Consider the following 288358-nt stretch of genomic DNA (forward strand, 5'->3'; position numbering starts at 1 on the left):
ATTAGATTTATGTACATTTAATAATAATTATCATTTTAATCAATATGTTTTCAATATATTTATTAAAGCTAAAACACGAGTTTGATTACCATGTATGTAACTTTCGAGAATATATACTTATTGTAGCCATAAATAATGATGTGGATAAAAAAATACTTTTGAACTTGGAATCTGTTATTTTTATATCATTGTCCATTTTGTTTTTTTATTTTCGCGCCAATACATTTCAAAATATTTTGTGATGTTCAAATGGAGTGTTATGTTAAGAACCGAATCGCGTTTAAAACATTTTATAAACTATTTATACGCTTAGTTTTAGTCCATTATATCTGTTAGAGCTATTGTTAGGTACAATAAAACCACTTGTGTTTTTGACAGAAAAAAGATCTGACTGTCCACGAAGTGTACGTAAAAAAAAGGGTGATCAAACAAGGGAAAAAATTCGAAGAAATCTTGATAGAAAGCAAAATATTTTATTTCGGGTCATGAAAATAGCAGCTAGAACCATATCGAGTATTATAAGATTATTTAGGATTGGTCGTTTCTTAACTGATATTTTAAAAAAGAATATGGTGGTAAAATGAAAACAACTACTTAAGCGGTCTTTGCGTAGCGGAGATCACAGAAAAAGTCCTCTAGAACCAAAACAGCCACCCAGTCTTAGTAAGAAATGAACGTTCCGGACTTCGTCAGAGCTAAAGACCGATCGTCATCTGGTCCTGATCTCAATCCACAAGATTATAATTTATGGCCCATTTTGTGAATAAGGTTTACTCTTAACGTCAAAATAATTTAGAGTCCATAAAACAATCCATACGATTGACATTGAAGAATTTTCCCATAGAAAGAGTGCGTGCTCTTTTTATAATTGACTTATAAAGGACTGTATTGTAACCAATAGAGACCACTTCGAATAAGCTTTATATGTTCTTAATGGTTTTATATAAATGTACACTAACACATTATAATAGTAATAAATAAAATGTACTATTAAAATAGGTTATTTTTCTTTGTAAATATATTTATGGCGAAACTAAATATGTTAATCCGTTATTTAATATACTTCGATAGAAAGAAGAATTAATTTAATTTAAGATTTTTATGAGATAAAACATAATGAATAAATTTAATACAAAAAAAGATATATTTTGGTTATGGTGTTCGTTTTTAAGTCATCGTTACAATCTGACGCAAATTTTTAAACCTTGTGCCACGGTTAACTGACGCTTGTAGTTCTATACTCGATCGTCACGGCAGCGTGTCGCTTCTGTAGCGACAGTTCGGTTTCGCGCTCGAGTCGGATGGACGTACGCTTTCCTTCCGTCGCTACTGAATCTAAAATACGAAACAAGTTTGTCATTCTTTTCTTCTTCGAATCCTTTAATACAGTTAAGCATCACAATGATCTCGCGTGAACAACAAAGAAAAAAGTTTTTCTTGATGATTTTCAAATGTTAAAAACATTTGTTGTGTAATTTGTGGATTACTTACTTTTATCTACTTGATCTTTACTAAACAATACAGTTCGCGTAGGTGTAACAAATCATAAGTGTAATTTTTTGCTGTTTTAAAACAAAAGACGGGGACCGTTGAAGACACAGTTTAAATTTTCATTTTTTTTCTTGTTTATGAGAACGTGAACTAGAATCGTGTTAAAAAGAGACAATATGAGGCCCACGCGAGTAAGAGCGACAGGTGTGGCGTCGTTAGCGGTCTTATTGGCTGTTATAACAGGTAACTTATTGTTAAATTTGTTGATTAAGAATATTGATTATATAATAATATAATAAAATCACTTCGCTCCTGAAAAGTTAGATTATTAAGTATAATTTTAACTAGACAACTTGAGTACGAATTTAAAAGTTGGTAATCCCAACTTTTATGTATGTATGAATCATCTAAATATTTGAGGTTATAAATTGCAACACAATATTTAAAAAAATATTGTTTTTCATGTGTTTCCTAACATGTACATTACTTTTGTATTTTTTTACAATATGGATAAAAAAATATACCTTTTAATAGTCTAAAGATTAAGTATGTTTTCAATAATTCTAATTACAAAATTATCTGAAAATAATAATTAAAACTAGAGTATGCTTACATTTTTGTGATATTACACGAGTATAAAATATCCTAAAAGGGGACGTAAAGTTCCCTTAAATTAGAGATTCATTATTCTTTAGTATGTAATTTATTATTAAAAATATCGGATTTATTATGACTGTTTCACACATTGGAAACCGAAGACGAGAAATGTAAAATGAATCTGGTCTCCGTTGTTTAAAAACCGTTGTCCGTTAGACGCTCAACAAAGCTACTACAGCGACAGAGCTAGAAACAGGCTTTCCAGGAACAATTGAGAATTCTGCCACATTCGTTCTGGACGCGTCCATGCGAAACTTTCTCACCCAAACGCCAGCGAATCGATCAGTTGGAAATATCGCATCCGTTCTTTTGTTCCAGTGCAATTTGAATAATGGCCAATGATTGCTCTGTATATGATGACCGCTTTGTAATTTCAAATGTAAATTTTTCTTTAACAACTTTAAATTTGTATCAATTAACAAGCTACGTAATTGTCACTTCAAATAATAATATTGAATTACTAAATGCAATGGAGTAACTTTAGCAATTATTAATTAAAGAATTAGTTGTATAGAAAGAAAGAATTAATTATAAATTAATTGTTGATTAAAGAATATCGATATAGTTTGCATAGACCAAAAAAGGCTAAAAAAATAATGAAGTAGATTGCAATACGGTATTATTGTGTAACCACTTTTAATCCAATTAAACGGAAGAATAATGTACCGGATAATTTCACTGTATTCCAATATACCGATGTCGTATTCGCATATTCCACTCGGATGTGGCATACATGCAAATTTAACGCATCGTCGGTGTCATTACCCTTAGCTGTTTAAGGCAGTTAACGCAGCGAGATTGGTATAATGACTATCTGGCAGCTATTCACAAGGCCATGAACATTTCTCACGAGCGAGAAGTTCAAACGTGTAAAGTTGGCCAACACCTCAACCAACCCTTGTACGTGAAATTATTTAATTTTTATGATTTTAGATAGCTTCCAATTATGCGAAATACTTTTCTGGTACAGGTTATTAAAGGTATTAAATTTAGATGAATATTGCTCATCAAATGAAACAGTTTTTTTAAACATTGTAGGTTCATATTACGTGTCAAGTCTCGGCATACTTGCCATGCGTGTTACCGAGTTAAGTTTTATTTTTATTTCAAATTTGTAAAGGAGATGCTACTGCCCATCGTACAGGAATATTTAAGGTCGGAAGACGCTTTATGCAGGTCGCCTCTAACGAGCCCTATTGCAATTTATGGGGAGGCCATGCCATCTTCCGCATGTTCAAGATAGCGGATGTTGGAGTTTTAAGTTCGTGAAAAACTAATAAAGGTCATGTTCGTAGTGTAGAACACCAACAGACACTGAATATGAACGTATAAATCAGTAATGAGAATCTGCCTTGTGCAATACTTTTGGGTTAGTGCAGAATATTTGTTCCGAGTAATATTAAACATTTGCAAAGTGTAATTTGCCTTAAATAATACAAGATCGAATCAGGAATAAGGAGATCCGTAGACACAAAAAACTACCCGTCCACATACCGATTTGGCAAATTGAAGTAGCAGTGGCCAGGCCACATAGCGCACAGAACAGATGGCCGCTGGTGCCTTAAGATTCTGTAGTGGAGACCACAGATCTTTAAGCCCAGCGGAGGAAATTCATTCAACAAGGTGGACAGACGACCTATATAAGGTTGTAGGAGGACGCTGGATATGGGCCGTTTCCAATCGTTCCTATTTCAAATTTATGGGGGAGGGTTAAGTCCGGTAGTCGACTTCATCAAGAATATTGACGTTGAACCCGACGTATATAGATGTGATTTTTCAGATAGTACACCTTTTAATATATAAAAACAAAGATTTTTTTTTATAATTTAATAGGTTATAAAATGACATTATATTAAAAGCAAATATTACAACCATCATTACAGATAAAATGCAAGCAAGAAAAAAATATATAGAGAACATTTGTATAAAATACTGTACTGCAGTAACTTAGTTTTAATGATGCCTAGGACGGGTATACACAGTCGTTCTTTTTGCTATTTGGCTCCTTGTACAGGTTTTGCCGTTTATTCTCGAAACGTAACGAACGACTCTACGGTTTTGGCTGGGTGCTCTGAAGAATTCTAAACTATTCATTGCTGAAATAAAACAAGTACATTATAAATGATCGCTACTATATTATATTGTTTTATTTATTTATGAATTGTGTTTCAAGAAATATTAACCTTCGAGGAAATAATGATTTTATTCAGTCTTAAAAATTGTAAACTGTTGTATTTGATCTTACATTCAGGTAATGAATTGAACTAAATGAACTGTGAAAATATGACTTTCTTTTGGTCTTTAGAACACCCTAGATCCAACTAATGGATATATAAGGGAGCGGGCTATGTCTATTGTCGTCATAATTTCAACCGCAAGACTTTTTTGCAGGACTGGACTTACAAATCAGTCTAAAAATCTTGATGTAACAAAATTAATTTTGTATTATTAAAAATTTATATAGTACGGAAATTCAACGCCGTGTTAATTACAGACGTTTGCAATTTTTAACTGGGGGTTTGGTTATATTTCAGAATATTATTTTCATTTGTCAGCAAATTAGGTATACATTTACCCAATTAAAGCTTTTTTACCTATGTACAATCACCTTTATAAAGTGATCTCTTTAAAACTTCTGGAATATGACAGATTAATGATTTCTAGTAGTAAAAAGTCTGCAGGGAAAAATAGTGAACAATGATTAATTTTAATAAGTAGTTATCTGTATTTTGGAAACGCTTTTTATTACTATATTATCATTATGTTGTTTATTATTTGACGGCAGGCATAAATTCACCTCTCTGAAGATTTTATATGTATTATCAATCAACCTGTATTATAACGAGCCCAAGTCGTTGAATATAAAAATCTGATGTATTGTAAACATACATTGAATGAGTGCGTCTCCGGTCCGAGCACGCATCGTTATACAGGTAAAGTATATTCTCTCATCGTAACGGTACAGTACACTGATGTGGGTCAGTGTGATGAATCACACGTTAAACACATTGCACTTATCATGTCCCCGCAATATGTTACGTGACAACATAAAATAAGAACTATCGCAGCTGAATATGTCTTGGTAGGGGGAACGTAAAACTTTGTGCAAAGTTGTAAATCATTCATAATGTGTGATTAATTGCTTCAGTAGAATTTATAATGTAAAATGCCTCCTAATGTGTTTTCAGAAGCAGAGGAATTTATTTAATAAGTTTATTTATTATTTTATCTTGTAATACTTTGAATTACTAATAAATTTTTGGTTATTGACAAGCCTGTTCATTATTCAAGGAAAGCCTTATGGCAAAAAAAAATATCTACACTGGTTTAATGTTGTACGATATCAAAAGGTTATCTACCGGCGAGTATATTGAACGATACGATAATCGCAGTTGGAATTTGTTATCTGTGCAAAACTATGTTGCGTTCTTTATTCATTCACGCTCGAACTCGTTTTCAACTTTCGTTAGATGCTAACAATTTCTACGTTTAAAACACATTAGCGCATAGCAAATTTTATTTTTTGAAAAAATTAATGAATTGTAGAGTTTGTGGTGATTTGATTGAAATTTAATCTTTCAAGACATTATGATTACAGTATCATAAAATATTCAATACAAAAATCCATCTCTAGTGTCTTCATCCGAAATTAAGGTTAATTCTTTTTCTTCTTAGTCGTTTCATCGTTTCTGAAAGTCATGTCCGCTATAATAATCCTTCTCGGATTCGATGACCACCTCTATCTATACAAATCTAACCTCTGCTTTTCTCAGGGCAGTTGTGTAAATAGAGTCCAGGTATTAATTTGACTTGATCAGACCTGGGATGGTGATCGTCCACGTGGTCTATTACCATCTACTTTCTTGTATCCAGTAGTTTATCGAAATTACCTGGTAAGCAGCGGGCAATGTGACCAAAATAACTGAGGAGTTGTTGGTAGAGAATTGGGAAGCCTGATAACTTTAAATGCAACACTGCTGCTGTCCACCACTGCATATTAATAGGCTTTTGTCTAAATTGAATTTTGAGTAAGATAGGTCGTTTAGTTATTATATGACAGTCAATAAAAGCAGGCAACTGCGTGAATTTAAACAAATTACGTTTTGCGTATAAATATTCACTGAAACCACGATAAGTGTTGATAAACAATATTTATAATAATTATGAGTCTGCGGAGTTTCGTTCTGGTACCAGCACAAGAGCAGCTGTACGTTCGGGACGCCGAAAAATTGTCATGACACTAGAAATCGTGCATAAAAGTAAATTAAAATAAATAAAGTAGAATCTTTTGCAGAGTTCTTTGTTTCGCTATAGAGGATAAGGCTTGAAACCTCGTAGTTAATTTTTGAAAAATTTTAATAAAGAAACTTTTACGTACTTGCTCTTCGGTTACTTAAAACTATAAAAATCGATATTGACTACACTTATCAAGTTGTGATGAAGGTCACATCTGGCTTTCATGCTATTTCGACGAAAATCCTCCGAATGCGAAAAATTCATAACTATATCACTGTATCTACAAAGCATCTGTTTTTATTACCTTAATAATTAAGTGTGAGGTAAATATTTGTATCGTTATAGATTTTTCAAAATTTATAACATGTTTTGTGGTAACTTTCCTGACATCTTATGATATCAAAATAAGCAGGTCAAGCTTGGTAATAATAGCGTTTAGTATAATTTTGAGTTCAAACGAATTTGCATTGTATTATTTAACATTGGCGGTGGTGTAATTAAAAGCTTAATCTACCTAAGAGGATTATTGATTATACACAGAGTATGAACAGTAGAACATACCATCGTAAAATTGGTTATCTTAAATAAATGATATTTATTATAACGCTTAAGGGTTATAATATTGTAAAAATATTAATCCGACATTATTTCAGAATAGATTTAATATTAATTAAAATACAGATTAAGAAATTCTCTTCTGAAATTTAATAAGTTTAAACTGGCTGTAAATTTAAAAAATCGCAAATAATAATGTAATTTAAATTTGGAAGAGTTACTGAACCGTACCTAACAGTCTATTTGAAGTCGGCTAATTGAAAAATAACTCTTTCCTTATTGCGCACTAACAAGTTATGATTCATACTTTCCAAGGTAGGTAAAGATGCAATTACTCAGGTAATATATAAGTTTATGTAATGATTATGCAGATGTAGTCATTATGTCATTTTCGTTTGTTTTACGTTAGTGAGCTGCATAAAGGCTGATTAGTTATATATAGATGTAAAAATTTTAATGTGCATCGTATGGTACACCTTATCCAATCATTACATTCTATAAGCCATGGTCGAAGAAATTCTTGATAAAGTATCAAGAATTTCTGGCTAATAATGGCTATATAGTAAGAATAAACATTTTCAAAATTTAGATTATAACACATTGAAATTAATTATAGTTTATTATATATGTGCTGACTTTGTAATGCCAGAAGTGACCAGTCTCGTTCCAAAAAAAAAAAAATATTGTGATATATTTCGAAGCGATGACTTTATAAAGGCTGATCGGAAATATGTGGTAAAGCTTCAAAGCCTTTAGCTGACAAATGAGCTATAAATTTACCCTTTTAATGCTTCTACACCAATAACCAATCATTATGCATAATAGTTTTATTTTTAAATTAGAAAAACAGTTTTATATGATTATATACGCTAGCTCAAGTTAAATATGTGCATGTACCTAATTTAAACGTATCCATGCGACTTCATCGTACTACGATCAACTTATACGATAATAGCGATCTACAAGAAAATGGAATATTCTAACATATACTTTTAACGCTTGAAGATTAGGTCATATTCCGGTGCAAAGCGGTCGGTTATTTCCCACTGCATTACTGCGGCCAATGCAAATATACTCCTGAATAAATCCAAGCTTATCTTGAAGTTTTTCGATTTAAAAATTCTTATTATCTGTTTGTTTATGCAAAGTATATTTCGTATGTGTGGTTACAAGGAAAGTCGTTATAAACTGCAGCTAAGTGAGACCTTATATATTTTTTACTCTATTTTATGTAAGACGTAATCAAAATAACACAGTCAATACAGATTACATAACTTATTTTTAGCTTTTAGGTTTTACACTGTTTAAGTATGTTTATAAATGTGTCTCATCATCACCGTTATTTTAGCCGCAAGATGTCCACTGCGTCCCCTATAGGTTTTCCATAGGAACGGTTCATAACGGCAAAGACATTGTCTTATGACGACCTTTATAAAATCTTCTGTCCATCTTGTTGGATGGAAATCCTATGTTGCGCTTGCCAACTATGTATTTGCTCACTACTTCGGAATCATAAGTCACAGATATTTTGCGTGCTATTTGGTCTGACCACTGCCACTTCAAGTTGCCAATCCGCTTTTCTATGTCTGTTATTTTTGCTAGTTATAAATCTTCTCATTTGTGATCGATTTCGTATATAAATCCCGAGTACATAATCCTCTCTGTGTTATATTTATGGCAAATAAATGACCTTTCTTTTAATTTTTTTCAACACAAGCAATACAGTTAGTTTTATGTATAACATTACAATTGAGATTATTAGTTTTCACTTAATAAGATTGAACCGTTAATTTAGCACGTGCTTTCCCCATTTAAAGATTACAAGTTGATTTATTAAACGGAGGCCCGTAATCCACCGATGACCGGTTTTCTATAACGCAAATTTCCGTTTAGAGCGCATCGTTGCGAACCAATATCGCTTTCGTACTGCTACTGAATTCTTGATAACCGGCTTTATCGTGGAGGAACCGGTTTAGTGCAGACGGGAAGTTGGGAACATTGCATATTTTCCCGACAATTTCACTCAGGTGTCTTGTTTTTGTTCTTGGAATTAGTTTTTACGCTATGTTCATTGCCGTTGTTACTTATTTCCTTTTTTATTTATTAGGATTGATTTTATAATACGGTTGATTATGTAGTTATGATGAACGACGGAAGATTCTCGAATGGCATCTACGAGCCGGTTGACACGGTGATAGACCCCCCAACTAGGCGAACTGACGACATAGTCAAGGTTGCGGAAAGTAGCTGAATGTGGGCAGCTCAAGACCGATCACCATGGCGATATTTTGAAGGAACCTATGTCTTACAATAGCCGTCTATAGGCTGATGGGCTAACTTTTTAATTATTCAAATTAAACCTTGAAGTACCCATTTTATAAAACTGCTGTAATCACCAACGAAAATCGTAATTTTCTGGCTACTTTGAACTAGATGTTGTATATATGAATATCCGTGAGTAACTCTGGTGTCCGTTTCTTCCGCGTTGCAGTAGCGCGTAAATGTTCCGGTTTGGAGAGCGCGTTAGTTAGAAAAAATAACGAACTATTAAGACGTACTAACATGTTTTAAAACAGGGAGCAAGTCGGGTGCTGTGCTAGACTTTGTCATTTAAAAATCTGAGTTTTATTTTCCCTATATTTCTTGGTATTCATTTAATCTATATTTATATATTATGTATGAAAAATCTAAGAACTGATTCGTATTGGTAAGAATATTTTATTGCTGCAAAAATACATCCAATCACCCTGTATCACAGATTATTGGCTTTAAAGGAGTGTATGTATTTACTTTCACTCTTTATAAAAATGGTTCCGGAAAGAATAAATAATCTAATGATAATATATTAAGACAAACCGTAATTTTTTTTTCCAGAATGATCACTTTAAACAGGCTGATTAGAAATAGGTGTACAAGCTACATATTCTATATATATACATACATACATATTCTTCATATTCACCTTTTTGAAGCTTTTACATCTGTAACTTATGTATATGTATGTACAAATAAAAGATGTCACTGACTCATCACGAAAAAATTGATACCATGTTATTCTCGTCGCATAAAAAATGGGTATGTACGTTTGTACGTCAATTGCCATGAACTATACAGATGGAGTTTCGAGCGCACCCTGTGCAGTTCCAGTAACATGAGCGCAGCGATAAATTGAAGTCAGTTTTATTAGTATAGCATTAAACTTAATTCGTGCTGGTAATTTCAGACAATTAAAATGTCATAATGTTAAGATTATTTTATGTTCTCGACATGTCTCGACAGTTTCATTCATATGTGACCTCATTTAAGACAAACTTTGTAATGATAATTTACTATTTAAGCATGACTAGGTTCATATCAATAAAAATCATTGTTTTTTGTTTAACAACTAATGTACGTACACTTAAACCAGGTTATGCTCTGTTTTTTGTGATTTTGTGCGAAACGAAAGTTTCGTACGAACTGGAACATATTGACTAAGTTATCTTACCAGGGTACCAAGAGATTTCAACAAGTGTCTAGTGAAACTGCAGTCGTCGCAAAAACTGATCATCGACTATATGGCAAATGAAAAATGTCACTCTTAAACGAGTGCGAGGTAGTATCTTTAAGTGACGAAAGTGATTATGAATCAGTTTACTACAAGAAAGTTTGCGTATTGTATTCTTGCATTCCATAAGAATTTAGACTTTATTTTCGGTATGAGAATTTTACATTTCGTTTTTATTCACTGTTTTTAAAATAAAAATTTAAAACTTGTGGTATTCGTATTAATATTGTGATTACACGTTGCAAACTTTTTTTTTATGGCAGAAGATTTCTTTGCAGTCCCGCATAAAAAAACGTTATGTGTTTAAGTGGTTTAATATCTTCAGACATTATATGCACGGATATATTAAATATATAGGCATATGCATATATAAACGCATAAATAATTTTGAGAAAAAATAGTAAAGAAAGTTCATAATAAGTTCAACATTATTTTTTCCATTAACAGTCCGTCACACTCGCTAGTTAAGCGTCAAAAGAAACCGCTTAGCCGTGGTATTAAACGGCAACGCTTTGCTCTGAATAGAAAAAACATTAAACACAAGCTCGAATTGTGAACTACTTCTGTAATTAGGAGTTTGCATAACGGCTGTAGTTATTCCTGACGTCCTAACTTTCTCATTCCTGACCCAAAAAGTTAATTACTAAGTTTGAATGGAATTTGTACTCTTCAAACAAATATAAATATGAAAAAAAAAACATTTATTTGTAATTACTCAAATGACTTTATTGATCCAATCCGATCATGTAGTAGTATATAGCTGATTTAGGGAGTCAAGGCTCCTGAGGGAGTCCTCGAGCTTACCGATACAGAGGGTTCAGTTACGCGCCATCTCTTAGGTTATTACTGTGGATACCTCATGGTCAAACTGTGCGCAAGAGCCTCTTAAAAGAGGATCATAGCTTGAGCTATCACATTGCTAGATTTCATATATAGGGTACGCAAATAAGTTCTGGATTTCGACATGACCCAAGATTGAACGTATGTTAAACAAACTGATCTAACAAACGCGTTGATTCAATTATGACGTAATATACTTGTAGTTGTATAAAAATGTCTGATTTTGTGCAAAATAATGTTTTGGACCGACGACCTCTAAAGTTCATGGAAAGACTTGGATCAATCTTGGATCAAGACCAGGCCATGTGGTGATCTTAGGAGGAGGCCTAAGCCTTTCTATGGTGGTCTATCAGCTGACACGATAAATCATTTGCCAGAGGAATTACTTTGCAGCAGAGCCGCGAGATAATTAATAAATAATAAGTATTACATTTACATTAATTGCCCAATTAATAGATTGTGATTATGCATTTCAAAATGGGCATTGGTCTATATAGCAAGTTATGAGATGATTAAACTTTTGATTCGGTTGTTGTATAAGATTTAAATGCTAATTGCTATATATAGTCGGTACAATAGTAATTAAAATGTTACGTAAGTATTGGCATCCGTTGCAATGTTAATTGGGCCTGGTCTACCAGACTATACGAAAACTGGGCCACATTGCTAAAATTTTGTAAGAGTCGAAATTATCGAGTTATTCGTAAAATTTGTGTTGATTTCGTGGCAAAATGGACTCTGAAAATAAAATTAAATATACATTCCATTCCGTATACATTTTAAATTTTATTTTTCATGTAGTTACAATCAGATTTTCATACGTTATGTAAGATCTTTTCTGGTGTTCTGACAAAGCATTTCTCCATATATTATTAATTGCAAAACCTTTACCATTAATAGTTTATACATTTCGTTTATTCATTTAGTGAAAATTATTTAATGCTATATTTTCATCCTTAATCTTTGAAGTACAAACCACAAATATACCTGATAAATATCTATATTTCGTGATATGAAAGAACATCTTTTGTTTACAATCGTTGCGATATTTTTGCACCTGCTCCTACATCACCCATTGAAAATGAACGTTAACTCTGTCTCTATATCTATACACTAAGTAAGATAAATATGACATTGATCACCAAGTTCAAGTTTTATACTCCCTTTATGGATTCGTCCAAGAAACGGACATATTAAATAAAATTGGTTAATATCTATGATGTAAACTTATAACAGAAATTTATTTTTACTTTGTACGTTTATACCAGTTCTCTTTTTCCCTAGCTACATAATCGAACGGATTTCATCACTGCAATTATTTATTCTGCGACTGTCTAAAATTTATATTTAATATCAAAAGAGTGATTTAGCACAGAAAAAAACAACACTTAATTTTTTTAAGTCTATATGCTAAATTAATTATTATTATTGAATTTTCTGCTCTTGTTTTTCCATTTGTAACACGCATGAATGACTAAGGAAATATTAAACTGGTTTTAAATTCACGTTTATTTTATCTGTATACTATTTATTGCTTATCAGAATATTTCAAATATTCAACATTATAGCGGTGTTAAAAAAACAAGAAAAATTATAACAAAAATCTTTACAGTCTTAAGCTAGTTTTTTTACCAATAGATTTCTTAATTATAGTTCATGAAAAATGTTTTTTTATATTCTGCCCTACTTATTACAAAAAAGCTGTTTAATAATTTATTTGGTACGGAGTGTACGAGTAAATTCGAACTCATTACTGAGTAATAACGAGTTTACTCGAATTTAGCAAAAATTTAATCAATAGGAAATAATATGTTTCACGTTGCTAATCTATATACATCGTGTAGTAGACAAAAACATTTTTATTTTGTGCAATTGTGTGAGGTAATAAAACTCTAACATGTCGTTTTACTTTATATTGTATGAGAGAGCACTGAAAAGAAGTAGCTAAGTGTCATTTAAGTTTCATAAAACATGGCTCCGTAGTTAAAGACAACAGGTTTGCCGTCATTCCTACAGCGCTCAGAGGAAACAGACTGTGTCGAACAAACCGGACTGACGACCGACTGTCCGCGGACCTTGACGTCGACGCATTTTTGATGTTTTTAAAATGCTTTTACAGGGTTGTCACGCAGTAAAAATTAAAAATGAAGTGATTTATCTACATAGGGTGAATGCTTACACGTATAAAAGCTTTGATGGTGTGAATGTATAGCTTATTTGCTGTCAGGTAATGTATGATACACCGTATCCAAAAATAAATGATGTAATAATACTAAATAATGTAATCATAATACAGTAAGAAAAAATAATTTTCAAAATTCCGATGATTACATATTGAAATTAATTTTTATTTTTTCTCAGCCATTGCAGTCGTTGTGCTGTGAGAAGTCGTTGACCTTCCAATAGAAAAAATACATATTTTAGAGTGACCACACTAAAGGGGATGATTGGAAATGTTGATTAATGATTTCTAAATAAATAAAAATGAATCGCGTAAAACTCGTGTATGGATGGAACAACTTCGATAAGTTTCTTTCATATTTTCGCTAAGGCAAAGGGAAGGTTATTACAAAGAGAAAAAATGTTAAAATCGAGAGAAAAAGATTACTGTGTAAATATCATTTATATTGTCCCTTAAATGACAAAAAAATTTCGTCAGTCGCAATAGAAACAAAGGTTAATTATTACATTGAAAATATAGTTAAGTTAATGAGTAAATAGAGTAGTCATTGTGACCAGCGTATAACTTTTGACAGTACCCCACGAGTTTCACACAATCTACTTTTGAACAACTCGCTGTTTTACACATTTTCACAAACGATATCACATTAGCCTTGAAGATATTTTGCTTGCCTAGGATGTAAGAGATGTATTCTGCCAATTTTCGATATAATTGTAAAAGATAAAACCCCCAGAGGCACTTAAAACGAACTTCTTTATAAAAAGTTTAAAACTCAAGTTTTGGTACATATTTTTATACATCCTACTTTCGTATATTTAACATTCTCACACACTTTCCGGAATCAATTATGTTTTACAGTCGAGGTCCCACTGTACTTCGTACTGCTGTCGTCTGTCGGGGCAGTTATTAAAAACAGGTCGTGAAGTATTTTTGTAATAAAATCTGCAACGTGTCTATATTGAGTATACATGTTTATTAACATAGTAAATTAGCGACATGTAACAAAACAATACTTAAATGGAGAAATGTGATAATTTGCTTCCCACAGGGGAATATATTTAAGCGTTAGCTATTTCTCACCATTGTTTCGGACGTTGTAATTGCCTGTGCTTACGATTTCTTGCGATCTTTTGCTGCCTGCACCGTTGCATTTCGCTTCGCGGTCATTGTTCTCGACTTTAACAATACTACGTGTAGTGTTACAGCAGAGACGTTTAAACGATCATATGTCGGCTGGGTTTTTTAATTAAGATTTCCATTTTTGTTATTCGATTATAAACTGTTTAATGATTTTGTCAATTGGTTAAAAAAAAACTTGGTACACGATTACTTATTTCATATTTTTACATGGAATTAGTAACCTGTGCATAGGTTTAAACGGATGCCGGGATTTGCTTTTCTCACAGGAGCTCAATCCTTCCTACTAGAATCCTTCTTTTTAGATCTTTAGTATCATCGTTATCATTTTATCTGTAGAATGCACAACACAACACAAAAAAAAATAAGACTTGTATGAAAGTTCATCAAAAATATCCCCTTGTACAAGACAGTGAATAATTTAAAAACATTTAAACTTTTGATAGCTTGCTCCCTGGCGCTAATGAATCATAAAATGTTATTTTACAAGAATAACGTTTTATGATTCATTAGTCTCTTGAGTTGTGTCTTATTTTAGATCATAAGTGGTTCGATAAATGCAACGGACACCATAATTCAAACCGCGGCTTCACTTAAATCGAGCCGGAGCATTTGCCGGCCAGCATGGCGGTCACGTAACTATTTTATAAATAAATTTCATTTAGTGGTACGTGTTAGAGAATACACTTAATCAACGTTACGCGAAACTGAATTCTCGCGCCTTTGTGCTCGTGTATATTTTTTAGGCCTTTGATGATAGGTGTGATTGTATTTGCTCGCTACAATATAAAGTGCTGCGTGTATTGTCTGAACTTTATCCAAATTTGTTTTTAAAATATTTGGTTTTTTCGAAAATAATAAATCTGTAATTTTGATCTTTTCCTAATGAGAATTTAACTAGTTATAGAATTTTTCATAATTTTAATCCTATTCAACTTTTTTCATTATAAAACTGTTAATAATTATGCTAAAATATTTATGTACAACTTTTAAACGTTTTTATTTAAAATTAGCCCCTGATATAGAGAAAAAACTTTGTCTTTATAAAAAGTTTCTATTATAAAGAGAAACAAGTAATACTTTTCATAATGAATGTAGGACTTTTTCCTTTAATAAAGGTGGCTGCAGTATACGTATTCAAATATTTAATATTTTCAGTTTTCGAATCTTTTTTTTATTTTCATAGGAATTATTTAAAACACGTCCAGCACCTATTTATCATTTTATTCAGGTTTAAGATTTACTGTAATGTTTTTCTTATATGTTTGTACTAACGTTAATGTATATAAAATTTAAAAGACTTATGTAAAATCCTTAGTGTTTTTAGAGTCTCTTTACTGCTCAAAACATGGATGACAAACGAGAGAGAAAGAAAGCACAAATGTGGTGGAGAAGTAGTATGTTGAGAATATCTTCGACTCACCAGCATGCTAATGTCCTTATCCTCTTTTGATAATCTCATTATCAAAAGAGAGTTAAGACATTAGACATTTATTAAAAATAATTATACGAATGAAGGACCACGCTGTGGAAAGATGTCCTGTCCAGGTTAATTAGCTTTTCGAGGAAGAATTCAAGTGAATCTCTCACGGAATCGCCCTTTATTTTATATTTGCAAAGTCCCTTGGAGAGATATCAGTGATCGTGGTCCTATTGACAATAGCATATGGCGGAGAAGATACCATGGTTTAAAAAATAATTTACTTTTATATTCATGTTTTTCAAACATAGTTATTTCTTATTCCCCAAACTAATATAAGCAATTATACATTGTTATTTAAATTTCGCATAAGCTGTATGATTGTTCTATCATCATTGAATAAAGGCATTGGCTGCATGCCAACAGATAAGTACTCAACCCAGATTCACCCTCAAAACAAGGTTCACGAACTTTCAAGATTTCCGCATATTACAGATATCGCACAAACCATAAGTGTTTCATCCTGTTAATAAAATTGAAATGCATCTAAGCACTGCCACTATAATGACGCAATATCCTTACGGTATTAGGATCTTATTGATAAATACTTTACATGTTGCACAAAATTAATTCAATTTTTTTATCATCTGTGGGTAAACGTTGAAAATGTCTCCTACTAACAGTACATGGTAGTAAACAATATGTTTCAAGTTGATTAGGGAATAAAGTACATTTATATATTTTTTTTAATTTTCCTGGCACCAAACCACATAATATCTAGAATCTGAAACACCTACAATCAATTTAATGCAGGAATAACCGAGTTAGACATTTTTTGGACATTCTCGAAGTGTTTTCAAGGATACGATGGCTAATCATTTTTAGATACTATTAAATTAATATAAATATATAAATTAATTGTACTGTAACAAAATGCTCTAACATATCCATTATTATTTTTATAATTAATTTAATATCCATTATTTTCAGATTATTTTACGACAAAATTTGTAATAACGATATTAAAAGAGCGCCTTATTATATTTTTTTATTTATTTATTAACGTTTATTTAAAAGCAAGCATAATTATGTCCAGGTATGCCTACAATGGGTAAACATATTTTAAAAATTGTATTTTGTTATATGAAACTAAAGTAAACGTATAATATGTTCTGTTTTTAGCATCCTTAATTAAAATAAATAAAAATCCGATGTGTTGCCGTGATCAGTGATTTACCATGGGCTTATTGAAACGTTTAAGTCGTTTCTAAGCTCTTGAAATGTCTGCTTAATTCTTCTGTAATATGTTTTAGAACAGCTTAATACCTGGTCTTAACAGTATTATGCGCTAGTCGTAAAGTGAAGATTTTGTCGCAAATTTATTCTGTAAAGATATTAATTTCTTACTACTAAAAACAATATTCCATAGCTATAGTTATCTGTCAAGCAAAATAAATTATAATTATTAAAGCTCAAGTTAGTATTCCCGAGAGTGGCCACTAGCGTAGATACCGTAAAATACTCTAGTCTAAGCGCCTTATGCGTTCTATCATCTCAAACCCGAACAAATTTATAATGTTTATGTGTAAATAGCATTTGTTAGAAAGAGTCAGATAACATTAAATATATAATGTACGAAGTACAGTGTGAGTAAACAATCCTTAAATAAAACTTTATGAATTTTGTCATACGAAAAAACAATATGGCGGTTAATAATTAAAAAATGGATTGTAAAATATTAAGGAAGAATTGTAAGATATAAAGAAAGACAAATAATCAGATGCTAAATTACGGGGTTTATCAAAATTAGCAGAAATAACACAAATCTACCACTGGGTAATGTTTTTATTAGGTATCGTATGAAAACTTAGAAAAAGCGTCGCAAATTTGAAAAAGGCCCATGATTTATTCAGTATCATCCTATGAGAGGTCCATGATCAATAATTGATGAGGTTATATTGGAAGCCTTCGGAAGGACTTATTATTTTGACGCAAGGCTTAACGGCTTTAATTTACATGATGGGAATTTCTGGGGTTTGTCAGTTTAGGTTAGTGATATGTTGTTCTATTTTACTATCAAATTTATTAATCGGTGGCAGCAAAATAGAATCAGTTATCTAAAAAATAAAATTTTGTAGTATATTTTGTAAAAAATGGCGGTGGTGTTCCGGACAGATTACTAAGAAAGTATATTTTTAAAATGACCGCGTATAATCGTTGTATAACAATTTTTTGTTTAGGTTTTTATTACCATGTTTAATAATTTTAACACAAAATTACTTATGTACTTAGTAGTTAAGTAAGCTTATTTTTTATAAGAAATATATTTTCTTAATAATGCCATATTGCTGATTTCGTTAAAATTTCAGCTTAACCTATTTTATCTGTTCTGATTTATCTATTACCAACACACATTTTTGTATGGATTTTAATATGGGCTTGCCTTTAGTGATCGATTGAATCGAAACTATCATATTTTAAATTTTATATGACTCCTCATATACAGTCAGCGTGCTGCCTCTCCTTTTGAGAGAAAGACTGATAAAGTGTTATATTTGAAACTGCTTTGAAATGCTTACGAACCTCCATTTTATAGTTTACCCTTAACGTATGATAAACAAATGTTCAAGTAACAAAGAGTCCATCTCATAATTTCCTTTTTATTCCTCTTGTTAGCAGATCCGCTGACCATTAGCTATGACTCAGCTGTTAATAAGTGTCGTCTGCTTTGGGCAACATTATTGACATTAACGAGTACGACGTCCGGTGCCCGGTTGTTGGTGTGAATGACGTATCGTGTTACTTCTGAGTAAATAAAGGGGAAATATGGACCCCGGGTTAGGAAGTCGAAATTTTGATTAGCTTCGCTTAATGGAGGTGCGTTGATATTGAAGCTATTGAAATACAATACCATCAGTTACGATTGCGTTTTAATTTCTTCACTTAAAATTAAAATGGCTGAAATGAGAGCTTTTGTTTTGATTAATTATAACAAATTGATGAAGCGGTATTAAATAATTGTAGCCCGAATTTGAATTAAATTTAAATAATTCAATAACCTTTCGTCATGTATAACTTGACGAAAACGTGAAGCTTCAAAATCATGTGATCGCTTTTCGGATGTTTAGTTTTTGACTATTATGACTAAGTTAATAACCAGACTTTCATCTCCGGGGTAATTGGTTCTATCTATAAAAGCTTTAAAGGGGTGAGTGTTTTGCACATTTGCGGTCAACGCATAAGATTTTTGATGGGTAAGGTTACATTTTTGTATAGTAAATCCTGTCCAGAAAACACTGGTGTTAAAAATAGTACGTAATGTAATTATTATATAGTAAGAACAATCGTTTTCATAATTACTACATTTTAAAATTAATTATTGTTTACTATCTGCAAACTTCGGTACTGCCCGAAGTTATTGACGTCACAAAAAAAATCATTTTTTTTGACTCATCACTTTATATATTCGTTGGGCAATGACAATTTGAAAAGTTTCAATGCGTTATAAAGTGCGCCGGAGTAATGTCTCTTCCGCACTATGCAGCCTATTAATACTAAGTTTTGAGGGTTCATCGCCACTTGTAAATTAAAGGAGACATTTCTTAATTGTCACAATTACAAATGCGCCACGGCCGCATTCCTACTTGGCTTTGTGACTAAATGAGGCATAAATCGTTCCGTACTTTAAATTCACTAGTTACGTATTAGCTCAGCAGATGGCCTTTTGTTCGGGACGGTTTGGAAAAAAAGATGTCATTCGAGACACGTGTTCGGAACTCTCCATTGTTTATGGCTGTTATTTCAAAATGTTCTAAATTCATTCATGTTTTTCGTTGTTGTCGCATTCGTTATTTAGTTTACAAATGTGTGGAATAGCGGATTTGGTGCGGACGTTTACGATATACCGTTATAAATGAATAATAGCTGAATGTCGAAAATTCATGAATCATAACTGTATTAAACATTTTATCTACATAATATGGAAATAAGCGTTCTCTACGGAAACAAAGAGAAGCAAAACAAGAAATCGGTGTTGCATCTAAGCAATATAAAAGTTATCAGTACTAGTGTTTGTCTGTGTGATTTTATACAGTTAGCGGTATAATATTATTTAAATATTTATAATATATTATTTGAATATGTTAAATATTTATAAAAATAGTTTCAGTGCGGAACACAGCGTATATATATATATATATATATATATATATATATATATATATATATATATATATATATATATATATATATATATATACACACTCATGATGCAAATGGGTTAATGTAGTTGGACGTAACTACATAAGGTTGTTGTAAAGTTACCACCGAAAAACGCGTCTCAATCGCCGTCTTTTCTCAGGTCAGACCTCGCTTCGGATCCTCGTAGTTTTAATATGAAGAATGGAAATTTATGGGAATTCAATCTGATTCTAGTTTTTGTCAAATCGGGCTCTTATTGTATTCTTTGCATGGCGTACCCTTCTAGTTGCTGTGTATAATCTATGTCGATAATAATATAAATAAATTAATATACCTATTTGACCACAGCGATACTGAAAGATATAAAAATTACATTAAAACACTGTATAATAAAAAGTGTGAAAACTTCCAAGCGTTTATTGTTAAACCAACAGAAAAATGAAGCGACCTGAACACAGAGTTATGCAATATCTACCTGCGGCGGGCGTCGACGCGTGCCTTAGTTTTTATGAAGGACGGGACTCAAAGCCAGTAACACTCTTTCCAATCTATTTAATTCCTTTTGTTGTGACCTCAAATGTGAGTAAGATTTCGTCCTCGCTTGATGTGGTTAGAGACGGGGGCATTCTCCTAAGAAGTTCCTTTTTGTAAAGAGATTGAAATTTCCTCTGGGCTTAATAAAGTTCGAAACTTTTTTTTTTTGAAAAGAATTTCTATTCTAAAAATACTTTGTCACTTTGACAGTGTTTATAAAATTTCATATCCGTAAAAGAAATTGCTGTTTATATTTTTATACTGCCGTAGACTTAAAATGAATTAACGGAATCACTAAAAAGTGTTTAGGAAGGTGTTCGGTGGCGTTTAAAACAGTTATTTTTTTTTTCATGAATTAAATGTAGAGAAAAATTGTAACACGAAATATAATATAATATTTGATGTCACAGAGTTGACGAGCTTATGACTAAATACGGTAATTACAAATAAATATAGTGTTTTTGGTAACCACAACATTGAAACATGTTTGGAAAGATGTTTCTTATACATTTCCGAATCCAACACTTGATACGAAATATAAATTTAAAGTATATTTTATATGTGCATAGATTAATTAGTGTTATTAAAACAATTATATAAATGTTGGTATTACAGTTCTAGCTTTAATAGAGAATATTTATTGAGGTAAAAATATAAGAGAAATAAAAAGCGTTTTAATATCTGCTTGTATTTATAAAATGTGCATCGCATGGTTGAGACGTTATTATATGTACGTGTATGATTATAATTTACCGTCTAAAAAATTGTATTAATGTTACACTAATACACAAAGGAAAAAAAACAAAAGGGAGTAAACAAAGGCGTGCGTAATGTAGAGGGTGTTTCGTACGAGATCGTCGTTCAGAAAGCATTGTGCTGTCCCCATAAGACATAGTTACATGGGGCATTTTGACTGGACCTTCCCATAAATGCGTCGTTATTTTTGCTTTAGTGCTACCATTATGTTTAGAGTAACTGAATTATGGACATTGTTTTAGTGTGAAACTATGCCGGTTCTTAAATTGATAATTTTGTTTTTATTAATTCATATATTTATGTACTTGAGTTTAGTCGTTGTGAACTTTGAAGAACTTTACCCATGTTGGTCATACAACAGATATTTTACGACAATGTCTGAAAAAATATAGAAGAAAAAAGTTATTTTAACTTAGATGTTATGATATTAGGGATTTTTTATGGTAAACAAAACAATTAAATAATCTTATTAATTGCAAAGCATAGCCTCCTTCAAACATCGTCACGATGACCGGTCTCGGTTGTTTTGCTGTGGTATATTATAAATAATAAATGCTTATTACAAGGGAATCGTTTGTATCATAACCAACTTTGTGATAAATTAAATACTAAATACCCGTTTGATCATGTTTCAAGTGCAGACGGTAACTAGATACTTAATAACAAGACGTAATGTTTCTTCTCGCTGGAAATGTTAATGAAAGCCCCGATTGTATCACTGCTGCGTTGAAGCAGTTAGGGGCGCAATTAGCGAAATAACACGGTTCGAGAGCGAAATTCGACCTCAAAATTCTCCTGGCATTTATGCGAATGTGTGGAAAAAGCGGTCCGAGGTGCTCTCTCGCAGTCTAAACAATAAAACGACAATTTTAAAGTGGGCTATGAAATGTAGAGCTCTTTATTCCAGCGGCATTATTCTATTTTTAGCGCAGGTATCTCGCTGGACCAGAGCGGGCAATCTCGACAACCGCCGCCATCCGTGTAGGGTTTTTAATAAAATTAAAAACTTTATGAATGCTCCGCGTAAATCTTTCCGTTCGGAATTAATCTTACGCGGACGTTTATAATGCAGGTGGAATTTAACCGCTATTTTTGACAGTGAAAAACTAGTTTCCCTCATAAGTGGATTTCACATTAAACTAGAATGGAAAACGGTTTATATAGCGGACGTACTCAAGACGCAATATTGTTCATATATACATAGAGATGAGTTCTTTGCTAGATACTGGGATTAATACATCGTAATTTTTTTACATGAAAATCAAATTATGAATATAAAAATTATGCCTAAAGGAACACAATTTTACAATACACATTTTTAATATATCGTAGCTAAAACAACCCTATTGTTTATCTGTCATAAAATATTATATTTATTTTACGTCCTTTAATAAAAAGTCCGACAAATTTGAAAAATTTCCGACTCTCATTCTGAGACTTTAAGCGACTATTAAATGTTATTCACAATGCGAAACGCTTTAAACTATAAACGTATTCTTTATTACAATTCCATTTACTCAACTTCAATTATTCAAAAAAACCTTAAAACTCAAAAATGAGTCTATTATGTTCAAATTTATTGTATAATTAAATCAAAAGTTTTATGATAATTTCACATGAAAGGTTTTTTATTTTATTGGTATTTCTACTTAGGTTGATATTCGAACGCAATTTTGATTGAACATTCAATTTAATAATTTCGCTGTTCATCATGAGGTCTATTCAATATCGTAATATTTGTTATCGGCGCTGAATAACTTGGAAGTCAAATATAATTAAAATGTTATTTATCTTAGTGTCTTTCATCTTCGTCACGAAAAAGACCCTCGCTTATGTAAACGGTGTTTTTCATAAAGACGAATTTAGAAATTTTCGTATCTCGAAACGAATTCAAGTGGTGCCGTTTTAAGTTTAAATGCTTCTTTCAATGAGGTTGAATCAGAAGTGGAAGCTCGCTGGCTTCAGGCCAAAGTGCTTTGTTTTTTATGGCCTCAGGACGACCCTTTGCAACACTGGAGCCAAGCAAGCCGGTCAAGTGCCTTCAGGGAAATTTGTGTTTGTCTGCGACTACACAACTTGAATGTTCTGGTTAGCGTCATGTGAGATTTTGACTGTTTTTATTTGTTTTTTTTTTCTCTTTAGTTATCGTTAATATTGTTCCTATCATTCGTGCCAGTACGGACAAGGAAATCGATAACGGCGGAATCAAAAACACACGTTTCTGTTCGTGATCCATTTTGAACTAATACGTTTCAAACGTAAGAAATTGTAAAGAATGTAAGGAGAGAAAGAAAATAAAAATAGAAACGTGAAAAAATGATGTATCACAATTTAAAGACCCTGACTCCTGCTAGATAGGGGCGAACAAGTATTTTAAAATAAATAAAAAAAGCGAATATGTTTAGGAAGAATGTCATGGCAATAAGTTCTATAGCAGATTTGATACCGTGTTATATATACGAGTATATTTATGAAGCGCAGAAAGACAAAAATTTACGTCGCGAAGCGTTGTCTATGAACCTTATATATGTTCGTTCACTGTTATAACTTTTTCACTTCTTAAGCTATATAGGTCATAGTTAGCTCTATGTAATCTGTATAGAGCAAACAATCATTTTAATATGTAGTAATCTGAAATCTAAACCGCTTTTTTCGAATTTTTTAATTTATTTTTTCCGCAATCATTGATTTTTGAATCGGGCGGACCAAGCATTCGTTGACTGAAAATAATGTACATTCAATAGAAAATTGAAAAAAAAAAATATGATTAATTTTTTACAGCAACATATGATGTTTTTAGGCTTCCAATTTATTTTATGTGTAAAAATTATATATGATTTGTACATACATAAATGTTGTTAATTAATTAAGGTTGTTAATTTAAGAGAGTTAGGAAGTAATTGGCTAAGACACCCACTGTGAACGTAAATTAATGTTATTAGGCAACTTCTTTACTGCTTATAATAAAACGCTCATTCGTCCGAACATAAAGTGAAATACTAAAGACCCACTCTTCAGTCCGTACGATGTTAATTAAGCCTATCTCTATTGTCCTCTGGCAGTTATCATGTTAAACGATTAAAATCTTTACAAATATTATGTTACGAAGCAAGAGTTTTTGTTTGCATTATTTTTACTAATATAAAATATTCACACACTTTCATTTGACCCTAACCGATTTTAAAATGGCATAGACTTGAATGTATATTACGAAATATATGTTAAAGTGCTTGATAGAAATGAACGTGGCCTAAATATCCGAAACTAAATGTTGGCGTCCTTTGACTATACGTTATAGCAGGTGCCGTTGACATTTCAATTAAGCGTTCAGTGGTGTGTAAGAGAACTTAAAAGGTGTAACAATTTCATGTAATTTTGTTACAGGTACACTTGTCACCGGGTCGACGTGACAGCGAAAATATTGGAAAAAGCATCACGAGTTATATTCTTTGTTATTTTTTATGAATGTACCTATGGCAGTTTTTTAAAAGTGAACGCTCCCTATTTTATAATCTTTTTAAATAAGTGAGAAGAGTGAGAAGGTATGTAGCATGTGATGTATCCGCTATTACCATATCTATTAATTAAAACTGCGCCGTTGTGTTATAAGAAGAAATTAACCATCTACGTAGCAGCATTTACTCAGCCTATTCATTCAAATGTGAAAGGATTTTGCTGCTTTATAAAACTGTTCCAGAAATAAACTGATGCTCGCTCAAGTCTAAATACTTCAGCAGGTTATAGAGTTTTGCTCTGTTATATTTCTCGCTATTACTTCTACAAAATACAAGTTCACTTTTAATTTATTTCTAGTTATTTAGTTAATCAGGTTGCAGTAATTGTTCACATTAGTGCGTGGTCTTTGGGTATGTTTGTTTACGAGAGAACAGTAAATTCTATTAATTGTAAACGTTTCAACGGTTTTTAAAACAGTAGTAAGTCTGGTTTAGGAGAGGCTTCCGTCATATCCACAAAGAATTTATACCGTTTCTCATAAGTAACCAATGAAATTCCAACGATATAGAAGAATTGAAAAAAAAAATAGTGTTGTAATTTTTGAACCTTTCACAAATTTGATGAACCTCTTATTCGTTGTTATATCGTGGTAATGTGATTGACAACTTCTATACAGGAGAATCTTGCACCTTACCAGCAAATGTTTAGATGTACCTACTGTTGTCTCTTCGCAGATATATAAAGTTTTTCGGTATCTTTAACCCATCTGGTTTACATCGCTAGATAGTAAAATTAAAAGATTAATAATTAACCTACACGTCAACCAACATCAACACGGGCTTACTTAAAGGTAAATCCAAAAAAGTATAAACCTACTTACTTAATTTTAAAATGATAAGTTAATACTGTTGTATAATATATAATACTAGGTGACCCCTTTTCGCTTCGCGTTGCCGTACTGCCTTCGCGGGTATAATTTGATAAGAATGGATGCTTGGTAATTTTTTTTACTCGAAATAAATATTAAGGGCCAAGATAACAAATTTTTTACCTTTAACATTTCCATTTTTAATTTTTTTATGAATGAATTTCATATACCCCTAATGAAAGTGGAATTTCGTAAAACTGTTCTTAGCTAACCGCCTTATAGTTCCAGAGATATGGATATATATAAATAAAATAGCTAATATTAAAAAAATAATAATACACGTATTCTCTACTTAGTCGCTTGACTAATAGCCTCGGCTTGTGACGTAGGCTTTATTTATACATTTTAAACATGGACACAATATTATTTTAATGCACGCTCAATTGTTTTACATTAAGTTGATTATGACAAATGATATGTTTGTCTACAGCGGAGCACAAACACAACAGCGGTTGAATAATGCGGGTTTATTGTTCAACTTCAACACGTGCTTTCTAAAGGGTGAACGTTTTGTCGAATATTTTGATACATCGTCCCTGTCAAACCAATACTTGCGATGTGCGAAAAGTATCATTTCGGAGATATTAAATTAAAAAGCATTTGTAAGAATTTTTACAATTCTGAATTAACGTTTATACTTTTGTACCGACCACAGTCCACAGTATAATGTTTTTAATCCAATATTTGTACTTTTATTTAACAAATTTTTAGGTAAACAAGTTTTAGTCAAAATATCAAAACCTATGAGATTAACAATATAGAGCGCATATTTTGAAAATATTGATTTTAGGATAGGTTATCGTACTGTACATTAATTGACAGTAAATTTTGCAAGAACAACAAACATTTACACATTTAAACATACACATTGATATATATATATATATATATATATATGTATATAACAATAATGAATCACCTTGTATACATCAAATTGGTAAGTTTTATCGTGATGTATATTTTAAACCTTCCAGAGTTTTTTACAAGGATGTCACCAAGGAATAAAAATTAAATGAGCTGAAGAAGGGGCAGCACAAAGTTTCATGTTTCTGCTAAGTTGTCCGTTTGTTAGTTCTCTGAAAGTTTGTGCATAGTTAATGTTGTAAAATTAGTTTTGTAGTAAGTTTTTGTTTGCGGAAGTTTCTTTATCTAGACTGTCTTTATGAAAAAAGGGTGCCTATTTTTATTCATTTTCATTAAAATATTATTATTATTCAAAACTCGTTGTTAACTTTTTTATATTTTTCTTATAGTTTAATTTAGAACTCGGCAGAGTTATGCTCCCACGAATCGTAGTTTCTTTACTCCGCTCGTAATGCAGCTGTGTGAATTATGCACATAATAAATTTTAAGGGTTATCATCTCTTATCCACTCTAATATTTTTTTAAAATGAGAACTCATTCTCATTTCATTCGTAAGACGTTCATGGTCGGACATAGACATACTGACGAGATTTACAATATGACTGGTTGGAAGCGACCTGATCCGGCGTCTCCCGATGGTCTTAACCAATTCGTCTGTCTTCATTGTGAGCGGAGGAGGGAGGCGTAGTCTGTGTTTAGCGGTCCTTCCACTTTTCTGCGGCTATCTATTCTGCGCGCTATGTGGTCTGCCCACAGCGATTACCACTTGCTAATCTGGTAGTCGGTTATTTTCGTTCGTCTACGGATCTCTTATTTGAGCTGAAGCAAGCTATAAACCCCTAGATTTAATAAATTAAGTGCTCTATTTATTTTAGTAAAAAGTGTGATGTTAATCATTTAGAAACCTTATATTGTCGATATAAATACAGTTATTTTATTATTTCCGGAAATCATGGAAGACATTGTATTTAGGCGATGTTTACGACTTTGTAGAAAAGCCGGCTGCTGCTTGGTGTATCTTCGCAATAAAATTTTATTACTGTATATTAAACAGTGCACTCACATGTACACGTTTCCTATAAAATTATATGTATTGCGGTTTATATGTTCTGTATCATATAAGCTATATAATGTTAATAATTTCATGATACATATGGATAAATGTCGTCCTTGGTGTAGCTCGTAGTACTTCTCGTCTAAAGTGGCAGTGGGCAGAGCACATTGCTTTTGCAACCAACAGCTATTGAGGCCGAAAGATTCTCGTGTGATGACCTCGAGCTAGTAGTAGTGGGTGTCAATCGGCTGATATGATGATGATTGCAGTTATTCATTTAGCAATACCTTCAATTAACATTTGATTAACATTAATTAATTAATGTGAAGTGATAATCACTTTTATCGGTTAATTAAAATTTACAATACAAATGCAATAATGTGTTTAGATAATGGTATCCAAGATAATTAAGTCAAAAACTAAAATAACATTCTGCACAGAAACCATAAAATAAATTAAAGAAAAGTTACATACGATTACCTCACGAGACGTATTAAAAGGATTTGTACGAACTCGAAAGTAATTTATTCGACCCCCGTGTGCTTTCCCAATTACGTTAGTGTTCCGCAAAGCCGTAGAGCCCCGCCCAATTCTTTTAACATCTCGCGCCCATCTATTCAACACTTCCCTCATCTAACTGACCACGTCATTAGTTTTGCTCAACATCGCACCCCAGAATGCATCGTATTCGATATTTCAACGCGAACTATTTATATTTCCAACAAAGGCGCGGGCTATAAATAAAGGTCTTGCCCTGGGGAGTGCCTTACTGCCTTTGATACGGTCCCTTTCTTATTTTCATGCGGTCTTACGTTGCCGACTCCTTGTGTATCTTTGTGCGAAGTTCATAAATCATGGGCTGGTATAACGCGGGCGCTCTTACAGGCTGTCTCTGACAGTTTCTTGACGTTATCTGATAACAGGTGCTCGTAGCGGGGCGTAATTGAGCTTGTTCGTGGTTAATTTTGCGGTGCTAATGTACAAGGCGGATGATTGATTCGAGAAGTTTATGCTAATTAACTTTATACCTTTACACTTTGTGTTTGAACTAAAAGCAGAAGTCATTATTCATTTAATCACGGAAAAGATTGTGATAGAATTGTATAAAAAAATATTAATATATGTTTCTATAATAAATGTATAAAAAATTGTGAAAAAAATCTTGTGTTTAGCAAGCATCTTTTTCAGTTTTGTAGTCTCTTCCATAGTCCGTAGAAATCTTTAATCTTAAATTTTATTCTTCCTTTTCTAAATAGTTTCATTTCTACAAATGCCCTCATAAAATTGCATTAATTGCAATAATTTATAAAACAGTATTATGCTTTTCATTATTTTTTATTTGTGTTGTGTTCGTATATGTATATTTATAAATTAAAGCTCTGTTGGCAAGAATTCTAATTATTATATGTTTATTAGTGGCAACTGTAAGTACGTCCTCCCGTAGAGAGTTGGCAGCCTGCAAATGCACATGCTTCCTAAATTATGCAGAACACGTATTCGAGTTTCATTTATATATTTTCTTATATTGCAGACCTCTTGATGATCTGTATTCGAAAATTTGCTGGCACATTCAATGCAGGAAACGTTGTAGATGATGGGGATAGGCATAGGTTAGTCGTTAGACGCGGACAGCGAAAGACCGGTCATACTGGCGATTCTTGGACCTTAGAGGTCGTCTATTGACTGACGTTATGATGGCTTTTAAGTTCACGGACCCTACCGCTCCGTGAACTCGGCTCCGATGAAGTTATGAAAGCCTTTCGGGCTAACAGCAACAACATCAACAGAGAATAATTCAGTGATGATGTTTGTCCACGATATCAGATTGATATCTCATGAATATATTTTTGTTAAGTCAATTTTCGTAAAAAAAAACTCGGCTAATTCCTATAGTAAATGCTACTTTAATAATGTTAGAGTAGCAGAATACTCTACTGTACTGCACAAAGCTACGAAGGTTACTATAACCACAAATAAGTAAGTAAGTAATATGCATAACTAACTAGATTGGTATAATGTGCTGTAAGTAAAATATACTTTCATCTATTATTAAATACCATTTTGAGTCGTTCAAGTTAATTACAATTGTTAGTAGTTAATAAAATTATAATCCTTATTAATTCTCTTAACGTTAGTCTAGGTTTTAAGGTCGCTTATATTATGCGCTAATAGTCACATAGTTATGTAGCGAAGTCGCATATTCAATTCAGTTTTCTGGATAGTACCATAAAACTATTCTTTACTAAAAATAATATTGACATTTTAATTAAAATGGTAACGACTCTAAATTACTCTATGATATTTTGAAAGGCATACTATAAGAAGAATAGGAAATCAATTTGATATGATATCTTCTTATGTATAAGAGACATGCGAGAATGCAAACAATAGCTTAGTATAATTTCCGGCGAGCAATTTATGCTACTGTTAAGCCCAAAGTGCATGTTAGTCTCTTCGAGACAGTTCCGCCAGCCTCGCAGCTCGGAGCGACTAATTTAACTGCAATTTGCCGAGAAACTTGAGTTGCATCGGACGTATGACTCATGTTTGTGATTAAGCTTTGATTACACGTCGATTTGGAGCGGGCTCTGTCGTTCGTAATCTCGTCTGAATTGTACCGGTTGAAGAATTTTGTTCCCGAGAGAGAGTTTATATTAAGATTGTATAGGTATTCAAATTTTAGCTTCATTTTGGTTTAAACATTTAATATTTTTTCTTAAAAAATTAGAGATCCCTTTTAAAACTTTCCACGTATTTATTTTTGATTTACGCTTTGAATATATGTCGATTTAAAGCGGGCTCTTTAGTTCGCTGTGTTGCTTAAAGAATTTTGTTACTAAAATGTTACACAGAGAATATGTACATATTCAAATTTTATATTGACATATTTAGTTTTTTCATTTAACCTTTTTTATTTGAAAAAATATGATTTTGCATTAACTTTTTGGTTTATTTATTCAAATCTGGTTCTTCAGTCCGTAATCTCGTATAAATCATATCGCTTGAGGAATTTTATACTTTAAATCTTTAATTTTGGTGTACATGTATGTACTAAAGTTTTAGATTAACCCATTTAGTTAAATTATTTAATCTATTTTTATATTAAAAGCAGTGATTCAATATTAAACTTTCTAATTATTAATTTTTAGTTTACGCTTTGAATATGTCAATTTTAAGTGATTTCTTTTGTTCACAATCTCGTCTAACTTGAGCAGATTGAAACAGTTTGTTCACGAAATGTACATAGTAAGATTATAAAGATGTTTAAATTTTGGATTGGTACATTCATAAAATTTCTTTTTATAAAATAAGTTATTATAAAGTTATTCATTAAATGAATAACTAATCATGATATTAGCACGGTAAAACCAAGAGAATTCTTAGCAAGAAACAGTAGAAAATGAACTTGTACGTAAGTACACACAATGTGCGGTACTTAATCCCCTTTATCAGGTTACTTGTAAGAGAAATAAGATAAGCTTGTTTAAAAATATCTTTGACTTACGATGCCTCAAGAGGTTCACGGCCGTTATTAATGCTACTCGAGTCTTTACATATATATTTTTTGATCTGTATTATTTTTTTAAAAATGGAACATTAAAATTTGTATTAACATGAATTAATTTGTAATAGAATAAATTCGGGATGAGAAATAATATTTTATGTACTAACATATACCACTTACTTTATTGATTTATTTTTGCGTTAGTGATACTATTTTCATTATTTGTAACTATCACATAACTCTTTGATAAGATTTCATTTACATCATCCTGTTCGATAAACATACTGTCAAAAACGTGACCGTTACATTTTTCAGCAAAAAAATTGTCCTATACAGATTTGAAAAGGTTTTATAAAATTTTTATATTCAAGTTTCTCTAAAACAACGCTAATTTGTCATCTGAGAAAAAATAATTAGAAACGTAACTTTGAAGTCATAACAATAAAAGGGAACTATGCGTATAATTTTTTAATGGTGTTAATTTTGAAATATTCATGACATAGATTTTTCTAATTAATTTTCTAACGTCTATCTACACATCTTTATTTAATATCGTAATGTCTTTGTTTAACAATATATAAAAGTTTTTACTTGCTGTTCATGTTTCGAAACGTAAAATTTAAAGCAATGTATGGCAACGTAGTAAGAGACTCGACTTTTGGCTTTAAATTTTAAATGAAGCGCATAAATATAAAGAAGTGAATAGGCGCATCGCTTACGTCAATCATCTTTCCTCGGCAACAATGGGCAAGCGATATCCATCGCCTGTCAGATACTTTTAAAATGCCGATAGCTTTAAACGGCAGTAGGAAGTAGGTCGTTACTTCACTTTTAATAGAATTCTTAGTGCAGTGTTGAAATTCGGACAATACTTGTGCAACGAAATGTTAAGCCAGGCGGATGTAATTGTAGCTCGTATTAACGGAACACTTGCACCGTAACTGCTTATGAATTTCTTAAATACGTGAAATAATTAAACGGCCAACTTTATCCCGCTTAATGAACAATGTAGTATCACTTGAACTCCGTAAGAGGCAATATATTCTGTTGCGTTGTCAGCGTAAACGCCGGATAGCTTAACTTTTCCCCGTAATGTTCCAAGTACTTATTTATTGAAACCGTTTTGAAGAAGTTTCGCCATTATTTTACATTGTGGAGTGATAATATATGTTTTCTATATGTTAAAATTTCTTTCAAATTTTATTATGTAGTATACCTGCAAACTAAACTTATTAGGTTTAGGACTTTATGTGACTTACTTGTAACGTCAATAAAGTTTTATAAATTCTTTATGCTGATTTATGAATATAACTTACAAACTGATGTTTCATATATGAAATCCGAAGTTTATTTTTCACACTTGACAATATTCCCTTTTATTTCTTGTTTTTTACTAAGATCTATGTGCAAATGTGTCAATTATAGTATTACTAAGAACCATTTGGTAATAAAAATACAGATACAGATATAATGTATACTGTTTTCGATTTACGCGCATATATTACCAACATTCCGGTCTGTCAGCTAACCGACAAACAAAGAGAAACTACACATCAGCTGAATACTTGCTAATTTCGGCGGGATAATAACAACCCCTAATTGCGTAACAAAGGTTTTGCGTAATCAGATCAAACATTCTAATTCGGCGAATTTCGCTCCGTTGCGGTTGATGGAGGTATATCATTTTGACTAAAATTAACTGCTAATAACTCAAGTGTTCCGGCGGTTAATTAGAAATTTCAGTGCCGCTGCACGGGAGATATTTGATTTACTCCTTGAAATTTCTCCAGTAAACAAGTTTGTGTTAATGTAATTTCACTGTATCTTAGCGAGAAAATTAGTTCCTCGGGCGTTATATGTTACCTGATGCTTCAGTTGCATTTCTGCTATGTCAATTTATTTATGAGCATTTATATACGAGTCTTCTTCTGTAAACGATTTAACTTAGATCTGCGAAGTTTAGTTTTTTCTTTTTATGGCAGCCCACAGGCGCATAATGCAAGGTACAAGCTTGCCTCAAGGATTGCCACAATGACAGATCTGCCTGCAACCACTTTCCCGGGACTTGAACATGCCGTTGGCTCAACTATTGGGTGACCTACTCAAGCTGCGTCTATCGTCCCGTGGTTGCCATTCTAGAACCTTTCGACCTCATGAGAGCCATGGACTCTTACTTCTACTTCAGATGAGAAATTCTTCACGCTACGTCGATTAATTTGGTCTTCTGCGTATTTCCTCATTCACTTCTGATTCGATCTCGCAGCAAAACTCCGAGCATAGCCTTCTTCATCATCACACACAACATATTTTTTATACGTAAAAATGTAATACTTATATAGAAGAGCAACAGACACAAAAAAAAAACTTACGGACAGACTTTTTAATAATGTTAAAAATAATAACTCGTTACTAAAATATTTTTAAGTTAATAATTTAGAGTATTATATCAAGCAGTCAGTATCCATTCATTCCATTTGTATACAGTACTTTATTTTAATTAAACACGAACTTTTAGTTTTTGTGAGTCATAAAACAGTTATAGAGCAGTTAGTTTAAAATGTTCGCACCGAACCGGAACAGGCTGTTAACCCAGGGCGTAAACATGCCTCGTAATATAAATACTGACGCTTTATAGTTTTTCTACAAGCTTTTATACTTTAGCCACGAATTCAACCATGAATTGATAGGTCAATTTGTACGGGAAGAGCTTTTGGCAAAGCAAAGCGCGGTCGGAAATTCTAACAAGTAAACTTTTAAAGTAACGTCGGCTCGGGCGAGGGTGCTGATAGCGGTTTCTGAACGCAATTTATCGAGGCTCCTTGCTTAGACCTTACTTACGAGTATTTCGGTTCCAATTTATTTCGCCAATCGTACGTTCCCAGGTAAGTATTACATCGGGATTACGTTTCGCTGCTTTCTACAAATTTAATATAGAGAATTTGTTCACCTTTAAATCTACGTGGATTTGGCTTTATACGTGGTTTACTTAATGTTCCTTTCGATATAAGACTTGACTAAATCTGGCTAAGGCTTACTTACCGTCATTTTTTAACTGTTATCTTACTGTGTGTGTTTGTGTGTATTATATAAAGATTGATTAAGTAACCTTTATCTATGAACATTAATATTCCAGTATTAAATATTATATAATTTTAATTACTGATTTATATATTATCAAAAATAAATCAGTAATTAAAATAATAAATAATATACAACATGTATCACAAGAATTCATGTACTAAAAATATACAACAAAAGAGTAACAGACTTGTTCTTTACCAAAAAATTGAGGAGTCTCTGAAGTAACAGTAAGTAACAGTTTACACTTGAGATACAAACTCATTTATTAATTAATACAAATAGTTATTCATTATGGATCTTGATGACGATTATTTATATATGCCATGAGAAATATGCCAAAAATAAATCAGTTTGATCACACTCAATCGTGTTTAGTAGTTGGAGCAATTTATTTCGAATATTTGTTATCTCTTAAAAATCCTGTATTCCAGTGAAATAGGATATGTTTACGAATTTTTGTTCAATAAACAATACAAATTTACACATGATAATTCGGAGACCTTCACATTATATATTTACTAGTTCGTTTTATACCCATATACTTAGTACCTTTTAGTTATTCCTATCTACTTTTCGAAATATGTTATAATATTTCACAAACTAAGAAAACGTTATTATATACATACTACATACAAAAAGTATTTTTACGACCATATATTTTCTTGACGAGAGCATTTGGCCTCCGTGTTCAATAACACTTCAATTTTCATGGCCTATACCATCCAATTGTATTGCTTTACTTAAGTATCTTCAATTGTATTTTTGCAATATAAATATTAAAATATTATTGCTTTTAATGTAAAAATAGATTTACCTATAATTTTCTGAAGTATTCTGGAATAAGTTACATAAGTCACTTGTCAAGTTTGAAGAAGGAAACCTATATCAAAGGCTCTAAGTTGTTCGGAAGGCATACTTAAGTTCTTCTACTATTACCATATAATACCTGATATCTTTACGATAAATCGACGTACTAATAGCTCATAAATTGTCCCACTTCAAATGGATTGCTGAATAAAGAAACGGTGAAATTACACATGACAGCATTACTCGTTTTAATAAATAATCGAGTAGTTTTAGACATCGTTGGTGGTAGGAATATTGACACTTGTAGTAAGATGTAATTACGTGTACGCTCGATATTCTCGCCGCACTGCCCCGTGTGTCGGAACTGTCATCACAGTTTAAAGTTGAAGGGGCCAATTATGAGACGTAGAAACGTTTCGATTTGTACCTTTAGTAAAAAGAATATAAACCAAACATTTCCTTTTCCCGTGAATTTACTTTATATAGAGGCTGATTGTGAAGAGATTTAAAGGCTTTAAATAGGTTTAAGTATATCTTATTTGCTGTCAATTAATGTATGGTTACAAATATAAACAAGATAATGATAATTTAGTAAAAAAAGAGTTTTCTGAAATCGAGTTCATTGGTCATATAATTATTTATTGTTTTTTTTATCTATACCTTCAGACTTTGAACTATCAGAAGTTAGCTTGTCGCATTCCAAAAGAAAAAAAAATATTGATATTATACATTTCAAAATGATCAATTTGCACAGGATGTTTGGGAAATAGATGTAAAAAATTTAAAGCCTTTTGGTGATAAATGAGCTATGTATTCACTCCCTTAAACCTTTAACACCTGTAACTAATGAACCTGTATAGTTGATGTGGTCAATATCGAGAAGTAAACGGGTCGATTTGAATCTTTAATAAAAAGTTAATTTTTCTAATACCTAAAATTATTTTTTCTTTAAATCAATTTTTATAATTGGAATCAGATCTACAAGGAAATATGATAGAATCGAAATCGAACTGTGATTTAACAACGTCATTACGGTTTACCCTGAATTTTTTTTAATAAATTATGTAATTAATATTTAAATAATATCACAATATCTTCTTGTGAATTCTCCGCTTCCCTTCAAAAAATATTTTTCCCATTACACTCACAAATATTTGATATAGACATTTTGTCATACATTATATACTTATTACATGTAAATGTGTAATATAATTGTTTCTTCATTAAACTGCGAAATAAACGAACGTGAATAATGTAGTAGTTGAAAACATCGTTACAAAAATGTCTAAATTGTGATAAATTATTCAGGTAAAGTTTTTTGCCAATATTGGTAACATGTGGCAATGTTTTTTCAGGCAACTTGTGCTCCTTTGAATAAAACACGTGCGCCTTTGTCGCTGGCTGGTCTCACGATTTGCTAAAAACGTTTTTAAGCCATTATTTTTTTAGCATACGAACAATTTAACTAATCTAATTTTTGAAAGACTGACTTGTGTTCCACCATTGGATAATATAACATAATATAACGTATTTACATTTACTAAATTGTATATTTTTGCGTGTGGAGACCCACCACTAGCTTGGAAAATTAAATATATTTCATTATTGTGTTCAAGAGTTTTTAGTTTTTCGAAATGTATGCACTTGGTTCGTTCACTTATTTATATGGTTAATATTATAATATATACATCAAACATTGTTAAATATAATTTAAAAAGAGCAACAATTTCTGGTCGGCTCTTCAGCAGTTCAGCATTGAGCCGGTGGTAGCTTACTTGCTTATACTAATAAAATAATTGACGATTCAAAAATGCGCGTAAATGCCTACTTAAAAAAAGATATTTTCAATTTTTCACTACATCTTTAGGTAATATGTTCTGATTTTATCATTCTGTTTGTCAGAAGATGTCTGTATTTATATTTACAGTTTTAAATATATTTATAAAGTAAAAAATATTGCATAACGTGGCTATAGCATAAAAATTATAAATAATATTTGAAGAGTACATTGCTCCTTTTGCTTACTACTAGGAAACAACTTCCAATTCACATACAATGAGCAGTAAACATGTTGCCAACATATGGAACTACGGCTCATAAATCAGACTAGGTTTATGTTATTTAGAAATCTTTAACAATTGTTACTTTACTACAAAAGTATTGCTAGAAATGGCAATATTTTAAATGAAAGACTATCCTGACAGCCCTTTATAGAAATATTAACTATTGATTCATATTTTTTTTACTTGACCACAGTCAATCGCAAATAATTTAATGATAAAATCATAACTCGTCATATTTATTGTTTGTAAGCCTTTTGTCAATGCGATTTTTTGATTTCGGAGCTTAAGGTTCTGTTCTATTTTAAGTAAATATGATATAACTAAATTATGATAATAAATATTACACATGAGTGTTGTATTAAAAAATATTACGGCAGTTAAGTATCTCGATAGCCTCAGACACACTAACTCTCATATGTACCTGCTCCACAAGGACGTGAAGACTTAAATCACTGTCTTTGTGTTCGTAATCGAATTTTGATCGTGAAAGGAATCGGGTGCCGACCAGGTATATACACCCAAGAAAATTTCCCTTTGGAAAGTTCTACCAATTTTGACATTGTACGCGGCGCTCCTCTTGTTGAAAATAAGAACAGGTGGCGCAGCACTATTAACATGACAATAACTCTGTTTTCACGGGCTCATTCTCGGCAATGAGAATAAAAGAGCGAGAAGAAGAAAGTCATTTACAATTTTCATACACAATTTTTACTAATATATTATTAATATTTTAATGATAACACAAAATGGAAACACTAATAAAACGCCTTTTTTAGTTGTTCAAGAAACGTTTATGCGTTTCCGGCAGGTGCAACTTTTGAGCGCATCTTTCAGCATCACGACTTTCCTTGCGATGCATAATAGTTGGAGCAATATCGGTTACTTTGGTAAACAGAGTTTAGCTCAGTTTAACGGACCGTTTGTAAATAAATCATCGGAGCATTCAACCGGTTTTGTTTGAACAATTACCGTCCAACTTGCGAGGTTATTACGAAATATGTAGCGTCAGCGATATGTCCAGTTCAAATCAAACTGAACTAAACCGTGTAGACAGATGCCTCGTTTAAAGTCCGTATTAAAAGCTTTTAGTTTGAATCTGGAATTATATAATCATCAGCGCCATTTAATGTTTAATTATTAAGTACTAGCAAGCTAAACCGACAATTTTCTTATTGACAAAAGTAATTGTCCAGTCGAAGAAAAAAAATATTATATTTTAGAGTGACTTTTTTTGTATAGTCTTAATGCTATTAGCAAAGATTTCTAACAAAAATGTTATTTTCTTAACGGTACACCGTAAGACTAGTAATAAAGTTATTCGATTTTCAATATAATGTTTAGTGGTACGAAATATTAATCTCAACACGTCTTCGTGTAGTTTTAACTAACATTAAATAATTGATTGTTCGGGATAGGTATCTTAATTAAAAGATGTATTAAACAAAAGAAAGTTATTTCAACTATTCTCTTTCCACGTAATATTTCTGTATCAAATCTAAAGAAAAGCGTATTGCTTTATGACGAGTTTATGGCGGTTCATTTTTATTTAACAAATATTATGTCAGTAAATAATTTTTGCACTCTCTTGAAGTAATTATAGTGTTTTCTATACTCATATCTTAACATTTAGACTGACTTTCAAAAGACCAACTCTTTTAGATCAATGTAACCTGGCTATAGTTATTTCAAAGAAAAGACTTAGGTTGTATTTCCACACAAAAGACTTATTAATATTTTTACATGTCATGTTAGGGCAGAAATATAAAAGTTTTGTAGTTGTTAAAATAACGTAAATGATGTCTAATATAGTTTTTTGAAGGTAATAAAAATTTTATAGGACATTCATCGTCATGTCATAATTTTGAAAGAATGCTCCACCTAACTCAACTCCTAACTTGTGTAACTCTAAGTTACCGAAGTTAGAGTTAACATGGAAGTTTATTATTAGCACTGTCTGTGCAGGGAAAGGAGGAATATCATCAATATTCTGCAGCTATAATTTGTTGCTCGTAAATATGAGGAAGAAGCATCGAATATGCAACTTTACTTTCAGAGAATTTACGATTTTAGAGTGTATTCCAGTTCTAAAGTGACCAATTTCAATTTGCAAATTTCTGCTATAAGCTTTATTTTGGTTTGCTGCAAATACTCGAAATATTGAGCGTTTATTTCATCCATATTAAGTTAAAATTAAACGTGTTAGGTTTTGAATTAAATTACTAACATAGTTCTTGTGTATTGGTCGATCGCTCAACCAATACTTTAATAATATTTCTAAGGAATGCAATTAAAAGAGTTTTATTACTAAGCAGGTAAGGCGTTCGCTGTTAACAATGCCCGCTTAATCCTCAGCGCCTTAAACGTCGCACGCTTCGTAATGGAGAGAAAATATTTTCAATACGGCTCTTTGATTAAGCACGTTTTCGCCCGTACATTCCTACAAACATTTGTACAGACGTTTGTTATTGTAACAATTACCCGAATATGACTTTGTTTTGACTGTTGGAAACAAAGACATTTCTTTTTGAACACGAAGAACTTTAGCTTCGCTTGAAGTTTTACGGTGTAAGCACTCGCGGGCACGTTTTTTATTACCCGCCCGGGTAGTTTGCATTTTATATACTGGCTTTAATTCGTAGCCGAGTTCGGTACGAGTTTCTACAAATATGCAATAACATTTTTAAACACTGAAAATAAATTTTGGTGGAGATTATTTATCTATACAACCGAGAAACTAAATATCTGAAATAGTTTCTTGGTGTAGGTTTCCTAATATGTTAGAGTAATGCATATCTTTATTCTTCTTCATTATATTAGCAGTAGGAAGTCAGCATTTTTACCAAAAACCGGTTGGGAGCGGCTTGCATCCAGCGCCAGGACCTTGTTAGTCTACCTTGTGGACATCACGCAGTGCTTACCGCTCCATGGTCTCCTCTCCAGAACCTTAAGACTTCAGCAGTTAAGGCTTTCTGTTTTCTGCACAATATACGGTTTCCCCATTACCACTTCAACCGCTACGCTACGTCGGTTATTCTTTATTACTATTGACATATTATTAAGCTATATATACTGATGATTATTTTTTTTAAAGATAAAGATATACAAACAAAATGTTAATCTACAGAATAACTAATTGTTCTTTTTGGAGTCTTGTAAAACATTGTTTATTTTTCGAAACTTATTTTCATAAATTTCTAGGCAGCATAATTTAGTTTGCGAATTTTGTAAAACTAACGACCACCAAAAACTAATTTTAGTGATTATATGATATTTTAAAGTTGTTTAGTAAAATTTGTGCGTACACAATTTCACAAACTTGTCCTGAGGGGTAAACTGACTAAAACAAGATTAACAAGCCCGACGCCATTTGGGAAATTGAAAACGACATTTTTAAAGCATCGCCGATGAGCGCGAGAAGTTTTGATTTATGCGCATTTTGATGGTCTCGTAAAACTTTCGTGAGGGTAAACCTACCGCCATTGTACTAAACTTCCCAATTTGCTCCGGACAGAGGAGTTAATACTATTTGTCATATCTTCCGGGATTCCCCAAAACGTATTTTTTTTTAAATAAAGCAATGTGCGGATCGAATCCACAAGTACTTTTAACCACTTTCTTTTAACGATTTTTTTAAATTGTTAATATAATTTATTTAGAAACATACAGTTCACCAAACATAATACAGTTGAAATAAACTGTATTTTAAATTACAGTTGGGTAATTGGCCATAAGTTTCAAAAACTACGGCGTTAACTAAAGCGAATGGTTCACGTTGACTATGTTTTTATGAATTAAGATCAATTATTTCGAATTTCAGTCATATTTAGATATCAAACCTTTTGAATTTGTATATTGTAAATAAAGTAAGTTATGACACGAGTACCAATATACGTACATATTCATGAGTGCATAATTAATTAAAACTTGTCGATGCCTAGTATCATTTATGTACTATTTGATATAAATGTACTGCGAAACAGAACATGAACGCTCCCAATACAATTATAACCATGCCTCTGTAGTATTTTGTACAATATCGAGTGCATGAATAGGTTAGGTATGTTTAGTTTTCCGCATTGCACATTTCCCGTGCTCTATCCGTGGTAATAAATCATTTGTAGATAGTGACAATGAAGCCTTATCGGTTCCCAGTCCTTTGTGAAATCGAGCTTTCCTATGGATTCCCAGAGTCGGGATTGCTTTTTATTTTTCAGTGTATTGTATTGAATATACCTACTAAAACTCCTATTCATAAAAAATAATTAATCATGGGTATAATTTATAAATTTTATGACTTATAATCAATTAACATGTAGCCAACAATCGCTGTTCCTTAGAAATATAATTGAAAGTATATTTTTGGAAAAATAAATGTTTTTTTTTCTCATTAACTAAAATTAGTTTGATATACTTTTGAAAACTGAAGTTATACGTTTTGATTAAGAGTTGATAAGCGGCGGTAGAGAACTGTGACTTGTGACTGGAGATCGCAGATTTGATTCTCGACACAAATTTTATATAATTCACACATTGTGCATAGATTTAGGATTGCCATTGTTCATAAAAAAGTTTCCATAGGATGGGTATCAATGTCCTCTAGACACCATAATACCAAACTGCGATCGCCAACCCAAACGATGTCCCGTGGAGGGGTGAAACACGTGTTGAGTGATTTGGTGGTGGCGGTTGTGTGATTCGCATTGTTTGCCGCATACGCATTTATCAGCGGGCTGGCGGACGGTGCATTTCGTAGCACGACTACCACTGCATGTGCGGAAGTGGCTAAATATTGGTCCTTTTCTTACTTAGGATGGACTTCCGCGAAGTAACGCCTGATTCCATTAAATAACCCGAACGCCAAGCATGGCCATCAAGGTACATGCCTTGCAGTGGCTGTCTGTGAGCTAAAACGGCGCATGCCAATATTTTTAGGAAACAACTTATTTTTTTAAAATAAAACTATTTTTCCGAATCGTATTGCAACTTATACTCTGTAATCATGACAGAAAAAGTACCTTTTCTTCTTTTTACATTTATTTATTTATAATGTAGACTTAAATTTGAAACGAAATTAATAATTTTATCAAAACATTCTCATAAAGAAGGTGAAATAAAAATTTGACAAGGTGTAATATTACGTCACCCAGATATTAAAATTAGCGGAGTATGAAAAAATTTGTAAAAGCGGTTTGCAATTTTATTTCCAGTAGATGCGATATATCATTTTAAGTAAATGCGCAGTTTCAATGAAAGCAGAGCATTTTAATGTAATTCATTATATCTGTACAATCTCGTTGGGCGGAAGAACTAAACCTTTCACTTCAATTCATTTACTACACTCTCTAAAAAATCAATTTGTCGCGATCGGTTGGCGCGGCGGAAGCAATGAAAACGTGGCTTTAGTTGGTCGACTTTGTTCCGCAGCTTTCCAACGACAATCTTGATAAGTGAATTTTAAGTCCAAGTTAAAAATGTAGCTTTTGTTCGTTGCCCAGTGAAATATATTAATCCGTTCTATTTTCCGGCTGTATTACAGCTAGATTCAACTATCATTAATCTTGATAAAAATAAATTACTGACTGTAAAATTTATGAGATGCTGATAAAAAGTATTTAATTACAAATGCGCTATACTGAAATAAAAAGATTTGTACGAAACACTAGCGGTGGCCAATCATTTGGAGTGACGTGAGTGGAGTGAGTTGGATTATACTCGGCTGACTGGTATATCTTTCATTTGTCTGTTTTTGGTTTTATATGTTGTAACGGTTATATTTATAAAAATTATTATTTGTATTCATCAACTAGTAAAGAGCAGGTTCTTCCACAAACAGGAAAAAACTTTCGATTCTGTCGAATATTGTAGTACAGAAGCCCAAAGGCTTCGGACTGAGCCTTAGGGCAGAGTAACTGTTAAGAGATCTAGGGTAAACGTTGTCAGCGCTTTGTCTCTAAACCCAAAGATGCACAAAATGCCAATAATAAACGACACTTTATTTTTTTTAAGTATATACCTTTTACAGGTAACAACCAAGGTTCAAGCATAAAAAAATTTCATTTAGTACTATATTACTATGCAGATCATATTTCTCTTTGACGTCATGATGAGTTTCAAGTTTTATCCTTGTCCCTTTGCATCGAAAAGTAAAGCGGTAGCACAATTTAATATATTATTGAAGAAATTACGAAACTTAAATTGCCATAAAAATAAAAAATCTTTTTTTTTTAATAAAAAACTTTATTTTAAACATGATAGATTATATTATTTCTTGACATCTAGTTTAATCTATCACCTGTTCGGATTATGAATGCCTCAGATCTGAGAAGAATAGGCGAAAGAATCTGCACCACCGTGTTTCGTTAAAGTTAAATAATGTATAATATAACTTATACGTATAACGTACGTATAGTTTACATATTACAATGTTTGCACTGTTATATACGGGCTGTGAAATTTGTACAAAAATACATGATTTATATAAAAATAAATAAAAAATCAACGCTTCTTAATTTAATTTTGCTTGTGAAAGGAAAGGCGCAAAAATTAATATTGAAAATGACTTCATAATAAAGACGCCGGGCGGTCTCTTTATACTAAAGACTCCTTGTCTTATTTATATTGATTAATGAAATGTATTACATTATTGATATTTTAAAAATACACAATTTTTTATTTTCATTAATTAAGCTTTGAAAATTGCCTTATTGGTCAGTTTGCAAGATATTTATTGATTATTTGATTATCGCATGGCACCAATATTTATAATATTTAATATTTTTTCATTAAGTATTCGTTTGTGATAACATATTTTAAGGAGAGTAAAAATATAGGGTGTACCGTTCATTAATTGACAGCAAATGAGCTATATCCTCACCCATTTAAATCTTTTATATATTAACCAATCACCCTGTATAGTTCTTAGTAAAAAAAGTATTTGATCTTACCACATATGAATTAAATATTTGTGTTAATATGTAGGAGCAACAGTTTCAAAACCAGTAACAACAACAAAATATTCGACCGCTCCAATAAAGATTTAGTGAAGCGGTAAAGTAAACCTACCCAAATCTGCGCACCGCTCACTTGTTCCATCAAAATCGCGGGGAATCTGTGATTCATGTTGCTGTACATCACAAAGGCCGGCCTTTGTTAGGATCGAGGAAATTGCATCTCTCAAATCCTATTTCGACTGAGCAACGTCAAATTCACGTGCGATCGTCTCCTGCAGTTCATTCAGCTAGTTGGTCGAGGATAATTTGACTGTTACACTGGTACTCGGATTTCAGACAGATACAATGGAATTTGATGGAATTCTAAATCTAAGGTAGACGTTAGATATTTGTCAAAAATTGTGAACATAATTCTTTATTAATAGTCGTCGGAATGTTATGATTCTATAGTGATTTTATTACATGGGTTTCAATAAATTGTAACTTATTAATTGAAGAAAAAAAATGTGTAGTTTTATTAAAGATTTATTACTTTATGTATAATTACGGGAAATTTAAATCTAGAATGTGGTTGGCAGAAGAATTGCTCGTCTAGAGTGATATAGTGGGTGGGGCATATCGTTCGTACAAAAATTTTCGAGTAGCCACCACGAACCGGTAGACGCAGCGTGGATCGTCTTCCCACTAAGTGTACTGATGATATAGTGAAGGTCGCGGGGGGTGCCAGATAGGTCATCATGGCGATGTTTGAAGGAGGTCTACACCTCGTAGTGAGCGTCTATCGGCTGATATGATGATGACGATGTCCTTTGCAGCCGTATCAGTTATTTACTGAATTACATACGTTAGATTAATTACATATTTTGAATTCATAGTGTTATTTCTAATAAAGAAAATTTTGCAAGCCGTATATCAGGCGTATGACAACAGGCTACATTGAACCGAACTGCCAATAAATGCAATTGTACCTACAAAAGCAGTACGAGGGAGGGATCTGAATAATATTATAATATATTACTCCACTTTGCACTTCTTGGGTGGCGGAATGAATGCAGAGCGGTTTTCCATAACAAGACGCGTGTTTCCTGTCCCACATCGAACGTACCCTCACCCGGGTCGACTGACACCAGCTGAATTTTGATCACTGTACAAATAGAGTATGAGACGAACTCGACTATTACGTAGAGTCACGTAAGAAATCATAAGTCAGAGAGTTCTTTGTATAACTTTAAAATTATTATGAATTTTAATGGAAAGCATATTGTTTTCAAGATATAAAGATATCTAACCCATGTGCTTCGCAAGCGTATATATTCGCTCAATTTTCCTGGTTACTATCACGGGATCGTATATATACGCGGCTACGTTCGGCGTTGAAATCAAATATTTGTGTAATAATAACATACTCCTTAACGGTATAAAATCACACAACAAGGCACTGATACACTGTTACATTGCTCGCATGCACTGATTCGTAATTTTATTTTTCTTTGTTCGTAACTGAATTTTTTCGAAACCTAAAATAAAGGTAAGAAGAGAAACTAGTTACTAATGTGAAAATTGAGAAATGGTTATATGCATCCCATATTTCATATAGCGCCATATTTTTTAATTCCATTTTTATACAATTTTACACTTAATTAAAAATAAATCTGTGACATGGGCCTCTATTCATCTTTCCATATGATGGAAATGTGTTAATGACTTATTATCGTAAGCCGTCATTTCGAATCTCGAGACAAAATTTTTGTTCAAGTTACATTACATCGCCATTGGTCAAAATCGGACAAGGAAAATGGAGAAAAACTTACACCAAATATCCAAAGGTTGTGGGTCATCTACCTGGTCGCGCTCTGACTAACAGCATTTATCATATTTTCTAAGAGAATTTATATTTTTAAAATAAGAATTGTACAAGGCAGAGAATATAAAAAATAATAAAATAAAATATGCACATGTTTTTATGATAAGTGACAACGAAGAAACGAAGAAGAAAACTCGAGGATCAATTTTGAGAGAGCGACAATAAAGCCTTATTAGACTTTACTATATGTACCTTATAAAGTCATGTACGTATTATATTAAAACATTTTTTTACATTCTTTTGAGACCATACTTTCTAGGAGCGAGCCCCGAGACCGATGAAAGCTGTATCAGCCTTGCACGGCTACCAGTATTTAGTTTGTTCTGATAAAGAAAGATTGTTGTAGCAAATAAATTAGACAATTTTTTTTAAAAGGCGATTTAAAGCAGCAATCGCGCTTAGTGTTAAAATTCATTACTATGTACTAAAAGTGAACGCCAGAAGTGCCTGACAGTGGCATAAGATTTTAATTAGTATTTGAAGATGGTTCCGTCTCTGAAGCTATACAAGTACTTTATTAAGATTATTCATTGGTATCGTGACTCACTTTTGTTTGCTCATGTCTTTCATAAGGAGCTTAATTAAATATTCAATAAAATTTTCACTTTTCGCTGACGTTATAAAATTCCATTGAATGTTTTCGAAATAAAGACTTGCGTATTTCGTGTACTAATTGGTTTACTTTATGCATATGACTCGAAAAGATTCTCTTTTTATCAGTGTCTGTATTTTTCCTGTATAAATGTATTTTGACATTCGCTTTTGAAACAAACCACGCATTAAAATTGGTAGTAGTTTCATGTGTCGCTTGAAAAATGACACGATAAAAGTTGACAATTTTGCTTTGTGATCAATACAGAAAAATACCGCTTTTATGTCTACTAGCTCTCTATATCATAAAGTCTTTAAGAAACTGTAGTGTTTTGCCACATTTTTTTTCACAAATTACTAATTTTAGTAAGATGTTTACTAATAATGGTTAAGACCAATATCATGGCGGCCAAAATTTGAACTTAATAATTTGCGTATTAAGTATGAAAAAGTAATATTCTATTAAATAAATACGTCGTAATTACTTTGTACTTGTCAAAACAGTAAAAAATCTCTTTTGTTGCAATTTCCCTGGAGAACGTGGATGTGGAAACTCGATTTTCTTCATACGATACTAATGCTGTAAATACCTGTTATTACACAAACAAGGTTCCACGCAAAAATTATCACAAATAAAGTTGAAAATATAATTATCTCAAAGGTTATGTGAAATATTAATGATGAAGAATAGGAACATTAGACCAGATAGTTGTATGTACATTTATCTTAAGTTGAAATGTTGGTTTTTTATATCTAAATATTCCGAGATGAGAATGTGTTTGTGGGTCCAATGACTTTACTTACTTGTTAAGGTGAGACGGTAAATTACCGCTAATTGTGCGCAGATAATGATTATAAAAATAAGTATGTATTGTATTATTTAGTAAATCATTAAAGCCGTCTCTATAATTACTCGTCAAAACATTAGGCTATAGGAGTTATAGGTGTATAGGATTTGCAAGTTGAAGTGAGAATAGAGAGGATACAGCGCGGAACAAATTGCCGTTGGGGCAATAAGGTGGTACTCCACTTTAGACTTCAACTGGAGCGTATAGACCGATAAGCGAAGTACGGCCAATTACAAGGTGTTTGGTTATTTTGTTAAAATCGTCGAAAGACATTGAATGCAGGTTGCTTCATACCGTTTTTATTGATAATCTACGAGGGGGCCCATATCCAACGGTGGATGATGATTTTAATAATTATTACTGTATTAAGGATATTTATAAAATTACTCGCAAAAATCATATCGCTTGTGCGTGCAACCGATGGCCGGCAGTTATGACCACGCGACGTGGGTGGGTAGGTAGGCGCCTAGTGGGGGCGCACCAACGACATAGTCAAAGCCTAGGTAAGTTGCTGGATGTCGGCACTGCAAAACTGGTCATCATAGCGATCTTCGGGTGAGGCTTATGCCTTGCAGTGGGCTTCCATCGCCTGAAAAGAAGATGAAGATCACAAAAAATAAGTCGTCAAGTTTGTTGTGCGTTCTTAACAAATCAGAGCGCGATAGGAACTCTTATGGTATTTTAAGTTAAATAATGTCATTATAGGCAAATCCAATTTAATTTCAGTTTAATAAAGATGGGCTATTTTGTCATTATCTTGAAGTACTCAAGTAATTATTATAAATTACCCAAAGACCTTGTTAAGGTTGTCGGAAGACACCGTCAAGTAGCGTCCATCCTACGGCTGAAATATCCGATCTATGACCGAAAAATATGCACCCTATTATCCGATCTCTGGTAATAAATATTCTCATCACATTTCTTACGCAATCCTATATCATTTTATTATAACATGATTTACTAGTCTTCATAAGTATGGCATGTTGTTATGAACACGACAACGGCTGCGATCGCACGTGTCGCGACACAGTGATCTATATGGTAATTTTATAACCCAGTTATTATACTCCTACGGACGGAAAACGGAATGCTGCTAAAATATGGCGCCAGTGGTAAGATCTTCTAAATCAAGCGAAACGTAGAGAAGGAAAATGATTCTTACGTGGGGAACATAAAGTACAATATTGTACTCGACCTTCATTTACCGAATAGTTCAGTAAATTAATAAAGGTTTATGTGTGAAGTGCTTATAGGTGTAATTGTAAGGAGGTCATAAATCAAGTTACAGGTTCTAAACTGTTATATTTACCAAACATATTTCTCCTTAGGGATTTATATTCTGCGAGATTGGTTATGGGTGTACAAGCTTTATAGGAGCGAATGTATAGCCCATATGCTCTTTGTTGAAATAATGTATTGTACACCCTATTCAAAAAAAACAATAGATTAAACAAAAATTAAAAATATGATTATTATAAATTAATAAAAAGCGTACTTTTTTAAATTTACATTTCTACATGTTTAAATTAATTATTATTTACTGTCTTTGCAGACTTTGTATCGCCGAACCTGTCGTATTCCAATAGAATAAATAAATTAATATGACATATTTCAGACTGATCATTTTATAAAGATATATAGCGTTTTTCGGACAAATATATTCCTAATATAATAAATTCTCCCTTTTAAAGCTCTTATACCTTTAACCAATTATAAAGCAATCGTTTATAAAGCAATATAAAATTTATTACTGTACACTCAACATTTTGAAGCTTGCAAAAACATATGATGGTATTAATTTCCTCTTAAGTATTTATATCCAAATGATTCCTGTATTATCTATTCTTTGACGGATTTATGCACAGTAATACAGTGTTGTAAATAAAAAACAAACCTCTAACGCAAATAACGCTTAAAAAATATTTTAACTAAAGTTAATTTAAATGTTACCGGAACATTGGAAATTATTAACGAATGTAAAGTCGATAATCATTTATAGTTATCTTTGGCTTGTGACACGAAATTGTTTAGGATATCAAAAACAGATGAATGATTATCTGTATACCTTTAAACGTTATATTTTTAACCCTTAATTAGGCGCATTAAGAAAATCACTCAATTAGGCGCATGGGGTCTTAAATGACCCCAAAAAAACATTGGGAAAGGAGTATCAAAAAGGAATAAAATTTAATGGATTTCTATAGTAATTAATAAAGTTCTTTAATATACTTAAATTTAAGAAACAAATACTTACTATGACATTAAAAATATTAAAAAAAAACTAAAACAGTAAACCTCTCTTTAAACTAATTTTTTTGGCATAGCCGAGATCAACTTAAGAAATAAAGTTTATTCAGCCTCATCAGCGGAATCGTCTGTTCTGCATTCGACGCAGTAAATGCTTGAGTGTTGCTGACAAATAAATTTACAACACTTAAAACATTTTGTTGGCACTTTTTTATCGTCCTTTCTAGGACATGATGAACAGCGCCCGCGCTTAGCTGTCGATTGATAAACCGCCTTGTTCACATTATAAACTTCATGGAACCGTTTTTTTGTTGTCGCTGGTACAGTACGTAGTTGTATGCGACGTTTTTGGTGATCTTCCACAAGTGCCGCAGCTATTTTCTTCAAGAAAATCCGTCTTGAATATGTCAAAGTCTTCTCAATATTCGCTTTGTGTATGACAAATGCCAGATATGTTTATACTCCAGGTAAATGTAAAATAATATTTTGTGCTCGGGTCCTTACTGCGTTCGATGGTGGTACTTTACACCATTTCACTTTCGGGCCATTTCTCTGAGTATGTCGAGATAAAAAATAATTATCTTCCGTCTTCCGATGTCTTGGATATGTTCAGACTCCTCAATTTCGCTTTCTAAATTATGAACACTATCAATGACAGCATCGTTTAAAGTTTCGTCTTCCGAATCCGAACCAGCGACATCTTGCTCTTCATCAAGCACTTCATCCAGCCATTGCAATACTTGTTGGTCGTTAGGCATTTCAATTAAAAAAAAAAAGAAAAAGCATAGAAAAAACTCAAAAATACATAAAGAAATCATACCGTATCAAAATACACACATACAAAGATAAATAGTAAACAATATACTAATATAAACACAAAAAAACAACAAAAGTAAAAACTTGCCTTCGCCAAAAAATGTAACGTAACTGGGCGCATGGGGTCAGCTCTCTAAAGGACAGCGATGCATGCATATGCGTTAATGTTCTGGATGTGACTAATTTGCGTACCCCGGGGGGCATTGAGGAAGCTAGAAAGAGCGTTAGTACGCTCTGAAGACTGTAAGCCATAATTTTTTGAATTTCAAGTGGCCCTGACCCCATGCGCCTAATTAAGGGTTAAAAGGATTATGTATCTCGTTTGAGTCTTCATTATATATTTCGTGCTGTAGTCATTGAGTTCAAAAACATAAGAAAATATGTGTGTAAAATTAAGCTTAATTTTAAAGTCTAATTAAAAGAATATAGCTATTTAGATACTTTTTTCCGGTTAGTACCTCATCGTCATTGTTTCAGCCTATGTGCAACCACTAAAAGACAAAGACCTCTCCCAAAGATATCTATAGGAGGATATACGATAATCGCTATGCTTGGCAGGCGGGTTGACGATCACAGTGTGGTATTATGGTACGCAGAGGACGCTGCTGTCCATCCTCTGAAAACTAGTTTATGAGCAGTGGCAATCCTATGCAATTAATGCACAAAGTAAGAATACTATTATATTTATTTATTGAAAATACTTTTTACACATTTAATGTATAATGGTGAACTATACAATATTGTATCCACAATTCTAAGTCTTAGTCCTTTATCGCTGGGCTTCCACTTCTCAACTGGTCAGTACCTATATAACAAAAACTAAACAGTAAAAAAACGATTGCCAAAAATATACCACACGTTGGTTCTTTAAAAATACTTTCCGATTCTCCACATCGCGATAGTAAAGCCGAGGTAGTTTTATGGCAAGATTCGTACTCATGCGAGCCTATCGGCTTCTATAAAAATTGATAGACATCACGCGCGAACCCACAAAATCGCTTCCAACAGAGAACTGATCATGCCTGGAATATATTTAATGCTTCAACACGCGCTGGTAACAAAAATAATCGGTGGTTTATGCGGAAACCAAAATCTCATTAATAGCGAACTTTGTTTGCAAACTTCATGTTACGTGAGTTATTCGTTCCATTTAAATAATTTATTGTTCAGAAACTAATTGGTAATTAAAGATGTTTCATTCGAAATGCTTGCGAATAAAATGTATTTTTATCATTAATTATTTAAGAAATAGGTTTTAAAATTTGGTACTAACACGAAAAGAGTTAATATTTTTACTGTAATAGATTTTGAATCTAAATTTATAATATAGTTTCCACGTGTTATATAAATTATTAATAAACAATTTAAAATTTAAATCTTTGAATACTAAAAGGTAAAGGATGTTTTATGTTAGTATCTATCTCATGCGTTGGGTAAACCCACGAATAGCCGATTATCTTCTCTGGAACACATAGCGGATAAATTTATCTTTGCCGTAATTTAACTCGGTAAATGTGACTCATACCTTATACTACCTTAAATTGATGAGACGACACATTTACTTAATGATAAATGACTTGTTCTGCCCGTTACAATGTTATTTTACCCGTGGCTTTGGAATTCGTATTTATAAAATACCTTGTTTTACTCGCCACTTTGACATTATATATCAACCCTGCAATTTCACTATACTTAATTCGTCGAACATAGTTAATATTACGCTCTTTCAAAAATACTATTGTAAGTGAAAGGGACAGATGTAGTAGGCGTTAGTTGACGCCGCGTTAATAGTTGTTGTAAAGTTGGTTTTACATATTCTTTTTGAAATATTGTGCAAGTAACAAATTATTTATTTGTAATTGTTTTATTTATTATCGTTATCAAGGTCGAAAACATCCATATTAATTTCTATGTTAAGTTTTTTCTGAAAGTACTTGCCATTGTTGTCCAAGAAATATATTGATTATGCATTATGGTTTTAATTTTAAGTTCTACAATCTTTAGGTTAAATAGAAATTGGTCTAAAAACACGCAAGTGTTGTGGCAAATTAAAAAAAGAGCAATGTAACGTGTTTACATAGTGAGATAAGTCCATGTAAACACACCCTTAACTCTTTATCTCTAATCAATGTGATAGTTTATTCATTTATTAATAATAACTCGTCGATTATCTGTATAAAATATACGTTTATACTATATTATATTAGTTCAAACCAGATCATGTTGAAACTGCAGTAGTGGTGTTTGGTAACCGAAGTGGGCACATTGAGGTACCACCCACACCTATCTAGTTACGTATCCTTAGGCGTTTGAGTTTGACAGACGAGTTTTCCTAAATTCCAGAGAACTGATACATTTATGAAAATTGTAGAATTTAAACAAAAAATTTCTCCATTGGATAGTGCTAAAAATGAACACGATAATTTATAGCCAAAGCAATTATTTACATTTCTAGTCTGTCATTTCGTTGCTGTCGCAATGTGAAAAAGTATCTACGTTATTTTTTTATCTACTATTTTCTTGTTTTATAATTCTTAATGGACTTTAAAAATGAATTGCTTAGTAATTTCAAAATGAGAACGGCACTTTAATTAGCTGTTTATTAGAGAGTGGAATCGCAAAAAAGTCCATAAGTCAGATAAATTGAACGAAATTGGCAGCAATGAACAGTGTCTACAACAATAGGTGAAAGTAAATTACAACGATTGGGACAAGTGATTACTGGGCCGTCTATTTTTATTGCCCTCCGTGAAAGCGGTCGATCTTAACGAATTAATCCAGCCATGTCCGAAGCGGGCTGATTCACTTTGACTCGCTTCCGTTGTTACCACACCGCAGTTCACCCCAGCTCACCCTAGTTTTGAGGAATGCCCTTCCCGGAATTCCGTATTCATCTGTGGCATTGCATTAGGCGTATTGTACCAAAATGAGACGCTCAAAGATAATACAAATAGAAGTTTTATCACATCTGCAGGATATTGCAATTCTTTCGGCGTTATTGCGGTATTCCTTTGAAGACGAAGTTATCACATTTTTGTCATCGTGTACATAGACGAATACGACGGTGGCTAAAATTAAATAATAATAGCATTGACATTTTTACACGATGTATTTTTACTTTGTAGAATATGTACTTTGTAGTATTATAAAACTTTTTTATAGACTATTTATAGATGAAATGTATTAATAATAAACAACAATTACAAAAATACAGACAGTGATTAAATTTAATTTATAATGCTTTACGACACGATATTTTTTTAATTTAGACACCAACAAATTTTTTTGTTATTATACCGTAAATTATTGATAGTATGCCGATTTATATAGGACAAAAAAGTGGTGTTTTTATTATTTTTATTTTGTAGAGATTTATATTGATATTTTAAATGTAATAAAAATATAGTATTAGCTGACACAATTCACTACGCAATAAAAAGTTTAGGTTATATGCGAAGCCTTACAAAATTTCAATAGTCTCATGTTTCCAAAAGATAAGCTAACGTTTTAATTGGATTTTGGCGGGCCCTCGAAACCGGGACTTTTTATTTACCAATATAAATAATAGCTTCTTTTGTAGCGGAACTACAATGCAAGAGCGGCAGAAAATCAATTATATTCCGTGCATCTACTTCACAGTAAATAGATTTTCTAAAAAGAGTAGTGTTTGTATAATCGTGAAGACAGACAGCTATCCAATAAGTATGTAATACAAAATCATCCACTATAAAATCAGGTAATATTATTTTTGCCGTGATCAAATCTCGCCAACGATAAAAAAACAACATTTTTAAAACCTCTCGGATGTTTCGGAAGTCGTCCGCGCGGTGTTGAACCGCGGTGACTCCATAAGAAACTTTTTTAATCTTCTCACATTCTCTCGCGTTGTTATTTTGTAGACAACTCGTCCTATGGTTTGCTTTTTTCACTTTACCTCCTAAACCTTCGCGGTGCTGTCACGATAATTCAGAACAACAACAAATCTAATTATTTATCTAAATTAACTTATTGAATATTTATTTTATAGTTCCATTGTTCGGTAAACGATTTTGCGATCGAGTCCGGCTAACGGAAATGTACCTAAGATTCTTTATCTCATACCAATAATTTTAATTGCTACGGTGCTCTTAAAATCAAGTTTTTTGACGGTAGAAATAGTGCAACTATGTACACCACTCGAATTATGTATACCACTCGAATGATTTTCGCATATAAATATATCATGGTATATGACTACTAAGACTACTTAGTGAATGCTATAGGACAGAAAAATAATATTTTAGAATAACAATACTGGTTAACTATAAAATATTAAAATACGACTTATTAAAAACAGTAAAAAATTCATTAACCAAAAACAAAAACATTCCTATATTTTTAAATCATACTAAAGGTTTTGTTTATTTAAATCCCCTTGTGATGAATGACTTGCAAAATTAAAACTCGAGGATTGCCAGCGTTTCGATTACCAGCGCTTTTACCAAAATTAACTTTTGATTTACTTTACTTAAAATAATAAGGATTTGTTCATTTGGAGCAGATATTTTTGATGCTTTGAAAGTTCCTGTCTATCGTTTTAATTAAAATTCGTTTTATCCCTTCATTCCTTCACTCTTTGTCAATTAATTGGTTGTATTATACGTAATTTAAATAATACAAAGTTAAAATAAATTACGATGTAATAATTTGATTATTTTAAACTAGATATGATTAAAAATAAATACAAACAAATACATTTTCCGCGTATAGAAAACTACAGTATCAGTAATATAATTACTAAAGATGAAAGTAATTAATTATTATAGTAAAATTTTTAATTAAAAGCATATTAATGCAAAATGTATAAATATTTTCATAATATTAGTTTTATACAAAAGAAAAGAAATAGAATTAGCAATTACTAATTAAATTTTTGATATATTCATTGTACGATACTGTTTACGATATATATGATAAAGAACGCAATACAAGAGCAACACAGCTGTTGCAATTTAGCTTACAAAATTATATATTTATGTTGGTTTACGTAAACTTTACAGAGGACAATTGAACTATTATTTATTGAAAACATATATGATATCACATTTATAATTTAAAAATATGAAAAAAAGGATATATTATTTTAATTTAAAAACGAGGATTTGTTGTTTTATTAAATATTCTAACATAATCTTAAAGACCATGTAAAATTTTTCCGTTTAGTTGAATATTATATTTATGATGGTCATATTTATTTCGTTTATCTTGTTCGTTTAATGTGACGTAAAATCGAAATGGCAGTGCTACGACATTGCATGCATCATTGATGCTATCGCAAGTGCAAGCGATTTTATTTTGACTTCTTTAGATGAAATTTAGATAAGTCACAGTACTCGGCCCGCGTACACTAAGTAATTGGATGGGGAGTAAAAGGGCGGACTTATCGATGTCCGTGAAGCTCAATAAAACTTTGCAAATCACTTTAGATATATCTCTATTTTCTTGCTTTCGCTGCGAAATATTTTAGAAATTGATGTACTGATTCATATCTTTATTATTCTGTGTCTATATTCTATAAATAAAAATGTATCGCTTAACAGCTTGCAACGCACGAACTTCTACAATGGCCTGGTTAATTTTTATTTCATATTTTTTTACGGAACGGGAAGGTTTTCATTGAAGAAATAATGCAGAAAAAAACAAAAAGTTAGAAATACGTTTCCTTTCTATAATCACAGAGTAAACCTACCTGTCTCGAGATGTCAAATCTATAACGACAATTAAAACAAAAAATAAAATAAGATAAATATATAAAAAATAAATAATAAAATGAATTATAAAATGTTTTAGCAAAATGAATAAAAAATTGCCATACTATAAATTACATTGCATTACAGCATTACAATAAGGACTTAATAACGTTTTTTCTGGTCTTGTAGCGTACGAAATTGGTAAATAATTTTGGTTAACAATTGCAGTTTAATTATTAAGAAATTCATGATATGAAGTGATTGCTCTGAAAGACCAAGTTATTATTTCGAACTCTAGCCATATAACTTTTAATAGAACGAAATTTTTAAAGATAGATAGTTAGAAATAGTCATTGTTCAATATTACTACAATACATAAGTTATAGTAGCTAATAGAGTAAGAAAACAAATATTTGTTAATCTAACAATTACATATATTGTTTCAGGTATGAAAGGATTATTATATGTACGATTGCCGCGCAGTAAGTGCCGCTTTTCAATACCCGATACGAATGCTCAGCAAAGTAATGTTTATCGGTTTTTAACACTTTTACCGAACGGTTCTTTAAGAGCCTAATTAAAAGAAGTAGTAATAAATATGTCGTTACATGTTTACAAATGTTTACCGAGCCCAGGAAATTGTCGGCTGAACGTTACGTGTTTTAATGGCACAGATTGAGAGCTCACTCCTAATTAGTATTTCCTTGTGCATGTTGCACGTGTTTATGTCTTCAACAGGATAAGGAAGGGTTATTGCTGGTTCTATTTGAAACGGATATCTGTGATTGATTAACGAGCAGTGCTGTGATTAGATTTATACAATTCAAAAAGAATTTTCACAGTTGATGGTTTATATGTTAATTTAATATTTGTGTAGATTTTTTTACTTTTTTAAAAGTAAGTCTGTTATATACACACTGCTGGTGACAATTTCCTCTCGATATTTTTATTTCCAGTTCACGGTAAATGCAATTCGAGTGGCAGTCCATACTCGCTTGGTTGTCTTTGCGTTTAGTCCATGCAAAGAGTGTCCATAAAACCAAAACATAAACCTTGGCGAATCTTCTAATTCAATGTTAAAAATAAAATAAGGGCCTGGATTGAAGAGAATGATGGAAGAGAAGTAAATCCCTGAAGAAAAATATTGATATCTAAAATTGTTACAATCATCAAATTAAGAGTTAATATATTTCTCCATTAACAAAAGGCAATCCGGTGAAGTAGAGAAAGTAACTGCCCGATTCGAGGCTAATAAGGGAGCCCGCGAACTTGGTTACAGCAAAGTTCTTTAGGATTCTTAGAAACGATGTAAATGCCAACAGGCTAACAACATTGTCAATGACAAAAAAAATACATGAGCAAACATGGTTTAATATAATTCGCATACCGAAAAATTATTGCACGATATAAAATTTCATATTAAACGATAATTGTTAATTATTTTTATCTAAGATTTATGTAAACTTATCTTCAAAATAACTTTGATTTTGATTACGAAACAAATTTAATAATTTAAATTAAACTTTATTTAGTAATATAATAACTGCAAATTTATTATAAATTTAAATATAATGAAAACGTTAAACAGTTGTTCTGCTACAATTATAGGAAACAAAGGGCATTATTAAAAAACTCGTAAAAGTAGACCCGTAAACAAAGGTCGTTTTTGTGACTGGCAGTAAACGTAATTAAATCGTCCCCTAAAATTATTGCCCGTAAACCTAGTTATTTTGACGGCTGTCAATACTGGCATTGTTGACGAAAACAGGGCATAGAAAAAAAGAGGCAAGTCAATTGTTTTTTTTTCTGTGAACAAAGCTACTGATTCTATTTTTAAATTCATAGCAGATTGCGTCATGTGGACACAAAGAGTTCTGTTTAAGCAGGAAGACGAATGAGAGCAAAGAAATGCGTTTTCGTTACACACATGTAATGGATTATGTAAATGATTGAAAAGAGAACTCCGTACTCGAGTTACATGAATGAATTATGCAATGTTTACAAAATAATTTCGACGATATGGAACAACTGTCTCTTTTGTACAGAATATTTTTAACTTAATTAAGACTGCCAGATATATGTTTTAAATTCTTCAACGTCTCGTAAGTTTTTACTAGATATCATATTGTCTGTTTATATTTTTTTGGATAATGCACATAGGACAGTTACGTTACGTTTATAAAAAAAAACATGCACTTCGCATGGAGCGTCCGCCTAAGCGATCTAAGAGCTTGGCGGCCTCCCAACCCGGAGAAATTGTAGTATATACGAGCAGAGATTCCTCAGTGAGCCTCTGGTTTAGCTTCCTTAAAAAAGTTTTATGCTAACAGTTCTTATGAACCTGTCTATTTGCACCAGCCTGCTTTGGGCAGCAGCGTAAGTCAGATAAAACAAAATTAAATACCTAAATACTAAAATAAAGGAGTGCAAAAACACGGAAAATATTTTACTAAATTAAATAGCTTTGGTTGTACGTATCAATAGTTGAATAAAGGTAATTAAACAAAAACTTTCGGTGCGCAGCAGGAAGAAATGCGATAGCGGCACAAATCCATCAAACACAGATCCCGCTCCCATTGTATCAAAGTTTATTGTTTTGTACATGTGCGTGCGCTGGCGCAATACGACACAAATTTAAGATTACGTAACAGGGAATAAAGATCCTAAGGCTAATCCGTTACGGTGAGTTGAACACGTGACGAAAAAACACATGTATTGCTCATTATATCTTAAATACGAATAATTTAAAAAAATAAGGCAATGTGGACTACTCGGATTAAGTCGTCGTTTTCAAACCAAATACAAACGTTTCGTATATAAAAACTGTCATATCACTTGAGCGTTATACGGTGAACTGAGGCCAATAAAAAAATTTTGTGTGGTTTAAAAAAATTCCAAATTTACGGCTGAATTTTTTCAATTCAATAGAATATAAACAAGTTGTCACAACGATGCTGGCATTTTTTTCTTTGGTCTATAAAATGTTGTTCTTAGATAACGATGTAAGGCATAATGAGACGTTCCCATCTTTTAATTTTTATTATTTATTATGTCTATCTAGTTATGTTTCTTTGAAATTTGATGATCTCTACTTAAATATTTTTATACACAGTGCTGAATGATAATAATAACACCTTATTATAAATATATTTAAAACTGATAGTAATGAATTATTTTAGTTAATCTCAGAATTATTAAACACACGTAAAGTATAACATATAAAATATCTGTTATTTAATAACGTTATGAATATCTGAAAATTTTGGTCGAGTGCACAATTATTTAATACACCACGAGGAGATCAACTTTCTCTCTAGAATTACTCTATCAATGTTTTTGTCGAAGCTTGTTAATCTTTAGTTCAACCTGTCGTGGATGCGGGGGCGGGCGGATTATCCTAAACCAATTAGCATTGATTGGTACACAATGGGAGGCTAGTATTGGAGAACCTTTGTTCTACAAATCCTCACAAAGCAGCATTATTTACATTGTTATTAAGACACCAGTGTCTCAGGTAGTGTTTAGTTAAACCTTTAAACGAAAGTATACATTGCGTACATACAAACCAAATTATATTATCTATTACGCAAATGTATTATTATAATAAAAAGTTTTTAAAATGCAATCATTTATTTAATTTTTATATAAATTTTTGGAATAATATTAAGGAGTTAATAACAACTTTATTAACCATTAGTTCATGTTCTTATACTATATTAACCTGAGAGAAGTAAATAAATAAAAAAAACATTATAGATACTGTCAACATTTATACTGTTTAAGAAATTTAAGGGGACTGTATTATATAAAGTATCTGAATTTATAACCAACGTTTCCATGTTATTAATTTTTGGTTCTTAGAATATTTATTACATCTATTTAATGAGGTTAAAAATAATTGAGCCAACTCGTATGAAAAACAAGAACAATAAATTTAGGATCAAAGGAACGCGTCCGCACCGTCTAAAAGACAGATACAGACTGACAATTTGCCCCAAAAACGTAATCTAAGCTCGATATTACTGATAAATTATTTTGTCTGATATTAACTCGGCGTATACACCACACAGATATACGAGAGTATCTGGCGCCGCTTTTGAAATTACCGGAACAATTAAATGTTCTATTTCAAGTCGCAATGAGATGAGCGCAGATTGAGCGAATATATTTCTCAGAATACACAGACGCAGATTTATTCTTCCCTAAAACTAATTATTTGAATAAAACATATTGTTCTAGTCTATTCTTAATAAGGTCTTTGGTCTTATGCCACTCTTTAGCCTTATGTTAAGAGTAGTTTTTATAATAATTTCATACTTAAATGGCACTGATTTTCTTCACCAACGAAATTTTTTTAACATGCCTAAATCTTTTTTAAACTTCGATCTTCGCACAGCAAGCTTTTTAGCTTTTTATGCTTAGCTTTATATATATATATATAAATATTTATATATATATATATATATATATATATATATATATATATATATATATATATATATATATATGTTGAAATATTTTTTAGAATAAGCTGTAAGAAACAGCCGTGTAACTTGCTATAATGTGAACGCACTGCTCTTGTCACTGTTATTAGCACAAAGAGAATACAAACAAAATCTTTTTTGTTATGAAAGAAATGTCTTTTCCGCTACAAAAAAAAATATCACAAAATATTTGTAAAATCTATTACTTGCACATGTTCTTACATTCTTCTTTCATAGGGTAACATCTTTTGATGTCTTACATTGAGTTTAAAAACAAATGTATGACAATAGGTTCAAATGAGGGGTGCGGTAAAAGTTTTTTTGACACTGGAATATCCAATTTGTTTTTACATATTAGTTTTCTTCCCACCCGATCTTCTTGTGTGGCATAATTACAGTATTTTCTCGGATTGTTATTGACTTATGTTGATGAAATAGTTTTAGAACGAATCAGTGCTGTATGCTCGTTCACATTTATTGCTTCTCCTGGTTTGAGTAAGGCCTAATGTTAAATGCACTTAGATTAGATCTGGCTGCTTCGAGAGCTTCTTTCTACGTTGTTACATTTTTTACGTGGCTTTGAAATATTTATCAATTCAGCCACGGACGTCCGCACCTGGACATATTCCTTATCTATATATTTCCAATAAGACCCATTGAAAGGTTTCTGCATCCAGCGCCTTTCGATAACGTAAACAGGATCTATCCACTTTATGTCTTGAAACTTTAATTGTCTGTCATCAGTTCTGCACGTTATGTAGTCCGCCCACTTGAAATTATCCATTTAGAATGTTATTCATCAAAAATTTCTTGCTTAACATACCACAACTTTATCTAATAGAGACCATATATGTATCTGTGTTTACGTGTATGCGAAAATAGATATTCTGACGTTCATGTTTTTTTAAATTAAATCGATAAGGCAACCATTATGTTTTTTAGAATCTACGATGTTCTTTTTATTTTAAGTCATCTTTGCTTGCATCTTTTTGCCAATTTTTTACTTTGCGTGTAACTGTTTAATTCAATAGATACACAAAAGTAAACAACTGGGGGGAAGTTTCACACTGTATTGGAAATGGTTGAGAGGCGTGTCTATACAGAAATCAGATCCTTTTCAAAACGTACTTATTTCCATACGTTGGCGTGTTATTGAAGAGTGGTTCTTTGAATTGCAAATGCGCCGGTCCTTGAGCGGATACCATTGAAATGTCAATTTGTTTTCGGGGTTGCTTGTTTGGTTACCACGCAACATAATGCTTCACTATTGTTCGATTTCGGTTCCAATACCGATCAAACTTTTAACTTCCCGTTTTCATTTTTGTTTTCTTCTGTAACTATTTCGGCTTGCTCATGTACAAATTTTGTTATAAAAATTATAATTAAAAATTATTATTCTTATTACAGCTCTTTTTGACCTCAAGATGAATCTACCAAATGTACGGATGATAAAAGCGGAAGGAACTTGACAGAGCAATAATTTTGTCTAAAATAATTTTGAATTACATATTTAATGAACATTGAAAATACCTGGAGGCGCACATATCATTCCCCAAGTGTGTTATCTTTTATAAAAACGTGTTGTAAAATTTGACTCACAGACGTTTTTTGGCATTTTTTTGTATATAGGAACTTTCAGAAGATCATCTGGAATCCTGTTGTAAAAGCGTGTTTACATAAAAAAATTTAAATTAAAAAGATTTATTATCTTGAGTAAATCTTCTTTTTTTTAATCTTAGGCATAAAAATTAGGTTTTGCTTGTAGTATTTACATATATTTTACAGTTTTTTACACCTATTGAGAAGCAATAATCAACATTTTAATTTCCTTAATTATTTTTAGACTCACTATCTGTTACTATAGCATACATATCACTTATGTCCTGTCCTTTACACAATTTACAAGAAAAATCGTACAATATTCTAGTAACAAATACGGACACTGCGTTGAGTATCTCCGAATGTAAACAGTTTCTTTTGAGTCATGCATTTATATATTAAAAACCTATAACATTAACGCGTTTACGCCCCGAAACACCTTTTGTATTCAGAAAAAATGTCCGGATATTTAAAAACTATTAAGGGTAAAAATAATTTTTGACAGCATACGATAGTAAAAAAAGGGATTCTTTTTTGTACTAAGCCTTTGTTATAAGGGATGCTTGAAGTTTGCGGTGATTGTATCCGTCGTATCCGACCATATCCGGTTTTTATTAGAACCAGTATCGAGTGGCTTCCGAGAGCTTTTGTGCGTCAATTTTGGATTTAGTGCAAGCCGCCTATTGTTGTTGGGATGTCGCCCGCCGTAAACGTACTTGAAGTACTTTATAATACTCTTAAGCACAGCTTTTTTTAAAACGCTGCTTGGATTACATTATTTTTATTGTTCATAATGGCTTCAGATTTAGGTACTTTATATTTTTCTTTGTTTATAATCGGATCTAATTTATTATTATTCTTATGACGAAATTATAGTGAAAACCTATAATTTTATAATTTATGCTTGATTTTAATGTTTTTTTAACGTCGCTAGTGGATATTAATAAATAAATCATGTTGACTAACATTTTCTTTTCTTCGTTTCAGCCCATAGACGTCCACTGCAAGGAATAGGCCTCTCTCAAAGATATCTATAGAGTAATATAATAGCTACGCAAGGTAGGAAGTTGACGATCGCGGTGTGGTATTATGGTACGCAATGGACGCTGCTGCCCATTCTTTGGAAACTATTTTCTAAACAGGGGCAATACTAAACTTATTATATTATATACAGTATACAAAAATTCAATCTGAAATCTATTGATTTGGCAAAATTTTGCTTCCTCCAAAAGTGAGATTATAATTAGAGGTGTTTTTACGTAGAAATATATACAACGTATTTATTACACGCTTATATTTAGCCTCAACCGAGGCAGTGTTTAAGAATAGGGATAAATAAATTAGTAAGTTTTAATTCATTGCAGTGCTGTCTGAAAATGTTAAAAACTTCAGTACAAGTTAACAGAGAGTAAATAATGTAATGGGATTGTAATAATAACTAAAATCAACATCGATGCGTTCCGAATTAAAATAATTACCGGTTGTTGTCTTATCCATCGGCAACTAATTTAAAATTAAGATTCGCTGCATTGCAACGCTTGAATGTTTTTGCTGTTACATCTCTACTTTGTCGGCTGGGATGGAACGCATCACTTGCTTATGGATTCGAATCTCACGATTAGCAGGAAATATGCTCATTAAAATGCGCCAGTAAACTTTAAAATTACGTATTGGAATGTCCAATGTTAAAATAGTATTGATTTCCATCTTAAATCTTATGAATTAATATCGGTTACTTATACGTAACCGATGTAATATAGATATTAACTAACAAAATTGAAATAAATCTATTAAAATTCTTTAACAAACTAAATCACACATATATCGTAGGTCCCGGGATAAAATCTTGTATAATTTACACCTTATGCATTAATAACATAGCATTGCCACATTTTACAAACAAGTCTCCAAGAAAATGCCAACAGCGTCCTCTTTATAACATAATATTACACTGCGATCGCATACTCGCCTGCCAGCGTGGCGATTATGGTATATTGTCTCATATATATCTTTGGGAAAGGCCTATGCCTTGCAGTGGGCGTCTAACTATATGGCCTGAAACGACGACGTATAATATGCCTAATGAGGAAATCTGTAGACGAATGACCAATAATAAAATAACAAAACCAATGTATCTTAGTGGGTTAACAAGTTGCAATTGGCCACATAACTTGCAGAAATGTTTGAAGCTGGGTTCTTAAAGTTTTTGAGAGGAAGCCACTGACCGGTCCTTGTTGAAGTCGACGAAAATATTGGATGTTTCTATTACGTTGTAAATGAAAATCTGTATTAACCGGGTAGACCTATGTCCAGCTGTGGACGAAATAATAATATTTTATGTTGTATATTTAGCATACATTAAGTGATAGATAAATTATTTTTCGTATAAAAAAGTGCTTTCAATAAAAGACCTACTTTCAACTATAGGCTAGTAGTAACTTAAGGAATTATCTATATCATCTAGTTATCCGATCAACGTTCGTCTTGCTTAAGATTTATTTTTAAATCCATCACGATGATCAGATGAAACTTAATTATTTTTCGCGTAATTTACTTCGGATTTTTATCGCGAAGCCTCTCGCGGACCGTTAATGGGAAAGTGTATTACGGAAATCGATTCACAACAACGGGATCGTTGGAGATCGTATCGCGTGATTGTGTTATGGACAGGCGAATAGTTTCGCCGTAAGTGAAACTAACTAAAGGTAATAAATAGTTTCTAGACGCGCTGTAACAGGAGGTTCTAACGTGGCGTTATAAAAGTTTAAACATTCAGGTTTTTTATATGATATAAATGACGCTACAAGTTTGATTATAGAATTATGAATTTTAAAATACAAAGCAATGCTAAAAGTATGCTTAGATATCATTTATATATATCACTCCAATGAAAATACATTTGTTCCTCTGTATTGTACATTTTATCCAATTTCCTTCTTTGGAACAGTGACTTTTCACTACCGTCGTTTCAGCCCATAGATGCCCACTGCAAGGAATACGACTTCCCCTCAGATATCTAAGGGGCGATAAGCCATAATGGCATCGCAGATAACGCTGCTGCCCATACTCTTGAAATTTGTTTGTAGAAATCCTATACAACTAATGCTCATAAATGTAACAAGATTATTACAAGTAACGAACTAGCTACTTTATGATTGAAAGTTGATGATTTTTATTCTAGTATAAAATAATAAGATATCCAGTAGATTTGTAACACAAGTACTTTCCAGAAAAAAAAATTAAAATTGCCTAATTTTTGTAATTCAGTAAAAATTAAAAAAATTAGAACGATTAAAAATTTATTTGGTGTAGTATACCTTCACTAAAATATTTTGGGAACATATTCAATACATTATCTGATCCAATTTATATATTTTATGTGAAAGAGCTTATGTTCTTCATATCAAACAATAAATATATTCAAAGGCCTTGCAGATATTTTTCAATTCTATCCATTATCAAACACACAACTTACATAATTTATTACAGCTAATAAATAATCATCTCAATTGCAAACATTTAAAGAGTGTATAAAGGAGTAAAAACTGTAGATTTTTATTTATTTATGCATTAAAAACTTCAATCTAAAATGCAAGTGACATCTTAATAATACGCACTCTATACATTGTTTGCACAAAAGTACGATTAGATCAAAGAAGTGTAACATCCTGTATTTCTGCTTACGAAGATGGAAGCCTTTTAGCGTGTCCATATATCGACTAATACTATTGGGCAGCTGTATCGTTTGGGATGATTGGTTTATGGAATAGTTCTTTAGTGTTATTGGACCTAGAATAAAATTTATTACTACATCTTCTCCAAAAGAAAATTAAACGAAAAAATTGCTTAGTTGTTATAATTATGTTTTTGCTTAATTAACTTAACACTGTACACATGTTGAGAAACTAGTTTTTATATATATAAATAAACAAATAAAGGAAGGCTGTTAAAATAAATGGTTTTAAATGCGCCTGTCAGGTACAATGTTACAACATATGTCAGGGAATAAAAATTGCAGTTGCGCTCATGCTTTGTGTCGATTTAGTAAAAGGCCATCGAATTTTCATGTCCATTCGTGATATGTTGAAGAGTAGTTTACTTGATGAATGTGTTTACGAATGTATTCGTATCAGTTGCATTATAACTTTACTGAATTACGAATCGTACGCAATACATAACATTATACGTGTATAAAATTTATTGATAAAGTATTTGAAAATTTATATTTAATCTTGGAAATCGAACCCGCGACTTACGATTGCAAGTATCAGTCCTCTGATGCTGGGCTCTCGCAGGTCTGTATAAAATAGCAGAACATAATAAAATATAAGGAAGCAATACTCGATGAAAACATTTTTGAAGTGTATTGCGTAACAATGGAAACAATTTTACTTTGAAGTCATTAAAATAATTGTTCGGAGAAAGTAAATGCTGTAGAACCAAGCATTATTAAATTCATCTTTAATTAAACAAGATAGTAATACAAATTATGTGTTCACAAGATTATATGGTAAGTTTTTATCCATCATTAGAAATTACAATTTTGTAAAGGTTTTGAAATTTATTTAATTTATCTTATATATTCAAATTAATAGCAATGGGTGATATAGCGGAATCGCGTTTCGAGATATCGTGTGTATGAGGGGTAACTGTATATTTGATTGCCACTATTCACAAACACCGTCCACTACGTACCATAACATCACACTGCGATAGCCAACTCGCCTGTCAAGCATGGCTATTATGGTATATCATCCTATAAAAATTATCTTTGCGTAAAGCCTGTCTTGAAAGTAGATGTCTTTGGGCTAAAACGACGACGATTCAACGTAATTAATTTATCTTTTTAAGTACGTACGTTACGCAATAATGACAGTATCTTGAAATTGTGATCTCTCCTGAGAACATTACAAAGGATCGGCTATTTCGAAACGAATTTGTCATTGTTGGTAGTAAATTTTATATTACGAGTTTCTACATAAATTAGAATTTATTCGTAACAAATTATTAAAGAGTCTAAACAAATGTTATCTTTTTATTTAATGCACTTTTCTTGTACACATCATTTTCTTACGAAAGATCTTTTGTCTATTTATGTAAAATAAATGTTTGAGTTTTTTCTCTCTCATTTAGGCAATAAATATCTGATAGGTGATATAATGGGGATATACCATAATCGGCATACTTTGCAGATGGGAATGCGATTGTAGAGTTGCACTAAGGTGCGCAGACTACGCTGCTATATATTCGTTTTAATCTTATGATAAGAGGTAATCTCATATAATGAATGGCCAAAAAGTGAATACTATAAGATTGCATCCCAGGAATCAAACTTGCGACCTACGAGCGCAGGTATCAGTAGCACTAGTACCAGTATTAACAAAAGTACAAGCAGCACGGCTTTGAACGTTCCACATTGATTACAATTTAGCATGGTTGCATTAAAACCATACGGAAAAGTCGAATTTTTGTACTTATTTTTGACTTCTGTAGATTAGTTATAATTATTTTCAAATACTTATTTATTAGAATTAATGAATGTATACAGATCATCTTATTTTGTAATATTTTCAATATTTCTTATGGCGCCTCCATGAATTGGACAGTTTAGGTTTCAAATATATGCATATTTTTTAAATTTTTTTCATCTAATTTTCTTTTACTGAAAGTCGTTTACCTTATATATTTAACTTTTCTCAATGCAGTTACTAGTGAATATCGTTTTGGAAGGCCCTGATTTGTCATAACGGGTTGGTGTTTTGTATATGTTTTGGTTTGCACATAACATTGAAAATAACTTAATAATCATGTTGCGCGATCATAGTTATACAACTGCACATAAAAACTGTAACAAGTTATGAAATAATAAAAAAAGTAGTAAGAACTCTTCCATATAAATATTGCGAATGAAGCGGCGTTTGCGAGAAACCCCGCGTGTTTACGTTCGCACAGTCCGCGAGTTTAGTGCTGTTTGTTTTGCCAGTCTCGCGCTATTTGCTTTTTTACACTAATTTCTCGCGTGTTTTGCCAAGGTGAAGTATAGTGAATGTAAATACTAGATAACTGTTGCATCTTTAACATCTTGGCGTACCTTCTAAGTTATATGATATGTCATAAACGTAAAAATCTCTCAAAATACAAGTATGAAGAATATTGTTAAATTTATATATTAAAAATTAACGAAGATATGTTTATCTTCTAAAGAGATGTAGTAATTTGTGAAATTTGATAAAAATTTTAAATTAATAATTTTATATATAAATTTAAAAAGAACACAAGCAATTGACATTGTATCTTCGCGGACAATGCGGGTAAGACTCTCTAACCTATTCCTAATTTATGGATTATATTGTTCCCGAAGTTTCCAACCGTTAGGTTATACTAATGGGTAACAGTACACCTGCCCGAGGGTAGGGACCTATTTAGGTTACGACGAGGCGGACAGGCGACTTTGTGAAGATCGTCGAAAGACGCTGGGTGCGGGCCGCTTCATACTAATGCTATTGGATTTTTTTGGAGGAGGCCTCCAGCTGATAACGTCATATCGCTGAAATTATGATGATGATGGAATATTTAATATTGTCATTATATATATGCTTGATATTTAAAAAGAAAGATGGCGTTATTTTTATAGATCGTCATCAACATCATCAATATCATCATTTCTCTTCTGCTGTATGCCCTCTCTCATAGATTTCTAATACCGTATAAAAGTACGTTTATTATTAAATAAACCAAAATGACCTGTATCTAGTGTTAATATTTCGAGAGAACTATTTGTACCTTTACTATTTATACCTTTTTGGTTAAGACGCTAATAAGGAGATAAACCGTTTAACTTCCCTAATTTGTGAAAGTCGGTCGATACATGACTAACTTCCCGACGGGGCTTCTTCTGGATTCCGTTTACGGAAGTGGTTTTATTATCCGTAACTACACTTGTACATTATAGATATGTATGGAAGAAATGCTATGCGTATTTATCACCAGTATTCATTTTTCAAAATAAACCGATGTTTCATTACGGGATATGTATTTGTTTATATTACGTAAGTAAAAAGGATAATATGTTGCAGTTTAAATGAGGTAAGCTGATTAATTTTTGCCATAATTATTTATATGCGCTAAGGAAAGGTGTAGACAGCTAAAATTGTTGTTTTCTCTTTCCATTTACGTCTCAAGTCCATACGTCGTCGTAGGCACAACATTGTCGTATAGATGACAGTACAGCACCTATAACCATTCATTATGTATAACGGTGTTTACAAATATAAAAAAATATTATTTGATTTTTATAATATTAAGGGGACCGGAAAGTAATGTCGCTCTTTTAATTTAATTAAACACGACTACATTTTAACAAGTTTCTTTTTGCAAATCAATATCTATTTTGCAATCTAGTATATAGATTTTAATGCAGAAGCTGTGAAAATCATTCGGTTTTTCTGTAAAATTTGTCGACAGAAACAACATTACCTTCCGGTCTCCCTAATAAAAAGAAAAAATCTTATGATAGCGATTACTATAATTTGCGTTAACATGTCGATACAATCACTCAGTAAATTAGTTGACATTGACTCACTAATGCCGAACAACAGTCTAAGGTCGTGTCAAGCTACGATCCATTGTACGTCAGCTGTCAGTTGTCTTCCATCAGCAATTAATCTTACTAATCCTAGTGGCGACCGCTAATGGACTAAGGTCGCGACGGGCGTCGGATACGACAATCTGGGGGTTAATCCATCAATAACATACACTAAACTCGCAGTTTGTTTTAGTTAGTTCGTATACTGTTGCTTGTGTTTTAAGTATACTCATTCAGAAAGTTACTCTATCAATTACGCTTTATAGCGATTATGTAAAGTTATATTATATAATAATATGTTTCATTGCAATAATACTTTTATACTCAAGCAACTAAAAATCACTACCAGGCTCTGATCAGGCCAGGAGTTCGACAAGCACGAAGTTGGTGATCACCAGAGAAGCATGCAGCTGAATACGGTGGTCAAATTAGATCCGCCCCGTTCAACAGCTACAGCCATCGATAGCATAACGTCATATGGTGGAACCCTATATAATTACAGAATATCACCATCAGAATTAAAGAGAACGACAAAGTGATCTAGTAAAAACAATATTATCGAAATTCTAAAAATTCCTTTAATTTGTGCATTCTCGTAATGTAGGAGTTACAGTTTTTTTTTCACTGATTATTATATAAACTGAGATTTTATCTACTTTAAATGAGTCAGTGTTTTAAATTACAATTTTTAAGCGTTTATTCGTCGATTGTTTGATAAAATATGCCTCTGGTGTAAAGGCAGAGTCTGCCACTCTTTTAGTGTAAATGATTATTAAATTTTATCTGCGTCTAGCATAAAAAATGATTTTGTGTTTGTAGATGTTTATCAGTAATTTATAAAAGTGAAATTCCTTAGACTAAATAAAACGTTTTATAAAAACATACCTTAAAAGCCTTCTGTGATCCGGCTCTAAAATGTCTGTTTGCAACCGATTTATTTTGATTCAAAATAGAATGGTTCTCGCTCTTGGTTTCGGAATTCGTTAATTGAGCTAACTTTTAAACGATGGGAACATTTTGATCAAAATACGCTACAGAAAGCGGTATTTACCTACCTCTCAAATAAAGCAAAATTTTCTACGAGTGTCTGCCCAGACCATTCTCGATATATCCGCCGTACTAGTCGATGATATTGCCGCAATTTCTTTTCTATTGTGGATAATAATAAATGCACCCTGTATATATCCTGCAATAGGACAGGGTATATACATATTATACTATTTGACATGATCACAAGACATAATCTTCAAACAAAATTTAATAATAATTCACAAATCATCGTTTTAAAGTCTACAAGTCTACAAGCTCCTTTGACTTAGAAGATGGGGTTCTTGTTACATAGATTCAGAACTAATTTTTTTAAATGTTAAAAAAAATATTAGTACAGGCCGATAGAGATAAGCCCTCTGGGGCGCTTTTGAGTGTAAAAGTGAAACGAATATTATCGACGATTGACAGCACAAGCCGAGGACCACTCTAACAGACCTTTGAGCTTAGGCAGTCCATGGAGCTACTGCATAAGCGATTTAAGAGCTCAGGGGTCTACCAATGCGGTATAACTGCAGTATATAGCGGCCTAAATCAATGCCTTTCAAGTATCCCTCGACTTTCGCTATTTTAAAATAACCTTTGGTATTTATAAGGAACCTGAACTTACAACATAGGCAGCAGTGTAGGGCAAGACAAAATAAAAATAGATAAATCAACCGTTGAAATTATTAAAGTCATTATCCGTCTTATTTATATTTTTTCGTTAGGTTAATGTGCAAAAAATCTGAATTGTATTTATAATCTTTACAGTTTTGAGTTTGTATGACTACAAATTGTCTATTATCAACTTTATGTACACATATGCGTATTTAAAGCTCACTGTGTTGTAGCAGTATTCGCTGCATTAGTATCGCACAAAGAAAATTGAGTTTAACAAATTCCTCGCTCTCGTACAAAATTGTTACAAACGAGATTTTCTACTTTCTTGAAAATTGTTTCTTTTAAAATATTCTATGTATGTAAAAATACATTAACTTAAAAAAAAAAAACTAAAACTAACTTGATATTAAGAATTACGCTAAGATTCATGACTATCATCATCATACCAGCCAATAGACACCAACTGCAAAGAGAAGACCCCCCAAAGATCGCTAAGATAGAATAATAAGAATAATTTTTTAATCATCATATTGTTAGCCTTAGAAAGCTTACAGCTGGACATAGAAGCCTGACTATCTTATAAACTTTCTGACATATACACAGTTATATTTTAAAGTCTATGTATTAAGAATAATTTTTTACATGTTCACAAAATAATTTCAGCGATTAACAGAATAATGTCGAAGTGCCCAAAATTCAATTCTCTTTGTGAGATTATAGAAACACTGAACTGTTTGAAATGTTAATGGATATACGCAATTATGTCGAATAACATTTCTACCAGGTGTATTGTCATATTTTCTATCTAGATAGTAATGAACTGAGGAATGACTTAATTACATAAGATTTTTTAAGTTATATTCGTTGATTTTAAATATTAATTAATATAAGTAGGGTAAAGAACTTTTGCATTCAAATATTTTAATAGCATTGTCACACGGAACATCGGCAGAAACAGGAGATGATTTTACAGCGCAAATTACGTTTTTTCCGCTTGAAACGGAAGGTGTTTTATATTCATACGCATCCTTTTGCCGGCTCATATGTAATTACAGACGCGAAGCTTAACGGTATAGCGTTGGCTTTGGAGATATTATATTCCGTGTGAGTAAATAACTAAAACTGTATGAATCCTTTTATTTTATTCTAAGTATTTTTCATTTACTTAAACGACTTTTCTGTTAGAGTTTAAAATATCTAATCAAATCAAAATCAAAATATTATTTATCCCAATAGACTATTACTATCATTTTCGAATCGTTAATCTGTATAAAATGTCGGTATTGTGCGCCCTACAGGAAACTACCACCGGGTCGTAAGACAGTTCTGCTGAGAAGAGCCGGCGAGAAATTCACTAGTTCCTCTTTACAAGTATAATTTTACAAAGGGTTCAGGACGATAATTAGCTTCCTGAGTCAGCATGAAGAACACTTAATTCCACACATTTTGCATCAGAATAGTGTTCTTGGATTGTAATATTGGTATAAATTACAAAGTGATTTGTTAGATGTAAAAGCTTTGAAAAGTCAGTTCCTGTATACTTTGTTCGCCGTCAATTAATGCACAGGAACCATTTACTGCCAAAGATAGAATTTTGTCAGTTAATACATGGTATGCCCTATCCATAAAACGAATGGTTTCAGAAATAATAAATACTATAATGACAATATAGTAAGAAAAAGGTTACTACTTATTAATATAAATATTTTCTTATTATATGTTCCCTCAGACTTGGTTCTGCCAGACGTTATTGGTTATTTATCACATTCCAATAGAGAAAGTAAATTAATGTATCTAATTTCAGAGTGATCAATTTATACTGGGTGGTGTGAAATAAATGTTAAAGATAGAATTTTTATGTAGATAAATGAGCTATACATTCAATCCTTTAAATCCTACATAAAAAACATTTTTGAATAGATGTATCGTGAAGCCTCAATATTTTGAAAGATTGAAGAATCTAAAAGGAAATCCTTTTTGTAGCCAACGTTTAATTCTGTATAAGAATATCGAATTTGCAAATTCAATTTTCTTTGTACAATATTGATAAAGAAAATATAGTTACAATACAAAAAGGATTTTAAATATACATGAAAGAGAATAGAGAAGAGATTTTTTCCATGATAAAATAACCAACCACACTGTATACGTTAAATCTGAGATATATGTACAGGTTGTTTATAGGTGTAAAAGTTTTAAAGGGGTGAATGTGTAGCTGTATACCTGTGGTTTTATTGGAATTAAATTAAATGATTTTGAAAGTAACGTACTTTAAGGTGTTATTCAAGCGAAATTTAATATTGACCGTCATCAGTAAGGTTGCAATTCGATAGTATTCATGTGTACATTTCTGCCAAATCTTTCACCGCAATATTTCTTAGCAGTTTTTTTCCAGTCTCATTGGCTTAGTTTGCGATTTTTTCCGCGAATAATATAGTACTCGCTCTTACGATTCTAGTTACGAGAATAAAATTTCCTTCGTTTTACGTCAGAGACATCCTAAAAAAAAACACAAAATGTAATACTACCTGTAGATGCCGAATTTGTCAGGAACTGAATAAGCCTGCAATAGCATAATACGCGTTTAAACGTTGGGGGCGGGGCCACGATATGAGCAGTGGAAGTCCAACGGTAGAGGACTGAAACTTGTGATCGTAGGCCGTGAGTTCGGTTCAAGGTATTCAATCTTATATAATTCACACTTTGTGCACTGCTCACAAATAAGTTTCCAGAGGATGGGCAGCAACATTTACTGCGTACCATAATCTGTGTCAATGGGCTGGAACGACGATTATATACCTCATTTACTGTCAATTAATGTATGATATTCTCTATCCAAACCTCAAGGGCTCAGAAATAATAAATAACATAATGATAATAAAGTAAGAAAAAGCGGTTCCAAAATTCTTATTACTATGTATTAAAATGATTATTCTATACTATCTATCCCTACAGACTTTGTACTACCAAAAGTAATTGGCCTGCTGCATTCCATGAGGAAAAAAAAAATTCAGATTATTCACTTTGTACAAGGGATTTGAAATAACTCTAAAAGCTTTTATATCCATAACAAACAACTCTGTATATACGAGTAAAATTATAAAAGGACTGTATTTTGTATACCTCTAAGAAAAATGATTTTTGGTTATGACAACCATATATGTAATTGTTTAGAAACTTCTAAATTGACCGTGCTTGTTATTCCTGTTGCATAAGCTAGAGTATTTCCCAGTGCTCTCCGATATATTGAATTAGCATTTTGGGTAACTTAACTATTAAGTTACCAGGTAAACTTGGGACAGTTGTCGCTTGTCTTGTAATTTCCATGGCTATGTCCTGTTATACAAATGTTTGTTAAACAACACGATGTACATTGTGTTAATGACATATATATATATATATATATATATATATATATATATACAAATATATATATAATACGAATGAAGAAACTATTTTTATATATATATGAATATGAAATTATTTTTTATAATTAACGTTTAATCGGCGATTTATCGGCATTTTTTTCGGCATTGCTTGTTGGAAGCGAATTTAATTATAACGTAAAATAATAACTAAATTAGTTATTACTATACGGAAGTTAGTAGAATACGTTTAAATTATGAAACTGTTTTCACGGTAATATTCTTGTCGGCGTCACGTCATGTAACGAATTTTATCAGCCAGCGCGCTCGCAGGAGCGTGAGCGAGTTATATATCAGAATATGTCTGAAACATGCGGCTGTTAATAGCTGCCGCGGTTTTGAGCGTAGGCGTAAACTTATTTAAAATAGAGCCGCTTTCCCATATAAATCGTACGCAGATGGGAACTTTGTTGCAAAAATGGATCTCAAGCTGACGTCGTGATTTATATTGAGCGACGAAATATCGCAACACTGGTTTTTAATACCATATTTATAAAGATAAAAATAAATCGCCAAATGTTTTGTAATGCAAAATTTAAAAACAGGACGATCAATTTGATTATTTATTTTTATATACCCTTTTAGCTATATAAAAAAATTATGTAATTGGAAGTTTACTTGTACAAACTGCAGATTTAAATACAAAAAAAAATATGTGGATCAAATTAAGAAAAAAAAACTCTAGTCAATTTATAATCGAACAAAAAATCACAAAGCAACATCAAAACTATTTATATTATTTTTACACATACACTATCACTAAAATCACGAAGTGTACGAAATAGAAACATTATATTTATAATTGATCGATGCTTTTTCAGTCATTAAATGAATAAATAAAGTGATAGTTCTCTGTTACATTTTTTTATATATTTTCACAATTCGCGAAAGCCAATTACTTTTGACAATACGAAGTCTATCGTGACGGATATATATTTCAAAGTAATTACATTTTAACATTTTTAAGCAAAAATTCAAACGCGAAACGCTGAAATGGGTTGTTAAGTAATAAGTTGATAGCTAATAACATTTACAGGCTTACTTGATTTTAACCTGAAGCTCAAAAGGAAGAGGAGGGGCTGCGCAGGAGTATGCATTTGAAAACTCGGAGAAAAATCGCGCTGTTATAAAAAAGATATGGCATGTGCTTTATATTGCGGTTGCAAGCAATAAAAATATCACAATTATAAAAAAAAAAACTCTACTTAAAATTAGTGCAGTACGGTTATGCTATACAATTCGTAGCTGAGCAAAGGTTACCATTGCTAATGTTTATAATGTTATCCCTGTATTAATTTTAAGCTATGCCAATAATAAGGTTCAGGTTATAGTTATGTTATAATGAAAAGGAGCTTTTACACATGTAACTTAAATGTAACTTAAATCATATAAGAAAAGATAAATATATTCTTTTCAAAATGATAAAAAGACGTTTTCTACTGATTCGCTTCTATTGCTCATGTTTTTTTCTAACAAAAATAATACGTATGTTCCAATCCATGATTAATTAACGTCATTAGAATTTGTTAAGGCTTCCTTCCTAGCGATACGCGTGCGGGTAAATCTGACGAGGTAACTGACCGATTGATGTCTGAACTCACTTTATATAGCATTTCTTAATATTTCTAGCCTCTGTCTGCATTCGCGATTCGCCTTTACAAAATGGGTAAATGGTGTATTACATTTTTAAACAATAAAAAAAAAATAAGAGGTATATATAAATTTACCAGGATAGTTGATAACCGATCTCAAATTATTAAGTTCGCACAATTTACGTCGAACTAACATATTTTTCTTAAACCTGTACTTTTAGCGTTTCCAGATTGTTGTACTTAGAAATTGCAATATTTTAACTGTAACAATTACAATAAATCAGTCTTAGCTTTGTGGTCTGAGAACATCGTAATTAAATGTAAATCACCAGATATATTCACAATTATTTCTTATAAAATTCTAAACGTTAACGACTTGTTTTTGTTCCAATTCATTTTGTTTAGAAATTCTATCTTCACAGTGAAGTAATGACTTTAACTGTTAACACCGCTAATTACTTAGATAAATATAGCCTGACTTAAGTCTAATAATACATCGAACTAAGCTCTCTACACAGTGTTAGATTCCATTTTATTGATCAGATTATACTGCTATGGTTTAAAAGAATGTGATAATAAAAAAAGACTAGTCAAACTTGCGGTATACTTTATTCGCCGGTAAGAGTCAATGTAACGCTCTTATAGACTCAATTTCGTAGATGTAGTAAGTTACGTAATAATATAGATTGTGTGAATATTAAAAAAAGTTACTACTTAAATTTCTCACAATATTGTCGTCAACCCTTTGTTAATACTTTAAGCGTAAATTATCTAACTCAAAATATAGAGCTGATTTACGAAATTTGAAATTACAAAATAATTTATGAACATATTTTACAATACCCATAACGAGGTAATGAAAATTTTCATAAATCCTTTACCAAGTCTATCAACTACGCATCGTTGGAATATCGTTGTTATAAATACAGACCAAATTAGTTTTTATGTGTTTGTGTTAAGGTTCACGCAGATCTCCTGATGTTATAGTACAGGCGTCTATGCTTGTATCGCAAACATCAGATGATGTATGGGCACCGGAAGTTTCAATTGCTTTATTAAAGCTGCTCAAATTAATTTGAATTTCTTCTCTGTTCGTCATCGTCTTGCATATTATTACATGTTCGTTAATTTGCTAGTTTATTTGCGTGCCTTGCTGCTATTCAGTATTAATTTCTTTGACCTAAATGAGTATATAGGAATATCTTGCTTTGATAGTTAAATAATGTTAATTATTTTATATTAAATGTATATTGACTTAGAAAACTTGCTTGATAAATTTCGAAGTTCCAGAACTAAAGTATTACATGGACTTGGCAATAAGACAAACATAAAATTACGTTATTTTTAATATTCATTTAATATATAGGTAATAATGAATAGTTTTGATTTTAGTATTTTTTTTTGGAGTGTAAACTCGTAATTTGATGTTTTTTTTAATCATCGAATACACACAAAGCAGTGGTATGAAAGTGGTAGACTGAGACTTGCGATCGTAAGTCGCGGGTTCGATTTCCGGTCCACAATCTTTAATAATTCTCACTTTGCACATTAATTAATACATATATATAACATACATATATAACATTGTAAATTAATTGAATAGGATTGCCACTGCTCATATAATAAGATTGCAGAGGACGGGCAGCAGCCTCCTCTGCGTACCATAATAACAGCCTGCCGAATTTGGCGATGAGGGGAGGCCTATCCCTCGCAGTGGGCGTCTACGAGCTAAAGCAACGACTATATTTAATACAAATATTTAGCATAACGAAACACAATTCCTATTTTGATTTTTGTATTATTCGAACTTATAATTGTTTTTTTGTTCCAGGTTGGGGTGATTTTCTAACTACCCACAAACAATTTCTGGTATCGGTATGGTATTTATAGCGCGTGAAATAATTACATTTTATTCAAGACCTATACCTCAATGACAGGTTAGATTCGTAACTCAGATTGTCACAAAAAACATTATGTATTTCAAGTAATAACATTATTCTTTTCAAAAGCTCTTTTTATTTTTACGGCTCATTTGATTCGGCTTGTTGAGAGTAAAGTGACAACGAGTCTAATGTCATAGGCTGCGTCATCCATGTCCCCAGACACTTCGCAAATTACAGTTACTGAGCGAAGATCATGTAAAGAGGTTTTTGTCGAGTATCCGAGATCCCCAGTTTATATTGAACCAAAGTATGATTGTTTTCTTGCAAGGAAGATTTTACAACATACGCGAATTATTATTTTACAATAATTTGTAGCAATAATGTCAATTACACTTTGTATATTCTACTGGCTACACTTTACATTGTATAATATTTCCGATTCCGATGGAAGAAATAAATGTAACGTAGTTCTCGGTGGCCGTGTTTTTGTAAAAAAAAACAAACATTTTAAATAAAATATATAACATTTTTATACACTACTACAACTGTTTTGTACAACTTGTTTTTTATTAGATCATATATAAGGATAGCAAAAATTAGCATCTAATTACATGTTATCGGATTACACTGCATAGCAAAAATAATTGAAACACATACGTAATATCATTACAGTTCGAAATTGTGGAAAAATTCAAAGGCGCCGTTAAGGCCTCGGGAGAAATATCTCCAGCATTTATTATCTTATGATCTACCTACTGTAGAAATGGATTACATTTTTGAGTTTCCATTCCATTGCTTTCGTTGTCTGGGGGAGCGGTATAATTTGAATGATTATACCCATCGGATGTAATGTTCTATAGATTAGATTCACGATTATTATTCCGGTAAAGTTTAACTTAATACGTTTGTAAATTACTCTTTTTAAACAAGATGTTTTTTTGTTAAAAAGTGGTTTGATATACACTCAAACTTTGTTTAAGAAAGTTCAACAGTAGCTACAAAAAATATTCTCGGTAGATGATTATAAAAAAGAAGATATAGATATAAAAGAAAGTAAAAAAGGTACCCCTTAGGAAGCATCTTAAAACCTTACGAATCACTTGCGCAGACCAGAGATGAATAAAAAAGACAACTCTTTGCTCTAATCAAGTAATAAAAGTGAACTATTACAATCTACTCAATAAAACAAATACGAGACTATAGGCTGGCTACTGCCTCTTAAGCAAAAAACTCACCGACCTAAAAGGATACGCGTATACAATATGATGAAATATGTTCATATCAAAAATCGGAAAAAATTATTGGAATCATCAAACCTACTAATTTTTTTAAATACTCCGTTAATCATGTTCCTATTTATTGATATTTTCATATAAAACACAAAGAAAATTACATATATAAACACATAAAAAACTGGTTTAAGTGCACATAACATCCTGTTATATATAAATGCTAAAATTCAGTTTATATAATTTTAGTTGCCGAAAAGAACGTTTTTAAAGTAATTAAAAGATCCCACTGTTTACAATGAAGTGCGTAACTATAAATCACGTTCTTTATCTTATTTGCTTAACGGAGTGCGGAGACCGTTGTTTAAGAAATTTATTTTTTCTTAAGAAAATAGTTTTCTTTTTAAAAATTCCAAAATATTTAAAAAGATTAGTAAAAACATAAAATCTCTATACTAGAGCCGTTTGATCACTTCGTTACTCCGTAAAGCCTATTATTTTGAATAAATTAAAAAAAACGTCAAAACGCTAGACTAAAGAATCTTACGAGAGATTATGTTTATGAACATATATAAATACTTACGAAGTTTTTAAAGCAGCCCTCGTACATTAGCTTCAATATTTATGAATCGTACGTAATCCAGTTAATCAAAGACGAATAAAATGTTGAATAAATCACAACCATCTGAATTATCACAATCATCACAGAATATGTTTGCGACCTTTTTCTTTCAGATGTAATTACTTGTAGGCTTAACGATGTCGTAGCATGACGGAATGCAGGGGGAAGCTTATTGGAAAAGTTTTAACTGGATTACATTTGATTAGGCGGGCGATGCGTAATCGTAGATAGGTACGGTAGATTTTGTGTACTGTCAGGAACACTTTATGATCTGTTGATAACTTGTTTTAAATTAACTTGTCTTTGTTTGAGTTTTTTTTATACGTAATTAAAGTCTTTTTTTCTAATATAATAAAAGAAATTAAAATTAACTTAAAAATGGACGTTTAACATTTGTTTAAAAATGAACGTTTTGGACGTTTTAAAAACAATAGACGATAGCATGTCAAAATATGTGTAATTAAGTACAACTAAATTATTATTGAACGGATATAAAGTATTGCAGGTCTTATAAAAAAACCACATATATTTATTTTACCTTCCGTCATAAATACTAATGATGTTTGTACGAAGTAATTTAAACCCATCTAAAGATCCCAAAAATCTGACGGATATTATGTTAGATAGGTCAACATAAAGGCATTCAATAAGGAATTAATTAGCAATGAACAATTCGTAAAAAATTCTTCATGAAAAAATACGTAATGTTTTACTAAAAGAATTTAAATTTTTCCCTTAATAATCCAATTTTTTTACTAGGTTCATATTTTAAATTGATGTCTCTTCTAAGCGACTTGTCTTATAGTAGTACAGAACATCACATATCTGCTTCCAAAATTTAAATACTTCAAATAGCGAAATTGTATATTTAAAAATAAAGAATTACCCACCTTATCCGTTTTTGTTGAATATTAAGCATTAAATTGAAAGTATGTCAATTTTTTACAGTACGTTCATCAATCGACCGCAATCTGTTTCGGTTTCACTTTATACTGATATACAATGGCTCGATATCTCTGAATATAGACACTAAAAACTAAGTGCACCGTGGGAATAAGTGAAAACTTTGTTACTAAGCACTGCGAACTCAACATTACTTGTATGAAAAATTTGTACGATTACTTTTCGGCTTAGTTTTAACACGTGACAATCAATTATATTAACTAATATAGAAGAAACATTTTTTTAACCTATAAATATTGATATGAGAAACAGTGATATAAGATACCAAATAAACAGCAGGTAGAGAAAAAAAACAGAATTAAAATTACTAGGAATAAATAATAAAAACCCGAAACAATGTTAAATAAATAAAATAAAAACTGGAAATTATGATGAATTGTGATAATTCGCAATAAAATAGCATATTAAATAAGAATGTAAAATAGGACAAAATAAATATAAATTTTAATCTGTGATATTTGAGGAACGAGACAAGGAAGTGAGACAATAAATGAACGGAAATATATATGAAAAAGAATAAGGCCAAAATGGTAGAATGAAAGAAAGGGAATGATATATCAAACGAAGAATGATTGAAGAGTACAGAAATAAAAGGAAAAGTGGAAAAAAACTTTAAAGAATATCAAACCAGGTTCTCCACGATAGGGAGTACGAGAGGACTAGGACCCCAACAACGGGTAATATAAAAACAAAAAAAATACATTAATATAAATTAAACACAAAAATTACATAGAGCTATTCTAATGGTTTGGTATAGCTCTATGTAATTTTTGTTCTTTATGTATATATCTTGTACATGTTTTACGCATGGTACGCACTGAACAAATTCAATTACAAACGTTTCCTAAGCTAATATTGAAAAAGGAGTTGTTCAGAAATAAATCCAATATCAATAGAATACAATAACATAAAAGTATTTTGATTCGTGTTATAATAATATTGAAAGTTATCAGTTACTGATATAATCGTGATTCTTCCTCTTTTGAATAATGAATGGAATGTTTGCTTTCTTAGCAGTTATGTGGCATTTTTTTTAACTTTTTTAATGTTATTTTTATTTATTCTTGGTTATCTAAATTATCTAAAATTGATATTAAGTTCAGGTATACCCGTATTACAAGAACAGAACTACTTCTACAAAGTTTTGTCGATTTGTTTAGATGTCACTCGATATTTAATATTCATTTATTTATTTACTTAAAGAATTATGATATGATAAATAATCGACAGAAGTCTATCGTAATCATTAAAGATTTTTTTATTAGTAGATGGTATCGTTCTTTCTTCGCTGGATATGCGTTTTTATTAGGTTTTCATATTACCGATAATCGTGAAACAAAAAAAAAACCGACTACGTAACGCGATTAAATTCAATTCTTAAGCACTTACTTAAAATTTAAAGTAAACAGTTACCTTAATTCGAGAAGGCTCCACAAAAGAAAAAGCAAACATTCGGTACGTGTTCTCGTCGTTTTCGCGTTCGCAGTCTCAAGGCTTTTGTTGGCTTTGTCTGTCGCTCCACTTTGGAGCTTAAAAAATTTAATGTAAAAGGTGAAACTTTGATGTCGTGTTGTCTTAACTAAAGCCCGCCGCTGTACCTTAATTAAAGGGATTTCCCGTTTTACTTAGGCTTGAGTATAACATCGGGAGAGTTTTAATTCGCAACAACTTTCTAATTAGAACACGTTTGTTTCGTTCTAGTATTTTCTTGATAGTTTACCTACTTATGTGTCTGTGAAACTGGAAGATGTCAGACAAAATAAAACTTGCAATGTTCGAGAGGAAAATCTTGAACAAAACTTCAGACAAGCACGAGAAAGCTTTCTATCATGTTGACCATAGCATATTTAAAAAAAGAAACTTGAAGCATACGAGGAAGTAACCTAAATTTAATGAACCATGCCTAAGAGGTAGGGCACAAATTACAAATATTAATACATTGTGTCTTAACACTAAATGCAAAACTACACTTGTCCGGGGCTAAAACGATCCCCTATGGAAGGCAGTTTTTTGTGCCTTCTCATTTTTTCGCTACAGGAAAAAGAAAAAGTTTATCTATTTAAGAAGGCGTATGTGGACAACCCCACAAATGTCATAAATTTATGAGTAATAAGAATGACATAAGAACGTCATTGCGACAATGACATAATAAGCATCTGTCGAATTAATTGCGTTCTGCGAATATTATTATTATCAATTAGAGCACTCCACAATCTCCACACGTACTACTGGCTACCAACTTTGTAGCTGATTTTTTTATATTTAATGGCGAAATTTCGGCAACAACCTACAGATCTTCCTGTATGGTTTTTTCCTTTACTCTCTTCAATTATTATTTACCCTACCCTTTTTAACAATATTAAGAAATTCTTACACTTCTTTAAAATGGTTTATTGTTAAATTAAACAGAAAACGACAATATGTTAATGGATAATTATTAGTAATTACAGTAATCTGTGCGTTCGTCATTACGCGTCTTTATTTGAAAATTGACGGTATTTTTATGATATTTATTGGGCTGCAACATAATAACACGCAATTCGTTTTGTTGTCTCATATTAAAGGAATTTTTCAGCAATTAATTCCCCAATCCGCGACGTAGAAACAAGACCGGGTTGCTTCCGCCGTAACGTTAGAGGTGACATTGATCTATTTTTAAAACAAAGGGTAAAGTGAGACCGTTAATGCGGTTAGTACACCAGACACCCCGAGTCAGGTCCGTCGTTGTCATCGAATTACCTCTAACAATAACACTAAACACACTTTTAAAATCATGATTACATTTTACGTACGTAAAACACTATAGATTCCCCATTTGAAAAGTTGACCGTCCAATCTGTTTTTGTCTTATTAAACCAAGTTCATTAAATGGTCGTTTAAAGAAGTTTTCGTTAGCAATAAGACTATAAATAACTAATATACTTAAAATTTTACTTTTTGCATGTTATTTTTTATGTCCTGTTGATGTAAAAAAAGAAAAAGGTAAACAGTAAATAAAAAGATAATAGTTAGATTTGAAAATTCCTGCGGTACATGTACTTGGGTTAGGAGATTCATTTTCAAATAGGCCAAATTTATTCGCTGTTGTTATAATGTTTGTATAGGCGGACTTAGAGCCTTTAGGTATTCTCTACCCATCATCAACCTATGGTGTAGAGATTTTTGGTAAGCAGGTGTACAAATTTTATATAAAAATTAATAGGCAATTAGTACTTTTTGATACGAAATAAAGAACTTCTTTTTTAAAAATTCACTATTTTTTATACCAAGAGTAAATTCATTTTTTTTTTCAAAAAAGTATTTACTTTATCAATTCATTTATTCGTCCTGGTACATTAAAACAGGAGAAAATAAAATAGGTATATGAAACAGGAAAAAGCTGGCATTGTTATTTGTGGCATTAATTATATGATATCGATTTCTTTCAGACGACTATTGTATGGACTAAGTTACCAAGTAAAAATAGTAGTAGCGTATTGCACTTAAGACGTATTTACTATAACGTTGACTTTTTTATATAGCTTTAATATTTCCTTTTTAATAAGTAAGTGTGTTATATCAATTTTGCAATGCATGCTGTAGGACTTGTGGTGTTTTAAATATGGAATTTTTTGTTCGTAAATTTAATAAGATATCATTATCGCTAGGGGCATTAAGTAAGACCGTTCTATACCGGGCTACATTCACTCCGCGGGCTACTGCCTTAGATAATCATTTGTGTCACATAATGTGTTATACAGACGACAATAAAAAATAAAAGTCAAAATAAAAACCAAGAATTGTATTAAATTTTAAATTTTCAATACTCGCACCTATATGTCTAGGTTGTATATTCCATTCACATGAATTTTGTGTCAGATATTATACGCAGGTGTAGATGGATTAATTGACCCTTGCAGCTTCTCTCCCTCCCTTATTTACGTGCCTCTAACTGACACACATAGATGAATAGAGATGTCATCAACGAATAATAATAAAAAAATCGTAATAACTTCAACCAAAAAACTTACAAAAAATCTTAATATTATTAGCACTTTTTTTCTCATTGGACAAATATTCTATATTATACAAGGATATGCTTTCACGTACATAATTAACGAGTTGTTCCGGACTGAAATATTCTACGATCTTTTGACTATTGGGGCCAAAATTATAGAAAAATAATTTTAACCACAGTAGTAGATTTTTGAAACTAATTTTAACCTATCCTCCTACCTACCTATCCTTTTTCAACTAGGCAAAATCGCGATATAGGTCAGATGTAGTATACCACATACTATATGTAATAATGTGATAATGAAACATGTCTGCGTTATTTTTTATCCCGCGCTTTTAACAATAGGTGTTTTTTTTAATAATCTGCCCTGCGTTAACTGTCACGTAGGCGGCCTTATCTTTCCTTTTGTTGACAGAATGGAAGCGCAAATCGTGGGGGCGGAGTTTTTTTTTTTAATTTAAAAAGGTAGGCTTTAGTAGAGATAATACCATCCTACTGCTTAATTAACTTGATTACAATTTATTTGGCAGGACGTGCTTACTCTGTTAATAGAGCTATTTATCCTTTTATATTTAAATCTGGTTTAGCTATATTTATCTTAAATATCGTTCTGGAATTTTAATTATCCAACACGCCTGGATAAATTGAAAAGGGTCTATGTAAATATGTTACCTTAACGAGCGAAGTCTTATTTAAATAATGTATAATTAAAAAAAAAATACTATCTTTATTTTATTTTTAAAGCTTGGTGTATTACAGAAACAATTATTTTAAATAAATATGATTAATACGAAATTGAGTGGTTGCGTTAGTTATAATTGCCCTCTTTTTTGAACTGACTTTTCGGCGCTCTATTATTGCGGTGCTCTCTTGCGGTTATACAGGGTGACCGTTTAAACGAGCTAAGTTTTATAAAAGGTCAATGTTTAGGTCATACCTCAATAAAAATGTAAATATATCTAGTCACTATGTACGAAATGTTCACTTTTAAAGCTTTTAAACTTTTAAAGTATACCATAATTAATTTTAATAAGTAGTATTCCAAATTTCGCAGATCATTTTTCTTACTTTAATATTATTACGTTATTTATTACTTCTGAAACCATTGATTTTTGGACAGATGTCCACCTATTTAAAACCAATCAACCTGTATAGTTTATTATATAATCAAAGACATTAATAAATTTAATAGCAACGTCTCCGCTATAAGCTATGAAATATCGTTAAAACAAAGCTGATGATTTAATATGGACATGAGGAAGCAGGGGTTCGTGTAGCGAGGTTCGTACATTAGTCAGTGCTGCGCGCACCGACCCGATACTTTGTTACCCCTGACAACCGCATTATTTGACCATCATTTCGCATTTACAAGGATACCGTCTTGAATAGTGGCTGACTGCTTAGAAATTGGTATAAATTTTTGAATTTTCTGAGAAACATTACGGTTAAATATTGAAATAAATCGTAGGTACTTTTTTATTTACAGGACTATTTTTAGTACTTCCTTCCACAAAGTCGACAGACGACCTTGTTAAGGACCTTGAAAGACGATACCTTTGTCCAGCAGGTGAAATGATGACGATGATATAAAAACTTATTGTATGCATTGAAAACAAACTTCATTAAAATTTGACCCTTCATTAAATATTCTAACTTGTTGAGATTCTAAATAGTTAATAAATAATTAATAAATTAATTATGTTTGGTATTTTTTTAAATTATTTTATATACTTTTTCTAATTAGAAATAGAATTTCAGATTAAAAATTAAACATTACAATTAAAACTTTAAATTTAAAATTTGAGGAAAAAATCTATTTCTTTTAAAATGGTGAACTAGATTTAACATAAGTGTTTTATAATAGTATAAAGTTACTCTGAACATGGACATGAAGTTTCTCTTTTAGATTTAATACTCATTTTAATTATACGAAGTAAAGCCTGTTTAAATTTATTGTTCTTCAATCTAAGTGGCACAAGTTGACTTGGAGAGGAAGCAGCTGAGGATTAAGTAAACGATCAACCCTTTGTTATATTAAGCAGGATTGAGTTACCCTCAGTTGTGTGTGCTCCCATTTAACGTGACTATATTATAAAGTATCTTCCCTAGTTTAAAGTATACGTTGTTTATTGCATAAATTTCACTTTAAACTCAATAATATTCATATTTTCAACACCATATTTTACAAGAGAAATATTTTAAATTATTAAAATTATGTCAATATTTATAATGTGTTTTAAATTTATCTGAAAGATCTTTTATTGAAATTTCTTTTGAGATTCATGTATAAAATTACGTAAAGATTTTATGAAAAGAAAATTTGAGACACAAATAGCATTTTTAATTTTCATATTTTATTTATCATTATAACGTCTTTGATGCTCACTAAGTATTAACAAAATTACGAAATCTGTCGCCCCAATTTGCTTAATACGAGTTATTCTAACATGAATTTAATTTCACGCTTGACTAACAACTGCGCAAGTTAGTCAATATTTTTACAACTTCATTTAATAACGCAGACAACAAATTATCGTTTTTCGTTCTGTTCCTTTATACAATTAAGAACATAAATAAATCAATTCAATCACTAGTTTGGTAACATTCATATTCATGGTGTTCATAGAACACGGAAAGAAATTTTAAATTAAATCCTTCAACGTACAAACTTTCATCTTCTCTCTATTTGTCAACACTTAAAGTTTTGAACGACAGCCCGACTTATAAGTCTCAACTTGTGGGATCTTGGGAACGGAAGTGAATCCGACAAAAAATCGACATGGTGCAGATGAATTTTGTGAGTTCTGCCCGTTTGGGAGACTGGGAACTTCCTGTTACTAAATTAATTTCTTTTACGTGAACAATATATTAAAATATATATATATATATATTTTTTCATTGGAATTTATTTACGAGATTTAATCAGCTATGAGGAGATTCGTAGACGAAAATTATCGTCACAGACCAGTGGTTTGGCAATTAAGGTTCTAGAGTGGAGAACACAGACTGGCAAGCGCAGCGTGAGATGTCGACCAACAAAATGGATGGACGACCTTGTAAAGGTCATCGGAAGTCTCTGAATTCAAGCCTTTTTTAACTTAAGTCCTTTAGTAAATAGATGGGGGCGGCCTATGTTAAGTAGTGGACGACCTGCAACTGTATTGATGATTGTGATATCACAAGCAACAGCGTCTCCTTTGGGATGATAAAGAACGATTCGTATCTCGACAATTACTTTTTTTTAAGTTACTCTTAGAGCATTGTTGCGCGTTTATTTTTATTGACTACATTGCGAGTTTTTAGTTGATTGTAACGAGTACAATAAATATAACTGCAGATTAAAGAATGTATATGAAAATGAAATAAATGTGCAAAAACACACATCATTTAATAAAATATTATTGACTTCAAATTCGTAAATATAACTGCAACAATTCAAGCGCACATTTGGAAACAGTCATGCACAGGAAGTAATTACAGGAACTGGCCCCGACTGTCATCTCATTCCTCATTCATACGGCCAGGCATATTGTTTGCTTTTGTACGAAAATTCAATTTCATGTCTGGCGATAATAGCGATTGCGAAAATATCTCGAAACCAGTTTATTAATTGCGATAGATAAAATTTTCAATAGTGTTTTAAAATGGAAAAATATTGAAAATATTGTGGAGCAACTACTGTAAATTCTCATTTTTTAATCTTCCACGTGAAAATGAATCGCTAAATGTTGCCAAGGTTAAAAAAAAGTCGAGGACGGCAGTTCGACCAATCCAGCTGATTTTTTTTCATATTTTTGTTAAGGCGTGACAAAGGTTCTTATGGACAGAAAAATGGAACAACCGCGAGGAGGAAAGCAACATTTTCTTTCACATACCACAGACTAAATTAAAACACCATTCCCAAGCTGAAGATTATACTTCAATTGAAACCAAAAATAAAAAAAATACGGATGTAATGAAACCAAAAATATCGCATCATTTCGATGTAAATATGATCTCGTTAAAAAACAATATTTACTTTTGTTAGTTATAATTGTTCATCATTCTGAAATATGTTTATTTTTTATTTTCTCTAAGGGACTGCAACTGACTCTAACTTTGGACAATACGAAGCCTGTTACGGGTAATCTAGTTGCCCTAACTGGCGACATTTCAGTCAATTTAATGGTTTTTTACATATTTTGGTTTACTAAATAGGTGTACAATATATAGTAAATACATATGTGACATGCCTCTAATTATTTTGACAATTATTGTCTTCTACTCGATGTGAATGTAACTCATTTATCTGTTTCCTTTATTTTTAAGTTAGCAAAATTAAAGTTAATAATCCAATGATTCCTGGTAAGCATGCGTTGGGTGTCCTCGAGGGTTTCGGTGACGGCTGGGGGCGGTCTAGTGTGACAAATTAGGCATGTTGACGCGCCACCTGAGCCGAGACCTGCGACATATGCGACGCGGAGTCTGCCTGCCGCTCGTTAACTGTATATCGGTTTAAGGGAGGAGGGCTTGAGAGATTACCTCATTTTATGGCAGAGTGCGTTGAATTAACGAGTACGTTTATGTCGGTTTGATAACATGTTTATGCTGTAATTAATTAACAAAAACATACCTTAAAATTTATTTCGATTATTATAAAAATCGTTTATGCCATTCTTTAAGAGTTCGAATCAAAAATGAAGAGATGTTAAATAATGAAATTAACCGAACATAGCTCAGAGGATCGGCAAATTGCGTAGAAGAAGATACTAGGCAAGCCGCAGTGACACAAAAGAAACGGACCTACAAGCGCAGTGTAGTATGTCCACCCACAGGATGTACAGGCGACCATGATAGGTCGTCGAAAGGAGCTGAACATATGCCGTTTTCAACGGGTACCATTGAAAATCTTTAGGGGACGCCACTGTCCAGCTATTGATGAACTACGGTTGAAATAATGATTGTAAAAAGTCACATCATTTTTACTGACTAAAAGTTATTGATACTCGAATCAATAAAATCAAAAAATCATCACAATTTCGAATATTGTACAATATTCCCATAAATTTCTCATGACATTATCTAAGTAGATAACCTGAAGCATTAATGGAAAAGAGGCGCCGAACGTAATATTCAAAAGTGTAGATAAACCCCTTTGTTGGCGCACACGTCTTTTCTATGTAGGCTACCTGTGGCGCTTCCCATTTTCAATGAGAATAAAACTCTGTATTGTTGTGTCGGGTTCCTCGACGCCTCAGAGTTTTATCTCTATGTTATTTACATGATTGAAATATTGGAAAAAAAGTATACTGAATGTTTACCTTGAAGGAAATATTTGTTTATAGATAGACGTTGAAATAAATTTTTGAACGCTCCGCATGATAAATGTACGGTGTCAAATAGTGAATAAATAATTGTCTGGAGACTAAATTGAGAGGCTACTTGCGCCTATTACTCGTCTTGTTCAATTGTTTTGCTCTTATGATGACACAACCGAGGTCATTTTAATACAGCATTGGATTACCAGCTCGTTCACTTCTGCCGTTTTCTCGTGTTTGACGTCATCTAAACGCTCTTATTCTTCATTAAAAATGACTTTATTAATCTATTCAACGCTATGAAAAATCTAGAGTTACGAGAAAAGGTAACGTTTTCCTTAGACAGTTTATAAAAAAAAACAATACGCGAAAATATTTTCCAAAAAATTTTTAATTAATAATCTTGACTATTATTCTAATTTAAACAAAAGAATTTTTATTATGTTAGCAAAAAGGTAAATATATACATAAATGAAATTTTTTCAAGGTACCGATGAAAGACATGAAAAGTGTGCAGTTTGTGACAAAACGAAAGGCGGGACACAAAAAAGTGACTTTCTGTAAAAACTCAAGTTTCCTTCATCATATTCCTTTGTTGAAGTTTTACAATGCAGTAGTCAGCGGAGGCTACGTGAGGAAGTGCAGAGAACTGCCCTCTTTATATTCGCAGAGGTTTCCCGGGCGCGGGGCACAATTACTCAGAAGTTTCACGTCGTGAGAGCGCGTGCAGAGATGTGTCACTTCATTATGGAATCGATACGTGACACGATGCGCGGAAGAGAATCCAGTCAGTGTCCACGGGACTAATAAACTTTCTAGGATGGATATTGTAGCCTAACCTACAGATATTTGTTTCAAAAAAATATCAACAGTTTTTATTGTCACACGTTAAAAGTATTTGTGTAAAATTGCTTATATTGGAATATCATCGTAAAAAAATCAATACATCGAAAAATTAAATATAACGATTGCTATCATAATTTATAAAACATAAATAAATGTATGAAATTCGGAAAAAAATGAATTTTGAATTTATTTCATTCAACATTTATTTTGTTTGTTCATATTAATTAAAAGTAACATTTAACATGAATTAAAAAATATAAGGTATGCACAATTTGGTTTGTGGATATGGTCTGGCTGTGGAGCTATTCACGAAGAAATTAAAAAGAGGGCCATGCTTCCATTTGCGATTAACTTTATTAGAATTCATTCAAAAGAACGCCAGGGGATTACTAATGAGGCTTTTTATCCTTTTGTCCCAGAGGTTTCGTTAAGATTTGAGGATTCCTTTTCGAATATTTTTATGAGATCGGTCTATTAAAATTAAAAATCTGCTAAAATTTACTGTCAATTTCTATAAGTAAAGATTCATGGTGTTAGAGATTTTTTTGTACAATTTTAATGTAAAATATGATTACATCATATCGTAAGAAATAAATGAATTTAATTTGATATGCAAAACTATTCCATTGTAAACTTTAATTAAGGTTTTCGCTGCAGCTTTCTCCAGAGTCTGTGTTAAATTTCTTATGTACATTAATGTCTGACGGTATAATTTGGCATGTCGTAGTAAGATAAATCGGTGGAGAAATTATATTTCCTCAGTACATTTATAACTTAAGTTTCCTGCTTTGGCGTATCCATTTATTTGAAATGCATACCGTGAAGAGTTTTATGTATAAATTCATATTCGTGCAAATAATATAATTTCTAAATATCACAGCCGTACAAACAGTTCGCGATCATTAATTTTCATTGTTCGCCGAAACAGTGGTTTAGCTATAGACTGTAATTGTCAGTTATTATCTTCTATGATTGCTCTATTGTCCATTAGTCGGTATCGTATCGTATCGAGGTACAATTTTATTCGCGTCAATTAATTTTGATGATGTACTCCAGAAAATTATAGCTTTTCGCCACGAACAAAAGCAAATTGCTGACATAAATATTCCGTAAATTTACGTATCGAACGTTGCTTTCATCGTAACCGACAACTATTACGAGAAAATTTATCCAGAATTGTGGTGAGTTCATAATATAACTACAAAATGGTCGACTAAAATTAAAGATATTCATATGGGTTATGAAATAATGTGGTTTACACTTTGATTATATATTTGGTCAGAATATTAATGTATAAAATATCTCAATATTCACTATTCATTGCACTTTAGGTTTTTTTTTAAATAAAATTACGAATTACCTAAATTATTTTTGGAAACTTTTCGGCTTATTTATATAGGCCATTTCGCACCCCAAGGCCAAACTATAATTCCGTGAAAATGGTTTTAATACAAATTGAGAGCTACCGGGGGTCCCGAAGACCGCAGGGCGTTACGAGTGATATAAATTGGTAAAGGGGAGAGAACAGTCGTCGTGAAGATAAAGCCACAATGGAAAATTAGTTTTTACAATTACATAATAAATATTGTACTTTACTTTCTATTGGACTTCTCCATTTTACCCTTATGACATGTTATTGTCAGTACAAGTTTTATTCGTAAAATTTTAGACCTTTCTAGTTGCTATACTACAACGGAAATGTTCGATATTGAGTCAACCGGCTCGTAAATGCAATTTCGACCGGTTACTACAACGAACAGAATTTTTTTTTCTACATCGAACTGAATATATTATATTGACAGTATGATTGTGTATAGATGTAAAAATTTAAAGAAGTGAATCTATAAGCTCATTTGCCGTCAATTACATCGAATCACTACATATTAAAGTTATTATTTTTTTAACTTTATGCAGCCAGAAGTTTAAAGTTTTTTGATGAAATGATCTATGCATTCACCTCCTTTAAAACTTTTACATCGAAAATCAACCATCTGGCTTTTTTAATACCTCAATAGAGCCTTAGTCACTATTTTAGTGTCGATTTGTTTTTTTTTTCTTTAAAAATTTTACGTATAATATATCGCAGATATCTTCCTCCTAACCACCCTAACAGAAATTTTTGAATTAATTTGTTTTTATTATCAACCCTCGAATGAGTTGATATTACTTATGCAGTCATTATTTGAAACGCACCTCGGGCGTTATTGTGCGTCAGTATATGTTACTCTTGAGTATTCATGAAGGGTAACTGTGAAAAAGGATTAAGAAGGTGTTGGCTTTGTTAGGCGTATGATAATACTTTATATACGCACCGTTATAAGAGCGAATGAAATGTTTTCCATGTTTTGCTTAGGTAAGATATATTGGCGCTTAACATTGTAAAAGAGCATATAGTCATTGTTTTTTTTACCAATGTAAATAGTAGATCGATATGTATAACATGAGTATATCTATATTCACCTAACTATAAGCGATAAAATCCGTAATTAAATGTAGAAACACACAACGAAAAATATTAAGGCTTAATATTAGATGATAAATTCACGTGGAAACCATTACAAACATTGTATTTGTTAAATATTAATTAATACATATATCTGGATCACTTTGAAAGTAATGAAATGGATGTTTACATGTACACGAAAGGTTAATATAAAAACGCTTAAGTTAAATCGACTGTATTCACCAGCTTCAATTCATCGCTATAAACAAATCCTTTACATTTATCTAATCTATAACTATACATCGTTATTATATAAAAAAGAATACAGTGGGTTTTATTAAAAATACTACTTATATTAAGTTATAACACGGTGAATAGCATTGTTGGGTGTATAAATAGTATCATAAAGTGTCATTACATACACAACTAAATACCCAAAACAATACATACTATTTTAGAAACTAGCTATCTGAAACAGAACAAGCCAAGGACTAATTATGGAAGAAGCTTTAAAAGTAAAAAAGCTAATAACTTAAATTCCCCCTCTCTTCTTTTCAGCCTATAGACGGCTACTTCAAGGCATACTCGTAGGCCTCCCCTGAAAATCGCCACGATGACTGGCCGTATGCTGCCCGCATCCAGTGACATCCCGCGATCTTAACTATGTCCTCGGTCCACCTAGTGGGCGGGCACCCACGCCTCGTCTACCGGCTCGTGATCATAACTCGTGAATCTTTCGACCCCAACGGCAATGTTCCCCAAGTAACAACATTAAAGGAGCAATTCTTTGAGTTATGTCGGTGATCTTGATTCTTGCGAAAAGCCGAGCATAGTCCTCTTCTGTGCTCTCTGGGCTATAATGAGCTTACTGAATCCCGTCCTAAGCGACCACGTCTCGGTTCTGTATGTTATTACGGGCAACAGCACACATTGGTCAAAAACCATCGTCTTCATACATTTCAGTATTTTGGTAGAGACGTGAAATTTTAATATTAGTTTATCTTTCGGTATTCGCAATGATTACCGATGACTAAACTTAGCAACTTTAAAGTACAACGCGTTATGTTCGCTTTGCGTAAGAAGATGCGTTAATGTAATCAGTAACTAAACTTTCGAGTTACTGTTTTGTAGCAAAAATAACTCATTGTGGTGAAAATAAACAGGGAGACCGCGATTTATTAATAAAATTATGTATTGAGATAAATTTGTTATAAGATGGTCTAAAAATCATTTACGTTAAATTACTCTTTGACGTTTTACACACTTGTTTGTGGACAACTTTGAGTGATGACCGACGGCATATAAATAGATAAATATTTTGACAGTAATTTACTTCATAGTTTAAATTTATTTTTCGTTTATTCAATATATCTTATTGTTTGTTGTAACCCTGTGTACTTTCTGCAAATATACTAAATACTTGTATTTAAGGTATAAATAGATTTAGAATTTAACGTTTCAAATATATCATCAATATACTACTATATTATTATAACTATAACATACTAATATGATCAACAGACGCTGGACTTCTCCCGAAGATCGTCAATGACCTCCTTTGACATCGTTTGCTGTCAGTCCATCTAATAAAAAAAATATGAATTATAATAAATACAGAATATCACAATGATTTAAAATCTTTATTCGTTATTTAAAGCATTTAAGACTTATAATTTGAAAAACCTTCCAACAAGTTTACGAGTTTCCAATAAAAATTCAAATATTAGTTGTAAAAGTCATCACAAAAAAACAATAAGAATATTTCGTGAGATCATTATATACAAAAGCGCACTTTGAACAGTTGTAACCATATATTTTAAAGATACCATTATCGAGGAGGTCAGTATAGAAACACTCACTCAATGTAAATCTGTTTAGTATCTAGATCCCACCATGATTCTAGTTTAAATAAAATAAGATTATTCTAGCATTTTTCTGAAGTGACGAATAATCACTATGTGACACATGATCCAAAGTAGATTACAAAATGAATGAATAAATTAATAAAAGGCGTTAAGTAAAAGTTAACAGAATGTAAAATTCCTTCTGTTGTGCTTATTCAATACAATTTATAAGCGTAACGTTTGAAATGTAAATTTATACAAGGGCTCATAAAATTAAACAGCTCGATAAAGCTCAAGGGATTGGAAAAATTATTCAACCGGTGAATAAAGGTTAGTAGTGCGATGTTGTTCATGAAAACATGACTCCTTCGCTTATGTTATAGACATCGCAGGGCAGCTGACTTTTGCACCGGCACATAACGAATAGATGTTTCGTGGAGGGTTCCGCAGCTATTATAACGCAGGGCTGCATTTGACGAGCGCCGCGAGCGACACCTTGGAAAATTGGACGGGAAATATAATTGGAAAATTATTCGGGTTCGCCACTTTCCAGTTGCTCGCGCATTAGTCGGTGGGGGATCTGGAGCAAATATTTTCCACTTTAAATTTTCCGTATATATTTTGGAAAATTCTGATATAACTTATTTTATTTAACATGGCCGAAATGTTTCGTAACATATTTTAATGAACATTCATATATAATTATATGATAATTTCAGTCGTAGGGTGTTCACTGCTTGACTAAGGCGTCTCTTGTATATTTACAATAAGACTGTTGGAAGCTGCTTTTGCATATTGATATAACTGTATAGATAACTGAAAGTGAATCATATATCTCAATAAAATATTTTGTATGATCTATTTGGCAAAATTATAATCTACCTTTTTTGGAATGCCACGTGTCTGTTCAATTTTTATTTAATTTATCTCAATTTTCTAATTTGATATAACGTGTTTTAATTGTACCTACTGTTTGTTTTTTTAGCTTTGACGTTTACCACGTTAATATTGTAAAAGTCAATAACATACTGGTTTGTTACAAGAACAAGTTGATATTTATGTCTAAATTATTCAGAGCGCGCAAGCATCAATAAAAACAACCCCATTCGCACTTCCGCACGGTAAACGTTCGAAATTTACACAACAGAGCTCTTTTTACAGAATAATTTATTCATGCCATTTATCTCGAACAATTGCCATTCGCCTATTTGACGTTCCGCTGCGACGTTACATCTCAATTTTTTAACTTGTTATGCTTTCCAATTTCCTCTCGTGTGTTATTGTCGCACTTCGCCGCCCGCAATTTCGTTACAAACTTGCTCCGAGCTACCTCCGCATGACTTCTGACAGCGGTGCGCGGCGAAACGGTCACGTAGATCTGCCATACTGCTGTAGATTTTCGCTTTGTCGTATTAACGCCGGGAAATTCTTTGACGTATACAATCCACAAAAGCTTTCACAAAGAAGTTCCAATTGTATTAAATGACGCTTCAATATTTTTTAATAATTCATATTACCCTTTTTGAGTTTTCTCCCGAAATTTTTCCTTTTTTTCTAGAGAAAAATTTAGACTTATTTTTTATCATACAATTTATTTTATTATGTTGTTTCTTTTTCGCACATTACTAACTTGTAATGCTTCATGGTGTTTAAATAATTCTTAAATATTCTAATGCGCCTCTTTTCTTCTCTTTTATTCTTTCAGTAGTTTTTATTGACGATTGATTGATGACTGGTATCTATCAATCATATAGCTACAATCAATAATACATAAATTTTAATATCTTTATTGCAATTTTCAAATTTTTACTCTTTTCCAATTTTTTTGTGCTTTGTTGAAATAGTCGAATTCGTCGGTCGAATCTTTATCGATTTTTGCATAAGTAAAACATTTGACGAATTAATTTTGATTTGTTACTTGTATACTCATCGCTTTATAATATACATCATAAGGACTCCCTTAGATTTTCCATTGAACCGATTGATTTGAAGCGGCTTGCATGAGTCCTCCACCAATCTTAACAAGATTGTTTGTTTACTTTGAGCATATCATGTGTACGCTGTTCTTTCGTGGCCGTTCCGTGGTCTACATTCTGTAAGAAATTTTAGGTGCATTACAGTAATTGAATAAGATTATCTTCAAAGGATTTCACACGTCACCACGAAATGTTCCATTTGTTCCCCGACATAACGTTCCTTGCAGCGTTATCCCTTGAGAGTTCACACACGCCTTCACATGTCACCGTTAAATTACCGAGTCTACGTCCGCATCTCATAGGTGCTTTCGACTGAGTACTCTTCGTATGTGTCATCTCTATACAATTTGGCGAACAGTTATATTCACACTATTATTTGCAGCTTCTCATATTTGGATAACTCTGGCGGGATTTACCTTCTACAATACAAATCCTCGCGTTCAACGTAATCTTGCTTCGCGAGTAAACAAACAAATCTACAAATATTGCTCAAACGTTTGGCATTTGAGTGTAATAAGTTGCCAGCGTTGTGTGGCACGTACGTTGTCACCCCAGTTTGTCTGCGAAACGTTCGGCAAACAACGCGCGTGATCGAAGTCCCCTGTGTCGGCTTTCTAAACCCATCTTCCTTTATAAGAATATCACACGATGATACCTGGTTTGTTTAAATTGAAAGAACGTCTAAGACGGGTGGGTTGCACCTTTTGTTTAACTTGAAGTAGCAAAATTAATCATAATTATTTTCACTGAAATATTATAATGACTTGTATTTTGCCAAATCTGGAGCTAGTAAATTTGTAAGTTCGGCTAATAAGACGCAGTTAACCTAATATGGGCATAATCTTCCAAATTCCAGTCATGTACGGGATTATAGTACAGGCGAGTTTAATATCGGGGATTTATACTGAAAAGTGTCGGGATTTTCCTTATTGGCAAACATGGAGGGGACGCGACTGATAATTAATCTGGCCAGACGGATGACACGCCGAGAGGTACAGAATACAAATCACGCATTCGCGCCGTCGTGATGAGGCGCCGAACGTGGCTATAAATTTACAATTGCAATCTTGAATATTTATTCAACACGACCATGACTATATTTGAATATGGAGCCATGGAACTTCTACAAACGGCAACATTAAAAACCTTATTTTTTAAATTCGTTCCTTATGTTTTCATTGAGCAACAAGAGATTACTCGCCTTATGCAGGTTCGTTTTCAGGCTAATGCACATTGTCTGAATTATACAATATCGCTCTGCTCAGTGTAGATATTTAGAGGAATTTGATCTCTTTTAAAAGCAAAAATTTAAAAGACTTAGACCTTTACCAATGAGCAATTGGGCCTGCGTGATAATTTACAGCCCGAACATTACCAGGATATAATAATAAATAATACCAAAATTATTATTATTATTTAGTGTGGGAAAAGATAGAGAAAAAAATGAATATGTAAACATGTCATCATCTTCTCTAGTTTAATGAAACTGAGCTATATTTTTATACAAGGTATACCACCTGACAACGGCAGATTTATACCAAATTACAATAATAGAAAGGACTAATATAAGAACATTTATTGAATCTTAGCTAGAGGTAGCTAAAGATAGAAACAATTTAAAAAAAGGAATCTCTGCTTCATAAGCTTATGTATTCTTTGCAAGAGATCTTTATGAAACATTGCTGCTCACTACTCTTTGTAGTTAAAGCACGTTTCATATAAAGTACTCTTAAAATTGCATATGATATGAACGATATAAATTGAAGTGGCTTAACTCTCGAAACGTTTAATACTATTCTAGACTTGCTGTAGAATATTTAAATTTTAAATAAATCTCGTTAACGCTGCGGGGTTTAATAATTAACATTATACAACTGAACAAGAGCTCTTCGAATATTTTATTTACGAATAGTTAAATGACCTTAATTTTGTTATTCCACATTACAGCAATTTACATAAATCTTTGCAGTAGTTGAGCTTGTTTTTAAGAGATACCTGGACGAATGAAAGAAACCGACATAGGTCAACGGATTGGCAAGTTGAAGGGGCAGTTGGCAGGCCACATAGACCGCAGAACTGATGGCTGTTGAAGTCTTAAGGCAAGTGACGTAAGATGTCCCGGTGGACAGAGGACCTTATGGTCGTAGAAAGGCACTGGATAGATGTCATACGGCAATGATGGTAATGATTAGGTCATACATTTTATTAGTAAATGAATGTCGCTAGAATAATACCGATTACTCTTTGATCCGTAACTGAAGTAGAAAATGTGAAGAAAATTTCTTATTTTTAAGAAGCGTTTGTTTGTGATATGATTCTATTAATATAATTATTGGTATAAGTAGAGTACTATTATTTTATTATTTATATGGTTAAGGTGGTTGCAAAAATTAACATTACGAATTTTTAAAATTTTATAGAAGTACGTTTTATTCAATATCTTAAAGTTATAATATTTGCAAGAGGCTAATGACATTAAGTTAACTTTAATGGAATAAGCATGCTGTGACGGAATATATTTCTTAGATCATAGTTATTTTTATGCTATGTGTATTGTAAATACTTTGTACCATAAGTAATCTGTAAATAAGTACATCCATTTTCAATTCCTTCTATCAATTGACGACCCGCCATTCTATTTTTCCTTGTTAATCAAATCCATCGAAGGTTTATCAGGAAGAAATTCGCCCTTTACGATAATACCACCCTTTGTACTTTACCTTTTACCTATTCATCTGATTTCTTTTTATATCGTGTGTAATGTACAATAGAGTAATGAATTAATATGGACTAGCCGTCGTCGCAATCAGACTTTTCACGCCATGAATATCGATGAAGTTACAAAAACCATACAATCGAATGTGCATTTGTTTATTTACAAAGTGTAACGGAAATGATTAGTACTCATACACGTTGTTCTCAAGTCACGTCCGACATTGTAACGTTAACTGGAACTGTTGCTGTTAAAAATGAACAATAACACTTAAAGCGTTATGTGACTTTATTAAAAGCGCGACAAGGGATTGTTCTGTTTTACTTTGTATTAAAGTGCATGTACATTTTTTTAATCAATAACTATCCCTGACTACTAAATATCGTATGCCATAAATAATATATCCAATGAGAAGGCACATAGCTAAGTGTAATACGAGTTAGGTAGGTTTATATAAAAATATGAAGTATAGTAATTACCAAGAAGTAAATTCTATATGTCTTTTCTATCAAAAGATGATTAATTTATACACAAATATACTGTTAACCCTTAATTAGGCGCATGGGGTCAGGGCCGCTTGAAATTCAAAAAATAATGGCTTACAGTCTTCAGAGCGTGCTAACGCTCTTTCTAGCTTCCTAACTCCCCGCGGGGTACGCAAATTAGTCGCATCCAGAACATTAACTCTTGCGCACACATCGCTGTACTTTAGAGAGCTGACCCCATGCGCCCAGTTACGTTCCATTTTTTGGCAAAGGTAAGTTTTTAGTTTTGTGATTTTTTTTGTGTTTATATTAGTATATTGTTTACTATTTATCTTTGTATGTGTCTATTTTGACACGGTATGATTTCTTTATGTATTTTTGTGTTTTTTTCTATACTTTTTCTTTTCTTTGAATTGAAATGCCTAACGACAAACAAGTATTGCAATGGCTGGATGAAGTGCTTGATGAAGAGTAAGATGTTGCTGGTTCGGATTCGCAAGACGAAACTTTAAACGATGCTGTCACTGATAGTGCTCATATTTCAAAAAGCGGAATTGAGGAGTCTGAACATATCCAAGACATCCCTGTATCAACGGAAGATAATTATTTTTTATCTCGACATACTCAGAGAAACGGCCCGAAAGTGAAATGGTGTAAAGTACCACCATCGAACGCAGTAAGGACCCGAGCACAAAATATTATTTTACATTTATCTGGAATATAAACATATCTGGCATCAACGCATTTGTCATGCACAAAGCGAATACTGAGAAGACTTTGACATATACAAGACGGATTTTCTTGAAGAAAATAGCTGTGGCACTTGTGGAACATCACCAAAAACGTCGCATACAACTACGTGCTGTACCAGCGACAACAAAAAAACGGCTCCATGAAGTTTATAATGTGAACAAGGCGGTTTATCAATCGACAGCTAAGCGCGGGCGCTGTTCATCATGTCCTAGAAAGGACGACAAAAAAGTGCCAACAAAATGTTTCAAGTGTCGTAAATTTATTTGTCAGCAACACTCAAGGATTTACTGCGTCGGATGCAGAACAGAAGATTCCGCTGATGAGGCTGAATAAACTTTATTTCTTAAGTTGATCTCGGCTATGCCAAAAAAATTAGTTTAAAGAGAGGTTTAGTGTTTTGGTTTTTTTTTTATATTTTTAAAGTCATAGTAAGTATTTGTTTCTTAAAGTTAAGTATATAAAGAACTTTATTAATTACTATAGTAATCCATTAAGTTTTATTCCTTTTTGATACTCTTTTCTCAATGTTTTTTTGGGGTCATTTAAGACCCCATGCGCCTAATTGAGTGATTTTCTTAATGCGCCTAATTAAGGGTTAAGTATGTGTTATATGTGTCAGTAATTTTTTTGCTCGAATTAGCGTTTTACTACTGTGGCGCTAAAGCCTTTAGTGATAATGCGCATAAATACAATTGAAACCTATTTACTCTTTTAATTATCGATGTAACATTATTAATAAAAAAATTGTTTTAAATACATTAACATCGGTCAAAATGAAGGCAAGTTTTCATAATATCAAAAATTGCATGTTCAATAACTTTGATTAATATAATAATCAAAGTTAATGTACATAACCTATTTTATATCCACGCATCTTATTTTAACTTATGCTATAGTACTTGAGACTCGCTATGTTTCTAGAGATGATTCAGTTAAATTAGTTTATAATAGCATAAAATTATACATGTAAATAAAGCAAAATACCTTTTCTTGCCATTGTTATAAATAAAGAGTATTGGCACGTGCTCGAAATGTAAATATTTTTCAACAATCGCTTATAAAAATGTAACGATGACGTAATGGCCATAACTGATCGTAGAAATGCGTAGGTGACGAGATTAACGTCTTTCAATGGGTGCGAGTTGAATCAACTCTAGTACTCGCGTCCGGCACAACAAAGCGCACTGTAAATTGTTACATTCCACTTATAATAATAGGTTATTGCGTAAGTAAGAATGCGTTTATGTAAATATTTTATATATAATTATTTGGTACGTTTTTTATACTTTCAATCTATATGTATGTTAATCTAGATAAGAATGTCTTAGCAAATTAAAATCTCGATTTATTATAATCGTAGGTATTTCTATTATCATCATTATTTAGTTTAAGGATTTGCATCGTAGGATGTATAAGTACGGATATTGAAAATATATTTCTCTTACAAAAGAGGGCCATCCGAGCTATTTACGGCTTAGGGCCTCGCATCTCCTTGAGAAAATGGTTTAGAGTGGACAATACTCTTGCAATAGCCTCACAATATATTCATGATAATATTTTGTACATTTACTATATTAAGTTCAAAAAAATCGAGGATGTCCACAGTGTATTTATAAGGAAACGTAAAAACCAGGCTTTACCAAAGTTTCGACTGCAAAAAGTCTCTAATACATTTGTAATAAACGATTATAATTTCTTTTTAATAAAATTCCGCAAAACTAGATTGGATTACCATTAACAGAATAAAAAACGCATATTATAAATAAATTGATGGAAAGAGTCATGTAATCTGAACGAGTCCTTGGCAATGACGTCGGCTGCTTACTTTGATTTCATTTAAGCTATATCTAATAGTGTTTATGTAAATCTGGATTAAACTTTATTAATAAATGTGCTATTGTAGAGTTTCTTATTGCTTCTTTTCAACGACTATAATACCTTGCGAAGCAGAGTGGAATAGAAAATAAAATAGAAATAATACATATTCAACGAATTTTATCTTTATCATAACAAACTCGTTTGTCTACCTTGTTAGTCGTCGTACGCTGGCCTGTGCTTTACTGTCTGTTTTCTCTTCAGAGTCTTTCCAAGTTCCCGGCGGTCATCTGTCCTGCGTGCTATTAGGCGTGCCCATTGCCACTTCAAATTTTTTTACATTTTAAATTTATTATATCATAAATAACATGTTCGAATATTTAAAAAAATGTTTAATAATCAAATTAAGACTCCACTAATGATTTTAACGCTCCGTTCTCCTCCGTAACAAACTGTATTCACGTAAAACTTCCTTTAGGAAAACTTGGCGGAGGGCGTCAGATAAACAGAGAAGTTGGCTAGGGAGAGCAATAAACAAACGCAGGGCGAGCTGTCGGTGTGTTCGCGGGCTGTAAACTGCGGAGGCGGCTTACTGAGCCCTGGCCTGCAAATGCATCACGCGGTAATTAATGGTCTGTCGGGACAGTTAGGGATAAATTGGATCAGTTTTCCACCAAATTCCTGGCATTTGATCGAATGTTTTACGAAAACCGTAGCCTTTTTCACTTTCTATAGAAATGAACATTTTTGAAAAATTTTGGAATTTAAATTTTTTTTTCACTTTTCCAATAGCAATATGTGATTGGAAAAAAATGGACAAGCTCTTAATGTATAGCTCATTTGCTGTCAATTAATGTACAGTCTATCTGTAAATCGAAGGATTCAGAAATAATATATGGCGTAATTGTATTATAGTAAGAAAAATCGTTTTCAAAATTCGAATGACTACATATTAAAATTAATTATTATTTACTATCTGTTTCTGTAGACATTGTTAGACTCAGCCGTTAGCCAGACGTTATTAACCTACCAGATTCAAACAGAAAAAATAAATTAAATATTAAAAGTAATATTTTTTCATAGCATAACTATTATCAATAATTCAATATTTATTGAGCTAAAACTTGTGTATTTAAACACTTTCATTAGAGTTCCTATGACTACAATTCAGTTTGTGCTTGTGTACATTATGTAGTACGTGTGTAAAAAGTAAAAAAAAAATGTCTCCATATTAGATCCACACCACTTCCAACCGGTCAATTGAAAATCTCTGAGAGAGATCTACGTTTAGCAGTGAACGTCTTTCGACTGAAAAGATAATTGTATACTTAAAATTAGTTTGAATAAATTAACTAAACTCTTAAAGAGATAACATTTTTATAGAAAATAATTCAACTCTATATGTGCTCTTTAAAAAACTTACAGAAATGTCTTTAAAATTTAAACAAAAATTTACTGCTCCCTCGGGCGCTATAAACATCGTAAGCAATAAACCGTACCGCACTGTTTCCCATAAAAATTCTACAGATTCAGCGCGTATTAAGTGTTCTCCAGATCTAAGCATCGAAAGTGAAGACTTCGACCCTTGCATTCGACTATTGTTTTAAGTGGGTTACACTTGGCTACGCCCCTGTATTTAGTTGAATTTTGGATAGCGTTTTTTATGTTTCTTTCTTGCGCAAAGGGTCCCTCGCGCTAAACTGATAATGAAAGCGGGGAAATGGGGGAGTATCGAATAGACGGAACGAAGTCTTAGAATGAAAATTTATCGTTACTCGTGTAATGGTTTTCATTACCTGTAATAGGTACATTAATGGTTATCCTTAGAACATAAACACCTGGTTGCCAAAGAGCGGGTAATGTACGGTTACTACTTCTGTTCGGTTTTGTTTATTACAGCATCTACTTAGGAACTTCGGAAAGGCAATTTGCTTTGATTGCTTTTTAGAATTGTATAACGCTATTTGTAGTATATTAAAGTAGTTAAATGGAATATCATTGTAGCCCTAGGATATCCACTGCTAGACATAGAACACCCCGTTAGATTTCTAAAAAGATCGATTGGAAGCGGTGTGAGTTTGACATCTTCCGATTACCTTAACCGAGTCATCTGTTTATCTTGTGGGCAGACATTGCACGCTTTAACATGAATTGTATGGATAAGTATAATATTACTATATGAATGGTGCCTCCATATTTTCTATTCACGGTTGTACGGTCACGTTTAAGTTATAAATAATAAAACTATTTTTCATTGTTTTATATTGTTTCAAATAGTTTCATTAAAAATGTGAATAAATTAAATATCCCAATAAATGTAAAGTTAAATGGCGAAATTATTGCGTTTTTTGTGTGTCATATCTAATAAATATATTCCGGCAAATCGAGTCTTGTTCAGTCTTTCGCGCCCCTCTGATAAACAGTCCGCAAGTAATTTATCTCATTTCCCTCAATTACGAAATTTTCTTGATGTCTCGTGTCAAATAGGGTGAACTCTGGTATTACGGTGCGTGCGGACGTATCAAGACAGAAAATGTTTATTTTGAATAAATATACGACATCAGAAACATATTATTTTTATACATGGAAAACAGATGTATATAAAAGCCCTTTTTAAGCTAAGTAATATTCATTTAAACTCTCACAAAATGCATTGATTATTTAAATTTATATTATTATTGAAATATAAAAAATGTGTAAGGGGAAAATGATGAAATGATGTAAGGGGAAAAGATTATATCATTGGTCATTTGTAGTTAAAAACAAATCATGAGAAATTAATAAAAATGATCTAGTAATAAATCATAAACCTAATAGTAGATATCAAGCAGCTTTTCCGTATTTCCGTCTTTACTTGATCTTTAAACTCCTGTCTTATCCCAAGAGACAAAAACGCCCCCGGCCAGGTCTACTGCAGGGGACCTTAATTAGAAAATAATGTCTAAGCAATTAATCACAGCAGCACACACACAACAACCTTACGCTGAGAACCGTATGTACTATGCTACTTGTTGTATGTGTGTTTGGTCGCTCGGGAGACTGATTTCCAACGGGACGTGGGCAAGGGACGTCTCCACTAGACCTGAAACTGTTTCGGTTCGTTTCACTTTACCGTATTACGATTTACTCATTGTTGTAAAAGTCAAAGGTGAGATTGAAAGCCGTAAGGTTAAAAATGTACTCACTTTTACTACTTGATTTAGTTGCGAATTGTACATAAAAGGAATAACTTAACGTGAAGGAGTATTTATTTCGTATCTTACTTCATCTTCATTAATTTGTAAGTACACATGATAAAGTTTTAATTTTAAAAGTGGTAAAAGGTATATTGCACAAAGGGCTAGGGTGTTATCAGTTCCTCTCCACTACAGCGCTCTGTGGTCTGTTTTAATTATTTCAAATAAATTGCTTTTGGTGCAGTTAATATTGGTTTTTATAATAATATGTAACGATATCGAATCTTAACATGCTTTTGGCGTAATAATTCCAAGAAAATTGTTTAAAACATTCAACATACATAGCTCGCTTATAGATTATTTGACTCATTTAATATGATCGACACCGTGGCATTGGTATGCTCTTTTAAAAGCTACCGTTGATTAACGTATGTGATTATAGTTTTACGAAAGATTAGATATAAAAAGATAACAGTTAGAAACATCTTTTGTTTATGGTGTTTGTTAGCCGCAACAAATCTTCCGGGAGGCCTTGTTACAAACTAAATGAAAGTAATTGGTAATTCAAAACCGCATGGGGATGTAAAGCCGTTATAAAGCGAACAAATTTTCACAAACCCTTTAATCCACCGCTCGGTTATTTCACTTGTCCCCTCTATGGTGAATTTATCCCCAAGCTCTTCTCCCCTTGTTCATGGCAATGTAATTTCGGCGGTTCAAAAGATACTTCTAAATTTGGTTTCTTGTTTTTTGAATATACATTCGGTTTGTCTTTTGTTCTAAAATTATTTGTTACCCGTACCACTGACAAAAGCCTATTAACTTAGTACAAAAACATATTTTTCTTAAATTACAAAAGCAGAATTGATGTGAATTTAAATGAATACGGAGAAAAAAAAGAAAAGGTTTTTTTAAAATTTCCATAAAAATCATTGGCTACATTGTTACGTATAAAATGCAAGCAAGGCAGATGTCGGGGAAGCAGGAGGATAAAGAGGGTCCCACGACGTGGACTGCATTCTTAAATATAGTTGAAAAATCGCATTCACTCAGATGAAGTCTAGTATGGAGAGTAAAAAAGTATTGTAGATATTATTACTAACTTTAATAAAAATATTATTTATAATTATTTAAACTTTCTCAAAATAAACGAATTTAACTTATTACCTAATAATATAAACTGCGATTTATCGTAAAGAAAAACGCAATCATCATCATCATCATCATTTTAGCCTAGGGATCACCACTGCTGGACATGGCCCTATTGATTATCAACAGGACCAGTTGATGCGTCTAAATTCAACTTTTCCGACGACCTTGACAAGGTCGTCTGTCCACCTTGTAGGAGAAAGTCCTTCATTACACTCATCACTTTAGAAGCTTGATGCCCCTGCGGTCATCTGTTCTGCGCGCTATGCCCTGGCTGTTACAACTTCAACTTGCTAGTCTGCTAGGCTGTTAGTTACCTTCGCGTCTACTGATTTCTGAGATGATTAAAAAACAGTTTGCTCAATTCTAAATTCTTCAAGAAATGTTTTCTCAAAACTAAGAATTGCGGCTAACGTCTATAAGTCTTCTTAATCTTATTGTGATCTGTCTGTAATATTTTCTGCAATTGTGGAGTAGGTCCTACCTGGTCAATATTATACTCTGTGTCTTTTCAACTTGTTTATAAACTAGAACCTCAGCGGCTCATTTCTTTAGCTTTTTTGTAAATTAATATTTCATTAAAAGACGTAAAGATAATAATTCATAAATAATGAATATATACAGTACTCAAGAATTAGTTTTTCGCGACAGTTTAACATTCTTTATTAAACACGCAGGGCTTTAACAAAAGAAAATGTATTTTACTTTATAACCAGTTTCAAAAGAATGATCCTTATTCAAGCGGCGGACTGAGGCCTCGAAATCCCTGTAAAAAGGAGATGCCCGCGCGTGAATAGACTTGAGAGCGCTCGAGTTACCTCGCAGACGCGACACGAATAGTGTTATCCACATACAAAACAGCCCGCTGGCAACTGACCACTTTAGCTTCACAAGCTGCAAATTTTTAACACTTCTCCGGTATTAAATTAAATTAGTGAATTTGCTTAAATACGTGTCAGTTTAATGAGTCCTGGCGTATTAAAAGACAGGTATTTTTTATTCAATACTTTGGTAATAAATTAAAGCTTTTAACTAATATGAATAAGCAATCACTTTTAATTTATTGTTTATTCATAGTTACTTATTTTAAAACACAACATGACGTCACTTCTGTGCATTTGATGATAATTTAGATCAGTTATTTAAAAAAGAGCTGCACTTGCACTACGTTTTTGCTTAATGCCTTATGAATAAAAATGTTATATATGTCTCTGGAATGTAGTATTAACAAATACGTGCAAAAGTTATAATATGAAATGTACGTTCTGAATTTTAAAGATACCTAACTAAATTTAGCCTAATGTCTGGAGTCCAATGCAAAAAGACAAAAAAACCACGTAGTTTAGTCACGTGCGTCGGAATAAATTATGGTAAACTTAATTAAAGAGCAGCGCTGTAGCGCTTTGAGGTACGCGGTCCCAAAAGCTTTTCTTTGAGTTATACTTCAAAATATATAACATCACACGTGCAATTTACTGTGCTTCAATGATTCGCTTATCGGTTGATCATAGGGAGAGCTTGCCTTAAACAGTATAGTAGAGTTTTTCGATTGTAGGACATTTTTGGATGACTCTCTGACGAGGAATTCTCTGAGCACGTATTGTTAGGATAAGTGTGATATGTGACTTTAACATTTCCATTTAAAACACATAGTCATATTTATGCTAGATAAGTCTACAGTTACATGAAGTGAAACGTTCAGGGTTCGTGTGCTGTTCATGTCGGTAAACGCTAAATAAGCAAAACAAGCTTTTTACATCATTGTCGTCATTGTAAGTATAAATTATAGGTAATCTTGATCTCGGTGTTTAGCACTAATCTGTGTAACAACTCCTGAAGATGCCCCGTGGAGGGGTGAAACACGTGTTGGGTGAATTTACGGTGGCGGTTGTGTAGTTTGCATTGTCTGTCGCATGCGCATTTACGAGCGGGCTGGCGGGCGGTGCACTTTCATGCACGACAACCACTGCATGTGCGGAGGTGGCTAGATATTGGTCCTTTCTTATTTAGGATGGACTTCCGCAATGTAAGGCCTGAATCCATTAAATATTTAATCTTGATTTTTTGTATTTTCATTTTTTTAAATTCTCGCTTTATGTAACACAATTACTAGCACAGATTTTTCACAACTTACTTCTGCAATATTTGGTTTGTCATTATTTTAGTATACTCAAACCACTTACTAAGTAGATATGCATGGAAACGTTTTAATAGTTTTAATATATATTTCAATATTTGTAAAATAAACTAGCAAAAGTAAATTGCATATAAAGATATTTATTATCTAATTTACCTTTACATAACTAAATTTAAAGCTCATGGATTTGATTAACCGTATATGGTTTTTGATACATCTAATGTAGTATACAATACATTTATTTGACTGTCATTTAGAACAATCACTGAATGTCTCAATTCAATGTAATGTTTTGTTCCCAGGATGTTCTTCTCAAATACTAAGGATATACCCGATGCAGAAGCAGCAAACAGTGGCCGTTGGCAAGTCCGTCGTTCTTACTTGCCAGGCTGAAACGCAAGATCCAGCTCTGGTCACCCAACCTCAATGGAAGGATCCTAAAGGATTTGTTATTAACGAAGCCGCGTAAGTATTAGCTTAAACTTTATTATCAAGTATCGGATATTTTGATGCATATTATATTAAGCGGGAACCTTATAATAAAAAGAATTTCAGGTAATTCGAATGCGTCAGTAAAACGATTAACTATGTGTGCTTGTACAAATGAGACAAAAAACTATTTCTGCTTGTACCCACTCTCACACTCTGTAGACCCTCATAAATAGTTACGATTATCAATTGATGTATTAGTATTTTTCATTGAAGCCAATTCCGTAATTTTTAGCGAATTAATAGCTTTTGTAAACGTATTTTTGAATATAGTGTCACTATTTATAAATCTTGTAACTCCGCATATGAATATTGTTTGTTTAAGAAATCAAAATTAAATTTGAATATTGGCTAAGACGATAAATTCTTCTAAGAATTTATTGAGTATTAATAATCCGGCCTTTCTTTAATGTTTATCAACTACGTCTTATTCAAAAGCAAACGAACGATTTGGTTAATTTATCATTAGCAGTTCATTGAAGCAGTCTCCATAATTTCGTAACAAAATAATGGCTTAGGTATATACCTCGAAATATATATAATTACTAGCTGATCCCGCAAACGTTGTTTTGCAAAAAAATTAAGTTTTTAATTGACAAATAAAAAATAAGAGTTGATCGTAGAGGGGTGAAAATTTAGGGTTGTATGTATTTCTGTATGCTGTATCATAATAAAATAAAAACTAAAAAATTTGTCTAAAATATAAATAAAAATAATATAGGGGTGGACCACCCTTATCACTTAGGGGTATGGAAAATAGATAGTAGCCGATTCTCAGACCTACTGAATACGCATATAGAATTTAGTAAAAATCGGTCAAGCCGTTTCAGAGGAGTTCAAATTTGAACACCGTGACACGAGAATTTTATATATTAGATAACGTCAATCTCATTCTAATTACCGCTGTGTCCCTTTTGGTTATTTTTATGTTATGTTTTTATATTATGACGCAATCACTGACTAGATTTTCTTAAAAAGATTGCTTCATATATGTATATAACTGTATCAATTATACGCTGTAAATATTTAGAAACTATTCAGTTTGCTAACCTTATCAAGGTTTAGGTATATTATTTAATAAAAAGCGTGTGTTTTTTTAATATACGTATTCTCATTTTTTATTTAAATTAGTCCTGGGACCCGTCCGGAGATCTACACGGAGGCAATGCCGGCCATACACTCGCAACTGTTGTACATATCGTCTATCACTCCTGCAATGGCGGGCAATTATACTTGTGTCGCGACGTACGCCAACATGCCACTCAACGCCAGTGTTGTTTTGGATACTTTCGGTATGGGAACACTAAGTTTATGGCTTTCTATTATTACCAAACATAACATTGAAATCTTATTTAAAACTTCGTTTATTGAAATTTAGGAGCTCATTTGGACTAAACATTCATCTATTTGAAATTATATTTTTATTGCATTAATTACTCTCACAAACTGCTTTTATCATTAGTCGATTTTTAATGACAATTAAAGACAAACAATCAAAATTGATCATATTTCGCTATAATCGCCTATGCTTTTAACGCTATATTTTTTGCTTACGGCTATCGACATATGTCTTTAACTTATTTATATGATTTACAGTTGCTATTACATGGGTAAATGCTAATGAAAACCAATTCGCGACTAAAGGTAAAGATTTCAAAATAATGTGCGAAGTCACCGCAGAGCCTGCGCCCTCGGTTGATTGGTTTAAGGAAGGAACTACAGTAAGTAATTAAACTGCAATATTCCCAACTTATGTATATATTAATAAGTGTTAACAATGATTTGTGTATTTTAGATTGTAACTTCGGATAGATACGTGATCCATACGAACGGATTGTTGATTAAAAATGTTGAAGAAAGTGACGACGGTACATACACTTGTCGTGCGGTTGTCATACAAACAGGGGAGCTGGCAGAAAGGAATATAAAACTAGAGGTAATTTTTTTGTGTAAGATAAATAAGTATTAAAATGATCTAGTGATAACAAAGTTATTATATAGGTATATACGGCACCTGAAATGGAAGAACGTGAACCGAGAGTAGAAATAAAAGAAGGTGAATCCGCAGCAATTACATGCAAGGCAAGAGGTAAACCTCCTCCAACTTACACATGGATAAAGGCAAACACACGTGAGGTAGTATCAAGAATATTTTTAACAGTATTTCATTTTTTTAATCATTGAACTCCAATTTAAAGTAACCGATTTTATTTCAGAATTTGGCAACGACTTCAAGATACAGCGTTAATGATAATACAGGTCTGCTAACGATTGACAGAGTCGAAGCCGGTGATTACGGAAAATATATTTGTAGCGCAGTCAACCAGGCTGGTCAAAATGAAACTGAAATCGAAGTAGAAGTCCTAGTGCCTCCGAAAATATTCGAACTGTACAATACGACAGCAGCAGAGAAGTCTGATGGAAGACTAGAATGCAAAGCTACGGGGAGACCTGCACCTCGCTTAACTTTCCGAAAACTAAGTAATAGTGAGCCATTCTTGAATGGGCCTAACGAAGACGGGAGGTATGTTACCATGCGTGCGTCTCATTACGAAATTTATAAAAGCTATTTTACATTTATATTCGTATAAAAAGTTCATTGGTGTACCAATTTCAATACCAGATTTTTAATTGTTGCAATTTTGATTCAGGATTATTATAGAGAGCACCAATCGCCAGACCGGTGATCAAATGCAATCATCTGCAGTTATCTCGATAGCTAAATTAAACCGAAGCGACGATGGCTTGTACGAATGCTTAGCTGAAAATGAAGGTATGAATCCTATTATACTATTATGGTTTTGCTTCGCAAATGGGACATGCGTAATTATTTTTTTCGTTTTAGGAGGACAAGCTAGAAAGAATGGTCATTTGACTGTTCATTTCAAACCATCGTTCCAACATATGTCTAATGTTCCTATATGGAGTTGGAATAGCCAACCAGTCAACATAAGCTGCATAGCAGAGAGCATCCCAAATGCCACTATCAAATGGAAGTTAGTAAAATCTATTTACGCTATTAAATCTTTGTTGTGGATTGTTTGCTAATTTTGTGTAATTCATTTTTTTAAGGTTCCACGATTACGATCTTGTTGAATCCCCACACGTACAGATTTATGGCTCAGGACCTATCAGCTATGTCACAGTGATTCCAGTAGATCGCAAATTATATGGCGTTTACAAATGCATTGCTACTAATACACTCGGTGAAGCAGATCACATTATACAGTTGCGTGAAGCGTTCCCCCCAGGTCCAGTTTCGCAGGTAAAAAATTTAGGACTCAAACTCTGAAAGCAGTTTAATTTTGCTTTCTTAAAAATGTCGTACTTTATTAGTTACAATCTTTCTTTGTTTGAAAAAATAAGTTACTTAAATTGTCGTTGTCAAATTAATATCTACAATGGTTATTTTGTAAAGAAATTAACATTGCCAAAATCATTATTTATTTTTAGCACTGTACAGTCTGGCAAATTTTGGACGCAATAAACTGTTTTCTTAGATATACTTTATAATTTTTCTTTTATTTGTCAATGATACAAATCTTAGTTTTACAACGAGAAAATTGATACTACATATTAAAGAAAAATAAAAAATATCTGATTTTAGGTTAAACAAGAAACGATAACCGCTACATCAGTATCATTTAACATTGTTGGCCCGGCAGAAGATATGGGTCCACCAACCTTGGCTTTTACGGCGCAGTACAAAGAAAATGGGAATTTTGACTGGAATTTGGCAATGAATAGAACGTGGTCTGTCAGTTCTCCCTACATAGTGGAAAATTTGACACCTATGTTTACATATGACTTTAGATTTGCAGCTGTTAATCAAGTTGGAGCTGGAACATGGGGAGCACCGATTACTGTTGTTATGCCCAGAAGGTAATACTTTATCTGAAGGTCTAACTTATATTATTAATGTAACTTAATAACCCACATTATTTTTGTATAAAGGTCACCACCGGAACAACCCAAATGGCGGGAAACTATTAGCTCCGAATCATTATTACATGGTAAATTCGCCGACCGATACGAACTCCAATGGAAAATTCCAGCTCATAATGGAGAACCGATCGATATGTATGAAGTGAACTATTGCCCAGTAAGTCGATTATTTCTATTTATAATGACATGTTTACTTTCAAAGTTATTGACAACGTACTAATTTATAGGTCTTAAAAGTAAGCGGGGAGTGGCGTGTAGCCTCAGAATCGCAATGCGATGTCGAAGAGCTGAAATCGTACGAGGCGATCAGTTACGAAGTTAGAGGATTACAACCCGATACTCGTTATAGAATGCAAGTCCGTGCCCACAACGTGCTGGGTTACTCCCTTCCCGCCCAACTCTATGTCCAGACTGCCCTTGGTGAGTACAGCACAGAGAATATCAAACCTCACAAGGCTGGCTTCTACAACGTCTATGCCGCTACTGATAAGCAGTCTTCGTCGACCGTCACCACTTCATGTGTTTCAGTCCTATTCATAACCCACCTGTTTTGTTTATTTCTTTGAACTTTTTTTGTGATACTTGTGTCAGTGTTCGTTGTTGCTATTAACGCTGTTTCAAATGCGATTCATTTCATAGTAACCATTTGTGTTTATTATTTTATTTTGTAAAAGTACAATTTTATGTTAACTTTAATTAAGAATAAGCAGTGTACGTTTATTTTATTTTGTGTAATGTTGGCAAAAGAATTTGTTTTTCACACATTTTTTGTACAAATCATAATGTAATTGTTTTTAACTTCTTGCCGCCTTTCGCTAAACATTATTTTATTAATTTATCACGTCTCATGATTCCTTAGATTGTACTTTATAATTACTTATGTAATCAAAATGTTCAGATAAATAGTACTATGTGCGTCACAGGTCCTACAGAAATCATTTGTGCATGTACATAACCACCACATTTAATGATGCCTACTTTTGAATGTAATTTGATTTATTTATGTTGGTGTTATTTTATGAAATGTGGTAAGTTTCATTTGATTCCTATGTTGATTTTAATTTCATTGGTATAGGATTGAATTATTTTGTATTGAATAATATAAGATTTTATCCGATGGTAATGTTTTTAGGTAACCCAAATGGAAGTACAAGCATTTTCCAATGGGCTCCATCTAAAATGGACATCTTAACAACGCTTCTGCTTTTATATTTCGTAATATAAATACATAAGTCTAACCGTAATTATCCTTCGTAAAATAATGAAGTCCAAAGACGACTGTTAATTAAGAATAATTTTTGTGATAAAACGATTTGTTGATGTATAAGTATAAGTACGACTATCGCTTGTGTTACGAACGAAAATTTATCATTTGATGATGCATGCACTTAAAGCCTATGAAGCTCTATACGAAATTTATAATCGTTATTATAGGAAATTAAAATTTTTATCGAAAGTAATATCTCCTAGGGCTTTAAACCTATATTGACCCTTGAAGACTTTGTATAAGAACGTTAATGATTTAAGTAGTAGATAAATCGGTATAAATACACTGCCAAAATGTTTGAGCGCGTTCACTGTTCGACGTACGCCAATACTTTGAACGTATTGTCTTCTTAAAGTAGGTAGAGACACTTATGTACGAATTTTTGACGACTATTTTATTCCATTTCGTAAGACTTAGATTAAATTTTACTAGCTTATTGTGAAGAAAATCGTCCAGTTGCTCTAGATGATGTCATTACTGGGCTGAATATTAAAGGAAAGCAACTAAAACAAGAAGAGCTCAACGGAAGTTTTGGAATTGTGAATAGATCAGGGATATGACCAATGTGTAAAAAAAATAAATGTTTCTAAAACGAATACAGTTATTTGTTAGCTATATCCAAATAAAAAGAATGAATGAAGTTGCAACACAAAGTGCAAAAGCACTTCATTCGTTTTAACCCATTAGACCCCCGCACCAATCCCGAAGCTGAGCAAATAATATTTTACTAATAAATTATATAAAGTGTAATATATGTATAAAGTCCTATAAAAGAAAGCTGTCAAGATGCTTATCAAGAGATCAATCCAAAGTCCCTTTTCATTTGACAAGTGTGTTTGTGTCGCCCTGACTGACATTAGGTAAATATATTTTATATTAATATGTTCCGTAGATTTAAATCCTGCTACTCGATTATCCTTCGGAATGAATTAATTAATATTGCATGACCTTCTTGCTGGTTTGTGTTCCCTTCATACCATCACGAAATAACCTGTCAATACCATCAAGCATGGTTAATACTGCATTATAAAATGCATCACTTATAAATCATCTATGTAATCTTTTTTAATCGGTGTTTAGAAATGTCATTTTAGGTGACATCACATTAATGTGTATTTTATTTACTTTTGGTTCCTTAGGTTTATGTAGCCTAAAGTATTTTTAATTATGAATGGTTTATAGTTTTGAAACTGCCAAATAGACAGGAATTTAAATTGGTGATTATGTATCAAATATTATTAATTATATCTCATCTAATTGGCATAATTAGTAACTTATGAAATTTGGTTGTTTCGATTAACGTTTTGTCCTAGATTATTGTAGAACTTTTGTGGTTTTGATTACTTCCGCTAACATAGTTGCAGCTTACATCGTTGCAAGTTTAATGTAATTGATGTTAATTAAAAATATTTGCAATGTTAATGTAATCCAAACCGCAAATCTTTAAAACAGTTAATATTCAAAACTAAGGTGATGGTTTTATGGAACCAGAATTATATTTAAATCTTATGTATTTAATTTTTAAAATTGTTATATAACTGTAGACAATCAGGTGCGCTTATTTATAAATTGAAATGTTTTGTCATGGGGTTTGAAATGTTTATTTTGCGTTCAGTACATTTTTTTGGAATGTTCGCATCTTGACAACTTTTCTTTCCTGTTATTATTTTTAATTGTAAGGCTCATACTCGTGCATCATAGACGTCCTAGAATTCTGCTATCATCATTTTTCATTATTTCTGTTCCATTCAAACCCCATTTCACACGGACGGAGCGCTTTTTAAACAAAGCAAATTCTTATATGCCACTTTATTTGCATTATCATTACTTATACTCTACTGGTGATTGGGTGCACGTTTTATTGGATCGAACGCACTCTCTGTTCACCATAGAACTTATTGTTATGATTCATGTAACGCTTAGTATGTTTTCTACAAAAATCACTCGCATAACTAGCACTGGCGCCAACATGGTACTTACAGTCACTGCCATGATATCTAACATAAATAACTTCAACGCATCAAACTAACTAGACAAAGAACAGTAAATATCTAGGCTCTCTATTTGGTAATCAAAATTATTTTTACAAAATTCTTTTAAATATTGTTTACTGTTCTTGCCTGTGTTGTGATAACTTTTGTATGTGTATTTTAACAGTTTTAAAATCCACAGGCGTGGAACGTTCCGGATTTGCCCCACCTCAACTTCTGTCAAGTGGCACCATTATAGGAGTGGCATTAGCTGGCGTGTTCATCTGTTTGATTATTGTGGACCTGTTGCTCTTCTGCTTTAGACGTCAAGGTGTCATCGCGACTATTTGTGGCAAGCGGGCAAAAAAACATAAGGAGGATGAAGCAAAATTGGGAAGGTGAGTTATTATTATTAAAAACATTGTTACCATCAAATATTCGTAATATCATCGACATTTTTCAATTCTCTTTTCTCGATATCAATTCGTTCCTGTTTTCCCTTCCGTGTTCCCGTGTCTGTGTTAGTGTCGATGAGAGATGTTTCTGCCCGCTAGTCTGTACGGTTGGCGCTTCCCGCTCCCTTATTGCAGTATGAAGCCGCGCGCGCCGCCCTCCCCCGCGCCCCTGCCGCCGCCAGTCAAGCTCGTACCGACTCCGACGTAAGGCACCATGGAACATTGCCTGCATGCTTTGTTTGTATACGGCGCTGCCTCTCAAAGTTGACGTTGATCGAATTGTTCAAGCTGTGAAACTTAACAATTAACTTTATTAAACCCGACTACGACAAACCTATCACGAATAACTTCCTAACGATCTATGTCCTAATATATAATATTTAAACTATATGATAACGTAACTTAGTTCATGTAATGAATGTCTTTTAAATTTAATTATGTTTCGTGTGAATTAACAAAAAATTCAATGTCTTTGCACGGAACTAAACTTTGCAGAGATTGATTATGTAGCTCATTTGCCAGCACAAAGCTTTTATATTTTTCCCCTATCTCCAATAATTTTGGCAAAGTGATTACTCTGAAATATATAAGATTTTTATTACAATGCGACACACCTATAACTTCTAACAGTACAAAGTTTTCTGTGACAGATAGTACATAATCATTTATTTTAATGTAGTAATGTGTGTGATTTTTCTTACTAAACAATTATCGCGTCATGTATTATTTCTAAAACAATTGATCATAGATAACTTTATCAAAAAATAGTACATTAATTGACAAATGAGCTAAACATTAATCCTCAAAGGTTTTTGCACCTATTTCTAATCAACATCAAACCTGTATATAAGAGAGCCAAAGTTTAACTTGAAAACTCAAACATAAAAAAGTGATTTCACCGTAGTCGGGTAGTCGAGCTAGAGTACGATGTCATTCGATGTAACGCGACTTTTTCTGAGGCCGCCGGTTTGTAAATATTAATTTGATCGAAAAGCTTAGCGTCATAGCCTTTGTAAATATTGCCGGACTTGGTATTGGTATCAAATGGCAGCTATTTTAATTGTGTAGTTGGAGTAACAGGTCTGGTTAAGTGAACGTTTAAATCACTGTGAAATTGAAATGCAAACCCAAGCGCTACGACTTAGAGAGAATTTAGTTTGTGAAACGTGTTAAATTGCCTGGAACATCTCTTACGGCAATGTAACATTTCTCCTACTTTATGTTACATAATCTTATACCTACCGTTTATTCTAATAATATCGATTTATTTAAATATTCACATATTTATACTAATAAAAGTACATTTCTTCCTTCACGCCGCATCTCGTCTTGTAGCTATATCCCGACCACACCAGTGTAAGACATAATTCATTACCACATACTTTTTTTTATTGCGCTCTCGTTTATTTGCATAGTGCTGCTTGTTTTAATTTGCATTGTTTGCTTTATAGTGTGGTGTTTATACTTTATTTATACAAATAGCTGTAAATTGGCTTCTTTATCTTATTTACTTCAATTGGTTAACATTGGTACTATTTAAAAAAAAAAGTTTTTATGATGAGATTCGTAATTTATTTGTTTTACTTGCCATAAGATATCTTTATTTAGCTTATACGCAATGTAATATGTACGCGTATTTCAAATCGATTCGTGGTTTTTTTGGTTTTTAGTAATTTGGATTGCATAGTAAATCTGTAAAGGCTGTAGTGTGTTATTGTGTATACAACATTAATACTATTAAGTATTTAAGAATTATGTTCGCTCATCGCAAGGCGAAAATAGTAACGCTGTACGTTGTTACTCTGACTGAACAGCGCGTTGTCTCTTTTTTGTCTTGCCGTGAGCGTTAATGACGTAAATATTTAATTTTAATACAATGAACTCCCCAGAGATGAAAAGGAGCCTCTAAAAGATACGGGCGATGATACAATAAAGCGGAACTCCTCTGTTGAATTCGACGGTCGCCGCGTCTACGCTACAAGTGGGACCATCATTGGCAAAAACTCTGCCGTGTAAACCCAGGGCTTACTTATACGGCTTGTTGCAAACATTAAGTCATTAAGCATGCTAAATTCTTTTATCATATTGGAAGTATTTTATTGAATATCGAGTAACGCTTGTGTGATTGTGGCGAACGCCTCCAGTATTCGAAACTGCCAAAACACGAATTATCTTTTTTTAAATTTAAGTGTATAACCAGCTTTACTGTCTCATTAGGTTTATCCTAAAATTATCGTGTTATATTACATTTATGTAGTATGTTTAATAAGAATATTTAGGTTATCAATCGGTTTGTAATTCACCCCGTTCCATAAGGTACAAAGCGTGCCTTCTAGCGTACTCGGTACTTGCAATGAGGGTATTTTATTATAAGTGATTGTACATATAATAAAGTTATAGCATTTAATATAAAAGTCACAAACGTAACGTGTGCTCAGCAATTCCGATGAAATTATTGACATTTAGAAAAAGTTTAATGCATATTGTGTATCAACTAGTTCGTCTGTTACGAAACAGTTATATGTACAGTAATATTATTTCATCGAAAAAATATTACAAAATCAATACGTATTAGCTAACCTCTATTCTTTTATAAATCGTATCCGTAGAAATCGTCATCTATATTGCTTTATGATTAGTAATAGTGAATATTTACCTAACAAAACTGTAGTAATTCTTTATATTTTAGTTTTATAGTAATATGTTCATTTAAATCGATAAAAATCACAAATATTTAAAAAAAATACCTTGTAAATATTCCTTAAATTTTGTAAATAATTTATTTTAAGTTGAATCTTATTATTTAACGATTGGTTATCATGTCATTTTATGCATTTAAAATAGTTAACTGGAACACAGATCTCTACACATATAGGGTGTTTTATTTAGTTTTGTATCCGGTGTCAGTTATTAAGGTATTGATAAGTCTACCAGTGATTATCAACCTTTTTGTCACGGCATATTATTGCCGATTTCAAAATTAAAAGATACGTGTTAAAGTTGTTTAACTACAAATAAACCGTGTTATAGTTTTTTTTTATTATAAAGGTATTTAAAAAATTGTCTGTGGACTGAACCATAGTCGCTGGAACGTTAAACCGGCAAGCGCAACGTAAGACGTTTACCCACAGAGGAGCTTATCAAGTTCGTTGTATGACGCTGTATGTAAACCTTTTTTAACCGGTTTTATTGGATATTTATTGGGAGACGTCTATTTCCGTCAGTGGATGTCCTACGTCGATGATGATGATAAATGATATTTTAAAAAAAGTGTTATTAATTCCTACAAACTTTTTTTAATGTTTCGTGTTACAGGTTGAGAATCACTGGTCATTCATACATTATAGGTTCATATTAGTCGTAATGTTTAGAATTTATGCTGTTACTAGATGTTTTCTAATCCTACCTATATACTTAACGGGTTTCTTACAATATTCCACTAATGTAATCTCTTCGTTACATTGACTTCATGTGGACCATATTTACAGAAAATATAAATAGATAACATAATTTATTTTAATTACGTTTTATACTCATTATTTATTAGTTTTTTAAATACTTTAAATCGTATTTGTTAATTAACTTATATTATTACAAGCCATTTTCTACTACTGAGAATACAATTTTAAAATATTTTAATTTTTTAACTGGATTGCGGTATTTTGACATTTTATACATCTTGTTAAAATTTATATACTATGAAAGATAATTTTAGTACTATTTTTAATTTTCGCATGATAAGCCCTAGTGTCTTATTCCTGTATTTCTTCTGTATAATAAGGCTTGATAGTTACATAAGAAGCCAATGAGCCTTGTGTTAGTCTCCTTATCAGCTTTTGGATGAATGTCGACTTTGTATGATATTTGTACCAAATCAAATGCGCATTTTTATAAAAAAAATAAATGTCTTTATTATATTTACGTGTTTTATTTCATTGTTTACCCTCCAATATGGATGCTAGTTTGGTTTGTTGATAAACAACACATTATAACAAAAATTCACCAACAAAAAGTTGAACTGGACAGAAACATATGCTTTAATTTCCCGAAGACGCGACGACCTTAAGACAGGCATCATTCAAAATATTTCACAGCCATTTGAAAACAAATAGACTTCTTCGGACCCGGCTCCAGTATCACAGGGGTCACCAAGCCCCTTCTAGATAGAATCGTTGTTGGAGGTTGTTGGAGTTTCTTTAGCAAAATACTCTCAGCTCATGATTTCATTGCTCTCAGCGCATGATTTTCGAATTGATAGTTACGATAGTTAGGTAATAGCAACCGACCAATTCGAGGTTTGGCATTCTCGGGCGCTTTTAAGTCGGATTGCTAAACGAGTATATATCTAACAGTCAAAGCCGAGATACACTCGAGCATCTACCGAAGCGATCTAAGAACTCATCGGCCACTTGCGCAGCAGTGCAAGCATCGTCAAAAAAAACCTACACCGCTCATATAGCTAGTTGGTAATGAATATTCTCGGCAATACGTTCACCGATACACTTTGTTACATAAGAAGAGTATAAATAATTAAAATTGATTTAAATATATTATTACGTAGTTAAGATCAAAGATCTTGACAATAACCACTTATAAATAATGCCAGAAAAGAATTTGATATAAACTAGAACCAGATTAAACTCTTCTTATATTTTTTATAATGGCATATCCCATAACTTATTGCTACGTGAGCTTCATACTCGCTCTGACTTGAAAAGAGTCCCCGACAACGCAGACAGATTTTTTTGTCGTGGTGATCTCAAAGTCCTTAATACAAAATGAATTCAATTTAGTTAAAATTAATTGTCAAGTTTAGTCACTAAAAATTTATAAACTTATTCAAGTTTATTACACGATTATACAAACATCTCATGGAAGTGTATTGTATATATACAGTGGTCGACAAGGGAGTTTTTAATATATAAAACTTAGAGATCGGTACGAAACCTTATCTTTATATCTATTGCTAAATAAGTTAATCAAATTTCCAAAATATATTTGTATAAATATCTACATTTTATTTTGAATAAATGGTACCCAATAGATGGTCATAGAACTCGTGGAAGATAGAGGAGGAGGTGGAAAGAGGATATTAAACTGATAGCAGGCCACCTGTGACCCGTGGACCAGAGTAACACATGACCAGAGCACAGTGGAAACGGAGACGTTTTATAAACGAAAAATAAAATAAAATATATTTCAACAAGCATTTACGTTTATTTTTGAATTGTCGATTATTGGAATATTATAAGTAGTAAGCAATCACGGGCATGGAATGCTGAACTGCTAAAAAAAAGCGGTACAAAAACTCAATAGTTGCTCTTTTTAAATGAGAGTAATTTTTGTATGTAATGTTAATAATATGAAATATGAAAAGTCAAACTAAGTTCCACACATTTCGATTAATTAAAAACTCTTGAATGCTATAATAAGATTCATTTTATAATACACGTTAAATTTTAGACCTAAAACTAAGAAATCTTGTGGAACTTTATATAAATAAATATATAAAAGGAAATTTGTCTTGGTAATAATTTCTTTGGTGGAATGAAAGGCTGCATTAAAATTATTATTATATTTTATTTTAAACTCGATAGTTTTGAGAAGCGATACGAATTTGTTATGTATAGCGTCACAGTTATAAGTCAACGTTCTTATTGCAGCGTAATCCTTTGTAGGGTGATGCGCCCAAACACAATCGCGCCTGCAGTTTAACGAACAATGTCCCAAATGTTGTGTAACATCACTTAGTAAAGTTATAAGTATAGAGATGTCAAAAAAATATCGATAGCGCATCTAGCAGTATTTATTTTTATTCATTATTTTTTGTCGGGATGCTCTCAATCGCTCAATGAGCCATGTCTAGGCTTGGTATTTCTCAGCTGCCATACTGCGTGCAGAACATATAGCCTGCCGGCAACCATAGCGTAAGACGTCCACTCAAAAGGTAGGCAGACTACCCTTTTATGGCCGTCGCAAGACTGATTCTGGCCGCTTACAGCCGGTCTTATTTCAAACGCCCTACGGTGTGCTTAGCGGTCCGTGGTATCCACTTCAGAACCTCAAATAATTATATCTTTGAATCTAATAAGTTATACAATCAGTGATGAATTGTAAACAAGTTAAACATTTCGTCATAATCACAACTTCTGTACAGTGTTGTACATTGATATTTTATTTAAAAAGAAATTAAACGCACTTTTGCGAAGATCAATAATAGTCGATACAATATCATCGATATCGGTACGTATCTAGTAGTGGCTACGAGACTGCGTCATGGACGAGGCGCGCTCAATCCCTGTGGTTTGATACATTTTAAGGAACCGGGGCGGCAGTGACGCACCCTGCTGTCTATAATTTATGATCCCAGCCCTACCGTACCCTCATTTTTACTATAGTTCACAGGAAACTTCGATGACAAATGTGTGTACAATGAAAAGTTGTCAATAACTATTAGTAAATTTGAAAGATAAGAAACTTTTAATTGATAAATCGTTCTAAGACCATAGGTAAATACCTTTAGGGCCATATTAAACATTATTGGGATATAACTTATTCATTTTAATTTTTTAAATAAGTATTCTGGTCTTCAAATTAAATTATTTCTGAAAAGAACAGGTCTAAAGACGTAATGTTCGTAAATACAAAAAATCTAATGAATGAACTATATAAAAATCCTGGGGTTTGTTAAGATACGTCGAAGGCATGTATCCTAGATTTCTACAATAGTGAAGTCTCAGGTCAATAGATAGTTTTTTTCTATGGATAGGAATAGTAATAATACTAGTAATTGTCATTGCTCTCTCTCTCTCTCTATTAACTAATTATGTGTATATATATGAATTATTTTATAAGTATATACTGTGTGTATGTAGCATATATTCATATAAATAATTATCTCTGCAACACCTTGACTTGACTGCTAAAGAACACCTGAAGTCGTCAAGTCCTTCTCTTATTTCTGATGGTCGCGCTTTTCCTGGGAAGCCTCAATCGAAGATTCGAAGAGTTGTTTCCACAGGTTTCTATATCCTGTTTTCTTATCCTGTCTTCTGAGTGCTTCTGTTACTTTGAGTTCTGCTTTTCGCCCTCTTAGTCTCCTTCCACCTACTTTTTTTACAATAAGCCTATCTAGACTCTCTGGTTTCAAATAGGTCAAAAGTTGTAAATATCTAAGTAAATAAAAATTCGTTATTCTATTATTATTACGGATGAACTTAACCAATTTCATTGTAACTCCGAAAATTAAACGAAAATGTTTTCCCTCCCGATAGGTTCTTATTGGTTATCGAACGCAACAATTAGGGTCCGGCACGCGCACAAGCTTACATGCAAGCCCCCTTTTAAATAATTACCTCGGTAGCAGATGATACGGATTAGCTTCGGATAGTGTATGCCCTCTAATAAAGTATTAAAATTGAAATGTGGGTCGTTCGACAATAAATGGGGTTTTCTATTAACTTGACAAAAACGAACATGAAAAGGTACATAACATGGGCGTGTATATTTTTTAAGCAAAAAAAATATTCATGGTCAGAGAGAACTTTATTATGACCTTTTCAAGGTCATCAAAAGGTGCTAAATGAAAGCTGCTTCCTAACAACTGTATTTGAAATCTATAGGAGAGGTCTGCATCCTAGAGCTAAAAATATAATAATGATTTTTAGTATTCAGTCCCTGTAATACAAAATATAATCGATTATAAATGTGGTTTAAATCCATTAAATATAGCCCGACTTAAAATAAATTTCTTAAAATAGGAAGTTCATTATATGAATGTTCTGCAGGGGTTAAGTTTGAAGTCATTCAATTCGTTTATTAATTATTGAATATTAAATAATTATAATTATTATTTTTATTATAGATAATAAAAAACGTAAGATCCAAAGGAAGAAATAATATTTCATGAAATAATACTTAAACGATCATGAGAATATAGACGAGGTGTGCCTGCTAATCTAATGTACATAGACATTTCTATGTTGCGAAAAAAAACTTACAGCAATTAATATTAAAATTTACAGCAATTAATATTAAAATAAATTGAATTTTGAAAAGAAATGGAATTAATTAGAGAAAGTCCAGAAAATAATAGACATCAGTGTAAAAATCCTCCTATAATTGCAAATACTGCTCCTATGGATAAAACATAATGGAAATGTCCATTTACAAACCCTAATTTTCATAAAATGGAAGGGCTGTTATTAATTTGTGTTTCATTTAAAGTAGCAAGTCAAGTGAAAATTGTAATTCCTGTTGGTACAGCAGTAATTCTGGTAGCTGATGTAAAATACGCTCTAGTATCAATATCTATTCCTACTGTAAATATATGACGTGCTCAAACAATAAATCCTTAAAGACCGATTGCTATTATAGCCGGAACAACCAAATTTTTTTTTTTCGTCTTTCTCGAGAAATAATATGTGAAATTATTTCAAATCCAGGTAAAAATAAAATATAAACTTCAGGATGGCCACTAAATTAAAATAAATGCTGGATAAAATGATGTCACCTCTTCCGGCAGAGTCAAAATAAGAAGTATTAAGATTTTTTTTTAAATTATTCCTGTCTTAGGGAAGGACAGGGTCGTTTTTTATCTTTTAATAATTTTTCAACTTTCTTTTTATTTCAACACTCTCTTATCATTCTTCACGTGATCTATCTTTCTTCTACTTACATTCTACAATTTCTATGTTTCTTATCCTTACTAACTACCATTCATTCATCGCCTCACTTGCTTCGCGTCGTTCCTTAATATCACAGGTTTTGTTATCTCATTTATTTACATAGCATGTACTTATTTATCATTTTAAATTTTCAATTTACTTATTATTACTATTTATCACAGAATTATTGATTATTTATTTAAATGGTCTAACTATTCATTTATTTATTTATTTCCTTTCTATCGACCTGTATTTGTTTTGTATATTTTCATTACCTTCTCTACTATCCTCTTGCAGCATTCGAGGAATGCTGGCCTGTCGTTATCTGCCGTAAGTGAGGCGATGTTATTCTATCTATATTTTTACTTAACCTGCTTTCGGAATCTTACCAAAGTCCTCCGAATGCCGGACAGTTGGCCACCAGATGCACCACGGTCTGGTCTACGCCTGGTTCACAAAAACACGAGGGGCTCTCCTTGAGCGTAAAACTGTACAGGTACTCGGAGAACCCCCCCTGCCCCGTGAAGAGCTGGACCCAGACTGCGTCTAGCTCTATGCTGCGAAGCATGCAATAAGCTGCAATGGTGTTTGGGGAGAATTTCCGCGTTGTCGATGCTGTCACACCTTACACGTACCTCCTATTCCATTTGTCAAGCGTTCCTAGCCTTAGCTGTCGCTTAACGAATGACATGGGCATTCCTCACAATCTGGTCTTCTTTTACACTTCAGGGCCGCGTCCTTGGCCAGATGATCTGGCATAATCAAATCATTAATTGAAGAAAAAGATATAAGTTTACGTAAGAATGTTTGTTTAAATGCTCCTAAAGCAATGCAAATAATTGCATTAAAAATTATAATTAAGATTAGAAAGACTCGACAATTAAATCTTAACAATGCTTCAATAATATCGGGGAATCAAAAATAGTAGGTGGCGGGTCCTATTTCTATTAATATTGAAGAATTAATTACAATACATAAAATAATTAATTTCAAAGCTGTTGATTAATGTTATTTTTAATTTGATTGAACATTAAAAATTGATAGAAGCCATTGCTTAAGTAGGGAAAGAAAATTAAAGTTAAGTAAATTAATTTCAAATCCAAGTCATGAATTGGAAGAAATAGAAATTGAAGTTATGATTGAATTTAAGTTATGAAATAGAAATATAAAAATTTATTTAAAAAATATATATAAAAAGAAAAAAATAATGGGGAGATTTATAAATAATTTTAAATTCAATTAATTATATTTATATTTTTGAGTAAAAATATATTTGATAATTCTTGATGATTCTCTGCAAACACAAACACTTTAATGCACAACTAAATGAATTTAAGACACACACACTAACAAAAACATTAACCTATTAATAAATTTTAATTGCATATGTGGTAAAAAAAATTTTTCTGGACCTAATTTTAATTTAATTTAAGTAACATTTGATATTATTTGCAGACAGATGGCTGTAACTAGTATAGCCATCATAGATATAATAATAATAACATAAAAGCTTTTCATTTTATAGCAGATTACAAGGAGATAAAACTTAAATACTACTTCGAATAATTCCATGTTAGTAATTTAACTTAATTTTTATTTTTTATTAGCATTAGTTTCGATTTCATACAGTATTTATTGATAATATGATGAATGTTTCTTCCCCATTTAGTTATCCAAAGGAAGCCTATATTTTCTAGATTGGGGTGTTCGGATCCAGTTAGTGTCGGCTGGTTTTTTCAGTTCATCTTCTCAACAGGCTGCGGGTCTACCTCTCCTACTTTTACTTTGTGGGTCTACCTATGTGGTTACACTTTTAGTCTATCACTGATCTCGATAGCAGGCCACATTCTAGAAAAAATAATTAAAAAAAAACATAATGAAAAATAATAACTTTGTAATATTCAGGACAAAGGTATGAAGTCTTAAAATTGCAGAGCCTTCACTAAGATGACTTTGCCCGCTAAATGCCATCATAGAACCTTTATTCTTTAATATAACTAAACTTTACCTACAGTTTCTGTAATGGTTAGCTCTGCGCCATTATAACTGTTAAGCATTCGCCCCAAATGTTTAAAAGTGTGTTAAAGTCCACAGTGATTTTAAACTATTCAGAGAGTGAATACGAAATGAATGTAAAATATTATTGTTGGCTTAAGAGCGGCATTTTGGAATAGTTCCACGTAACGCGCGCTTGCACTAAGATAGTCACTTCCGAGGAGATTCAGCGGGTAGTTTTAATTTCTTTTACGAGCATTAAAAGCTGCGTTCGTTTGTTTTATAATGAACCGCTATTAATTAGTACTAGTTAGTATAAATACTAGAAGTATAAGAAGAAACATAGTAGAAGATACGGGCGATAAATACACATTTCAAACTTTATATTAATTTAAGCAGGGGAAATGTGAATGGGATATGTCGAACTCGTACTGACTAAATCCACTACGATGTTCCTCCAACATCGCTTTATTGCGAAGCCCAGGGAGTGTTAAATATATCCGCAGCCCAATCAACTAGGGCTGCTCACATCGCTGCAGAGGAAGAAAATCTTCTCTTCTTCTTCAAAGAAAGGCCCGGCAGAACCAACGCGTCTTACTTTTTGGCCTCTTCACCTAACGACCAAAAAGACCTAAAGAGTGAGTTATTATAAGTACAGACCATAATCCACACATAATTTTGGGGACAAGGTAGATTATACAAAAAATTGTTTAGCTACCAATTCATAAGGTTATATTTAGTATGAATTAAACAATAAAATGCTTTGTGTTAGTGTGGCGATAGTGGGGCGTTGAGGTAATAGGAGGGAAGGGCAGTGATGTATAGAAACTACGCACAGATAGACATAGTTTCTTCCCAATTCATGATTAATATGGCACATGTACAAACTTTATGTGGATATGAATAAAAAAGGCATAAGAAGGAAGTCAATTATTTGTACAAATTTAAATTAATATTCACAATAGACAATATAATAAAGTTTTAAATGTCAAAGTCGAATTAATTACACATTTTAAAAATAATGATTCACTATACACATTCTTAAATAATATTTTATCATTAAAAAAGAATTTCGACAGTACAATATGCTTGACCGTCGAAAAATATTGGTACGTTACGGTTGAAATGATCTGTCAATTCAGTCTCGCGGAGCGTGCGCGGTAGTTTTATATAAAACTGCACAGAGAGGCGAACATATTTTTTTTTGTTGGAAAAATGTGGTTTTTGATTTTAGACAACTAAGTTTTATTCCGTTCCCCCTGCCAGAAATACATTGGTGCAATTGTAGCGTAGCCCTCGTGAACACAAGTCTCGTAGATATACAACGATGGAAACGTGAGTAACCCTCAATTTCTGAAATGTGGCTTACGGCTGTATTGGTTATACGTCGCAATGTGATACGAGCCCATGATAGGCCGTTAAATGTTGAGATTTAGGTATTGGTATTTTTGTTTACCCTCACGTATTTTTCACTTTGTTACAAAAATAAAATAATCCACCGAGGCTAGTTTAAATCTAGACCAAGGCTATGAGAAAGATTATAAAGCCTACTTCATATATGGAAGCGTGCCGGTAAGCTGAGGAGCTGCTCTTTGCTAGCACGAGCGAGTTTGCAAATAATTTTGATCCGCACGAGAAATAATATTGCTGTAATTCTAATTGTAATTTTGCATTATGGAGTTTCTGTTTTAAAACCTTTAGCTAATAAAATGGGCCAAGGATATGGATATGGATCATCTTGTGAACTAATTATTTAAACAAAAACGTGTCGTACAATATCTCAAATTACAAAATTTTTTTTATGACACTGTTAGAGACTTATTTATTACTTGTCAATCGAAAAACTTCCTGGCAAGTATGCTGCATATCAGATTTGCTGGCAGAAAAAGAGAAAATCACTTTAACGCATCTATGTTAAAATACTGTCAATTATTGTTAGAGGTCAATTAGAAACATCCCTAATTATCTTAAGCCTGACAACGGGATTTATGCGCATGATCTTGGAATGTAATTAGCACTACTGATGAAGCGATTCACGGGCTATCGTTATTAACGAATCCAATTTGACTTCTGACATCAGATTGCTTTGAACTATTAGATTAAATTAGACTTCAATTAATGCACTTGTTTTATGATAAGACTTAATTTTTTACTCTTGTAAAGTTTCTATCCAAATTGATTCTTCGAATATAAAATTTATTTCGGTCTCTTTACTCAAATGTTTTTAATCATTAATATCAAGCATTAAGTAAAAATAATTCTTAATAGAAGATAAATAATTTAGGTTTAAACAAGTTAAAATAAAAAACTATTTTAAGTCAAAACGAGCAAAATTATTTGTCTTTAATTGTATATCAAAAATATCTTGTACTTACCTCGAGCAGTATAAACTTTATAACTTGTTAATATGCTATTGACGGAGTCATAAAATTTATAAATTGATGAAAAAATTGAAAGAATGTTAGTAAACAAAGATTTAACTGTAACAATAAAAAGTTATTCCCCGATTTTCGAAAAATTGCTTGTGTAATTTCCTTTTTTAAAATCCATCGTTTTTTATATGTGGCTATTAATAAAATACTGTACAAATATGGCTTCTACTACTGTTTTTCATTATTATCTTCAAAGTATGGAGTAAACTTGTAAGTACCGTTGGTAAATAATTGTTAATAATCTGTAATTGATACTATTTTTAACTCGTGGGTATATTTTCATTTACGACATAGTATTGTTATTATTGTGAATTATTTTTGGTTAGTATAATTAATTTAATGTTTTAATTTACTTTTTATATTTTTAGTCATCAAATTTATACTGTTATTAGTTTATAATGAAATTGTTGTATAGATGTATCCATTTATAATAATGGTTATTACTCATAGTCTCTTCTATCTTTCTTATTCTAATTTGTTACTATCGCTATCTGAATAAAAAATTGCAGTCGCCTCTAAACGATAGTCTCTAGTTTTAAAAATAAAAAAAAAATACCCATGCAGAAAACTCAATCAATTTACGGTAAAATATACAAAAGGAATGGCGAACTTATTCATACATTTCCCGTGGTCGTAACATAAATAATTTAAAGTGGTTTCAGAATGAAATATATTTATCAATATTTAGTGTTCTTTTAAATTAATATCGTTCTGTAGGATTGCAAAATAAGGCAATTCGTTTTTTAAAATATAGGTGAAAGTTTTGTAAAAAAGTGTGTACAATGTAGCAAGAGTCAACAAAAACGTACATGATTTTATCCAGCACTGGCACAGGTTTTATGAAGAGAAGTAATGGACACAGCATGCTTGCACATAAATAAAATAATCAATATCGTAGGTAAACTGTAACAATGTAGATACGTATAGTATGTGACAATTTTCACGAATCATATGAAAAGCGTACTTTCGAAGCAATAACCAACACTGATGAGGCAATAAATGCGGTCTGGACAGGAAGAATAAAAGCTTTCTGTGATTGTCCCGCGGGAGTTGCTGTCAGAGACCCCCGCTGTTTCGCAGGGGCCCCTTAATTATATGTTTCTGAGCCCATTTCGCTCTATGCTCCAACAATTTTTACATATATAAAGACATATAACATATACAAGATTAAATAAGGATAGAAGTTGTCAGAAATCACCTAATTTAGATAAATAAAATCTGCTTATTTAGAAAAATATTAAAGATATGAATCTGTAAGATATGATTTACTGAAAATGTTCATGTGAAGAACTGTAGTTCATTAATTAAATATTTTAATAATTTTTTTAAAGGCTCTCTTTGTGAACAACGATATTATGTTCGAAGTATGTAGTTATTAACATACTCCATAAACGTAACTAGGAAATGATGGCAGACGCTGTCGTTAAAAAAGATTCGTTTCCGGAAAATTTGCAGAATTCTTTTATAAAATGTATGAAAACTAAAATAAAGATTCATTTTCTGAGCGACCGAGTGTTAAATTCCTTATAAGTTTGGAGAAGCTGTCTTGTCAATATAATTTCATCTTTATTGAGTATCAGATAATATGTTTTTTTTTAAGAAATAACCTATTAGTTGAGATTTATGTTATATTTTGAAAATTTTTACAATTTTACGGGACGAATTGAACTCGAACTCTAAAAAGAACTCGTAACTAACTAAGAGCGAAGATGAGCTGATTATTACTATTGTACGATTTACACCTGCAATAAATTAAATTTGTAAATGTAGTAATACGGTAGCAACTCACAATATACTTTATAATTTATCAAAATAAAGTTGTGATATTCGAAATTACGTCCGCTACGTATTAATTTCAGAAATAATACGGTTTTAGTCAAGCCTTTTAAATAAAGTTGTCCCGCCACGTTCCACAAAATATTCGTAATTTTTATTGTATTTGGATGTAGTAATTTACTATACAAATAAGACATACGATCCAACTTCCAATAAAATTAGCACCAATTTTAAATTATAATATAAATTGTATTATAAAACTATCAATGACGTCGCATTGATATGAGAGGGACACCTCTGTGATACCGGGTCAATGACCTACCTGTAATAGAAAACTAATAATTGAAAAAAGTCTATCTTAATTAAAAAATTAATATTCATTAATAATATATCTACCACGTTGCCATCTTTATTAACATTCTTGTTAACCAACAATAGCAGCAATGAGATCGCAAGGGAAAAACTTTCTGAGAGTTCTTAAAGTTCTCAAGAAGTTCTTAAAAAAATCTTTCGTGTTAGCGATAATGAAGCGGAACACCTCGGAAAGGTGTCTTATAACAAAATATAAGTTATTTTTGTCTTCGCTAAAAAGTGTCCCGACAAAATCCAGTTATGTATTATAACAAAACAACCTAGTTTATAAAGAGTCAAACAATCTTACAGATTATATAAGAGGTAGCCTGGAAGCAGTATCATACTGAAATTATTATACATATATGTACATCTATATGTATGTATACATATACATATATGTATACATATATATGTACGTGTATGTGTGTGTGTGTATTAATCATGTTTGTACATATTATAAAAATTTAATATAATGGATCAATTTTTCTAAACAAAATTAAGACTAATAATACTATGTATAAATACAAGCTCTATATCGTGTACATTATATTAATCTATGAATGACATTTTGAAGGTATTTAGCAAAACATGTTCGAAAAAAAGTTCATAAAAAAACACAGTTAACCTGGCTAACTGATTTCCAAGAGAGGAGGCACAAATCGGCCTTCGCAGCCCTCATTTCATTCGTACTCCTCTGAGGTTTCTTTAAATCTTAGACACATATTTAAGTCTATTTCGTAAATTTACTTATTTTTAAGAAAACTAAATCACAGGCCTTACCTGCCGAACTACCACTAAGTTATTAAACGAGCGCCTTGAAAGCCTAGGCCTATATTTAAGATAACATTTTTTAGTACGACTCACTTTTTCATCTCAATCAACACAAAAAAAAAACCTACTAAAACAACTAATACATTTTTAGGCTGTTCTTTGGTGTTAATTAATTCTTTTTTCGATAAGTCATAATGTTTTATTGACACATAATATGACACATATAAACTTCCTTTAAGGTACTTGTTACAATTTAGTGTATTGTTCTTTGGAAAAACCGATTAAAATATAGCCAGACTTTTAATAGATAGACCCTGGGATATGAATCATCTAATGGCTCTATTATTTCACAATGGCACAGTAACACTTAAAGTATACTCAAAAATGGCAAATATTTATACTTATTATAAATTTAGTTTCATTTATTTCCAGTTACATTAAATATCGTAGAAGTGTGTAGGTAATTTACGTACGGTATCAAATTAAAAACGCCTACACGATAACATATTTACTAAACTTTAGCTCAAGAAACTCTTTTGAATCACTGGGAGGAAATACCAATTGTTCCAGAAAATAAATATCTCTATAAGATTTCACTCATACCAGTATGAATCTGTGGCGAATTTCCCGCCTGAACGTTCCCATACACTAAACTGAACGCGAAGTTCTTGGAGCCTCTGACGTCATTCTTTCACGCGTGATACTTGAAGACATATAACCACTAGGAGTTATCGACATTTATTTTTAAAAATTATCAAAATTTTCATTGTACTACTATTATTTATTCTATCGATTGTTTTCTTAGAATATTATTACACATACTAAACAAACTTTTTTATTTGTTTTGCTTGCTTGTATCGATACTATAAAATTTAGAGATAATTTTGCGCTCAGGAGCGAGCGATTGCATGATAAAAGATAAAAATCAAAATACTCAAGTATGATAAAAACATTACGGATATTTGGTACTCTTACTATTACAAATATTTATTTGTGTAGATGTTGTGCCGGTTAGGAGCTGACATATTATGAAAAGTTTATTGAAGAAAAATGATAATTTTATAACATTTTAAATGCGTCCCGTTTATAAGCGAATTATACAAAAATACCCTTTACTTCAACAATAACTTAACCGGAGCGCATATAGTAAGTTATTCATTGAGGTGATATTGCCGAGTACATTAGATAACGACTCCAAAGGGTGTTATAATTAAATTATAAACTTTCCTCCGCGGCGACTCGCAGGAGGGTCAACTCGCGCTTAAAGTAAATGCCGTATCGTAAAACTTTATTACGTGCCAAATAAAAGGGGTTTTGAACTTTTACATTTGTTTTGGACGCGGTGAGATTGTTAACTACTTAACAATTTTAACTGACTCAAAGGATTTTTTATTTACTAAAGTACGAACTGGTCGGACCACGGCCTTTTCGCACCTTGTCCATAACAAAGCAATGCTTTAAAGCGTCAACGTTTTAAAGTAAAAATTTTTAAACAGAAAATATTTCTTCATCAAATCATAAAATAGTAAGCATCACCACCGTGTTAAAAATTACAAAGACAATGGTTTTAATATTAGTAGTAGTATTACTACATAGGGTAATTACCTACCTATTCACGTCATAATACGAGAAATAATATTACAAGCATAAAACATCTAAATATGTCAAATATTAATCATTTGTGCCGTAAAATGTCTCCTGCTGGACATAGGCCACGAGATTTCCAATCGTACCGGTTGGGATCGGCCTTCATCCAACTCTTTGTCCACTTTGTTAGTGGACGCCCAACGCTGCGCTTGCTTACATCGTGTTTTTTTAATACTCGCCTTTTAATTAATCAAACGAATGCATTTTATTTCATTTTATATTAGTTCATAATCAATATGACGACTTTGATTAATATTTTATTAATTTTTATATTTAAGGTATTTAATCTTTATTGTAGATCAAAACGACGTTAAAAGAATAAAATGAAATGGGCAAAAAATTAAGTGAAAATGATGTGTAAAATAATGTATATAGTGCGCTCTTCTCACGAACGGCGATTTTTTTTCTGTCAAATATAACTTCCTTCGATTTTTAATTTTTATAAAGATTCGTAATTTAAATGCTAATTCTGATTATAAAAATAACAAACCAATTTGAAATTATTGTTTTATCTTTATTATTTTACCACTTTGCTTAGCAATTTATACATCAGTTTTTTGCTATAAAACCTATGAAAATTTTAATTATCTCCTACCATAAAGAAGATAATAAAATGCATTGTACGAATGCGAGACATGTCCAAAACAGGGAAGTTAAACCGCCATGCGTCTAGACGTTGTCGAAAAGGGTATAGGGGATCAAAATTTAATTTCACTTTGAAATTCATAACGGTACCACCGGTTACATTAATACAAAAACAAAACACGCAATTTATTAAAGCTATTATTATAACATCAGTTTATGAACACTGGGAATTATTAGAATGTAAAAAATTGTTAGAACTATACACGTGATCTACCAATTCGAATCATTAAATTCAAGGTTGAATTAATTTACAAATACGCAAACGACTATTACAGAGCAATGCTTGAATATAAATTGTCTATTAAAAATGTTGAGACTTCAATAGAATCTTATTGCTGACGTCTTAATTCTAGAGAAAATAATCTCGCGCCTACTTGTCTTAAATCTAAACTATATTTATATTTCCATGTTATTATCGACATAGAAATATTAAAAGCGATTACTTGTATGCGGCATGAGAATAATGTCAGAAGAGCTCAACTTGATTGAAACGAGAAACAGATGAAAATCCGCCATAACGCATCCAAGCTACAAAAGTTCCAAATGCGTCCTGGTCTTTGAACAGGCCTCAACAAATTTAGATGTTTTTCATCATCATTGTTCAGATTTTTTGGTGGTCACTTATACAATATTCTTGATACAGTAGCTAAAGCAATTCATTCCGAAGCACAATTATAACAAAAAAATATTGATGGTTTTCTTTAAAAGTTTTGTTTTTAAATACTTTTTAAATTGAATACATATTTATTTATAGACATTACATAGAAGTGTATTGTAAAATTGAGAACAGCCCTCAAAAGAGTTACTCTCTCTATCTCTCTCTATCTTATAAAACCTAGAGAAAGATATAACATGCATGTATTTCTTTCTGGTGCCAACCTTATGTACATCACTATTTTTATTAAATTTGTTGAATTATATGTATAATAACCAGATTGTCACATATATATTAACTATATACAATCATTATATTTTCTTCCATAAATTTATGTCTAACATAAACAGGCTTTTACAGTATGTCACCCTGAAACAAAGGATAATTGTAACATGTATGTTACTTTAGCGTTTAGTTACAGTAAATTGGTTATTCATCCTTTACCCTGAAATAATAAACAACGGTCTACCCATAAGCAAAATCCTGAAAGGTCTCTCAGTTATAGCGTGTCAAATCCCCGGATATATAAGATAAAATAAGATCTTATTTGATCTCTCAGTAAATTTTACTTGTATCTATTTGTGTTATATGTGGATATCTAGTTTTGTCGAATGTGAGACATATTTTTTCTATCAGTATATAACACATTATAACTTAAAAAAGAGAGCTTGAAGCGCAAATACGCGTGAAATAATATTCACACGTGACGTCAACTACTTATATTAAAGGTTTCACGGTACGTTATTCAATTTCACTAAAATTCTCCAAACCGTACCTTTGGCTAAATAGTTCAGAGTGTTTTTCTACGTGACCCCATCAAGTGACGTCCCAAAGGTTTCTTTCTTTATTTATTTTCACTTTTATTCTACAGCGATGTCACGACCTTTATTACGCGCATTATTCAGAGGTAATTTCTCAGAGTTGAAGATTCATTACTTTATATAAGGTAGACAGAGTTTTTGATTTGTGTGGATGCGGTAATGGAACGTATTATTTATAGCTACATTTTGAGGTTTTAATGTAATGAAAAAATAAATGTGGTGTAAGTTATTATTAAAGTTCAATGTGGAAAGAAGTTTCGTAAGACTATAGTTTAGATTCAGATAGATTAGAAGATTTATCAAATGAGAACGCTATTTCTCTGATATCTAGTGGTTCCAAATAGAGGAAATAAATAAGATAACAGCCCGATCTCGGATCCCTGTGGGCACCCTTGAACTAATTACATTTTTATTTCATTCATCATCATATTCATTACTTGTGTACATTATTCGCGAATTAATAAGTTGAACCGGCAGGCCACATAGCGCGCAGACCAGATGGTCCATGGTGGACCATGGACCGGTAAGGCAAGCGTAAGACGTCCACCCACGAGAAGGGCAGATGACCTTCTTAAGGTCGTCGGAAGACGCTGGTTGTAGATAGCTTCCAACCGGATTATTTGGAAAACTATGGCTTTGGAGGCTCATGTTCAGCAGTAGACGTCATACGTCATAAGTAATACGAATGATGACGATGGTGATAATGACATATTTACCTTCCTTTTTCCGAAGGCGCCTTCAATTGATAATGACTACAACAAACTAGTAGATTTATGTGGACTTTTTCAAAAATACCCTTAATAAAATAGTTACAATTAATATTTTATTTAACAAAATTTTTATTTCAAAATTTTATACCTGAAATAAACTAGTAAATAAACCTACTACAAGTAGGTTTATTTACTAGTTTATTTCATTCACTGTAATAAATCAGGCAATTGCACTCTAAATTACATTCTGTCGTTTACAAATCGGTTACTCAGGATAATATGAAATTAATTAAAAGAGTAAAGGTCTGTAGTTATAGTATTAGAAAAAACAAATTGCAGTTTCAGTTTGTCGTTGATTTATGGGAAACTTGTATAACGGTTAAAGATTTAATTTATTTGAGAATAATGTGACATCATTACTGTGAAAATTGTGTCAAAATTGACCTGTTATTATTTACAGGGCTTGAAAAATAATGTTGGCACAATGTATTGGCAATATTAGTTTAAGTATCGACAACCCTAATATATCCGTATCCCGACCAAAATTAAACAAAGAAGAACACGGGTCAGCTTCAAAACTATTCACAAACAACATCTGCCGCGGGCAGTATTCGAGCATTAGGTGAGATTTGTTCGTGGTAGCGATTCGGTCAATCGCTCGGCCATCTGCGACGGATCGAGGGTAACGAATTGGTTGTTCCTGGTTACGCCGATTTTCACGTTTTCCTATCAAAGTACGGGACTATTCACCATTACTACTATCTTTATGTTTATTTGATAAATTTATCTTACATAGTTCGTATATTCACATCATTTATTTAGGAAAAACACAACTTTCTTCTTAAAAAAAAAACCTAATTTTAAGTCAGCTCTAGATTTAAAATGTATATCTATACAAAAACTTTAATAAAACACAAGTATTACTTGGAACAAAATTCAGAAATGTGTCAAAAATATGGATGATTTATTATTATCTTGTGGAAGGTTCTGAATTAAATAAAAAGTAGAAAAATGGGGATCAAAATGTTACAAACAACAACTCCTATTTTTCCTGTCCTGATTTGTCAAACATTTAACGTAAATAAAATCAAAAGAATATGTTAGAGTATAATAATCTAATCTAAAAAACATTGTGTAACATTACGTTAAGAATTTTTAAAGGTACACAATTAAATTACAAACATTATAACTAATGCCTTGCAGTGTAAATAGGATGTGTATTTTTTTTTATAATTAATCGTTGTTTATTATTAATATATTAAAAAAATAAGTAATGTGATCACTCCGACATACGATATATTTTTTCTTAAAACACATAGAATGTTTTGGTAAATAGATATTCAAGCATTCAATTGATCATTACTCGCAGAGCGGTACGTTTTATTTCATCAATAAAACGGACCATTATTGATAACGGGACTAACGGTCCTACCTATGCTCGATTCATTAATGCCAAGGCAAACAAATGGCGTACAAAATGAATTAAACAAATCCGATACCTAATCAAAATGCGTCAACGCGAAACAAGGGGAGCGCGTTTCGGGTTTCCGTTAAAATATCTGTGACAATTAGAGGAACGTCATAATCCACCCCTGTTTACCTACTGAGCCATACGCGATAGGACCGGACTCTACAAACAAATAACGTATAATTAGATTAATATGCTTAAACCTGATGTTTCTTCATTTACGAAGACATTTAAGCCTTTAAAGAGGGTTGAATGGATCTGTATATTATTACTTTGACACAAACATTTTGATATTGCTCCGTATGAATGTAAGAATTCAAAGCAAATTAGGCCGATAATTGGTTACAGATATGAAAGCTAATAGTAGTGAATGAATCTCATTTGCCAGGAAAATGCTTTAATACCTTTGCGCATACCTATTTCCAATCATTTCGTATAAAGTCATCACTCTGAAATATGCTACATTATTTTTTTTATTATAATGCGACTGGCCAATATATTTTGGGGGATCAAAATCTACAGGGACAGATAGCAAACAATAATTAATTCTAATTCGAATTTAAAAAACGCTTTTTCTTAATAAATCATCATTAAATTATTTATATTATCATGTTCATTACTTACCAACTACGGACGCTTCTACTACAGCTTTTTCATTTCGTAAAATACGACTAAAATTTTCATCGTTTAATGCGTGTGTGTAGATATGTGATCCGCTGTCAACCGAACGATCCTTCTCACATTCCTGGTTGTCTCAACCAAACTGGCACACCGTCAAATGTTTACAAAATTATTTTATATAATCTTTTACTCTGTATTTGTAAATAGTCCGTGGCGGTAATAATTTTAATTGTACTAGTACAATGCTAATGCATTCTTTTCGATTTCGAGTGGCCTCTGTAAACCTGTGGACAATATTTAAGTATTTCAGTAAAACTTAACGTCAATAAATCGCATATTTGCTCAATGTAATTTAGGAAAAAAAGTACGTAGTTAGTAAAATAAATGCAAAACAAATTATAAATAGAATAGTACCTACATTTTAATTTTAAAGTTATAGTTACAACGTACAATAAAATAAGAACCCAACAGAATTGGAGTAACTTGTAGGAAACCCTCAGACAACCTAATATATATTTGATATCGGAAATATGGTGTGTTAGCGTAACATTGATCAGAATTATATTTGAGAAGGCCAAACAATTTCTTTCTTTCGACGAAACATTTGTAATTGTTTTTCCCTAGGCACCAAACCATATTATTTAACTTCACAGACCCTTGGTTTTTATTTTTATTTGTGGTATAAAACTCGTATTTTCTTTTACAACTTGTTAACAATTCAAAAATTAATATAATAATGTTATTTTAATGGTGTTTTGTTAGTTTATTTTATTTTTTAAAACATACGACGAATTGTTCAATCCATCGTTTAGGACTTTGACCGTGAAATCTCTTTTCGACGATTTTCTAACACTACGTGGAGTTCGATATGTAGATATTAAAACCACGTCATTATAGTCTGGTACAAGTTACGGTGACCAAATGTCTAGCTGGTGATATACTTATCTACCCTATTTGTTATATATTAAAACTGGATATCATATCAAAATAATCGATATTTATTTGAATAAAAATCATCTCTTGCTAAGTCCAAAAATACAAGGACGGCTCGTTCTTTTACATTTTTTTTTTCAAACTTTCGTTAAAGCACGAAGGTTTTACGACAAGAACAGCGACAAAATTCCTAAGAAGAATTGTAAAAAAAGCTTTCTCTTTTTACAAACTAGAAAATATGTTAAAACAACCTTGCTCTAATTGCCAAATATTTACGTCAGTCAAAAGCAAATGTTGTATGTTAGTAGTATTTAAAAAAAACGTGTACCATAAACCATTACCAAGGAAATATAATCAAGCTTAGCTAAAACCTTGCTGCGTTTAAAATAGAAAACTTGGTGTATACATTATTATTAATCATAAATATATTAAAAATAAAATAGTTACTTTCATTAACGTTTTGTTTATTTTAGTGTATTAGGCTGCGATAGAGTAATCATTTTTGATAGTAAGAAATCTATCGGGGTAACTAGTTTTGACATGTATAACAATTTAAGCTTCTGTTACCGGTCCTAGTTTTGTTACTGCATCATAATAATGAACGAAACAAAACACCACGGAAACTTTCGGTATGTCAAGAAATATTCCCGACTTTATTAAGTTTCTGGATGTTTCCAAAGCGGATCGCAGCGCGCGATGACGGCGGGTCCCTTACGGCCAATTACGTTATCGAATTCTGCGCTAGCTCAGCTGTTCAAAGAAGTTTAATCTCCTTTGAGTGATGAGTGCAACACTTTGCTGCGACGTGCATTGTACTCCGCTCGAGCTAAGAAGACGTAACAAACTATTATTCTAAATAATATTGCCGACCATGAAAACTTATCAAATAACTAGCATGTATATGAATAAATGCTCTTTGCCTTGGAAAAAAATCGTAGTGGAGACAAGTCAGAGGGAGAAAAAATATTTTTAAATATTTTACTTTCTAAATTCAAACATATTTGTTCGTGTTTTGGAATGATAGAGAATTTATTCAGTATTTTGATCATATTAAATACTTATGGACATATACATAAAGTATATTTGGATACCTAAAGATAAAGACTAGGCTTACAAGAGATCGATTTCCTATACCGAATATAGTTTATTAATATTAATTTAATTAATAGTAAAGCATGTAGCCGCCTTAATAATTATTATATTTAATAATATTAACTTAGAAAGAACGTTACGTAAAAGTGCATTCGATTCGCTCTCTCGTTGTATCTCCGTCCGTAGTTTGAGTGGTAAACTTTGAATAACCTCTTTTACATTTCTCTTTTGTATTGTTTATAGATGTGCCGTTTTATGTTTTATCTTTACTCCTCTTCTGTTTTTTGAATTTTTTTAGGAATAAATTTTAGAGATCGAACATGGACAGAAAAATAGAAAGCAATTGACACAAAAAGTAACAAGAAACAACATATTATAATTAAATTTGATCGAGTCTCATGATAAAACGTGATATGTGAGGAACGGCATCGTAAATAAAAGGTTTAATATTTACCCATACTTTACCCCGAACAGGCGTTGGCAGAGTTTATCACCCTCGCCCGCCAGGCCGGGCTTTTCCTGCAAATTTGATGGATAACATATTGCTATCGGGATGTCAATAACGGAACTGAATTGATAGAGCACGTTGAATAGAAGCGGTATTGTGTTAAGTTATTACCGAAGATGTTTAGCAATGTGTGCGCCTCTAGAGATAATAAATGTTCCTCCATAATGTTTGAAAACTTGGCTCAAGCGACTGTGAGCGATAAAACTGCGAATAAACCAGATATTAAAATTGTTTTCAATATTTTCATATTTTTTTTGTTCAGTTTATTATAGCCTATTCAGAACTAGTTGAAAGCGGTCTGCATCCAGCATCTTTCGACAATCTTAACAGAATCGTTTGTCCATCTTGCGAGTAAAACGCTTTGCTTGTCGGTTACGAGCCACTTTTACACTCCGATCTGTCCTGAAAAAAACATGAATACTGGCTTTGAATCTGTGACGTTCACCCCTTACACTTTTATCATATTTTACCTAAAAATGGTTATCACCGTCTATGGTTCCCACTCCAGGATCCTAATACCACAGTGGTCATCTGTCTTACGTACTGTATGGCTTGCCCACTGCCGTTTTAACTTGTCAATCCTCAAGATAAGTCGATCTATCTATATGGGCCAGTTTCTTCAAAGTTATTTGCAAGTTGCGATTACATTGATCAGTTTGAGTTAGTCCTTCAGAAAGTAAGGACGCATAATTTGATCTATTTAAAATATATATATCTCAACGGTTGGTATTTGATTAAGCAGCTTGACAACGATGTTTCAATATATTGTTATTTAAGATCTTTAAGCACTTGTTTTTAAATCAACCGGAATATAATTATTAATATTTTTCGACTAATTCGAAGATAACTAAAACACTCACAATAACTTTAACACTAAACACAGATCGCTCACATGGATTCCCACGTGTGGAAGTCTTGGGTTGACATCAGAGACCACAAGTGTTTTACCATTGTTCATTTTAAATCCGTTTTTGTTATTATACAAATAATTATGCGTAATTAATAGTTATGTTCCTACTACAATTTAAACTGTGAACGACAGTTTAATTAAGTCGAAAATAATTATCAAATTTTACAAATATTAATCTGATATCGGTTTATTCATGAGTAAAACATGTCTTATGAAATGTAGTATAAAATTAGTATATTATTTTATATCAAATTCAGCTGATATTTGAAAAGATTATCTATTTTTTTTAAATGCCAACTTGATCTTATGCTTACAACAATAAATTCTAAACTAAATAAAACAATTAAAAATGTTTATGCTTAGAAGCAAAACTTACATTCCCAAAAACAAGTAACTATTATTATATTTATAATCATTTGTAGATTTTGTAATTTAAATAAGACACTGGTCTAGTAAATCAAAAACGAAATTAATTCTTAAAAATGTTAAAAAACATCAATTTCTTCTATTATATCTATAATCTCAATAATTTTTATTTCTTTAACAATTATATTTTTTCTCCTATTACATTATTTTTTAACCATCTTTTATCAGTATGATTGATAATTCTTACATATATATTATGCCTTATTTACATATATTTTATCCGCTATACTAATAAATACTTATTGATTATTCTATAGTTTGTTTTTAGTATTTTTGGGAGGACTTTTATTTATTTATGTGTCTAGAATTGACTGTCATAAAATATTTAATATTAATATATTTTTTGTTTGAAAATATTTTTATTAATTTTCTATTTTAATTTTTCTTTCTGTAATATATATGTACAAGTTAAATTGACTTCATTTTTTTTCAAATTACGAAATAAATTGCACTTTTAATCATTCCATCTTTTTAAAAAGTGCAACTAATATTAATTTATCATAAAGTTATATAAATAATCAAACATATTTTAATATTAATAATGATTATTTATGTATTATTGCTCTTTTAGTAGTGGTAAAAATTACAAAAATAATTTTGGCTTAAAATCAATTTAAAATAATAATGTGAGTGATTTTTAAAACGATTAGCGGGATATTATATAGTTGGAGTAATATTGATACTGCATAGATTTGTAAATTTTATTTAACAAATTATGGTTTAAAATCAATTTAGAAAAATATGACATATTTTTAAAACTATTCGCATGAAAATCTATATTCGGCGTTACATTTATATTGCTTAGAATTTTGGTTTTTTATAAATAATTTCAGATTTCGAAATGAATTCAAAAAGAAAAATATGAGGTTTTTTTTTTAAAAAATAAAGTGAAAATTTATATTTGGTGTTTGGTTTATTCTGTATTGATTTATAGATTTTTTAAAAATGAATTTAGCCTACGAAATCAATTTGAAAATTTAAAGAAAAATGAGGTTTTTAAAAAAAAATAAAGTGAAAATCTATATTAGGCGTTTTGTTTCCACTGCATAGATTCGAAGATTGTTGCAAAATAAATTTGGCTTCCGTAAAAATTAAAAAAAATATTTTAGAAATTTTAGAACGATTAGCATGAAAATCTATATTCAGTGCTAATAATGTAACGAGAATGAGATGATATATAGATTCGTAGATTTTTTTTAAATAATTTCAGCTTTCAAAATTAATTCAAAAAGAAAAATATGATGTAATTTTAGATAATTAGCGTGAAAATCTATATACAATTTACATACTGCAAAGATTTGATTTTTAAAAATCTTCAAATCTATACAGTATGAATGAAATACCAAATTTAGATTTTTACTCTAATTTTGCGAAATACCACAAATATTTCAATTTAAATTGATTTCGGAAGCTAAAATGCCTTCGAAATATCTTTAAATTCATACAGTATAAATTAAACGCTAAATAAAGATATTCAATAATATCGTTTTAAAAATAAGTTACATATTTTCTTTAATTGATATTAAGCTAAAAATATTTTAGGTATACCTGCAAATCTATACAGTATGGACGTCAAACTAAATATAGAATTTCAGTATATTGTTTAAAAAATTCGTCATATCTTTCTTTTTAAATTTATTTTAAACCATAATATAAATGTAACGCCGAATATTGATTTTCACGCTAATCGTTTTAAAAAATTCTTCATATCTCTACATATTACTTTACATAGATACAACTGTGTTCCTTGAAATATTTTCACTGCTTCGTATAGACAAAACTTTTGAGCTATAACTAATATTTAGCTTTTGGTATTCCCTGAAAAGTTGCCTTTTTGGACTTATCATTTCATACGATGTGGGCGGTGTTATATTGACAATTAATTAAGTTATACTTTGCATATATGTATACACGCAACTACAAAATCATTAAAGTATGTAATTAATACTTAATAAAATAAGGGCATTAAAAATATCGAATTAGTTTTATTAATGTTAATATTAAAACCGATCATTCATTGTAAAATATATTAATGACATTTATTGATTGTTATCTTACGACACATTTATGCACACATACTACATAAGCTTTTTTCTTTATTGTGCTTCATTGTATCGATACTATGCATATTGAAACGATATCTATAAAGCAGATCTAAAATAAAATTTATTGATATTTCGCATATTTTTCGCCGAGGAGCGAGATTATTTTATAAATGTCAAAATACTCAAGTATGATAAAAACATTACGGATATTTGGTACTCTTATTAGTTCTATTTATAAAATATACATATATATTGTGGCGGTAAGGAGTTGTACATATAGTATAATTGTTACAATAAGCATTAAATATACGAGTTACAACAACTGCGGATTGTTTTATTAATTCATGTAATAAATAACGGTCACCATGGAAACAATTGAGAGTGCGTTCCGTGTCGTGTCGTTATTTCGTTGCCGCGACCGCGAAAGCAAGCCGGCGTCGGCGGTATGGACGCTGCGAGGCGCGCGCTTGGGGAGTCATATCATCATCAACAATAACAACATCATCAACATAACGATATGATGGACAACAAAATGAGAATATAAAATAATATCTGGTATCACATATTGAAATTTATAAAATCAGATTTCATTCTTAATACTTGTGCGTATAGTAATAATTTTCGACATTATTTCAAATCAAACTATGAAATAATACTTACCTATTGAATAAACGTAGTCGTAAAAAATATAATCAAATTTTTCGTTATGCTGCGCAATACCTTAAATAGCGCCTACCTCCATATAGAAGTTTAGGAAGAAATGGTTAAGGTAACAGATTCATCATCAATCACTATATATAGTAACATTATAATTTTTAAAGGTAAAACACAAGATTATGAACACTTACCTACAGAATTTGGGTCTTATTTTTTGGTTCTGTGTGATTGGTCTTGATTTATTCAGTGTTTGTCGCGAAGGTAAATAATGTTTTTCTTTCGGTATTGAAAAGTGATAGACAAGAACATTTCTCGCACGATTTTGTACGTCGATTGATTATTTACTTGTCTTAATCGACTCTCGCAGGTGTGAAGGTTTTTGGTAGTTGAGTAGGTGCACGCGTGCTACGTGCACAGAGCAACCTTGTGTGTTTATGTGTATATATGAAAAAGGTTGTTCTGTAAATATATATATATATATATATATATATATAAATGTATATAATCATACGTGATTCATAAAATAATGCGCAAAAACTATATATAAATTCTACCTTCCCTGATTACAGTGCAAGTGGTAAGAAACAATTTATTTTTCACATTCATTTACGAATCGCCCTTATCACATCAGACCACAGATTAATTAATGTAATAAACTGTTTTAAGTCACTTATTTTTATTTTTTCGAAGTTAACTCCGTGCCAAGATAATCAGTAGGTAGGTGTGTAATTATTCAAAAATAAATAGTAATACTGTAGTATCAATAACAATACCTTTAATTTTATAACAAATAAACACATACTAAAATAGGAGAAAACAATATTATTGTTATTTCTTGTGCTTTCCGAATTCAATAAATTCAAACTTACAAATTCACATTGTATTAAGAACGAATAACAGATAATATATTTTACATTGAAATTTTAATTTATCTAATGAGATATTGAACATTTTCTCGAAAAATAAACAGTATAAAACGAGATAATTCAGTTTTACGGCAAATGTTTCAATAACAGGCCGGAGTATTTGAATATTTTCAAGTCTCCAATTAAGTCTACTTTTATTATCATTCAAATGCAAAATCATTCATGAACTAATGATATTTTTTAGCTATTGAAGCATAATTCTGTGTAGGTTTTACTTTACTTGCACTAGCGGTTATATCTACAATATACATAAATGTAAATTAAAATTTATCTCCAATTGTGTTATTAAGCGTAAAAATCGAAAATGGCTGTTTTTTAATTTTTTCGTTAAGGCACAATGAACGATCTTATGGAGAGAGAAAAATTAAAAAATACGGGAAAATAGTAAGAAATATAATTCATGTCACATAAAAATCACAAAAAAAATTTAAACATACCAGAAACTGATTTGATTTCAACAAAACCAAAAAGGTCTTAACGAGGGATGTTAGCGACCAAAAAATATTATCAGCGTAGGAAATATTTTACTGAAAAACACAGAACAGCTGATTTTTATTGATAATTATTATTTATAATTGAAGAAATAAGTCAATATTATTTACATTGTACCACGTTTTATTAATTATTTTTTTTCTTTTGTCCCGTAGAAGGTCCCATTACTTTTGACAGCTAGTATATAACGTTCATGTTTTAATAGAATTCACTAAATTGTTAAACAGTAGACGTTCAAGTATTTATACTACAAGCACGCGTGATGCTGGGGCAAAGCTCTCACCAATGCACTACTAGCTTATTGTCGACTGTTAGGGCTCCACGTAAATAGCAACATTTACTTCCAACTCGACCGCGCAGCTGGGTCCGGAAGGGAGGCATACTTTATTGTACACCCTGTGTTCCAACTTACCGTGTATTTACTGAATATGCATACACTTTATTAAAATAAATTTACAAAATACAACATATGACTCTATGCATGTAGTAGGAAACCCACTTTGCGTCAATGATAACTTGAAAAGTGTGCGTGAATAGCAGCATTTTTAAATGGTTGTTAGCGTTATTGCCTCTATTAACGAGTAGGCGCTTCGGTAGTTAACTACAGAAATAATACTTCAGGTTTTTCTCCTTTTTTTAAATTCTATAAAAATAACATAACGCTTATAAACGTTTACAAGTTGATTGGTTATAGGTCTAAAAGCTTTAAAGGCCTTAATATATAGTTCATTTGCTATCTAACAACGTATGTTATACTTTACAAAAATCAACTGTTTCAATAATAATAAATAACATAATGATCATATAGTGAGAATGAGCATTTATAAAATTTGGATTGTTTCATATTAAAATATACAATTTTACTATCTGTCACATAAGTTATTAGCCTATGGTATTCCAAGTAAATAAACAAAACAAAAATTCAGACTGATCACTTTATATTTTTCTCTGGGCTTCATGAAAATGAATTACCAGTAAAATATAATTTGCAGGCAACTGTACACTTTTAAAATGAACGCCTTTATAAAAGATTATCATGCAATAAATGAAAAAAATCAAACTTTTTTACTTTAAATTTTACATGGTTTTGTATTAAAAAAAATTAAAATTTATAATACCATTTTATTACGTGGAAATAATTGTTTTAATTATTAGGAGAACCAAAAAGTAATGTCTTTCTAACGACTTATTTTACAGAAAAACCAATTGATTTTTACCGCTCCGGCATTAAAAATTTGTATATTAGATGGAAAAAGGTTATTGATAACGAAGGAAATATTCTTGAACAGAAATAAGAACCTGTTAAAAATTTAGTCGTGTGATTTCATAAGGTAATACTTTATAAGGTACATTTGAAAAGTGATCACTTAGAATAGATTATATGAAAATTCATCGGGGATATTCAGTTAGGGGGTTGCAAATACCTATCGGATTTTTCAAGCATGTGGAGGTCATATCTATTACTTATGAGGTTTTTTTACTTATTAGGTTATGAGTTTTCAATACACAAAACAATGTGAGTGCTCCTCGGAAGGCATCTTGGAAAGAATCCGCGACGTTAGTTTTTTACCACTAGGACCACACAGCTACAATATGTATAAACCAAATATATTGCTAAGGTTTAAACTCTGGTTTGGACTTTTTTTAATTTTTGTTAAGACACGAGGATGGTTCTTAATAAATTGAAAAAAATAAAAAATTGTAAAAACGGTTCTTTCTTTTTCCTATGTAAAGAACATAGTAAATTACAAATCTTGAATCGAACTATCCAACTTTTGACGCCAAACAAATCTAAGGATGTAAGAATGTACAAAAAAATATCTCGTTTCCAATTAAACTATTTACATTATTTACGTGCTTTATTTATTTGTCTATAGTGTGACAACAGTACGAGATCGTAAACCTAATTTATTAACTTACTTTATCACATGAATCGCTTACATTCCGTAACGGTTAATAAATAAGACAAACATTCCATGAATATAGTGGGTAATAAAAGAGACACTGAATAAAAGAGCAAAATGAGCGTCTTATAAAGAACATTTTACTTTAGATTTTCTTGGATGGTAATTTTCCTGAGATGATATCTGTCCCTGTAACAAATCATGCCATTGTCCTACGCGAGACCCTCGCTGAGGAGAGATTTTTCCAGTCCATAAAATTAAACATGGCTACAAGAAGATGAATGTTAAGTGCCGAAATATCTTACATTTTTCTTTGAGAACCGAAACTCAATTTAACTCCATTACCGTGCGTTTTTATTTAATAATTTTCCAGATTAATCTGATTGTTATTTAAAAGATAAAATATTTGGTTTTAACATTCGACGAAAACTTAAAAATATCGAAACTGTCTTTAAATAATATAAAAAAGTAGATATAATATATTTTCAATTTAATCAGTCGGTAGTCAAATGTTATTTGCCTGCCGCAGCTGAAAGGAAGAAGTAAATCAATTAAATGTTGTATTGCGTGTTCACTTTGTTTATTAATATATTTTTCGTACACATTAAGATTGACTTTGATTGACGTAAAATGCTTGAAAGCTAGAGAGGGGTTTTAATTTCCCATGTGAGTTATATGGGATAAGAAAACCGTTTTCTTTGCACTTTTTCTCAGAATTTTTCCATTATTTTTCTTCAAAAGATATTTACTCGTGTCGTCTCGATAATGCAAAGAAACCGTTTACAAGTTTTACACTTGGTAAAACTTTCGGCGATTAATTTTGGTTTACACAGTGTGATTAGTTATAAGTGAAATAGTTTTAAATAAATGAATATAAAGGTAATTTGTCATCAAAAAGTTTTAAAACTTTTTTTTTCCTTTTTTGGTACATCGCTACTTTTCTTATCGGTATTTATAACTATCTTTATAACAACTCAAGTTCATATTCTTTTTCTTTTCAGTCGATTTCAGCACACGGGAAGACTTGCGCTCCCCACATCCTGCATCATTCCGCAAACATAACTATGTTGTCGGTCCGTCGATCTAGTTGGATGCCTATCTACGACGCGTTTACCGGCGCGTGGCTACCACTCGAGTACTTCCGGCCCCAACGGTCGTCCGTTGCAGGACCGATGCGCCTCACCCATTGCCACTTTATATGAGCAATTCTTCGCGCTACGGGGTGTTCTTGGTGCTTCTGCAGATCTTCTCATTTCTTATTCGATCTCGCAGCAAAACTCCGCGCATAGCCTTCTTCATTGTTCTCTGGGTGACCTTGATCCTTAGTAGGTCCGTCAACTGTTGGAACTAAATTTGTCAGCGATACTTTACGAATGACATTTCGCAGATGACATTTTGCTATTTAAAGCTTGACAATTATTCTTATAATAAAAAAGATATGGGTGATATTAGAGGTAAATGTTATTCGCCACGCAAAACAAACTTTGATGCTATTAATATAGAAATGACCCCTGACTGCCGCCCCACAATCAACTCGTGGGTTGGCCCGTCGTATTGTTGTCATTTAATTAATTATATAGAGGATTTTTGTGACACAGGCAATAGTCATTACTGAAATTGACGATAGGGTTCGATTGGGTTCTTTGAATTTGATATTGGGTCATTGAGAATCTTTGATAATGGTGAACAACAAAATGAAATACTTCAAATTTATTAAACTCCATTTCTTTTGTTAAGATTTTAAGGCTTTTTTTAAAACTTTTATATGTGAGACTAAAAAAATTTAATACGCATACTTAGAAAACTATAGCAAGAACACTTGAACGTGTAGTAATAGTTTAGTGGTTACGCGTTGTGTGGTTTAGAGAATAGATTGTGAAAATCGATTCCCGGCAGTGTTTTTTGTGTTATAACGGTTGGAATATTAAAAAATTAGCTAAAAAAACTGTACTATGAAATATTCCACTTACAATATTCGAATTACAAATGGTATAATCTATAGAAGTGCATTTTATGCGTTTAGTAGGTAGTAACATGTAAGTTAATACTATGTATATATACGTATGGAAGAAGGACACATGGTCTGATTTACCTATTACCTTTTTAAATAGAGCGGATGTAAAAATTTTACATTTTTCTCCTACAATACAAATAATATGATTGGTATCACCCATTTTCTGAGTTTATAACATGTTAATAAAAAATAGTTATTGTTTTTGTATAATGGTTTATTGCATTCTTACAAGATTTAACAATTCCTCGATTTATAATAACAAATTTCTTAAATATCAGTTAAAAATAAGTGGTTATGAAAAGAAAAATGCTTATTAACGTATCACCCATTATCACTCACCAATAAGGTGAGTTGTGCATTTACTGGTATTAATATGAATAAAAAAAACTAAGAAATACCAATAAGTTGACAAATAAAAATAAATCAGGAATACTATGAAAAATTATTTTTAAAGCAACATCAGTTACGAAAAACCCTTCCTATTAATATGTAAAACTTGGCAACGCTTACAATAAAGCTATAGACAGTTTAATACAAGCAAGTAAACAACAGTATCAATTCGTAAACACCCCGCAAATTTATCAAGGGGCAACGAGGTGTGTAATTTAACTAAATAGGTGTATTTATTATGAAATTCTCTTAATACGGCAGTATTTGAAATCAAACTCGTACTTAGTTAGCAAGTTCCACTGTATGGAAATTTTAGGTTCCCCTATAGTTGCATTTTAGGAGAGACTTCATTTATTAATCTCTGGTTAAACAATTTTTATACTTTGAAAATTGCTATAAAAAACTGAGAAATTTCGTCAAATTGGGTTTTACTCAAATTTATTATTTTGTATCCTCTATGTGAAATGCAGGAATGTAGTTAATAGTTGAGTAACTGATTTGCACGTATACAGCTTATTGGTTGTTGGCGGTATGATTTAATTTACATAATTTATAATATTAATATAACCTCATTTCTCGAAAAAAAAAAGTTATAATTACTTTAAAATTTCACCAGCGACAATAGCACCATAATAGTGCACACATTGTGATGCTATTACATTTATCACAATATCTTAAACTATACATGATGCAAAAGTCGCGATATAATTAGTTAAATAAGTTTTAATGATAATAAAATTATTCTCTAAACACTGGAGAAAGTGAAATCTCATAAATAGGATATTACGTACCTCGTACAAAATATTTATTAAAGGTTCGGTGCCCGGTCAGGCCGGTAACTCCCGGTGTCTCTTGAGGGACATCTAGTTTTGTACTATCTTTTATGGTGTAAGCACAGACCCATTATTTCGGATAGCGTCGCTTTTACGGCTATACCTCGATATGTGTAATAATATACATTACACAAACAACATGTATATATTGAAGTTTTAAATCCATATAAATTCTATATTCATATGTGTTATAGGTAGATTTATTTAATGTTAAATTGAAGGAATTGCCCTGATTTAAAAATATAATTTTAATATTATTTCGGCCACAAAAGTCCTGTATGATAAAGAGAGAAAGAGGCAGTGACGGTTAAAATTTTTAAAATCAAACATCAAACGTAACAAAACCATAATTTTAAGCCCATATATGAAAATGAATTCCCATTTCCCCTGGTCATGGCTTAAATTGAAAATGACTTAATTTGATACTTTTCATATTTGATTTATGTAAACTTATAAAAATTTGATTATAGAAATAGTAAGATAATAATAAACAGATTAAAAGTAAAGTAATAATCATCTGACTACAAAAAAATAGGGCAAATTGAAATAAAATTTGTAAAAAATTTTACCCATCATTTCAACATAAAAATGAAATTTAGCATAATTTTAATACCTATATATATAGGTTCTAGATACTTTGTAGAAGTTCCTTATAATAAAATACCATTTCCAGTGCATTTGCAATGTTAATAAAGAAATCGCAAAGTCGTTGAGTGTGTAAGGCATCAATCTTGAACACATGTTTTTCATTTAGCCAATTGTATGTCACTTTTTGCGGTGTTGCTCTCTAGAGCATCAACTTAATTTATTTATGGCATCAGAAAATGAACGAAAATGTGGTAAATGAAAAAAGATTACGATGAACACTGTCTTTAAAATAAACCTTTTTTGGGAGATTTGAATAGATAAGCTGCTGATAGTCGAGACAGGACAACATCTGTTATACACCCGGATGTATTACAAAATCAACCTTAACTTCATGATATTAAAGATCTTAAATTTATGTGGAAGCTATGTTAAAACTTCGCACAATACAAGCGCTCTACGTTTGTATTTTTAAAATTGCACCACATTATCACAAATAGGTAATGATCTTAATAATTTTGCCTGTCATTCGTTGTAAATCTCAGATTTTAAACATTTTGATCTGTATAGGTTTGGAACTATAAAAAAGGGAAAAGGAAAAAAAAAAGTTTTTCTTAGTTTTATCGTTGGCGTTTTAATGTATGCACTTCAATGACATGAAAAATGTGTCTTTATTGACGGTTATTTTAAAAGTTTCGTATATTTCTTGTAAACAGTACCCTTGTATAAATAATTTAGAAGACTATTTAGTAGTTCACAGCCATAAACAGTAATAGAAATTTTTATCACCTAAGAACATACCCGTAACCCTTAACCGCAGTATGTAATAAAGCACTAAATACGGGCAGTACGCGAGGGTGAATGACCCCATATCCCTAAGGGACACCTGCTGATGTTATTGACAACAAACCGTGTCGTTTCTTTTATTCCCTCTTCCCAGATGAAAGGGGACGTGCCCAAGACTGTTGCTTTGTGTTGCGAGTTTATTTCTTTGAATGTCGGAGAAAGTCATGCGAATCTTGAAAAATGTTTTTATGGTTTTGCTTTGTAACTTCTCTTTAAAAATGACAGAGGACTACGTAACGATTATTTTAATCGTTTTCCACATAGATTCACTTAATGCTTGGAATTTTAAATAGCTTAGGTGCCTATGACATAATCTAAATGATTTTTGTTAACCGATAATCAGAATTGCTATAACACAATGTTAAGTTGTATGCTTTAGAAAAATTTTGACGTTGTTTACTATTTAAAAACGACTATCAAAAGCCCTGACCTAATAGTATTTCGTAGATGTTGATTAAGACTCACAAGTTCAAGTTAAATAAGTTTAAGTATTTCCACTATTAATTTTGTAAAATACGTTACTAACGATGCGTAATTGCAAGTTAAAGATTTTTTTCATAAAATAATTCAAATACTACTAATTTTAATAATAAATACTTGTACAACTAAAAACCTCGGATGCCGACCGCTTCCAATAGGTCCCAATGGAAATATGTGGGAGAGGCCTATGCCCATCGGTGGATGTCAACGGCTGAAAAAATAATGATGATAATAGTGTTTCGGTGCTTAACTAATAATTATCATGCAACAACTAATTTAATTCGCACAAAATTTATTGTTGAAATCGTACACTAAATAAATGACTACTGTGTTTTTCTTCTTTAAATTACTGCCGCAATATAGTTTTAGACTCTTTATCGCTCACCAGGAACTTTTATCAGGGAAATAAACTGACGTAGCCCAATGGATTGATAAGTTAAAGAGGTAGTGAGCAAGCCACATAGCGTGCAGAACCCCAGAAAGAAGTGTTAAGTGAAGTGTGAAGAGTGGAGGCCACGGACCCGCAGGCGCAGCGTAAGAATTACATAATGCTTTGTTAAGGACTTTGAAAGACGCTGAACGCAGACCGCTTCCAATTGGTTTTATAAGGGTAAAATAATCTTTGGGAGAGGCTTATGTCAAGCAGTGGATATCGTATGTCTGAAATGATAACGGCGATTATATTTCTAAACTCCCGCTTTTTACTTATTCTGTGTTGTAAATTTTATGCGAATAAAAGCTATGACTCGGAAGTTACTCGCAAAGGCCGCGATATGTTGAGTTATATTTCAATTTTATTTTACGTTGATCCTAAGCTTACTGTAATGGTTGCTTAGGGAACTCCGTAGCCGAGGCTTTCGGCGCCAGAACACGCTTACCGATCTGGCTTTGGGACATAAAGAATTCATAGCGAACTCTCCGAGATACCGCAAACTTGTTTGTACTTTATGGACTTCTTTATATTTGGGGTTTATGCTTTATAACGCCTGTCCTTTGAAAGCGTAAACTCAGTTTTCAAACGGTTTTACAATAAGACCGGATATTGTATCCCCTTGATTTCTCTGAACATTTTAAATATAAATGTTTCACATCCGCACGTCTGATGGAGTTCTACATTTAAATAAAATATTAAATTTTTTTGTAAAACAATTACTTTAAAAAAATAATAATTACTTTACAAAGCAACAATAATAAAGTATGCATGTTCATTCTTTATGTCTTTATAATTAATCTTAACACCACATAAGCTCAACTGAAATTTACTTTAAAAAATGTCTAAACTAGACCTATCTAGATCTCTTTATGCTTTATAGCGTCTGCCTTTTGAAAGCGTAATCGCGGTTTCCGAACCCTTTACGGTTTACATTTTTATAAATGTTTATTATTTTATTATAATTATTTCCACTAATCCAGGCCGAGTCGGGGCTAGCGTACAAGCTTCGCTACCTTGAATCAGATCTTAAAGTCAGGAACATAATAAAAGAAGGTATATTATTTTTAAAAATACAGTCCGCGTAAATTTTCAAATAAAATTTCATCCTGAAAACTATGGAGTAATGTAATTTTTATTACATCGCTAAAGTGATATTAGCTTTATATGGAAAATGTTATAAACATTTCATTTTTATTAGTCGTTACAGATAAATAATAATATCTAATTCATGGTATGTAAAAAGAGGCTTTTACCTGTCACAATAAAGTACTTAAAAATTACGAAAATATAGGGTTAGGGTTCGAATTTGTTTTTATAACTTAAATAGAATTAAAAGTATATTTAACAATAACTAACTAGTTTTTCGTTTATTTCGCTTGAAAAAAATGTATAAATCTTGAGTCTGCGTGTAGCGGAGCGTAAAATCGGAAATAGCGGACATCGTACAACCGCCCTAAATCGCTTGCCACTGAATCTGACTCGCAATAAAAATCCCGTTCACCATAAAATAATAAATATTCCTTATGCGTTTTATTGTGTTCTTTTTTGTAATATTCACAAATCATCTGTGACGTAACAGCGCGGTTGGAAGGTTTAAAATAGATGTTTATTGCAGTTTCTAATAGTGATACAACTTTAGCCGATATTACAATGCATAATTTTTTTATTTATTTTTCAAACTAATATAGTAGTTTGCTTTTCATTTTAAACAAAAGTTACCGATTGATATGTTGAAGTGCCAGCGGGCTGGCCAAATAGCCTACGGAACGGAAGGTCGCTGATGCTGAAGGTTCGGAAGTGAACACCACGGAACAGCAGGCGCAGCGTATGGATTCACCAACAAGGCGAACAGACGACCGTGTTGTAGTCGTCGGAAGACGTTGGACGCAGGCTACTTCCGACCGCTCTTTTCAGAAGTCTACGGGAGAGGCCTAAGCCTAGCAGTGAACGTTATAATAATGATTTGATTAAGCGCGATGGACATATTTTTGTCGGAAATATATTTTTACCACAACCTGTTTTTACTCTTCTATGAATATTTCAGACGCTCCAAATGATATACCGGGTACTATATAGTACCCGATTTTAAAACAAATTACATTTTAACCATTACATTTACATTACATACCATTACATTATGTTTATATAACATATTCAATATATTCAATTTGCATAATCGAATATGCTATAATAAATAATGATTTTTTTTTTATTTTTATTTTATAGTAATGCAATGTTTATTTATATTCTATGCGATGTATGTAAATTCTATAAATGTAGAATGTAATAACAAAACTTCATAAAAGCTTTCAGATGTAAGATGAAGCCATCAATCATTTTGGTTTGAAATGTAATTAAGAAGTAGATAAAAAAGTTGTTATCTTTGTTTTTCATCGTCATCTAACTTTTACTGTAAATTATATGAAAACACTATAAAATCAAAATACGGTCTGCATGAACTAATTGGTGTGAATAAATTTGAGTTAAATAAACTATTACATCATTCAAGAAATTTTATTTGGGTTATAAAAAATGTATGAACAGAATTCTATTATACTCGTATTCATGCAAATGAACAGATTTGTTGCCATCGAACTGACATAATTTTGATTTGAATATAGCTTATATTATTAATGAAATGTTTAAATACAGTAAAAACATAATGACATGCTTTAAATATTTCTTAAAAAATATGTACGGAGAGAGAACAGAAAAATTCCCTAATTAGTTGAGTTGAATAAATGTTAAGCCATTTTTACAAGCCTGGCCGACGGCGAAGCCCCATCATAAATTATGTCAGCGGTTCTAACCAGAAAATATCCTGGATGAAAACAATATCCCACTGCAGGAGAGTTTAATTACAGATAAGGGCGCGGATGAGAAATTTTCAGCGCGCTTCGATTCAACATCAGGATTTTCAAAATTTATCGCCGATTCCTTTGCGCTAATTAATTTCGACTGTTTCTAAAATGTTTAATTGGAGCAAACCAGCTCGTTAGATAATTCGACTTCAGAATTAATATCGGTGCTTACATTTAATTCATCGCGTTCCGAGAACTTAAGAAACAATGATCAACGTTTCATAATTACCGCAATAAACTTGCTTGTGATCTTTAGAAATAATCAAAAGATAAAGATGAAATATTATTTATTAACACAGTTATCGAGGTTTATTAAAACTGTTTTTCAAATTAAATACGTATACAGAATTATTGATTATTTGTTGATACATTAATGCATGTCCAATAAACTACAATATAATATGTAAAAATTAAGGCTTCTTAATTCCGCACAGTATTTTATATTTCATATGATTTTAGCAACATTAGTTAATACATTTTTGAGGTTAGAATTGTAAGAAATAATTTATTTTACCGTGGGTCTCTGGGTAAAACCTACTCTATTTACTTTGAGATTTGTCTGTCCTTTCAGAGCCCTTAGCTCATCGATGCTTTGGTTAGCCTAATCTCTTTTCTATTTATTCAATCCAGAATGTTCCAGAATGTCCAAGAATTCATGTATTAAAGATATTGTCTTATTGGTTTTGGAATAATAGATAAAACACAATTATAAATGGGGAACTTAGCTGTTTTAGACGTGATATCAGTATAATATGAAAAGGGCATTTCAACAAAGAGGTATTGTGTATAAAGTATAGATGTTTTTTGAAAAGCAGACAGCACACCCGAATTTGAAGCTGTATCAGTATTCTGCGTCCGTAGCGATCGAGGGGGCGACACGCAGCACCAGCATTTCATTACTGTCTCACCATAAACCTATCTACAGATATATTACAACGCAACGGCGCACTGACATGACATGAATACCGTTCTGAAAATTGTGTTTACGCGTTCATGCAATTTTTATTTTATCTGATTTAATAAAAATAATGTAATTTTTTTAGTTACTTTCGTCTTTTCTTCTACTATATAATAAGGTATCCGTACCGTATTAATGTATTATCGATTCAAGTTAAGAAATATTTATGAAAGCGTGTAATTTTTAATTAGGATGCCATTAAATATTTATAATTGTAAAATAAAACAATAGAATTAAATTAATAAAACGAATGACATAATGATCTAACAATATAACAATATATATTTGTATATTAATGTACTTTTTTATAAATATGTAAATGTATTTTTGAAGAAATAGAAACTTTGCTGCGTCTATAAAATAGTTATTCGTCGCACGTTTTATTGGAATTAAGCTATTCTGAACCCTTTACATGTCTCGACGTTTTGCTGGCATTACCGAGGCTTACCGTTCTCCAAAGGGCGCAAACAAAACCACCAGAATTGTAAAGTCTACACATATACTGTATATGTTATGTAGGTTTCTCGCTAAATCCTGCTAATGTTTGCGTAAAAGGCTTTGTCGTGAGGATTTACCGCATATATGTAAATCCCATTAAGCTCAGCTTCGACACTGCTATTTATCACAGCGTGAAAAAGGGTAAATAGCAAAATTTTAAGCTGTATCCGGAGGCAAACGAAAATAATAAATAAACGAGAGATGTTAATGATATTTAATTAATCAATTGTTTACGCTGCTTATTATTATACAGCTTTTAGTTAATCAATTAGATTCGAAGTACAAATGCTTCAAAGTAGAGAATTAATAGCTTATTTGTCAGAAAAAAAGCTTTAAAACTTTTACACTTACTTCCAAACACTATGTAAAAAATGATAAAGCCGATATATACACTTTTTATCATTAGATGAAATGACCTGGCACCGATTAGTTCTAACAGAGTAATAAAAAATATAGTAATTTGAATTTAGTAAACGCCTTTTGTTTTATTTATTATATAATTATCAAACAATTTATTATTACGAAGGCCATTGATGTATGAAGAGGGTGTACAATACATTAATCGATAAAAAAATTAGTTCATTCATCCATTTAATTCTTTTACACCAAGAACTAATCATTCAGCAGTGTTGAATATTTTCTTTAAGCATCTATAGCGCCTGCAAAATTTTATTAGCATTTTTGACTGTGATAAAAGTTACAGGCATGTTCAACGTCAGATTACAGAGGCTTTTTGACAAACATGTTTGGTCGTTTATAATAAACCGAACACTGACCACAAACAAAATGGTTAGGATTTAAATGGTTAAAATTGTGATAAAATGTATTGACTATTTCAACCAATTACGATCATAATAGGCTTTGAAATTGAACTCAAGCGTTTATTTATTTAACATCTTTTATGTTACAAGTTAATAAATATACATATAGTTGTATTATAGCTAGGCAAATATATAGTGGTGGTCTTATTCCTCCCAGCATATTCTTCAGATAACAAAAGTTTACATTAGTTTTTCGATTTATATGCAGGATGATTGTTTATAGGAATAAACAAATAAACAGAGTGAATTTATAGCCAATTTGTTATCAGTTAACTTATGGTACACTCTATCTAAAAGTCATTAGTTTCAGAAATAATAAATGACTTATTTATATCATAGTAAGAAAAAGCGTTTTCGAAATTCCCATTACTATGTATGGGTATTAAAATTAAATATAATTATCTATCGGTCCCTTCAGTCCAGAAGTTATTGGCTGGTTCCGATAGAAAAATAAAATTAATGTCACATATTTAGGGTGATCGCTTTACAGCGTGATTGGTAATAAGCGTAAAAGGTAAAAGCTTTTTGCTGGTAAATGATCTATACATTCTACCTTTTATAACTTTTACACCTTTTACTAATTACCCTGTATGAAGTTATTTTTCCAAAATTAACTAATATTTACAAAGTTATGTTATATATAATATTCTTTTTCAGAAAGGGTTTTTGAAAACTTTTATAATGAATATAATACAGTTTGAATTTTGTATTATAATGTACTACTAAATTTAATGTAACTTTAAATGTAAAACTATGATTATACTGAAAAACTACCTTAGACTAAGATGATTATAATGAACTATACCGTGATTTAATTTACGTTATTTTCATAAATATTATAATTTTCCAGACGCTTATTATTTTTTATTGCATATTAGCCTATTCTTCAAATAAATAGGAAAGCAATGGGCAATCTGCTGAGGAGCCATAAAATTCGTAGTACTCGTAAACTATTGGGGGTTTTTATGATTCATCTCCAGTGTTTGCCGTACCCTCGCCGCGGAAGTAGCTTGAAGTACAGTTATGCACAAAAGCTTTCAAAATTATGAAGCAATCAATTTTCGTAAACGTTTAGATATTGAGCTAAAAGATGAGGAGTATTTATTCGTTGAAACTGTTATTAAAATAGTAGGATGAAAATTAATTAATTTTTCTGTGAGTTTTGAAAATAAAATTTTATCAAAATAGAAGAAGGTATACATTTATACTAATTTCATCTGCAAAAACTATATTATTTTGTTTTAGCTTGTGTAATTAATTGTGGCAATTTCATGTTAACATTGCTTACAATCATAAATCTAAAATTATTTATGACTTTTTAAAAAAATAATATACAATAGAACTCCTATTGCCTTTTGCAAATGCTAATTCAAACCATTTATTAAGTTTAATGTACAATTATTTTCATTACTTGTTTAGACAAGTAATACCTGTTGTTGATTCTATTTATAATTATAAATGTTTAAATATTATAAAATGCAGTCGACTAATCACATGAGACATTGAGTATTATTTTATATTATTATAGAATATTTTATTATATAATTATTTATATGTACATTTACATATAACGAACAGACAGTTTATGGGTATTACCAACCAAGCGGTACAGCCTACACAAGACATTAATTTACCAATGTTTACATAAAGTAACATTTTTTAATGATATTTTGATGTAAAATTTTTAAAAATTTTAATAAGTAAAATATTTGAGCTAAATTGAGATTTTATTTCTACTCCAGTTTTGCACAAGATTGTACAGAAGTGCGAAATTCGTATAGTTTTTCGTGTCTAAGTAAATTTGGTCATCTCACACAATCTCTGTTTGTGAGGGGTCAGCCCCTAGCGAGGTATCAAGATTTGAGGGCACTAACAATGATTCATAGGCACGGTGCAGACTTTATTTAATTTACTCTCTACTTTTGTTTCACGTTAAGTAAATTGTAAAAGAAAATTTCTTTCACTGTATTGTTGATCCATTATAATTTTTGAACATCTTTAACTATATTCAAACTTACAGAATCATCTAGCGACCCCTGTCCTTTTAAATTATGGAAAATAATGTACAAACATTTTTTAAAATAATTTAGGAATTTGTAATAACTATAATTAATCTTTTTGTTTGAAGATAATATGATTTCTAGTTTAAATTAATTATGTTGAATATTTATAATGATGGATAATGAAAATGAATGAAAATGATGAAAACAAGCTAATATTTAATTAGAATTGTTTAACTTAAGGTCCTTAATTGTAGCTGGTACAACTGTAAAATAGCCGTGGTAAAGAACATCCGGAATGGACATGTGTATCACGAAAGTACATATTTCGAAGATGATTTCGACTTTGTACTTCTACTTTTTCTTCTACATCTTTAGGTAAGACATTTAACTATTTTTGTAAATATAACGATAAAAGTATAATTTGACATGACGTTTTACAGGACTCTTATTTTTCTTAAAATTATCTTTTTAAATCTGTTTTTATTTAGACCCTATTCTCTTTATATTTAATAAACTCCACAACAATGCATAAAAAAATTAATATCGATTTATGCATTTTCTGTCATATATGTAGCCTAAATCAAAACAAAATAATCAGGCGACATCATTGCCAAGAATTTTTGACATTTAAATGTTTTATAATGATTTTGATGTCGTATGAAGAGAAAAAAAAAGTTTTCGAAAAATAAAAATTGGTTTAAAATATTTCTTATCTATTAATATCGACAAATAGAATATAAGACAGTATTTAGGCAAAAGACGACTACCTTTCTAAATCATAAATTTTAAGTTTTAAGCCGCAAGTGCTTTAACAAAAAAATGAAAAGAGCATCTTTGTCAGCAACTATTTACAAAGCTGATACAGAATGACTACTTAAATAAATTGTATAGGGGTAAAATGGCCTGAAGTCACGTACCGGCTGTTCGCTGAGATCCTCAATATTCAGAGATCACTTCAGTTCGCACGTGTCAAATATAATTTTGAAAAGGCAACATGCAACTTTAGGCCGGATATCTTGCCCTCCACCAAGCTCTCCGCAACATGTAATTCTGATTCATTTTTAGGGCGATATAACTGAGGGTAGAGCTCTGGATTTTGAATGCTTTTCAAGGACTCTTACGGAGAAATTGCCATCAATGTTTTTTTTACCAACGGCGAAAAGAACATAGGAAATACCCTAAACGCTATTTCAATACTAACTTTGACGTTATGTTATTATAATCAATGATAGTGTCATTTTTATAAAAAAACAAACATTATACAAAAAATATGATTAGCATGTTATAGTAATCATATTTTTGTATACTGTTATAAGCGATTAAGTTTTACGTAAAAAATATATAATATTTGTTTATGGCACACGTAAAATCAAACGAATAAAACATTAAAGTATTTAATTGAATGTTTTGTATTACAAGACCACACATAAATACTAAAAAAATCCCTCAGGTAATTGTTGTTAATCTCCCCTGAGCTTAGATTTGGTATTGACGATTTTTTTAAATTTATGTGTTAGAATCCATCTAGTAGCACTACACTATTTCTCTGTATAACTTTTTGGTAAACATAAGTTATGCGTAGAAATTGATTAGATATAGTTGAAAACTCTTTAAACAGATAAAGATATGTTCCAATCACTTTTTATACGTAAGGTGGTGATTCTGTATTAAATCTAATTTTTTTTTTCCTATTCACAGACTTTCTTACTGACGTTCTTTTTAAGCTATTTTTAAATATGACGTTTCATACATTGAATGACAAAAACTTAGCTACACGTTCAACTCTTAAAAGCTTTTACATACATATATATATATCCAATTACTGTATTATGTAGCAATAAAATTCATTTACAACAACATTTATTTAAAGTAGACATAACTTTTCAAACAACTTTGCGTCCTGGTTACGCCCAAAAAAACTCGACGCAAATTAGAACGACGGAAAGTGAATTAAGATTTTCTATAGTAAAAACCATGTAAAGATTGAAGATAGGTTCTAGGGTTACAAAAAACTACTTTAAAAAAATGAACAACGTTTTTAAAAAATAAAACAACAAAAATAATAATAAAATATATAATAAAATTTTATTACATACAGTGTATGTAAAATAAAATATAGCTCTGTCAAAAAGTCAATAAATAGAAGAACACGTAAGAATTTACATAAATTTATTATTCTCTCTCTTTTTAACCTTCCTATATCAGCAGTCTGAGAGACCGACAGAATGATTTTTCGATTTTAAATAAAGAACGAATAATGCTAGTTTAATGAACTTTCTAGTACTTGCCTAATTTGATACGACCTTGAAATTGATGTTATTTCACATGTATTTTTGGTGAGTTATTAGTAATTAATTTTATTATGATATTTCAGAGTATTTATGCTATATATGAAATAAAAAAACTATTTTTGTTTTAGAGCTTCGTTTATGGGCGTGATAATGAATGAGGAGCAGATAAGACTAATGTTGGATGAAGCTGGACAGGATACAGATTACGAGGATGAAAATGACAGAGAGGTGGAAGATCGCGTTGAAGTAAGAGAAGAAAATACGGATACCGAACAAGAACGTGACTCCGTTTTTTATAGCTTGATGAATGTTGCAGGAATTAATACATATATTATATTTTCACAAAACAATTCTAACAAAAAAATTGAAAGAAGAATTTTTCTGGAAAAGCTGTCGTATGAACTCATTGACGCGCAGTTGAGGAGACGGGCGGGAACTACTTTTTTACCGAGAATGATACGACAAAGGTGTGCTGAAATCTGCAAACTAGACGGTCCAGAATCATCAGGTACCGCTAACAACTTAGGCCAAGGTCGTTGTAGTTTTTGTAGTTCGAAAAAAAAACCGTAAAACGCGTTACAACTGCCTTACTTGCAAAAAATATTTTTGTTTGGAACACGCGGTTATGGTTTGCTCTTATTGCTATAGTAATGAATCTCAAGAGGATTAGATTTTATTTTATTATTCCTAGTTCTGTTATCTAGAAGATTTACGAAGATCTTTATGTTATGTTGAAGAAGAATTTTAATTTGGTTCATTTTATCTTAGTTTGTAAGAATAACTAATGTTTTTCAATGGCTGTTTCTGAAGACTGTGCAACAATAGTAAATGCAAAGAATGGTAAAAAAATGGTTTAATTTATTAAACATATCTCTAACTTTAAATACAATATAAGTTTCCAATAGGTTTTCCAAAAATTCAAAGTTACGGATTTTAAGGTTTCGGTCCGTTACCGTGCGCGGGTACAGGAAGGTTAAAAAGTACAACACACTTCATTACAAAATACTACATAATTGAAATTTAACTCTAAAATTAGCAAAACGAAGTGAAAATAAAACTGTATTAAAATTTCGTTGATTTTTAGTTAGAAAGGGAATCCTCGAGTTTTGATGGCACGACGCAATTAGAAACAAAATGTTGCCATCCTTTAGAAAAAAATAAATAAAAAGAATAAAAATCAAATACTCGAACCTAAAACCACGCAACTTCTAAAATCTAACTACGCACAGTGCAAATTGATACTAATTAAGTAGCGGCGCAACTTCGAAAACGCAAAACCAAACGACACAAGGCGAGGCATTGGCGTATTGATATCGACCAATAAAATTATGAACAATATTTTATTTTAGTTATAACGTTTAAAATAACTGTACCCAGTCTCGTCGCATCTACAATTATATAACATTTCTATCAATGAATTGGCCAATCAATGTGCACTACATGCAAATATGTAACAAAGTTTCTGTAAAGATTTTTATTGACTTCAAAGGATTTTCATGCAAAGTGGTTGATTGATGATGATTGAAGTGATTCAGTCTGACTCTCAGGTAAGAGTCAAAAGACTCAAGTTGCAATCTCAGTTAATCTTCAGTATATGAAGTAGTGTATCAAAGTGTTACTGTGCTTGACGTTCTATTTGTATGATAGTAGGATTTTGTGTAGCATTAAGTCAATGACTGGAATTTCTTTACGAGATTAAATCAGAATTAAGAAGATCCGTAGACGAACGAACGTAGCTGGCACAGCATTCGGCAGTTAAATTGGTTGTAGGTAGGCTAAATAGCGCGCATTAGAGATGGCCACTGACCTTTTAAGGTCTTGTATTGGAGACCCCGAACCAGTGAGTGCAAAGAAGGAACCCGGATAACGGTCTTATTGGAAATCTTTCACGGAGGCTTATGTCCAGCGGTGGACATCTTACATCTAAAATGATGATGATAATGTAATGATTATTGGTCAAATCCCAAATATTATTATTATAAAAGGAGAATAGAAAACACTGATATAAAGATAAAGTTAAAAGCAGCGTTTAAAATAACTGAACAACTCACGCGTATCTTTTGTAAATAGTATAACATTAAGTGTGTTATTGTAATGACCATTCGGTTTTATTTGCCGCAACCTCGCTTTCTATGCAAATAGCCGGTGTTCTACATAAATTAGTTCAAAATACTAAAAACATTTCTACATAGATGATGCAAAGTAACAAAAACAAAAGAAATAAACTTGCCCGAAAGCAAAACGAAATGGCATCAGTGAACAGCGTAACCGAAATAAGGTATTAGCATTTATGGTAATTTTTGTGAAATTGCTTAATATTTTTCGTATGACGAACATACGCCGTGCACGGATATGTAAAATTGTATTCATTTTGCGTGGTTTAAAAAGTTAATTTCATATTGATCTCCGTTACTGTTGCTTTATTTTTTTTAATGTATCGGAATCTTGTATATAAGAAATTAAAAAATTAATTATCGATATACGTGCGTCAGAAATCTATTAAAAATACATATAATGTTCAGATACACTGCAAACAACAGCACCCAACTGCCATTCTGAATGTTATGTCCATCCGAAATGTTATACGTAACATATAAATATTACGTATCAGTAACACAGGATTCAGAAAAAAAATATTAAGAGGCGTTTGGTTATGACTAAAAATGCCACGTTAGTACGTACGTAGTTAACGACCCGATGTGATAAACAATTGGTATGTGTGGTGGAATTACATTTGCATAAATAAGCAAAAAATAAATCACTAAAAAAGTTTAAACTTGTAAAATGTATGCCTAAACCTTTCTTCTTTTCTTTCTTCTGTTACCGCTAACACTCGTTGTTCTAGGTCTTCTTTACTTTATAGGTGTTTTATAGCCCGTTGCCAGGTATAGATCTAAATAAAAAAAATACTGTAGATAATAGGCTCAATACAAAAAAGAAGACAGTAGCCCCCTCAAGTGCGCGCCGGAATTTTTCACGAGAGCGGCAGCGAGTCTAAAGACGGGTGGCGTTTTGAAATATCCCAACTTTTATGATAACAAATTTATACTGAAATTTAAAATTAGAATAATTTACAATTTTATAAAAAGGGCTTTGGAATTTATCTTACCCTATAAAGACAATGTCTTTATGGATATATTATCTAACTATGTTTTTTTTTCGTTTTGCTTAAGGATTAAATTAATGTAATATTTGTTCGAATTAATTAATATAACGTTATAAAATTTACCCTAATTTATATTAAAATTTTAAGATTTTTGTTCATGTTTATATTAACGCTTCAAGCTTGTCTACAAAATTAAAAAAAAAAATTAAAAGGGCATGAGCACAAAAAAGGTTGGAGACATGTTTTTTCCACACATATTTATGTCGGAACAGGGATTTTATTTTTGTTATTAATTTTTTCACTAATTTTACTTTCTCTTCATCCATATCTCACAATATCTATCTTGCTACTCTTTCATACCACAATTCGTACTCCTTTTCTCTACCACTCTAACTACCTTTTATTAATTCCTCAATGACTGTGGTTAGATCTTTTTACAATTTGCAACATCACAGATTTTTTATTCAACTTTCCTCTTATATCTATGTACCACAGTTTTTTTATTTTATTTATCACAGTTACAAAATTATTATTCTTTATTTCTAGTTTGTTCCCTACTATATTTTATTTCTAATTTACATTGTATTTTAGACTGTTTTACTTACTTAAATTAAAGACGTTATAAATAGAAACAAGTAAGCAAAACAGTGGAGACATATGTTGTATATCAAGCAAATTAAAAAATAATAATTATTTATTAGTATATTTATGTAAACGTCATACCGATCTGTGTCTAAACATAGTGTTATGATAAAATCTATTTTATAGTAAAGAGTCTAATTATCAATAAATACGAAAGTCTGTGTTTATACAAAATATATTGGAGTGTCCACGATGTTTAGTTGTATGTAGGGAACGTGCGATGAATACTAGCTGGTAACAAACTATGTGTGTGTATATATTTAAAACGAAATTGAAATTCGACTAACGATCGGCACGAGTGTGATTGACGGCGCGAGGGTTGATTCAACCCCGCCTCGGCCGCCGCCGGTCAGTTGTCATAATTAATCGAGAATTCCACTGCGACGCAACAAACGTCGGATGGAATGACCATTACAGTTAGTCAGACACAAAACGAACAATAACATCATTAAATTTGGTTTTCATGTATGCTAAAAGGTTAATGGCTAACGTAAACGCTCGGCTTTTACAAATATAACCACTTTTCAATATTAATTTTTTCCTTTAAAATAGCTTATAACGGTGTGTAAAAGCTGAAGTAAGACTTATGCATTTATAAACGAATGTGTTGACAATACCTGTCACGCCGATGCTGCTTATTAAAAGACTTAAAAATTTTACTCAGTATTATAAAAAATTAAAAAAATTAAATATAAAAGATTTTTTATTGTAATTAATCGTACCCAATTTGCCTTATATGGAAAAACATTTAAACCTCAGGAAAAAAAGATTAATGCGACAATATTTATTATTTATCTGACTAGTAAGATATAACTAAATATTAAAGCTGAAAAAAATAATATCATGGACCATATGCAAAAAATTCATAAATTGGCTTCGGAAAACAAGAAATTAATAGTTACCCATGGATCTTTTAAAAAAGTACCTTTGTGGTAACGCTTCTTTTTATTTCTTTACAATTATTAACGCCCACTACAATCACCTCTCTTTTCACTTATATAACTGCGGTTAAGATATATACTTATGAAGTGAGTTTACTTAATATGGCTAATGATACGTTATGACTCAACATTAAAAATCAGTATTAAAAAATCCTTTTATTTAAAAAAAATTAAATGAAAAATACCTAATTTGCCTAATTTAATAAATAGAGGGTTACTTTAAAATTTAAAACACTTGGCTACGAGACTTCCAATCGCAGCCTGATTTTAAAGGAGCCTGTTCTCGGTCAGGTTTTTTTTTTGTATAACTTTAATAATATTTTTCATACAAAAAACTGCTTAGCAGTAAAAGAAATTTACCATCAAACTCAATTATTGCTAAAAAAATGTGTACACCATGTATTAAGAGTTTTTATTTAACACATATTTTAAATTTGTATGATAATTTAGAGGCATTAGCGGGAAATTATTGTAAAGGCTTAGATGCGAGTTACTAATTTTATGGAGGCTAGATTAAAATAAAACAAACTTGTCTATATATTTATTGGTAAATTTTTGTACATCACTATTTTTGTTATATTAATTACTATTCCTATACTTATTGTTAAGATTATGTTATATATTGACAAATATTAAACAACGTTTGGACTCGCAATTCAATAAAAGAGCCAAAACAAAATTAAGATTTAATCATGATTTAATCACAGTAACTAATGTATAGACATCATTGTTCTTTTATTGCTTCCAGATTAGAGAGAAACAAAATCACAATTTCAGGTAAGAAACGAACTGAATGCTGAAGGGTTGGTACGGACGCGGTTTGAATAAAGATCGGTTCGGAGGTTGATTTGTTAGACGCAACACTTGCATACAAATACATTTACTTGTGATAGTGTAGCTATTTTTTGCCAATTTTGTTCCATACAGAGATTATTGCCAATATAGGATATTAAGAGTTTATTAGGTGTATTTGCATGACCATGGAAAGCGCGAGCACTATCATATTATAATTTTACATTTTTGTGTATGTATTTATCTTTGCAGAATATCTATTTTTTAATAAATCAGTTTTAATTACAGTTGTCATAATCTACAGGAACATAAAACTTCTATGTTTGTTTAGAATAAGTTTCACAACGTATTGTTTTCAAACAAAAATTACAAATAGCTTAGAACAAAAATTAAAAATAATGTGAAAAAAAGACTACACAATTGCTTGGTAGAAATCCCGGTAATTTATTCCAGAGGGATACCAGGAATTTGGACGAAATTCAATGAGGTTGTCAATTTAGAAGCTTGCGGCAAAATCCATGTACAAAATCAGCGAATATGTCCGTATTGCTTCTACATTCGTTTGGTAATTTTCACATTCGTTATATTAGAGAGTTGGAGCCTAAGCACACCCGTGGTGTTATTCGAGAGGACAAAGATAACTTATTGGGGCACGAGGATGAATACCTTTTGCCATAATTGAGGTAATTTTTAAGGATCAAAAATTATCACCTTAAACCGTTTACAGGAACATTACATGTAGGACCGTAAGTCACTAAATTTTGAAATACAAAAGCCTAGATCGATGAGAATCAAGTTTTTTTGTAATAAGCTTCCGAGTATAATAAATTTCAAATGATCAACGAAAACAGGTCTAATAAATAATAGTAATACGTTAAATATTTTAATAAACTTTTAACAAAAAAAGTTGAAATAAAATTATAAGTTTCCGAAAATATTCATTTGAAGAACTTTTCCAAACGGCGTCTGTATTGTGTGTAGGTTATCAGTTTTTGTGTACGTTATGTTAGTCTAGAATTCTAAATTTGTTTAAAAGTTTTTGTAGTTGACTGTAGCAAATTTATCTTTTTTTACGTATTTGTAGATTATTATTAAAATCTTCGTATGTCACGGACTATGTCATTTGTCATTTTCGGGCATTTTGCTTTGATATCATTGAATAATCTCATATATATAGGTAGCTACTAAAGGTATAGATACTATAGGTCTGTGGGATATTGTCTTCTATATTTATGTAACGAAACTAGAGCAGTTGATTACTTCAATAATGTTATAAGTACCGTAGGTTACATAGATCCACAATAAAACCGAACAGATCGGTAACTCCTAGGGGTCATTTGTCTTCAAGTATCGCGCGTGAAAGAGTGACGTCAGGGGCTCGAGAGACGTCGCGTTCAGTTTTGTGTATGGAAATGTTGAACATTAAGTTGGCGAGAAAGTGGCCACAGATCCATACTGGTTTGAATAAGATCTTATAGAGATATATTTATTTTCTGATTACAATTGGAATTTTCTCCCAGTGTCACCCAATAGAGTTTCTTAAGCCAAAATTTAGTAAATATAATACTTTTGTCTAGTTGTTTTTAATATAATAGCGCACGTAATTCACCTACAAACTTTTACGTTGTTTAGTGTAACTGGAGGTAAATTAACTAAACTTAATAAATAATTAGTATAATAATTTACTATTTTTTAAACGTACTTTATGTGCAACTGTGTAATCGTGAAATAGTAGAGCCACTAGATGATTCATTTTCAAGCATCTATTTCTAATCTAGATTTACCAGTTCACAGTTTAAAAAAGCTTTCACTAATCTGCCCTGTAATTAATATTTAACAGTTTTGCTATATTTTAAGCGGTTTTCACCGATGACCCAAAGAACAGTACACTAAATTGTAACAGAACTGGTGTCTTAAAGGATGTTTATACATAAACTTGGTCTAAATTATTTTTGTAAAAATGTATCTTCTCTATTATTATATACAAATATCATTAAAGTTTATACACACTTATTATGTACACACGCACACGCGCACACGCATACACGAACACACACTATATATATATATATATATATATATTAGAAAACCAGTATGATACTGCTTCCTTGCAATTAGTTTAATAAACTAGACTGTTTTGTTATAATAAATAACCGGCTTTAGTCGGGATAGTTTAGCAAAGAAAAAAGAACTTAAATCTTGTTATAAGACACCTTGCCGAGGTGTTCCGCTTCATTATAGCTAACACAAAAATATATTTCTTAAGAACTTTCCCTTGCGATCACATACTTGCGGCTATTGTTGGTCAATAAGAATGTTAATAAAGATGGCGACGTTATAATATATTCTTGAATTATAGCGCTAGCATAACAGAATTAACAAAAGGAATTAATCAACGCTGTATTACAGACTGCAATTTACATTCGCTTTTATAACAGAATGCTTTGAAGCTGTATGTGTGTTCGCAGCGATGTGAATTAAAAACATTACGGGTTTGCACTCTCGATAGATTCTGCCGCAAAAACATCGCGAAATAAATTGAAACCGCCAATGTTTCAATGGCAGCATCAATGTGTTATTGTTAGTGGGAATGGCGTAAAGCGGCCTGTTTGTGTACGTTTATTAATGAATACCTATTGATATAAGTACATTGCAGCAGCTTTAGCACCAAAGTTATTAAGCATAATAGTATATATCTATCTCCTGTACTATTTTACATTATTAACCTATATATATAATAAGGCATCTTTACTAACAAATTAAAAATATTAGTAATTAAACCATTGTATAAACACGATAATTAGACGATGTACACTTTTATAAGCCTATATCACTTATTCCTATTTTCTCTAAATTTTTTATAGAAATAATTAATAAACAACATTATTATTATTTGGAAAATAGTTATATTCTTGCAGTGGAGCAAAAAATATTCAGATAAAATAAAAATACCGATCCGTCTACGAATTAATAAAAGAAATAATTAATACCATAAATAAAAGGATGCACATTACTGAAATGATCATGTGAATGACGAAACCTCCTTACGATTGAATTCGATTCGATTTTGTTGACTATAGAGCACTATTAAAAAACTTGATGCATAAGAAGTACGAGGAGATAACTTTAATTTAATTGTATCGTATTTAAGAGGTAGAATGCATGTAACAAATATTAACACTTTCAGCCCCAACACTAAATGCGAAACTACACTTTCGTCCGGGGTGTAATACTAAAAATAGTAACACCCATGCTTTGGACCATGAAATTAATAAATTTCTAGGAACAATAATCGAATGGCTTAAAACTAATATATAATCTATGAATTATTTTAAAGAAAACAGTTTTTCTTATCTATCGACATTACAGAAATACTAAAGACTTAAACCTAACAGTTCAATATAATGATGAAGCTATAAATGAATCATCTCAACACCTAACTTATCATGGGCTCATCTACATTGTAATATTACATAATGTTTTAAGGAAATTTCACATATAAAACTGACGTACAATACCCGGCGTAATATTTATTATTGCACACAAAAATTTGCCGATTATATCTTTCCAAAGGTCGATGAGCAATATTTATCGCTAGGTACTGAAGAAATTTGTAATTTTGATACCAACTGACAGCCGTAAGCCATATTTTATAAATTTGAGGTTACTCACGATGCGAACGATGTTAATCTACGGGTCTGCTGTTTTCACGAAAGCTAATCTACACTTGCACGTCACGTCTTTCTGGCCGGCCTAAAATCTAAAACCACATTTTACAAAAAAAAAAAATATTCGCAATGTCTGTGTGGTTTTATATATTAAAACAACCGCATGCGCTCCGCGAGACTGTATTGACTGATCATTTCAAGCGTAACTTACCCAAACTTTTGGTCGGGAAAGCACGTTATATTGTTAAAAAATTTTTTTGATAATAAATTATTATTTTAGTTTGTATATTGTGTATCATAATTGTGAAAATATTTAATTAATTCTATTTAGTTATTTAAAAATTTTATTATAATGACTATTGTGAATATAAATTTAAATTTGAGCAAATAGCTGACATCCGTATTTTTTCTTTTTTTTGTATTTTTATTTGTATGTCAGCGGGTGAAACAAATTTGGAATATTTATTCCCTTCATTTGACACGTGTTTCACAAAAATTAGATATAATTTGCAACAATGTCATTATTTTCACACTTTTATAATAAGTCGTAATAAAACTTACGATGCGATTTTACAACTAATATTTATATCTGGACATTCCATAAACCAACGTCAAATTAAAATCGGATGATAAGGCAGTTAATGGCTAAGCCCAGAATATTAATTATAAAAATTAAAACACAAATTTTGAAAATTTTGGTTAGATATAGTTTTAATATGAGGTATATGGTTAGAAAAAAAGTGCTATGAAATATTCAATCAGTCTAAATGTCTGTTGTTTACAGAAGTGGCGCTCACGGTGACATGGAAGTGAAAATAAATTAGAAAAGTAAAGATTTATTGTTAAATTATACTTCATTTACTGTCTAAAATGGCATTAATTTTAAAATTCAGAAATTTTTTTCTCAAACTTAAGTTTCCTGTCATATGCAGGTCATTGACCCGGTGTCACAGAGCTGTCCCTCTCATATCAATGCGACGTTATTGATAGTTTTATAATAAAATTTAAATTATAACTCCAAATTGGTGCTAATTTTATGGGCAGTTGGATTGTATGTCTCATTAGTATAGTGTGTTACTATATCTGAATACAATAATAATTACGAATGTTTTGTGAAATGTGGCGATACAACTTTACTTAAAAGGTTTTAATATAACCGTATTATTTCTAGAAGTAAGACGTAGCGGACGTAAATTCGATTATCACAATATCATTGTAATAAATTATAAAACTTTTCTTGTGAGTTGCTAACATATTACTATATTTTCAAACTTTATTTGTTGCTAGCATAAATCATACAGTAGAAATAATCAGCTCATCTCCGCTCTTGGTTAGTTACGAGTTGTTTTTACAGTTCGGAGTTCAACTCGTCTCGCTAATTTTTTGAAAAATATAAGATAAATCTCAAAAAAGAGGTTGTTTCTTAAAAAATATGGTTGTTTCTTAAAAAATATTTTCGGATACTCAATAAAGATGAAATTTTAATGATTCTTTTATAAGAAGGCTTCTTCATACTTATTAGGAATTTAACACTCGTGTTGCTCAGAAAATGAATCTTTATTTTAGTTTTCATAAATTTTATAACATAAATTACATTTTGAATCATAATGAATTCTGCAAATTTTCCGGAAACGAATCAGTTTAAGCAGCAGCGTCTGTCGTCAATACTCACAGTTACGATGACATACAGTATATTAATAACTACATACATCGAGATTTAGATCGTTGTTTACAAAGACAGCCGTATAAAAAATATTTAAAATATTTAAATAAAGAACTATATTTTCTTCACATGTATATTTTCAGCCAATCATATCTTCTATTTAATACTAAAAGTGGATTTTGTTTATCTAAATTAATGAGTTCTGACAACTTTTATACCTATTTCATATTATATTGCTTATATATCTTAATGTATGTTAAAATTGTAGAAGTATAGAGAGAAATGGTTCAGGAACATACAATTAAGGGGCCCCTGTTAAACAGCAGATGTATTTGACAGCAACTTGTGGTACAATCACAGAAAGCTTTTATTCTTCCTGCCCAGACCGCATTTATTGCCTCATCAGTGTTGGTTATGGCTTCGAAAGTATGCTTTTCATATAATTAGTGAAAATTATCACATACATCTATAAGTCATTTACATTGCGTACTACGTACGTACGATATTGGCTATTTTTATTTATGTGCAAGCATGCTGTGTCCATTAATTCTCTTCATAAGACGTGTGACCCTGTTTGTATTAACAATAGTAAGTTAGGCCCATCTTTCGTTCAAATGCGTATAATCATACAAGTTTTTTTCTTTCGCTATTGTATATACGTTTTTACCAAATCTTCACTTATATTTTAAAAAACGAATTGCCTTATTTTGCAATCCTACAGAACAATATTAATTTAAAATAACATTAAATATTGATAAATATATTTCATTCTGAAACCACTTTAAATTATTTATGCTACGACCACGGGAAATGGATGAATAAGTTCGCCATTCCTTTTGTATATTTTAACGTAAAATGATTGAGTATTCTGCATGTATTTATTTTCTTGTTTTTAAAAAGCCTATTTTAAATAAATTAGAAAAGGGGGCGTATGGTTTAGAGGCGATAGCATTTTTATTCAGATAGTGATAGTAACATAAATATTATAAGCAGTCAAAAATATAACATTAAATCAGAGACTTTGAGTAGTAACCATTATTATAAATGGATACATCTATGTAACAATTTCATTATAAATTAACAACAGTATAAATTTGGTAACTAAAAATAAAAAGTATTATAAATTAAAACTTTAAATAGATTATACTAATCAAATACAATTCACAATAATCATAATACTATGTCTGAAATTAAAAACTTAAAATGTACCTACAAGGTAAAAATGATATCGATTAAAAATTAATAATAATTATTTACCCACGCTATTTAAATGTTTACTCCATGCTTTGAAAAAAAATGAGGGAAACGGTCATCGTAGCCACATTTGTACAGAATTTTATCATCTGGTTTAAATAACACATAAGAAAAATGGATTTAAAAAAAAAATATTACACAAACGATTCTCCGAAAATCGGAGGATATGGACCGAATAATAACTTGAGGCAAGATAAGTTACGAAAGTATCTATATCTATATTTTATTGGTCAAAACCAACAGAAACTAATTAACACATCATCGGTGAAAAAATAGTCTCTTGCTTAATCAACTAACATCAGTTAACTTATTTAATTGAATATGAACCATAAAGGTAAATACATTGGAACCTTCGCTTAAGTTTGTAACAGTTTTTACTATCCAAACCTAGTTCTCAATAAAGTCGTGAATATTTAACTAAAACTGGGTACAGTAAGTCTTATTCACTAACATTCCTTTTATTATTTCAATACGTAAATTTTAAGACTTCGTCAATAGCATACTAACAAGTTATATAGTTTACACTGCTCAAGGTAAAAGGTATTTATTTACATACAATTTAAGACAATTAATTTTGTTTATATCGACTCGAAATATGTTTTTTTTTAATTTGTTTAACTCTAATATATTTTGCTTCTACTAGTACTTATCTTTACTTGTTGCTTGATTCGAAATAAATTTAATATTTGAAGAATCAATTTGGATAGAAACGTTATAAGAGTAAAAAATTAAGTCCTATCGTAAAACAAGTGTATTAATTGAAGTCTAATCAGGAATTCAAAGCAATCTGATGTCAGAAGTCAAATTGGGTTCGTTAATAACGATAGCCCGTGAATCGCTTCATCAGTGGTACTAATTACATGCCAAGATCATGCGCATAAATCCCGATGTCAGGCTTAGGATAATTGGGGATGTTTCTAATTGACCCCTAACAATAATTGACGGTACTTTAACATAAATGAGTTAGACTGATTTTCTTCTTTTCTTCATCGGTAAATCAATTGAATTAAAAATTGATTGACAAGTAATAAAAAAGTCTATAACAGTGCCGTAAAGAAAAGTTTTGGAATATATATATAGTATTATAATATATTTGGAATAATAAATATAATTTTGAGCGGTAAGTTTTTGTTTAAATAATTAATAGACAAGATGATCCATATCCGTGGCCTATTTTATTAGCTAAAGGTTTAAAAAGAGAAACTCAATAATGGAAAAGTACAATTACAAGTACAGCAATATTATTTCACTTAAACTAGCCTCAGTGGATTATTTTATTATTATAAGTAAAAACTACAGGAGTGTAAACAAAAAATACCTCAAGTAAATTCACTGATAGCAAAAAATTCGCAAATATTCTTACGTTATCGAATAAGTTATAGCAAGTCCAGCTTCACATCTAAAAATTTTTAATGACCTATCATGGGCATGTATTACACTGAGATGTATAAACATCCATCCGTATGCCATATTTCATAAATTTAAAGTTACTCACGTTCCCATCGTTGTACATCTACGAGATTGCTGTGTTCACGAGGGCTGGAATGAAATAAACTTAGATACCTAAAATCTAAACCTACATTTTTCCAAAAAAGAAAAAATAAATATTCGCAATGTTTGTGCAGTTTTATATATAACTACCGCGCAAGCTCCGCGAGACTAAATTGATCGTTTCAAGCGTAACTTACCCACACTTGTTCGATATATAATACTGTTGAGAATTTTGTTTAACGAAAAATTATTAGTATTTGTAAATTTAAATTTGAACAAATGACTGAATTCCTTTTTCCGCCTTTTTTATACATACCCACATAAAATTTGTTCGTCACTAGGCATAACACATTTTGACTATCTACCTTCTTTTGTTATCAGCATATTTGACATGTGTTTCATGAAATAAATGATTTGATTTGGTAGGATTATGTCACTCTTTGTTTCCTTGCTATATTACCACGATGATGGAAATTCGTTAGTCGATCGTCTCTAAATCACTATGTAAAAAAAACACCTATGAACGTCCACGAAAGTTTTGTATAAAAATACGAACGTCGTCTTAAAGAAGTTGTGACTTACGGATTCACAACATTTGATCTTTTTTTAATCATTTTCATTTATGTCTGGCAGTGGCACGTCGCTCGTACGGCCGTTGAGGTCAAAAGATTTACGAGTAGAGTTCAAGACCTGGTAGATTAGGTATGAGTGAACCAATGACATTTTCAAGGTCGTGGAAAGTTTCTGGTTGCTGGAAGCACAAGATCGGTCATCGTCGCGATTTGGTGGGCGGGGGGGGGTTAGGTCTATGCCTTGCAGTAGGCGTCAACCGACTTACATGATGATAATTATACTAAGATTCTCACAAAATGAGTCTTCTCCAGATTATTCAGGCCTACTTTAAATAGTTGGCACTGCTGCGTCTTAGTATATAGCCGTTACTAAGAAAGGGGCTAATATATAGCTACTTCCGCTATGCAGCAGTAGTCGTGCAACGAAGTGCACCGCCCGCCAGCCCACTAATAAATGCGCGTTGGACTCAGTAGTGCAATGTAACGGTTTAAACGTTATCTATCACTCCGATTTCCAAGCCAAGTATTCGATAAAAGAAATTAAGAAGGTGCGGTCTCGACGGATCTCTTTTGCGACAGTGGAAGCAATCATTATTGATTCCAATAAATTTACAGAATTAGCTTATATGCAATCAATTTTAGTTGCTTTGTGATCGTCATATTAATCATGAATAGGTAAGCAACTATGCTAATATCTGAACGTAGTTTCCGTACATCCCTGCCCTTCCCTCCTATTACCTCAAAGCCAATTTGATTGTTTAATTAATACTAAGCATTACCTTATGTATTGGTAGCTAATCAAATTTTTATAATCACCCTAGTCACCAAAATAATGAATCAATTATGATCTTTACGTGTAATTACTCACACTCTTGGTCTTCTTGGTCGTTACCTAAAGAGATCAAAAAGTATGACACGTTAGGTTCTGGCGGGCCTTTTTCCGAAGAACAAACGGAGAAGATTTTTATCCTTTGCAGCGACGTGAGCGGCCCTTGTTGATTGGGCTGCGCATGTGTTTAACACTCCCTAGGCTTTGCAGTTCGACATATCTCATCCACATTTCCACTGCGTAAAATAATATAAAGTTTAAAAATGTAGATATATCGCCCGTATAGAGTACTAAGAAATAGCGGTTCATTATAAAATAAACGAACGCAGTTTTTAATGCTCGTAAAAGAAATTAAAACTACCCGCTGAATCTTCTCGGAAGTGACTATCTTAGTGCAAACGCGCGTTACGTGGAACTATTCCAAAATGCCGCTCTTAAGCCAACAATAATATTTTACATTCATTTCGTATTCACTCTCTGAATAGTTTAAAATCACTGTGGACTTTAACACACTTTTAAACATTTGGGGCGAATGCTTAACAGTTATAATGGCGCAAAGCTTACCATTACAGAAACTGTAGGTAAAGTTTAGTTATACTAAAGAATAAAGGTTACTATGATGGCATTTAGCGAGTGAAGTCATCTTAGTAAAGGCTCTGCAGTTTTAAGACTTCATACCTTTGTGCTGAATATTAACAAAAAATGTTGTTATTTTTCATTGTGTCTTTTTTAATTATTTTTTCTAGAATGTGGCCTGTTAGCGAGATCAGTGATAGACTCAAAGGGTAACCACATGGGTAGACCCACAAAGTAAAAGTAGGAGAGTTAGACCTGCAGCCTGTTGAGATGAACGAAATAAACCAGCACTAACTCCTGTTATCATCTCAATAGCCCAATCTAGAAAATACTAGCTACTTTTGGAGGAGGCCTTCACCTGCAGAGGGGTTATTATAGATAAATAAATTGAATAAAAACATTTATCACAGTATTAATAAATATTATATGAAATAAAAATAATAAAAAACTTAGTTAAATTATTAACAGAGAATTAGACGAAGTATTATTTAAGTTTTAACTCTTTGAAATCTGCAATAAAATTGAAAGTTTTTTTAATTATTATTATATCGCTGTTGGCTACACTAGTTACAAATTAGTTATAGCCGTCTATAAACGAGATATTCAAATGTTACATAAACTAAAATTAGATTCAGAATTAAAAATTTGTTACCACGTACAAAACTAAAATTTATTTATACGTTAATGTTTTCGTGTGTCTTAAATTCATTTAGTTGTGCACTACATTGTTTGTGTTCGCACAGAATTTGTTATGATTTTTCTTTACAAGAAAACATTTGCATGTTTATATATAAAGTTAATAAGTATTAAGATTAAAGTAAGTATTACGAGACACAGTATTGTCCTGTTTTTTTTATTTTGCGTCATAAAATCCTGGACAAAAACGCCTTGCAAGCCGTAAGACGTAGTATAAGATTACCCAGTCCGTTAATTACGTCACCTAAAAACACTTTTCTTTTGTTTCACTTGTCCAAGATGGCGTCTGAAGCAAAAATGGCTTCTTTTTAGCCTGGGAGTAGATAATTGTTTTGGATTTTCTTCCGGAAAAGAAATCCTTGTTACGAAACTAAAAACATTCTTATTTCTATACAATACCTATATAAAATTGTACAATAACCTTATTTGTCCAAATTAAATTTATTATTTGCTATTATCGGTCATGTATGCAAGTAAATTTTAGGTGTCTGTCTAAAATAATTTTAAAAATTTTTGAAAACAATAACATGTATAACTTTTTAGTCTTCGAGTAGAATTAAAAACGTTTTAGTTTAAAACTTTGTAAGATTTTTCATTGTTATATGGTTATTGTTATGATTCTGAATGGGTGTTTGTATTTATAGAAGTATCTCACCTCCTATGCTTCTCTCACATAAAACAAATAATTATTAAATAGGAGTAAAATTGTTTTCAGGAACTAGTCAAACGGTTTTTCGTTACATATAAAAAAAACTTTAACACGCAGGAGCGGTGCCTTTTCATGCGACCACTTTCAATTTATATACGAAAACTATCTCCATGATTACTTTACGAGGTATTCATGCGAAAATCATTTGTCACGTATGTCGAACTTCCTCTCTAGTTTTTGTCCTTGTAGTTAGTTGTAACAAAACTAATAACAATCAATTTAAAAATACACATACAATATTCAATGTCTATCTAGAAAACTTATTTCTTTTTAAGTTAAAGAAATATTTTTTTTCACTACCGTGAAAAAGAAGTAATCTGATATAAGCGTACCCAAGATGAACTAAATATGAAGTAGTAAGCATAAAAAAGCAAAAAGATAATCGTCGATAACCATGTTGGAATAAAAACGTACGTCTTTATTGATTACACCTCATTTGTTTAATCATCCAATAACCAACAAAGGTTATTTCAAAGTAGCAAAATTAGAATGACTGGTCATTAGGTAGATAAAGCCCCAAATCTATGAGTCAATGTTAGCAATTGTCAGATTTCCTCTGGTCGAAGGGAGGTAAGGTGTCGGGTGAATCACGTGCCGCGCCACGTCGTCGCGCCGTCGTGTCGCCGCTCTCCCGTTGCATAGCAACCACCCCACATTAATAGCCCCCATGGGTTCACCGACATCCTAGTACATACTCTGACTAATCATTCTCGTCTCTTGCAATATAGAAGGTTATTAACCTCTCTAAATTGTATGTAAATACTAATTCACTAGACCATTTGGTGGATTTCGCCTCGTACCTTCTGACTTGTTTTCCAATTTTAAGAGCGCTTTAAGGTTGAAATAATTAGTTATGATTTTTTAGGTAAAAAGTAAATTGATTGAAGGTGGGATAAAACTAAAAGCGCTTAGCTTAAACCTCTTTTCTTAAGCCTAAACCACTTTAGCTAAGCCCTTAATCTCTTAACTCACTAAATAATTCAACAGTCATTTTATGATTCTTTGCTGCTTGCATATATGCGTATGAACACTGAATTCATTTGTTTTTTAAAAACTAAACAAGTAATAGACGAGTCATTATTAAATTCACTTTTGTTTTTTTTTTTAAAACTTGCAATCAAAGCTTCAAGAGTTCATGTACAACGTACAATGTTCGCGTACAACTCTATGACAGGTTTCCAGTAATGTGGTGCCACTAGTCACACATCTAATGCTAGTAAGGAGGTTGTATGAGTGATATTGCGTGGCGGCCGCGAAGTTTAATTTTTTTGGCATGTGATATTTATTTACGGGGACATCTCAAGAACAGAGTCTTCTATAACTCTCCGAAAACATTTGTCAAATAAACAAAACATTAAAAAATAAATAGCAGCGGTTTCAATTGCTTAAACTTGTAGCCATATTTTTGAAAACCTACAGAGTCCTTTGGGAAGATGTTTCCGGAGATCTGAATGACAAATTAATGATAATATTTTTCAACAAAAAATTAAATCCCTTCCTTTAAAAAGTTTTTTCTTCAGTCTTTTTTAATAAGAATTTCGTCAAAACATAACATTTATAATTTAAAAGAAAATGACTTTGTTGTGCACAAATATGTACAAGGTGGTTGTCTTTAAAGGGGTGAATGTAGAGCTCGGTTGATTTCAATTAGTTGCATACTCTATCAAAAAATCAATAGTTTCAGAAATAAAAGGTAATTATTATATTTCATTAAAAGTTTTACATGTATAACCAATCATTTTGTATATGTCAAATTGTCACTGTTTGTCGTTATAAAAATAAAAAAATGGCAGCTATAAATGTAATGGACATGCGAAGGCAGTTTGAACGTTTCACATTTCCGAAAGCTACGCCATTTTCTCGTCGCTACACAATAATGATTTAGAGCACGTTCTCTGTTTAATTAACACGTCGTGATAAATACGTGTGACTACGCTCCCGTGAGAGCCTTTACTATAAAGTTCAACGTTACACTCGCGAAATTTAGAGGAAAAATACAGTTATATTTTCTTGGTATTTAATTAAGCACAACATGGTATATATATATACATATATTTTATATATATAAATAAATATATATATTTATATATATATATATATATATATTTATATATACATATATATATATATATATATATTTATGTATATATATTTATATATTGCAAGTGTATGAAATAAATGTCATAGTAATATATTAAAGTTTTTAGCGTTGCAAATACTACAATATATATAGTACTCGTTCACTGTCGTTTTAGCCCATACCGCCCACTGCAAGTCTTAAGTCCCCTCCAAAGATATCTATGAAGGATGTACCATAATCACCTGGCTTTGCAGGCGGGCTGGAGATCGCAGTGTGGTATTATGGTATGCAGTGGAAGCTGCTACCCATCTTCTAGAAACGTGTGTGTGTTACAGTATTCACTTTAGATTTAAAAGAAAATATAGATATATTAAGAGTGATAATGTGAGGTATATATAATATATGAATATTAAATCGTTATTTGTTTAACATACAAATAAAACTTACTTCATTGATTTGTCAAATTGATTCGCCTGACTATTTGATCATGTCAAAAATATTGAAATATGCATCAGAAGAAGAAAGGTTTACAGTGGAAAATATTTTTTTAAATTATCAAGAATTGATATTTTCGTTTATATTATAAATAATTAAACCTGCCTTATGTGTTTTAAGGGTGGAATTAACCTTTTGTGCCCAAAGCAAAATAATCCTTTAAAAGCCAATGAGCTCATCCTGAAAAAGGTTCAAACTTAAGGGATACTACCTCATTATGTAATTCACGTTGGTACAAATACATATATTTTTGACGAAGACGAGACTGTCACCAATATGCAAAAGGCTTATCTTTGTTTCTAACAATAACCGGATGACAATGATATTTTGTATTTTTATAAATGCGTAGTGGACAACTATGAATATATTTACAGAGGATGGCATGTAACTTTGATTTAAGCTTTACGAATTCTTGTTTTCCATTATTTTAATTATCTTTCAGACTTTTCTGCCTTTTAACTTTGTAAGTTATGGGCGTATCTTCTTGTTTTATACGTCGAAAGAAGAGAAGACAAACTACTTTTTGAAATAATTTAATCGTTTTTTTAATACAGTTTTTTAAAAACGTACTGAAGTTTATAAAGCTTATTAAGCCTTTTTTGTATTATTTCTTTTGGTAAGAACACCGTTTTTTGTTATTTCTAATAGTAAGTAGTAAGTTAAATCACTTTGATTCTATTGTGGTTTACATATATAAAATAATTATTTTAAAAATAATGAAAAAGAATATTTTGTAATATTATATTGTTGTTTTATTTAAGAAATTACTCAAAAAGAGAAATTTTACAGGAAACCAGCTTTTCCACTATGGTTAAAAAAACTAAAACATATCAGACGATGGTGCCCATACTAAAATACTACAGACTAACTCTATCCATCTTCAAAATATCTACACTCTTCTACATAACAATTTGTATAAATAAATATTTATTTTGTTTGATTATTACGATGTACTATAGTTATTCAATTAATATGACACAACCCTACGCAATTAACTCCACGGGCCTATGGAAAATTAGTGCGTCGGGGCTCGTCAGCTGAATAGGTCCACTTGCGCGTATGTATAAAACACCAAAAAATACACATACCCACACAGACACCATTCCATTCGGAATAACCAAGGAATGTTTATCTGTGTTTATTTATTATTTGTGTAGGATATTTTTGGTATGTCTATTTTTATAAGTTAAATTACTGTAATTATTGTGTGCAATAAATGTATACATATATAAATGTATATAGTAAATGTATTACTATTATTATTACAATGTTTTAAAAAACTGTAAACTCAAAACCAGTAAACTGGACTTGTAGAGGGTTTTGGTCCATTGAATTAAGAATAGAGGCCGCCGATAGCTTTACTGTATCGGTCATCGGTAAGGAGGGCCGTTGTCTCGTTCTATGATACCGTCATTGTCTATAAGGAGGCAGCCACGGGATTGTCAAAAAACAAATCCCGCCCAGAGACGAGGATGTTAGTGGCCCTGTTGAGAATGGTATTCCTCTTAGATAGGAGGCTTTAGAAGTCGCAGGTGTCCGAGTTTTTAGGCTCACTTGACCCTGTTTCGAATTATTGTGATAGCACCACGTTGGTGTCAGGTGTAGCTTGAACAAGGCATATCCACAAACGGGCTATGCAAAATAATGAAGAATGATTGTGACAAGTGACGCTGGATATCTTGAACATTCAGAATATTACTCTCGTGAAACCAAAACAAAATGAAAAACGCATAGAAATTAAGAATTTAGTTCGAAAGGTAAACGATGACTGTGTTTTGGGCAAAAGGGTTGTTAAGTCAAAGACGGTCCCTCCCGTGGACTCATCGAATCTACTTTCGAGACGAGCTGATAGATTTCGAGGCTGTTAACGCAGAGATGGAAAGATAATGCTTAAGATGCGGTGTACTCTCTGCTATATATTGTTATTAATTTTCGTTGTATTAGAGGAACATGCTTATAAGTATAAAAAAAACCTTTTAAAGTTAATTACATTTTGTCCTTAATGAAAACTTTATTATGTCAGTTAGTGTGGGACAATGGGCTTTTGTATAGCACCTCTTATTTTGTTTTTGTTGCACGGGGAACTCGATTTAACTTATATAGATTTAACGATATAACTTATATAACTAGATTAATTTTTTTACTGAACATTCCACATTTTTAAAGGATATAATTGTTATTTAATTCATGTAGACTATATTATTTAAAAATGTTCTAATTAGTAGAGATTAAACATGTTAATTTACATGAACATAGAAAACAAATTCTTAGTTTTATTCATCCCCGACTGAGGTGAACTTTTCAATTTGGTTTCATTATACTACGCCACTTGTTGATAAATTTGGTATCGTGGAGCGTAGCATGAAGTTTATAGTTAGTATCCGACCTCTAGTAGATCTGCAAGTTGTTCGATGATATGTACGACTTTCTTGGCTATGTGATTAAAAATCTTCAAAACCCAGCGCAGGCAGATGGAAGAAAATCTAGTTTTGATTAAGTTAATCACATCATAATTACACCATTTTAACGTACTGTATAGTTTCCAGATCATAACCTTCTTTTTCGTCAACACTAAATATCCATTAAATATAGTTATTCAAGGTGTCTTAAATATTCCCGGTAACGTTTGCTTATTCAGTGCAAACCAAGAACGTTATTTTTATTGTAGGATCATTGTGGTAAGTCCCAGGGAATATGTTTAACACTAAGTATTGACCAAATTTATGTAATTATTGTTTTGTATAGCAAACCATTTTAATTCTGACAATTAATAACAATCAATATATACCACATGCAAACTGATGATGTACTTCCTCGATTTTAAAATTGTACATATATATGTGCTTGCGGAGTATAAAAAAATTACTATTTTAAAATGAAAAAGCTCTCAGCGTACAATTACATGGTCTAAGTATTAGACGGTCTGGATTCTTTGAAGTTTAACGAATGCCTCAAACGCTAAAGAGATATTACTCAAAGGACAAGCAAATGAAAAGATGCGTCCTCTTTCGTTTTTACTTTTTGTTGAGTTACAACAAAATTTATAAAAGGAAAATGTTAAAATGTACAAAAATGAAAATTTTTGCTGTTTACGTCTGGAATTGTGTGAGTTAGTACATGTTATTATTTTTATAAGTACTATACCTTATTATTTGCCACGGCATACTCTGTATTGTTAAAAATTTCTGCCCTGTCGCAATACGGTACAAAACGTAAATGTATTTTAAAAAGATCCTTTTATTTATTGGTTCAACATGTTAATAACAAATAAAAACTACTTACAATAATATTTTCTTATTCGTACACTGTAAAACTTCAATTTTATAATGTATATATTTTCATTGTAATGGTTTATGGTTTATAATATTATTCATTTTCTTTTTCACAATAAAGTTTTTTTTTTTTTTAATGTCATCAAATATTTGACGGTTAGTGTTAAGTGATTTATAATTTGATCAATGATTTTTACGTGATACTCTAATTGTAATTTTAATTATTTTCTTGCAATTTCTGTTCTTTTATTTCTCTATAAGCATTTTACCAAAGATGCTGATAAAATGTTAACAGTCAAGCTGCATTAAATGTCGTATCCCAGATATTATCCGTTACCAAAAATGCTGGACTGCGATACATAGGCTAAGTAAGAGTTCCCATTGTTGTTACCTTTATCTATATAAATTTTAAGCAAAGCCTACAATTAATATCCATTACTTACATAAAATAGATACATCCCAAAACAGTATGATGTTGTAAGGAGTATTGTACAAAATACATACTCTCATCATCTTTACACGAGTCAGAAGCCATCCATTACTAATCACGAAATCCTAAAAACATTTACATTTAAGAACGCCATTGTTTTACACGACAATTTTTTTTATTAAAATCGCGTTTATTAATTACGATAAATATAAAATGCCTCGTGTTCTATAAAATGTTATTTTCGCTTCAATTAACAATGCAAATCAAACGATATTTATTTCACATCGAAGGAAATGGTTTCGGGCTATTTGCCAATGTCTAACGAATTACAAATGCCTAATTGGGAAACGTGGTTTAAGCATTGTTGAATACAATTTCAAATTCGCGTGTTCACTGCGGACTGTAGAATGATGAATAATTATTAAACATTTCAAGCACAAGGTTTTAGTAACTTACATTTATGTATTATGGTTGTTCAAAATATATATCATTAAAAAACTAAAAAATGATGACTTTCTGAATGCAATAACTGTTGACTTCGTTATTATATTGCGTGAATGAAAAAACCAAAAAACGAAAAAGTTTAAATAATAAATAAAGCGTTTTTTATTAATTTTCCTGTTTCTCGGTATTTGTTAGAGAAAACAGTGTTAATGATAAAATTGCTTTTTAATATGTGAAAGCGTATTGCTGTTCATATAGAACGAGAAAAGTCTTTTGCTTCTTTGTTCGTTTATAATGTTTTTAAATAGGTAGCCTTTAATTTAAATGCAAAAAGAAATTTATTTATGTACATTATTAGTGTAAGGACACACTGCGGGTCATGGACTTCGCCCACATAGTTTCAATACTACGGGCTGGAAGCGGCTTGCATAAAACGTCTTCCGGCGAACTGAATAAGTTAGTATGTCCATCTTGTGGTTGGATGTTCTATGTTGCGCTTGCAGGTGCGTGCTCTCCACTTTAGAGCCTTAAAACTCCAAGAGTCATTTGTTTTGCGTGCTATGTGACCTGGTACTTCTACTTGCCAATCCTCAATTACTCTGGTTACTTTCGTTTATCTACGGATCTTGTCATTTCTGATATGATCTCGTAGAAATATCCCTTGTCCCGTTGAGTGACTGTGATCTTGCCACTGAAACCTTTCACCCCAATATATTACTCCATGTGTCCACAGAAATCAATCGCACTTTGTACATTTACAAAATTACAAAAATGAACAGAAAATCTGCGGCGAAATATGTAACGAAACAGTTAAATTATTATGTCGAAATAAGCCTAATAGAAATTGTCGTCTTAATTTTTTTCTTCTTTAACTGAAGGAACATAACAAGCAAGGTAATCTACAAACCGTAAAACAAACGTTGATTCTTTCTTTATGATTTTCCAACACAATGAGATTAACCAAACAAAGCCGTTTTCTTTGTAAAAGAAAAATAATCTTCAAAGGTAAATTTATTTTGTTACATAAATCTCAGCAAAAAACATCGATTTATCATCTTAATAAAGAATATACAGGGTGATTGGTTATAGAAGTAAAAGCTTTAAAGAGGTGAATGTATAGCTTATTTGCTGTAAAGTATTGTATGTCATTCTTCATAAAAAAAATGGTTTAACAAGTAATAAATAATATAATAGTAATGATGTAATGATAATATAGTGTGAAAAACATTAACAAAATTCTGATTACTATATATGAAAATTAATTATTATTTACAATCTATCTCCCAGAAGTTTTTATATTACATGTAGTTTAGAGTTTCAGAGTGACTTTATACAGGTTGATTGAAAATGGATGTAAAAGCTTAAAAGCTTTTTAAAGACAAATTATTTAAGGAACCAATTATATAATTTTCAGGTAACTTTTGTATATACACACGGTGGTTTTGTTGGTAATATTGTATTGATATTACATATATTGATTAAATTAATTAATTTTAAATCTTGCTTTTGTTTTATAGTATAAGACAAAAAATAATTTTGTTAACATTTCCTAAATAATGAACCGGTCATTTATCCATCAATCGAACACAAAAGGGAAATCAGCTCTGGTAAATTGTTGTTCGTAAGATAAATAGTTTCAATCGGGGACAAGATTTATCGTCGCTTTCCTTGATGACTCGACACGATAACGAAATCCATCGCATAGTTAAATAACCGTTATAACCGATAACCAAGGGATGGGGGGTCTTTATTTTTATAATGGAAAAGCGTGTAAGTCGACAAAAATAATGGGAAATAAAACTAAAAGTGCTTGCAACCTTTTTATCATAAAATTCATTTTTTAAGATTTTTAATAGCTTTGCTTTCTACTTCACTGCTTTTAAAAAAAAAACCTTAAGGTAGTTAGAAATTTTAGCTTTTAACTTTCGCAAAGTTTTTGAATCTTTTATTGAAATTTCTTGCGTCTTAGTCCCTTGATAAGTCTTGGTAAGTCAGTCCAGCCAAGCTGATCGGAGTTTGCTACCGGTGAAAATAATGTGAAAATCCATTCATTAGTTACATTATCATCATGTCAAGTTGATATTAAATAAGTTAACATTAATTAGCTATGTTTTAACCGAGAGCTTACTTCGAAACCAGAAATCATGATAGAACCCCATGATAGTGCAACTTTGGTAGAAATTATGTCTACACTATAATTATGGTTTGAGAAAGATTGCGAAAATTTATTTAAATAATTTCAAGTTTAATTGTTACCTGTTGTTAAGAAATTTTAACGGATCAGCGATCACAGCTGTTAAATAGGTATAAAATTAAACTGTCTTTTCTTGAAAAGACTTCTTAAATAAATCTGGAAAAAGAGATGAAGAATGTTTAATTCTTATGATATGCAAACATATGAATGCACGTCAAATATTTAGGAACAGAAAATTACGTAAAATAAGTCACTGTTAAAGTTAGGGTTCGACATCTATTTCTTATAAAGAAGCCTAATACTTAATTAACTGCTCCGGGCCGAAGGAATAAAAAAAGTGATTTATTGGCCAGAAGCGTAGTTAAGCTCTCATCCGTTTACGTTCCTATATTTTTTGTTTTACTCAAATAAATGATCGTGTACGTCCATTATTCGATTCGGCAAAGCGATATCTAATATAAAGGGAGTTTAAAGCTTAAAGATCAGTATATCATCATTTAAAATATATTTAGTGCTCCATGGGCTTGTATACAATGTATCAAGTTCTTCTTGTTAATCGGCCGTTAAGGTCGGTACTTTTTAGGTGCTTATAACTGGTGCCAATCAAAATATTAAAGTTTTGGGTACAAGAACGCTTATGTTGGATGTTTTCACACATACATAGCAATGCTAGCAGCATCAGTCTCGGGGTAGAAAAAGCTCGTATTTTTCTCTTAAGAAAAGGTGTGCCTAACCTAAAATGGCAACGACTCTCTACCTCATCATCAACCAGTGGTAAAGGGAACCAAGAGAGCGTGTGACTACACGTACAGTCACATGTATATTCCCTCCCCATCATTTTGCTGCGTCTCCGTCACAACCGTATCTGCGGTGTGTCCTTGCTTTGTCGAGGAGAATAGGGTGAGGTAAATTGTAATAACAACTATACTTTCTCTGTGGGATTTCCCCTCCTCTGTGCAGAGCTGTCACTGAACACTCGCGGGAGTATCTGTCGGCTCAAACGGTAGTCCTCTCTCATGGTCAAAATCTTAGTGCATTCACTCAAGGGACCTAAAAGCTTTGTCACCTATCAATCTGGTGAAATATGCAAGTTATATATTCTGTCACTTTCGCGAAAACTAGAAATGTCCTTAATTTGGCTTATCCAGTGACCGTTGAACACATTAATTATTACAGATTTGGGAGTGCCGTAGCCAGTTAATCTACAAAACCAATGAGAGGTACCATTTCATAAAAGTAAATCCTTTTTAATTATCAAATGAACAATGTAATTAGCATCGAGTGATACTTTATTATTAATAATAGTTAAACCGCAAAATACTCGTATTATTTATTCATAATTACTACATTGTCGCAGTTATATGGTATAGCTGCCAAGAATTAAATCTCTTATATTAGTTACTGTTTGCATAATAAGCACAACACTACAACTACAGTACGCTTATCTTATAATCACCACTAGTCGCGCCAGGCTTGATCCTTCTCAGTTCACCTCGATACGTTTTGTTAAACGCGTCTCGAATGATGTCCAAGTTGATGTACCACAATCTAAGAGTTCAGCGGCCTTCTAATGTTATGAAATAAATAACATTTAAATATGTTTACTATGACATAAATATCCGTTTAAGTAGATATCCAACTAAATAAATACGTGTTGAAATAAATATCCTACTGATTAAAAATCCAATGTAGTAATCGCTGCTGCAGTTAAGTGTAACTAGTTTAGTAATTATGCAAATGTCTTGGCTAATCGCTTATTAACTTTTAAATTACTATGGACATCCTTGTTTCATTATTGATTTTTTTAGTCCAAAATAGAGGTCTTTTAATTTGGTTTTAAACATTTTAAATTAAAAAAGGTCACCTTATCTTAATTAACACGCCTAAGAGAAATGTTATCGCTGAAATCTTAAAGATTTTAATTAAATCTCCTTCGATAACGAACCTATTGCCTCTCAGAATTAATAAACCTAAATTGAAATTAATGGTTACGGAGGTTTTACTTACACATTGAAAGGAACTTGACCTTTACGGTTGCGTTTTTGCTAATCCGGGCGTGTATAAACGAGGACAAGTATAAATTGATGTCAAAATGTTCAACGCAGCTGTGTGAACTAGTTTAAGTTTAAACAGACTTGTTTTTTTATATCGGTATTTTATGTAACGAAAATATATATATTTGACTTACATTAATTAACAAAGGTTAACAATAAAAGATGCACACACAGTGTGTCAGTGTCTACAATAATTTACGTAGATGAATGTCTTTTAAAAAACAGCATGACCCCGGGTTTTGAATTATAAATTTTGGATTAGCACCACGTATGCGGTTTCTAGCGTTAAATAGGATAGATAGTCGGCAACATTTTATTTATTGGTCGCTTTGAACATATTCAGCGTTACCTATGCCAGGTCGTACGGATGCTTTGCTAGTACTAATCGATACGGTCTTTTGTTAAAGGAACCGATGATAAATGAAATTTACTACACGAGAACTTACGTTTGGTCGATATAATTGTTAATTTGTAAAAATTGTATATAGGTCCTGAAGAGCAGCATTTTTTTAGCTTAATAAGACGACGTAAGACAGTCATATTAGTGAAAATGATTGTAGACGTGGGGAGGCGCAGGATTAAATATTAAATAATATTACTTTACATACAGATTGATTGATTACAAAAGTAAAAATTTCAAATTGTTTACGGTCTGTCCCTGCAGACTTTGTTTTGCCAGAAGTTATAAGCTCGTCACATTCAAATAGAAATAAATTATATTTTACTTTATAAACGTAAATTGGAAATAGAAAAACTATAAAACTTTTTGCTGTCACGTATATTCACTATAATAAAGCTTTTATTGAGAAGTGTTAAGAAAAATGTAGTAGACACGGACCATTGACCATAGGAAACATCTGCTTAAATGCTAGAGGTATTTTGGACGTCACGCTAGAATTAGCCGTTCAAACTATCTATAATGACTTTGTTAAAAATCTACCGTACTTCCTTACAATAAATATAATATTCAACAAATACAATTTTAATAGATAAACAGAAATGTCTAAAAGAGACTATTTTCAATGTTCAAGAGTTCTTAACAAATCTTTTATATGTAAACGAAACTTTCTCGAAATATTCGATCATACATTTGATCGTCATTTATTTTTGTGTAACTCATTATTACAACAAACAAAACTCAAGCAGAGTTCGAATTGGAAATATTGCAGACTTTCCGATGTTTCCCTTGAAAAGTTTTAAATAAGAAATATTGCCTAACTTTTACACTGAGCTCGGATTTAGGTATTGAGCACGTGTTGAAATCTTTTCGATATTTCTTCGAACTTACAGATTACTTTTATAGATTTGGAGGGTAAAATGTAAGTGTATGGTGTAATGGTATCGTGTAATGGTGTATAACTTTTCTTAAGGAAAAGGGATTTTTAAAGTAATACTATATGGGGTGGCCTTGTTAAAGTTGTCGGAAGATCCTGGAAACAGGCCGCTGTCCGCATGTTTAGCAGTGGACATCATACGGTATTTCCATCGAGTTTCGAGAGGAAAAGAAAAGGATTATAAAAAGTTAAGTAAAGGTAAAACTTGATAGAAGGAAAGAATGTTTCTTGATAAAAGAACATTCTAGAAAGGTATGGTCTTGGCCATATTGACAAACGCGATTAACACCTTAATACTTTTTTATTAATTCTGATTTGTTTTGCTAATATTTTTTTTTATTTTTTTTTTCGCTTTTACTAAGCGCAGACAGTTGGGAGAGGGTTGTCGCAATTTGATACGGATCTCTCTTCTCCCAGCTGCGAGGCACGACAGTGTTTTATAATTATCTACATTTTATCTTACTTTTTTTCTTATTATCTCTCATGGGTAAACACAGCTAAAACAGTTTGGATTTTTTGCTCAAATGAAAATTAGTACATTATTTTATTTCCAGTCGCTGCCCAAGCGCTTCAACGTAAATAACAAAAAATCGTCAATTGTACACATGTCTGAAGAATCAAAATAAATATTAGGAAGTTAATGAGGATTAGTTTACTACAACCGGGTTGAATTCCCGGAAAGATTTAACACGTTTTTTCACGATAGTGATCTTCTCTATATTACATCGAACACGAATTACATTCATATCCAATATAATAATTCGTAACGGTTCAGATAATACGATTCGGTTGATTCATAATCCGTGACGTCATGGGTGCTAGTACATAAGCAACCAGCTTACTGGGATATTTCCTTTTGTGACATCAATTTATAAAGTTTTTTTACACATATACCGCTGTGTTGATGTTGTAAGATCTATGAGCCCAGTCTAAAGACTAACAGTAATGATACTCGTACATTTTAATTGTTTAAATTATATGTACATAAATTTATTATAATTAATGAAAATTATATAAATAAATTAATGAATGAAAATGTTAATCTTGCAAAAAGAATAAATGAATTATGCAAGTACTTTCATTAATATAAGCATGGAAAGTGTAACCATATTTGGCTACGTGTAGATTTAAATTTTCCAATGGATTCGAACGTTAAATCCCTTTTGGGTTGCATAATAAATTCGAGCTCAACCTAGTAGTCCAATGATTTTTGTTAAGCCATTATTTATGGCGACCACAACGGCTTCTTTACATGTAATACTGACAATGTTAGAAACATTTATTATCGTAAATAAAATGTTTGGCTGTCACCCACGTAGAGAAGCCAGCCGCCTACTCAACGTTATTTCGCATACGGGTAAACTTAATAAAAAGTCTTTCACGTTTTCTGAGAATTCTGGAAGCAGATATTGATTACCGTTTTACGTTTCTGTTAAAGTTCCCCAGCTATGAAGGTGGCAATAACTGCGGACCATCTGTGCCGTCTCTCCCCTCTTTAGCGCGATGAGTCAGTCGTAGTCTGTGCAAGATTGTTCGCGTGTAGCTAATGCGATTAATTCGTTATCAGATATAAATAGACTTAACCGAAATAGCTCTTCTGTATATAGCAGAACTAAATGGCAATTAATTACTCTAATTATATAGCATCATCGATGTTATATTTCAGTACATTATTTTCAAATTATACGTCTATTTCATATACATATGTATATATATAATATATATAATATATATATATATATATATAATCAGGAACAATTTAAAGGAAAGAGCTCTTTATCTATTTTAGTGTAAAAAATTTGTTAAGCATAATCTATTTTAATAGTAATGAATTTAGCTATTTTTTTTCAATATTTGATGTTGTTTTATTAACATTCGTCCTATTATTAACATTTTTATTTATTTATTTAAATTTTTTAATTATCGTTTATTTGTTTCTAGTATGTGGTTGTAGGTAATATGTTATAATTAAATTCTTATATAAATTCGTTATTATTTTTCATACTATCCTCAGAAATAGTATTGATCATTCCTAACAAATTTGAATGTATAAACATTAATGCTGAAATATTACATCATTAAATAAAAAATCAATGAATATTTTCACGACTCATAGCTTGAAGTTTTAATCACATTATAGATAAAAAATTAAACATTTTTATTATAGCGAAGATTTTTGAGATAAATAAAAAAGAAAATGTTTTTAAAATTTTTTAAGTTTGAATTACGAATATTTTTAACCATAAAATACGCAAAACCCTACCGAGAATTATATTGAGACGTGCATAAATATTGGCCCACTTGGGATTACAATGGTTGTTGTCATTAGGGAATTGCCGTCAGTCGGTCATGTTTGTCGCACCGGCTTTTAATCTAAAAGCCATTTGATGTTAGCGGTGACGAATCATAAAAATAAAACAATTTCGTTATGAATTAAGCATGGGTCTCATTTTGGTCAAAATATTGAATGAATGTGGCCTACAAACAAGTCAATCGACAGACATCGAAGTGACATTTTAGCATTAAAAACCAGTGAAACACCCCGCTCACCAAAAATAAGTACTAATAAGAATGTTATGGTTTATTATTGTAACACTAATGTTATGGGACTTACTTACAAAACAACTTAACAAAACAACTTACAACTTACAAAATCAACATTACAATGGGTATAGCATCGCGTGTAGAGTGAATAAGGTCGAAAAAACATTTTGGACTTGTGTGCTTAATCTAGATTTTACAGACAAAATCAATACAGTAAGTCCTAAAATAAAAAATTAAACAAGAATGAAAAGCATTTTTATTTATTTTATGACTACGATTTTATATATTACAAGATTCTCAGCGCGTATGTGGGGTCAAGTTATCAGTGCTTCTGTGATATTTTTTAGTTTCTTAATTAATTCTTCTTTTCAACCAATGGACACCAAATAGAAAACATTGCAAGGCATTGGCCTCTCCCAAAGATCGCCACGATGGCCGGCTTTGCGTTGCCGGCAACGAGCGACATCCCGCGACATTAGCTATTCGTCGGTCCTCCTGGTGGAGGGCATACCCACGCTGCGTCTCCCCCCAATGATAGGTGCTGCTTCTTCTCTGATGATGTTAGAGCTGTTAGTCCTAAGGCTTCTACAGCTTCGTCGGTACTAAGTTCACGGAGCGGAAGCGTCCGTGAACTAGATCGATGATAGGTACATTACTTGGAAATACATACAGTATTTTAAATAGTTGAAAAATTGTTTCTATTATTTTATTAAGATTTGTATCGGGAAGGTTTATTTTACTTTAAGAACTAAGGTTTTATTAATATAATAACAAAAATGCTAAATATTAAAAAAGTCTTATTTAATTTAATATATAATTAATAAATCCTCAATTTTCACGTTTAGACCAAGTCTGCCAGACTGTTCAATGTTTCTTCGGTTCGGTATTCAGCGTCCAATGGTGTAGTAACTATTACGTAACCTATTTCTTGTCAGTAAAATAACTACAAGGTACAATATTTATGTCATGTTTCTTTAATATGTGTTTGCTTCACTTTCGATATGAACTTGCCGTCTGTGTGCATACCTCTTTATGTATGTTTTTATTAATCTGGCGAATCGCAATGAATCAATCAACGTCGCCCAGTTGCAGCGATGCATTTTGGGATTTGCTCTGTCAAACGCTGTTTTAGATGTCATTTTATACTTTGTAAGGATATAAAGGATTAATAAGGACGATGCTTTAATAGCTAACACAGACCTTTGGTTCTTCGCTTTATGATAAATATGTTTAGATAAAACAAAAAATTCCTGCAAGTAGCAGTAAATGGTTGTTTTAAAGTGATGTTTCTTTTTCTTTAATTTATTTTGACACGCTAAAAGCTCACGTAATAGAAATTTTCATAACTTTCATTTAGTATTGTGTTTTTACATTTCAGTAATATCATTAATAAGTCAGAGAATATAATTAAATTGGAAATTAATTTTAGAAAAAAATTATTAGTATTATTACAGAATGATAAGCATTAACCAGTATTGTTACTGGTTAACATTAATCAAGGTAATTGAAATGTGTAAAACCTCCAAATTGTCAGCATATCATCCATATTTACTGTCAATTATTTTTTGGTACAACCTATCCAAGAATCAATAGTTTCGGAAATATTAAATGACGTTATGATAATAAAGTAACCAGACCCTTTTAGAAATTCTGGTTTTTATCAAAATTACTAATTGTTTACTGTCCGTCTCTTCACACATTGAACTATAATAACTATAGAAGTTTTTGGCCTGTGGCAAAAATTAATTAATGTTATTAATTTCAAAGTGAAAATTAATTTCATAGTGATCACTTTATACAGATTAATTGGAAATGCTGTAAAATCTTTAAAGATTTTTGGTTACAAATTAACTAGATATTTTAATTCTAAAGATTTTAAACTTATAATCTATTAAGTTGAATACTGAAAAGTCAGATTTACGACAGAGGAAAGCATGTCGTAGATTAAAAAGCATGGCAGATAACATTCCTGAAAGTGTATTAATACAATTCATACTGCAACTGAAAGTTAAGCTAAAGAATCACAAAGATTATTAAGTAATAATAAAAAGTAAAAGATAATAAAATTGGCCGTCAAATCAGCTACATGAAAACAATGAGTTCATAAGTTTTTCATTTTATTTTATGTATTCTTTACATACTCTCCATGTTTTATAAATAATTAAAATTAGAGCTAACACAAGGAGTTTTCTGGTTAATGACTCATCTTGCTACTTACCATAGTTTTACTAACCAAAAGATCCACATTGATGATTAAATGTTTGAAGGTTTAAAACAAAATCCTGGCGTTTACCTGCCGAGCTTCACGTAGATTATGGTATATACCCCATAAATGATGAACTTCAAAATAAATCGGCACCTGGTCCCCGGCAGTTCTACTGTTACAGGCAGGTGTTAAGAGATCTGGACACCAATACCACACACAGTTGGCCCTAGAAAGCTCTATTTCAAGTAATATTCAAATAACTTTTTTCTATTTGTTCATGTTGTTTTGACATCTCGCTGATACAGCGTTATGCAGCCTTCTTGCTGGAAAATTTCAACTTGTAAAATATGTTACGGTATCAGGGAAAAGGAAAATTCATATGAAATATGTCCCCGCCTGAGGCGGATTTTATAAATCACATCGAGATGTGATATCGAAAATATCCGATATCTTTGAGTGTTTTTTTTTTCCTGTTGAATTTGAAGTACTATCGAAAGAATTCCGGAGAAGAATGATCGGTTTATACTTAAGCTCAATAAAAGTTTGTATTGATGTTTTAAAATTAAAGCTTTTTATTCATATAGATTTTCAAAACGAAGACTATACTCTGATTCAAAAAACTTATGGCAGCTTTAATTATTTTTATGTATCACCCCTTAATTTATGCAAATATCCATTAAATACGTTTTGGAACGTACAAAATAACAAAAGTATAAAATAAAAAATAATTTTATTAGCTGCTCCGATAGACTTGGTACTGTCAAATCTTTTTGGCCTGTAGCCGCAATACAAAAATAATTCATGTAAAACGACAGAAACATCATCAATCTTATTAATTGATACATAATATTTGACCGCAATTTAAAAAAAAATACATTTTAATAACTTTTACCATTACACTAAAGATATATTTTTTTAAATCAGACATAAAAAGAAATAAAAGCTTGCATCGATCATGACCATATGTTATATGATTTTATATGTTATTCCTCAAATACTATGTACATCAATGAATTTAGCAATTTTGTATTTTAGTTTACCCCAGAGCGCTACAGAAGAAATATAAAGCTCAGGAACTTTAGGTGTTTAACGTATCAAATGTTTGAACTTAATAAATGTACGCCACCTAAGTCTTTAATGTTGAAGGTCAATATGACTTTGATTATTTTAAAAATATTTTAAAAGCAGTTTATTTTTTTCTTGGTTTACAGTGAAGCAAACGTTGCACAGGTCGGAATGACATTCATTTTACGGAGAAATTAATGTAATATGTCATTATAATAAAATTGGTGTCAATGTAATATCTCGTTAAACTTTATTTTACATCTGAACTTCTACAGAAATTTTAATTGTTTTATAATTGAATTGGTTTAATTTTTATTAAATAATTAACAATAGTTTGTACATATCAGTAGGCAACTAGTCGTGTCTTTTACATTGATGTTCCTTTGATAACAAGCTCTCAAAAAATTGTGCACATTGTCTGTGTTACAATTTATTTATTACAAAACTTTTGGAGATTAATTAATTTTTATTACATACTATTTTAAATTCTTCTATCATTCTATAAGTCAATAAATCATTAAGTATTAACTTAATTATATATATATATATAAATATATATATATATATATATATATGTATATATATGTATATATATATATATATAGATGTAGATATATATGTATAATACGACACATAAAAATGTTTTGTAGTGAAACATCGAGTAGAAAGGTTTCATTTTATATACACCTATACACTAATTAGGTCATGGTTTACATCTTTTCAAAGTTTCCAATCGATCAAAGAATCAACTGAAAATCTGAAACACCCGAGGCTCTTGTAATTTATTCAAGTAGAAAGTTTGCTTATAAATAGATTACAATTTCTATTAAGAAAGTTAGGTACTGATAATTCTATTAATATTTATTTATTAAATGAAGTAAAATTAATACATAAATTTTTTGTTAATAACAGCTTAAGCCGATAGAAATGTAAATAAAAGTTCTACAGACTATAGGCTTACTCAAGTTAACTAATCTAACATCAATTTAACATAATGATGCTTTAATGAAGTATATGTAATTTGTGATTAAATTCTCTCGTCGCTATCATCTGTTACCACGTTATAATGATTCCGCCATTTGTATATCTTATACACTACTTACCTACTCGTTTACCATATTCGAAATTTATCTATCTATCAATATACACATGTATATGTATGTATGTGTTATTATATATATTATATATATATATATATACGAAATCCTTCCTTACGCTTCAATCAATGCATTTTATTTTAGTTTAATGTAAGTAAACATAATGAGCGTTTTTAAAACTTTATACTTATATATTTTTATTATATATTTTTATTATTTATATATTTGTGTCCTATTTGTTTGCTTGTTGAGATTTAAGAAGTTTATTGAAAATATGCTATTAAATGTGTTTATTTTAGTACAAATTAAAACAATACCGAAAATTAAAATTGTAACCTCTTTTATTATTTAGAGCTACGTTCAGAAGTTCGCGTTTAAAAACCTCGAGAATATTAACAAAATAATAAAGGCAGGTCGTATTACTTGTTATCATGGCTTTCTTAGTTTTTATTATATAGTATAACCTGTATATTTACTAATCAAATGACAAAATTAAATTTGATTAATTGTAATAACCTCTCTATGTATATCTTAGAAAACCACAATTTGATATTAAAAGAATTTTATAAAATTACTAAATACAAAACAAAAATAATCTAATTAACTAAAGGAAAGAGAAAAGTTAATTATACAACATCTTTATCCATTACGTGATGCATTTTCACTTAGAGAAATGGCTACTTCGAGAGCGAGTTGGTTTTTCTCTTGCCTTTGAATTTTGTACAAGAAAGAAGCCGTAATTAGTACGTGTTGCAGGTGGTTACGGTCATTAAGTAAATTAAGATGGCGACAGTAAGGAGCGGGGAGATTATGTAACGATATCATGTGTTTTTTGAGATAATATAAATGTGTCTATTTTAGGATAATATTCTTGACATGTTTGCAGCATATTGCGGTTTTCTAGTGAAGTTTGGAGCCTTCTATACGAGATACATGCTGCCTTATTTGGGAGAATACTGAACACTTTCGTTTCACGTTGTAATAAGGAGAACCACGGTCACCGATGTAACTCGAAGGATCGCTCGTCTGGAGTGACAGTGGGCGAGGCACAACGCTCGTGCAACCGACGACTGCCATGGTCGAAAGATTCCCGAGTAGCGACCATCAGCCGATATACTCACATTAGATGGATCGACGACAAAGTGAAGCTCGCGGGAAGTCACTCGATGCGGACAGCGCAATACTGGTGATTTTGGCAATCTTCTGAGGGAGACTGTGCGTTGCTGTAGACATCTTGGAGCGAATGGGATCGGATCGGAGCGTGAAGGTAGCGTACCTGGAAAAACCGAGGGGTCGAAGACCAGTGAGTAGACCCAGGTATCGCTGGATCGATCGCGTTGAGGCAGACTTGCGCGAATTGAATGTCAGCCAATGGCAGACGATGGCGCAAGATAGAGGAAAGTGGAAGTCTCTCGCTTCGGAGGCCAAGACCCACTTTGGGTCACTGAGCTAGCGGAGTAGTAGTAGTAGTAGTAAATGAGCGACGAAGGAAGTGAGGTGGTTTTTCATTTTCTTATTTTACGGAAAACATGAAGACATTTATATATTTTTTCAGACCAATTAAATTAAATTAAAAAGTATAAAAAGAAAGACCAAAGATATCCTACGGAACTTTATTAACTTTTTCATGTGTTTAATTTCTTAAATATAAAAGGACCAGTTATTCTCCACCACACGAAACTTTGTATTGATATAAATACAACGAAATTTTATAGCATTGTTTTATATAAAATAAATATATAGCAATGGAGGCATGGCTAATCAATTGTAGTTATTTTTTTACGTTGTAAGGAACTACGATAATCAGAATTATAATAACATTACTGCGTTATTTATTAGATGAAACCCTGTCTTTTATTCGTTTTCCGTAATCTGATATACATTTGTAATGAGATCTTATTGCTTGAGGCATATAGCACACATAGGTTATGTTTGTTTCGCGCTTACATTTACTTTGTCGAATATTTATTGTATGTGTTTGGACAGGTTCAAAACGGACACGCCGGGCGACTTTAGATGTAACAAAACAAAGACCTTGCAGCTACAAGCAAGGTGATATATGGTGTAACAACACATCCCCGACAATAGGACTTAGCCCGACTCCCTAAAACGTTTACTCATCGTACAAGGCGCTTACAATTAGAAGGAAAAGGTGGCCGAAACGGCCCCACTGAAGAGAAAATTGTTTTCCTTCTCAAAAGGCCCGAACCTTGCACCATCAAACGATATTATCAGCTTTTCTGTACCATTTGGAATGCTGTGAGCAATTGAGTTTAAGAGGATTACGCATTGTTTCCCTGTTCTATTGTGGTTCGACGGCTATTGTTCCTAATTGTACAAATATTTGTTCGTATTCTCTTCAACTTCGATGTTTGATGCTTGACGTAACTCTATTATTGTACAATAATATCACCGTAGTGTTAATATCGACTTTTGAAAACATCTTTGTCGTTATGAAAACAGGATTACAGTCGCTAGTACGATACTTTTATATAACGTTGTTAAAAATGAGGATGCCAAATCCATGGCTGTACATCGATACAGGCTTTTGGTTTACAATAATTCACAAAATACTATGGTTTAATGCCAGATATGATTATGATACATATATATTAATATATCTACGGTATCTTTACACCAGTCAATCTAATATTTCTGTTTGATAAAATATAAAATCGTGGTTTTTCACGTTTATTGCATTAAAGTAGTTATTTTTTGCAAAACTACCTCACGACTTGGATTTCCTCTCTGATGAAGATCGAACCAGCACCACACTAGTCTATATATAAGTACACTACTCTAACCACTGATCAGCCAATGATATTCTGCAGGGTCATGAAATTTAGTGGTTAACCCATTGATTCTTCTCACTGAATTACCTTATTTACAATACTGCGACATAGATCAATTGCAGTTTTTAATTTTTTTTACTAATAATTATATGGTGGTTATTTCATCATATTCTTTAAAAATGCAAGTTTTTTCCTTTCAGTTACAATTTTTTGTAACTGTTTTGTATGTATAGTTGTGTATATAATAAATGTTTATCTATTTTATTTTATAAAGCGGTAAATTATTAAATAATTTAAATAGTTTTAAAGAAACTGGCGTCTGTGTTAGATATAATGTTTTATTCTTCCGATCTCCGCAACTTATAAACTTCATTATACTAAAACTTTGAGTTGCCAAAAAGCTATGTACTCGTATTTACACCGCGTATCGTATTTAAAACACGTATTTATACCGCGTAAGACCGCCTTCATTTTTTTGGTATAAATAAACTTATATTACTAAATACTTGTTTCTAATAAAATAAATAATCAATTTAAAAATATTAAAGAAAGATTTATGACCGCGTAAAAGAAGTGCATTTTTGAAATAAACCTTCTTTAAATCTTTGCGGAGAGGTTTATGCCCTGCAGTGGTCGTCTCTCGGATGACGTGAAGGATAAGAAAGGTAGTACATCTTTATAGTCATCATATCAGCCGTAAGACGTTCACAGCTGGAAAAGGACTGTACTAAGCACCTTTTAAGGTTGTCGGAAGTTGTGTTGTTATCTTGTGGGTGAACATCGCATATTGGGCTTGTCGGAAATATATCAAATCAAAAAAATAAATACTAAATATAAATGAAAATTCTATCAGTTTCCTCATACTGAGTTAAACTAGATGTCCGTAGCATAAAAATAACCTGAGTATTTAAGAAGATTGGTTATTATGGAAATGAATTTTCTGTATAAACTATGTCCTCTTTAAAATGTTATGTACAGCTTTTCGTACGATTTGCAAATCAAAAATTATATTAATTTAAACCTCAGGTAATCTTAAACCTTATATACTAAGAGTCGTTAGAAAATACTAATTAATTTTACACAGAAAACGTTTATCATAATATACAGCAAATAAAAAATTCAGCAAACCAAAAATTCAAAGAGAATGAAAAAAAGCCACAATCATGCTACCCAATTTGTCATGATCATGTTTATTATGACATGATAATTACAGTGCGAAAAAATAAATTAAATTAATAAAAAAAAAACGTTCAAATTGAAAGAAAATACATACTTAACACGGCTTATATACTGATAATGTTTATCAGTTTAACTGATATAAAAATATTTTTATTAGGACAGGCGAAAAAAGGCGAAAAAAGCAAAACAGATGTATAACGATGAAGAATAAATTGAAAACCCGCAACGGTCAGACGACTCTATAAATTTCCAATAGAACTGTTTGCAAGTGGTCTGCGTCTACCGTTTTTTGAACTTGGGGTAGATATCCTTCGTTGCCTTTGCCAGCCCGTGGTCTTCGCTACAGAGCGTAAATGAATGAAACAAGCTAACGAAAATAAGGTCCAAAATGAGAGACCACGTTTCACTGCTGTAAGTCACCACTGGTAAACTTTCTGCACAGAGGAAAAGTAATTATTAAAGATACATGTCTTTAATCGAAACAATTACAGCAAAAATTTATTATAATCAATATGCGATATGTTGACTGATATTAAAAAGACTTATCAAATCTAATGTTAATGAAAATTGAACTTAAACTTAACGCAACTCTCAAATTGCGTTTTGAGAGAGCCGTCTTCATTATAGTCAAAGGAAGTTAGAGCTCTAACTTCAGTGATATTAATAATATTGGGATCACAAGGGTAAGATTTTCATGCCCGTTTCAAGCCTACAAAACCGTGGATACTGTGTCACAGATGTCGATTATAGATACGAGGTTGAGAGGTCGAGCCGTTGAAATTTAATTCTTAAATTATGATAGGGATATATTAACTTAATTGTTAACAATACTATGTAAGGATAATCATAGTGTATTGTAAAAAATTTTTAAGATATAAAAAAATTTTCTGAATGAATTGTTTTAATACTGTATTAACGGTACAGATTATTAACGGTATTGCGATCGTAGGTCGCGGGTTCGATTCCCGGTACACAATTTTATATAATTCACGCTTTATGCATTAATTTATATAGGATCGCTACTGCTCATAAACATGTTTCCAGAGGATGGGCGGCAGCGTACTTTATGTACCACAATATCACACTGCGATCGCCAACCAACCTGCCAAGCGTGGCGATTATGGTATATCCTTCCATAGATATTTTTAGGGTAGACCTATGCATTACAGTGGGCGTCTATGCTAAACATCGTAAATGTTGCAAAAGTGAACACTTGTAACTCACTCAGATCAAGGCGTCTTAGGAACTAGTAGCTTCAAGTTGAAGCATGCCATTACAGTGAAAGATCAAACTAATTCTAGTTTCTATTAAATTGAATTCTTCTCATGACTAACAGAATCGTTCGTTGTGTTTTTATAGTATTTATATGTAAAATGTAATGAATAAATTAAAATTATCCGCTTCATTTCACTGTTACGTGCTTTTTGAATTCGTCTAAATCGTTTAAAAATTTTATCCGCCTTTACGCTATATTTTTTGGTTCAATATTTAATATTATTTTACACTAGACACACATTTAAAATATGCACATTGATTATAATTTTAATAGAGTAGTTTAATAGATATTTTTAATTTGTTTAAAAATATAGATCTTTATTATAGCCCGCCAAATAAACGCCAAGAATGCCTTGTACAATAAATAACTATAATAATAACATTTATGTATGATTAACAAGCCGTGGGTACTGTATAACGAGAAAGATTTTGTAAAACTTTTAGATATATATAGATATGCTATGATGATAAGCACTAATTAATTAAAACAGATTGCTACACGCATTTCGCTTCACCCCTTTTTATTAAACGTTATCCCGTCTTAAAGCTTCATTTTTTATAACAAGAAGTGATCTATTTCGGAGGGGAAAAGCTTTGCTTGTTCACTGCCCTCTGCGAAATGACGCAAAAGATTTTCTTCAATGGTACAGACTATGTAAAAAATTCCTATGCATTAGTTGAACAATGCCGCTCTTAAGTGAAATTTTGGCGCCTGCTTTCTTAAGCTCCCGAGTTCTATAAATCATGAGCAAAATAAATTTAAGTAATATATCAGGTGCGGTGGTTTTTTATTATAAAAAGTCCTTCAGAACTGTCTAGATATTAAACGCTGTCTTAGCTGTACATTTTTTTTAAAATAATTGTAGATTAGCACGATCACACTATTTAGCCGAACAATGATAGGCGAGTGGTTGAAAATTATCAGCTTTCAACATAAGTCGAAGATTTGAATCCCATCGGAGAAAGTCCTGTAAAAGATTCCAAACACAGACTTTGTGTGAAATATTTACAACGCAATTGCTCACAGAGGTTAAAAAAAATCACGAAGGGACGGACATTTCCTTTGACCAAGAACTCGAGTAATATTAAACTCAATAATCGCTACTTGACCCGCGTCTTGGATTATCGACTAAGTGACAACAGCGAGAACGACATTAAGAGAAATCGAAAACAAAACACCGGACAGGTTAGTAATATGATAGTACGGTTTTTTAGTTTAGTTTTTTTAGTTTTATAACGTTTGATGTAAAAAAAGGATTTATTATTATTTAAATAATGTTTAAGGATAAACTTAGATCAAGTGTGATTTAAACCATATCCCCGTAAACTCGTACCTTTATTTTAACGTTATTTTTCATTAACATTTTGTTTATTAGTACTTTTATGATTTCTGTTTGAAAGATTAAATCTGCTTGGAATGCCAAAAGTAATACCTTGCCATTAAAATATTAAATCTATTAATGACTACAATGTATGCTTCCTTATACAACTAATATGCAAATTCCTTTATAAGGTACGTGAAAAACTCAAGAACAAAAACTATCCTCTGCGTACAATTTTTTTTATTCATATTTAATCTTTGTTAAATATGTATATGTATTTATATTTATTAACATATTTGTAACTTTTTTTAATAAATTGACTTTATTCCTAATCTGAAACTTTGATAAATTTAATTAGTTTAATTAAAAAAAATTGAAATGTAAAAATAATTGATAACAGTAAATAAAGGATGTAAACAAAATAGACAAGTCTTTGAAATTGTTGGAAACATAAAAATCGAACGCGTATCGCTCGAAATCTATATTTGACAACGAGTTTAAAAATTTCCGTATCTGCATACTTTCGATTCCTTTTAACTGCGACGTAACGACATTCCTGTTGAACGCTATCGGCTGCATTGTTACAGATCTAAAAATAATCGTGATGTTTATGCTCTCATGTGCGTCCCGTTTCTGAACGAGTACCACGGCCCAAGCGCCGACCACCGGCTTACAACGTCAGTCGTCCATCTAACCGCCGACTACGTAGGGACGCGCATTACCTTATATCGCACGCGCAAAACGAGCGCAATTACTTTTTTTTTGTATACCTAACAGATTTTATCAATCCAAGTGTTCGATAATTAATAAAATGGGGATAAAAATATCTAATTGTTTTTTGGTTTTTCTTATCGTATGCAGTTTTATGAGAGGTGAGTTTTTTTGTGTTTATTTACGAATAGTATTTTTGTTTTTTTTATTATTATAAACACAGTTCTATAATTAGAAAATAAAAAACAAATTATAAATACAATTCTTATACACTAGTTCCTTTTTATAAATTATAAATAAAAAAAACATTATACAAATAAACGTGAGATGCATAATATTTGACGCAGTAAAAATGAAAATTGAGTGAAAGTAATATTTCTCAATGTAAAGAGAATTGATTAATAAAGACACTGAAGAAAATCGAAGGTATTCCTCGTCAAGCATGTTTAATAGATATTTATCTCGAAGATCTGTATTTTCAGCTTTAAGCTCATATTTTATTCCCCAGAAATAAATAATTCTAGAAAATTTTAAAGCATTTTGTCATTGTTTATATTATATAATAATGTTATTTTCGTGTTTATTATCTGTGGTACAGACAACAGGAAATTGCGCGCCAACCAAATATGTCACCTATCTCCCTGTAGACCTTGGGTATAAGTATTAAAATGAGCATGTATTGTTAGTATAATTAAATTCATCGTGTGTTTCAATACTATCTATTCACAGATATTTAATCTTTAAAATATTTATTGCTATATCCTCTTGTTCTCTTTAACGTTGTTTATTGAATAACAACTCAAGAAGCGTTATATAATTTAATTTGTGAGAATACTTTTCTATTAAGCCGTGATTCATAATACAGAAGGGAATGGGCTTTAAATTATTGGTTTTCTCTCTACTAGCTTTGTACCAAGCGTCTTAAAATTTATATTAACTTATAATGTCGATAACTTTATTACCAATATTCCAATAAATATTTAAACCAAGAATTGAATGGACGAGGTGAAAATATTTATCTTAATCCGTGTCCAAAATAAGTAAATATATTTCTTTATGAAATTTATTACGCGCATTACATACAGGATGGTTGGAGATAGGTAAAGGGAATAAAAAGGGGTACTTTTGCCAGCAAAAAAGCAATATATATGAAGTGATCTCTAAAATATGTAACTTTAATTTTTTTTTCAATAGGAATGCAACAGGCTAATGGCTTCTTCCAAAACAGTTTATAGGGACAGAATGTAAACAATAATTATTTTAATACTAAGTAATACGAATTTTGAAAACGCTATTTGTCTATATAATTTCTGATAATTCAAATCATCCAGTATATTATACAGCATAAAACTACAGCGAGTTATAAAAGCAAAGTACGTAATAATGTGTATGATGGATTCTTTTCAATGGCAATCATTGTCCAAAGTTTCATTTATTAATTCGCATTAAATTTATTACATATGTAGTTCAATATAGAAATTTTTCCATCAATGATCAACGGTTGTTATTATAACGCGTAACACAATACAAGGCGCTTGCATCAAGCAAACGCTTCATGTGTTCGGTCACCAACTAGTTGAGCTCGTTAAACGCAACGTGACGTTACCAATTCCTAAAATTATGTCCGCCATATTTGTGTCATGGTGGCGTCAAATTAATATAAGGGGTTTTCATGTACTCGACAAATATTATTTGGGTCGAGTTAATGAAAAGGAATTTTGAAAATTTGTATTGTTCGATTCGTTTCTAGACTTGGCTTTAACTCCTTGTTTTAGTTTAAATGAACTTAACGGAAAACAACGTAGAATTAAAATTAACATATAAAACTTTGTTTAATGTATGTAATATAGATAGAATACTTGTATAAAAATGATTCGATTGGTAAACCAGGCAACTAGGCTTGGATTAGGAAGCGATTTTTGGAAATAAAACATTCTTTCTCTAGTTTTACTATTGGTTACGATTTCTCTCCCAATATCACGAGATTTTAAATGATACCATTTTACAAATTTAAAGTTGATCAGCTTCATTATATTCATTTTTAGAAAGGTTAAGGCGAGTTCATCAACATAATATCAGCCATAGGCAGTTCACTGCTGGACCCCTACCATAAATTTCCATTCGAACTTGTTGAAAGCGCTCTGTATCACGCGACTTCTGATGAAGTAAGAACTTAGGTATTAGTTATTGTTTTAGTAATAATACGATCTCTTCATATTTTAGATAAATTTTTCATTTTAGACCTAGTAGTGATTGGGTGATAATGATGTTTATTTTTTTGTTCACAATTGGTAGAAAGTCTTTATGGAAAGATTGTATAAGTAATAGACAATAGAACACACAAAAAAAAGTATACAAAATTGCTCACTATACATTTGTCATCTAAATGTTTTAAGAACAAAATGGTGCTGTAGGAGTTTTTGTATTATAAAAATATAGGAAGCATTGTAATGTTTTTTATATGCAGGCTAATAGGAGAAAGCTTTAAAAGGGCCAACGTACAGCTCATTTTCCAGCAAAAAGCTTTTAAGCTATTACTTTCATATTTAATCAATGCATTTACGTCCATTCAACGTATATAAAGAGATTGCTCAGAATAATGTTACATTCGTTTTTTTTTCTGTTGGAATGCGACAGGCTTTTTTTCTTTTTTTGCTTTTTTTTAACTTCAGGCAGTACAAAGTCTGGAGAAAAAGAGAATAAATAATAGTTAATTTTACTATGCAGTAATCCTAATTTTAAAAAGCTTTTTTTACTGTATCATTTAAGTGACGTTTATTTCTCCAGTACAGTCTATAGGTGGTAGAATGTAAATAATAATTATTTTATTACATAGTAATCCGAATTTCGAAAACACTTTATTTGCTATTTAATTTCTGAAACCATTAAATTTTTGGACAGGGTGTAGCATACATTAATTGACAGTAAATGAATATTTCCAATCACCATGTATAAACGTATCGCTTTCAGCTATTCGGGATTATTTCGTCACTGTATAGTAAAAAAAAAGTTGAATTGGTAACTAGATTATTGTTAGTATTTTGCCACTGCAGCTACAGGTTAATCAGCGTCCATCTAAATAAAACGAGAATAGCGGCCGCGTCACGGTTTAGCGTTTAATTGAATGTGCACAAAACAAATGGCAGCGTGTAGTCTTAATTAAAACTCCGCGTTATGCTACAGCCGCTCCCAAAACTAACAGCCTTTTTATATTTGGTTTTTAAATTTTTAGCGTTTGTTTCTATATTCATTGGCTGAACCATTTGAATTGAATATAAATGGACAAGGATTTAACAGGATTCAATCTGTTTGGCTTAATTGTAGACGTTAAGAAAAGAATGCAAGAAGAATACAATTTTACGAATCAAATTAACTTCTTGCCTCATAACGCTGACTTTATACACTTAATAAAACTGAAGTTTTTATTTTTAATTTTGTGATCATTTCAAAAATCTGTTTAACGAAAGTAAAATTTTTGTATTACGTTTTGTTTGTTAAATTTACTCCGTGTTATTTTAGCGCAAAACAATATTAAGCACAAATTTAAGCATAAATATTTAAATAATATAAATAACGGTAAACTTAAATATATGAACTCAAGAGATTTGTGTAATATTATTCATTGTGTTAGTTTAAGTAATTTTTTAATTATTTCCTGTTTGAATTCGAAAAAAGATTGTTAAATTTTATTTGAAAATAGAAACAAGCCTGCTCTTCTTAGCCGAACAGCATTTTAAGCAGGCGGTAGCTGAATACAGGGACTGACCACAATTTTTATAATGTTAAATTAATTGACGTTTCTAAAGTGCTCGTGAATGCCTATTTAAATAAAGATAATTTGAATTATACTTTAAATTTGACTGCACAAATGGCATCCTTCGGATATTATCTATTTCTCAAAAATAGTATATACTTCTTCATAATATTTAATAAAAAAAAGGATTATTCTGTGGCTTTATGAAAAAGTTTAATATAAAAGCGTATGTTGTAAGTTGATACACGTTTTAGCGTAGTAATACTGGTCTATTAGAGCTCAACGGTTAATAAACTAGTCTTGGCCGATAAGAAGTAGGCATTGCAGGAAGTAATTGGTTATCATGCATATTATGCAACATGTTCTAATTTAAAGAGAGTTGTTTGGACGTATATATTTAGTAAACATGATGCCACTATATTGATTTGAGCTCATGATTACTTACATTCTCGACACTGATTTATAATTCAGTGCACTATTAATAACACATAGTAATGAGTGTTGAGATGTCCACAGAAATAGCTCTTTGTGCTAGGCGTGGTTATGTTTTCAACGGTCTTAAAATTAGCGACTTTTTGTGTTATATTCAAAGTCACTCGACTTTGAGTTTAATAATACATAAGTGCATGCACGATCTTTCAATAAGACGAATTCAATTTCTTTTGTCTCGTTTCTCATAAAGAAGTAATGTGTCATTGTTTTCAAGGTTAATGTCATTCTCATTTATTTGTGTCGTATAGGCCGCAGAGAACTTAGTAAAAAATAATTTAGGAAAAAAAATGAGAAATTAATAAAAAAATCGTTTTGTCATCTAAAAGTCACATTCCGATTCTGTAAAAAAATTTCGTTCCATTTGAAAAATCAGTCAGTTCATATTAAGAACGGACTCATGTTTTGATATCGGGACTACTTATGTAACCACAAAACACGAACAGTAGAAAGAAATCAAAACTATTCTATTTTAAAACTTGTACTAAGTTTGCTGACAATGTGATAAATAATGTTATAATATAATAAATTACTATTTTTAAATCCAAGCCTTTTAGTTTGCTTTAAGCTATTGTAGAATTGTACAATAAATAGCTTAAAGCAAACCGTTTTCCTTTCCATTATTAGCTAGTAAATTATTTAGGATTCGTATGTGTTCATAAAGTTTCATTGTATTAGTTTATAAACTACGTATGTAAGTACATAAATATCTAGGATATTTTTTTGTGAGGGCATCGCCCCAACATGTTTTTTCAATGTGCTAATTCCTTCACTTGGGAGAAATAACATTAAATTGCAGAGGTCCGCCCCGCTCCAAACGCTCTTCTGCTAACGAACCGATAATTCAGCGGGAGGGCGAGTGCGTCCATTTCCTTTAGTTCTTCTCGACATTTCGGATTTTAGATTGCATCGATTGTTTGTTTTTTTTTCTACAAATTAAGATAGTGTTTTTGATAATAGGTCTTATAAATTAAAGGCCGAATACATCTGCGGTAAATATCTAATCTCATGGCCACAGAGTACATCAAAACATGTTTATTCGTTTACCATAAAGCCATATACTGATGGAAATATGATCACATAATCATTAAAATCTTGCAGTGTTAAATGCACATTATTAAGTTACTAAATCAATAAATATAGATTCATTCTGTAATCACCATCATCATCATATCTTTTCCCAAATATCGCCACGATGACCAATCTAGCGCTGTTCGCATCCAGCGATTTCCTGCAACCTAAACTCTGTTTACGATCTATGTAGTGGTGGGCCTATCCACGCTGCTTATACCGTGGTTGCCACTTGCGATCCTTTCTGCCCCAACCGCAATAATCCTCAATAAATCAAAATCGCAAAAATATTTCGACGTTACAGAGAAAATAACTGAAATTTGAGTATTTAATTAGGACTTTATTTTCTAATTAATATGGGGCGTAATTTCTCAGTATTCTATGGATTCATCGTGCGGGTGACGGGTTCCGCACTGTGGAGAGAAAAGCCGGCTACGATGCTGGATGTTGACGGCACTGCGTAATTGGTTTAAGAAGGTTTCTTTTCAATGTATTGGTTTTCACCTTCATCAACCAGACTCTTGTCCGTACATAAACAAACATTAAATTGATGTATCAGTTGCTTTGGAAGTCTGTTCCAGAAAGTGATGATGGCTGTTATATGTCTCAATTTTACCTCCACGGTATACAAATTTACTACGAATTTATTTTTACAAAAGTACCGCTTGGAAGCGGTCTGCATTCAGATTCTATTAGTAAATACTAAAGATTATATAAAAATTTGTATTAATTTAGTAGTTAATTGGCCACTTCGTTAACACCTCATGCTTTTTATGTATATTGGGAAGCTATGTTAAGAAAAGTCGTTACAACGTCAAGCGAATCGATATAAGATTATAATTACAAAATTCATGTAATTATCGAAATCGCCCTACCCCAGTAAGAAAATGTGATCGAAAATTTTGATTAAAGAATTTTTTATTTAAAAAGAAATTAATTTATAGTCATATAAATTCTTTGTTTTAATTTCCTTTGAAATCAAAGTTCTTGTTAACAAGATAATTCTCCAGTAAAAATTCCGACGTTGTACAGTTATTTGATTTTATTTTTTGTTCTTTCCGTTTGAGGATTACTGTTATCCTCTCAAATGTTAAAAATATTGATGCAAACTAATTTTAAAAAACTGTTTTATAAGAAAATAAATAAATGCGGAATTTTAACTTTTAGTATATATATAAAACCTATATAAAACCTTTTTGTAATCATTTCGGCCTTGTAACTACTGGCCTGCAAGAGAACATACGAGATGGACATTCCTTTTAATTCCCGACATTATTTTATTCATTCAAGTGCCACTCGCTAGTCCGTCTAAATTGGTGTAAGAAGCTGGTATCCTTGTAAATTGTCACGTTTTATAATAAACATGATGTCACATCTTAATCTCTTATTATGTCTGACTCTCTGACAGCATCAAGTTCAAGTGTATGAGTCAATTTTATAAATCAGGGAAGAAGTTAAACAGGTAATACAGGAAGATTAACGATAGTGTGACTCAGAGTCTCCGTTTTATGTAGTTTAGATATTTACTATGAAAATATTATTTATCATGTCTTACCGTTCGTTTTCCTTTGTCTTTGACGCTGTGTAAAAACTATCTTCTGACATCATTGAATTGTGTGAAGGCAAAGGTTGTGAATAAGCCCGGCACGGTATGCCCTGCTCCATTGTTGTCATATAACTAGAGCGTCTCCAAAATTTATGTATTAGATTTATTTTCGGTTTACGTAAGTACGATCATATTTCCCAGTTCCGATCGCAACTCAAGTGGCTTCCAATTCGTCACCGCAGGAACGCTCATGTTCTTTCTACTCTCTATAACATCCTATACAATCCCTCTGCTCCTTCTTATCTCCGTAACCTCTTCCACTTCTCCCGGGCCCAGGACAAACCTTGTCGTACGAACGTAAGGACGTCACTGGCCATCCCCACCCATCACTCTGATTTCTTTTCCTATTCCTTCACTGTCCATGCTGCAAGATTATGGAACGCTCTCCCCTACGAAGTACGTGATTGTCCATCATTACCTGTATTTAAAAAGCGAGTCAAAGAGCACTATTTATCGCTAGTTGTCTAGTATATATAATATTTTTAGTTATATATGTTATATATGTATTTATGCTTATATTATGTATATATATTGTTTATTATGCTTATTTATGTAAGTATATAATATGTAAGTATACATTTATGTTCATGTTAAGTATGTAATTATGGTCAAAAGTCGTATCTATTGTAAATATTTCAATTTAATTATTGTGCACGTTGTGTCTGCCTTACTTTTTATGAATCTCCTTCCGTAGGCCTACTGGAAGAAATTTCTGGTTAGAAATAAGTAGTGCCTGTTGTGTCAGTTATATTTGTATTGTTACTTTAGTGTTTTTATTGTGTACAATAAACTGTTAAATAAATAAAAATAAAATAAAATAATGAATCAATGTATACATATTTTCGGGAGAACAATAAGTTCTTATAACAAACAATTGCATTTCTTACTTAATAACAATTCATTCCATCATTTGTTTTTAATAACAATATTATTTTAAAATATAGAAATGGCAATATTATTTATTATTTTATTTTTCCGTAAGCATTTCTTACTTTGACTTTATAATAATTTTATTGATCTTAATTGCTTTAAGTCATTTTTACATTTTAAAACGAAAGTCTAAAGTTATCAGTTAGATATTTGGCTGAAAATCCTAATATAAAAAATTGATATTTATATCTTAAATTTATGATGATATTGATTTGTTATATATTAAAATATTTATTCACTTATTTACTCTCATTACACATTTTGTAGTGACGGACGTTATAGAAAAATTAAAAGAATTCTCTACCAGTTAAAGTAACAAGAAGGCAGGTGTGTGATTGTGACAGTAATGTAATTACAAAAAATTATAATAAAATATACTTTAATTGGTAAATACAATACATATTATATAATTAATTAAATTAACCTTGTTTATTTCTCTGCCAGCAATTGTAATATTTAACCGTTTATGTAATAGGTATAATAACATTTAAACCACGTAGGATCGTGTAACAGCGAGACTTTTTAACTAATGTAATTAGGTAATCGAGCGTTCTTCCGTTAGACAATTCAGGATGCATTCTTTCTTTTATTTAAGTACTCCGTCGCACGCGTTAATATAAGGCTATTAAGTAATTGATATGATTGATGTATATTCTAAACCAGATAATTTACGTTAATTCACATTACGAGTATCTATGTGACGGTGTAAATCTTGAAGGAAGTTAACAAGAAATGAGCGTTGTATAAACTGTATTGTGCTACCGAAATCGCTGTACCGCGCCTTAGGAAGCCAGACTGAGGTGGGGGTTGAAGAAGAGTATTAGCACCGCTGTTAGCGTTAACAGCCTGTCGGATTGGAGAAGGCGATACACCCGCATCATACATATATATTTATATATTACAGCAGTTTGTTTAGTACTGTGACTAGAATCTATCTCTTTATATTCTAAATAGTACAGAAAATTAACACAATAGAGTTAACGTGATATATCCCAGTTAAATATAAAAAAACTTAAAAGTATTAATCGCTTGTACAACAATAAAACCTTTGTATAGTAACTAATATATAAAGATTTCAGTTAATCACGACGATAATTAATAAGTAAGTTTCTATCCCAATTCAACACATATATTTTAATCAAAAGTGATTATTTTTAAGCAATTTCTGGGTGTAGTTGCGTACAAATATTGCATCGCCTCGCCTTTATGTGATATAGTAAATTTGTGAAATTTGTGTGAACGATGCTTTGTTATTTGCTTTTTATTTATATGATTTAATTTGTTATATAAATTCAAAAGTAAATAATTGAAAAAAGACAGTTAGAAATGAATACATTTAAAAACGAGCCACGCAACCAGCTGCGCATTATCACCATTTCAACTACAATGGACGTCTCCTGTTAGGAAATACGTAGGCCTCTCCATAGATAAGTATTTGCATAGCCACCTTTACTTAAATGTTCTGAACTAACAAAGTTATGTCTTTTATTTCTCAAGGAATATCAAGAAGTCAACAAATACATCAACAGAAATATTTAAACAAAAATTATAACGTCCATGTTAATTATGCACAATATTTAAATAACGTAGTCTCACAAACTTTGTAATTAAGCCGCTTTTAGTAGAAGCCGTCGCAATTTCTGAGATTATATTTTTAAGTTTTGTGTGTATATGCGCGGGGTAAAAAATGTTACATTCTTTATAAGAGTTCCTAAAAAATACTTTTTAAAAACAAGTGAGTGACGCCGTGTCTTAATAATCTATGTTACTTTTGCTGGTCCGTGGTCTCCGGTCATGATCGTGGGATTTAAGCTACCTTGTGTGCGTTCTATGTCTGCCAGCTGCAACTTAAACTTAAAGATTTATTTTTTTAAAAAATAAATTAATGATGATCTTAAAGATACACACTTTTGACTAGTAGTTCCACTCTGGAGAATTGCCCTCTTTCACTATTATTCCCTATGGTGATTTTCCACGAGGGAGACCTTCGGTTGTCGTATGGCTAAAATGATGATAATGATGACAACCTCCCTCATTAATTAAATTGTTACACTTTTTTAATATTAACCGCTTTTTTCTGAACTGATCATATATAAGCGTTTTTCTCGTATAATATATTATAAAATTATATCTCTTTCTTAATCAGGTTAAATAAATGAAAAAAAAAATTATTTTCATAGTTACGTAATAGTAAGTTTATAATCTTGTACTACTCTTTGAAGTATTTCCCGTTAGTGTTTTATTTTTCAATCTAGTAAACAGACAGATTTATGTTCTTGTTTGGGTTTGCCTGACCCATTTTAACAACTACGCCTTAATTTGTTCGAATTAAAAAAAGCTATGACTAACACTAAAACGCGCATATGGTAACGAAATTTTTATTGTACATTCTTTGTTAGCATTTGGTTAATTTTACTGAACTATATTTATTGTGATGAACTATCATCATTCTGTTCCAGTTATAAGACCAATACGGTTTACGAGGTTAAAGCCATATCTAATAGCGGTTACTTTGCCCTTAATATCTGGTGTTAGCCAATATTGCTGGTTAGTATTAAAATAAAAAAAATCATTGACAAAAAAAATAATTTGAAAATGTTGTTCGATTATTTAAACTGATACTTGATTATTATAAATTGTTTTAAAAATTAAATTTGAATACGTTGTTTAAGAATTGACTTCTTGTCGAAATAAACATTATTCAAAACAACAAATAAAAATCATACCGTTCTTAATCACAAAAATATACCCTTGTGTAATTATTTCTCTGTAGTTAATGAGATACAGAGTATTTAGAATTAGATTTGTTTAGATTTATAATACTTATTAGAATTTAGGACATGATTTGGAAACTCCTATTGATATAGACTTGTAGACTATTCTGATAACAAAAATAGAAACGACCCTCATCAACTAGCCTAGAAAAATTATTGGATATGAAGTTAATAAAAGACTCGAAAATAAGTTTTCTAATAAAGTTTTAGAAGTACGGGTAACTTGTAGATTTGCCGATAATATTTGATTCTGTTCAAACAAATAAATAAGTAATAGTCATGAAAGATTTCACATATAAATAATAACTACAAAAAAATACTAATCATATATTATTATGATAATACTTCCATTATAAAGATTATTGTTTTAAGTAGTGAGTAACATGAGTCATAAGAATACAGCAAACAATACGAAATGTCGATAAATTATTGAGATAATATGACTATATCGGGTGATTTTGATTATAGGTTTAAAAGTTTTAAAAGGTGTCAAACGTTCATTCATCAGTAAAAAGTTTTAAATATTTTTAATCTAATTTCATTCATTCTCTGTAAAGTTATGTCTCTTAAATATGTTACATTAATTTATTTTTTCTAGGGAAATGAAGTGCAGTCTGTGACAAATAGTTAACAATAAATAACACAAACCGCACTTCTACATTTAATCTCCCAGTGTGATCGTAATGTTGTACATATATTTTTATCGAGATAAACTTAATTACTACCAATAGTTCTAAGACATAATATTGTATATTTTGATCATATCTCGTTTTTACAAAGTACCTCATTACGAAGTACACATTCGCTACCGGTTACAATTTTATAAATCGTCATTACGCTATAGACCAGAATAGTTAAACACGAGGGCGCGAACAGATCTGTGATGAAAGTGTGATTAAAATTTAGACTAAGTATCTTAGCAACGAAAGTAACTTTTTTTACTTCACTAACCTAAACATACCTAAACTATATTCTTAAATAAATAATATTTTTACTCAAATAAAATTATTATTTTAACAACTTATCTTAATTTTCCTGAAAAAAAGTGACAAAAAAGTCCCGTATTAATTGGTTATTTACCTTTGTGAATAATGGAAACAATAAAAAAATCTGTTCATTTCAGAATGTGTAACCTGTTTTTCGGAAGATGAAGTTGAAGTAACCAAAGTAAGGTCAGGTAGTTCATACTTTCAAGAATGCAGATGTGACGAACGGGACACACTGGGCGTGCGCTTAAAGTGGTTCAACACAAATGATCAAGAAATTGTTGCGTTAGGGTAATGCTTATTAATATTGCATTTTATTTACTTTAAATTTTTGTGTTTTCCTAAATTTAATAATTGTTATAAGACCAGGTACGAAATCAAATATATATACAGAATGGCTGAATGAGAATGTATACGGATTATATATATCTAATGTCACTAAATCAATATCAGGTGAATACAAATGCTTGACCAATTATAATGGCCAACAATACACAAGAGTGTTTAAAGTTGAAGCCTACGGTACGTATCTTTCATCAGAAGTTTTGGATTCATTGATTAAGTATATAAAATTATAAATAATATCCTTCTACCTAGATCCACCGTACTTTGTCAACACGGCTGAGGCCCAATATGTCATTAACGGCAAAGATGAGTTAATTGTTTGTGAGGCCAGAGGAGAAACTGATCCTTTTATGACATGGCATAAAAGTGATGGCGGTTTCGTTGAGGTAACCCTTTTTTAACTTTTGAAAATCACTCTCTTTTAATTGATAAAGGCCATATAGCGCGCAGAACATTTGTATATCATCAGTATATCAGAGGACTATGTCGTCGATCTATAAGGTGGACAGACGACATATGATAGACCGTTATTATTAGGAATGTAAGGGAGACGCCTATGTCCAGCTGTGAATGAATATCCTACGGCTGAATTAATGATAATGATGATGTATTTATCGCCAATTGAACTAGTCGTCGAAGAACAAGATGACCCTTTATAAATATTTTGAAAAGGCACGTAGATGACTTCACGTTATTTTAAATCGCCTACTTAACACCAGCTCTTTCTCATTTTTATTGTATAAATTAATGTGGTTTTTAATAAAGTTATTATTGTTATTATATTAAAATATTTTTTAAGATATCGGATGATGAAAAATACGAAGTGGTACCTTCAAAAGGACTTCTAATAAAAAAGGTGACGAAAGAAGATAGAGGTGTTTATAAGTGTACCGCGCTGGACCTGGAAACTGGTGAAGGTATTGATAGAGACATCACTGTAGAGGTACTAAACGCAGTTATTTTTAATAAATACTATAAATACACATTTTTGACTGACTATTTTTTTATTTTAGGTAATTTACATGCCTGTAGTAGAAGACCTGATAGCTACGCCACAAGCAACTGTTGTTGTTGGCGGATCTCTAACTATAGAATGCGCTGCGAATGGTATGCCACATCCAGAATATCTGTGGAGAAAGATTTCTGAAGCGGTAAATTGTTATCATTTCGTTTAAAATTTATAATTATGAATTTCTTGCTTGACGGTTTTTAAGGTTAAACGAAGAATTTAATTATCCATTATGAGGATAGTCTAGTGGAGTACAATGACGTATAATCACTGGACAAGTCAAGTCACTGGTTCATTTCCCTGGAGGAATAGGACCTGTACAAAATTTTCACTACCCGTAAAATATTCGAATGAATTCGTAATTGTAGGTACGGACACTTATAAAACTATTAGCTGCTTTCCTTGAATCATGCGATGACTATAAGACAGGTAGTTTACACAGCAATTCGCAAGCAATCAAAAACACGCCGTCCTTTCCGGTGTAAACGGTAAAGACGGTTAAAACTATTACAAAAAGACTACTCCCGATTATACAAAGAAGCATTGCCAGAGTTATTTTTGCTACTTCATTAGTTTCTTCTAACTGTTAGTCCGGAAATAGCAACCAACAAATTCTAGGTTTAGTCTTCTTGCTTTGCTTTGTCTCATAATGAGCGATAGTCCAAGTCGAGATGCCCTGTCAGAGACCATTGGACTATACCACTCCATGGAGCGCGTATCTAAGAGGTCGGCGATCTCTCAACCCGGTGATAGTGCATGTAGACTAAGCCCAGAAAACTCTTGGTTCGGGCTGTTAATCTTGGTGCTAAATATAAATTATCAAGAAATGGTAGAAAAAAACGTAAAGTGGAAGAAAAAATAAGAAGAAGGAATATCCTAGTACTTAAAATAAGTAAAATAATTTAATACATATTAGTTCTGCATGGTTGATTATTTATCGCTCATAGGCCTTCCCTGTACATTTCCAAAAGGACTCGATGAAAACGGCCTGCATCAATAATAAGTCTTTCGACGACCTAAAAAATTTACTCGCATCTTAATAACCTCAATTAGGTCTTTTAGTTTAAGTGAAACTTAAGTTATTTTTAAAAACGAATATTTATTCTTTTAAAAATTGACAATAGTCTTTTTCTTTGTTTTAAAATTAACCAATTTATAATTATATTTCGTATTAATAAATTATTGATTTAAGCTGTAAATAATTTATTGCTTTTAGGAACCGGCGAATGTTAACGTGACCTGGCACCAAATAACGAACAGCATTATATTCGATAGCGTTGTTGCAGCAGATAAAGGGATTTACGAGTGCATAGCGTTTAATAGTGCCGGCAATGCATCTAAAGCAATCAGTATCGATGTAAGTATTTTCGCTTCCTTAATAACTTAAACATCTTACTTTAATTTAAACTTTCTAATTTATACTTACTAATTCATATATTAAAAAAATAAATCAAGAATAAAAATTAAAATTAGCAATTATTTTATATTTTAACGTACAATAGTAATTACATTTGTATGACGCTATCGTATGTTATACCATCATTATTGTTTAATATTAGGTCGTCCACAGCTGGACATAGACTTCCCCCGTAAATTTCCCACGGGACCTCTTGTCGGTCTGTGGTATCCATTCCAGAATCACCAGACCCCAGCTCACCAGACCTCAGTTCTGTGCGCTTTTTGGCGTTCCATAGAGCTATTCTGATTTTGATTTTAGATTTAAAAACATTTTAACTTGTTTTTAGAGACTATATACGTTATAACAAATATAATGGATTTATAACAAAGCTGCCTAATACGAAATTCTGTTTAATTGCAGGTATTAGTCCCACCCGAAATTCTACAATTTAATAACGTTACAGTTATTGAAGGTCAAACGCCTGAAATAATATGCAAAGCGAATGGGATACCGAGACCTAAAATTACAATAACTTATGAAGGAGATGTTTCTGAAGATCTTAAAGGGTAAATGGATTTAATTTAAATATTCAAAATTCAGTAAGATTATCAATATACATATACGTACACAGGGTGGTTGGTTATATGTGCAAAAACTTTCAAGGGGTCAATGCATATAATTCATTTGTCAGCATAAGCTTTAAAGCTTTTACACCTATTTCCAATAACTTATACAGAATAGTAATTCTGTAACTATTAGATATTGGTACATCGGTAATTAATGCGGATTGCATAATACCACGGTGATATGTGCTTTAACCTTTTATTGGAATTATTATGAGTATGTTATCTAAATTTAATAATTTACTTTTTATAATAATAAATATTAATTTATTTTTTAGAGTATTTTGGAATGAAGTGAACACAAGTGATTCTGAAACTGTATTTCAATTATCATTTAGTCAAGCGTCAAGGACTGTACAAGGATATTACACATGTACCGCTAGTAATGAAGGTATGAAAATGCTTTATATTTCATTAATTATATGTCGGCAAGAGTTACAACTTATTTCAACTTTCTTAACAAGATTACAATTTTAATTAGTCAATTTTTCTTTAAACGTTCATAGCAAGGGTGGCCAATCTACGATTAGCGAGCCACTTGCGGCTTTTTGAAGAATTTGTGGCTCTCGATAAATATATCAGAGTTCTCTTTTCATTTTCTTGTTAAAATATTTAAAAAATATTTCGGGTATTTCAAAAACCAGTCAAGTATTAACTAACTAGCGTTTAAAAGAATTATCAGAATATATAAAATAAATGTATTTTATTTTTAATATCCAAATTTAATACAAATATTCTATATTTTGATTTTTATGATATAAATAATAATGCAATAGTTTGTGTAAATGTTTGTACAATTTTATATATTTTTAAATACATATTTAATTGCGCATAAAATTACAAATTATGAAAAAGTCGCTCGTACTGTCAGGGAGCTTGACTGTCCCTGGTTTATAGTATCAAATTCGGAAACAAAAATAATCAAATAATATAGTGAATCCCAAAAAAAAATAGTTAATGTATAATATATTTTTAAATTTTTGATGAAGTAAATAAGCAAATGAATAAACTCTTTTTTTCATCTTTCTTAATTGTAATTCTGCATCTTTTCCTATTATACAGTGGACGTTGCAAATCAAACTATGTATATGTCAGTACTACACAAGCCATACTTCAAGACACCATCAGAAGTCCAATGGGCTTGGGATGGTAAAATGGTAAACTTGAGCTGTGATCATGAAAGTAATCCGGGTTCTCGTATAACATGGAGGTATGTATCTGTGCAGACCAGCCTTAGACGACTAATATCTGCGATTGTAGGTATTGTAGTTTAGAAATAAGTAAACTTTGTTAATCTATATCGCCAAATCTAAACTGTAAATAATTTTTGTCAATAAATCTTTCTTTCTTTCTTTCTTTACAATCTTAGATAATTTACACTTTGTGCATTAATTATATACAATTGCCATTGCACACGAATAAGCTTCCAGAGGATGGGCAGCAACATTCTGTGTGATACATGCAGCAATCGACGACTCGCCTGCCAAGCGTAGCGATTGTGGTTCATTTTTGTAGATATATTTACGGGAGACCATTGACTTTCCGTAGGCGTCTATAGGTTGAAATGACGAAGTATCAGTGTAAAGATACATAGAAAACACCCTTATCTTTTTCTAAAATCCATTTAGCGTAGTAAATGACCTAAATAAAAATTGTTAGTTGCCTTGTCTAAAAACAGGGTATAGATGTTATCATGATGTTTTCAAAAGAGGGCTCTGAAATAAACAATACAATAAAAGTCTTGTTATTTTCTGGAAACAGCTCCTAAAAATTAATTATAAACACACACTAAGACACACATTGTAAAATCTCAGAGAAAATGGCGGTGAAGTCTTCTAAACCGAACTTATTCCTGTTTGCAAGCACAATTAAACCTGTGGAACTAATAGAACTTACTGTTCGAAAAAAAAAACCAAATATACCTAAAACATGTAGACCACATAATTAAACTGAATATGTACTACGGTATCGTCAACGAAATGACTAGGTATAAATTCGTAGTGAATTTGTATGCTACAGGAGGGAGCGAGAGTAATAACAACGAAATCTCTTTATAACTGCTGAAGAATTTAAGCCTATCAAGAGCGGGCTTCCAAGGCAGCGTTGGCAGGATCGTGAAAAATTGTTTAGATAGGGAAATGAGTTTAGTCGGTGATGATGAACGTCAATTCATTGCCTCTCCCAGGCCTACGCCCTGCAGGGCTACGGACTCAGAAGCCGCATTGTTAATCTATGGTATACTGTGAAGCTAGTTACGTCTCATTTTACTTGAAAAACACCATATGGAATCTTAAATAATTACCTTTGAATTGTAAACAATTTAATACGAATACATGCTGGTTTGGGAAGCCAGTATTTATTATTAATTATCTTTTAAACAGGTACGTGGGAAAAGATGTGTCTACAGCAGAACAAGTAGAAATAAACAAAATGTTGGAAGAAAAGTTAAAGAGTGGTTCCGATGAGGTTTTAACAATAATTATAGAAAACCAAGCTATGTATGGTAATTATGAATGTTTCGCAAGAAATGAGTACGGCGAAAGCGCAAAGACTATAACACTTAAGGAGGGTTTTACCCCACCAGCTGTTAAAAATGTAAGCTAAAAATATGATTATTACATTTATAATTAAAAATTTATATAATTTTTGTAAGACTATGTTATTTTATACAGAGTGATTGGTTTGGGGTGTAAGGTCTTTATAATAGTGAATATATAGCTTATTTTCTGTCAATTAATGTATAATAAAAATAAAATACATCCTATCAAAAATCAAACATTACAAAAACTATTAATAATGTAATGATAATATTTAAGGAAAAAGCATTTTCAAAATTCAGATTACTACATATTAAAATTAATGTTTGTTTACTGTCTGTATACAGACTATACTGCCGGAAGTTATTCTATATTTATGGAAGTCAGTGGCTTGTCGCATTCAAATAGTAAAAATAAACTATTGTAACATATTTCAGAGTAGTTTCTATATACATTACTACACGATTCCTTTGTCTGCAAACAAGCTATGGTTTCACATCTTTAAAACTTTTATTACATATTTCCAATAAGCCTATTATTATTATTGCTTGATTCTATTTGCCGTACAACAAGTTAATCAAACCTCATCGATTTGCACCACTAGTTTATTTCATTTTCAGGTTACTATAGTTGAAATAATGCCAACATCTGCTACCTTCGCTATCATTGGTCCGGATGAAGTAAATGGACCGGACGTAATCGGGTTTACGGCTGAATACGACAAATCAAACAACTATGATATCACCGACATCCACGTCAATAGAACTTGGTCCGTACATAGACCTTACAAAGTGGACAAATTGAAACCGAATACAACGTATTACATCAAGTTTGCGGCTGTGAACGACGTCGGTGCCGGCCAATGGGGCGAAACTTTGAAATTTATTACCCCCGAGACGTGAGTTTTAATGAATTAATGTACTAAACTTCGCACCTTGCTGCTTCACTTAACTGTTCTCATAAAGAAGGCAATCTTTACCTAGAGATACAAAGTAACTTTAAAAGTTAAGTGGTCTTCTAACGAAAGCTTAACAAAAATCAAACGAAATTCATTGACTTTACGATTAAAAAATAAAAAAAGTTTAAATAGTCCATTGTAAACTAAATGTACAATATAATCAGCAATAGACTCCTCATAAAATCAAGTAAATGGTGAACCTGAACCATTACCTATATTTGAATGTTGTATGGGGCTGTTAAACTTTTTGCCTTTAAGAGCTTCGACAGATTCAGGCCTAATCGATTAATGAAAAAACCTACGCGAAATGCAATGCTAGAAATCTGGCAATCCATTGGTACAATTGACATCAAATGAAACGAGCTTGATATCGATACCTTTTTTGTACGATTATTATAATTAGCCAAAAAGTTTCGAAAAAAGTAACAGTCTGACTATGCATATTTAAAATTCTCCAAATTTGAGGAACTGACAAATTAACCCCAAGTGCAGCCTTACGGGTTTGCGAGTAAAATCTCTTTATAACATAACGAATATTTTATAGGAATCCTTTATCAAATATTAAGCAAAGTATAAAGCTAAAATTATAATGTGAATAAGTTTACAGAATGAACTGAATAATTCCGAAAGGCAACCGTTATAAATTGGTATAGCTGGAGTTAATGAAATGCTATCGTAATTATCAAACAAAAACGTTGTTAAATTCCTAATTATTATTGGCTTAGAATATCAGACGACAGATGCATTGCATAGTAATAGACTTATTATTTGATCCTTTTCAATGTACTAGTTGTACAAAAATAAAGTTAAGTTCATTGTGTTAAAGGAAGTAACTTATTTAACAGTTTTATTGACGTTCGTTCGTTTTATTAAATTAAGAAGCAGCGAAGGCACTGTATAACTAGCGTTCAAATAATTTAATCGTTTACACAAGTTCTTGAAGAAAAGCGACATAACAAGCGAGACAAACGTAAGTTCAACGGCAAGATGTAGCTGTTATAATAATTGTAATAGTCTATCTAAATGAAGCCGTTTACGCAACTAATGACGTAAATAAAATTTATCTGGATGTAATTAGAAATAATGTACGTCTGCGCTCCATTAACTTTAATAGAATTACCAGGAGGGAGTTAAAATTTAATAAAGATGATGTTTAAATTTTTAAACATTAAAAACAAATTCAAAAGCTTATGTTTAAAATGTCACTGTCACGGCTTATATTTATTTATCCCAATTATTTTCCACTCAGAATCATTAGCTGTGATCACAGTTTGTACATCACAAGAAAAATGCTATTTGATAGAAATTATAATGAAATTTAGTTGCCCTACGTTATCCCGCACCCTAAAGCGCGATGTAGCGGTTCCAATAGCACTATATTACTATGTTAGCTTTGAAATTGTAACTTAATTTACCTAACTAATTTGATCTACAATTTTAAAGCTATTCCTTTTTTTTTCAATTTAAAAATGCATGCATTTAGGAATCTAAATCGCCTATAAAGAAATAAAAGTTTTCTTTTCTATGGCTAAACTAATTTAATTTGTGTGTTTATCGATAATTGTACTTGCTATGTTGTACCTATAATTATTTAAAAATGTACTAACTATAATTATTTAAAAATTTATAGCTTTGTTCCCGAACCTCCTGTGTGGGAAGCGGAATTCGATACAATATTGGCTTTAAGCGACACTCACTTGCTAAGCTGGAAGATTCCGGAAAGCAACGGACAACCGATCGATTACTACGCCTTACGTTATTGTCCGGTAATGTACAAAATATTTAATTAAATGAATTATAATACTGACAATAGAATGTGGTATGAACCGGTTCATATTTTATATCAGAGCGGGAAGAATCGTGCGTGTATGTATTGAATTGTTCTATAAAATTTGTGTTTATTTAGGAATATAAGTAATTAGAATTTAGCATTAGATCATATTTTGGACAGAAAAAAATATAATTATTCTTATAATGAACGGACTTATACCTATTCGAGAACTTTAAGGCGTGTACCCATTTAACGTTTCATTTCTTCGAAAACAAATATACTTAAAATCTACATAATTAAAGCGAAGGAATAAGACGACTTAGTCGAGACAATAAATAAAAATAAATTTAAAACAAAACAAAAACGATTCATAGCCTGCTGAAGGATTTATATATGACAAGAGCCCATATACACCTAATTTTTAGAACGGTCATCCACAACAGCTTTAGTAACATAATTCAAAATTTTGTTAGGTAGGGAAAGGAGGCTGGTCGGGGAAGGTGAAAGCATTGCAAGGAGAATTCCTTACACCAGTTACGTGGATAGCAATGCCCGAGTACAGAAATCGAACCAAGCAAAAGCAACCAACCAAGTTAATGTTCGGCGTTCATTTGCGCCCGTGAGTCAGAATCACTCCATGGAGCTACTTATGTGGGTCCTATATAAGGGTCCAAGCATAGGTTCCCAAACGAATCCCTTAAGCAATGTTACATAAATGTGGCTATGCGCCATATGCGGCCCGCCTCCTCAAGCGCGTGGAATTTATAAATGCTAATAAGACAACAGTGTAGATTCAGGCCAAAAACTAATAAGTCTAGAGCAGCTATATTTAATGCGCATCTCTGGTCTCAGTCTACCGTGCACTCCGCATCGTCGAGTTGGAAACTGCCTCGGTCCAGATGTTCATGGGACACGGGCGATTCTATAAGTACTGAGTAATAGGAATATACTGTGATACATTGCGGTAAATAGCCCTGTACTATTAATTGAGGAGAGGATGAAAAGCGACGCAAAAAAGAAAATTAAGAATGAATGAAAATTTAAGATTATGCGATACATACTCAAAGAGTGAATGAACCATTACGTGAAAACCGAAGGAAAAAAGAATGAGAGTACAATGAGACGTGAAAAAATTATTAAAGATATAAAATTCCCTTTTCAAAAAAGACACGGGTGTACGACAGGAAATGAAAATAAAAAAAACCTGCACCGCTGAACTTCTAGAGTCTGCCTATCCAGTGTTAATTTGAACCATTTTTAAATTTCGCGCCTGATTAAACCATTCTAAATATTTTTAAACGACAATTTATAGAGCGCGTATTAAACTTGCTTTAAATATTTATATGAAAGTAAATAGTTACTTAATTTAAAAATTGATTCTTTTGTTTGATTTGTTTTATAAAACAAGAAGGGATAAAAAATGGTAAAATTACATGCAATAAATTACTTCAAATTTGTTTAATGTAATCGGCAACAATCATAAAAGCCTAAGACATCGTTTTGAGACTGAGAAAATTCTTAGACAGATGGCCGCAAATAAGTCACGAGCTTGTGCGCCTATGAAAAAAAAGGTTGAATACAAATGATCTAGAAATTAACTGTCTCTATCTATTTTCTTTATTAATATAAAATTTTTGTACACTTGTTACATTTAAAATTTTCTATTTCAGATGTCAAATAGTTCAATTCGCGAAGATTTATGCAAGGAAGAAATAACAAAAACAAATGAATTCGTTTTAACAAACCTTCAATACAATTCATCGTATTATTTGGAATTAATTGCACACAATTCTCGCGGAAATTCGTCTGCTTCACATCTATTTCTTGTAGTACCAGGTATTAAAATGTGAAATATAAATTTACGAAAGAAGGATCAAGCCATACTCGCCCTTACCCTGAATAATTATTAACTATTGAAAATTTGTTTTTACATTTAAATTTACATCTTTCTATTGTTAGCTCTAGTCTTTAGTTGAAGACTATCAACTTTCGTACCACCGTTCATAGCGGCCGCGAAACAATAGTGGCAAGTGGAGATTCATTCTTTTGTCTTTGTTGAAAGACTCTGTAACAAGCAAAATTACTGACAAAAAGACGCACTTCTGACACAATGACTCAAGGTGGCAAAGCGTCTAATGCAAATAACGTATTACGCATTATTATGAATTTAAAAAAAATGATTACGACGCAATGTTATGTTATGTCTATATTACCGACCTTTGACTAAAAAGTGTGATTGTTTATGGGTATAAAATATTTAAAGGACAAATAAGTTATTTATATTTACTGTCAATTAATGGATGTTGTCACCCCCTCCAACATGAATGGTTTAAGAAATAATAAATAACTTGATGTAGTAAGAAAAAGCAAAAATAAAATTGATACTACATTTTAAAATTAAATATTGATAATTGTCAGTCCTGTAGACTTTGAACCGCCACAAGTTATTGGCCTGACGCATTCCAATAGACAAAATATTAATGTGTGATTGTAAACAGGCGTAAAAACTTTTGCTGGCCAATAAGCTAAACATTATCAATCATCTCGCATCATGTTTCAATAAGTATGTATCTTGAATTTCAGTTGAAGATTTGTCAACACAGTTAACAGCTGGTGCAATCATAGGTTTATCAGTGTTAGCGGTGTTTATATGTTTATTACTTCTCGATTTGCTGCTTCTGTTATGGCGACGACAAGGTATAATAGCTAGCTGCTTTTACAAGAAAAATAATAAAAGGAAAGATGACACTCTTCGATCGAGGTAAACTTATGGTTGAAACTTAAAATTCTTCTACTCTGGCTTGTGATAACATGGCATGTTTAATTATCAAAAAAATCGATAGAAACGGTTGCATTCCGTTATTGTTTGTGTTTATTACTTTTTTGTTAACTTTAAAAAGCAATCCCATATTGAAGACACATTTGATTTAAAAAAAAATTGACGAGTTTTTAATTATGGCATGTCTAAAAACCGATTAATAGAGGTACTTACGGTAAATCTATACAAAGGGAAACCTTTCTATTGGTTCCACAAAATTAGTAACTGTTTTGTAGGCACCTTTTGTACACGGAGTTTTACAATATACTATTATTATTAAACCTTTAATGCATGACTTTTATTTATACTTTAAAAAAAATATTTATCTTGCAGATAAGTACACTATAATGCAAAGAAAAATAGAAAAAAATATCTATATAATATTTTTTATACTTATTTTTAAAAAAATCTAATGTTGCAGATATACAACACTATGCATTTACTCTTAAGTGTAGTACTATTTTACTTTTAAGTAGTATGTTGCAGTTTTACATCATTATGCATTTAATATTATTTGCGCATGTGGTAATACAATTTATAACTTTATACATTTTTTTTTGTTTTGTTCATTCGAATGTAACATATATTTGCAATAACATGTCACATTTTACATGTTTAAAATTAATTTAAATTAAGTTAATAAATAGATAGTCTTCTCTGAAATTAATTTTTAATTTTTTACAAGTAAATATATATATATATATATATATAAATATCTTTTAAGTTATTTTAGCGTAATATTATGTCGACATAAAAGGCACTACAGTTTATTTTAAAATAACGTCATACTATTTTAGGGACAAAAAGGGCCTGCTGAACAACGGCGAGTCAATTTCAGGCGACAGTTTAAAACGGTCTCGCAACGGGCACAAAGAATACGAATATGACAAAACCACCGGAGTCATCACTGGGAAACATTCAAGTGTTTAAATAGTTAAGCTTGTACAGTTTTTAATTAAGAAATAAAATAATAACAATATTGATTGGATAAGTTAAAAATAGAGATGATGGTATATAATTAAAATTTACTCTTAATTAAGTGTAAGAAAGTATCTTTTTTTGGGCCAGTTTTAACGTGAAATGCTAATATTAAAACTTGTTTTTGTATACTTTTGAATAATTTTATCCTTATGTTAAGTAGTATTTAATATTAGTTTTTTGTTGATTTTAATATAATTTTTATAATATTTATGAAAATTGACACAAGTTTTAACAATAATTGAGTCCTGAAATATTATTAATAGAACAATTAAAAATCACAAAAATGACGAATCCCTTTTAAAAAGTATGTTTTTGTTATTTTTATAATAAGAAAGTTTTAATTTTTTAGTATTATTTTGTTACGAGATCAGTGTGATAAAATAAAGATATTGGTTTTGCTTTTTATTTTATCTTATATATAATAAATTTACCAAAGAACTTTATGTTTTAATACTTTTAATAAATAATTATTTAATGAAGGGTTTTTTATTATGACGCTTTATTACAAAGTTATTCCTTAGCATTAGATTTTATTTTAAACTAATAATCAACGTATTCAAAAAATAAGTAATTTAAAAATTTGGGTATGTATACTTTAAACTATTTACCATTTTAATCTCGTAATATCATGTTAAAAATAAGCAAGTGAAATATATTTATTTCAAACTACTACCGTGTTCGCTTTACAATATGACAGCTTCCATAATTGTATAAGCCATTATTAGCTTGCTGTCCGTTCCTATATAGATTAATGTTGTCATTCTAAATGATATTATTTGCAAAAAGAAAATGCCTTCGTGCATTTGAAAATAACTTTAAAAATATTTGCGCAATGTAGGCAAAATGTAGTATACCTTTTTTTTCAAATGTTAACGAATTCTTCAAGCGTCTGGGTATACCTACATATAATTAGGTTTCACAATATATTTTAGACATTCCATTTCTTATTTTTATATCTAGAATTTAAAGTTTATTATTAAATAAATCTCATGCATTCCATAAACATTTTTTTTTAATTACACATATCAATAAAAAGTTTTTAGCTAATCTAAATGTGTGGAACTTTTCAGTTGATTCATTTGCGGGGTTGATATTACAATTTATACATAAAACATTGTTAAATTTTATTCAAAGAGGGATTTATTTGAGTTGAGTTTCTGGCTGGCTTTTCCCATCTGATCATTATTCGCGGTAGCTTACTCATAGACTTATTATTGATCTTTTTATAATGGTAAAAGTAATTGACGATTCATAAGCGTATAAATACGTTCTTGAATAAAGATGTATTGAATCTTAATTATTTACTATGTCAACGAAACTACATGATGTGTTGGTCTGTTAAAATTATACGCTAAAAAATAAAATAAAAATAAGATAGTAGTCCTCGAGAAAAGAAATTTAAAATGTAGAATACTATGTTAATATAGGGATCTGTATACAATGTAGTATAATATATATAACATATAAAAAGTTGACGGCTGGTTGAATGTGCATCGTCAGACACTGATGTCTTATAGACCATGTTATTATTTCCAAGAATATTGAAACGTTGTGCGGATAAAATTACTGTTCACGAAACGGGCTTCTGAAGCAATATTGTTAGGATAAGTAAAAAGAGGAGCCTGGTCATTGAAAATGAAGGCCAATAAATTGTAAAGAAACTTCTAACTAATCTTTAAATCTGAAAGATAGAGTAGTCAGATCTCTTTGCTGCTTTTGCTTTGTTCTTTGCCTCTAATGCTGAGATGTTACGTCTTTACATGGAAACGTAGAACTTGTACTACTTTTAAGTTTCAAGTTTTGTAATCACTTTCGATGTGATAAATATATATCGACTTTTAATCAAAATCGACGAAGAGGTGTTTATTTCACAGTCATGCTATATAATCATTTACATTACACAGATATGCTATATAATCATTTACCATTTTCAATAATTTTTCTGTTCCCACAGTCAACGTTTCGCCATTCGAATTCCGGGTAAATGAATCACAGCTTTGTTAGTTGTTTTAAAACATTACACAATTTTATACCGTTAATATGATGATGTCCAAGATTATACCTGGGAACTGTACGGAGACGAAAGGAAGCATTTAAAATGCTAGGACAACAAAATATTTTTTATATTCTTCTTTTTGTAGTTTCATCGTAATAAAAATTATATTTACATCAGCAGTAAGCCAGTTCGTTATTTAACATTGTTCAGTTTACATCGTGGACAGAAACTGAAATTAGCGAAGTGGTGGGGTATTTCGCGGTGTACCTGTTATTACCGATACGGACCCTTGCCAAGAACGAACTAACGAATGGATTGTGCTCATCATTGTTACAAACGCAGTGATTAGGGCCGTCCTACGAGGGCGCAAGACGCTGAGCGTGACCAGTATACTCAAACACGTATACTAGCTAATTCTACTTTTTCTTCCCTTTTTGTCAAAGATTCCATAATTATTTTGTAAAGCGTATGCGAAAATGCTATTCGTTGCTGTTCTCTTTTCTATTCAAATACTACATTAACGTCTACTATTACATGTAAATGTTCATTTGATAATAAGTTCCCTTTCATATGTTTTTAATATACATTCAAAATACTTTTTTTATTTTGAATGCTTTCATAGAATACTGTATTGTAAATTATTGTAGCAATAATAATCTCTCTTCGTCACAAACATTACCTTAAAATAAGTAATAAAATAATTATTTATATCATTTTATACTATTTTATATAAAAAAAAAACTTAATTTTAGCAGATTTATATATTGTAATTTTTTTTAAAAATTGTGTGTAAACTACTATTTTAATCTGTTAACAAGAGTTATAAAAGTCACTTGACTTCTGGAATACAATGAGATATAAAAGAAGAAGTAAATTTTCCATCATTTTTCTTCCGAAAAAACTATATATTGTATATTTATACAAATAGCCTTCAATAACTTTAGTGAAATGCTTAAAATTTATAGTTTATATAATAGAAAGTCTGATTATTCATATAAATTAAGTAGCCTACACAACTTGTTTTCACACTGTCACTCGTTTTGCGTCGGAATAAATGTGCACACAATATAGGTATAAAATAAGACAACAGACAATAGTACTGTTACGTTGAAAAGTTGTAATGTCAGTGTAGCTTTTTTAAAAAAGTTTCAGCTGCATCATGTCAAAATGGTTAATATTTCCATCTAGGTAAGAGATTATTTGATATGGTAGGTAGGCCTCCGACCGGTGCAGAAAGCAGATTATTATTGTGTTCAGATTACTTTTATAATTGTGATAAATAAATTTATCAAATGACCAAAAACGACTAATCTGAATTATTACGGGTAGAAAATTAATATTTGAGTCATTTGTTAACATTTTATTTTTAAGCTGCTATACGCGACGTGAGTAGACCCTTCACTAGATGAACCGACGACATAATCAAGGTCGTGGAATGCTGGCAGAGCAAGTTCGGTCATCGTGTCGATATTTAAGAGAGACTTTTGCCTTGAAGTAGGTACCTATCATCTGACATGATAATAATGTTCCTATCTAATTGTTATTTTAGCTTAACTAATAACTGCACGGTCTGCCAGTGTTCATAAATGAATTTTAATAGTTTTTTCACCTTTTTACTTTAGAAATTAGGTTCGGATTACGTATAAAAACAATCCAATTTAAGCACAATTAACATAGTAAACTGTCTTTGTCATGTATTTATTATATAACGGTATTGTAGAGTGTATTACTATATTCTGTTATAAGGCCCCCTAGGTCACGTCTGGAAGTGACGAAAGCATATGTTGTTTCATGTAGAACTAAGTTTTGTTATATTACAAAACTTAGTGTAGAGAGGTAACACTTATCGTTAGGCGATGTACCTGCTTATTACGTAACTCTCTAGCTGCGCCACTAACTTCACAAAACGTGTGTTAAACTAACTTAATAAATATAAAGTTTAATATCTTCCAACAATAACAGGTGAATTATTCTTGTCCGAAACTATTTATTCTATAAATTTTACAACGAATGTGGAAAACCTGAGCACAAACAGCGGTGGTAATTTAGCGGTAGAAGACTGATATTATCGACCATAGCTCGCGGTTTTCATTCCGGGGATAAAGTCTTATATATAACTTACACTTTGTGCATTAATTTTATAGTATTAACACTGCTCACAAACAAGTTTAGATGAGGATGAGAGGTCAGCCGCCTCCTCTGCGTACTATAACACCACTATTATGATCGCCAACCCATCTAGCAAACGCGGCGATTATGTTATACCCCTTTTAGATATATTGTATATATATAACTTTGGAACAGGTCTCGCAGTGGTTTGAAAGCATGAATGATAACGAAATTTAAATCCAACTTATTTTGAGGTTCCGGTGATGTTTATATAATAAATATTACGAAATATATTACTCATGTCAAGATGTGGCAAATATAATTATAATCAACGACTTCTTAGTCAAGAATGTTAAAATGACTACAAAACTTAAGAGAGAAACTTGATGTGGCTGACAAAATCAAACAATAAAAAAGAGCCCTACGAGAGAATTGCTGTCCGTAGTTGTAGAGTTGATATTTGTTACAAAGTAATACACAAACCTAAACGTTCTTATATTTATAAATATTCTCAGTAAAAAAGGTATCTTGTTGTGCATTGCCAAAATATCATCTCGTTTTTCTGTCCATCAAATGTCTGTCAGCCAATTGTTTTAAGAATTTATATTCAAACACAATGTTTATCACAAAATGATACTTAAAGTCAAAACTTATATTTCTCCAAATTTATGAGCGCAGATACCGTGGCAACATTACATAATATAGTTTTGCGACATGCAAGTTAGATTCTTTAATGCAAATAAAATTATGTTCTCTTTGAAATGATGAAATTCTAGCAGCTTGGAACGTCGTTCAGACAAATGGACCGTATCAAATGTAAGAGTAATAACAGTTTAATCGCCTTATATTACTTTATAATTATATCATACGCAAAGTAACAAGATGAGAAGATGTAATTTAAAGCGAAATTTGGAACCTGAACTCAAAAGTACAGTCTTTTCAGCAGCCTTTAGTTCATTAAGATTCGAAGTCCTTCTGGTAAAGAATCAAATAAAATTTACATATACAGAATTTAGATACACATTTCTTAAGAAAACTGTTAACGGAGATGAAGAACTTCTTATTTAGTCCGAACAACAACTAATTTAAATAACCAATTAGACTGCATCAAAGAGAGAGAGAGAGTAAAAATGGGAAGTTGCAAAGAAGACAATAAAAACTACACACTTTTTCGATATAAAAAACAGTTTAAAATTAAACTCCTATCTCTAACTATAATATATTAATTAACAATCAAAATTAAAAAGTCATGTTTGGATAAGCTATCAAGTTAATTAGGTAGTAGTATAAAGAATAAATACATAACTAAGCCCGCCAAAATATTCTAAGAAAAAACTTCTGGCACCATTAGGTCTTAGACTAGAACAAAAATATAATCACTTTATCAGTTGTCTCGCAGAACGGAAAATTAAACTATTTTTATGAGTTATCGTTATTAATTATTTAAATATTCAATCAATAAGTAAAGAGATTAGTTAAAATCCGAAATGCGTTTTATTTATTTATTATATTGAACACGATATCAAGCGAGTACGTGTGATCGGTCTTGCATTTCCCGCATCCTGCGACTTTTCTAGACCTTAACTATGTAAAAAATACGAAAGTTGCTAATGTTAACACATTTTCACAATTTCAATAAGTGTTGAAGAAAAAAGGAAGAATAATTCTATTTACAAAAGGCGTTAACAAACTGATGTCTGTAATATTGTCCGGAAAATTCAAACTTGTGATTAACATGTTTTTAAAAAAATATGAAAGTTTGTTTGAAACATAATGTATTATTTGTTGTAATTGTCTGTAATTCAATTTCGCAATAAAAATTCTCAAACCCGGTTCATTGAAACAAATTACGTATACATTGAAATCTATTATTACGGTTTATATTTTGCGAGAACGAACACGCGTGGCAATAGCGCAAAATAAATGAACTACAATTAAGAAATAAAGTAAGAGAAAACCAGAAACCACTAAAGCATTAACGTTAATTGGTGCACTAAAATGCGCTCACCAAGAGCTTTTATTCGCGCAAGTGCTAAGCATTGTTGTGTTTTTCTGGTCTTTTAAAATTATATTCTAGTCTGTTTCACCGTAAATTGCGATTTTTAATAAAAATGTAAAATTGTTCAATTCTCATCATCAGCAAATTCTAAGTATTTATATATATATATATATATATATATATATATATATGTGTGTGTAAATATATATACATAGATGTGTATATATATATATTGCAGCATTAGTTGAGAATATTGTTACATTGTCGTATTTAGATCCAAATCAGGATATTTATTATTAAAAAAAAAAAACTGATGCTACTAGGGATATTTATTTATTGCAATTACTAAAACACAAAATTAACAAAGTTGTTTAGCAAGAGATGAATCATAAACTAATTAAAGTACATGTACAATCGTCACTAATCATCCGTTTTTGTTACATAAGTAATAAGATTATTAATAGTACATAATCAGGATTACGCTAAATAAAGTAACAAAATTAAAGTTCATCACGTTATATATTTACATAATACAATATTTATACAGCTTTAATTAATAAAGCTTAAGATAGGCGACATTAGAAGGCATAAAGTAACCGAAAGAGCAATGGAGACGTCTATGTTCAGATTTTCCCTGCAAGATTGAGTCAGAAATGAAAAGATCTGCAAAGGAATAAAAGTTCGCGGACATAGCTCGTCTGAAATGGCAGTGAGCGGATTATGTCATACTTGCATCGTTATAATAATTGTGATCACTTGGACACTTAGTTATTTTTTTTTTCATTATGCTGCCTCACCTTTACTCATCTTTGAGATAGTAGAAAACAGCGAGAATTTAATTTCAAGCGTCTAACGGATTCGTTTCGACCATCTGATTGGACTTCGACTCGACCATCAATTGTTTTAGTTAATCAAACAACTGTTTTAGGTTAGTTTTATTTATCTTGACTTTATGGACTGAAAATTATCAATACTCAATACAGACAGATGGTAGAGAGCCATTCTTCGAGTTCAAAATAAAAACCAGGTTTGATTTTAAGAATAAAAACATACGTGGCTCCTAAATCGACTTAGTTATTTGAGTAGTTATGAATAATTGTCGGCCTGTTGCAGCGGAGATCAACAACTAGTTATACGTAATGCAATAAATACTACGTAAAATTATTTTATCACAACAATTAGTTTATAAATAGTGTGATTGTATTGTATGAATAACCAAATATGCATAAATAAATGTGAATGTACCACACGTATTTAATAACTTTTTAATTATACGGGTATTAGTTTACATATACATTACGAACCATTTTCTCAATACTTTTCTTTATTTTCGAATAGTTAGGAAGCTTTCGGCTAACTTTACAGGATAATTTATAACAGCTACGAGGTGGACAGACAACCGTGGTTGGACTATGGTCGTCACAAGTCGCAGGATACAGGCCGCTTCAAACTGCTCCCGTTAGAAATATTGGAGGGTGGCCTGAGTCCGGAAGTGAAGGTCCTGTGGCTAAAAGGATGATGATGCCGAAGTTATGACATAAATAACAATATACCAAATACACGATTCTTGTTACAAGAAAAAAATATTTATAAAAAAAAAATATGTAATACTGTGGTGAAACTTAGCTGAGTATATAAATGTTTTATTTTATCTTTCATGTGGTAACGCAGTACAAATTAATACGATTACTGTGGTTTAATTTGTTAAATAAACGTATAACTCTGGCAGAATGGAACGTGGATTATTAATTACCGTTACTAATTAATTATTACATATGTTTATATAAAATAAATCACATGTACTAAGTAAATTGATTTAGTTTAATTAGATGAAGTTTCAAGTGCTTTGAAATAAAGGGGCTAATGACCTCTTGCACAAATTAGAACAGCGTAATAATTTTAATGTACATCGCATTGTTAGCGAGAAATTCTATGACAAAGAATTAAATAAAGGAAATAATAAAAATATAAAGGATTTCTATTCAGACTAACGAGAGAGAACGCCTTCTAAAACTTTCAAAGATAATAAAAGATAAAGAAATACAAAACCAGTAATTTAATTAAGTCTCTGTTGGAATTGTCCATTAAATAAAGGAATTAATAGAATAACATAAAAGGTACTCGGATTCGTAGAAACATTTCACTATTGTATATCTGAACAAGTAAGAGAAGGGTAATTCAATAATAGGAACACTACACGTTGGATAATTCTTTGCAACACGGAAATAGTTACATATTTTAAGACTGGGCTTGTAAAAACCTAGTTGTTTTAATAGTTCCATGGGTTAGGTTAGGTTCTAGCAGCTGTTTTTGCTAATTATACGACTTATAGATTATCATCCAGGCGGTGAATTGCTATATATAAGCAATATAGGTAGGAAAGACGACCCAGGAATCAATTGGAATAATTTCACGAAATACGGGTATGGTACAAGCGGTATAAACGCGAAACTATTCGCTAGGAATTCCAATACCGGCACCGGACGATACAATAAAAAATCGTAGAGTCGAAGTTAAATTTTTGTTTATAATTTTACTTTAATTTTTAATTTGAACAATATAAACACATATTTACACAGTTTTAATATATATTTGTTTCTAGCTTTCGTAGTTTTTTTTTCAATTGATAAGGTTTTGATCTAAATCCCACTATTCTGAACAGAGAGCTATATTAAAACAGCTATGTGATGTGCATATTAAGTAAAAGAATAAACATTCTAATATAGCCGGTGACATGAAAAATTAGAATATTTTCCGTATTAAACAAAATTTTATAACTGCTTGGGATTTCCTTTATTAGAACTGTAAACTAATATTTTTGGACGAAGAAGTATAATTTAAAATTGATGATCACAGAATAAATATAACAGAAGTAGTTATCCCTTTCAACGATAATTTACAGAATTTCATGTGCATATTGATGCATTTTAACAATAAATATGAAATATAGCTTACAGATCTGTGATACGTAGTCTCTCACTTCGGGGTTCATTGCTCACACTCGCTCAACTAGCTTTGGAGAGGGCTGTGCTTAGCATTTCTATATTAGATATCGAATCACAAAAGAGGAGATCCGTAGTAAAACAAAACGGACATAGGCAAGCGGATTGGTATATATATGGTGGTGGAAAGGCCACATAGGGTGCAAAACAGATGGCTGCTAGGTTGTTAAGGTTCAGGAGTGAAGACCACGGTCAAGTTAGTACCTTAAGCTTTAGACATTCCCCTACAAAGTGGACAGACGACCTTTCGAAGATAGTCAGCAAACACTGAATGTAGGCTGCTTTATTTGGGAGATTCACAGTAGGTGCGCCGAGTCGATCCGACGAACGATTTAGTCGCACTCTTCCAGAGAAACTTTACTCAAACGTCTACAATAGCGTATAACGTACAGCACTTTAGGGCATTTATCGTTAGGGCAATCATTATAAGAAAATCTGGTGTTCTAACAAAAGCATTATTTCTGCAACTCATCTTTTAATACCACATCCGTAACAAAAAGACGCAGAAAAGCTGTGTGATATGTATAAAAACATTAATTGCAAAAAGGATTGTAAACTATCTTAATCAAATATTTATTTCGAATGAAGCTATTATATAACATACAGTGAATCAAGCTAAAGTTTGATTAATTTATCCTTACATAGTCCATTAACGAGAATGGTATAGTTAGATGTCAATGTCATTTTTTTCTACATGCACAACGACATGGAGCTACTTATGTAAGTTAGTTAACATCACAAATTAACGCATAATTATTACATTACATAAGTGACCTAATGCATGAATTCACTTTCATCAATTAATGTTATATGCAACGAGACATAACACGTTTTCATTTTTTAATTGTTATAAATTGATAATACTAGAATTTATAAATGTATATTAGAAATTAAAAATGCAGGTGCGTTTTTCTTCGTTTATGGCCGAATCTTTTACTATACAGGTCGTTCGATTTTGGTATGATTTATCGCTGAATACAAGACCCTAAGTCACTACCTATTTTTTAAGAAAATTGTAAAGAACTAATTACTTGGCCTATAATTATTTATCTTGTAATTTACTTCTGTGGCATTGCGGTCCAAGATAATTTGATATATTATTATTATATAAATTTATCAATTAAAAGTATTTTGAAATTTAAATTATTTCCACGACCTTCGTATAAAATAACAAGATTTTAAATGAAAACACCTTATTCGAACATCGAATCAATTAGTTTTAGAGCGACAGCAGCGTTCACCCTTAAAGTGTACAGACGAACTTACTAAGATTCCCGGAAAACGCCGGGCCGGTTCCAATGGGTCTCATTGAAAATATGTAATATGTTTCATTTATGTTATATTAATGCTCTTGGCGTTTGCCTCATTAGAAATTTGTGGTGAAGTGTTATTAACAGTAATAAACGTCCTACGACTGAAAAATTGTTGATGATGAAGTACTTAGCAAGATAGAAAAACCAAAAAATATATATCAAGTAACACTATAATATTTCCAAGAAAAGGAAATGTAAAAGATGTTTTGGCTTAAGAAGTTTTAAAAGATATCAATGTTCGAAACTTAAATAGCTTACTATTTTTTCTAGAAGTATTTGCAAGTAAATAAGGAGAGCTAAATGTTTGAAGAATAAATATTGCTTCATTTATAAATCAATACAAGGCATACCGGCTTCTAATCATTTAACGTCGAAGTTTTAAAAATGTAATAAACGTATCAAGCGTTAAGCGGAAACGGAACTTAATCAATTGTTACTAAAAAAAAGTTTTAGTTAAACATGATTTTAATTTGTCTATAGATTCTAAGAGAATATGTTACTGATGTAATCAATGTTTGTAACCTTGAAACATTATTTGTAGTCAAACTTTAATTAGTAACTTAAACATAACAAACATACATTAATATAGTTTCAATGATTAAAACACACCTGTGTTTAGACATAGCTTCGGTAATTCTTATTATAATAAACTAAAAGTCATGAGAGATCAACGAGATAACTCTCTTTTGCCGTCGCGTTACTATGCAATTTACATCTCTACTTTTAAATGATTAAAATTATTTTAAATATTAGGTGGTTACAAAGTAAGCGTTTACGCAACAACAAACAATTAGCGTGGTCTACCACTGGTAGTTGATGATTTGTGATTCTAGGTCACTGGTTCGATTCCTGGTCTCGATCTTATATAATTCTCAGTTTAGATATTAATTATACAAGATTTCTCCGCCAACATACAAGTTTCCAGGAAGGGAAGCAGCTTTTCCTCCTCTGTATACTATAATACCATAAAGCGTTCTCCAACCCACCTAAACGCGTAGCGGGTGTGGTATATCCCTCAATAGATATCTTTAGGGGAGGTCTGTGCCTTGCAATGTTCGTCTGTGGGCTGAAACGACAATTGATGCTTCGGAAGCCTGTTATACAAATCACCTGATGTCCGCACCAGAATTCAATTCTTCAGCATATTGTAGAAAGATTTCTGGGTTATACCTTTTTTCTCTATCTCCACCGCAATATAAATCACTGTAAATTTATTCCTAGTTATTTCGTTCACTAGGTCGTAGTATTTGTTTACTTAGTTTTCATCAACATCATCATTACAGCCTATATTTTCAATTTAACCTTAACCTTTTTATTAACATGAAACATTAGTGTCAATTTTATTATTTTTAGTATTAACACTAATTTCCGAAATAATCTAATAACTGCTTTATGGTATAAATATGCTGAAACAGTAACAAAACAATTGACAACAATTACGTCATTTTGAAATGCGATTTCGTCGACAAATATAAGAATATTTATAAATTTAAACAAAATATGCTGTATATTATATATCCATAAGTAAACCGCTTCACCCGGATAGCAATGTGGCAGATTGGTTCCAGCGCAACGAAGGCCTCCATAGCGACCTCAAATTTCCCACGGTCCAAGAGTTCTTTCTGGCTTGCTTAAAAACTTAATTTAAGTCGGCCTCCGCACACTCCCCCCGCATCTCAGGAATGACCAAGAGGCGTCCTAAAGACGTTATCCTCACGCCCATCAGAGGGTTCCTACAGAACAGTCGCCACACCGCATCCTCTGCAGACACCCACAATACTGCAAGCGCAAACCACTCAGCGACATCAGCAACCACTGCACATCTAATACTTTACACAGGTCGTCGCGTTCTACACAACAGAAAAAACACCCACCACATCCGTCTTTATTAAACGGCCGCCCGCTCCTTACCCGCGAACAGCGTGGGCGGACCGTGGTTCGATCCGGATCCCTCTTCGGCTTGCCTGTGGTCCATGCTGCCGTCCCAACCCGCAAGCACACTCCAATAACACACCCCGTCAAAGCTCTACCGCGAAAAGCTTTAACAACGTGCGAGCATCCGCGTGCAACTGGTAGGCGCCCCACCAGATTTAGTTTCTAGTTTTTAATTTAGTTCACGGACCCTTCCGTTCCGTGAACTCAGTACCGATGAAGCTGTAAAAGCCTTAGGGGTAACAGCATTAATATCTTCAGAAACAATACATAACTTTTATACGAATAAATAAATTCCATAGATTTGAAACACCATGAATATTCAAAATAAAATAGAATACTTTCTATCGCTCATGACGTGGGCATTGTATTTAATTTCTCCCCCTCTGGTATAAATTTCCAATATCTAGCGCGCGCGGTATTATCATGGTAATTATGGTATTGTGGCTGTTAAAATGTTGCTTTGAAGAAAGAACCTTTTGTTTACCTATTATCTTACTCTTTATTTATTGCGTTTACATATCTTATAAGTTCCTCCCTTCGTTACTAGCCTAGTACACTGTCTGTTGATTTTTTAAATGTCTATATTTATAATTTATGGGTGTGAGTACCTTTTTATTACATTTATTATACATGTTTGTACTACTTAACTTTGATTTGTACGTATATAATTCGACCACAGACTCTGTGAGTTTTTCCGTGCATCTTAGCGTCGTAAGAATTTTTGTTATTGCATTGTTTATTTAATGTCTGTCATTATCATTTCAGCAAAAGGACTTACACTGCTCGACATAGGCCAACCACCAATATTACCAATAAGACAAGCGCCAAGAACATGAATAGAACATATGTAAAAACATGTAAATGTTTTAGGATAGATTTTAATTTTTTTTATACATTATGTGAGTAATTTCGTAATAATAATGGTAGTTATTACTAATTAAAGACATTAAATAACCTAATACAAATTTTTTTGTTAATGTTCATACTTTGTAAGAAACAACATGTTTTGTATTTTTAGTTTTATAAAGTTCATTGAAAATTTTTTGCGCTTTAAATGTTTAAATTTTTTATTTCAATGAGCTGGCTTGTTTTCGATATCTTCATGTCTTTAATATTTACTAAATTCGTCTGCAGGGGGTAAGCCATTTCTACAATTCACATACGCTTTTGTATTTTTTTTTACCTTTATTACTCGTTAACACAGTCTTATGTTACAGATTTTTTTATTATTTACCATCCCATAAGCTCAGTTTAAATGCGTATTTTGAAAACTTGTCTGCTATCATTATTGTACTTTATATGTAAAAAAAGTTTAATGAAACGTTTTGCAGGTTAAGCTCAGTTTAACCTTATCTTAAAGAGACCTATGGGTTATAATTCTAAAAATAAGAAAGCCGGCAGATTGTTTCACCGAACTCGGGCTGTGTGGTAGTGAGCATTGTTCCTACTCCTCCCATATAGAAATTGGGATGGTAGGATAAGGTCGTGAAGTTTCGCAGTGCATTCTCCAAAATGAATCCTGTAAAAAATTGACAGACTCGCTTCTCGCCGGCGGTGAGATAGAAATTTCTTTGCAACTAACTCATTATTACTTACAAGTCACCCAGCACGTCGTTTATCAGTGATTTCTACAAAATGTATCCACTGATCAATGGTTTATGTATTCAAAAACATTTTCCAATTGTGATTTTCGATAATTTTAAATAACATATAAGCTAATATTTATATTTTAATATTTAAAAATGATTTGAAAAATGTTTACGATATAACATAAAGTGCTTCAAAATAACGAGCACAAAATTGTACAGCAAGTAGTATCTTTGATATTAAAATTTAACTCTTGTGATAATGTTCGTCTAAAATAGCGAATTCTGAAAGTATCCGGTCAACGGAAATTAAAACCAACGTACGGATGCTGTGTTTTCCGTTTAAAGAAACAGTAAAACGTAAGAATGCACATTAACATTTGCGTTATTAACTCAGTTAATATTATGACTACTTTCCTTTATAATTATATCTTGTTTACATAATATTTTTAGTAATATGTTTGTATAAGGAATGTTGACGCAAAGGTAGCGAAATATTTTGTTATAGTTTATTAAATTATATACTTATGTAGAAAGCTACCAGTATAAGAGATTTTCTCTATGCAAAAATATATGAATAGTCTTATCCTTGTCATGTATGACTTACGGCACTAAAACATGGTGTCTTCAAGCCTCATATGTAAGTTAACAGTTGCAAAATTAGTCACGGAGGGAGCCATGCTCGGGATTTCTCCACAAGATCGAGCTAAGAATTAGGAGATTCGTGGACGAACGAAAGCAATAGATACAGCCCAGTGTATTGGAAAGTTGGAGTGACAGTATAAAGTCCAGCACGCAGAACAGATTAAGGCCCCTGCTTAAAGTTCTGGTGTGTAAATCGCAGACCGACAAGCGCAATGTAGGATATCAACCCCAGGGCTCACAGACCTTTTTAAGGTCGTCGATAGGCACTGGAAGCATGCTTCTTCCAACAATTATTATAGGAAATTTATGGCGGAGTCGTATGTCTAACAGTGCAGATTCTACAGCTGAAATGATGATTCTTGGCACTTGTTATATTGAACTGTCACTGGTGTTCATAGTCTAATCCTGAAACAATTTTTACTAAGATTTCTTTCCTTTATAATTATATAAATTTTTGAATACATGCATTTTTATAATTCAAAGTAATTTAATTTATGACTTACAGCGGCAATTATTCAAGTCGAATAGCTCTAGGAGTATATTTTTCTTGAAGAATCCTAATAGATTTCAAAAGTTCTCGGCAGATGCCGTGTCAGCCAATATCCGCAGAGAACGACGTAATATCCTCCCGCTGTGATGTTTCAGATATTCTTGTGACTTTTGGAAGCTTTTTTAGTTCTTTATTTTTTAATATATCGGTTTGCCTTTGTCGATGCGATAACATTATCTATTTCCTTTGAAAACTTTTATGACAATGAACAAGAAATGTAAAAGATGCGTTGAATATGATTCGGAATATATTGAGCTTTTTTTTCTTAGTTAATAGATGTTATAAAACATGTTAAGGGAATTACTAACACATTAAGCATGGTAAACAAATTTTCTTATTAAAGTTTAAGCACTTTTTCTTGATGCTATCTTTATAAAGACATTTACCTAGGATGTTATATAGTTATAATATACAGAGTTCTTATTATATATTTACCAATGATTTTAGCAATGTTTATTTCATGTATTTTCTTCTACCGGTTCGGTGTTAGCTGTTAAGCTAACTTGCGATAATAGGTTTAATCATTTATTCAACCATTTAAATTATAAATCATTAACATCCTTTTAGCCATAGTATATCGTAGAACGTAGACCCCCACCCCATATATTGCGAATAGGATCGGTTGAAAGCAGTCTGCATTCTGCGTCGTCCAATGACCTTATTAAGGTCGACTTGCAACTTTGGTCTTGCCATACGCTGCGCTTTGACCAATGGTATCTATTCCAACACCTTAACGCAAAATTTAGTACGCTTTGGTGCTCGCGAAATGACTGTGTTAGTGCCAGCGCGTAGAATATTCGTCTCCTTCTCCTTCCGTGGTTGCCATCAGTTATTATCCGGCTTAGGAAAAAATGGTCACAGGGTATAGACAGCGGCATCTACCGAACATATTTGAAACAAAAACAAACTGCACTCCCTAGCCCGCATATCAAGTATAACGAGAATTGGCACATTATTAGTAAGAGTAAAAATTATACATATTTAAAATTACATATCATTTTCTGTCAATTAATGTAAAATATCAGTAGTACTAAAAATAATAAATAACGTAATGACAATAAAGTAAGAAAAAGCGCTTTCAAAATCCAGACTACTGCACATTAAAATAAGTTATTTACCATTTGTCACTGCAGACTTTGTACTGCTAGAAGTTACTAACCTGTCGTGTTCCGATAGAAAAAAAATTCAGAGCTACAGGTTGTCTGTGAATCGATGTAATTTCTTTGAAGTTTTTTGCCTGACAAATACATCCCCCCTTTTTAGGCCTCTTATAACTGTAACTTCTCATCTCTTTCTCTATAAAATACAACATCAAATAAAAATTGTATACGAGGTGTATATCCGAAGGTTCTATAACTAATAGGTACCAGCAGGTGCAAGGAGGACTTAGACTTAGCAGATTTAGTTTATTCGTTACCTATATATAACTGTACATACCTTATAAATATCGGTCATGTGTTACTAATAAATAACTATAAATTTTTACCTTCGATGAAATTGCAAAATATTTTACCTGCAACTGCACCGAAACAGTGCTGCTGATCAAATTACGTTTTAAATTAAATTGAAATATTTATAGTTCTCATAATTAAAAGGTTTTTAGGTCATACAATTGTATATTTTTCATTGGACTCTGGTAAAATGAATATACAAAAGTGATAAATTAAAAATTATTTTAAATAATATTTGCTAATATTAGCGGCGTGGGGAGACCATCAATAGATAGATTGACAATATAATCAAGGTGGCGAAAAGTCGCTAGATGCTGATAGCTAAAAACTGGTCATTGTGGCGATGTTCGAGGGAGACTTTTGCCTTGCAGTGGGCGTCTATAATATTACATTAATAGAATGAATATTAGTTTACTTAAATACATACACAACAAAAAAAAAAAATATCAATATATCATAAACAGACTTAAAAATACTCTTGTTTCGTAAATATTATCATTTAAATAAATTCTACTAATACACTGATAGCGTAGTTTAGATCGTCAAGTCGATTACGTAAATACTTTAAAATGAATTACTTCTAATTTAAACAGCTTACTTTTATAACCAACGGGAATCCATCGTAATTATTGTAATATAATTTACTAAGATTTTATTATTTTATAAGCCACAATGATATTGGTTAGCTCGAAAGAGTAGTGATTATAATATACTGAACCATACTTTGTATATTTAGTGACTCTAATGAGTTATATATAGATAGATCTAATGAACTAGCTAGTGCCAATAATTGAAAAACAGATTATATAAAGATAGAACTCTTTATTATCATTTTACGGACATTACATCATCTATTTTAAAATCGGCTTCATTTTAAAGTTAAGGCGCGAAAATGCTTTCGTATTTGTTTCATATTTTCGTTGCGGTCTTAGCCAGCAAGTGTCATGAAATGCTCCGGTTAGTTCTTGATGATGAAGCTCTATCTCGCGATACTAATTACAACTGGTTTACGAAGTTTAAATCTGATCGTACTAACATCAGTGATGATCCACGTGATGTACTTCCACTTAGTCTAATAAAACTAACATCGAAATGCGCCACATCTGATAAGAGAATCTACCTACAAAGTAGAAAATATTGAATTTATTTTTCGTCAGACAGTGGTACGAACAGCGCGTTCTGGTTAGAAATACGATCTGTCTATCGTGACTTAGATATTGATATCTAAGTGAATTCGTATAAAAGCAAGTCTTTTAACGAAGGAAAGAAAAACATGAAATGCAATTTCTCTTTTATAAATTTCTATTGAATTTTTATAAGTGTTTACTGAAGTTGTATAGGCTTTGGAATAACAGCCGGCAAGCAACGTACCGCATTGCATCTTTTGTTTCGCTTTGTAGCATTAGCAAACATTGCAAGTCATTAGCGCTATAAAGCCACTGCCAACGCACTGAAAGGCTTGCATTAAAACATATTCTAAATATACTATTTATTTTTTAAAGTTACCGAGAGTTATATGGGAATATTAAAAATATTTTTAATATTACTTTCAAAGTAACTACATACGGAAAATTGATTACAACTGAATATTTCGCTGAGACTTAACAAATCGAGATTATGGTTGCTTAAATTGTTTTTATATTTTTCATCATTTCAAAACTCTTACTATTAACTTATTTCTGAGATGTAACTTCTTTGCATTCCATGGATTTATAATGCTGACCACCCGTTTATCAGGTTAAAAGAGACGTCATTGCATTGGCGTTCAGCTTCATCGACCAGACTCCACCCCGTGGCCAAATTTAGAATGATTCCACCAATGCTGCTTTATGAGCAGTGACAGCTCAGCTGTAAAGACTGATTCTCGTACGTTACGGTTTTAATTCCCGGGATACAATCTTATATAATTCACACTTTGTGCATTAATTATATAGGATTGCCACTGTTAAAAAAATTTCAAGATAGGCAGCAGCGTCGCCAACATTGCCATGGTATATCCCCCATAGATATATTTGGGTGAGGCCTATGCTTTGCAGTGGTCGTCTATGGACTGAAGCGACGAAAGCTGCTTTGGATACGAGTTCTACAAATGAGCTTATGTCCGCTCTTGACAGACCTCAAGCTTACAGCATGATATAGAGATATTTCGCTGTTATGCTTTCCGTTCCTGCTTCTGATGATCTGAAATAGTAATCATGACCACCTATATAAATTGCTTCCGATGTAACAGAAAACTTAGACTCAATAGCGGCCATCCATTTAAAGTAAGAAAAAGCTTCAAGCTTTTTAATTTTTTTATTAAGATTATTAAAGCTTTGTAAAGTTTTCTCAGTAGGAGTCACGAAAAGTGCCATAAAAGTTACGTGCACCTGCTTCTCGATCGTGAATTGGGAATAACGCTCTGCTTAGAGAATATCGACATTAATGTCTAATAAAAATAAGTTTATAGCGATTTTATTATTTACGAATGTATATAGCTAGCTATTCGTATGGCGTGTAACGTAGTAAATCAGTTCATTTTTTTAAAAGAACGTATTTATCTAAGAGCTAACCAGACAATAACAACGACCAAGTTAGAAAGCTCTTGACTTGAATATAAGAATTTCCTAAAATACATTAAATCGGAAATGAAATACATTAAATCGTAAAACTATGAAAATCCTCAGCTCATTATGCTAGCGAGCTGAGGATTTTCATCGTTTTACGTAAGTTAACAATTATTATATTAACAAATAGTGTAAATAATTCTCAAGTGAAAAGTTAGCAGTATTTTACAAATTTAATTACAATTATTTGCGTTGAATTAAATTTTATAGTTTCGATCTTAAAAAATACGAAATTAAATATAAAAAAGTTTTTAATAATGATAAATGTAAAATGACTTCGGTAGTAAATACACAATCTAATTTAGGAATAATGAACGTTTTAGATCTGCAAAAGAACATAAATGTTTATAAAGACAAGTAACAAGACAAAACGTGACATCGCTGTCGGTCTCACATTAAATCCTAGATTTTAATTTTAATATTAAAAAATAAATGGACATGGCAAGGGAATCTTAATGTTTCCATACATGTCGACAACGAACCACAGTATCAAAGAAAGAAAAAAAATAATGATATTCGACTTACTGTCTAGTGTCTTCAAGTTGACTTGAAGAAACTCGGCTTGCAATACAAACTTAAAAAAACTCCCCTTATCCTTCCCTAAATTCTGTAGCAACGTAACACTGATCCTATTTACGGTAAATAATTCCAATTTTAGTAGACAGTTCCATAATAATTAATGTGAATCTGTCCACCGCGAATACAAAAGGCAAAGAAAAAGGATAGGGGTGCGGTGAATAAACGCACTGATTGCCTCTTTTTATTCACGGTTACAAAGGTGTTACAAAGGGCTTCTTTTAACCAGTTAACAAGAAAAGCAAAAAGAATAAGATAACTCTAAATGACGGAAAAGATAATTTACTTTTTATAGCAGTAAATGACGAGAAACGAGGAGTTTTTTTTGATGATATTGACCACCAATCACAGAACGATGCTGTACATTTCAAATAGTTTTTCTAATCCCCTGGTCTGTGCCTTGCGTTGTAAACCTTAATATGGTACATATATATTCATTTGGCTAGGTATAGTAATCTTTTTCAAATATGAAATTACTTACATAGTATAACTTTAAAAGACAAAATAAAATTCCAAAGAAGTGAAAAATTGTTACCCATTTTAACGGCTGCTTATAAAAGACCTTTACTCTTTGCATAATAAAAAATCGATATGAAATCGACTCGTCTCGAATCAACTTTTTGAAATATCTTCAATATAAATACTAGAAAAATACCGTACAATAGATGTACCATTTATAATAGTATATTTAGATATCTATTAAGAATATAATGTAAAATTTGATGAAAATACATTGAGAGTTCGTTCAGTGAGAGCGACAAAATGTTCATTAACACTTATATAATAATGGCAATGGCAATTATAAACCTTATTGCTTATCCTCTATGTAATATGTAAGAGATGGAGATGTTAATATTTTCAGAGGATGCATGCATGTTGGCCAATCAGTCCTATTAGAAATCTATGAGTGAGTCTTATATCCAGCAGTTGACATTCACCGCTGAAATTATAGCATGAGATAATTATTAAAATATTTGTGTAAAACTGATGTACTTAAATTAATAGCAGCGATATCTGAAGCATCTTTCACAATTATTGCCATCTACTTAATGTGAATACAACTCTCAATTTATTTATTTTTTCTAATATGGTACCTAAAATGAAATGAAATAATTTGTGTGTAAATACTAAATAAATCCTTAAATGTTTATTTGACATTTTTTCTCACTGAGGCCACTAAACCGTGAATGAAAAACGACATCATTGCCAAGAGAAGCACCCTTCGTATGAGGTAGATTATATTAATATTGTTAGTAACGTACTTTGTTGATTTAAAGGTTTTGTACAAGCAATTAAAAGGACGAGGTATATTTATTAACTCCAGTTCATATAAAGAAATTTTGTCATAAATTTTTGATAGACCATGAGAATCTTTTACTTTATTTTATTTCTAAGTTCACCAAAAAAGATTACACAATGTATAATTACAAGTTAATATTAAAAACGTTTTACTAAACACTGTGTACTTATGTCTACGGTGACACGGCATTAATTACGCCAAAAGTCAGAAAGTTATGAAATAAATTACATTTAGAAATTAGTAACTGTAAAATATAAAAGTAAAAAATGATATAAAACAAATATCAATATCTTTTGACCTAAAACTAAACAAAACCAGTAATAAACACATGATATCTAATATATAAAATTCTCGTGTCACGGTGTTCGAACTTGAACTCCTCTGAAACGGCTTGACTGATTTTTATCAAATTTAATATGCGTATTCAGTAGGTCTGAGAATCGGCTACTATCTATTTTCTATACCCCTAAGTGATAAAGGTTGTTCACACTTAAAAAAAAAATATTTTTTAACGAAATTTTTTGTTTTTATTTTTTTAAGATACAGCATACAAGAATACATACAACCATAAATTTTCACCCCTCTACGATCAACCCTTATTTTTTATTTGTAAATTAAAATATCAATTTTTTTTTGCAAAACAACGTTTGCGGGATCAGCTAGTTACTTATACTATTAATACTACTCCGGAATATTTATCTCCTAACATTTTTTAATTACAGATTGTTTAAATTTTAATTAAGATTTACTGAGTACTACTCATGAAATATTCTGGCTATAGGTGAGTGTTTATCTAAGTTGTATCGAGTTCAGAGTGCGTTCAATAGTGGGTAGCATCATTTAACATATAATTATAATGTTTATATAAAAAATAATTGTAGCCAATCATCCATTTCGCAGAAATTAATTAGTTATTCTATTTACAGTAGGGTCGTGGATGTGCTAAAACTATCCATTGTTCGTGTTCGGCAGGCGCTGTTTGTATTCTCGATTAACAACTCGGCCGCTGCCACTTTTGTTAACCCATTGCGGCCCGTGTTTATTTTCAAGCATGGACAAACACTGACGGTATATTAAACGTCGCTTATAAAGCCACAGTTATGAGCCAATACGTCGAAAAGGTATGTTTATGTTAAAACTGGGGGCTAAACCTCGTGAATAACGTTACAAATATAATTTCAGGCGATAACTATAGTAAATTTTGTTTTAATATAAACCCAAAATTCAATCCTACCGTCTTTTTATGCAAATAATTAGTGTACTTAAACTATGTTACTAACTTTGTTGCTTCTTCATTTTGAATATCGATTGAAGTATATAATTCTGAGAGCTTAACAATAAATGCTGTTATATTTTAACTTAATCTAACTTTACAAATACTCGTAATTTCTCCATAAATTAACACTTACATAAATATTACAAATATTTATCTTTTTTATTTAAAATATTTAAAAGTTCAAAATAAATTATATCAAAAATAATATCAAATGCTTAGGTAATAATTTTTAGTATAAATTGGAAGAAAATACGAGTATACATTAAAATTCATCATGCTATGGCATATTCCTTTAACAAAATATATAATTTTAAGTATGTACGTGAGCCTTTTATAAATGTGATACACTATATTGTACAGCAAAATTGCAATAAAAATACATATACAATGTGCTCTTTTAATTTGTAGCTTAATAATGTCAATGCTCTGCAACTATTCCATCTATATCATAGCATCTGCTCAACAGACTTCAATCGTATATTCCGGACCTTACGATTGGCTTAGAATCCTTCAAGTGCAAGTTGCGTGACTACCCGTCGAGGGGCTGTCGCGGATGCTCCTTTTTAATCAATCACTCACCTATCGAAGCCTATCGCTTTCAACTGCACCTTATGAAATACGTAAAAATAACATGAGATGAAAAGATTGATGGGTTTTTTTATTTATATTCAACTTATTATTTTTTGTAACAATTTAATAAACGAGTTGTTATGCTTTGTATTATTATTTACATCTTTATTTAACTAAAAAGTTGAGCTGTGGTTGCCCAGCGGCAGAGGTCTGAGACTTGCGATCGTATGTAGCGGGTACGATTCCCTGGATACAATTCTATATTTAATTGACAGTTTGTATTTATTGCTTTATATATATTATTGTTTATATATATGATTTGCCATTGCTCACAAACAAAATACCACAGAGTAGACAGCACCATTTTCATCATACCTTAAAATTACATTGCGGTTGCCGACCTGCCTGTAAAGCGTGGCAATTATGGTATATTCCCCAATAGATATCTTTGAGGGAAACCTATGCCTTGCAATTGACATCTATGGACTGAAACCACAACGTAGTGGTTAAATTACTGACTTTATTCCAATTTAAATTACTAACTTGATGTTAAACATTGCTCCGAGATCTTTTACAAAGTCATAGCAAGTTTTGATTATTTTTTTTACCTCTAGTCTAAAGACGCGTCGTCTGTTACAGCAGCGAATGTAAGCAGAAAATCCCTAAAGAAATGTATTATTCATAGAAAGAAGCAATTCAGATAAACACTATTTCACCACATACTCTATGCATGACTCGAAATCCCTTAACGTAACTGGAGAACGTATTTACCAGACGTTTCTATATTTTAAACTATAGCTTGAACTAGTCGTGCGATATTTTTTAAAAGTTTTTAATGAAACGATATTACTAATATTACTTTTATATGTCTTTTATCTAACTGGTACATCTTTTTGAAATTGTTAATAATTGTCAAACTCATCGTGTATTATTTATTATGGGAACATATTTTGATACCTAAGAAGTTGCGGTACGTGGTCAGATAGTAAAAATAGAGAAAGAGTGAGAAAGTTATTACTAAATAATAACATATAATAAATGCCACACTTTAAGCTATATATGTTATCGCCCAGTTGCTAGCCTGTGAAGCCTGTTGTAGCGTAAAGAGAATAATCGGACTTAGCTTAAAATGAAACCGAACACGGATTGACAAACGTAGCCACAACATGCCACTCATACTCCGCCCGACTATGGGTACACTTCAATTTATATTTCCGGAGATGTAGCTATATAGCTATTAATACACCATATAAAGCATTATATAAAATCTTTTTGAGTCAAACAGCCAAGCGGTTTACTTCACACATGTCTTTTATTTTATTATTTTTTATAATAGAGAACCTCAACTCTAAGGTTCTCTACACGTAAATTCTCAAAAATAAAATTGGAAACTATCAGGGTAAATATCACCCTGCAATTATATTTTGAATACAGTTCTGAAAATATTTTATTTATTCTATTATATTTATAAAAAAATATAATTACTGAAATATGAAAATTTACATAGCTTCATTATAGAAGTTTTCCTTTGAGGTTGCGGTAATTAGTTTCTTGGTGTTAGTCAATTATATTCAAGCTACTTTGCTTCATCAAACAGAAGTTTCTTTACGCACTTCGTCAACTTTGAAGCTGATATTCTGTTTTACTTAATTTTAACCGTAAATTATGATGAAATTAATTATCATTATAAAATTAATTCTCACCGGAAATTGTGTAATTTGGCATCCAAAGATAGCAGCAGAAATCACTTTATTGATTTTGCCAAATTCGACATTTGTTTTCAATCTAAATGATAAGGTGTCGAGAATTTCATCAAAGAATATTTCTGACTTATTAAAATTACAGTCACTATAAAAAAATCGTGATAATGAAAATTAAACATGCTTAAAACTATTAATAGTAATGTTAAGAACTCTAAAACGGTTTCTTTTATTGAAAAATATCTAGCTGACAGTGATGATTTACTCCCTTGGGAATGTTAGCGGAGTGGGAGGTAAAAGCAATTTACGTAAACATTATTTTCACGCTATAATATATTGGAGTGTTACACCTTTATAAATGTTAGAAAAAGATTATGATAAAATACTGTTACTTTTATCATGAAGACGTTTTTAGAAAAATATGAACAACAAAATTTGGGGAAACTATACATCCATAAATAATTTAAACAAATCAGTGATATTAAATAAAAAATGATATGTAATCGAATAACAATTTTTAACTTAAACAAATAGTTAAAATTTAGTTTAAAAGTAGCTTTAAGTACAAAGTTAATAACTATGAGACTTGATTGACTTAAACTCTGAAACACACGACATGAAAGAGAAACTAACACAAACGTTACGAAGTTCACCTTAATTTCTCGTTAAACTTTGTTTTTGATACACTGATGTTCCAGTAAAATTATTGCTAAATTTTGTACAGGTAAACTAGTTAGTTTTTGTTTCTAAATTAATACTTTATGTATGAACAGAAATTCATATTAGTATTTCCTTAGGGTATTCCATTCCGTAGGGTTTTAAGATTGCTGTTATCGAATAAGAAAAAGAAATAAGGGTTGCCTTTTCAATATATTATATGTTGCCGACGTAGTCCAGCGAATTGATAAGTTGAAGTTGCAGTAGGCAGCTTACTTAGCGCGCATAACAGATTACTGCCGGAGCTTTAAGGTTATGATATATGTAGATATATATGTAGACTACGCCAGCGCAAGTGCAGGACGTTCACACACAAGGTGGATAGAGGATATTCTTAGGCTCGTCCGAAGACACTGGATATCAGCTTCCAACCGGTTCTTTTTGGAAGACGTATTGGGGAGACTTATGAAATAATCCAACGAAATAATTGAAGGCTTTCAGACATTTTAATGTATATGAGTTTTTATACCTTTTGAAGACAGATAGATTTTTTGTTAATTTTTCCATTGGTACCAATATTTAAAAATAATAATAGTTTAAAAGATAATAATCGTTTAAAATAATACGACTTAAATATTTTTTTGGTTACAATAAACCAAATACAAACGGATTTTTCTGTAATATTTAATAAACCCATATACGTTACGTTATTTGCTAAAAATATCTTTGAATTTCCGTGTCTTTTGAGTTACTGAGAGAAGATAAAAAATGGCATTGCGTGATGTGTAATTTCCGTTCAATAACGTCTCTGTGGCACGCTTTTCAAATATTTAAGTTTCCCTCAGAGAAATATGAATTGGATTGAGATAAACAATTTTTTTATTTTATATATAGAGTTATAAAAAGAAAATATTAAAAAAACAAGCATTTTAAAGGGTGAATTTATAGCATAATTGCTGTTAATTAACCAGATCCAAAAATCAATGGTTTCAATAATAATACATTAATAATTGTAATATGGTAAGGAAAAGTTTGTTATCAAGATCTAAGTTATACGTATTAAAATTATTTTTTTATTGTTTGTCCCTGCAGACTTTATACTTGCTTTAAAACTGATAAATAAGCTATATATTCACTTATTTAAAGCTTTTACACCGTGTTAATTTTAATCTATGAAAATGTCTCCGAAAATTTTATTACAAAGTAACTAAAACATTTAATGCTATAAACAATATTTTCGAAGATTTTTTGATAAAGAGCAACACACGTGAAATGAAGGCACTGTCAACTTGTCACTATGATATATTCACATGAGAAAATAACCTTATACGCCAGCCAGAAGCAATTTAGATAAACAAAATTACGCCACATCTTTATGTATGAACGTAATCTTCCTGCGAAATTGACGTGCGTTGTTAGGAAAGCCTCTTTAAATAAATTTGATACTACCGCCGTGATAATCCAATTTTAAGATAATTCTTTTAAATCATGGTAATGTATATGTGTTTATCATCATCATTTTGCTACAAGAGGTCTTCTGCGAGGAATAGACTTTTTCAAACATTTCAATAAGTTCGGATGGAGGCGGCCTGCATCAAGGGTCCTCGCACGACGTTAAGAAATCGTCTACCTACAAAGTCCATATGGGTATCACTTTAAAACCTTTAATCGGCATTTGTTTTGCTCGCTAGGATATGTCAGTTATTTTCGTTCATCTATCTCCTCATTCCTGACTTCGTAATAAAATTTTAAGGATAGCCCTCTCAATGTCTTGCTGAGTGGCTGTGAGCTTAGCAACGAGGAGGTGAAAAATATACACTGATTGACATATAATAATTTAAATTGCGGTAAATGTCAAACGAATTGTTTATTTACTGAATATTTAACCTTAGTTTTGAACGATTTCACACCAGGTCGATTTTTTTTTTCATTCTTTCGAATGGCAACAGTCCGTCCGTGATTGATTAGACGGCAAGCGATTCCGAGCGCTCGCTGGCAGATGCTAAGCCGGCACAAAGGAATTGAAAGTGATTGAAATTTTTTCAAGGTTTTTGAGCGTGAAATTCTTTTTAACACGTTAACGGGAATATTGTATCTTAGTATCATTTACCACTGTCCTTTTTTAATATCAAGGCATAGGAAAGTGATGGTTTAATGAACGTAAATTGTGAAATTATTTTTTCTTGTGATAGTATTTAAGATTTATGTACAATCCACTACGTTATTTTAGAACACTAACAATCCAATACGTTATTTTAGAATAGATGTTAAATAATTTTAACATATCGACAAAATAAAGCTACGCAACTATGTTCATTACTATTGCGTTTCGTAATAGTGGACTTAGGTATTTGTTTCTTATAATAAAATATAATGAAAATGACTCCAACCACTGTATTTGTGGTGTTAAGGAAGCAAAGTTGGTAGCTAAAAGCAATATTTGTACCACTGTACTTTTACAAAAAAATATTTGATCGTGATGATCATGTCAGCCGGTAAATGTCTACTGTAAGGCATAAGCCTCCATCAAAGGTCACCAGAATGTCCGGTCTTGCACTGCTCGCATCAAACGACTTCCACGACTTTTGCTTAGTCGACTTTTTTCGTCAGTCGACTTTTTTTGTCGGTCTACTTATTAGGAGGCCTATCAACGTCACGTCTACGGGCTCGTAGTCGCTATTCAATCCTTTCAACCCCAAATGGTGGTTGCATCTCGCAAAAAAACAACCTCTAAATTAATTTAATTGAATATGAACCGTGCTATTACAATTACCTACTATTTCAATAAGCATTTCACAGGATCACACTTTCCTATCTATTTAATACACTATAGGTTAAAATCATTTATTCTACTTTTAAAAAAATTAAATCTTAGATATTTTACCTTCAGAGCAAGGAAAGAAAAGAGAAAAACTGTAAAATAACATTGTGAACGTAATTAAAAATTCTGAAAACCTAATTAAAGAAACGAAACATGGGAAGTAAATGAAAGAAATTATTTTCAAATAATTAACATATTCTAATAATAAGCTTTTAATTATTTATAAGATGATTTCGCAATTATTAATTTAAATTCGGTGTTAAATAAAAGACGAATAAAATTAACGATATACATAATCTTAATAAAGGTCCGTGTTGTAATTTACTGCTTACTTCTGGCTCTTACTGACTTCCAAAACACCATTATTATATTTTAATTTATTAAATGAATCAAAAATGGGAGAGGAATATAATGAAGATGTAAGAAGGCCTACTTAGTCTTCATACAACGCGATGGCATCAGCACGATCAATTTATGGAATGCTGAAAAGTTATGTCTCTCTTTGCTATAAGTATTGGAAACTTCACCAGGTTTAAGGGCGTAGAGTACTGAAAGCGCTTAGCACTGTCCAGCGTTTCTTGAAATGTGTCCCCGGAAACTCTTGGGTCTCCGTGGACAACAATCACTAGTACCATAAAAGCTGCATGCTTCTTTTATAACATTCAAGGGAGTAACATAAAAAAGTAATTAAAAATTTGACGGAACAACTAAATTCCCCGTTATGGTATATCTGGACATTCGTTCAACTTTCTTGTTGTAAAGTTACTTGCCTATGTGACTTGATGCTGAACCTGACATAAGAATTCAACTTTCATCAATTAAGTCATTTCAACTTTAGAACCTTAAGGCGACAATGGTCATCTGTTTTGCGCTCCAACTTGAAATCCCGAGCATAGCCATGTTGAATTGAACGAATTTGAGCTTGTCAATGAGACCCGAATTGATTCGACAAAGTTTTTTAGCATATCTATAAAATATTTGATATAGTTAAAATTGTTTTAAATTCTTTCCGTTACGAAACAATCCAGTCGATTAGCAAATAGATATTTAATGTTTTCACATCAAATGTAACAACTAGCCGCGAATCCGAAAATTTATTGATCGTTTTTTAAAGAATGAAAATGTAAACAAAATTAAAATTTACTCTATGTATTGAACACAATTTTCGCTGTGCTTGTAAACAAAATACATTCGGCTTAACACTTATAAAAACAATTATCATGAAATAAAAGTCTAATAACGATAATAAAAAAGGGTAAATGGAAATAGTAAATGGAAGTAGTAAAGTAAGTAAACGTTTACGTTAATTGTCGTACATACTATTTTTATCTAAATGGCGTTTAAAAACAGGAACATTTTTTTTATCTTATATAAACAGTGTCCAAACTTTCGTTGTAAATAAAAAATATATTTAAAAACTGTTATATGGGTTACAAAAGAGCACAAACAGATTATTAATAATAAAAGAGGACGTAATTAACTTAGTTAATAATTATTGTTAATTGAAGACATTTTGCCGGCCGTAAGAAATCTAGTAGGTTGAATTAACATTGGATTATATGCATCCAAAATGTGTATACGTAAAATAACATTATTTGAAAATATGTATAAACTTGTAGATATATACATAATCACTTTATATAAATATAAATTAATTTCATATATAAATGAGAGGACTAATTTACTGCAAAAATTGAGAAGTAATATTTTAGCGGTTATTTAATAATTAGCAGATATTTTCACATGCCAGGCTAATGATAGTTATACATGCACACAGGCTGTAACGCCAAGCAATGCCAAAAGCTGAATCTAGAAAAAATATTTACACAATAAAATTTTTAAAATTGTTAAATTTAAACAAAAATATTTCTCATACTATCATTTTCCGATGACATTGCACAAATGTTTATACTTAATTCATATAAATTATCATCTTTAACTTATTTAAAATTATTTTTTACGAGGTTTTTAGCCTATTATATAGACATTATTTTCTTCTTTTCCCTTAAAATTGTTTCTGGGAATATGAGGGTACAACATTACAACCATTCATATGAACTCATTAATCATTTTCTTTACCCTAAAATATACGTTAACTTTTAAATAAATTAATGATTAATTGCAAACGTTTTCCCTACAAATCTTTCTCGATATAGTGTTCTATAGCCTGTAACTCCACAAAATAAAATTTTATTTTAGATATAATAAACAACGTAACAATGTTTCCAAAATTTTTCATTGGCTTGTCATCTCTAACTTAACAAGTTACTAAGTAGTATCTTAAAACATCAAAAGCATCCAACAAGTTATGGACTTATAATTAGTTTTCAGTTGGCTTTAAATTATCTCTGAAGTCTAATGCAGCGATGAGTGTTTTGCGGGGAATCCGGAACGTAATTTAAACTACGTTGCAAATACGTCGCTTCTTTTTATAGCTTCTCATAGCTTATGAAGTGTTGTAAAAATAGAAGATTGAAGGAATACTGTAAGAGGTTGTAAAATGTTTTCTGTCTTACTTTCTGTTTGTGTTTTATTTTTCTTATTAATCGCCAAATATGTGTATGTTGCTGAGCTCTAATATTTAGACCATAATCATGATCATATCAGTCAATAGATCCTCACTTAAAGGCCCTAAACTTCCTCTCTGCTCACAGATTGCCGCGATTACCAGTCTTGCGCTGCCCGCAACCAGCGACTTCTTGTAATCTTAACTAAGTCGTCGGTGTACCTAGTGAGAGACCTTTGTCACACTTCAAATTGACGCTCACAGTCACCAGTCGAGAACCTATAGGCCCCAACGAATGTCGGTTGCACGAGCGATGTTTCCAGCCCACTGCCGCCCCTCCAGACAGGAAATTCTTCGTGCTACATCGGTGCCTTTGGTTTTCCTGCGAATATCTTTATTTCTGATTCGATTTAGCACCAAAACTCGCGGCTCTCTCTGTGGCCTTCGTATCTTCGTAAGACCTATTGTAAGAAACCATGTCTCGGATCCGTAACTCTTGATCGGCTCGACCATTTTGGCTTATTTTTCCATATTTCCGAATAAAACACGACATGGGTTATTAAATTAAAATATCTGCACCTTGACATAAAGATTTGACGTTTATCAAAATTAAAGTGCGTTAGGATCAATTCAAACAATATTGCGGATAACATAGCATTAAAAATGATCACTTTATTACAAGTCTTGTGACAAGTTACATATTACTACAAATTAATGAATAGATGTGGTGAAATAATTATTGTTTCACGGATTATACAATATTAATACAAATTAATGAATAGATATAGTGGAATAATTATTTTTTCTTGAGCTCCACCGGAAAATGACGCTTGAAGAAGAAAAAGTACAAAGTCTCTCGGTACATCTAGTACTTACTAATTAACATAGTTTATTGGGTGACTAACTGTACAGAGCGTTTTAGCTCCGTAATAATTTTACATAACAAACTGAAGAACAACTTAATAAGCTCGAGCGCCTTCAGAATCTGTGTATTAGGTTCATATTTGGTCTGCGCAAATATGACCATATTTCTGGATTTCGTAATAAGCGCAAGTGGTTGCCGATTCGACTTCGCCAGAATGCTCACAGCCTATCCCTTCTCTATAGTATTTTGTTAAACCGTCTTACTCCTTACCTTAAAACTAAATTTCTTTTCGTACGTGACTCACATTATAAGTTGCTTAGATCATTGGAAAACTTGAAATTGACTATGCTTGCTCATTCTACTATGTTTACTGAGAAATATTTTAGTGTCGTTGCTTTCAAGTTATGGAATGAGGTACCAGAACCAATTATTTAATTGGTTCTGGTACCTGCGCTAAATCGCTGTCACCATTAAAAAAAGGCAAAAGAGCACTCTTTTGCTCCTAAAAGAGATCGCCTCGCGCCCCTTTTTACCATATGAATTGTTTTTTCTCTATTTATTGTCTATGGTATACAAATAAGTATTATTAATAAATTAATAAATAGATTGTACAAAAGAACATCTTTTTCTTTTTATTCTTTCCGAGTCCACCTTTGGTCTGTGCTGAAGTTGCATAATAATTAATGTAGGTTTATTAAATGCTACAACATTTAATAAATAAGTACATTGGTTAACATTGTTGACAATAAGTTGACGAAAAACGATATTAATTTGAATATTATTTGCAATGTCAATTTAAAGATACCAATTGTGAAGCAATGTACATTCATCGCCTTGTTCCATTTCGCATTGTCTGTAAGTCATTAGTGTTCTACGCCGTGCCAGCGAATTGTAATATTTTAGTTACAGAACACCGCTTTTGTTTAAAATTATTGCGAGGCAATTTCATATTTTTATCGATAGCCTGCGTTATAAAATGAACGATAGACAATGTATGTTTATATATGTGTATATGTTTATATAAATATAATTTATATCTGTATATATATATATTTTAGTATATATATATATATTTTAGATTTATACATGTATATATTTTCATTTAACCCTGTCGTGGATAGTCAAGGAAATTGCTTTTGCATTATTGTTATGGTTGCATTACTATTACTTTATATATAGATGTATCGTACAATAATTACCATACAAACAGTTTCATATTTCCTAGCAAAGTTGCGTTTCAGAACTAAGCACAGTTGCTATATTTATTGTTTAAGAATCATTTATAACGTTTATTACTTTCTAATTTTTATTACTTTCCTAATTATTACTTTCTTTCACAAGAATTTAGCATGTATAATTTAGTTTTTCTGTTGGATTATGAAATTCTTTATGTTAACTAATTACTGCGTAATTACATTTTATGTTTAAGAGGTAAATTATATAAAGAAAACTCAATACTACAGTAGGCACTGTAAACTACTAATGAAAACCAAAATAATAAATAAAAAAAGTTTATAACAAAAGTTAACAAAGCAATATAGCGTTAAATGTGTTTTATGTCCACGTTCTAAGTTTAAACTCGGAGGGAATTCCTATCCAAGTTTCAGAATGAATGTAACCCAAAATTTATTATCTTATATTAAATATTTTTGGAACGCAGCCAAAATTTTTCAAACTATGTACTTCAGTGAGCTAAGATTTATGTTCAAGCATTGAATCAATTATCAAATACTGTCAAGCTTATTAAACTGTATGAGTGATGGTATACGTAAATAAATAGAAAGATCTGTTCGTTTTACTTTTAAATATTGGTTTAATTTTTAATAACTGACGAGAACAATTTGTACTGAAAATATATTAATGAATGCATAAGTTTAAATTATATTATCTGTCAACAATCTATAACGACATGTAGTAACATACACAATACAACGTGACTTTACTCAGGGTGACTGGTTATAGGCGTGAAAGCTTTAAAGGGGTGAATGCTCATTTGACAGCAAATATCTTTAAAACTTTCACACATATATCCAATCATTCTGTTAATATGTTTTTACTGGTCTTGGAGGATGATTATTCTTCAGAGCTCCACCGTTGCCTCACGCAACATTAGCCTCCGTGGTGCGACTACGCTTATTCACGGAAAGTTATATGTAAAACCAATACAACTTTTAAAAATAACCACGGCTTCGTAGCACATCCGTTCGCTTACGAAGTCGGCTCAACTTAGAAGAGCTGCGTCGGCACAACTCTACCGCACAGACCTGCCATTCGGTCATAAAGTTAGAATTAAACAGAAGGCTTGAATAAGTAGGCTATACCTGTACATCTAAGTTTCATCGTCGTTAACCAAGCAGCGTATACTGAACACCTTTACCTTGCACCATGAAATAGCGTATAAAACCATAAAATCTAAAAATAAAATCTAAAACACATATCAAAAAGTCCGTACTGTATTTTAATGCTCTCTAACAGGAACTTTCTGTCGTATCTGTGGAAAAATTACAAGAAGATAACTGATCATCATTTTTGGTGAGGGATAATCACTGTTAACCTATTGGTATGTACAGATTCTGCGAAGTTGGTGGGTAGGGCGCAGGGGCTTGGACTAAACATCGTTTCAGGAAGCGAAGCTCCAGGGCTCCATCAAACTTTTGCTCCGGTCGCTACATACTACTTTATTATCAGATTGGCAAGCCTGTAATAACCTCAAATTTACGGTTCACCAAAACTATAATTAATTATAATTGTAGACGTAAAATATGAAATGATTTTATCTAACATAAAATACTGTAAGGATGTACTAAAATATTCAAAGTAGATATTTCAATTCAGCGGAAACTTGGCGCCGAAGCAGACGGACTAATGCATGACTTGAACCGACTTGAACCAGACATTTGGCTTGAATATACAGTTTCGATTAATTTAAAGAAAATGACATGTGTGCCCGTTTCAAAATACTGCGCGCAAAAGAGTAGATTTTAGTATATTTATTACTGAGAAATACATTTTGGGCAAATAACAAGAGTAAGTACAAGCAGGCTTTATTTTTAGTGAAAAATTTTGGGGCACACTAATTTTCAAACGAGTTAAGAATATAATTCCCGGATTCTCGTTACTATGTATAAAAAATCAATGCTAACAAGAATTGTAGGACTCTTTTGTAATCGCCCTATTAACCATTGCGACATTTGCTTAAAAAATGAAATAAGCAACGAAGAGGTTAACAGTGAGAAAACAAAAACGTTTGAAATAAACAAATGGGCCAACCCGTTGCGGCTTTATATTTATTATTTTAATTACTTTATGCGAACATTTCTTTTGCTTAAAAGATAGTAAAATAAATCATCTTTCTTTTTTGATTCTGTTCTGTGTGGTTTATAATTTAAATTTATGTCTATAAACTGGTGTTTAGTCTTGTAAACAAAAGTCACGTTTTAATGGATTTTTTAACGAAATTAATTCACGGAAGAGGAGAGCCGTAGATAAACGAAGGTAACTAAGATTTCCGAGGGGATTTGTAAGTTAAAGTTGCAGAGGGCAAGCGATGACCGCTGAAGCTTGAAGGCTAGCGAAACTTACGACGTTACCACAGAACAGACGAACTTGTTAACGTCGTCAGAAGACACTGGATGCTGGCCGCTTCCTTCTGAACATATTGGAAATCTATGGCGGAGACCTATGTCCAGCTGTGGGCATCCTACGTCTGAAATAGTGATAATAATGATGAATCTATTTATTTGCTAGACAATTGTAATGGCGTTTATTGATTTTTTTTTCTATTAACGCATTCTGTTTTGTTATTATATGAAAATAAATTTATCCTGTGAGGCACTAGCGACGACTTATTCTTAGGGACGTTAGGTAAGCGAAAGGTAAAAGCAATTTACGTAAACATTATTTTGCCGCATGACATTATGCGTATATGGATTTATTCCGAGGAGAGCTTGACTATCCTTTTTAAAGACTTTCGTAGATTCAATAGAATATTTTTATAACGTCTTCTTGATAATACAATATCCTAGTAAAAACCAAAATAAAAAGTTTATCTAATATAATGCGTATGGTAAAACGCTTTTTCGTGTTTAAAAAAATATAGTTCATTTGCATTTGTAATATTTTTAACTATGTGAATTTAGTAATGCCTCATCGTAACGAAAAACCAAAAACTTTCTCTTGTCAAATTCAGTTTGTCTTTATCTCATGTTAGAAGAAATCTGAATCGATAATTAAAAAATATTTTCACCGAAAAGGAACTACTGTAACTTTTTATTTATAAAACACGAAAAAACCTTTTCGCGCAATTAATATTTACTTCACTAATGAAAAAAATTGCTGAATAGCGAAATGTCAACCAAGTATTTATGGCAACGTATTGTTTGTATATATATATATATATATATATATATATATATATATATATATATATATATGTTTACACTTAATTGTATAATTATAACTTCCGAAATCGCTTACGATTCTCCACGAAATTTATTTCCTCTGACCGATTTATATCGGAAGTATTCGAATGATTGCATTCGATTGAAGTTATTCATAAATTAAATTCTCGTTAAGAATGCTCGTTACCAAAGATTTTATATTTATTATAATAATTTCATAACTCTTATCTGTAAATATTGTTATAATAAAAAGCGCAAAGAATTATTATTCATCAACATTATTTCAGCAGTAAGATTTATACTGCTGGACACAGGCCTCGGTCTAGGAAGCGGTCTGCATCTAGCGTCTCGGTACTTAACACCAATAGACTACAATGACTTTCTATGCAATTAATAAGTCTTCGAGTGTACGCGACACGACCACTTGAGGCAATAGAGAAGAGTTAACCTACACTTTAAAAATTAAAATTACCTACAATTTAAATTCGTAATGTCTAAAACGTGTAAGCTTGCGATTAAATTTGTCTATTCAAATTGAAACCGCACTGAAATCAAGTTTGAATATTTATGAACTCGCTTGCTTGACATATTACGGGAAACGTATATTTTCGTTTGCAATTCGTACCATTTCATTTGAGACTTATTTTAAAGGTTTCTTTTATACTTTACTAAAAAAAAACTTTTTTTATAAAAATACCTATTTATCATTGTATAAACAATAACTACAAACGTTTAGTTAATAAATTATTACGATAATTAATCAATTATTACGTAATAAATTAATTGTTAAATTCAGTCTAAAATATATCTTTATGTAGTTAACTTTTCTTCATATTCTGCTATTTATAGAACATTGAAAACTGGTGGCCCTGCGGTAGAGGACTGCGACTCGCGATCGTAGGTTCCATTCCAGGAACACAATTTTATATAATTTACACTTTGTAATACACAAAATTTATAGGATTGCCACTGCTCACGAACAAGTTTTCAAAAGATGGGCAGCAGCGTCCTCCGCGTACCATAATACCACACTACGATCGTGAACCCGCCTGCCTAGTGTGCCGATTATGGTATATCATAGATATCTTTGACGAAGGCCTATGCCCTGCATAGAGCGTCTATGACCTAAAATAACTAATATATAGGATAGGCAAAAATAAAAATAAAATTACACAAAAAAAACATTACATAACCTATGGAAATAAAAGTATTTACTTTTTACAAATTAAACATTAGTATGTATTCAAGTCCTAATTTTTTCATCGACATCCAACTTCTTAAAATGTTGCAGTTATAAAGCAGAAATTACTAGTTATATATATATATATATAAATATATATATATATATATATATATGTATATACATATACATATACACATAAAAATATAACATAAATATATATAAAAATTCCTCTAAAATTTCATTAATGTTATAATTATTCAAAAAAGGACGATAAGATATCATTTTAATTCTTCTTATCTTCATCATATTTTTGTTTCTAAAACCTATTACACTTAAATTGATGGGTTTAGTGATCAAATTTGCATTATTTATCGATTTCATCAGTGAAACAATACTTATTCTGACTAAGAAATATCGTATGAAAAAGTTTACAGATCAAGAATTGAATACAAAATAAATGCAAATAAATATTCTTATCTTCTTCCCTTTTAATTAAACTTAAAAACTCATATAATCCCTGACATCCATGTTAATGCAATTTGAAATTAATATATGAGATAAAAATATCTAAGACAATTTCGTGTCTATACCTGGAAAGTAATTACTTCAATACACCGTGAACCTAAAGAATTTAATATATAAAAGAGATACAACTTTATTCCTTCTTCCTGGGAATTTTGTAACGTAGCCGATAGAGTGAAATATCCAATAATGTTACGGAAGCTGCCTAAGCTGTTTTCTCTCAGAAAATGTAGTACGTGATTCACTTAATAGAGAAAGTTTCAAACGTTTCTTACGTGACACTGTTTACATTCTGCATTAACAACCTTCTTTCATCTTGTTATAGCTCTGCATTCTATTGTTCCAATTTCAAAATTATAAAATACAAATTTTATTTCATAAGGTCATAAACATAAACTTTAGGATTTGTTATTGGCGAATGCAGTGCCGATTCACCTCAATCAGTTAAGATTATTTAGATATAAGCAATAAATTTTATTCCATAATTAATTGCATTTATATAAACAAATCTACACGGTAGCCTAAAATGAATGGTCATCAAAATAGGCTACCATGGCTTGATGCCAATGCTATTAGAAAGTTGGCGGAGAAGCAAAGGTAACTACAACGGTTGTATCTTTTATACAAATGTTAACATATTCCTTCGTATAAACTATTTTTATAACCTATCAAAGTGCGTACGAGCGTAGCACAAGTTATACCTATCTAAAACATAAGCATGCATCTTATTTTATAGATACTCGTATCACAGTTAGAGAAGTTTTTACAATAATTTTCTTCTGCTCCAGAAAGAGACTAGATAGGTGACTGATACCTGTATCCCTTGTAATAGTTTATTATCTTTAAGAATACAATGAATTTTCTTCATTTGTCACAACAGATTCCTTCAAAAGTATACCTTTTGTTGTTGCAAAACTTGAACGTACATATGTTATCGCCCAATTCCTAACCCGCAAGTCCCAATCAACAACACACTTGAAGCGAAGAGAGCATAATCTTCTTCCTGATAGACCACGGACTTAGAGAAACGTTTAAAATGCATGGGTTGACAATCGTGACTACAAGTCATTATATGCCGCGCAACCGTAAGGGGCGGCTCTAGCTCGTGTAGCGCCCGTGTGTAATGAAACCATGGCGCCCTCTACTCCTGACCCTCCCCCCCGCGGCTATAACTATTAACTTTGCCGTCGTAGCAAGAAAGTTTTTTCATATTTCAACAAGCCAATTTACAAGTAGGTATAGCTAACAATATGGTATTAGTTACGGCCTTTCTTCTTATGACGGCAGAATAACACTCAATGCTCCGCGCTGTCTGGTCACTTCTAAACTTTAAATACATGAAATAAGGTTTATTTCGAGTTGAAACAAAATTGTCCGCCCATAGGGCCCTCGCGTTGGATAACTGCCGCCAACGCGCTAGCTGGCCGCTTCTGTCATATCATTCTTGTACCATGATGGTCTAAGACCATGCTCTTAGCTGTCGCAGGGAGCGCCGCGGCGCCCGTTTGCATTGCACACCTTGCACTATAGGTTAAGTCGCCCCTGGCAACTGTGTCAACTCTTCATTTTATTATTCTCGCAGATGTGTAGCTATATATCTTTGTCAATACAAAAATTCTTTTTCTATTGACCGGACTTTCGTAACTCTCCAACTGGCCCCTGCAAGTTCTTTTTTCCCTTCTCTCAAGGATCGAAGGGAGGTGCGTAGGCTCCCGGAGGATCCTCGGCCAGCATTAAAGCCAGCCTTCTCTGTCTTCTTCAGTTGAACGAACTACAACAGAGGCTCGATGAAATCACTAGGCTCGAAGGCCTGATACAAAGGGACTAAGACTTGGGCTTCCTTTCTTCGATTATACTCCGTCAGTATTCCGACTCGAGAACTATTTAGAGCGCTGATCTAGTCTTGGTCGGTTGCTACTGTCTAGCTAATAACACTACTACCACTTCGAAGCGTTAGAGCTAGAAGTGGCTGACTACACTCAAAAAACTTGCTTATATATAGTATGATTAAAGGTTGGCGTCCCCTGTGATATTTGATCCGGCCTCGCTTCCGACGGTTGGTTACTGAATGGCAATGATGATGCTTTGCAGTGTAAGTGGTTTTATTGTCGTCGCGTCGTCCGGAAACTCGAGTGTCTCGGTCTCAGAACGGAACAGCGTATGAGTATACCGGATGTAATTGTATTGTAGGTGGCAGCACCTGCAATTAGTGAATTTGTTTGAGTGCCAGTGTAGTGATTTGATGTCCGTGTTAGTAACGGAGTTATCGTTGGTACTTCCATGTCGACTGGAGTACCACCAAATCAAAGACATTATTCTGTATTTCGTTAAATACATTCGCAAATTATGGATCATTCGAAATTTTATTTAATCTGCATAAAAACGAACATTTATCCTTTCTTAAATTTTTTGTTAAAGGATAATTAATAAGTAACGATGATATAGCAAGTGCACATTACATCGTCACGAAATAATTAAAAGGAGTTCGTTACACGTTAAGGAACCTCTCGACTCCTCCGATAATTGTGTCAATAATGCATAAATTTAAAGGTAAGTGTTGTATATAAGCGTTAAATCACACTTCAATTATTTAGGTCACTAAATGAAGTTTGAAAAGTTTCATGACTCGACGCAAATTATAATATTCGAGCCGGTGAACGCTAAGCACTCATCTTTGCATTAGACGCTTGAGAAAGTTGCACGCCTGCGGAAAACTAATCACGACTTCACAGCTTGTTGGGCGGATGCTTATGTAAACGTTTATTATATGAACTTCTCGCAGCCATCTACAAGTTTTGTTTTTGTTACAGGTTTCTCTATGATGTGGTTTGCGCTGCGTTAATTACAGATAAGAGATTGCATTAATAGCTCGATGAAAGAACACATGAATATATACTTTTTTAATTAAATATCAACCATATAGCTGCGAAAATGTTTGTTTTGATATTTATTCAAAATAAATTTCCGAAACTAATGTTACAAGATAAAAAAGTACATAAAACTTAAAAACTGTTCTTTGTTAAACGTAGCGTTGACGAATCTATAAATCGCGTAGCTAGCGCTATATTTAAAGAATAAGCATGTATAAAATTTACGTTGAATTTGAAAAATAATTTTATACAAAATTTTATTTAAAACACATTTAATAAAAGAACGTTACAGATAACATTTAACCGCCACAACGGTGTTTACAAAGTTAGTTTAGCAGGTTCCAACAGAAGAATACCATTGTATGTCGTATATTTTTACGGAGAGGAGAACTCAGCAAGCGAAGCGTATCCACATGGTGGACAGACAACCTTGTTAAAGGCGTCGGAAGATGCTGGATGAAGACCACTAGGACCCCTAGGACCTAGAATGGAAATCTATCATGGAGACCAATGTCCTGTAGTGGACGTCCTAGAACCAAAATAATAATAATATTAGAAAAATATTAACAAGTATGAATTTTTCCCATTCCACCGTCACTGCATAAGTCAATCGATTCAGTAGTTTTGTACACAATCACATTTGGTGCACTATTTGAAGACAGGCGTTTTCGTCGCGGGCTAGCGCGGTATTCAAAATTGCCGTCAAAATAACTTTATAAGGTTTAAGGTCACTAAATGTTGAATGTTCTTAGCCTAAGCCTCTTTAGTGACTAACCTTGAAGGCTTCCTCGGAAAACTCTTTTTGTGGATTCATTAAATATTTCTACGGTGACCGCAAAGCTCTCTGGTTGTTTAGGTGAAGCCCTTCAATAAGTCTGAATATAGATACAGTTGTCCCAAACTGACTTGCTTTTTATGGACCAGTTGCAGTAGTTACATTTGGGTAAATACACGTTCATTCATACAAAGTTGACGATAGTAGAAGTAATTACCATAAAAATTCTATTTTAGGGTCCAATCTAGTCGTTAATATTGACAAGCAAAGTTATGTAAATATTTACAAACAATTTCACTTATTAATACAGCACATGTGTGTATATTACAACGAACATATTAACAAGTTCATGTTAGTCGAAGAAATGGCTTTTCCGTTTTTATTTTTGCCCACATCACCAACCCAATTAGTGATGGATAACTTCCAGTTTCGTAGAATCATATCTTCGACTAACAGTATAACAATGTCTTTAGATTTCCGAACGCTTTGTCGGTTCAAGCGACAACTTTCCGTCTAATATAGAACATATTGTATTCTGTATTATATCACTGTTAACAATTGAGAGAGGTCACAAGTTCACGCCGACACGTTTCATATGGAAAATAGGATGACCTGTAACTAAAATTTCAAACAAAACTATAGCAATAAAACAATCATAGATTTTTAGAAATACTTTTATATTTATAAAACGTTATAATGGTACGAGATTGTATTTACAGTTATAAATCAGATTCAGGCAGTTAATTTGGTGTTACCGAATTTTAAATTGTAGTAATAACAGAAAAGTAAGAGAGCTTGTTTTGTGACAATGTTCTATAAAATGCAACAAATCTTAAAAAAAAATTAAATGATTTTTCATACAAAATTTACTGTTTCCTATGTAACACAAATTGTTACAAAAATGGACGCACAAACAATTATTAAATAAACTTTTAGCTTTGAGCTCAATGTCATGCAATTAGTTCAATAAGAGAGCTCAATGAAAGATAAAAGTATTACATAGACTCTTACTTTAATTAGATTCTACCTTCTTTAATAGACCAGTAGTTTTTACTTAAACAAAACAAAATGAAACATAAATAATTCGTTATTGTACCTAATCAAAATCATTATTAATATTTTTTAAAATTTAACAATATTGCTTCAAAATCATAGTTTTTATAATCTATAGAGAACATGTCAAAATCATGTGTTCCCGCAGTGTTACAGGTTTTTGTTCCTAAGAATACTCCCGTAACTTTTGGTAACATATACATGTACCAGTATGTTTCTATCAAATAACAAATTATTGTATACTTTTTCTACCAACTAATGCAGACAGTCCCTATACAGGACACCTAGATATAATATTAATATTAAATTAACTCAGTTAACTACATTATTGCTTAAACAATGTACATATGAATAAGTACAAGTATCTAATAACTACAAGGGATATGTTATTTTATATTGTTAGACCGACTCAGGCTTGAGCAATAATACATCTAAGAAGTTATTATGCTGAATAAAGCTTAAATCTAAAGGAATATATAAATAGTCATACATTATAGCATAGAAACAAATCTAGGCCGGTACATGTGATTTTTAGTAATATTTTTAAATGTAAAAAAAAATTAACTGGAATGGTTTATAATAGGTTATCAAATATTGATTTTAGGCCATGTATATTAACGAAACAAATATTACACATAAATATATTACAAAGCATAAATTGCTACCAAATTTATTACAAATTTAGAAAGTAAATGCATATACGGTTAAAGTAAATAAAAATATAAAGTAATAGACTACAATTCATTAAAACATACCTAATAAAATAAAAATTAAATAAGTAAACCCAATTCACTTGTACATTTTAAGCACAAGGTGATCAAAATGAACAAGTGAAAAATACCTCCACCAAAAAATGTAACAATATTGCACCTACTTCGTCAGTAAACTATTCAAAATTGTGCCTCAAATAAATTACAACTCAAATATACATACATTTAAACAGAAAAAGAATAATTAAGTCCCTTTCAAAAGAGGCAATATAAGTAGGTTGAGAAATAGGCGATTTTGCCTTTTCTTCCTGCAAACTATGCTATTATTATAATTACTATATATAACAGCATTATAAGTGGTCAAACTTAGCCAAGTAATATAATTTGCAAAATATCGCTACTTGATTAAAAGAGATTTGCTTCCTGGTAAAAAAATTACAACGTAAAATTATGACAAGCCAATATCGCAATACAATAGAGACAAAATCAAGCCAATGAGAGATAAACTCAAAACTGATTGTTTTGAAAAGGATTGAAACAAATGTTTAAGGATTAAAATTCTTAATAAGGATTATATGGAGCAGTTCAATAATGGTCACTTAATCAATATTAGTCTTATTATTTAATCTCAGCTTTTAGTTGGTGAACTTTTTTTCTTATTTTTTGCTCTTTTTCTTACCAAACAACTAAAAAATGTTGTATACGTGTCGACTAACGAGTATTTGTTTAAAAAACTAATTTCTACCTGAACGAATTTTACAGATATTAAAAAAAAATTAAACGTATTTAAAAAATATTCTCATTTACATAATTCGTTATCAAAAAACAAATCTAAATATTTTTTAAAGGCTTTTATTGGCCTTTAAATTATTTTGCCAATGAAAAATTCAAATAAAAAAATTGTTAGTAATGATTTAAATTTCTTGATTTCTGAATGATATTTAAAACTAAAAATATATTTCAATACTAAGTAAACACAGATGGCTTTACTATCTGTGTTTAACTCTGTATCTATACTATAAAAGTATTGATAAAAGATATTAACATGGGTAGACACTGTGATAAACTTATTGCACAAAGTGTGAGTTACCAAGCTGCTTCGGTTCTCAATGTTGCCATATATCTGACTAAATTCAATATAAATTCCCAAACATAAATTATGAACTAAACTACATTTAATCTTACAAATAATAAAACTTTTTACCCAACAAGGGTAAATATTTGAATAAAATACTTTTTAGTTGAACATAGAGTATTGAAAAATTTCGACGATATATACATACACCGAAAATAGAATTTAAAAATAAAGGCTAGCATTTCCTAAAGTAATAGAATACTATAATACTGATATATAAAAATCCCAATTCACTGGTTGTATGACAATTGCACAAATATTTCAACTGAAATTACTAACATCACAATATACAGCAAACCTTATAATTATAGGGAATTTTATTTATAAATATGACACCTAAAACATCAATTCGATGATAAGTTACCAGTAGAGATCGTATGTATATCAGAAAAATCGTAGGATTATATTTATTTTTTTACTGTAAATATTCATTACTGACCACTTTTAGATGTTTACCATTGCATATTGTATTTTTGAATCGACATAATTTGGGGATTGATAAATTTTAATTTTCTTTTAGAATAAGTGTTTAAAAAGACGTATATCGATGTCTCGAAACTTTAGAAAAATGTGGTTATTTGTCCGAGCAATTAGACGTTCTCTCTACTAAATACACACGGCGAACATGAGAATTTTAGTAATTTCATCCCAAACAATTTAATACATTACAAATATTCGAGTATACTCTCTAGCCGACTTCCACCACTACGTACTTAATTATCGCTAACAGGAATCCAATGTGGTTTAATACTACCATAGGTGTTATTCAAATCAAATTACACTTCAATATGGCCGTCGGGCAATGGAGGATGTTTTAGTTTCTTTGGGTTGAGTATCGACGGCGTCTGAGTGCGTGTATGCCACACATACACTTTAGTGCAATTTTCCGCTAATGGCTCCAATTCGTCTTTCGTAGTGACGTATTTCAGAATTTCGCTTTCCTGAAAAAAAAATACAAAATAATTATTTTAAAATTTAATGAGTGATTTTACTTTTAAAGTTGTGTTGGTGTAGAAGCATTAAAGGGGGTTAATGAATAACTCATTTTTTTTAGTAAATACAACCCCTTGCTCTTTATAAATTGGGCACTCTTAAATATGTAAAATAAATTGATTTTTTTGTACAATAAAGTCTACAGGGACAGATAGTAGTAGTATAATAGTCAATTATATTATATAGTCATTTGAATTTTAAAAACGCTTTTTCGTGCTACTGGATTAGTTGTTTCATTATTTCTAAAAATAACAGATAACAGATAGAATCAAATTATAATCAAAAATAAGCTATTTTTAATTTGTGGAAGCTAATAACTTATGGCTGCACCAAGTCTACAAGGGCAGATAAACAATTGTAAATTTTATTATATAGCAATCCGAATTTAAAAAAATTATCTCTGAAACCATTGATATCTGGATAAGGTGTACATTAATTGACGACAAATGCGCTATTTACCCCCCTTCAAAGATTTTACACCTGCAAACTACCAACCTGTATATAAACGGAAAAAATATAAATATATTATTATTGTTAGCGTATTATTAAAATAAAAGAACAAAGAAAGGTCACCGTTACTCAGCTATGTACTGATTATACATGTAGACGCAAATTTAAAATGAGATGCATTAATATTTTTTTCGAGATCCAAAAGCCATATGTACATTTGTCTTTTTTGTGGAAAAAATATTATTCATTACATAACATTGATTATATTTGAATTTACAAAATATTTATACTTTACATAATATAACTTCAAAATGAAATAGATTGTAAGTAGAAACATTTTAAAATATTTCATTATAAACTTGTAAAGTTAAATAAGTAAAAAAGTAGCTGTTTCGGCTCATACACGCCTACTGCAAGGCAATAGATCTTCCCAAAGATATGTTTGGGAGGAAATGATATAACTGCCACGCTTGGCAGGCGAGTTGGCGATTGCAGTATAGTATTTTGCAGGTACGTAGACGACGCTGTTGCCTTTACTCTAGAAACTTGTTTATGGGTAGTGTCAATCTGATATATTTAATGCATCAGGTTTGAATTAAATAAGATTGATTGTATCCTGGGAATCAAATTCGCAGCATACGATCGCAAGTCTTAGTAAGACCGCTGGGCTACCATTGCCCACTGATAAAAGTAAATAGCTCAATCATAATCAACGTGCTAATAGCAGTAGCTCATAGAGGAATCATTTTTACATCCAACTGTCGAAATAAATAGTAACTACTAACTTATGAATTTTATATAAAGTAATAAGTAAAATATTTGCAGAGTTATAACAATATATTACCTAATGAATCATACGTGTTATCAGTTCAATGTCTTTCAGCTACGAACTAACGATTTTTTTTTTACAATTTATTTATAATATCTGTCAAATAAGCATTTGAACAAACACAAAATGTTTTGTCAACAATGTTTTAGTGTTGTTTTTTTTTTCTCACGCCTTCTCAGATCTAGTGGCAAATACTTTTTATAATATTTATATTTTGTTTTGATTTTAGATTACTTTATACTTCTTCTATTTCTTACTTTAATATCTAGCTTTCTTTAGTGTAATAGAATATGCTTGAAAAGTTGATGCTATTAAATCTGAAGAAATATGGTTTAATTTAGGTTTAATGTTTTTTGTGTTTGTTTACTTTTTAGTGTCAAAAGTAATTAATTTGTAAGCACAGTTATTGATTAATAAGTATTGCTTTTACATAATATGTCAATTTAGTGAACTGTTTATTTATCATACATAGTTATTCAGTTGTATAAAATAAAACAGCCGATTACTTTTCTAAATTAACGCTTTCAGAACTATTAAACCACAAAACACTAACTGTTATTATTATATATTTTATATTATTTATAACTTAATAAATTATGTTTTGAAAATAAACACGATGTTTAAAGACAAATAAGATTTATATTAAATTAACTGAATAATTTTTCTATTATTTACACTCCATAAAATAGTAACACTTGTTAATGAATTTAAAATATTTTTTTTTCATATGGGATTATTGACAACGACCACTTATATAACTCATAAGAATGCCAAAAGAGACTACTTTGGTAGAAACTGGAACCATATTGAGCTACCCTATGATGCTGTGACGACCTTTAGTATAAAAGATCGTAACTACATAACACTAATTTTTGAAGTTAGTAAACAAACGGACATTAACTATAATGGCATCCTTAAAGCTGCCACAATTCCAAACGTGCCATGATCTGATAAAAAACCACAAAACATTCGGATTTATCTTTTGTTTCTTGCTTTTAAAATACAGTAATAGCAATCCGTTCTTAGACTTTGTTGTCACTTAACCCTTTACATTATAATAGGATTTTTATAGGTTTTCGTTTAACGAATATCTTATATTTATTACATAATAATGAGATATTACGCGGAATACGGTATAGATGAGCCCCTCAAAAGGTTAAGACGTAGGAAAGGGGAGGTAGGGTTGTGGGGGAGGAGCTAGTTGCAGACAGCGCAAGACCGGTCATCGTACTGATTTTTGGGGGAAACCAGACTGCAAGGCACAGTGCAGTGGGCGTTTATAATCTGCCATGATAATGATATGCGAATGTACTTTATACGGAACACTTGTCCACATTAATATAGTACAATCGTAGTATTACTATTATTAGTTAATCATAATTATATATAAATAATAATATAACGTCCAGGAAGTCATTGATAAGTGGTTAATTTAAAATTGTAACGAAAGTGTGATAAAAGCGAACGATATCTACTTCACGCTCTGACCTCCGCTATGGACATGGTTCAAGGGTTATCAATATTAATAGACATAAATTCATTTGGCCTCAGTCACACTTTGTTTATATGCACCTTTAAGTGATATACACATATGGATAATCTGGTCTATTGTCAGTCATTGAACTCACATGAGATAACATGTATATATCTATGTATTACGAAAAAAGTTTTATAAATAGAATTACAAGTTTATTTTATTCTGGAACTCCCTGCTTGAATACATATGATTGAGGTATGAAAAACAGTATAGTATCCCCTAGGATATAGCGAAACCATCTTCTGGACTGGACTTATTTTTATTTTCGAGATCATTAAAACGTTATTAACTAATGGAACAAAACTACGGTGAACATGTACTACCGACCTTGAACGAAATAACTATAAATAATTTCGTAATAAATTTCTATCTAGACGAGGTAAGAACGAGATGTATAACAGGGAAATATGTCTATAACCTACTGAATGATTCAGGTACGTTAAAAACATGAGCTCTTTTCTGAAACGGAATTCTTAAGCAACATTAGACCAATTTAAAATGCTTTGCTTTGTTAGGAGGCTTCCCTTAACCTGTTGTTTTGGACTAAAGACCATGGACTGGTAAAACGTCCCCAATGAGACTGGATATTGAAACTTATTTTATGTTATTAGAATACGGGACGAATCAAGAGAGCGCTTACCAACGTCCACGCATCACATATAATATTAATCCACTTACGTTAACACAATCATGACGTATTATTTATTTACAGTTACATACATTGCAGGCAATGTAATTATATGATTCAATGTATGGTATAAAAGTACTACATTTTAGTAAAAATACATTACATATCTTCAGAATTAACAACTAAGTCTAAACTTGCTTGTGTTATCAACTGATATTTTTTGTAATTGGTAATGTGTTAGTGATTGATTATTAAAGATTGTATAGAAATCATTAAAAATTTCTATGTTAAAATAACAAAATTTTGTTTATTATTTTTTTACATTGTTATTGTTTGGCATTATGGGTATGGATTTTTGGCATTTATAGATTCTGCAGATTAGTTTACACAACAGTTTATACATCACATGCAGTGTGTACCGGAATTTACCGGACTGAGCTGTTTGGTCAAAGGACTTTTATCAGACAGAGAATGTACCAACCATGTTTAAAAAAGGCGGGTTCAAACTGTATATATAAACATTATTATTTTTGTTTAAACTGTTTATGTTTAGGCAGTGATGTGATTTACAAGAAAAATACGCATCCGTCAGGGAGCAAACTTAGATATGATCAAAAATAAATGGCTAATCACCAAAGTATAATTTTTAGAGAACATGTCTTTTATTCAATGAAACTATATGGTGATTGGTTATAGGTGTAAAAACTTGACTGAAGACATTAGACGAAGACCTCTCCCCACAAGTCTTATTGGAAGTCTATGGAAGAGTCCAAGTCCAAAGTGGACGTTCTACAAGTGAAATGATGATGATGACACAAATAAAAACGACAGTTTGTTGTGGACACTTATCAAGCAAATAAGCCTTGTAAGTTAAATTAAGTTATTGGGGAGCTAAATCTGATTCTGGTATTTTAGAATTGTCTGGTATTTTCATCTTGTTACATAAAAATCACTATAAATAATCTAAATTGAAAAATAAGGTCAATCAATAAGTCTATTCTTTACATAGCTAATTAGTATGTTGGTAAAGAATAAATAGATGGATAATATGTATTAGATCGCAGAACCATTAAGAATAAAGATAATAAAACTCACCTGAAAACCAGACTGCACTTTTCTTGAAAATTTCGCTTCTGGGTGTTCTATAAACAATGTAGCGTTTATAGCGAACCCAGCCATATCAATAGGGAAGGGTCGATATGGCTTCCATACAGCATTAAATCCAGATACTTTCCCATCAGTCACTAGAGGCATTTCCACCCTCATCCCTCCCACAATGCCAACTGGCCATACACCGACTTTAGTAATTTTGCGCATCTGAAAATTAAAAGTTATAAAGTCATTCAATCTGAAATTTTAGTTTTAAGATTTTTGGTTCAGATTGAATCACGGCAGTTCTTATTCTTCTGGTGTGGAACACAAGGATGTTTAAAATGCTTAATTTGCAATAGCAATACCTTTCCTAGCATAATAATTGTTATTACAAAATAACTTAACTGTGACACAGTTATTTAAAAAATATAAATCTTAAATAATAATCTAAACCCAACATTAATAAAATTATTCAATACTGAATAATTTTATTATTGCTATATAAAACCTTTTTAGTGGATTATATATATATAATCTTCAATTTTGCAATGTTTAGAAAAATATAATTTAGGAAAAATTTACTAAAATGTATTTACTTTTATAAATAATATCTAAATCTATTAATACTCCTTACCTTTTTAACTGCAATCAAACCATTTAATTTATTAAAAAAAAATTTATATCATAAATCATATACATAGTAATTAGAATAAAGATAGATTAAATGAAATCACAATGGTGCATGCAAAAATTTAAAAATAATTACGAAAAGCTATAAAAATAGAGTGGTTTTTTTAAAACACCAAATCCAACATTTTAAAAGTTTATTAAAATATTTCATTGACATAAATTTGATTGCCGTCATTACCAAATAATTTTTATCCACAAACATGTCACTTATTTAAATTTTATGTAAACTAATTTTAATACTTTTTTTTCTACATATGCGAGAAAAATTAGAGAATTTAGCAGAAGAATATAACATATGCATAACATAGTTTAGTTATTTCTAACTTACCTCGTCGAAAACTTTGAGTGAATATGTATTATCATCATCCATAAAATACACAACACCTCTTTTATCGTGATTTTTCATTAAATGTTCACGGAGCCAGTTCAATGCTACATTACGTTGTTCAACTCCACTCGCCTGTAATATCAGTTTTTTAGTCATTTAATTGCTACTAATATGATAATCCTGCCCTATTTCCTGTGACCTTAACATGAATATTGCGAACACATTGCAACCGTTTAAAGTTGATTTCAACATCTTTCATCTCAGAATACTTATTAAGACATACAAAGAAGTTACATAACAATGTAAATTATTTAGTATTATATACTATTCTTGACCAAACTTCAGTCTAGTTTATTTTAAACTTAAAATAATCCTATTAAAAGTCACAAACAGACAGCATTTACTGCATTATTTTTAAAATTTTTTACACTATTATTTGTAAATATTATAGATAAATATAATAAGTATAGACTTCAAAAAGAGTCTATTTTGTTAATTTATCTCTTAGTAACTCATTGAGCCCTCTGCATAATTTCTTTCTAGCAACATATAACTACATCAAAACGAGAAGACTCATCTAATTTAAAAAGTAATCAAATTTCTAATTATTGCTGATTTTTGCTTTCTTTTCCAAAACAGAAAATAAACAAATAGTAATTTAACAAATTTGATACTTGTATATGTACATTAGGTATTTGCAAATTCACACTTATCATAAGAATTTCTAGATTATGTAGCACAGCATTTATTGATTATATAACAGTAGCACAGCAAATAAATATCATATTCCATTTTGTTCATTTTTCATATGTACAGTGAATATTTTTGAAGAAGGAATTTGGTGAAGTTAGTTCTGTTGTTACCTAAATTGTCAATCCAAAAATGAATAGCCAATCTAAGGTTATATATTACTTTATTTGTGTCAAACCTAACCTTGAACTAGTATGACTTCTACAAAGCCTATTAAGAAGCTTCAAAACATATCAAAGCATGCTGAATTTATCTGCATCTCTAGTTCTTACCGTCTCAAAACATATAGACATGTTTATAAAAAAAACATAATAGGCCTTTATTCATACAATACCTTAAACATAATAATTAAACTTTTATTTATATTCTATTGTTTATTTGCCTGATTTTTTCTAAACATTTTTGAATACTTTCCATTGTTATATAACTGTCAATATGTAAATACTTCCTAATTACTTTATCAATATTTTCAGGAGAAAATACTTTTTTTAATGCCCTGAATTGTTCCTATTTATGCTTTGGTATTCCAAATTGAGGTTGCAGAATTTTTGGCACCTCTAAGCAGTTATCTAATTCATTATTAAAAGACAATGGGGCTGGATGCTAAAACTTTTAACCATCTAATTCAATTGCTATTCATCTGGTTCCCTAAGGTATTGAACTATAGCTTAATTTGGTTATTATCAAATATTTTAAAGAAACTAAAATATATTGTGGCCTTTCAATGTAAGCATTAAAATTGCTCCAAAGCCAGCTGAGTCAGTTCACTTAGTTCACTCTTCAGACAAGACAAGTCAAGATGTGTACATTGAATTCTGTTATAAAACCTTTTCTTTTTTAAATCAACATTTTAATTTTTATTTCTGGATATGGGCCACCTCAAGAGATTTCCAATAAGACTGATCAGTGGCCTGCATCTTGCATTTTCCGAAGACCTCATCAAGATTTTCTGTCAAACATAGAAGTAGTCACCCTATCCTGTAAGGCCTAGCCACTTCAACATGCCAGTCTACATTGTTGGTTACTTATGTTCATGTAAAGATCTCATCTTATATCCCAAGCATAGCCCACTATATAGTTCAAGGAGTAACTGTAGTATTTTTAAAAAACCAATATTTAACAATTCTTACTGAACATCAACTTTGCAGGCCAAGGTAATAGTAAAAGAACAAATTACAACTAAAACATTGAAAAGATAATTAATAAAAATTAACTGAAGCTATATACTTACTGTTGAATGTTTCGACTTATGTGTTTTCACATTGAGGTGTGTATATTTAAGCATAGATTCTTTTAGTAAATTCTCTACTAATTTTGTTTTTGCATCTGCATCCTCAATGACAATCCAGTGAAAATTCTTCACCAGCATCAGAGTTTGTGACAGTCTATAAGAAGTTTATTTTATTACCATATCAAAAACATTATACTTAATTTTAACATTATCATTATTTCAGCAATTTTTAAGTCATCTAAAACATTACATGCCAGTAACTTATGGTCTTTTTTTTCTTATGATTAATTGAAATATTATCTATGGGAATATTAAAACAGAACAATTGATTGAATATTTGCAATTTCAACTTAATCTATAATAATGCCATTAAAGCTTAAAAAGAATAGAAGTCTAAATAAATTCACCAAATTACTATAATTGTTCTGTAACATAAAATTTCTCAAATTTGTATAAATTTATATTAAACAAAGTTATAAAATTTATCTTTTTATGTATATTTTAGAACAACAGTATAACCAGCAAGTTTATACTGTTGCATATTTTTTATTTATTCTTTGTTTTTTGGTTATCTTTTTTAAGCATACATTAATATTGACAACATTAATATTGTTTAATAAATGATTTTTTTTTAATATTTGAATACTCTTATATTACATTAGTCAAGTCAAATCAAATAAAGTAAATCAAATATAAGTGCCATTGCCAAATCAATAAATGCTAGTTTATGAAGAAGTGCAAATCAAGGGCAATTACAACACGACAAACGTTCTTACCTTGTGAGATCTGCCTTTTGAGCAAGTCTTGCATACGTAGGAGTAATCCCATAGATCGTTGGGATGTACGGAATTATCTCAGGCGTAAACTGGCATTGAAACGCAGGCCTACTATTAAACAAAAATAAAACAACAAAGAATAACATTCCGATAACAAAATATTGCTTTTTGATGTTCACAAAAGGCATTTTATTGTCACTTGATGTTTTCCGAGAAACAATTTTAAGACCGCACGACGAGATGCGCGAATCTTACTATATATTATTTTATCATTATTATAACATGATATTGGAAATAATTTAACTTCTCCCGGTTACAAATTAAAAATTGATATTAATAATTAGTTGAGTATAAATGATTGAAGGAATAATTAATTTTGTAATATCGTCACGGGATAAGAATTGTGTATATTCTTTCTCCGTAGCCGTGGCTGGCAGTTGACATGTAAAAAAATGTTGCCATTGGTAAATGTGAATATTCAATGCTTATTTGTCAATTTTGTATCGATTTTATAAAAAAGATTTATAAATCGATTAATATGAACGGATTAAGAGTTAAGTAAATTTTATGTGTGATTGTAAACGAAGAGTTTTTTTTCGTACCCCTATCTGAAATAAAGTATTTTGACAAACTTAAAGACAGTAAAATAATTTGGCTGCCCCAAAAATTTACCTTATTATTTAAAAATGAAATAATCTTCTTGGAACAGTATTATAAACACACAAATTATTTTAAGCATGAAATGTCATAATTTTTGTTCAATATTTGGTGTATATTATATCTTCGTGACTGTTTTATGTTAAAGAAAAAAAATATCCAATCCTCCCTTTAAGTAACATCAATTCATCAGTTAAGAAACATCAATTCCGGCTTACACTCTTCGTTTATTTTATGTTATATGTGTATATACAAATTATTTAAACAAACTAATAAATACTACAAGAATGCAGGATATCTTGTGGCAGATTTTGATTTTTAATACGATACTGGCCAGCCAATTTCATCTTCACGAACTCCCGAATACATTAATGAACTGTTTGATAACAGTTTGCGTAAAAATCCATGACTCTCAATACGGAAAATAACAGCCACACTGGAACTTTCAAGAGCGATTATTCATGAAATTTAAAAAAAGGATCTGACATCCATTTTTCTTTTTACATGTGAGCTCATTCATCATACTCATCACAACACACGTAGTTCCAACAAGATTCGGCTACTACAAATGCCTAGAGCTTCGATGAATTTGCCTCGAAAACTTTTCCTTAAAACCTGTTTAGTAGCTTTAGGAATACCCCGTGGCCACCGAGGTTTACCTGACTTACTCCGGTGGGTTTTTTTATAAGACCACCCCAAACTGAGTTTACAAAAATAATCCCCGACTCTTGTCAAAGGAGATGTTTGTCAAGAAATCGTCTTGATTGAACCAAGTTTACTGTAGCGTGTGGCGCAAATACGCGGCTCCTTTTTAAACAGTGTGTGCATCTCGACGTAATTCCTTTGGATGATATACTCAATAAAAATGAAATCCGTATTTCTGTTCAATAGTATTTTATTTAAAATATGAATCATACACTACACATTTGTTTAATTTTGAAAACATATATCTGCGACGAGATATCATAATCCTACAAATCAATCCGCTAGTTATTAGTAAATACCGGTAGCGACCTATATCTTCTCTTTAGATTCAGTTAATAATATACTCGCATAACTATAACTTTCCTTAGAAAATAAGATTGTATTTGCCAAAATAAGTAAATCCGCGACACTCTTTAAGCGAAGAAAGAATAATCGCCTTGTTGGCAGACGACGAAATTCAAAAGTGCAACAGAGCACGTGTGA

General features: G+C 31.4%; 3 protein-coding genes across 3 annotated transcripts; 2 read left to right on the plus strand and 1 right to left on the minus strand.

The window, feature by feature from the left end:
• The first annotated feature begins 1295 nt into the window (after positions 1 to 1295).
• On the plus strand, positions 1296 to 122040 carry Fas2 (fasciclin 2). Its single transcript, XM_068771464.1, has 16 exons — positions 1296 to 1734; positions 110324 to 110486; positions 111642 to 111802; positions 112107 to 112231; positions 112306 to 112446; positions 112512 to 112646; positions 112727 to 113034; positions 113162 to 113283; positions 113356 to 113506; positions 113583 to 113775; positions 114118 to 114392; positions 114465 to 114612; positions 114683 to 114875; positions 117895 to 118090; positions 118247 to 118351; positions 120037 to 122040. The coding sequence occupies exons 1-16, from the start codon at positions 1668 to 1670 to the stop codon at positions 120161 to 120163; spliced, it is 2610 nt and encodes an 869-aa protein (XP_068627565.1). The 5' UTR covers positions 1296 to 1667; the 3' UTR covers positions 120164 to 122040.
• An 86965-nt stretch (positions 122041 to 209005) lies between these two features.
• On the plus strand, positions 209006 to 233341 carry LOC137929902 (fasciclin-2-like). Its single transcript, XM_068773034.1, has 16 exons — positions 209006 to 209208; positions 220795 to 220948; positions 221022 to 221179; positions 221255 to 221388; positions 221802 to 221945; positions 222016 to 222153; positions 223228 to 223368; positions 223831 to 223976; positions 224312 to 224424; positions 225096 to 225243; positions 226415 to 226628; positions 227191 to 227468; positions 229159 to 229294; positions 230970 to 231135; positions 231883 to 232060; positions 232915 to 233341. Exons 1-16 carry the CDS (start codon positions 209148 to 209150, stop codon positions 233045 to 233047), a joined length of 2442 nt encoding a protein of 813 aa, XP_068629135.1. The 5' UTR covers positions 209006 to 209147; the 3' UTR covers positions 233048 to 233341.
• Positions 233342 to 276919: 43578 nt separating this feature from the next.
• On the minus strand, positions 276920 to 286918 carry GlcAT-I (Glucuronyltransferase I). Its single transcript, XM_068772454.1, has 5 exons — positions 286514 to 286918; positions 285738 to 285891; positions 283757 to 283888; positions 282742 to 282963; positions 276920 to 278150 (listed from the first exon to the last, which is right to left on the minus strand). Exons 1-5 carry the CDS (start codon positions 286699 to 286701, stop codon positions 277986 to 277988), a joined length of 861 nt encoding a protein of 286 aa, XP_068628555.1. The 5' UTR covers positions 286702 to 286918; the 3' UTR covers positions 276920 to 277985.
• Between the last annotated feature and the right edge of the window lie 1440 nt (positions 286919 to 288358).

Source organism: Battus philenor, unplaced genomic scaffold (assembly GCF_028537555.1).
Source record: "Battus philenor isolate CCGP_79_NKW_IND1 unplaced genomic scaffold, ilBatPhil1.0.hap1 SCAF_11, whole genome shotgun sequence".
In the NCBI taxonomy this organism is placed as follows: Eukaryota; Metazoa; Arthropoda; class Insecta; order Lepidoptera; family Papilionidae; genus Battus; species Battus philenor.

Excerpts from the sequence above, each read along its gene's own strand:
- Fas2 (XM_068771464.1), top strand. The coding sequence starts at position 1,668 with ATGAGGCCCACGCGAGTAAGAGCGACAGGTGTGGCGTCGTTAGCGGTC. Across the intron at positions 110,487-111,641 it reads TTTGTTATTAACGAAGCCGC|TCCTGGGACCCGTCCGGAGA; the intron begins GTAAGTATTAGC and ends TATTTAAATTAG. Across the intron at positions 118,352-120,036 it reads AAGCTCGTACCGACTCCGAC|AGATGAAAAGGAGCCTCTAA; the intron begins GTAAGGCACCAT and ends TGAACTCCCCAG.
- LOC137929902 (XM_068773034.1), top strand. The coding sequence starts at position 209,148 with ATGGGGATAAAAATATCTAATTGTTTTTTGGTTTTTCTTATCGTATGC. Across the intron at positions 220,949-221,021 it reads CAAGAAATTGTTGCGTTAGG|ACCAGGTACGAAATCAAATA; the intron begins GTAATGCTTATT and ends AATTGTTATAAG. Across the intron at positions 227,469-229,158 it reads AAATTTATTACCCCCGAGAC|CTTTGTTCCCGAACCTCCTG; the intron begins GTGAGTTTTAAT and ends AAAAATTTATAG.
- GlcAT-I (XM_068772454.1), bottom strand. The coding sequence starts at position 286,701 with ATGCCTTTTGTGAACATCAAAAAGCAATATTTTGTTATCGGAATGTTA. Across the intron at positions 285,892-286,513 it reads CAAAAGGCAGATCTCACAAG|ACTGTCACAAACTCTGATGC; the intron begins GTAAGAACGTTT and ends AACTTCTTATAG. Across the intron at positions 282,964-283,756 it reads CACTCAAAGTTTTCGACGAG|ATGCGCAAAATTACTAAAGT; the intron begins GTAAGTTAGAAA and ends TTTAATTTTCAG.